The sequence below is a fragment of the Hippichthys cyanospilos genome, chromosome 3, assembly GCF_059441005.1.
Source record: "Hippichthys cyanospilos isolate Australia breed blue-spotted pipefish chromosome 3, RoL_Hcya_1.0, whole genome shotgun sequence".
Lineage (NCBI taxonomy): Eukaryota > Metazoa > Chordata > Actinopteri > Syngnathiformes > Syngnathidae > Hippichthys > Hippichthys cyanospilos.
In genome coordinates this window covers 7,528,809-7,817,166 of record NC_142371.1, presented here as the reverse complement: position 1 = coordinate 7,817,166, position 288,358 = coordinate 7,528,809, and the positions used below count along the sequence as shown (strand labels likewise).

General features: G+C 37.8%; 3 protein-coding genes across 7 annotated transcripts; 2 read left to right on the top strand and 1 right to left on the bottom strand.

Moving 5' to 3' along the window:
* Positions 1-48,272: 48,272 nt before the first annotated feature.
* On the bottom strand, positions 48,273-194,998 carry grik2 (glutamate receptor, ionotropic, kainate 2). Of its 4 annotated transcripts, none has more exons than XM_088409750.1 (18): positions 194,913-194,998; positions 193,122-193,502; positions 139,638-139,805; positions 137,018-137,275; positions 123,979-124,160; positions 120,335-120,388; positions 119,248-119,421; positions 101,997-102,140; positions 99,731-99,838; positions 97,970-98,083; positions 93,656-93,862; positions 90,515-90,738; positions 84,408-84,526; positions 80,601-80,818; positions 73,240-73,465; positions 65,688-65,938; positions 65,423-65,450; positions 48,273-50,546 (listed from the first exon to the last, which is right to left on the bottom strand). In XM_088409750.1, exons 2-18 carry the CDS (start codon positions 193,219-193,221, stop codon positions 50,299-50,301), a joined length of 2,823 nt encoding a protein of 940 aa, XP_088265876.1. In that variant the 5' UTR covers positions 193,222-193,502; positions 194,913-194,998; the 3' UTR covers positions 48,273-50,298. The 4 variants fall into 4 exon arrangements, with proteins under 4 accessions (XP_088265876.1, XP_088265875.1, XP_088265878.1 ...); XM_088409749.1 differs by having other exon boundaries at positions 193,122-193,522; positions 194,913-194,961; XM_088409752.1 differs by lacking the exon at positions 65,423-65,450 and having other exon boundaries at positions 193,122-193,522; positions 194,913-194,961.
* Positions 194,999-203,767: 8,769 nt separating this feature from the next.
* ascc3 (activating signal cointegrator 1 complex subunit 3) lies at positions 203,768-264,213 on the top strand. The gene is made up of 42 exons (XM_088410516.1): positions 203,768-203,819; positions 204,138-204,266; positions 205,959-206,109; positions 209,425-209,996; positions 211,544-211,670; positions 213,146-213,347; positions 213,764-213,899; positions 215,171-215,296; positions 217,036-217,239; positions 217,733-217,873; positions 220,838-221,002; positions 221,266-221,442; positions 221,747-221,818; positions 222,905-223,039; positions 232,552-232,743; positions 233,518-233,742; positions 234,409-234,528; positions 234,735-234,899; positions 235,010-235,096; positions 235,924-236,100; positions 236,185-236,410; positions 237,152-237,306; positions 237,931-238,029; positions 238,720-238,888; positions 239,288-239,508; positions 242,767-242,852; positions 243,146-243,312; positions 244,040-244,185; positions 246,028-246,148; positions 247,114-247,256; positions 248,713-248,850; positions 249,056-249,176; positions 250,608-250,740; positions 252,364-252,489; positions 253,653-253,764; positions 253,852-253,986; positions 255,691-255,915; positions 258,233-258,384; positions 258,839-258,989; positions 261,312-261,518; positions 262,800-262,975; positions 263,610-264,213. The coding sequence occupies exons 2-42, from the start codon at positions 204,183-204,185 to the stop codon at positions 263,731-263,733; spliced, it is 6,591 nt and encodes a 2,196-aa protein (XP_088266642.1). The 5' UTR covers positions 203,768-203,819; positions 204,138-204,182; the 3' UTR covers positions 263,734-264,213.
* A 1,615-nt stretch (positions 264,214-265,828) lies between these two features.
* On the top strand, positions 265,829-278,951 carry sim1a (SIM bHLH transcription factor 1a). Of its 2 annotated transcripts, XM_088410637.1 has the most exons (13): positions 265,829-265,917; positions 266,080-266,411; positions 268,620-268,699; positions 270,399-270,503; positions 270,571-270,679; positions 270,955-271,040; positions 271,119-271,318; positions 271,509-271,615; positions 271,869-272,016; positions 274,172-274,337; positions 274,533-274,816; positions 274,898-274,938; positions 276,503-278,951. In XM_088410637.1, exons 2-13 carry the CDS (start codon positions 266,237-266,239, stop codon positions 277,186-277,188), a joined length of 2,187 nt encoding a protein of 728 aa, XP_088266763.1. In that variant the 5' UTR covers positions 265,829-265,917; positions 266,080-266,236; the 3' UTR covers positions 277,189-278,951. The 2 variants fall into 2 exon arrangements, with proteins under 2 accessions (XP_088266763.1, XP_088266762.1); XM_088410636.1 differs by having other exon boundaries at positions 274,533-274,938.
* Positions 278,952-288,358: the final 9,407 nt, after the last annotated feature.

The following is a 288,358-nucleotide window of genomic DNA, read 5'->3' as shown; positions in this document are numbered from 1 at the left end:
TCCCCTACTATTCACATGACCAACGACTCAGTGCATGATCAAGATTATGGTGAATCTAAACACAATTTATCGCCGTAAGAAAGTAAGACTGTGATTAAATCCATGTTCAGTTTTAATCTATGGCATGTCATGCAGCTGTGAGAATCCTACCAAGTAAATTGAAATGAAAACAACGTGTTGTACAGATATGAGCATTCATAACTTACGAAAAGGTCTGTCAAATGTCACTGACAGATTTTGCTAACTATCGGCGGCAGGCAATGGTTTCACAGTGGATAGTTTTTTTGCCTGTTTTTTTTTTTTTTTTCGTCTCCTGGAGCTAAGGGCAGCTTTACCGACATGTAAATAATATTCACCAAATAGTTCAGGCAACATGCCACTGAAGTGTCATTTTTCTTCATTACTTTTGGCAGTTTAACATTCTTTAGGGAAAGAAAACAGTTGCCTGGAAATGCAGCCAGCCACATCATCCAAGTAGCAGGTCCAAAATTTCCATTACGGTTGCATATAGTACGATACCCAGACCAACTGTGACCAACATTTATGTGCATGTCCAAAAGATAAGGCAAAACTAAATATTTGGGTTATATTAATGTTGCATGACTATAAGTGTCGCCTCATTCATATGCGTACCAAACCTGTTTTTCTCCATGGAGGCAACTTTTTATAATCCAACTTTTGTGCCAAGAATATAGTGAATGTTTCATGGAAATTTACAATTTTTACATGTGTATTCTTGAGTTGTGTTGTTTCACTGTAATTATATGTGTATATGTGTGTGTATTGTTTTTTATGAGAAATGTGCAGAACAGTTGGGCCTTGCAGGAAATGTAATAAGATAACAAGCCTTAAAAAAATGAAACTATCTCAAATAAATATCTATTAGTTTTCTAGCTCTATGTATGACAAATGCATTTTGAAAATGTTATGAACTACGCGGTTGGTTGTGTTTTCATGAAGGGAATATGAATGCACAAAACAGGCTCAGGAATCGAAGGTCAAAATACTGTTGCCACCTGGCAGTATTATCAAGAAATGTAAAAGTCGTTGGCTACCAAGCCATCTATGGTGCCTCCACCAGTCTTGATGGCATTTTTTTCTGTAGGAACCCTAAATGAGCATGGTGAGATAGGAATATTGTATTTTTCATACAGTACCTATATTTATGAATTTCTATGACTTATATACAATTTATACACAACAAATTGTTTTCTCCTTACCTATGTAGAAGTGGGTCGGGACTTACTGACAACAAAAATAAATATGGGTCCCAGGGTTGCAACACTTGAGAATCAATTCTCTAAAGAGCAGCATTATCCCGATGTTCTCACTTATAAGTTGACTTTATTTGCTCACCGACACGTAAGAGTGTGTGAGAAGTCTCATACATTGTGCTAATCTTGCTTGGGTGACAAATGTGCTGACTGCAGCATTTGTGTCGTGAAGTGATACAATACCTAAACTCCATCAGCGTTAACCATTTAAGTAATGCCCCATTTTGCTTTGAATTCAGGGCTTCTTCGTCCTTAACAGATTGAGTGTGGTCAACCATCCATGATTCTCAGTCTCGCTTCACCCTTGGGTGAATCAAGCTATTTATAGATAATTGCGCACCAGTCTGCTGGTAGTCGAACTTGACATTGAAAAATTATTTTTAAAAATGAACCAAAAGAGTGTTTATCATAATAATAATAACATTATATACCACCGCTGTAACATTCAATAAATTATTTTCAGTCACACACAGTTACGTTGTTTTTTATACATTAGCCCACTATAGCGGCTTGTGTATTTTGTCTTGGTTTGACATATATGTACAGTATGTACCGGTATGTTAGTGTGACCGTTTTTCATTAAAAAAGAATAAATTAAAGGATTGTAAATTTCAAATGCAAATGAATGTGTTCTTAAATAACAACAGTATCTTTTAAAAATACTGTTAGGTGTAGTTATCATTAAAGTATATTACACGGGGTGTGGCACTTGTTAGAGCTATGGACAATGGTAAATGCAGCACCAACAGCTCCATAATGAAAAACGGTGTAAATCTTACACACTTTCCCATTAAGATCATATAAAGTATAGACAAATATGAGTCGTATTTGATACATGTTTAGCTAATCATATCACACTAAAATAAATATGATAGTTGTGTTAGATATTGTCATTAAAAACAAATAGGCTAACGGTAAGTATCCTTCTGCCTTGGCTAATACATCAGCCTTAGACCTTTACGCAGAAAAAAGTGAGCATAAACATGGACTTTCAAAATGTGTACTTTCTTTTTCATGACACAGAGGTAGGGAACATTTATTTTCATCATCTGTCAGAGCCCCCGCCCCCTTTCCGTCATTGCCGGTCTGTGATTTTTTTCAAGCCAGACAAAATTGTAATTGTCAGTCCAACAGTGTATTTTTGCCCAATCTTCCCCCACCACCACTAACCCGACATTTGACAATTCTTTTCTGATCCGTCATTCATCAGTTGCTGGTCTACTTCTGTCTGCACTCACACTAATTCATTTTTCTGTTTTAGTACTTATACTTAAATTTAAAACCATGTCTGTGGTTCTACAGTTACACTGCAACTGAAACACAATACAATAATATCAGTGTAACATGAAAACAGAGCCAGCTAAGGGGTTTAACCCTAACAATCATGTCCACTGGATGGCATAATCATGCTTTACATGACTCTCAAATTGTGGATGTCAGTGCTCATTTATAACTGCCTGCCTTTCAACTATCGAAGATGGTTTCATGAACATTTATCTAAATTTGAGTAAAATTCATCTGTCACATACACTACCAGTAAAACAAAGTATTGTTGAGGTTCAATTTCCTAAAAAAAACAACTTTAATTAGGTAATTAAAAAAACTTCTATCTTGCATTTCCTGGCTAGGAGCCAATCAGAGGAAGAATGTCGATTTCGTCTGCTTTTCCAGAATGCTCTCATCAGCAAGAACGCTGAAAACAGGACTAAGAAAAGGAGAAACCCCTGAAAAAAGTTACAGTTGCTGTCTTATAGCTGTGAATGACAAGTAGGAATTTGAACCAGCCCGGTTCATCAACTCAACTGCACATGTTTCTCCACTCTTTGGTGGTACTGTAAAGTGACAATTGACTGCATGCTGATTGCCGTTTGTACTATAACAATATAGCAGATAAACATCCAAGTCAGTTGAATTATAATTCAGTAGATAAAAAGTGGCGTGGCCGGCTGACGGACATATTATAGACATCTGATGTAATGTCTGTCCAGACGATTACAGCGACGGATGAATATTGCAATCCTGACATTTTTAATCAGCATTTTAACTTTTTGAGTATTCCCATCATTTGTCGGTGCTTTGGCAAAACGGGCGTCCGTTTGTGACGGACGAACGGAGAGTTCGTCAGTGCTGACAAAGTGCCCACTAAAAGATACAAAACACTGTCCATCATGCTGTTATTTTTGTCAAATAGCAAAACGTGTGCGGAATTTGTCTACTTCCATAATGGTTTGCAAAGGAAAACACTTTTTTTTTTTGTATGAAGAGATGATCTACTAATAGGGTCCGCTTCTTGTAATATTGATGGATCCACTGACCCAGTTTGAAAATCCTCAAGCCCAGTGGCAAACAGCAGGGTTAGAGCAGCATGAATGCCTTCAAGCTTGCCTCAGGCTCATACAGAAGAGTGTGGCATCTGATGCAAAGCCAAAACCTGATAAGGGACCCACTAAATACCACTAGCAGTTGATTTACCATCCTACACATCAGCTATAACAATTTTTTGTTTGACAACACAAGTAGAAACACATACCATCTCTTAGAGGACATGATCAATAGCGTAATGCTCCACAAACCTCGGTGGCTCCTCTTTCAGGCCAGTCCAAATGGTTATATTGGCTATTGTTAACGATTGTGTAGCACAAAGCGAGTCGCATGGCATTACAAATGGTTGTTTTAAAACTCAAAGATAGATCGCTGAATTTCATGAGGTGACAAACTGTAAATGGCAACATCCAAAGCTGAAACTGCTTTTTTATTGAGTGAAACACTGGAGTTTCAGGTGGCGTAGATTCGTCAAACGGCAGCTGGCTGCATGCAGATGTTGTGATGGACATTCCATGGTTATGTTGCAGCAGGTGGGTTTGTCAGCAGGGCAACGCTACAGTTCATAATGCTTGTTTGAAGTATCACCTCTTCAGGGTGAATAACATCAATTTTTTGGACTTCCCTATATGTTTCCCTGATTGAAATCGTGTTTTACATTTAAATCATTCAAAGTGCTTCATAAACACCGCATTAAAGAGTGTTGCGTGTATGTTGTGACTGGAGCGCAAGAGATTGGTTGAGCGTGAGAGAGTGTGGAGAAGGCGCATACGAGGCAGGAGAGAAGTTGCGCGACAGGAGAGAGCTGTGTTGTTTTTAAATGTAATAAAGGTGACGGCTATTGTCGACCCTGCTTCCCCGCTGCCAATTTTGTCGGCTGGGGGCTCCAATTCGAGCCAACGTATGAGGGCCGTCTACGAGGGCAACTCCAGCCCTTGAAGAAGGACTTTCCACCGTGTGTCGTCTGTGGTCAGGGAACGGACAACATTACATTACTTTTCACGTGAGGCCATGTACCAGAGCAGTGAAGGAGGGCAAACAGCAGAAAAAGAAAATTGTATGTGTTCCCGAGAAGTGCAATCATATCCGAGCAGCCATATTCACGAGCAGTTGAATCTTATGTTGTGTTTAGTTCAAATGGGAACTTTTAGATTTCAAGCTTTTTTTTTTTTTTAATTTCATTTTGTATTCTTTGATATGCTAAGTCATTTTCGTGATATGAAGGGGGAAAAATGTTCGGAAGCGACCGTATCTCGCACTGTATTTGATAAATTACAAAAGATTTCTCCTTGGTGTTTGTCATATTTTTTTTCACCAACGCGAGTGACGTCACAGATCTGTTTTGTTTACAGTTGAAGAGCACTGTCACCAGTATCCTGTGCTGGAACTTGTAGCTAAGTGTTACCTATGCATTCTTGCCACATGAGTGCCATCTGAAAAAGTATTCCAAACTGCTGGGGACATATTAATACAGTCAAGAGCATGCTTGAAATGAAAATAAATGTTGAGTGATGTTTTTTTTTTAAGAATGTTTAATGTGTGCTCAGTGATCTCAATGATGTGTGGCTTCTGAAAAAGAATAAATACAATTTGTCTATTTTAATGATTTCCTTCTGTTTTTTCCAGTCTTTATAATATGTACGCCATAGATGTTTTTTTTTAATTTGTATTTTTTACCAAACATATAGTATATCACCCAATATATCACATTACATATCGCAATACGCCCTTGCTGTATCACAATATGTTGCAATACACTTTTAAGACCCAATACCCAGCCCTAATATATGTATGCAGTATTTTTATACAGGTGGAGATTAGAATTCATCCATCTACCTAACTATATATTTCCACCTTGAATGCCTCTATAGCTTTCCAGCCCAATGAACCACAGACCATTAATACTATTCAGTGTTAATTGTAACACCCATTGTCACTCTGTGTGACTCATCTACCTTTCAGAAAAATGCAATTAATATGGAGCCAGCATGTGGTAGGACATTAAATGCTGCATTTGTCACTGTCAGGGTCTGAGTAGTCATTTGATTGCACAGCTGATTGGAGAAGATGGCATCTTCCAGCTAATCCTATCACTTGTTTTTTTCTACCAAGGAAAGTCAGAGAGGTGGTTCATAGTCAACAATGGTGGAAATTTAATAAAATATTTATCTTCTGAATGTAATGTATCCATAATGTCTTGACCAAATACAGACACTGTTTCACGATTTTTTTCTTTTTTACTCCAAGTGCGAAGGGGAACCTTTACCAATATGTGGGAGTGTTGAGAAAATTTACCCGCTTAAGCAATCATCTTACCGTGGTGGAGGCGTCTGCATGTCCCAGTGATCCTACCGGATAAGTTCTCTAACTTGTCTGGGGCTTTATGCCCCTGGTGGGTCACCTATGACAAACAGGTCCGAGGTGAGGGATCAGAATTAGCATGGTTCAAAGACTTTTGACAAAGAACAATATTAGATCACGTTTTCTCTTCATCGGACACGGGTCATCAGGGCTCCCCTCTGGAGCCAGGCCTGGAGGTGGCTCATTGGTGAGCGCTGGGTGGCTGGGCCTGCACCCACGAGGTACGGGTCCAAGAGGCAACTTGGGTCCCCCCTCCCACGGGGTCTATTGTGAAAAAAGCGGGGTGGCGGCTGGGTCCTTGGCAACCAATCCCCGGCGACAGAAATGAACTCTTGGGACATAGAATGTCACCTCTCTGGCAGGGGAGAAGTTACGACTAGATATGGTCGGACTTGCCTCCATACTGAGCTTGGGCTATGTTGCCAGCCTTCTCGAGAGGGTTGGGACTGTCTTCCACTTCCTCTACTGGAGTTGCCTATCGTGAAAGGAGCAGAATATATGTTGGCATAATGACTGCCTGACAGACTGTTACCCTTAACAGTGTGTACAGTGGAGATGAGGCACTGTTGACCTTGGGACGTCACGAGCTGGTATGAAGAATACTTCAAAGACCTCCTCGACTCCACCAACACGGCTTCCTCTGAGGAAGCAGAGTCTGCAAACTCCAAGGTGGGCTCTCCTATCTCTGGAGCTGAAGTCGCAGAGGTGGTCAAAAACCTCCTCTGTGGCAAGATGCGGTGGAGAGATCCGCTCGGAGTTGCTCAAAGCTTTGACTGTTGTAGAGTTGTCCTGGTTGACATGTCTCAACATCGCATTGACATTGTGGACAGCGCCTCTGGATTGGCAGGCTACGGTGGTGGTTCCCCGTTTTAAGAAGGGGGACCATAAGAGGTCTTCCAGTTATAGAGTGATCACACTCCTCAGCCTGGTAATGTTTATTCAGGGATGCTTGCGAGGAGGATACACCAGGAAGTCGAACTTTGGATTCCGGAGGAGTGTGGTTTTCATCCTGGTTGTGCAACAGTGAATCAGCTCTACATCCTTGGCAGGATCCTCAATGGTGGTTGATCCTCGCTGTCCTGTTCCTGTATCAGAGTTTGGTCTGCATTTCCGGCAGTAAGTCGAATTTGTTTCCTATGAGGATTGTTACAGAATCTGTTCATTTACATTTTGTACAATTTCTAGGCACAGTCCAATCATTTGGGGGTCTTAGCATTGCATTTCTGCAACTTGTGAATTATTTGTTGTTGTTTTCTTTTTCAGACGGTGACCCCAACTCTCTCTGGAGATTTAACAGACGAGTGTGAAGCAGCTTGGTTTCAAAATCAACACATCCAAGTCTGAGACCATTGTCCTCAGTCGGAAAAGCTTAGAGTACTCTCTCCGGGTCAAGTATGAGGTTTTGCCCCAAGTGGACTAGTTTAAGTATTGTGGTGTCTGATTCATGAGTGAGGGTGGGATGGAGCAGCATCTGCTGTGTTGTGGACTCTGTACCAGTCTGTTATGGTGAAACAAAAGGCAAAGCTCTCAATTTACCAATGGATCTATTTTCATACCTTGACCTATGGTCACGAGCTATGGGTCGTGATCGAAAAAACAAGATCCTGGTTAGAAGCAGCCGAGATGAGTTTCCTTCACGGGATGTTTGCGATAGGATGAGAAGCTTGGTCATTTGGGGGGGTCTCAGTGTCGAGCCGCTGCCCCTCCGCATTGAGAGGAGCCAGTTGAGATGGTTCGGGTATCTGGCTAGGACGCCTCCCTAGTGAGGTGTCCCAGGCATATCCAACAGGAAGGGAGTCCTGGGGATGAGTCGGTAGAATATAATCAATCTCTCGACCGGCCTGGGAATGCATGGGGATTCTCCCTAATGAGCTGAAGCTGCTGCACCCCTAGCCCAACCTGGGATAAAGCCATAGAAAATGGATGATGGATAATTGAATAATTTTCATGACTTGCATTAGTTTACAAGGTCCTTCTCTTCTTTTTTTTCATATTAAAAGCGGCACAACGATGCTCAAGATTAAAGTTTATTCAAAAAATATCACATGGCTTTTTGAGGATGCTTAATCCGGCAAAATGAGCAAAAAAGGTTTCCCTTTCACTAATACTCCTAATTACATCCCTTATGACTTCATTTTGGTCTTATGGTGCCCTCCCAAATTTTGCAAAATGAAAACCATCAGAGCTAGCTGGAGCACAAAAACCTTGTAAATCATTGTCTCCACTAATGGTAAATATTCGACCGGCACCCAGAGCAGAAAACCACTAAATAAGAGTAAACAAAACTTTATTGAAGGGGGAACACAAAAGCATGAGAAATATTAATAAATACAAACAAGTATTGTACACCAACAAACGTTGACTCTGAAAGGAAAAGTAGCCAAAATTAAATGTTAAAGTGGGTAGACAGAACCACAACAGGAGCTAGACGAACACTGAATAAAGACAATGAAAATAAGGAAAGATGGACGTAAGGGAGCAAGAATAACTAAAGAATAACAACCGTGTCTGTCTGGCATGCAGGAAACCTTCACAGCACGTCTCTCTGCAATATAGCTTTATTTCTTTTAATTAAAAAAAAAAAATGTGATGCAGGGCGTGATAGAGAATGCGCGAAGTAGCGAGGGATCACTGAAAAAGAAAAATAATGTTTCCCTTTGTTATTCTATCCTGCAAAGCAGACTGATTCTATGCACTTTGAAGCAGAAATCATTTTTAACTGAATCTAAACATTTTTCATCAAAAACCGATTCTGAATCAAATAGGAGACCTCAAAATCGAATTGTGAGACGGTCAAAGATTCCCACCCCTAGTTAATATTGCTAGTGCTCATCTCCATGAATAAAGCAAGCCACAACGAGATACATTGATTTCTGGATCAAATACACTGATGTCTTAAAGGATGATTTTGCGTGTATTCATTCTCAGCAGGCTCCTTTTTCTTTTTTTTTTGTATGTGACTTTGGGGAAGGGGCCTTTTAAGGGATATATTAATCAGCTTTAGCTGCCCCATCACTCAATGTTTATCAGTTCTGTCTTTTCTTACACTCTCTATTTATATCGTTGAGTGAATGAAACATCTGAGAGTGAAAGGTTCGGCCTGCAGTGATAGCTGCAAAAAACAGGTGGGTATTTGCATTGTATTTATTATAATTCATGGAATACAGCCTGTGAGTAGCAAATGGTTGGAATGTTTCCTCACATACCTTCAAAAACAATGCGATAACCGCTTGTTTTTATTTGAGGGACTCCAAATCTGAAATTAGTTTCACATTAGCATAGAAATGAATATGATGACAGATAATAACTTCTTTTTATTTCAGTGTCACCGTGCCATATTATTTATTTTTAGAAATAAGAAAAGTGCATTACTATATTCCTTTTTAAGGTTTATTTGACTTGTTGTGTGAATGGTTGCATATTGCAAAAAAGATGGAGAAGAGAATTTTAAAATAAAAGTATTAAATCAACCAAGAAAAATGTCAAGGTCAGCTGCAGATAGGGTGTCGTCTTCCTGGAACTGTTGAAGCAATAACATTGCGTACACACACACATCTACTTGTGCTAAAGCTGGCACAAGATTGTTGCTGTGGAATTAGGTGTCACCTTTGTTTTCCTTCAATAAGATAAACCTATAATTTATTCTGAGCTAAACCAATCATGATCACACTTATACACATTGGCAAAAATTAACTGAACATTCCTTATGGGACAAACACATTGAAAAGAAAATGTCAGTCCATCTCACTAGACCTTGAAAAAATGAGAAGGGAAACGTGAAAAGAAAAATAAAAGACAGATTATTGGTCACAAAGAGGTGTACTGACCGAATGTTATATGTGTACTGTAAATAGTCTTTGTATTTTGGGGCACTGGGAATATCCGCACAGCTCATTTGAACAACGTTTTGAGTTTCTGAATCATCTGAGTAAAGCAATACGCTTGTACTATACTTCTGAACGCCTGCATGATAGGGGAACAGGGATTTGGGAGGGTGGGGGCTATCAGTTCTGATGTTTATTTGGCTTGAAAACACAAGAGAGAAAAAAACCAACAACATATTTTGCTACTCCGACGGAAGAAAATTGTCGGAAAAAAAATGTATTTTCAAATGTATTTTCATTTATTCATTGGCTCGTAATGAATATTAATTGTCATTGTCCCCAAATGCTCATTTTTTGGATGTGGCAAGTCAGTGTTTATTTTTTCTTCCACCTTTATAGCCAATCACTTTGTTTCTGACATTATCGCAGACCAACATTCATTGCAGCCCTTGCTTTGTAACAACATGTCATGATCCATTCGTTCGTCACATACCAATATTTACTTTCTAATCCCCGCCTCATCCAGAAGCACCACAATTTCTGTAAGTAAATATTTCTTTCTTCTGAACAAAGTTTAATTAATATTGTAAATGTAAAAAACAACCATTAACTGTGATACCAAATTTACGTCACCAAACGCATCAATGGATAGCAAAACACACGCCACATCACACGCTCATTAAAGCAGTTCAGCATGTGATGTTAGAATAAATTGGATTTAGCGTTGAGATACTATCAGCTTTTAAGTCGCTACAATTTTAATTTACTTTGTGTTGACAGATTGTTATCTGCTATCACTTGTCTCTTATCAGTACAATGAAATGGAATTTCAGGTGACCATATAGGTGATTTTCAAGGAGCAAATCTGTCATAGTCTGGAGGTGCCTTATCTGTCATCAGCGTTGCCTTTATTTGTATTCTTTGGCTTTAACACGGTGAAATATATGGCCTTTTGGACCAAGCAAATACCATTCTGTCTACTGTACACTCCAAAGTCATGGTCAAAAGGGATTGGGGTATCTACCGTGTGTATCAGCAGTAACTGTGGCAATAAAAGAAAGACAAATATGTTCAACCTTGATCAGGTATAACAGAATTGAGTAACAGAAAGGGAACACACCACTCAAGAGGTTGGGAATTCCTTTTTTAAATGCTATGATTGTTGCAGCACTTGCATTACTAACTATACAGACGGAATCTGTCCGTGCCAATATTTTATTGACCATGTCCACAATTACTCCAGACCCAGCGTCAAGCTGTAACTGATGAGAATGCTCAGCACCATGACTCTGTTTGCACCACATTCATTCACCGTTTCTGAGATCTTTTTCTTTGAACGATGTGGTCATAGCAGCAAATGTATTTCGACATAGGAATAACCATTCAACACACAATATGATACGAAGACACGGATACATTTATTTACTGTCCTGTATTGTTGGTCAGTGCTTTGCATGCAAGGAGAATAACAGGGAAAAAAAAAAGATACTGTATATTCAAGATTAATGGCTTGTCAGTAAAAGTGGAAACTAATAACATGGATCAGTGAAATCACAAGTGAGTGGCTAGTTATACTTTGGGGATAAACATTTTGAACCATCGGAGCAAACATTTTGTTGACAGTCTTCCTGTCAGTTGAAAGGAATTCCACGTTTTGGTCACAAAACAGTTTGCAATCCTAGCAAATTAGCTTTTTAATAAACAAAATGTATTAATTGGATGCACATTGTTCTGAATACAAATAAAAATTTCAGTGAAACAATGAATCAAAGAAAAGTCACAGAGTGAGAATATGATCTTTCTCTGAGAATGATCACATTGACACCACTAGTTTTCAAACTGAGTAGGAATTTGGCTCAAGGCTCGATCAGCCCACGATCATTTAAGGTCACCAAAGCAATGTGGGCCATTTGATTCTAATGAAGTTGTTGTGGCTGAAAAAATAATGTCAATAATACCCAAAATAGCTTTTGCGCGATTCTTTCAATTAATGAACACATCTACTCTAGCAGTCTATTGTAACTTCATCAGATCAAGTGTGAGGTAGATCCGAATGAAACAGTTCTTGGAAAATGAAAAATCTAACAACAAACTTTTTTTTTTAAGGAGTGCAGTGGCGCTAACTTGAGACGTTCAGGGTGGCAAGCAGAGATTTAATAAAGCTCACCTCTGGAGCTCAAAAGGAAATATATAAATGGTTTATGAGGAAAAATGGCACCCGGTTGTATTTTGGTTACTTTGGTTTTATTAAAGCAAGCTTATAGGAGCTCATGGAAACTTTCTGTCAGAAGCCATGGTGGCAGCCATATCTACTTTTTGGTTCCTGGGAAGGGAGCCATGATGGAGGGTCGCTGATAGTCAAGTCTGGGTTGCTATTGGCTATTACAGGCAGCACATGCTCACACAGGATTCTAGTCTATGAAAATGATATTATGGGTGCTCCAATAATACAAGAGAAAAACAAAGACAAGCACTACTTTTGTGTGCCTATACCTATTAGTTCAGAACGTGAATTGATCACAGAAAGGTGGCTACATAACATGAGTACATGACATTCGGTGAAAACGCTCCCATTTGCAAGCAATTTGCTAGTTAGTAAGAACAATTATATTGCATTGTCCTACAAAGACAATCTACAAGAAAAGCTACTGCGATCAAGCCTAAGAACAGGCTCCAATTTGATGCGATGTCAACAATATTTCAGCCCCAAAAGCCATAGAGTGGACGTGGAAAGAGTTTGAATACACAAAATAAGAAAAAGCTATACTGCTGGATTGACCATGACTACGTGGGTGTGCATGTACAGTATATCCGTGTATGTGTGTGCGTTACGGAGGGGGTCGATGTTAACTTGATAGCTCGAAAGGCTTGACAGTAATAAGGGTCAAAATAATCGATAAGGCATCACAGTTTGCTGGTATTTTAGTCAATTGTCTTCTATTTTATCCGCAGCAAGTTTGTGTTCATGGCGTCAAAAGTACTCAATATCAGTCTTTCAGTACATTAAAACTCATTAGTGTGATTTTGGGCAGACTATTTTGGCAAATGCAGAATTAGACACAAAAATTCAAATACAAAATTCAGTCTATACAATATTGCTTCCTTTACCCGTCAAGACTGCAATTTGGGACCTTCGAAGGTACACTCTAAGAGGCACGTACTCTAAACTGGCATGCAGTGTAAATATTCACATTTCCTCTCGTTTTTATTGTCTTACTGATAAATACTGTATTTGAACAAGAAAGAAAAAAGCTTTTCTTCACTCATACGTTTGTTGCTGCAATGTACTGTATGTTGGTCCATGCATGCATATTTCTTATGTTCTAATTGTTAAGAGTGCCTTTTTAAATTTGAATTTCAAATGACCTTTTTGTGTTTTTCCTTGGTGTGACTGGCTTATTTCTGCATTTTGAAAGCAGCACCAATTGGAAGGTGTCATGAAATTCCCCGTTCGACTGAACAGAAAGCAAATTGCTGTTCCACTGGTCCATTAGGTTACTACTAATTAAAAGAAATCACTTCCTGCTGCCTTTGTTTTAACATTAAAAGGCTCTTATAGTGTACACATTACTGCTATTGTCAACCATAAATTATGCAGCTTCAACTTTTTTGTGTTTTAGCTCAACAGCTGTAAATATTGCAGGAAGGAACATAATCAGCAGAAACTCAATTATTCTCCACTGGTTAAGTGAGCTGTAGGCTATACACTCTTACAGGGGGTTTTGAGACTCAGCAGAGAATCAGCAAACTACTTAAGCATGCATCACGTATATAATGCTCTGCCTGGCAGTCATGTTGGGTCAATCATTTGTACTTTTAAGGGCCTGAAAACCGACAAATGCTTTAAAGGCACAGACTGTGCATATACTGTACCAATGACTGACCTTTGGTCTGACTTCTATGGAAATTCATGCAAACTATGGAATTCTCAAGGGTAAATATAGTTCTAGATGTTATTTAATAATATCTCAAATTTCAACAACTTCAAAACAGTAGTGGCTGGTTTCAACAACTTCAAAATAGTGGTGGCTGCTGGTGATGTACTGGATTTCTCTGTGTACAAATCAAGGTGTTTTTCCTCATTCCCAGACTTACACCCGCATAACGCAAAACAGACCGATTTTTTTCCACATATCTGTGTTTGAATAGTATTAATTAAAATGTGAAATAAGTAATACGTCATTTACAAGTCTTAAAAAAAAAAAAAAAAATATATATATATATATATATATATATATATATATACCTCTAATTTCAAATAGTATTCATCCGTTTTAGTGCGTTTCAAATGCACTTTTGTCAGGTGCATTGAATTGTAATGATTGAATTGCCAATATCTAAATCTCCCATACCCTCTACTTCTGTGAGGGTGAGAGCATTTTATCATTGGGCGTGTGTATCAAGTTTTAACTCAAGCACCATATGTTGAGGACAGTGGATTGTGCATTTTTTTGTACATTTTCTTACTTTCTAACTAACCTTTTCTTCCTCGCAGTTTGTTGTGTATAATGTGCAGTGAAAAAAAATCTCAAATCTCAAAGTCACTGCAAAGAGTGGAGCAGTCCAAATGCCCCCCCTCCCTTTTTAAATGATGGTATGTCCCAACCTCACTAGCCATCCAAAATTGTTTGTGTCAAGCAATTTTGCAGTAGGTTTGGCAATATCACTTTAATGTTAACTGTGCTTAGTGAAACATAACTGTATTGCCATTTATGCAAAATAACATGCAATATTAATGCCATGTTGTCATTTTTAAGTTTGCATTCACACATTTTTGGAAATATGGTAAAGTCAATTTTTGAACACTAAAATACACTTTGTCTGCTAACAACATTATATGTTTAATATAGCCTAATAGTGCTAAATGATGAAACTTATGATTAATGATAGGTTAATGAATGTTAAGACATAGACCTTTCAGCAGAAACTTATTGGTGAAAAATTTACATGTATATTACCGTTTAGAATATCGTTGAATTAATATTGGAACCTAACAGTGATTCAATGCAAAAGCAACTATTTAGATCTACATTTAGATGATGGTTCAACATGGATTCAATATCTCCGCCTCACCCTATTTCAATGTTGAGTCACCCATATTTTTTTCATCTGGAATTGTTCATGATAGTCAAGGATATACAGTAAGTGGAAAAAGTGAAAGTAGGAGACATATAGTGTATGTCGAGAACATGTCCCTTTCATGAAAATACTCTGTCTTGCCACTTGATCGGCATTCATTTACCCTGCAGTATGTGGTTGTAGGTGTCCATTCATCCATTCATCCATCCATTTTCTACTGGTGTGTTCCAAAGTCGCGCCGTGGTGGTAGCAGTTTGAGCAGGGAAGCCCAAACTTCCTTCTAACCGGCAACCACGTCCATGGTAGGTATATAAGAAGACAAAACAATAGGCAGATAAAACAGTGTTTAATCTATGTGACCTTTAATTCTTTGATTCTTCTGCTTTATTTGATTTGATTTTTTTTTACATCCAATAATATCCAATAAAGTTAATTTTGTTTTAGAAAACTATTTATGGATGATGTTGTTTATAGAACATACCATGGCAGCAAAGTGGATATCTATTGAACATGAAACATAAAGGTGACTCTGCTATTTCAATAATTTAGGCTGTCTAACTATATTGACCTGCTGTGGATGGACTTTGTTTGGAACTATTGATTTTCAACACAACCTGTGAAAGGAAGTTGATTAAGTGACATTGAATCAGGAAAGAGGCAATCTGATTACAGCTTTGGGATATTAAAACTAGTATTTATTTGATGGAATCTTTCGTCATTTACTCTTGCTTAAACTACAACCACCTCCATGCAAACAAGGTTGTGACCTTAAGAAGCATGCTTTTGTTTAAATGTAATGGATTAATAAAGGAAGATCAGGATTAAAATGAACACAGGTCACATTCTCAGAGACAGCACTCCTCAGATAATCGTGAAGAGTGCGGAGGAAATATGGCGAGAGATATCCTTTTGAAATTAACACGTGAGACATGCCTGTTTTATGACATTGATGAAGAGATGAAGGTGCTCGATTGGGTCTTGAAATCTCTGAGAAGTCTTTGAAGTAAAATCTCACTCAAATTTAAAAAAGGTTCACACACTCGGAATGATAGAAATAGTTTATTCTACCTCATTACAGATTACTGGGCCAATTATATCAGAGACAGATATGCGTTGGGGGGGGGGGGCATTTGACAACTAAAAAATTAGAAGGCTTCATGCCTCATATAGGGTGGATGCTATCTGGGTTTAATGAGGTGCAAGCTATTAAAGTACAATTATCAGCATTGTTCTTATTTCTAATACTCGAGACAGTTTTAGTTGTTGATCAAACAAATGCTGAATCCGAAACCATGAAATGTAAAAAGAATAAAATAAGAAACAGGGTTGTGCAGGTGGAGAGGATTGTTGGTGAAACCTTCACAGCAAAGAGTACCCAGCTGCGGTACAATACAGCATTGTCATGTGAGGCGCAGAATTTGGAATCAGAAGCAGACAGGACAGATGTTAGAGAGGCAAAAGTCTATTTACAAAATCAAAGAAAATCTAGACGTTACCATAAACCAAACTTGCTTGGCATGACAAGTTGAGAGTTTGACAACATCTGACAATGTACCACTGAGAACTTAGAGCTGGTGAGCAAGATTATATGAATCAATTGAGTTCGAAGAGGCTTATACCAAACTTATGCAGGACAGGTGTCCTCAAGGACCAGAGTTGGCATAGTCTGCATAGTACCTGATACTTCAATAAATAAATCAGTCCCCACCGGTCACAACACAAGAAGCAGGACCCTTAATGGCTGAAAAGAAAAAAGGTGACAAAGAATTGAGCATGACAACCAATATCACAATAAATAATCATGCACACATATTCAAAAATGTTCAATTAAAGTTAAGTTGTATACTTTTGTGGTAAGATACAATCGCATTAAAGATTCAATACTTCTTTCTTGCCTTCTTAGTTTGTGCAGCCCAAAGAGTCAAGAGACAACCCCTTTTATCTCAAACTCCACACGTAATCATGGTGCAATCAACAGATAATCTTATCTCTTATTCTACCTATGGGACCCAGAGTGAGATTCAGAATATAGCAGAAAAACAATGCAATTGATGAGAAAAAGTCAAAAGAATAGTGCTTTTCTCTTGAAACATTCCCTCCGTGGTATGGCACATTATTGGTATTGCTGAAATCAACACTAAAATAATACCATACAATCACATGCAAATGAGTAATTTTATACAGTTAAATACTGTAACACACATTTATTTATTTTTATTGTAATTGTGGTAATCGGCTAACCTCGAAGCCGCCTATAGCTGGTCTCAATTTTCAAAGGTATGGCCGCAATGGCTTACAATAGGATTTGAATCTGAGATGCTCTGGTTCCAAAGTCCTGGTAAATTAATCAACACAATTTAATGTTTTCAAAATAGAATTACCACTTTTATTGTGATTGATAAGAGATACTGTCACACCATATTTTAAATGTTCCCCAAAAATTGAATTGAGCTATTCTTGTATCAATAATACTTTCTGACCTAGCTATTTATTGTAGGTCAAGCTCCATTTGGTCTTGTAGTCTAATTAGTTGTCTGAATCATGCATTATGTAAACAGTAAAGATGCAATGATTTTTTTTAAACACAATTATGTGTTTCCTTTTTAATTTTTATGCTCCATTAACCAAATGAGTAAAAAGGAGCTTGGTGACTTTTTAATGATGTGAGAATACACTTGTGGGCCTACATTTGCATATTAATGAGGGTATCAGGAGGAGCTTTTTACTTTTCATGTCAGCACAAGCGTAGCATTTTCCCCTTAGTGACTGTCACGAAAGTGAGGCCTGTACCTATAAAACCTGCTTCTCAAAGCCATTTGCAGCAAGTGTGACTCCCAACTTGTTAAAATGCGCACTCGCTACCATTGTTAAAATTACCGAGCTGAATGAATTGAAGGTAGCAATGGTGGACGATGAAGGGAAAAAAAAGATAAAACGACCACATTGACAATCCCAAGTAAATGTATAAAAATGTCAAAAGAAATGTGAATGAGTATAATAGAATGAGGGACTAATATGAACCAATGTTCAAACAAAAGGTAAAATAAAACCATATATGATAAATATTCACGCTTTCTGTAGTTTGGCCAATAGTGGCTATGTGGCTTTCCCATTTTGAATGTCACCAATGGGTTTCACCCTGTTGTAACAACCCTCTGTATTTACATTCATGAGATGTGGGTGATTTTTTTTTTTCCAACATAACATCTCTCTCAAAGGAATTCTGAAAATTTCACCAAAGGAATGATTCCACAATCGGCTTTATTCGTGACGACGTGAAAAGTAAGTCCTGAGAAATATTGAGTGTTTGCCATACAGTCATTGAATTGAATAACTAAACATTTTAAATTGAAGCTACTAGTCAACAGTTCACATTGCTCTTAATTGGTACCGGTATTTATTTTTAGACTGAAAATAATGATGTTGTCTTGTGTTTTGGTCACCGTTACAAATGACTTGTAAACACAAAAGCAAACACTTACACTGTAAAAAGACATTGCAAGAACAATGCGCAGGTGAGCACAATGCGTCCCATTAGCATGACACAATGCAGCTTCTAATAAAAGTTCTTTCTTTTCCAGTAATGACTACCATTTTCGGTGCCATCCATCTCCCTCGGCAGCCATGAAATAAAGAGGGCAAACAGTAAAGAACATATATATACATAAACTTAAAATGCACTACATTCCATATAAATTACACTACACTCCCTGATGGGTTTTGCTGTCAAAACTTAAAATACCAACCAGGCTAATAGTACTACTCCACTAAAAATCTGCTGCGACTTGGATAAACATTGACATCTTACGGTGCTTGTAAACAAAGGAACAAGCTTTTACAGTATAAGCCCAGATTCTTTTCATTTATTTTCTTTGATAAATGGCAGCATCCGCAGTTTAGATTTTGCATCTGTGTGTGATTAATAGCTGACTGAAATAGCATATTTCCATTGTTTTTAGCAAAACAGTTTGATGTCACCTTATTGAGCAGAGACAAACAACCATGTTCATTCACGCGCTGCAATTGACAGGCGATCTGTCTAAGGCGCAGTACACCCCGCCTCTTGGCCACAGTCTGCTCAAGTAGGCTCCAGCTCACCCTTAAAGGCTGTATGCCGCTGAGCTGTGAGTGTGAATAAACCAAGAACATGTTGAATCCGCCATCAATGAGGTCAAAGTCTCTGTCATTTTGTGACAAAAACGTGATGTTTTTGCAGTGTTTTTGCCCTATGGTGTTTCAATCACCGTCTATAGCAGTGGTGTCAAACTCATTTTAGCTCAGTTGCCTCATGGAGGAAAATCTATTCTCAAGCAGACCAGACACGTAAAATCGTGGTATATTTCTTAAAAACAGTTCATGTTAATTAGTTATGTGTATGATTTTTACTATGGAAGACCACCTGTTATCCAATTGTTCGCAAAGAGCGGGGGTCAATTGTAAATTATTATTGTAAAGTACTGTACATTTTAAAAAAGAATAAGAAAGGTAAATAACTTCCTCTTTAAAAATGCCCCAATCAAAATCTGTGGTTTTACAACCTCTTTGCAAGGAGGGCAATGAAGTGCAATGAATTGAAAAGGACAAAATCTTGCTGTAGTGCAGTGCTTCTCAATTATATTTTGGAAAGCCCCCCCTAGGAAAAAGAAAACACTTTGCGGCCCCCACCCACTTGTTACTCCGACCAGAAATAAGACTGCTAGATATTACAATTGTAAAAATAGATGAAACACTGCACCTTTTTTAACATTGACATGAGGAAAAAGCAACCTAAAAAAGGACTACCCAAATGCATCAGTGCCTGAAAAAAAGATGATTTCACATGGCAAAAATATATATATTTTTTTCCCTGGGGTCATCCGTGCCACCCCTGGCATCGCCTCGGATCACTCCAGGGGGGTCCGCCCCTTTATTTGAGAAACACTGCCGTACAGTAGTGTCTCATTTTAGACACTGGGTGACACGCATGTAATGATATACATGACAGAAGACGTTTAAAAACTAAGAAAAAATAAGTTTTTAAATACAAAACTCTCCTTGAACACATTGAAACTTGAATTGTAAAACAGAGCTTCTTAAAACACACACACACACACACACACACACACACACACATTGAAAAATCTTTGTCCACTGATGTCCATGCACCTTGTCTTCACTGTTTCGGCAGCCTCCTCAAGTAATGAGTTTTTGATTTTCTCTTTGTGCTTTGGAGTTTCTTGGCTGGCATGTCGATGGAAATTTTTGTTTCAAAAATGTGTGATTTGTGTGCATAAATGGATACATTGTAAAACCATCCTAATTTGGTCTCTAGCACCACTACGTGCACATTGAGGGCGAATTCAGAAATACTCTTAAAGGCGTGCTACGTATTGTGGATTAGAAATTTGGAGTGTACTGGATCCTGACTGGGTGTGCGAAGTTCCAAAATGCAAAAGACAAAATAACAAAATGGAAAGTTAGCTACATTATGTTTGCAACTCAGTGGGTTAGAGGATTAACTCTAAATAGGATAAAAAGTTTAAAAAAAAAGCATAAGATGACATTTAAATTCTGAGACTCAGATTATATTGTTTATGGGTTTAAAGCGGCAGAAGCGACGGCTAGAAAAAAAGTATGTGCATTTGAATAGTTTCTTGCTCTCTGAAAGGCTACTATACCGCTTCAGGAATGTGAGCCATGCCTTAAGATCCTCAATCATTTACCACACAATAATGAATATTTAAAGCAAATTTACAAAAGAGTTTGTCAGCAAAATGAAGCGCAGTCTTGGTTTTGCTTCCCACTTTTCTGCAATGTTTCAGGCATTTAGCCTTGCATTATTAAGAATAAATAAATAAACCATTAACATTTTATTCTGTGCCTACAATCCACAAAATACACTTGCATTATGTCATCTGGTTTCTGCTGTAAGCTGTAGCGTAACTTAAACAACACATTCAGCAAGTCTATGCTCACTTCTACTGTATGTTCAGTGATCTAAGATAATTCAAGTAATGCATTTGTTATTGCTTTAGGTTTCACCAGATCATAGGAATGATCAGTTTTCCGCCATTTGTTTAAACACAAAAATCCTTATCTCGGCATTACAGTTTTAAAGGTTTGTTATCAATTTCAAGTGTCAAATAGAATTTTCCTTCACTCGATGTGACATACCGTTAGTCCAGATTTCATTTTCTATTTTAAAACTGCAGCTGCACCATCTTCAAATAGAATGAAATGAAAAGGCTTGTGCAGTACTGGTAGGTAAATTAACTAAAGTGACCCAGTTATTCTAAAAAAAGGACTGTTATGCACTAAGCTGATTTGAGGATTTTTCATTTGAAAACAGGGATTGTAGCTTGTTTACAGATTATGGAGGATCATTTTTAAAATGCAACAATGTTCTCTAAGGCGGTAATAATCCATCATGTTCTTCTGATGCCTTCAAGCTGTGTGATGACTCCTGGATTTGTTTTTGTTCAATTTCATCTATTTTCGTCTGCTGCTTGACACGAGGCTTGATTGTTAAGGTTTGAGGAACTTCTACAGTCATTGATTTATATAATTCTTATTCAATTAATGATAGAGAAATTATATTAGGTTTTGGCAGTATCACGTATAATGATACGTTTTAATTGCTGATGCGGGTTCCTTGATGTTTAAATGCACAGAAAAATAGTCTGCGTAGCCCAGTATTCATCTGTTTGGTGATGATTTCTCGGTATTTGTGAGTGAAATTATGGTTCGCTAGTGACTGAAATGAATCCAAGAGGAGCCGGTCATTTTTCAAAATCAACGTTTTTGTCAAACTAAACTTAGTTTCTGACTTGGATAATACATAAAACAGAAATACTTTATTATTTTGGGTGTTGCCCATGTGCTCTAGTACCAGTTGATTAACATACCGGTACCGGGCCATGGGATGGCAGCTGAGGAGTTCTTCCAAACAGCCTGTCCTTCCTTCCATGCAGGGAGGGCATGATAATAACAATTTTGGACAATTGGATAGGATACTGAGCTGAAAGAAAGTCAATTCCATTTTTTCTCATCTGCTTGTAAGGTTGAGCAGTTTGGGGTAGAGAAGACAAAACGGCCCAGGATCTTTGTATACTTCCTAACCTCTGGATATAAAAATAAACTCAATGCATACCTCTTGTGCAAGTATTATTGCTAATCCTTTCAGGGAAAAAGAACACACTACTTAGGTAAGTGCACAATTGCTGATCATTTGGGATGTAAAGCTTTTCATAGCCCTAATTTGGAGGCTCACAGGCTGCATTCACCAGAGTGGTGTGTTGCATAAATCTCCAGGAAACACATTTTGTGTATTCCCATTCTGCACATCTTGAGCTGTCAACTGTTTGCATTCAAAGTGGGTATGTTTTGTCTCATCTACCTGTGGGGAACAACATTGTCTCAACACTCTCTGATTGGCCACTCCGACTGCGTTATCCGAAGTCAATGTCAGCTTTCAACTCTTGAGTTTGTTTTCACCGTCTTGTTGCGGCTGATCAGGCTTTGAGAGGACTATTCACCGAGGGCAGCAAGCAGATTCTATTAAGCTCATTTCATTGTAGCCATGTACTTAATTGATGTGGTATGAAGAGAGAATTTAATAATAATCTGATTGCACAGTGAGAACACTTTACCTGGAAAGTACTGTACAATGTAGTTTCCATATTTAAATGTACAGTAAATAAAATCCAAATTTTTCCTTTTATTTCTTCCAGTTTTAACACACATCTCCTTCCACGTATAACTTGCGACTCACATCATTCCAAATTTAACACATTTTCAAAGATTCACACATAAGAACAAGTACAACTGTATTTTTTTCATTCCAAACATTCATGGTATTCCTCAAATTCTGCATTTTTCACACAAGAATTGCCCATTTGTTTCCAAGCAGTTTTTACTAAAGGTTACTTATCACTCATTCAAATGGGCAGATTCAATATTATACATTCACATCGTTCCCATTTGAACTGTGAATCATTTGGCTTATTCAAGTCACCTTGGGAACAATTTTCATCTAGCTAGCCATCTTCTTAGTCGCTTATCCTCACTAGAGCCTATCTTAACTGTTTCTGCGCTGTAGGTGGGGGAACACCCTGATTTGGTTGCCAGTCAATCGTATGAAACAATAAGGGGACGAAATATTCACACTCACAAACACACTTAAGGGCAATTTGAAGTGTCCAATATATCTACCGTGCGTGTGTTTGGGAATGTGGGAGGAAACTGGAGTACCCATAGAAAATCTTGCAGGCACAGGGAGAACATGCAAACTCCACACAGGAATGCTGGGGTGAACTGGAATTGAGCCTCCCTCATTCTCTGAACTGTGAGGTGTGCTAACCACTAAACGACCGTGTAACACGCAACAATTTTCAACATCCCAAAAATTTCCACCGGCCAACATTTAAATGTAAGACAATATTAATTACACATTACATCCCAAAATAAATAAATAAATAAATGGATTCCAAGTGACACTTGTTGCTTCCTAGGCCTGTCTCACAACACCTATCGTCTAAAATGTCTAAAATCAAGCTGCCTTTCCAATTTTTGGGCGTCCCAGCATCCATTGAAAACCGACACAAAAAACACTCTTATTGAATTTTTCTGAATTCTTATAGAGGGATATAATGGCACCTATTATATGTGCCAACGGTCAACCCACTTAAGGATTCATTCAGACAGCAGCCTGACTTGACCCAATTTCAATTCTTATGCGGCTTTTAATGGCAGTGTGAACGACACACAGATACAATTTTTTCAAATTCGATTCAGGCCACTTGGATATGTGATCCTGAATCCGATCCATATCTAATCCTTTGTCATGTGACTTCATCGTAAACGGCCAAGTAGCATTCATCTGACTTGCACGCAACAAACAATCGGCAAACGCCACAATGCAGCACTCAAAACGGCGCGAGCAGTTTGGAAAAACCAAAACCACAATAGCGAATGAGTCAAAGACAACTAAATGGAGCGAGAGCCAGGTGTATTGTGTCTATCTTTTTCTCTCTCCTGACATTACAAAAATGCTGTGACCAAAAATCTCACCTTTCCCCTCATCAATATCCTCCTTAAATGTCAGACTGAAACTATTCAGGCTCTGTATGACGGCCATTTTAACATGGTCAAGTACTTCCATGAACACTAACATTAACCTAGCCTTGTGTGTGACGTCACGTTGTCCTCAATGCGCATGTGGGATAGTTTTGGGCTGTTTAGCATTCGTACACATGTCCCATACAGGTCGCGACCTCACAAAAATAAAAAAATAAAAAGAAAAAGAAATTGAAATTGAACATTAAGCCCTGCAGTGTGAACATAGATTTTGGGGCCTTTTAAGTCTCATGACTCCGCCTCTCAGTGTCAAGCCTCATGGTATTGTTAATTAGTGCAATGAAATATTCACTTGGGTGAATGGGAAGAAATATTCCCTCAATTAAACTGAAAGTGTCACACTAAATCTAACTAGTTTCCGCGTCCAGTCCCCCATCTAAGATTTGACAGAGGCAATTCATTACAAATATAAAATATAACTCGGGGGAAATATGAGGTACCTTGTCCTTTGTTAAGTCGTGTTTTACTGTAGCTATGGTACAAAGAAAAGTGTTGGCTTTTCTAATTAGTATTTAAAGTAGGTCATGAATTTCATAACTGCAGATTACAATTTCTATACACAGGCCCATTAATCAATGCTACTCCATTGTGTCCCACCAGTGAAAACAATCACAAGGGAGTTGTACCTGAAAGACAGATCCCCATATTTAGTGTGCACACGCTCACGCTTAGGAGTCAAGACTGGAGTGTGGCGGTTAATGATCAAGTCAGAAAAGTCGACTCATCATCTCACTTCTACCTGCCTTATGTTTTCTTCCATTTCTCTTGCACCACATTAGTCTAATCAAATTTATTTGCCCAGCCCTTAATCATATAAGAGTCCCAAAGGCCTTCGCAGTATTAAAACATTTTTTTTGCATGTTTTTTGCCGGACAAAGGTTTAACCAACAGCAACAGCACGTATACCTCGTACAAATGTGTATTCTGCAAAACTAAACATTGCGCATTTGCACACACATACTGGAGAAATATGCATTGCACAAATCTGCTTGTGTTGCTTTGTAGTCCAAATTTGTGTTTTTTGGCCTCTGGGAAAGTAATCTACTTCAAAGTTTGTTGGAAAATGACGGAGGTTTCCTGAAAGCAACTGAATAGGATTTATTTCATGCCACGTGCATTTACATCTAACAGATTCCATGCCTCTCAGCAACAAAATGGAGAATACACTGAGCAGAACATTTAGAAACCAATTATTAGCAAGAAAAACTCCTCTTCATCGTGCCTGCTCTTCTGCTTTGTGAACTGCCACCAAAGGTGATTGAGTGCTCTGGGGACCAAGCGATTATGCTAATCATTAGGCACCTCTTGCATGGATGACTGATTGATCAGGGAAAAGACAAAGGCAAAAAGCATTTTCAGCCTCCACTTTTAAATCATTAAATAAAAATAAATATTGGACCTCTAAAATAGTCTAAAATAGTACACAGACTCAGAGAGTCTCCTTATGGTGCAGCAGAGTTTTTAGAGCGAAACACCAAATGCACCCGTGATTAGGGAATGGTGTGAATTTGAATGTTAACTGTTCTTAGGCTCGTTTTCTTTTCATTCTATATTTTAAATCCAAATTCTGTACATTTTTTTTGGTCACTTTTGTTAGAGTTGTCCATTTGAGCTGCTATTAAACTTGCGTAATATAGGATTAAACATAAATAAATGGGCAAAATCCATCATTTTTATCTAGGTCAAGTGGCAGCAATTTTACCACTTGCTGTCAAATGAAAATACCATGGCAGTTGCTCAGAGTTCAGGCAACAACCAATCGTGGCTTGGTTTGCTAACTTCACATTACTACAGAAAAGAGATGAGCTGTGATCGTTTTCTTTTTATTATTTATGTATTTATTTATGTATTTATTTATTTTTAAAACCAGAGCCCTGAGCAGCTGTTATATCATTCTATATAGACAGCAAGTGTACGGCCCACCACAAGGTAGATTTCGCCACTTAACTTATATTCTACAAATGCGATTTTAATTGGAATGCCGTGTTTTGCTTAGTGAGTCAGCATAATTTAACATATTGTTAAAAAAATTGTGTTATCTTTCCCTTTAAGAGCCTCTCCCAGTTGACGTGAGGGACGGAGGAGTAAATTTCACACAATATAGTATACTTTGTCCGTAAACTGTATCAAATCATGTGGAAGTAAAGGTCGATGGTTTCAGACGTAATTTTGTTTTAGAAGGTGCAAGATGAAATGTATGTGCATGTGGCAAATTACTTTGATTAAATTGGTTTTAATATCAGTATGAATTCATTTTAATTAGTCACTGTGGTATAATTAAAATGGCAATGATATTTCAGACACACAGCAGTCTAGGATAGTACGATTTATCTGAAGGGTTAAGATGAACAGTCTTAACTTTTTCCTGTAAAGAGCTTTTTGTTATTGAAAGACTGACCTTTAAATGTACGTCCAACTTATTCATTAGTGCAAGGCTGAAGATTTAAATAAAATGCACTTTCAACAAGATTTTCTAGCAGAAGTTTATGGATGATTGCTGACCAATCAAACAATTCACATTGTATTCCTGCAGAATCTTACCATTGATTTGCATCTTATTAAATCATATCTGACTTAGAAGGAGGAATGTCAGACGTAACCCAAACAATGAACATAAAAACAAAATGAAACCGTATAATGGAGACAAACTCTACACTCCTGATCTTACTGCTTAATACAGTCCTGGCTTCAGGTGACAATGATGGCATTTCTCTTTCCCCCTTTATAGTGTACTGCATTTCTTCCCTGTGCTGTCAGATTTACTTCCAATTAACGTATATCTGTTCCAGTCCAACAGCTCGACACAAGCACTGCTGCTGTTCCCAGTTAACAACTTCTCAAACTCTCCCTTGTTGCTATGGTGTCGACCTTCATCCTCAGGGAGTCTGTATTTTGTTAAATTTTGCGTTATCAAAATAGAGAGCAGAACAGACAAATGTGGCATACATACAAACTCCGGGCTTAAGACTGCTGCGGTCAAAAGCAAAATACTGTATACAGTAAAGGGCATTAATAAAAAAATAAAAAAAAGTAAACATCAAGCGCATCACGACCCTCTGGCATTTGTATTTCGGCAGCATTTATATCTTTGCACACATGCACAACAATAGGTATTTTCTTCTTTATTAATCTTTATCATGTTTACATATCCTATTGATATTTCAATAGTATTGTGACTAAGTGGACTAATCTGTGACCTAAGCTCTTAATTGTTGTCCATATGTGTAAATGTGTGTTTTTATGAAAAAAAAAAAAAAAACCTGTACCCTGCTCCTCTCTTTTATTTTGAAAGAAACCAATGAACTCAAAATATCACTTTTTTTGTTGTGCTCATGGTTTGTGGCCTGTCGCTAACAATTTCATGAACAATTCTCTGTATTTTTTTATGTTTTTTTGTTCTAATTGTGCTGTCATCGACCTTGAGTGGTTGAAAGGCATCTCTTAAATAAATGATGATGTGATCATTATTAATATATTTTCTGTGAACAGTCAGACTCACAATGTACTGTACCTTTTTGAGTAATCAATCTTCTTCATCCAAGGTTGCCAGCACTTTTTTGACTAAACGTGGGCCCATACTGTTATAAGTCTGCCTAAGTTGCGGTCTGAATGGAGATACATATTTAAAAACACAGCGATCATTTTGTTATGCTGACAGTATGAATAATTCAGCCATTCACGTAATTAGAAAAAGTCTCCAAATCATCTTGCCTTATTTTCCCACCTGCAATTACTACTTGATGACTAACCACTGCAACCATTTTTGTTTCTTCTCCTTTATGCCACATTATTCTTCTGTACTCTTTCTCAGATGTTAATCCATCTGAATGAGACAAACTTGGCTTTTGGAATGCATTGTGAGACTGTGACTCCAGTTGCCATGGTTTCGTGTCTTGACTGCAAAGTGTTTTCAGTATTAAGCAGTGGGCGTGATTCTAGCCTTGGCTGGATATTAAAGGAAAGGCCTTTAGTGAAGAGCAAGAATGAGTCCTTATTTGAAATAGGTGGAAACTTGAAGTGGACAAATGTTTCTGTGTTATGTACTTGCTTTAAATAATCATTTGAGCTATTGTCCCAAAATTGAGTAATGGGTGTTACTTTTTGTTGCTGTAGTATTCCACACTCTGCGAGGGACATTGAGTTGTACCATGGCACCTACATTTTTAGTATTTCAAGGGATAGTGTGTAAGATCTAGACAGGTGCTGCATTTACCATTGTCCGTAGCTGTAACAAACATGGCCACCTCCGGAGAAGTGAAACCCCCATGTAATATAATGATAACTAGACCAAAGATTCTATTTAAAATATACTGGTGGTCATTAAGAACACATTAATTTGCAAGTTTATCAAATTTACAGTCATATAATTTATTCCTTTTTAATGAAAAACGGCAAAAATCATGCACACTGTCTCTTTTACGTATCTTGTGTCTATCATCTTTATAAAAACTAAGTATCAAGTTACTTAGTCGTACCAGTTACTCGTGCACTAGTACTGTATTAATATGCTGTGTCCCCTTATCAGGTGCAGACTGGCCAAGATGGACAGAAAATTGAATGATGCAAACTGCATTCATTATTTTGCAACCTGCTCGCAATGGACGCTGTCCTTTTCTCTGCTCTGCGGTGCTTGCAGGCGTCCCTACCTCTGAGAGACCACTCTTAGTCGATATCAGGGTTGCTCAGTCCGTCGATCCGGTAAATCATGAAGGTATTGGTATGAAGGTATGAAGGTAGATCGTATGACAAAAACACCGATGCAAACACTGGGGCTAAAAGTTAACTGCAAATTCACCTATTTGAAAAGGTTGTAGAGTGTACTCTTCATTTCACCAAAAGCACTTCTGTTATCATGAAGTTTAGAATACATTTTTCTTGATTATTTCTAGATGACATTTCTTGGTGAATTTAAAAAACAAACGGGTTTATATGTCTACCCCTGACTTTAGTGGTTACATGGGTCATGGCTGGCCAATTAAAACACTGAGCATGTGTTGTTAAAATCAAGATATTACTGTACTTTTAGAGGTATTTCTACATCATATATTGAGTAACATACACGGTTGCAGTTATTAGAGAGGCGGAAACTAAAGAGGACTGCGATGCAATCTGCGCAAATGCTGAAAGGAATGTTACAAGAATAAACTGATTTGAAGTTTCCATGACTTAATTTTTTATTTGTCTAAAAGTCATCATCACTCTCTGACGCCCTCCCACCTCCCCACTGACTCCCATGCATGCAACTGCTCTCGCCATTTTGTCTTCAACGGCTTGTTTAAGCACACATCTAAGAGCTGAAGGAGACAAGTCAAGCTTTTTCCTTTTTATTATGCATCAAAGTCCGCACAAAAAAAATATCCACACAGCCTCGTTGTTGACAACAAAGAGGCAATTAGGCGGTGCTTGACGAAAGTGCATTTTTGCAATGTTCCGTGCAAACACTCGTGCAAACGGAGGCATACTATGTCAAATTAGAGGTACATATAATCATTTTAAGCCTCGTATTCAAATGCATGATATTCAAACAAAGATTTGTGGAAAAAATTGGTCTGTTTTGAGTCATGCGGTTATAAGTTGATCATCCTAATATGCGCTTTGAAAATGAGGGAAAAAAACTCCACTTGTACTCGAAGAAATAGAGTAAATGTTTCTCAGATATATTTTGCAAAGACCCTTCCAGGCAAAAGAAATCCATTCGCCCCTCCACACTCGCCACGGAGACTATAATTAAGATTATTAAATTTAGTCTAGTCTAATACTGGAACCTTTTTAACAAAAGCAGTCTAAGTAATAAAAGCAATATAAGTCATCTTTCAACAACTATTAACTACCTTTTTACCTTATTGTTTTTAGTCTAAAACAAACAAAAAAAGTGCATCAAAGTGGCTGAAATTTAAAAATAATAATAAAAAAGATTCCAAACCCTTTTTTTGGTACAATTACATACAAATCAAAGCCTCTTTGCTGGGGTCATCCAAGTCCAAGACCAAGGTAAAAGTACAAATGCCAGCATGTGTGGGAATTTTTGTCATTTGTTTTTGTTGTTTACTATATTGTGCAAAACACAAAACCCTCTAATTTTTCAAATGTATTGGAATACACCATGAAATACAATGTTTTACACTATATTCATGTAAAAAAAAAAAAAAAGCCTTGCATGGCAAATCCAAAGGGCTGTTGAACCATTGATTATTACATTTTTCATGAACTCTGTTGCTTACCAAGATGGTTTAAATGTTTTATAGGCTCATGTGGAAACCTGTGAGTGCTCTTTAGCTGCCACTGAGAGCAAATCTTCTTTGGTAATACATCACTAGTTTTACTTTCCTCCCACATTAACCATAATAATACCATACTTTATCAAATGTTAGAGTGATGTCGTGCAACAAGATTACTGAATAAATATAGTGCAAAATCCTCTTAGAACTTAGACTGTTTAAGGGGGCTGTCCTCTCTTATTTATCCTGCCCACTTTATGCACTAGTCCCACTGTGTTGTGATCTCTTCTGTCTCCCCCTGGACTTTCATTTATTGCAGGATCGCCCCGTCTTTGTGTGAGGGGGCAAACCAAGGGCTGCACACCTGTTCGCAATGCTCATCACCCACTATTTAAGCGCAGCCAGGGCAGGACAACGACGTCGTATTAGTCGCTGAAAATTCGCCTTTTTATCAGCATTCTCTACACATTTCTGGTTTTCCAAGTTTCTATCAAGTTGATTAATTTTCATTACCCTCATTTATGTTCCCCTCATTTGTTGCTTTGGGCTCGATGAGTATTTTCCACATACCTTTTGGTTGCTACTTTCTCCAATTCCTCAAATTTTTCTCCCTTTTTTTTTTTTACTTTGTTATTTTTATCCTGCACTGTTTGGACGTCATCGCCCAGTTGGTTCCGCCCCTCAAATTGTTTGTTTCCCATGAGTTTCATCCGCATTGACACTTTTAGTCAATGTCACTTTTTGTTCTTCAGTCGGCCCCAATCGTATTTTTGTTTCTATTGCATTGACTCCCGGTCATGCGTTACATGCTCCTTTTCTTATTAAACTTTTATTCCATATTTGATAAACTGTGTTCATTGTCTGTTTGATGTAGTCACTCCTGTTACAGCTGGTGTCGCTAGCGTCACACACTGAGTCCTTCTTTTGTCACCATGATGACCTTGGGTGAAGCTTTTAGGTTGAAAAGGCCAGAGATGGGAAATCCAGGTCCAGAGAGTAAAAAGCCTGCCACAGTTTGGCTTTAGCCACAAGTGCTTCTAATCAATTTACAGTCAAATTAGCTCATTAATTTGCATGTTAAGTGGAAGCACATGTGGCTAAAGCCAAACTGTGGCAGGGTTTTTACTTTCTGGACCTGATTTTCCCATCTCTGGAAAAGTGACTTAGAGATCCGTAAGTGAAGCCCAGTGTTGAAAAATCAAAAGCTAATTACGCTTGAAGCTTTTTCAGTTTTTGATTAAGTAGTTCATATAGCACACTTGCTTTTCAGCAACCAAGAATGTGCTTATTGCAAGCTGACACTGTTAGCTGATGTTAATCTGTTCACCTAATAAACTCAGCTCTGCCCACCTATTGGTTTTGATGGTGTCGTCTGGCAGTGGCTAGAAAATGGCAGATCTTTAGACACTCATGACAGCACAATCGTCAAAAGAAGATCGGCTTGCTCACAGAGACACTTTCAGAAATAGAATAAAAAGTAAGTAACTATGTTGTTGTTTCATTAAAAAAGAAAAGGGGGGTGGGGGGTTGACACTACAGGGACCAAACTATAGGTATACTGTACAGCCAATATAAATGAATAAACAATTTTCATAAACCTTTACAAAGTATAAGTTGTTACAAAGTATAAGTTTCAAAAGTGAGTTCCCTGCCAGTCAAGAGCAACAAACATCTGCCGTCTGCCTATCAGTTATTGCTCCTCAGTTAGGCATGGAGTTTTATGAACATGAATTTACATCTGCCATATTGATCTTTTTATATCTTACCTTACACACAAATTCTACTAAATCCTACAATCAATATTACCTGAGGAGCAGTTGTCTGAATGAGTAATTGCTCATTAAAACATTTTCTTTCACCACATCGATGGGAGAGTCCAGTAAGCAAACTTCACTCACAGAAGTCGGAGTAGTAGAACCAACTCACATGCTGCCATTGAGCAAAGACACGAAACAGACAAGTTATATTTTGGAAGCATGCTTAAGCATGTTATTGTCACTGAAAAATCTCGTTAGTAATGTTAATGCCTTTCCTCCATAGAACAACAAAGCAGCCAATTTTTTCTTGTAAAAAAGAAGAAAAAAACAGAACATCAGCTATCAAGGAGCCAAACAGTATCTTGGCTCATGGGAAGCAGGCACACCAATGCAATGTGAGCACTTTTTTCAACTTTTGTCTTCTTATACCCTGAAAATGATTTTTCACGGAGAATCCAAAATACTGCTTGTCATAAAAAAAATGCTATTAAGAACCAATAAATTAATCCACGGTCTCCGGCTCATTTCACAGAATCACACTGGGAAAGGATTAATTTTGGTCATTTACATTTGCTCACATTTAAGTTAATGGAGAGCTTTTAATAACTCTTGGCATTACATTTTGAGGGGGCTTTGAAACATCACTTAGTTTTTTTTAACTTTAACAATTAATTTGTAGAGATGATTGATGTCGGTACAAATCATTTCCCCATTTGGGACACATCCCTGACATGCTTAGCAGGAACCTACATTTCCCACTGTCTCGTAATCCAATTGTCTCAGTAGCTGCTGTACTGGATCTGCGGGGATTGAAACAATTATGGGCACTACTGAAATTTACATCATGCAAATAAATAAAACTTCCTGATACATGTGATATTTACTTTAATATGTAAAGGCGCACCAACATAGATATGTCCAAAACTGGCTGCAATTTTTGCCTGCCGGATTCAGAGTGGTAGCAATGAGGTAACATGACTCGAAACTGGCTGACCTAAATACTCGGGCAATGTTTCAATAAAATCAAATCATAACAAAAAAAAAATACGAAAAGCAACAAAAGTATTTTTATAATGTATGTTCATCAGCCAAATCAACTCCAGAGAGATGAAAATGACTTTCCATATCCATAACCTTAATTTGTTTTCTTCTAAAACAGAAACCATAATTGACTTCAATAAAAACATTGTCACACTTATAAAAGTGAAAATAAAGAATGCATTTTAACGGAGGGCTTCTGTCAACCCCAAAATAATTCACACTCTTTGAAAACATTAAATCTCATTCATTTTCCTTACTATTGGGGTACAGAGTTGAACAAAAAAATCAATGTATTTGCATATATTTACCGTGTTTCCATGAGGATGAGAGGCTCATCAGCATGATAAAATTGTTCTTGCGACACAAGCACACACATCTGTTGACGATCACAGATGGGCTTGAACCAGTAATTCAGGATTACTTGGCCCTGATTGCTACCTTTTCCCTAAAGACTAGGGGTGAATACACATTACTACACAAATGTCAAAAGGAATGTTAAAAAAAAATAAAAAAATATGTAAAAGCAGGAGAACTAAAAAAGACGAACGAATTTTAAAAAAAAACAAACAAACGTAGAAATTGCATTTAAAATGTCATTGTTCAGACCTCAACCAAATTACACACTCACCCAAGCACACGCACTTGCACACCAAAGAGGTTTTTCTGTCAGAGTGGGGACATCCCATCGACATAATGGATTTTCTCACCCCTAACCTAAACCATGACAGCAGATTGCCTAACCCCAACCCTTACTCTAACCTCAACCAAAATCAAATTCAAACCTACTCTAATCTAAAAGCAAGTGTTGACCCTCAAAAATAGGTCTGAAATTATTGGTTGACTAACATGGTCCTAACACTTGCAAGAGGTCCCCACAATGACAGCACAACCTAGACATTGTTTCAAAAACCAAGGACACATACACACACCCACGCACGCACGCACGCACACACATTGTTCTACTTTCATGACTACTTACACTGTAGATTCTCAAAACAAAATTCATCAAAACTGACCAAAAACACGTGGACTTATCCATCCATTTTCTATAGCTGCTTAGCCTCACAAGGTTTGCAGGCTTGCTGATTTCGGGCAGTAGGTGGGGGAACACCCTGAACTGGTTGCCAGCCAATTGCAGGGCATGCAGAGATGAACAGTCATTCACGCACCTAATTACACTCAAGGACAATTTAGTGCCACCAATACACCTGCCATGCATGTTTTTGGAGTGTGGGAGGAAGCGGGAGTGCCCGGAGAGAACCCACACAGGCTCGGTGAGAACATCCAAACTCCACAGAGGAAGGCCAGAGCAAAAAAAAAAAAAAAAAAAAAAAGATGAAATAATTTGTAGTAAAATGTAAATGAGAACAATTCAAATTCCTTCCTTTGTTAAGCCAAGTAGAAAATAAATCAAATGGGACAGGTCAGACTTTGTCCCCAGACACTGAATTTGACCTTTGCATTAGGACGTCACTATACTAAGTCTTACAAGTCCATGCATCCATGCATCCATCCATCTATCCATCCATGCATCCATCCAATCCTAGAGCCGCTTATCCTCACTAGTTTCATATACGATTGGCCGGATGTAAGAATTTTACTGCAACTTTTAAAGCATGCATTTTTCACAAATTTGAACCTGGATTACAAACTATACAACTTCATGTGCAATCAACTTTTGTTAAGCTTATTGTAGTAATGCATTTTCACCCTGACAAATGATTAACTTTTTGTAAACTACATTTTACTTTGAACACAGTGCATTCAGTGTTTTTTCAGCAGCTTTGCTTTTCTTCCTAGCAGTAAAACAATAAATTATGAAATGTTACTGGTGTAAAACATATAACAGTGAAAAACACCGTTTTCCTGTCAACAAAACATTTTTCCCTTGACTGTGTTGGTCTGAGCAGCACCTCAGTACCAAGTCGTGCAAATTATTGATGGCTCTGAAATATTACATTTAAATTTTAAACGTGGGCATTAAAAAGCAAGATTTCTGCTCCTATAAGCAAAGGAACAATGTCTTTTGACAAAGGAAGAATATGTAATGCAACTGAGATAAATTGAGTGCAGACAGTGATCAAATACGCAGGCATGGATTATGCTACAACTGAGAATGTGCAATTGATAAATGGTGCACTCAGCCGCAGTATAGTGAACTACCTAAGAAAGCCTCTAGTGTCACTTTGTAACTAGAATAAATAGCCACACGCTCCATCATATTTTGTTCTCAGCGTTTGCATGGTTGAAGAATAAATCTCACAAATGTAAGTGTAGTTTATAATAGGCCACAACAGTGTGCAGTGAGATGTGCAACTCAGCTCAATTTTTATTTACACAGCACCTTAAGAAGCAACTACTCTACTCCAACAACATTTGGGTATTAGAAAAGGACAGTGGAGAAAATCATCGGAATTCTACTTCCCTTACATCCAAGACATTGGACAGACACTCTCTAAATAAACACTGGGAGTAGCGATGCATTGCAATCCGTGTCAAGAGTTTCAGTGATGGGACATAGAATGACAGTTCAGCAGCACTAAACAAGTCAACGCACTCACCAAAATGGAACTTTTTTTTTTCTTTGTCCCTGTTTTGCGCAAGTAGGGTAAAATTTGCATCTAGTCTTTTGAACGGCTCTTCACTGTAAATGGAGAGATTTGAGTGGTTGTGAGAAACCCCGTCATCCCCACTCCCGCCATTTAACCCCCTCACTCCTACACAGCCCAAACCCGCTCACCATTGACTTCTTCACCGTGTGACCGCTACATAAAGCATCGTCATACCATATTAGTGGCAGTGATTCTTTTTTTTTTTTTCAAGTCTGGAACAAGCACAAAAAAAAGACAGAGGTAGAGTGAATCAGAGCTGCCAAAAGATGTCGTGTTGATGTGAGTTGGTACAAACCAGGAACGGTAGATGGGCTGTTTTCATTTACACTGGCGGGACCGGTGTGAGAGCGCAGAATAAGCAAGGAATGCTTAGAAATGCATCAATGAAAAACTTTGGGAGTGTTTAAGTAGTGAAATCAACATTGGAACTTGGTTATTATTGGTTATTCTTTTTACTCAATGGTTCATGAATGAACAATCCACTTAAAGAACAATGTGCTTGTGAACTACTCATTGCTGTACATTGAATGAATATTTCTTAAGATTTTTGAGATATCAAACTGTCAAGCACTTTTTTTTTTTTGCTTCTCCATGCAGCTATCAGTCATTTAATACAAGCATATGTTTTGTTCAAAAATTTGTTCATAATACTCAAACACAATGGGCACAGCATCCGGTTGGGCACAAATCTGAATGTGAAAGTGAAGGATTTTAACTGTGCAACTCCTTCTTAAAAATTGTATCTTGTGAATTGCTGTGACAACTGTGAGATTGACATACACATGCGCCAAACTATCAGCTTGATGACTGGACGAAGAAAAACCAGGACATTGGGACAGAACCTACATAAATATAAGGTTGCAAAATCTATCACGACTCGGAACACAAGATTCAGAAACGGAACTCTCCCGCTTAAACCAGGATGTCGGGTCAACGCAGTCATTGAATGTACAAAAAAATAAAATAAAAATCCGTTGGGAATGTGAAAGCATTTCACTGGTTAGCTACATATGAGAGCATTCACGTTGTATGTAAGAGCTTTTGAATTAAAACCTGAGAGGCTGCCATGCCTCTATTCTACAGTATCAGAGCTACTGAGGAGCAGCAATACAGCAGTTCAGCCACATGCACACTTCCAAGGACAGAGTTTTTCTGGACCAACATCATTTTCCAAGAAGGCTCAAAACATGCCTTTATGTTCGCTGTAAATTGCGGAAAGCTCAAGCCCCACCCCTCAGCATGTGCACTTCCTAAAGGGCCTTATTGAAAATGCTGTCACTGACTGCATCGCAGTGTGGTACGGAGGCTGCACTTCCTCCTGCTGAAAGCCTCCACGAGACTCACAAATAGCTTCATACATTAGCCTGTCAGGATGCTGAACTCGGTCCACTACCTCCCACCTTCTGCCCTTGCACTCTAACGTGGCCATTTGCACAGTCAGACTGCCTCTGCTATTTTGCATATCCACATTCCATATAGTATGTCGCACATCTGCTGCCGACGCTTTCTGCACATTTACACTTTAAGTAACCATCAGTACTCTGTCCTATATTTGCTGCCGTTGCGGCTATGTGCGATTGCTACCATCATTGACGATACTATTTGTCCGAGGACATTTTTCACAAATATGCTTACATCCTGAAAATAGCAGAAGAATTAGTATTTTTACTTCAAATCGCTTCTGTCAGGTCGAAAGTGGAGCGTTGTAGCTGCTTTGGTGATTTTTCTTAACGATGTAAGACTGTTTCAGAAACAGTGCATTTGGAGTCTGGGTGTTATGTAGGAAGGTTGCGGGGAAAATACTCAACATCAAGATTGAAACACATTACTACTCTGGCAGTAAAGTGTGTGATGGTGTGAGAGGCTCTTACTTGATCACATACAATATATTTCCCAAGGACAAGGTCCATGTTAAGAATAAAAATCCCTAGAGGGATGGTTTGCGTATGTGTAGTGCATCAACATGTAAAAATAGTTGGGGAGTGTGGTTGTGTATGGTGAGGAAGCCACATTACTACCTAATGAAGAAAAAGAGTAGAACAATGCGTGTAGTAAAGTGCATCTGTTAATTTAAGGAGCAAGAAGGCCACAGCAGCTCTTTTGGATTGATTCAGTCACTACTGGAATCATTCATGTGGAAAACAGAATGAATCAGGGAGACTTCTCTGGTGAGATATAAACAAAACGTTTAATATGAGGGTGAACATTTCTCATTGCAGTAATTTAACATTATACCCCCCCCCCCCCGCCCCCCCACACACACACACACACACACACACACACACGCAGCAACATTAAACAAGCAAACTTTGGTAGATGATGGAATTAATTGTGAGCCTAGTGGAAATTTTATTTTTGGGTGAAGGTCAATGAACCGTTTTTGCCATACATCTATTGAGAAGTTAATCTTCCGCAGATTATAAAATTTAAGATAAGGTCCTTACCTGCTCTTGGAATATACACTCAAGTAGTCATTTAAAAATTAATACCAGTTTTGAATCAATATTTTCCTAAGATACTGCTTTCTTCAAAGATGACTACGCCAAAACTTTAAGTACGTTTTTCTCAAACCTAGTGATTTAAAGTTGACAAACTGCTGGTACTTTGTCAATATCTGAGCTACTGCCATATATAATTTTAAATTGAATTACTTGTAGAATTAAAATATAACAATATCTCAATTTTCATTTTTGGAGACATACGGTAAGCCTGGTTTTGTGAAAACGCATAAAACACACCCACACACACACACACACACATATATATATATATATATATATATATATATATATATATATATATATATACAGTGGGCCCCCGGGTTACGAACTTAATCCGTTCAGCGGCTACGCTCGTATCTCGAATTGCTCGTATAGCGGGCAATCCAAACCCATGTTAATTCGTGAGTGCGTGCAACGCGCGCAGAAGCCTTAGGTAAAATCATCACGCTGTATACATATATTAATATTAAGTGACATAATCTACTGTACAGTTGCATTAAATAACAAATACAAAGGAAAAATGACTTTTACCTTTGGATAGACGTGACTTGTGCTGAAATAAGCAGAGATGAGCAGAGATGAATGCTCGAAGTCAATACGATAAATCAGATATGCTATTGGTCTTACAGTGTCACAGTAACTTTTTCAGTCAGGGTTTTCTCTACTTCCTTCCATCCCAACCAGCTGTGCCATCAAGCTAGATAAAGGCGTTCGGCCAATAGCATATCGGCACTTCTGTGATTGACGTGTGACGCCGGCCAATAGCATCTCCGTGAGTGAGACCGGGTGACCTTAATCGACCAATAGCATATTGGCGTCTCCTTGACTGACTGATAATTATTTGCACTTTTTTTTTAAACGGTTGGAATGTATTGACATCTTATTGATTAAAACACATTTAAATCTGTGACGATTTTTTTTCCTGCAATCGGCACACTTAATTTCATGTCAACTGTTTTTCCCGACGTGAATTGAGCACGGTGGAAGCGGAGAGGTGGTTGTGTGTGTTGCATTTACTAGGCAGCACACTTATGGCTTGTTCGAGCGTCAGTTCACCGTTGGTTACAACTCACAAAATTGCAACAATGACGCTGTCCCAATGCATATCGGGAGATCGCCGACTAACCTGACATGTAATCTTGTCTAGCAACCATTATATGGCGCTGTATCATCACCCGTAATAGTTTGCAGAGATAACCTCTTGAGTTAATACGGCAACGCATGTAGGCTATTGATCTTACAGTGTTACAGTGACTCTTTCAGTCATGGTGCAAATCACGGAGATACTAAAACATCATCCTCTTATTTCTTCCTTTACCGCTGCTAGTAATTTTAGAAGCTATGTCTAACAGATAAAGTTTGCAAAGTCTTCAAAACATTCCGTTTTTCACTCATTTTGTCTACTTCCTTCCATCCTGTCCCATCAAGCTAGATAAAGGCGTTCGGCCAATAGCATATCGGCATTTCTGTGATTGACGTGTGACGCCGGCCAATAGCATCTCCGTGAGTGAGACCGGGTGACCTTAATCGACCAATAGCATATTGGCGTCTCCTTGACTGACTGATAATTATTCGCACTTTTTTTTAAACGGTTGGAATGTATTGACAATTAATTTAAAAAAAACACACATTTAAACCAATGACAATTCTTTGTCCTGCAATCGGCACATTTAATTTCATGTCAGCTGTTTTTCCCTTTAGCTGTACAAACACTACACTTAAATGGTAATATATTTAGACACCGTGAGTGAGACAGTCAGTGTGAGATTGTAAGACCAATAGCGTTCACGTAACCGCCTTAAGTATCTGTTAATGATTGTAGATGACGCAACTGCTGAATATATTGACGCAGTTAGGCGAGAACATTTTTACATACTCAATGGCAAGTTTGACGGAATGCTCGCAAGACGAGAGGTTTGCTCGTAAGCGGAGGACAAAATTCTCCCTGATCCACGCTCGTAAGGCGGAATGTTCGCAAATCAGGATGCTCGTAAGCAGGGGGCTGACTGTATATATATATATATATATATATATATATATATATATATATATATATATATGAATGGATGTTTCCTGCATCTTTTGATCTCAAATGAAAAGAAAGGTGCTTTATGAGACCTTTTGGGGTGGGCGTTTTTGTTTTTTTCTTTTCCAGCAGGTAGAGGCAAGGTAGTGGAAAGACAACAAGGCTGCAACGCCGCAAGGAAGGCAGCAACCGGAGAGAGAGAAAAAAAAAAGGCCACATCCTCAAGCTACGTTTCTTCGCTTGAATGAATAATACATGCAGAATTCATAATGTATGATCAAAGTTATGAGAGATATACTCCTGTCAATGTTGGTTACTCTTATTTTACTGACTGGAGAGGATTCAGCGATTTCATGCTTCGCTTTATCTTAAACTGACTGACTTGGCTGTGCTTGTATGTTTCTGATGAGTGCCACTTCAGTGTCAATAAATCTTTATGTTACTTGGCTTCACATTCATTGTATTAGGAATTGTCATTCATTCATTCGTGCGTGATGCACATCTAAAATTTTTATAACATAATCCAAAATAATCCTTGTTGACACTAATGTAAAAATATTAATAACCTCTGGCATTGATTACTGAACAGCAGAATAATACTCTTGCATAAAGGTAACAGTATTAACTGAGTCCAATAACCACAATATTTACACAATAAAACATTCCCGAGATTGTATGTTTTTTAATATGAGTTATACAACAGAAAAAGTGAAGACAACACTTTTGGCTATTTATTACTTTATAACTAGGGCTGTGCGTGGATAGGTAGTAATATGGGTGTCAAAGCCTGCTTGTCCAGTCAGCTCATTCTCCCTCACCAACCTGTGTGAGCACATTCCGTTCAATCAACCCATCACCACCAAGTGCACCCATATAAGTTCCTTCTAAATACAGTAAGTCCGCCTCTTGCTGCCTGTCTCCCCCTGATCATCATGTCTTCATGCAAAATCTGTGCCTTACTAAATAATATTTCATCCTCATATGTATATAATTTCTTCCACTACATTTACATTATATGTTCAGAATGTGAGTCTATTCCTTTATTAGTGCTTCATCACCGATGTCCTTATTGCCCTATTACTGTTTTTTATTGCCTACTTTATTCATATGTCTATTGTGTAGAATGTAAGTCTGCTCGGGGAAGTGAATAGAATACGAATTTTATTGTGTAGTGTAACTATGTTTATGACAATAACATTTATGAATCTTGAGGTCTTCTTGTATTTATTCCTGCTCTGCCTGCGTGGATTCTGACACTGCCTGCCCTTGACTACCCATACACACCCCACCCTGTTATGCCTGCCTGTTTTCTGACCCTACCTGCAGTCTGACTCCGTCTGCCCCTGACTACCTGAACGCCTGCTGCTCTCTTGTGTGGTGTGTATGTGTGAAAAGAATCATGTATTAGGTTGTTATCATTATGTGTTTATTTCTTGTTTAGAATAGCATGCATTGCTATCCATCTATGCAGTTCTAGTTCATCTCGCCCCAGTCCTTAGACAAAGCTGTTGACGCAGGAAAGTCTGAACTGAAACCTTATGTCTCGTATTGTGTAATGCTTTACTGAATGAATAGAAAGCAGGCGGTGACTTGCTGACAAAGAAAAGTCAATCTTAGTTGGTCTGAGTTACTATTTTGCTCTTTAACATTTGGGCTTGTCTCAGTCGTCTTTGTAGATTTTGCTGACAGTACCAAAATAAAAATAGCGACTGAACTCAGACACTGAACACAAAGCAACAAAGAAAGAAGAATTTAATAACACAAGGTGCACGCAACTGCGATCGGGACAAAGGGAAAAACCACAAAAACCAAACACGGTCTAATGGAAAACTAAAGGCGACATTGACGAAAAGGTGCCAATGTGAAGCTATCTCAGCAATATAGAACAACAGGAAGGGCAGAACTGACAGAGCGATGATGTATAGTCAAGACTAAATGTAACAACAGAAAGTACTTGTACAAAACTCACAAACTAAAACTAAAGTATCAAAACTAAAGTAATCTAAAAACTAAACAACTAAACAAAACTAAAGTATTGAGAGAATTAAATGAGGAAGATACTCACTAAAATCCAAAGTGACAACTGAGGGAGCAAAAAGGAGATCCACGTAAGAAGAACCACGCTGCCTGCCTGGCTACAATTCTCCATGCCCCCGATTGGACTCTGCCCTGCTTGGCTCTGTCTGCCTGTCTTCTACCTCTGTTTGTAAGCCAGCCGCTGTCACCGATTTGCCTCTTTATCCCTGGTACATAAACCAATCATTCACCACTCTTACTTATCTCTGTGTGCTCCTGGGTCCAACCTCCATTTATGATAATGGGTGGAGAAGTAAACTGTTCTTTAAAACTACAAAATATGAATTTTAAAAGTTAAGGATGGGTTATGCCAAAACAATCATGCTAGCTGGTGCTTAACTTACAGTATTATTTCTGCCTTGCCAGTAAGCAGTCCTCCAATGTACAACCTCTGTTATTACATTCACGGTCACACCAGACCATAGGAAATCACAGAACAGCTGATGGTTGCCACACTTTACTTTTGGGTTCACATCTAAATAAATAACGTCAGACTTTTACAATAGTTCCACTGAATATGATTGATGCTGGCCAGTTTTAAAACCTGTCTTTTTCAAAATGCCCACCAATAGGTGCAACTCAAGATTAGTCTGGCCATGGGCCATTTGTTCATTGCGGGTCTAGCTCTGTGTAATCTTGTCATGTCTTTTAAAATACGGGCAACAGACTTAAATGCAATTTAGGATGACATTGGTTCAGCTCCTTTGCTGTCGAATAAACCATAAACCCATAAACCAGTGCTCCATATAAGAATACCCTTTTTCACAGAAAAACGATTTAAGATTTCCTGGAAATGGCCCAGTGAGAAATTTAGTGTTAGTGTACATGTCGTGCATGTGATAAATAAATGAACAACTGTACATAAAAAAGAAACTAGAGAAAGAGATCTTATAACCAAGTAAAGGTGCACATTGAAAATTGACGAAAATATAACAAAATCTTTGCACCTGTGATGATGGCCAAGAAAAAATACACAACACACTATTTAAAAATTTTCAACACCACCCATTTACACCTTGCAAAGCAAGTGTAATGTTTGGTTTGGAATCATGGACTCGCATTCTGCATTGTCCTCTAAATGTTCATATATTTTAACCACTCATAGCCACCTCATTTAATGTTTTTTTAATAGCCTTTTTTGCCTAAGTTTTGTTAGAAATCCGAGCAGTGTGTAAACCTATTTTCCAGGTTCAAATTATTCATTGTGTTGTGTTTTCATTTTTTTTTTCAGACTTGCTTTCACATTCTAACCTTTAATGGGGCAGAAAACAATATGACAATATACAAAGAAGCTGCTTTACAAAAGCAGGTCTGGGGGGAAAAGAAAAAAATAAACACCCCATACATTCAGTCTATCAGTCACTGTCACTTGTATCAAGTGTATAATTAGAGCTGTTTCTTATTGTCCCATAGCAAATTAAGACGTACAAATTGTACCTAAAATTGTAATCCAGAGCCATTGCTGCATCAAATACTTCTCCGAAACAGCAACTGATGCTGTTGGACAATATTTAAATGTGCACATTTTCATAGCCATTAACTGGTTCCTACCGCCACCTACTGTCTTGAGGTGAAACACAAGTCTACAAAGAATTTTCTATTAGCTGACACAGTTGGACCACCGCCCTACGGAATAACAACATTAACATCAATGTAATAAATCGTATTAAAATGTATCTCAAAAATTGTAATAATAATAACTTTAAATGGTCCAAAACCTGGACAATAATTATCCTTGCGCATCCAGCTGCAATCACATAGAAATGTTAGAATCATTGCATTTTAAATTTGTACATGTTTTAATCATCTACTGGAAATTTCAGCTCCTTTGTGTTGTTTTTCATATCGATTCTTTTATGATATCACAAAAAAAAAAAGGAATATCCATAATTTGTAACATAATGCCACAAGGGTTAAAGAGTTAAACAGCTAAAAGTTTGTGATTGAATGGAAACAATACCATTTTCAGAGCAAAATGAAACTCAACCAAAAACAATAGATTATAATATTATAGTAAACAAAAAATAGTGTTTCTAATTCATCCAAGAATTACATATTTTCCAAGGGCTAACAGAATGAATGTGCATGTATCTCATGTTTTTTAGTTAACCTAATGAAGCCCCAACAATGCGTTTCCGTCCTGGTGCTTGGCTGACTACTGCTTGAGAAAGTGCTGTATTAGATATGCAGCTGAGAACACATTTTAAATGTAAAAATCCACAACTATCAGATGAATTTGATCGCGATGGGCAAAATCAGGATTAAAATTAATTGTGAAGCCCTCCGCTAGCCTGCTACTGTTTACAGAGTGGTGGCTGGAAGCACTGATGTTTGTGAGGCACTGTGTGAAGCTCTCTTCCCTCTGCATTGTGTGCAGGTTCGTGTTAGATGTGTTTCCGTGCTTGAGCCTACATTTCAGTGTTGTTCCTTGCTTGCTATTTATTCTTTTTAGTTGCCCGAAAGCACTACTGCTGCTGAAACAATGCAAATTTCCTCATTATGGGACTAATAAAAGTAATCTAATCTAATTTGGTGGCTAACGTAAGCCACTTCTGATTCCGGTACACGCAGAAAAAAGGAGAATGAAGAGACCGAGAGAGGAAAAATAATGAGGCAGCTGAAGCAACTCACTCCACTATATTGTAAGGCATTGGCCCCAGAACAGGTAGAACTGAAAGGCTATGCACGAAATTATTTTGATATGCAGAAGCAAGCATTTCACCATCAGTTAAGATATTCATCGACTTCATGTTTCCCCAGAGCTGCAAAAGCATCCAATATTACAATTTTGTCAGTAGCTTTTCGAAGTGGTTGAAAACTTTTTCTTTTTGGCAAGCATGAGATTGCACAACATAAGGGCAGAGCTGTTGAATGGAAAGCTCCCAGACAACTGGAACGAGGGAAACCTTTCACAGGTGATAGCATCTGTAAAATAGTAGGGAGTGTATCTCAGGCAAATAGTTGTTGCCACTTCTATGTCAGGGAGATGGTGACTGCCTTTTTGTGGCCGTGATGAAAGTAGAGAGAGAGCGCAAACAGATTTATTTTTTTATTTTATTTTTTTTTTTACACTTTATGGAGCTATTCAGGAAACGTTATCTATTTCTTCAAAAGGATAACCTCTCCCATCAAACGCTCAGTATATCGCAGTAACATCCCTGAATGAGACGATTGCCTGCTGGGCCCAGGAAGTTACTTGTGCCATTTTACATGAAATGACAAAGTCCAAAATGTTTGCCATTAAGGCTGATGAGGCAATGGAGAAAAAAGCCAAAGCAGTTAGCTCTTTGTGTCAGACGGGGGGCAGTGAAGGAAAGTTTCCTAGCACTTGCACAGATGCAATTATTTGATTCCCAGCACATTGCAAATGAGCTGTAGAAAATGATCCAAAACATTGGCCCAGCAGAGCTGAAGTGCTGCACAAATGTGGTGCAACTGCCATGAGTGGGTCAGCTGGAGGGGCACAAGCACATGTTAGAAGGCTCCATCCTGAAGCTATCCCCATCAACATAACTTCATTTTGTACGATACTTGCCGGGCCATTCAGATTGCTGTGAAGGTTTTCACCTTGTTGCAGAGTGCAGACTTTCGTCAGCACACCCCGGGGGAATTATCCGAAGTTCATGGAGGCTCAGTCAAAGCTTGGATTGACTATTGATCTCCCGCAGCTTTCGGACACACTCCGGGCATGCTTTTGGGGAGCAATCAATGCAGCTCTCGGTCACAACACAGAGTTCTATATGTTTTAAAATGTCTATACACTACTGATGCGTCAGTCACTTTGAGTCCGTCTGACTGACCAGATGTAACCTTTGAAAGCTAATCACTATTCTAGGTATTTTTGTTTTAATTGGAAATGATGAACTTAGTTTATTTTGTGGTGACACCAATGATGTTTACATACCGTTTTGCATACAGAGGTGGTGTACTAATATATGGATGGATTTTTATGTTTAAATTCTTGTTGTAAACATATTTTTCTGGGTTGGATTAAAAAAAAGCACACACACACAGACTGCTACCGGTGGCCTAAAACGGGCACATGCACATAATTGCATCTTTTTTGAATTAGCCTAAAAATGTGGGCTAAAAGCTTTCTCAGTCTTTTGTCAGCTGTTCGTGAAATTTTGTGCTCATGCTGTATGCCTGTTCACATCCTGTCAAACCCCTTCGGATTAAGCCTGCGCTCTACATAAATCCGAGTGATGCCCCGGTCAAGGGCACCGTGGAGGAAATGGATACAAGTGCTTTTGTCAAGTGCGTTTCCATGACCTCCATGACTGCTCGGTGCTAATACTTGTTGCTTATTACTTATTACAATATCCATTTTAGAATTTCAGCATATTTGTTTTCCATTTTTAATCCATGAACATACAGCAGAAAAAAAAGCAAATTAGGTATAATTCATGAATATTGTACTTTATTTGCTTTGAACTTGTGCATCAATTTCAAAGGGTAAACAGTGCACGTAATTTAAATTTCACAACAAACCCCATGTTTTATTTAATACATTAAAAAAGCAATTTACACGTTTGCTCAACTCTGAATCATAAGTATCATAAATAAGGATTGCAAAATGATAAGACATCTTTTAAGTTTGTCTTTGTTTGTGTAAATACATACACTGTATTTATATCCAACTATGTCCTCAATAATCGTCTTGTGAGGTAAAAATATTTTTCTTTATATGTTGTTCCTTTGTGTGATTAAAAAATAGGTTTCTTATCCAAAACATAGGTCTCACGAGTGCATACCAATGTGAGGAATTTACTGCAACACTCTTCTTTGTGGATGTCAGTTCAGTTTAGGATAGTCTAGGACGATCAGTGTGGACTACCCTAATGCAGGGGCGTAGTTATGGGTGTTGGTGGTGTTGGTGATGGTGGTGGGGCATTTACAGCCATGATACAATACAATTCCTTTTTCACATGAAACGCGTTTTTATAAGCTGCAAAGCGGAGCTTGACATTAACACCGAGCAACCTGCCGAATGTGGTTGCATTTCAGCAACGGTGGGTGACAACCACACTGATCAGCCACTTTGAGTTTTATATCGTGTACAGTAGACCACTGCAACGGATCATTTTGATAAATAATCTATACAATTTACTCTCTGCGGTTTGCCACGCGGGCATTCTAGAGTACAAAACCGTTGGTGAAATAAAAAAGTGGTTCACATTTTAGTCCACTTGTTTCATCCACACTCAATGGTCAAGCGCAGCCAGAGTCATGGCGAGGGTAGTAAATGAGCAGAGAAAATGGAAAACCCTCCTGTGAAGTGTCAGTGCCTGAGCACATCTGATGGGAGAGCATTCAGGTCGGTGCAGCGCGCGTACGTATATGCGTACACATGCATACACACCCATTTTCATTAAACCTGATTTTTTTTAAAAAATGGTGCAGCGGTCTCACATGGGCGTACAAACAAAGATTCAGCATTCATTGACAGCAAAGGACCAACTTAAGTGTTAAGATGGTATTCTGGGTGTTTGTCTATATGTGACATTGATTGTCGTGTGAAGTAGAAACAAAGAGGGTCATTTATTTTATTGAGCTCTGTGGATGCATTTCTCACAGAGGAAAATGAATTTGCACATATTGTTGTGCAGGTGCCCATTGCTGGGCTAAAGTTTGTAACCAGTCAGCTCAATTATGATAAGCTTGATGTATAGTACAGTATTTTGGAAAGGAAATGATGTGGCTATATGCACATTATGAACCCATTTTCAATTTATTGTGATTGTTTATGTATATCTCTGACCTGTTTCAGTGAATGCAGAACTTAGTTGTACATAACACACATGATCCAACAACAAAATTGTGTTCAGCTAGTATCAAAGTTAATGTCAAGCCCTGCTTGAGACTATCGTCAACAGTCATTAATCACATGGATAGCAAATGTGACAAATGTTGCTGGTTGTGGCAAAAGACACAAAATAACACGTGTATGCAGTTTTCATGTTGACATGTACTAATATATATATATATATATATATATATATATATATATATATATATATATATATATATATATATATATATATATATATATATATGTATTTGGAGATTTTTCACTTTTCAAATTGTCAAAAAAAATATCAGTATGTATGTTGATCCGGTTTCACTCCAAGCTCATATCCAAGAATCTATTACATTGCTTAAAGCACAAAGAGTTTTGGTCTGGTCTGTTGGAGGACTAAGGTAATCTGTTAGTTTTGCCATTCAATGTATGTGTTCAGTATTGCCATTGGACATTTGCCATATTCCCCTCTTCGTGCAAAAGACATTTTATTAGGTGCATCGCTGGAAAACAAATGAGTACAGCAAATGTTAACCTTTATTCAACTTCAATTATAGATTTAGCCCGATTCAAATTTTACGTTTGCTTAAATGTAATAGTTTGTTGACAGAATTAAAGTACCTGATTTTTAAGACTATAAGGTCAAAGTAATTTGGAATGAATTTAAATTAAAGATGAGTAAAGATGACAGTCATACAAAAGGTGTACCTGATTATAAGGTGCATTGTCGATATCTTAGAATATGTAAGGATTTGAAGTGTTCCTTACAGTCCACGAAAATTCAATAAAGTGAGGTGAGGAGCAACACTTGGGAGAATATGGACTCTTGATCATTTGGCTTTACTGAAATTGTATTTTGGAGAAACAAGAATTGCTCTTTAGTTCTTTGGCCACTTTGGAGAGGATCACCTGAACTTGGAAGAGTATTTGCTTGGAAAAGCTGTTTAAAGCTCCATTCACACTAATTCCCGACGGTCACAACAGCCTCATTTACCCGGAATGTTAGTGTGCTATGGGATTTTGGCCCTTTTTTTTTTTGCACATCCATGCTATTTTGTCCACAGTGGCCTGGAACTGTGGTGACTGCCAAGAACATAGTGTAAACATAGCTTGATGGTTGAAAACTATGCGCCTCACATTTCTGCAATGATGGCTACGCCCCTGCCCTACAACCATGAATGACGGTGAAGTTTATGTTAGTGAAAACCAATACAAAATGGTTCTTTTTTTTTTTGTACAAAACAATTTTTCTTACAAATTGTAAATGCACATAAATATTAGATTTGTTGTACAAGAAATGAAAAAAGCCACAAGAGACATTACACAGACCATATTGTAAGAAATTTTAGCATATTCATACAGACATACACTTCAGATTTACTGCCGCAGTGAAAGTCGAGGCTGTATAAACAATTAATTTCATAAATAAAACAATAAATACTTGAATAAATACATTTTATTCATGTGTGATTGCTGTGAATTTATGGAGCTGTGCCACTCACATTCTAAAATTCTTCTAAACTGAAAGTATTGTTGTGTGCACCTCATTTCATCCCTATTTATGACTACAGGCTGATACAATACATGGAATTCAAAAGCTTACTATATTGGCCCTACCCCATGCATCCTTTGGTTATATTTCTGCATCCTTCTCATACAACTACGTTTAAAGACTAAAAGAGTTAGTTTCGCGAAACACAAATTATTCTCACTGATTGCCTGATGGATATTACTTTTTTTCCACAATCAAGTTTATAATATGTGACAAAGAAAGGCAGCATTTCCCCTTACATTAGAAATCAGCTGTATTCAATACGGTCTTTGAGGCTTGGGGTTAACGAGTTGAATGCCTGTTTGCTTCAGCTATCTATTTTTGAAAGCAGACACATTATTATTGGTACTTCCCAGTCCCCTACATGTAATCTTACTGTGGGCATAGAAAAGCAATCTGTAATGAAGATGTTTGCGTTGCTGCTCCACTCCGAAGACAGCTTAAGTAACTTAAGATGATGAATATAAGGTCCAGTCCAACACTATTAAAATGAGAATATTCAAACCTCTGCTTTTTTCATGCCATTTTTCAGGCTTGAAAACTCCACTGCCTGTACTTTGCCCCTTGTTATTGTGGTAAGAATAATGAGGTAACTTGCTGCAAATTCTCCTAGGTTCAAGTGATTTCCACAGGAAATATTATTGAATCCAAGTTAATCTTTAATAAGAATGACTCTTTGTCAATGCATTCTCAAGCACCTCTGCTTAATGTCAAAAGCAACACGAGTGTACTCCCTCCCTTTTACCAGTTTCCCCCACGGTTCTCCCAAGTGTCTCTACATGCCTCCTGATTGCGGAGGTGAGGCTGAGAAAGCGATTCCCATTTCATGCCATGGTCTCTTTCCCTGGCAGTCTGCGGTCGTTGAAGGTGTGCATGTTGATAACCTCCTCCGTTTTCGCCATGGCGGGAGGCTGAGGCTTGTGTTTGAGCTTGCGCTTGCACTTCAGTGACACCCTCAGTTCGTCCACCATGACACTGCAGAAGGACCTCTGAAGTTGAAAATAGAGGGGGAGACAATAGAACAGAATTGAGACTTGCTGCTGTTTTAAATGCTATGATCAATCAAACTATACGGTATAATTTGTAACTAAAGGTTGAGTAATGTGCTCGGATGACTATTGGTGTGTGTTTTTATGCTGTAAGGTTGGCTTTGATATGGAATGCTATATTTTGGTGGCAAACATGGGCTTAATAGGGCTGTGTCCCTGGACCGAGAGGTGGCATCAACCGGAAGTCACTTGCAAGGAAAATGTGGAGTGTGGAATTCTTGAAACATTGCCATGCTTGGGACATTTTAATGAAGACGAGCTGAGTCGATTAACAAAGTGCATTCTGTAAGTATTCAGGGAACTTTGCTTTTTTTCAGATTTTGCGTTACAGCCTCATCCCAAAATTGAATTCAGTGTTCTTTGTCTGGCCAGCATTTGTGGCTTCAGAGCTTTGTGTTTTTTGTTTTTCAAATATATATTTCGGCCGCCATATATTGAGACTACCGTCAATGCAGTGTTTACGGTACTTCATGTCACTGCTTTACAGCAGCCCCTATCCGTTATGCTGCAATAACACTCCAATGCTCAGTCTAATATGGAGTCCAGACCAGTCTAACTGCCCCATAATATTCATCCGGGATATTCATATTCATCAGGGATCCTCGATGCGTCACTCGTGATCAAGCGCCAACCTAGAGTTGGCCAAATGTATGACATTGCACTACATGAGTAAAAAATAAGTCAGACCAAAAGATCTAACATTAAAAAAAAAAAAACAAAAAAAAAAAAACACAGCATCGTCTGTATCTGGAGCTGCTCTCTGGGGACTTCAAAATAAATGCAAGGACTTTCGTGTCATACATTACGTGTTATGGTACAGTTTATGTTGAAGCACTGATCGGTCTTCTCACAATGTTTGGCTGTTTTACTATAATGGAGTAAATTGCCTGGCAACACATTCTCCCCACGCATTTTATTGCACTTCTGGCCCAACAAACTAAAACAAAACACATGCTCTTCACACAAAAAACAAACAAAAAAAAAACACATGCACAGTGACATCGGGCAGTCATGTAAAAAAGTTCAATCTTGCCTCATCCGACCATGTAATATTCAATCATGATTTGAAAGTCCTTAAAGTGCCTTTTGGCATACTCGCGGCAGGCTACTAAATGTGTACCTAAAGCCAATTCTCTCTTGGAGATCTATAGACACTTCCTTTCATTTCATGTTTGGTTTGCGCTCTGACAAACACTGTCTCCAGTAGGACCAGGTGTGTCTTTTTCGAAATCATGTACAATCAACTGAATTTACCACATGTGGTCTCCAATTAAGATGGAGGAACCTTCTCAAGCATTATAAGTGAAAACCTGATGCACCTGAGCTCAGTTTTGAGCTTGTTTTTTAGTCCTTGGTTGAAACCTTTTTTTTTTTTTTTTAAGAAAAAAAAACATCATTATGGGACATGTGTAAAATACGAAAATGAGGCTGCTTTTTTCCATTTTGTTATTAAGCTGTAACAAAAAATGTGGAAAAAGTGCACTGTGAATACTTTTCAAATGCACTATAGTTGTCTGATACAGCAGTGGACCCGCATATCTGTTGGAGCAAAGACAACAATATGCATTTGTGTATTTAGTGTGATAGAGATCGGCCGATATTTGCCATTTTATGCAAAACTGGTGAATGCCTATAATGTTTTGATTTCCCAAGGGAGTAATGATGTCATTGATCAGTTTCACAAGTTATATGTTGCATAAATATTTTGATTTGCACGAGGGGGACTGTTCATTTTACAATTATAGGAATGTTTGCTGTCACATCACGTCCTTATTTTCAGTATTTACTTGGTGGTGCAATTTAACATCAATATAATTCTAGTAAATTTAGGCATCCAATATTTCTGTCTCAAGTTGTTTTTGTTTTACCTAACTGAACTTTCACTTTATTTCTGGCCAGTTCTTAGATGTAATTTAATCCTTGAGGTTTTCCCCTGTGCACCTTTTTTTTTGCAAAGACTGCTAAAACCTGGAAAAATGTTTTATTTTATGCTAGAAACATTTTTATAATGTATAAGAAGTAGGCAAGTAAATGCAGTAAATAAGCAAGCTTTTTAAATAAACATCTTATGATGGGACCGGTGATGGAGGATAGGTTATTTTAAAACCCGCCAATCTGCAATCACGGTCCTAATAATCCTGATCATGTCCAGTTTATGGCTATTGATCTCTCAGACCCTCTCTTAAATACCCTCTGACATTATTTGCATATTGTTACACCGAAGTGTACAAACACACAATCAACTGGCATTTCAATGTGAAGAATCCTTTTGAGCAGAGCGGGTTTAACAGGCTCATGGAATTTTATGATTTATTTATGCAATTTGTACCTCATTGGACTTGAATCCCTTGTCACAGTATGCACAATTGCTTGGCTGCTACCTCACATTTATCTTTCTCTTCTCATAAACTAAAGTGGCATTAACAAGTACGAAGTGTTTTCTAGGGATGTAGTGATGAATGGAAAAAAAGTGTTTTTGCTTTTTGCATCATGGCCCAGTGTATCATTATCCTTATTCTATTTTAATATGAGCACAATTGAATCAGAAGGACGCAGAATGAACCTGATTTAGCGTCAGGCCTTATATTGTGGACTTTAATGGTGTTAAATGGGCATTTACTCGACCTTTGCGGTTGTTAATTCTATTGGAATTTATGACTGTTTATGGCATCCTATACTCTTTGTGCTTGGCTATTTCAAGCCATCTCCATGATATTCAGTGTATTTATGGAATTTGAAAAGGATTGGTTTATTAAAAACACCAGACTTGCAGTTCAGATACTAGATCAGGAGTTGGCAACCTTTAGCCCTCAAGAGTCATTTTGGCATCTGAAATATATATATATAGATATATATATATATATATATATATATATATATATATATACCCCTGGGTCTCTGTCTTATGTTTATTTCATGTTGGGATGTGGAGTTTTTTTGGCCCCTCTTTACGGTATTTTTCCTGCTGTGTCCTATCTTTAGGAGGCTTTGTAAAATTTAGTTGTTGAAAAATGTGATTGTGACTAATTAGGAAGAAAAAAAGTGATTACCCAGTTAGAAACTTTTAATTGTTTGATAGACAATTTCACACATATTTTAGAAACATAAATATACATTTCCTGTTTTAATTGACTCTGTCAGGGGTATTTATTTAACAATATATTGGTTATTGTGCTTGCTCATTATCTCGTTTAGTTCCATAAAAGTAAAAAAAAAAAAAAAAATACCTGCTTTTAATGAGAATCACTCTTTGAAATGAAAACTTTCATCACCAATTTAGAGACAATTTAGGCAAATTGCATCGGTAGACCTGATAGCCGTAAGAACGCAGGACAGGGCAAGCAAACTCCTTTGTTCAAACTGGGAAAATTTAGGAGGGATATACCAAGGTAATCGACACTGTTATTGCTTGTGTATATTGTTAGTTGTGTGGAGTCACTGCCCAGCCATCAAGTGTAAATTCAAACAACCGAGGAAAGCCTTTACTGAAAATGTGTCTGCGAGCGAGTCATTCTCCACTTCTGTTGTTACAAAAGTCAGCCTAATTTACATTATAAACACCACTCAAAATGAATTCCTCAGCCAATGACTTGGCAGCTAGGCTGGCCCAAGTGCCAAAGCGACACATCACTTTGAAGTGGTTGTAGAAACGCAATCATGTCAAAGCCAAAATGGAGCTGCAATGTTAGCGCATCAAAGTTAGCAAACTATTTTACGAGCATTGGGTTCTGATAACTGGCACATACTGAATGTTGTGATGGTGGGAAGGACTTTTGTTTGGTCGTGTTATGTGCTCCACATCGAAGCCAAAATTGGATGAAACATGAAATGCTGCCTGCATGGGAGAAAATGCATGCTTCTTGGTTGGGTGCTTGCTCTGAGATGGTGTGCAGAGAGGATATGGCTAAACTGCCCAGTCACAGCTTTGCACAAGTTAAGCAGAGTTGTATTATTTTGTGGAAAACCAAAATTTGGGTTAGCTAACACTGACTCATATGTGTCCAGGCAAATGGGCAGTATTATGATATTCGAATCAGCAACGGCAGTAAAGTGGAATTGGAATGGTGGTTGAACCATCTGCATAACAGTCAAGAGAATCTCCATTGGATCAGCTCTATGTAGAGTTTGCATTTCCTCCCCATGCTTTTATTTGGTTTCTATGCGCACTCTGCCATCCTCCTACATTACAAAAACATGCATGGCCAATTCACAAATTAACGCATTTTCCAAATAGAATTATTTTCATATTATGTCAATAAGTGTGGATGTGTCTTGCAATTTGACTGATAATAAATCAAGGTGTTTCATGCTTTTCACTGACACCACAATAAACTCTCATGACCATAATGAGTCCAAGGAGTACGAGCAGAAGAAATGGGTGGGTGGGTAAAAAAAAGAATTTGGGGTTTGCCAAAGTGCTTTGGACAACATATGGTGATAAAGATAAAGCACTAGAAAAGAGCTAAAGAGCTCAAGGTAAAGTTGGATTTTTTTTAATGTGCTTCTTTCTTTCTTTCTTTGTTTATTGTTTGTGTGTGTGTGTGTGTGTTTTAATTTTGCTAAAATAAAATAAGTAACCCACCTTTGCCGATTTTTCACAATTCAAATTGTCAAAATATGTCAGCATGTATGTTGATCAGTTTTCATTCTAAACTCATATCCAAGAATGTATTACTTTGCCCCATAATTTCCTCCCGTTTCTCGTATAAAATGTAAAGAATCTTAAAAAATAAAATGCAGACAAATGCATTTCAGTGTGCTTCCAGTGTATTATCATTATTTTCACTATTTTCACTAGGCCACCCTAATTTGATTATTTATGGGTCTTTTCCCTTGGTGAATAGCGGGGTTTGCCTGTAAAATTAAACTCCCAAAAAAGGGATGATGGCTAAACTACTTGAGGAATCAATAATGTAAGTCTGTGGAGGAGGGAGGTAGGGGTTTGCACAACGGGTCAGAAGTGCCATGTGAACGGCTTTCACACTGCAGGAAATTGCCGTGTTCACAACAACTCAGTCCTTGATCAGGGATAATACTTTGGTAATGGGACAGGAAGGTTGGCGTTTGCAATGCTGAACCGCATCTAATCGGATAACAACATACTGCACTTTACTTGAGCCATTACAGTATTTGAAACGGCTACAGCAGTTTACAGCTTTCAGACAGGCAGCCCAAAGACTGACTTTTAAGTCACAGGTTTCATTTGTTTCGATCAAGAAAGGGTCCAACCTTCATTCTGACTTGATAATGGAAAGTAAAGTTGATTGGTTACATTAAATTAAAAGAAGCAACCAATAAGTTCGAGTCCGATAGTTGCACATGCACTTCATTCTTAACTGGTCAGTATGAAATGCTTGTCTTCGTTTGAATAGAATGACTGAAAACAACTAAATTGAGGCCGACATCCTCATATGTACATATGTACAGGTGGCGCTGAATACATTTAAATACTGCAGAATTTTTTGTTTATTTTAGTAGTTCAAATCATAAAGTGAAACTTATATAGTATGCATCATCTTTGGTTCTGACGAATGATCAAATGAAATAATTCTAATTGTTTCTTATGGAGCTTTTAACGATTGAGATTTTTGAAAGTTTTTTTATTGCCTGTGAGATCCAAATTATACATACTTTTAAAAATGAAGTCGCAAGATTCCCCTTTTTTCAATCAACCTACGGAAGTACAGTATTTTTTTGTTTTTATCGTATTTCCATTTATCGAGCTGTATCTCTGCATACTTTGCACATAGCTCCGTGCATACACAAATGCACCATGCGAGGTAATAAACACTGCTGATTACCTGAACCACACGGGCTTTGGTGGCTATTCATTTGCCTCCACCCCACCATCTGTAAAATTAAATGGCACTGCAGCGGTTTACTGGTAAAAGCTATGCAGGCTCCAGGCTTTGGAGTGCACTGGGCCCACTCTGCTCAGGCTCAGGGGACACATTGCCATCAAAGCTGCCTGCTGGTGGTATGTTGGATTGATAGCAGCAGCTTAGGGTCGTTGGATTACAGAGTTTTTATGATGCTCAACAATCAGCAATCGTGCCACAGCTTTGAGGAAGGGCCTGTTTGCACTATGGGGAATGGCAGAGATGGATTGGAATGCAGGAAATGGGAAGTGAAAAGCAAAAAGGTACATGTAGTGTATGGACAGGAATCATTACATCAACGATTAATACAGATTTGTTTTTCAGTCTAAGCTTTTTCTATCATGACCTTAAGGTGTAGGAGTATACCTATTCAGAAAATGTTTTTGTTCTTGCAGAAATGAACCCCGTTTATTGAGAGGTATACTGTACTTTCAAAAATGTGTATGTTCTACTACTTTTAACAGTTTGGTTACAATTTGGCATTTAGTCCAAACATTTTAGTTTAGTTTTGGCTTTTTAAACGTTTTGGTTTGTTCAGCACAAAAATAGATAAATAAATAAAAATCACACATATGATCCCAAATATGCTCCATGTGCACACATACTTTCTGTAAGAGACATAGGTGATGATGAAGTGTATATAAGCTTTTAAGTTGTTAGACACCAATGATGATGTGATCCAGATGAATGAGTTTTGTGCAGGCATACTGGGTCCAACTCCCTGTCAACAATGGAATGAATGAGAAAGTGGTAGTTGTAGCATAATACAGTAGCATCAAACAAACAGAGCTAACAACCAGATAGCGAGATAGATCATCTTTAGATTTTTCTCTGAAAACCTATTGTGCTATCTCATGGCAGTTGAGAAAATGTACTGTGATCTAGGGCTATCACTTTGGAAACTTTTAAAATTGATTATCCTTTTGATTATTCCATCAAGTACCCCTCCCCGATTTTTTATCAAATGAATCGACTATGGTTGAAACTTCGTCTTTCAGTTGAGTTGTATCACGTCAACATACTTGCTTGACACCAATTACTCTACTGTACTTAAGGACTGTCAATATCATTACTTATTTATTTTTTTAATAACCCTTATCCCTTAGTCCATGAAATATCGAGTAATACGCCTCCCACTTTTATGGTTATGTGGCATTTGTTAATATGTCACTATTGGGTCACTATTGGAAACAAATATCAAACTAAACCTGTAGACTTGGTGATTTACAAATGGGTGCAACATGCACGGAAATGGCAAATGTAGAAACACGTAATGTGAAAAGTGCCTCTGGCAAGAAGCAACAGACGGTCCCTTTGTTGCATTGCTCCTACATGTAAATGTCATACCTTTCCATCTTTTTCAAACAGTTTTACACACTCAAATGTGTTTCTTAAGGGGCTTTAACAGCATAACAAATTGGGACAAAAAGAACCACTAGTCATTATCTAATGAGCTGTGAAACCAGCTTTCACTGGCTATACATGTCTCATTGCCATATAGTAATATGTATAGACACAAATATTCTTTTCTTTGAAGAAAGTGTGGTTTCAATTAACTTGAAAAAATGTGTTAATGGTTTATATACTCGTAACTATATTGTATACCAACTAAAAGTGTTATAATATTTGCCCGTACTGGCAAAATCACTGTTCAATGTTGGCTTTGAAAGGCTCGATGAAACAAATTGCAGCAGAGGTAGTTGTAGTCAATCAATAATCACCAAAATGACAAGATTGCTTGAATTACAATATGGAGCATTGTCATGAACTGTCGCGTGGAGGCTAACATCGTCTCATCGTCTCCAATTTACATTTAGGGCACTGTACTTTCAACACACAAACACACCTTTAGATGCGCACATGTGTACATCCATAAGCATGCAAATGTGCATTTGTGCTTGTGCATTTGTGTGTGTGTGAGTATGTATATATGTGTGAAGGCATGCATGTTGCAAGTGTGTTAAGGGAGATAAGATGGGTTCCTCTCACACAGCCGTCTGGTGGTCCAAAAGCCAGGTTAGTCTGCGGCAGCCTCAGCAGCAAGCAAGAAGAGTGGAAAAAGCAACAAGAGGAGGACGAGGGAAAGAAGGAGTAGTGGGAGTAGAAAGGGAGGGAGATAATGGAGAGCAGGGCATGGTAGGAATGGAGTGGAGCAGGAAGTGGCTGGGGGAGAGGGAGGAAGGGGATATTCATGGTAATCTTGGAAATTTGACGGACTAGCATGGAGAAGACAATCGATTTAAAGTCAATGATGCATGTAAACAAAGCATAATGAGTCCCACTATAATAGATATAAAAGGGCGTGGGGTTATGTTTGGACATTAATTGTAGATTTTCCTTCATTTATCTTACATGTTATATGAGGAAAACTTTTTAATTGCTAATCTATACAATTGAACTACTGCAGCCTGCCAGAGACAGAAAACTATAGATTACAGATGAAGTTTCTGTTTTTCGATATTTTGCATACAATGTGTCAAACATTGTTGGAGGACTTTTACTGGTAATAAAATCCCAGTGATCCCCTACTATATTGCGGTTCACGTTTGGGGCTACCAGTCATCACAGGTTTTTAAAAAAATATTCATAAAAAAAAAACGTTCCATCTCCCATCATACCCTTTGAGCTAGACACCTCCAGCGGTGTGCAATGGCACCTCTTTGGCAAGGAATCTGTACGAGCTGGTGTGTAAGACATTCCATATATAGTAGAACTCCTATACAATTAAATTATGCTTGCAGCCAGAAATTTTTAACAACAGGGGACTTTTCACTCTTCCAAATCTATGTCTCCTATGTAAACATAAAAAAACGTGTTGTGCAATCTACAATCTGACTGAAGTAAAAAACAAAATCATACAACATTGAAAAAAAGAAAGAATAGTCCAAATCGACAATAAGCATTCATTTTCATATTTATATCAGTTTCTTGCATAATGTCTTTCACTTTGATTCATCCATCTTTCATCTTTATTACTTTTATCCTGTCTTCAGGTGTTAAGCTTGGTTTAAGCTTGACACGTCCGCGAGCTCCGCGTGTCAAAATGAGGTGATTTCGGCAACCATGCCCCGCCGTGCCGAGTCCACGCTGGCCATTTTTTTCTGCAACGTGTACCTTCCAGAATTACTGTATGAGCAGAGAAAATGGTGGACAAAATATTGCTTATGGATGTTCGCAGGTACAAGCACCTTTATGATTCGACTGAAAAAAAACTCCCGTGAAAAACAACTCCTGGTGAGCACCATGTCGGAAAGAGTCTGTTAAAAACGCTTGGAAGAATTTAGATGGTTTGAATCTCCTAGGATTCTCTACCTCTGTTAAAGAGTAGTGTTGTTTGTATGCTAAATACTCCATTTACTGCCACCTACAGTATGGGAGAATATCATCTAACTGCGGAGGAAAGCCACGCCGAGTATAAAGTGCTGGAAAATGCATGCCGGCGCGTCAATCATAAACCAAGCTAGACCCTTGCTGCAGGCTTGTTTTCCCTGTAGTGAATCCCAGTGGATAGGAAATGCAGAAAAAAAGAAAAAAAACCATTTTGTATTATGTAATGGGGATTTTTCGTTTTATGGGGAAGTAAGAAAGTGAGACCATCTTCAATGCATGGATTTTTTTCACATTGGGGGTATATTTACACTTGGAGGTTTTGTTGTAGAGGTGTTTTACTATACTATATGTTGGGCTTATAACATGAATGAGAAGGGACACTCCTTCTATCTTTAGGAGGAGGGACTTGTCCCGACTGTTTTTTGAGCCAATGCACTAAAAATTTTAAAGTTATATTCCCCTCCATATCCTGCAGATCCTGACCAGGTTCAAATACAGAGATGTCCAAAAACGCACTTAGCAGCAGGACACCCAAAGGCCACTATTCAATGATGAACTTTTTGATCATGTCTTCAGACTTGCCATCAGACATGCCTTAGATACTTAAATGAAGACGGGGGCAGAGCTGTCAATGGGGTATTGGGATTCTTGAAAGAAGTTGTTTGATGCTTCCACAAACAGTGTCAGACTTTTTTCTGCATTGTCAGCAGTAAGTCTGATTAGTTTCAATGGAGAACCAGGTACACGGCCCTTTATCACTGATTGTGTTCATATCCATGGGCCAACTTTCAAGGCACAGGTCAGGTTAGGTGGCCTTAATATGGTGTCTCTGCTTTTCGAAGATTATATAATTTGGCTTCGTAAAGCTTCTCACATGAGTGATTTGCATTTGACTTTGAAGTATTTGAGATCAAACTTGCCACATCTGAGACTATAATACTCATTGGGAAAAGGGACTGTCTGTGGAGAGACTTCTCAAGACTAAAATTAGGTCCTGCAGCAAGTGGTGGATTTCAAGTACAGTATCTAGCGGTCTTTTTCATGAGTGAGGGAGGTTATAGCGGTTCAAGTGTTCAGTTAGATATAGAATCTCTGAAACATTTGCTGATTTCCCCTTAGCTTCAGGCAGTATCATGAACATGGTTTAAGGTTTTATATGTTTTAGTTAACACATGGGGCAAAAAGAGCTCATCTGTAAAGAAATGGGCTGTGAAGATGGAGTGCCATGGATTGAGGCTCCCTGTATGTAAATCGGCAATTAGTTGGGGATGTCTGCTACTTGGCTACTATCATGGTGCTGTTGAGCAAGGCACCATATCAGACCTAAACCCATCACCACACTCCCCCTGTCACTTTGACAAGAAACATGAAAATTCAAAGTTATTTCAAAGCTAAAAGCTGTTTTCCTTGTCTCAATACTGGAACAAAAGTGGAACAAGCCTATATATTTATGCACTATAGTGCATAAATGCGTCTGGGTAGTAAAAATGTCATGAATATTTGATTCGTTTGTTTTTTGGTATGTTCGCCTCCTGGTATTGCCAACTGATATTACCAGTAACTTAAAAGATCAAATGTCCTAAACATATCAGGAGCTTGAAAAAAAAAGTTTTATCAGTCATAGTGCACACCTTTGCAATATCGAAGTATATGTGACTATGACACTTTGTAATGCGCTTTGGGCACTATATTGCGTAGATAAAACACAATACAAATGCACTCCATTTACCATCAGTCTATAAGAATGTGCAAGGTTCATCCCCAGTATTGAATGAGGAGATGCCATTCTTGCTTCTGTCTAATGTCATAGAACAAAAGTAATTATGAAATGCAAATTGGAGAACGTGCTATCAAGCATGTGGAAAACAACACTCAGCACCACATTTTTTTTCGACATGTGAGTTTCTCAATTTAAAAAAGAACTAATTCTGCAATTTGCAACTACGCAAAGCATATAATGAAAAGTTAAACATGTTTCTGTAAAAAAAAAACAAATTATATATATATATATATATATATATATATATATATATATATATATATATATATGACATATAAGCTAGGAAACATTTAGGAAACATTTAAGCAACAGACTCTATTGTGGCCTCTCCTGTGACCGCCATTTACTTATACTACTGTACTACTACTACTAATTGGAATATTTAATAGTGAAAGTTTGTTGTGATGATTATCTTGAATTTAGGGTTAAATAAAATGTGGAATTTATAAAAAATAAATAAATAAACATTAACCACAATGTGATACAGCATGTGTTTGCGGAAGGACAACGCTACGACTGTGACTAATTGCAATTCTAGGGGGACTGTTCCGTTGTATTGAATGCTGTATATTTAAGGCAGCAGAGGTTTCAATCAAAATTCCGGTTTCAAGAATTGCATTGAAGTGCCAAAAAACTCCTGAAAAGTTGTAACTTTTTCTCCCAAAAGATTCCAAATCTACTCATTTTTTTATTGATGTGTCTTTTTTGTTTGTTTGTTTTATTTTTGTTAACTTATCTAACCTCTTCAGTGATTTTACTGCTGTAAAACACCGGTAAAGACTAAACTGTTTAAACATGCTTTCATTTGATGTATTTTGGATTTTCCTACTTTAACATTTGTTCTACTTGAATGACAGATTTATACAGTATGCTATACGCATTTCAATTTGAAATGCTCACAAATAAATTAATCAATATTAAATCATTGTTAAAAAAAAAAACATTAATTTGTTGGCATTCGTAATAAACAATGTTTGAAAAAAAAATGGAATTTTCAATCATTAAAAATTAGAACTTGTATCATTGTATCGTCATTCGAACGCATAGGTGATGGACTCTAGTCCTCGAGGGCCGGTATCTTATGTTTTCTGATTTTCTCTGCCCCACACAAGCTCTGCAGGAGCTTGAAAATGATCCTAATCATTTGAATCAGGTGTGTTGGAAAGAAAACATGCAGGATGCCGGCCCTCGGGGATTGGAATTTGATACCTTTGTAATGAAAACTGTGATGACACTGGAGATTTTTTTTTCCATTACTGCCATCAAACTAAGCAAACCTTTTTGCATTTTACATCAATAAAGAAATATTTCTCCATTTTCTCTAATAAATGTGACATTTCATCATTTACAAAGACTTGTGTTATAGTCACTGACGATTAAGCTGGCTTAATTGCGTTTAGCTGTTGTTATTATACAAAAATAATTGCTGTTAATATCCTTTCCCTAATTTTTTGCCAATTTTAAAATTACATAGAGAGACGAATGAAATAGACGGAGGCTGCTCATGTGTTATTCACATGAACTAGTGTTACTTTTCGTCAAACATCCAAGTACATTCTCTTGACAAAAGTGTGTCTAAAACTGTTTTTTTTTTATTTAAGTAATAGAGTAATAAATAATATAGTAGTAATCATAGTGGATTTGAAAAGGAAGGAATAAGATCTGCGTGACTTTTGATATGGATCATGCATGATGAAAAGCTTAGTGAATGTGCCTGGTTTTAGTCTGTGGACTGAGTGTGTAGTTTAAGCACTTTCAACACTAATATGTTTCATTTTGTATTTTAAATATTTCTAGAGACCCAAATTTCAATGAAGTTGGGATGTTGTTCAAAATGCCAATTACATGGGAATTGTGATTTGTGAATCCTTTTCAACCTATATACGATTAACAACACCAAATAATCTTCAAACAGATGAATGTTATTGTTTTGTGAATACTATATTCTTTCTCTCTTTTTGTTGTTTGTAAGGACTGGAAAAGTTTAAAAAGGATACAAAAAGAACATAAAAAAAACTACCTAGATTGTTATCAAAGTAAAGTTGAAAAGCCATCATTTGTGATGGTTATTTATGTCGAAGTGTTAGTCCCCATCGAATGGGTAACTTGCACATCTATGTCAGCGCCATTAATGCTGAATGGTATCCACAGGTTTTGGAGCAAAAAAACGATGCCTTCCACGCGACATTTCTATCTGTTATGTTCCTACGTACTTCAGCAAGACAATGCCAAGCCATGTTTGGCATTGTGTCACAAAAGTCTGGCTTTTTGGATAAAAGACTGCAAGCACTAGACTGGACTGCCAGCAGTCCAGACCTGTAAGAGTGGAAGTACCAGAATGCCCTGCCTGCAGACCAGAATGATCGACCAATGAAAATGTGTGGAATCCCATGAAGCATAAAACAACAGGCACCCAAGACCTTTGGGTAACTGAATTTATACAGTTTGAATAAAGGTTGAAAAGGATTTACAAATAAGTGTACTATATTAAGATGTATGTATTTATTTATTTACCGCTTTTCCAGTAACACCAACACCACATAACACCGCTTGACCTTGCACCACACCACACCTTCTACTTTGCGTTCCTATTTTAATTTCCATTCCAAGAGATGCCGGGCAGAATGGGGACAGTATCAACTGATCTTAGTAACGCCTTGCAGTGAGCAGGGAAGCTGTGGTTGCAAAGTGGAGTTAAAGGTGTGACTCAACATGTGGGTGAACCAAATGTTTGACTCCACCCTCTAAATGTTTAACTCCACCCACCAGAAGGGGCCAAAATGAAAGCTGTAACAATGCTTTGCAGCATGAGGTTACGCCAGCGGATGGGGTTTTGCTAAGTTTCTGAGTGGCCAGTTTTGGTTTTTGAGGCTATTGTATGAATTGTCATTACATGATGCAGCAACTTGCAAAATATTATACAGCCAATAAAATGCACAGAACCTATGCACAGATGCACAAATGCACAGGATACAAGATACAGCCACCCGCCACATTAGCCACAATCACAACAAAAATATACTGTAATACATACAGGACGCAAATTGTGATTTACGTCAACATTAAACCGTTTCTACAATTTCATATGTACCATGGATGAAATTGTGTCATTGTGACTTCAAAAGCAGCACGCAAAGCTCGCCAACAGTGCTCGATCATTTGGCTGCCTTCTGAGTTAACTTCTTGTCCTGATGACACTGTCTTGATGACACTCCTGGGTCCAACCGGGGAAATCTCTAATTTAAGAGAATATGACCGAGCGAATGGTTTGCGTGGTCATGAAAACATTCTAGCCAAGCCTTCATCCGTTAGTACATACGGCATTGTCAGTACGGTTCACTACTGTTGTATAACACAATTACAGTATATTCATTGTATATGCTGGTTTCTTATGAATTTGGCGACATGCAGTGGGCAGCGATGTCTTGCTTGCTTAAAATCAGAAAACGGGGGTGCAGTGGAACAATTAGATGACTGGAACAACGCGCCCCGCTCTCGACCTCACATGGCCGAGATGGTTATAAAAAGCCATTCCCTTGCAAGCGCGTCTCCTTAAAAAAATACCGGTAAAATGGAAAAGCAAACATCCACTGACGAAGCGAGGCCGTTTAGCTGTGGAGTCGTGCTATTGGAATAGCGGCAATAGTGTCCCAGCTTCATTGGAATTGGAGTTTGCATATTTGTACTACATCATGTAAAGTGTGACAATCAAATTGTGTATTGTGACAGTTTAAGGTTTTGTAAAAGTTTCTTGAGTGTATCTTGAGGTCATTTGAGATGGTGGTTAAAGTCTAGCTTGGATCCATGGTGACAGCAGAATTCCTCACGTTTCTTATCTCGTTGTCGCCATTGGGCCTAAGTGAATAAATGCAAAGAAACCAATCCTTATCTTCCTGCATATGATAGATCACTAGTATGTTAATGTAGAAGAATAACAGAAGGTCATGTGTTATAAGTTCGCAAATTAGTGCAATTAGCATTATTCTCCATTTCATTTTGTTATCTATAGATACAACAAATCTGCCGTAAAAGTGATTCAAGGCACACTTGATAGTAAATTTTGCTCTTGATTCTGTTGAAGAAATGTCCTACCTTTTCATGTTCAGCGCTTTGTTTGGACTTGTAGACAAACTCTCCCACTGCCACAAACACGGAGAGGACCAGTCCAGCAGCTAAAACAATGAAGATCCCACCAATGTTCTGCACCCCGAGGGCACTGGCCTCTTTACTTTCCTCTTCAGGGCAGCCGTTTCCTCGCCACCACTTCTCCTTCATCATGTGCAGCTTGCCTTCCTCCTGGAGCTGCAAGATGGCAATAGTGATCTTGTCTCTGTATGGAGAGCCTGAAGAACCAGAATACAAGTTCAGACTGTGAAGAAACACTGACCATATCAGAGCATCACAATCATAGCTCTTTTTCAAACCTGAGGCAGGGAGATAGATGCAAACTTGCTAGACAAATTGACTCACATATTCTGGTTTGAAATCTCTTCAATCCTTCTTGCCAAGCTGCACATTTATAAAAAATGATAACACATCTCATTGCTCTTAGAGAGCAGCTATGACAACGAGGTTGAAAACAGCGGTAAAGTAGCTTCTGCCAAGATAACTGTGGATGGTTTCTCAATGGTTAATCTTATATAGAAATTCCGCAGTAGGATCTGTAATTAATTCCCTTTATTAACTGTCCCAAAAAGTAAAATGATATACATGAGGTAATGTGCTTGGAACACACCTGTCAGTATTAAATCCAAATAAATGTAAACTATTTTTGTCTTATCCTGACATTTTTTTTTGTTTTGTTTTTTGAACAGAAGCCTATGCAATGCAATGCAAATAATGACTGTTCATAATTCTGTGCACCTTCCGTAAAGGATGACGCTGCCACACATATGTAGTTGACACCAAACTGCTGAAAGGGTTAAAACATTAAAACATAACAAAACATTTTATTTTTCTTCATCATCTCCTCATCACTACCCACAGGTTTTTATCAAAGTATTAATTCAACCATTTATGCTACCACCAAGATAATACAACTATAGAAAATCACAACATGGTATGCTTATGTGATTGCCATTCTATCATAATGGTTTCAACTTGAGCTCTTTCATCGTTAAGGGGACAAATTTTTTTTCTGTCTGAGTGCAATTTATGAGAGTAAAATAATCCACCAGCTCTATTTTCCACTGTGCCTGTGTCCTGCATCTCCTGACCTTTTTACATCTAAACATAATGTAGTAGAGATCCAATACAGTTTCAAGAGTTTGACGATCCAAACTAATTGCCCATTTAAATGCCCAATTAAATCATGTTGGAAAAGGCTTGTGAGAGAAAAAAAAAAGTTAGACTCTTTCTTATGAAGTGCAGCATACACTGTATTTGAGGTTTGCGAGAAAGGTTTTAGGACCGCTGTTACAAGATGCATTTCAAACCCATTCAATTTAATTGCCCTAGAGCAGGGGTCACCAAAGTGGTGCCCACGGGCACTGGGTAGCCCCCGAGGGTCACATGAGTATCCTGCAGACCTTTCTGCAAATAGTTTACAATTGATAGAACATAGTGATTTTCTAGGAATTTTAGTAACAATCATGCATCTACGACATACACGTTACATATCACACTTGATTGAAATTTTTACTATAGATGTTCCTTAATTATTGTGAGAAATCAATAACATGATCAGGGTCTTCACATAAACAGGTAGTAGCCCTTTGTATTACTTAGTAGCAAAGAAGTAGCTCTCTAGTTTCAAAAAGGTCGGAAGCCAGTTATTTTTTCTCTGAATGAGTTTAGACAGAAATCCTTTGTTTCAGGTTGTCAAGCCCAGTACAGAGTGAATGATGATGAAAACAATGAGACCACACTTGCTCGGGAGATTTATCACTAGTGGATCTATACTAGAGATGGGCAACTGGCATGTGGCCTGTGACTACACTTTGAATGGCCCCTTGATTAACTAAAAAATATTCAATAGAATCACACACTTATTTAGTTATACAAACCAAAATTTATCCAAAACATACACTGATAAAATGTGCAACATTGTGGGCATTGCTGACAGCCACACTTTTGCATTACCTGGGAAGTGATTTTTCTTGCCTACAATCTTGAGATGACTTGTGGTAATGAGCAAATGCAATTAATAGCCACAATTAAAATCAATTTTTGCTACATTTATCCAGCTGAGAAAATGTTTCATCTATTCATCCCTCCCCAAGGACCTCTACTGTCTTATTCTTATTTTAGCGTGAATAGACAACATGTGTCCAAAAAATATAAGTGACGGCAAATATGAATTGCAATCATGGCATTGTTATTCATTGCCACCTTCACTATGACTTCATTTCATCCCTGGAGTGCAGAAAGGCGATGTGTGAACGAAAAAGAAAAAAAAAAGAAAATTGCTTCACCTAACAGCTTGACACTTTGATAGGTCTGCGGGATCCATCCATATATCCATCCATTATCTTCTGCTTTATCTGGGATCAGGTTGTGGGGCCAGCAGCCTCAGCAGAGAAGCCTGGACTTTCTTCTCCCCAGTCACTTCATCCAGTTTCTCCGGGAGGATCCAGAGGCGTTCCCAGCCTAGACTAGAGACATAGTCTCTCCAGCGTGTCCTGGGGATTCCTCCCGGCGATACATGTGCGGAACACCTCACCAGGGACGCGTCCAAGAGACATCCTAACCAGATGCCCGAACCACCTTAACTGTCTCCTCTCAATGCGGGGAGCAGTGGCTCGACACTAAGTCCCTCTGTGATGACCAAGCTTCTTACCCTATCTCTGAGGGACAGCCCGGACACCCAGCTGGAGCAACTAATTTTGGCTGCTCATATCTGGGATCTTGCTCCTTCGGTCACGACCCACAGCTACTAACCATAGATGAGGGCAAGAACATTGATCGACGGGTAGTGGGCCTCTCAACTCAGTTCTTTCTTTACCACAAGTGACCGGTACAGAGTCCGCATTACGGCTGACGGTGCACCGCCAAGCCTTTCGATCTCCCTTTCCATCCTAACCTCACTTGTGAACAAGTCCCCAAAATACTTGAACTCCTCCACTTGGGGCATATTATCACCGTCCTAAAGAGATCATTCCACAATTTTCCGACTGAGGATCATGGTCTCAGATTTGGAGGTGCTGATCTTCATCCCAGCCGCTTCACACTTGGCTGCAAACCACTCTTGTCAGAGTTGGAGGTCAACAGAAGCCAACAGCACCACATCATCCTCAAAAGGCCAAGATGCAATGCTTCGCATTGCCTTGGCGGAGTCCAACCCCCACTGGAAGCGGATTCGATTTACTGCCAGCACTGCTGACCAAATTCTGACAATGGTGGTACAAGGGCCGAACGGCCCGTATCAAATGGTTTGATACCTCGTACTGCTGAAGTATTATTTTGTTTTGGAAAGTACAAGACTTAAAACAAAAACTATGATATTCATCAAACTTTACAATAATTACAATATTGCAAAAGTCTCATTATTTAATTCATATTTAATGTCATAAAGTGTTAATATTAATAAGAAGAAACACCTTTTGACAATGTGGAATTTAAATTGTTAAACTTTGACTTTGACATTTGACAGATTCATTTTTTATAGCAGTGTAGAAGGGTACGCAGCATAGCGGATTTTTAATATAATTAAATTTTGTTCGAACTGCCAGACTTTTACAAACTTAGAAGTAAATGTAGAGTAGAACCCATACATTTGTGGTTTCACACTCATAAAGTCAACTACTATATTTAAAGATGTGTATGAGGAACTTATCTTGTGTTTTTCCATAGCAAACACACGTTACTTGCATTTTTTTAACTGACACCCTGCTCATTTGTGTTTTTTCCCCTCCACCTCTATTTCTGGCTTGATAATTATAATGAGCGGCAATTACTTAGATTTTCACAATTCACAGTTGGGTTTGGTCCCTATCCCACACAAACAGCAGGGGTCTACTGCATGTTGTGTTTCATCCGACCTCGTATCACAATTCTGCCCCTCCTGATTCCAATGCAAGAACCACCCATGCATCTGGAAAGGTAGAAGACATTTCTCCACAAAATGCCATCATTTCAATGTGCTCTCTGTCGGTCTTCTCACTATCACCTGCTCAGATGGTTTGCTAATAAGTGGTTCAGTACATGTGTGTGTCTGTGTGTGTGTGTGTGGGGGGGGGGGGGGGGGGGGGGGGCTGTAGATGTGATAAGATATCTGATCTGTTGGGCACAAGTTGAGAGTAGGAATGCCTGCTTAAAATCCACCCTCTTTCCTAATGTTAATACAAAAAATGATTTTTCCAGGACCATTCCGACAAAGGTCTGCATAAATTCGGTGTATTCCCAGGTGTCTCCATCAGTGGCTGTGCTAGCAATGCCAGTCAGCAGAGAATGTCTGCAGGAGACAGGTAGGGATGCTGTGGCTGAAGTCTGCTGTGTACAGGGCAAACAAGAAATGAGCCATGAAGGTGGTCAGTTGATGAGGGAGTCAATAATCCAAGCTGTTGGGTGTTTATGTGATAGGCCCATACTGCACATTTTAGTTTGTCTAAGCAAATTTGATTCCATTGTGTTGAGACCACTTGTGAAATGTTATCCTGAGAATGTTTCCCACCTTCTTTTTGTGGTCCAAAGGTGTGTGGAGAGAGATGATGGCATCCTCGATGCAAATGCCAGGCTGATAGACAAACTGAATCGGGTGAATTAGGGGGCTCAGTTGGCAGTGCAGGTGGACAAGGAGCATATTCTTCAGTCTAAATCAGATGAGTGGTTTGCACCATCGGCCAAGTGTTGTTGAGCTCCTTAAATTGCAGGGTACGGAAATCAAGTAGAGGTACTATTGACGTTTTAAGTAGGTGTAGAATTCTAACCATCTCTAGGCTAAGGCTGAACATGTGCCATACAAGTTAACACAGCTAGTGCACATTGTGCACGCACCAGCGCTAAGTTGTCAGACAAATAATTAGATTTTCCCGTGACAAGCGAGTCTGTTTCATATTCCAGAGAGTGGTAAAAAGAGTCCTGTGGGACTACCGAAAGAAAAAATAAAAACACGCGTATGAATAACGCAGAAGATGAATTAAAAATATATTGAAGCGACTTGTCAATAATGGGAAAACAATGACGACTAATTTGCATAATCAATGTTGTGGACAACGTCAACTGTTCGTGACAACGTTACAAAACCCTGATTTCCTTCTTTGACACTTCCATCATTTTGTTTCATGCTGAAACGGGGTCAAAAAAAAGCTCTGGTTTAATCAACAGAATAGTTTTATAGCAAACATTCAAATATGATAGCTTAAACGAAAAATGACGATACAGCTGATGCATAGTTTTCAGATTTTAATTTTGTGATTATCGTATAATCAATCCAGGTAAAACACAAGGTAACAAATTATCCATTAGACAACTGAGGAAGTTATCAAGGAGACTGACAGCAGTAGCTCTACAAAGGCCCATGAACTCATGCAGTTTGACACCAAAGCTGTTCAAGTCAATGAGATATATGCTAAATGGTCTGGCTTCATGGGAATACAGTCTGCAGATGGCGAAGGCTACTTAAAGGGTAGGATTAGCAATTTAAATACCTTGTTCTTTCTGCATGTGAACGAGCCACCAGGGAGTATTGATGCTAGCACCTTTTCTTTCTACATCACATATGCTAGCCCTTATGGAAACGGCAGCCTTCATTCACTTTGCTCACACTCTCTCACCTGTGCAAAGCTTTCATTCTATGACGCATATTTTAAGCTACGCTGTTATACATAGGTTTTTTTTTTTTACATTATTTTTCAACATATTAGTGTAATTAAAAGGTGTATTATGTTACTAACTGTTAATGCTCGGTGTTGGACTTTCTAGCATACATCTTTTCCAAACATTTCTGGTCAACTGAATTGTTGTTTGAGCCGCCTTCTATTTTTCCTGAAGTCCACCACCATCTCCTTGGTCTCTTTCACATTGATGCATGGTTGTTACCTTTGAACTGGTTCACCAAATGTTCTAACTGGTCAATATATGTTCTACTCCTCTTGGACTAATCAGAGCTTGGGATGTGCCCCGCTACTCAAAGCAGACGATGAATTGGTAGAAGGGAGGGAGGGATCTTTTGAGCATTAGTCATACTTGGTGTATTTTGTGATGCCTTTCTATTTGCATCAAGGGTCCTAGAGACAAATTAGCCCTGGATTTTCTGAAAATTGTAGTATTTGACCTCCTGATCCTGAGACTTCAGCTGTGGTTTCACCGCAGCAATCATCCAAAGCTTTTGGTAAATGGTGAAGATTTTGGAGGGGAAGACATCCTCAGGTATATTTTAAAATGAAATCCAGGAAGAAAACATTTAATTCTTCCAGCTCCAGTTCTCCTTTCTAAGTAGCTGCTTCCCTCAAAATTTGCCAGTTTGTGCATTGAAAGCACATTCATGTTCTTGTACACAAAGTTTAGAATGGTAACACCAAGCAGTTGTATGGCAAGATGCTGATAAAATATTGGGTGAATGTCTGTCAAATCTACGTGGTTAAAATCCCTTGCAACCATGTAAATGCCTTTTGGCACGGCTTATAGGGAATGTACTATATGGTGTTAGTGCATCAACCCTGAGAAGCATATAAACAAGGATCATAAACACAGACGGCATCCAACATTCAAATGCTCTGTTGCCCTAGAGCAGTCGCTTCCTATACAGTAAGGTCAACTGTGCACCAGTCCTTACACCAGTCCACCCCCATGTATCTTCTTCGAATGTGAATTGACAATTGGCTCAAAACAGCTGGAGTCCATCAATCTCGAATGGTGAGTCGAGGAGATAATATTTTAGCTATCATGGAATGTTTCCTCATTTTATTGGCAACATAACCCCACAAGACATCTATTTTATTGTCTGGGCTTGTGTGAGATGGGTTTGGTGGCTTGGTTTTGGTTTCACATTAGCTAAACCGGTCAAGTTGCTCGTTTGCCTTGCACTTGTTTATGGGAGCAGCACTTCCTTTTGATTGTCCGTGGTGGTAAGGAGCTACAGTCTACTAAGGGAACTTTTTTTTAAAAGCTAAATGGTATGGTTGTCCATGATCTTTCTATATATTGGTACGTGCCTTATTGGCATTGAGAATCAGTTTTGAAGATACTGTAAAGAGGCTTAATCCTGGGAGCTCTACAAAGTGCTGCACCACCATCTTTGTTTAACATCTTTGTGATGAGGGGTTTTTATTTTCATTTTGACAGCCACAGGCAAGAAATGAAGCTCACCAAGAAATTACTTTAAAGTGCATCCACCACTACTGTAAAACACTTAGAAGGAACTGTAGGTCAGCACTATTGTTCCTCTTGTGTTAAACATTACACTGGGCAACATAAATTGTCTTAAGGTATACTTGTGAGAGTGTCTGCTTGTTCGTCTCTGGATGCCCTGCGAGTGGCTGGAAATCAGTTCAAGGTGTACCCTGTCTGCTGCTCGAAGACAGCTGGGATAGGGTCCAGTATGCCCTCGACCCTTGTGATAATAAGCTGTTAAGATGGTTGCATGGTTGTATTCAGCGAAACACAGAAAATTACAATCGCATTGAAACATCACAAGTAATATGTATGGAATAAAATAACTTTAAATAATGCAAACAATGTTTAGTCAACAATGCAGCCTACATACCAATTGGAGTGCCAACCCCATAGGCTTGTGAATCAATAAGGCCTCCAATTTGGGTGAGGTTGCAGTTGCGTTGCGTGGCAAACTCGATGCTTGTCGACTCCATGAGGAAAGCATAATCTGAGGTGAGTACTCTGTGAATGCCTTCCTCAACATTCTTTACCATTACAGAATGCCGCCGACTGCTCATAAATTCCCACATTTTGTCATAAGTGGAGATCTTGGTTTTCTGCGAGGAGACAAAATTACATTGTGAAAATAAACAGGCAATTCTTTAAATCGAGATTTATAGTGAATGAACCATATTTAGTCATTAATGTGAGAACAAACAAACTATCTCAAATATTATTGGCATAAATGCTTTGATTCTCTACCATTGATGAGTATACAGTCATCCCTCATTTTTCGCTGTTGATGGGGACCGAAATCCCCCTGTGATAAGTGGAAAAACCCCCAACCGAACTAGTCGGTAGGTATAACAGTCTCTTTGGGGCACATACTTTAGTTTTCTTTTTCAACACAAAAGCAGAGTGCTTTTCAATGAGGCTCCAAACGGCCAACTCACACTGGAGCGCTGAGCGCGCCACCCCTCCCCCTGCCACTTTTAACATGCCAGGTCTCACTATGTTAATTCTGCCTACATACACCCCTCCCCCATTTTTGCATTAAAGTCATCCCTGTTGTATCTTAGCACACCCACCCTTCCCCACATGTAGGTAAGTTCAGCTCGTTTGTCAGACAGAAAGCCACAGTGGTGCGGCCATACTAATCTGCTTTTTGCCTTATGTCCTTATATAGTGCCAGATGTAAAAAAAAGCAGTGGTTTAGTTTTAAGTAAAAGTGCCTTCTTTCTTACAAGATTTTGTATTAGGCCTGTTAAACTGGTTCAGACTCAATGTTAAGATTGAGTATGGGAGTTCTGCAGTTCATTAAGCACTGCTGTGTGGTGACCGCGATGCACCGAGGGTGCGATAGGAAAGGCACGCAGTAACGAGGGATCACTGTAATTGCCGATTGTGATTTTCAATGAGTGCGGGTGGTGGTGCTTCTGATGTAGCAAAGTTGGAAGCTACTACTGCTTTACATGGACCAATGTGACTGGTGTCACATTTAAAGATGAAGTCAGCACAATTTGTGGGACCACAAGGATAAATACAGTACCTGCAGTTTGTACAACCTACCTTTGTTTGACTGCAAATTATAAAATAATGGAAAAAAAGGCAGAATCAAGTGTGTAATTCATGGTGACATGAAAGAGTCTGCCTTTGTATTTTCTATATTCAGCACAAATATAATAATTGAATAAAATATCCCGTGGATCTTGAACATGTCAAAATGCTCTAAAATGGTTGGCAGTGAATATGTTTACAGGAAGTTTGGGCCTACAATTACAGTAATTCAATCAGATCTTCAAGCCCTTTGACTATATACAGTATGTCTTCTAGTGAAGACCAGTTTGACTCAGATGGTAGAGTGGTTGTCTCAACGGCATGCAGCCCAACTACATTTGAGCTAGATATTAAATGTTCCTGATGTCATTAGCAGGTGAAAGAGATGACTTTGAGTACCTTGACGGTAGAATTGTGCAATATAAGACAGCCCGTGTATTATAGAATATGTAGAGTAGCTCCTAGGAAGGCGTGAAAATTGTTTTCACCGACGGGATACTACGTATATATTGAATGAATTTTGTTCTGCCCCTGTCATTGACAGTCAAGAGCAGCACCATTCTGGGTAAAAGCTGTGTGCTTCAAATTGTATATCTGCTATCTCATAGAATGAATACAAGGGAATTGTACTTTCTTGAGAAGATTTGAAAGCAGTTTTGAACCCATTTGAAACCTAATTAAGTCACATCTTCAAGGTCCCGCCCGCCATTATTGTGCGTAATGACTTTTTGTGGCTGGTCGATATTTTAGATCAACTGGGTGATTTGTGGAGTGCCTATCAGAATCTTTTGGAGTCACCCTTGACAAATCAGGCGATTGAGCATGCAAGCCTCTGACTGCTGATAAGAAGAACGCAGTGGCCAGGAATACATGGACAGAAAGATAACTCCTATATTCCACAACAGGCGGACAGCAGCGGTGCATCACTACATACGTATAACCAAACACTACAACAGATTTGCTGAAAAAGGAAGATAACCAAACTCCAAATTCAACAGAATACACGCGATTCTGACCTGAGACAAAACTAATTGAAAAACTTACATTGAAAAACAACAACATATTTATCTATATGATCGTTTAATTGCATATTGATAAATTATGTCTAATTATAATTAAAATGTCTTATCAACTGTCTGGTAAATTTCTTGTTGCTGCTTTAAAAGTTAATCAACATGTTATGATTGGGTGTAGGCTCTTACTCTACCCTACTCATATTTTTCTTCCTTTAGAGCTAATTACGTGGGTCATGTTTATCGAAAAAAACAGATGGTATAACCTTTGAATTTCCAGCGTTTGTACTTAAATGTACTCTATCCATTGTAACAGTAAAAATTGTATTTTTTCTTTAAATAATATCTTTATTGTTTTTATGTACAGTTAGAACATTTAAAAACATTTCATCGCTTGTCGCCTGAAAATGACATCACATGTAGTCAAAACTCAGGTAACAACCAATCACGGCTCACCTTGTGTCACATGACCAAACCCAGAAAAGGAGAGCAGTGAACTGCAAGGACTTGAACAGGAAAATAAGGTGCTATAGTATCGCATTCTTTGGAAGCTGGGCGTCACCCATGTAGTGACATAAGTTTAAAAATAAGTCACGAAGAAGTAGTCATGACACCATGTTAAATATATTGGCGCTACGTGCAAACAGCTGAGCAAACATTCAGTTTCAAACAATGGGTTGAAAGCTAACTTTAAATGAACATTTGCAACAGGTTATATAATATAGTATTCATTTGGGGGGTGGGGGTGTTCTCTCTTTCTTTTTTTCTCTCTTAATAATAGCTACTTCATATAATTACTCTGGCACTGGGCAAGTTATTCCTGCGTGCATGTACCTATACTTACTGCCTTTTTAGACTGTGTTGTATCATCACAGATGGACAGTCCATCAGTCCCAACAAACTACCCACCTCTGCATTTTATATCATATGTTTAGCAATCGTAATGTTCTGTATTTTTTAAGAATGAGCAAAACGAAAGACTTCAGCAAGTAGCATACTGTTGTAAGTGTATTCTAAAAATGCATTTTATAGAAATTTGATTTATATATGGTCGATAGAATAGTTTATTTGTAGTTGTTTATAATCACATATCCTTGAGTAAATGGTAGTAATGCAGTTTAGTACATTCAGCATATGGGTCTATGCAGCCTTGATTTGTGTGCATCGGCACACACTGGTCCTTGTCGTCAAGATTCTGTTCACTGCTTGTCAAAGTCCTTTGCATATTTTTCAAAGGCCCTTAATCAAAAGAATCTAGAGAGTGGAGGGAGATCGTGCATGCTTTTTGTCTGCACAAATAACAGCATTTTTTCTTTTATACAGCCTTCTCTCGTGGCACCTTGTGCAGACACTGTTTATGAGGGAAGATGCTAAACCAAATGGCTATGAAAGGAAAAACAATTCTGCATTGGAAGTGCAGTATATACAATCACATTTATTATTATTTATAGAGCCTTGAATACTCAACCAGAAGTACGGACCAGAAGAGCCGCAGATCAGGTTTGAAAATACAATGCTGAAATGCAATTTTGTATTTTTTTTTTTTTTCCCCCACTGAGGCATATTTTACCTGAAGTGAAAAAACTACACCCTGAGAAATATACAGTATATATATTTATATATGTGTGTGTGTGTGTGTGTGTGTGTGTGACACGCAGTTGGATGTTAACAGCTTTTACTGCAAGTGAAAATTCCTTGAGGGATCCTCTTTTAAATGTATATTTTAATTCAATGAAAGTTTTATTTTAATTTGGTGTCTGAGAAATTGCTGTGAACTACACATAGAACTCTAAAATGTTCAATATAATGGATACATTGCATTTTGTTCTCTGTTGCTATTTTCTAAATACCATATAATCATGTATATCTATAAACTACATATGCATTATATGTTACAAAATCTTATTCGATATAGGTGTAGCTAGTGCCAAATCCCATGGATGTATTAACTGATTTGCACATGATTTTGTTTAAATTGTTCTAATTATTCCATAATTATATATTCCAAATGCATTTTAATTACTACTATAATCAATGACCTTTCAGGACTGCTGAAATAACAATGAAAAAATATGAAAATTTGAAGGTAACACTTGTGGTTCTTGAAGATAGGCATTGGACAGATCCTATAAACGGGTAAAATGCACTAGTCATCGGTGCATAAGTTCATTATAAAAAATGTAATATGAAAGTAATGTAATGAATTATGTAACAAAACAGGCCTTAAGCTTTGCGGCACTGTTTAATTCAACATTCTTAAAAATTAATTCACATACATTAATTGATATATCACCAGCCTTTATTTATATTCCACACCGACAGACCACTAATGTATTATGATTTTTTGTCATCATCTTTTTTTGTTACTCTTCTCCCTCCGGTATCACGGCCGGCATCTCCATGAGTTTTCCCTGATTTAATAACCACACTGTTTTCCAATTATTTTGTGGCATTTGTAAAGACTGAATTTGGTTTGGAGAAATGACCAACTAAAAGAGATCTGTTTTACACATTGACCGGTATCTCCCAATTATACGCACAAAGTAAAACTCCAGCTCACCCTTTAACAAGATGTGATTTTATTAGCTAACAAGCCAGCCTCTACAGCAGTGGGTGTTTGCTATTAAATTATTCAGTGTTGTTGTAGCAGAAGTCCACAGGGAGTTCTGCTCGGGAGACGAGTGAAACGCTTCTATGCTTCAGAGACTATCCCAAGCAGACATTTACATAATTAGCCACCATTATACTATTTTCCAGCACGAGTCGGTAATTACCTAAACAGTATTTTGTAAATGTTATTCCTGGATGTGAATTGTGATGTTGGTGCATATTATGTGTGTGCACTGCCACTACAGTATAAACATCATTATAACTAGATGCTTTTAACACCTTGATAAGTGCATTAAGGGCAGCTATCTTCTGCATTTGTCTGGCTTCATTCATGATCAACCGGGGATTAACACCGCACATAAAATAAATAAATAAAATGTTTTATCACCTTTTCATTTTGTATTCATTTTGTATTATTATTTGTATTGATTCATGTAAATATCTTTATAAATGTGAAGATTAATTGTGGTTGACTCATTGCAACAGGTTAAAATAATCTCAGGCAAATAGTATCCATCCAAATTGACTACTGTTGTTTTGTTATGCCATACATCTAATAAAGTAGAGTATTTACGTGTATATCAAATTTCAATCCGATTTTTTTTTTTACCATGAATTCCGTTCTAGGATGTGACACTTCAAATCATGGAACTAAGGTGATGTCTAAAAAAGACAGTAAAATGCTCTGTATACATTCCACTCCCAAAGAATTGGACAGCAAGATCAATTTTGTTATTTTAGCTGTCAAAGTGAAAACCTTCAAATCGGATATTTAGAGAAAAGAAAGAGACAAGATCAACAGGGTTTTACTTCCAGGTATTAGCATTTATGTTTCATACACAACGTTGCGTTCTTTTTATCAAAACATGCATTTTTACCTGATCACTCATATTAGTGGCAGTGAATTACAGCATATTTAGTTCCAAAACATTTTTTGTTTGTTTCTTTTTTAATGTTACTTCCTAATGTTGAGTCACCGAGAAGCTCTATGCGCTTCCTGTTCAGGATGACCTCAGCACTAGTCTCTTCATGATTTTCTTGAGTAATTACAAACAGAATCTTTCAAAACCAAGAAGACAAAATCTCTTTGTCATTGTTAAAGTACGATTATGGCTTCTTGTTAGGGTTGGGCTAAAAAACCAATTCTACAAGATGAGGTGTCACCGGAGATTGAGTCCATCAAAACGAGACATGATGAGGTTCTTACAAAAATTATGATATTAAATAATGCCTTTTTGAGTTTTCTTACTGAGCAGACAACAAGAACTGTAAACGTAAAAGAAGAGTCAAGGCCATTTCACAGCTGGAGCTGAGACCTTTCCTCTGACTGAATAGTATAACAAAATGCATACAGCTTGTGTTGGCTGCTGTGTTTTCAAATAAACCTATGCAATTTATCCATAAATGGCCAACGTTTATATTTTTATGATAATCAACTTTTTTTTTTTACTTAATTGTGAGATTTTACACAACTCTTACCTTAAACTTTAGTCGAGAGTGGTGGCAGACCCACAGAACATATATTTGAGTTTGTTCAAAAGGGATCAGTAGGAAGTGCAACCATCAGGCTACGAGCATCAAAGTGTGCTGAGTCATTTACGTCCGGTAAACTGCCTTTAAAAACTAATCAAATCGCTCTAGCCACTTGAGCGTTGCTAGAGGGTGGCTATTATGCCTGAGGCTGCACTAAATTTCTGTGTATTTTTAGTGCCCTGAAATGGCAATTGAATTTGTTTTCAGAACATTGTTGTGTTGTTTATATATCAAGAGTCACTACTTGCGACTCTTCCATGAGCAACAGTTTGTGCAATTCCAGTTTATTGCTGCCATGACATGCTTCCAGAAACAACTTCAAAATAAAATAATTCCAAGGCATTTGTGCCCATTTAATATATTGTACAATAAGGTTTATTAAGAAATGTGGTCAGAATATTTGACAGCCGTGCAGCAGTAATGCAGCCATGTACCCCCCACAAATAAGTAAACAAACAAATAAATAAATAAAAAAGCAGGTCATCCTGTGCAGGGACAAGGGATTTTGTAGAGCCCTATTCGCTAAGATCGTTGAATGCAATCTCTTCCCATCCCTGCTTTTTTTTTTGTTTTTTGTCATGCAACTCTCGACACCCTGTTTCAGTGCTTCCAAGTACCTACTCAATCTCTATGCATTGCATGCTGTCTACTCAATGAACAATTACATCAGCCATCACCTGCAGTGCTCAAGCAAGTAAAATGGTATCAAAATATATTGCCAGTTTACTGACTCTCAAGTACACATATCGCAGTGTTAAACTGCAATGTTAATAATATTTTTCATAGTTATCATGCATCAAGACTATTTAGCACATTGCATAAAGTGATAACAAGAATCACAACCAAGCTGAGTGACCTTGGTGCATGGACTACACATGTTTACGTACGCCACGTCAAAAAACTTTGACAAACTTTGTTAGCATTTTTTTTGGTTCTTTTTGTCCTGAAATATAAAATGGCATTGGCCACGAGCCAGTTGAGAAACCTTTGCCCATAGAGAATGTAACTAAATATACTGTACAAAATGGATATCACTGACCTTGAAGAAAGTCATAGTAGCACCATCCTCTACCACTCCATACTCTATCTTGGTTTGCTTGGCCAGGTCATCAGCAGAGTCAATAGGCGACTCCATTCTCTCTACAGTGAGGAAGGCTGCAAGGTTTGCCGTGTAGGAGGAAATGATGATGAGAGTAAAAAACCACCAAATTCCTCCTACAATTCTGGTGGAGAGTGCTTTCGGCATGAGCTCAGATCCTGAGTGAGAGGAGCAAAGGAAGGCCATGAGACCTAGATGTGCAGTAGATGAGAGAGAGGGGCAGCATCCTGGACGGCGGAGGCCAGGCTGACTCGCACCTGCTCCCAGGCTCAAACTCCGACACAAAGACACTCTCAAACATATATAATTTTGTTACAGCATAATTCATAATATTTGTATGTAGCTGCATGATTGATCGCATTTTTGAACGATTGAACACTCCACCATGTATACCTGTGACACACAATATGTGCAGTTTCTAGTTAAACTTACACGTCTGCCATATGTGTGGGAGTGACATTGCTAAGTTCAAAAGAGAATCGCCTGAGTTCTATGTAAGCTGTTTTACTCAAACAGCCTTAAGTAATTGAAAACTGGGATTTCGGACATTCCATGGCTGATAAAAAGCTATAAAAACGGGCGGTTAAGAACTGTGTGCGCCACTCCCTCATTGAGAAACTCAAATTGCTTTCAGAAAAAACAAAACAAAAAAACTGTGTATATGCACTGTTATAGATAGATCAGCTATGTTAGGTAAATTTACCTATTTGTGCTTTTATTCAACTAGACTAAAATTGTAAACTATAGATGCATTGGTATGCAAAAAAAAAAAAAAACATTGTTTACTACAGGTTGACCAAGTAGCGTGTAAGGGCGGGGGTCCTGATCATCCACCGGACAGCTTCATCGTTGATGAAGAAGCTTCTGTCTTTATGTGTGATCAAACATTTAAGTGATATTCATTTTTAAAATCAACCGCCTGCACCCACCCGTCAATAAAAAAAATTTAGGGGGCATCAAAATTGGTGTCCACTCTGTGCATCCACTGAGCTTAACACGCTACTGAGGTGACCCAAAATGACCCATGAGTGTCTGAAATTTGGAATTACACTAATGTATGTACTAATGTATTAATATATGTACGAATGTAAAGAACTAGAAAACACTCAAAGCCTACAGTAAAAGCACAGAGAGGACAAGAACATTAAAAAATACTAGGAAGGATAAATAAAGTTCCGTCATATCTATCCAAAGGTTCAAATGTGATGGCGAATAACACATTTTTTGCCTGATTTACTAAATTGCATGTGCAAAAACTGGCCATTGCTCGCGCCAACAGATGTGGAAGCTGGTTTAAAAACTGAGTGAACTCAAAATTCTACCTGCCAAACATGCTTTGCAGTTCATTTTGCATGAAGACAATCATTAGAACATCTAGAATGCATTCGCAGAGTGCTTCATTGGTCCTGTGCAACACATTAACCAGCGAAATGTGCATGCGATTTGTTGAATAACAACCATTTTTGTGCCCACTGCTTGGAATCTTAGTAAATCAGGCCTTTTCTGTCAACCTAACCCATGTAAAATCAGGTGGAAAAAAAAAAAAAAACAATACATAATAACAGAGAATTCAGTACAGCTATATGATATTGGCGCCTTTGACAAATCTGCATTTTATTAGAGCACAAGCTTACCCTCCTGCACAATTGGCACAAAAAAAAAAAAAAAGGACGATCCATGGGATTCGTTGAACTTGGTTGGGGCTGACTGTCATGTACCCAAGGTAACGTCATGACTGAACAGCACTTCCCACAATTTTCTGGGGGTTGGGCAAGCCACCGGGCAAGGGAGCCTCTCTACATTGTGATCCAGCACGGTGCTATAAGTATACAAGTGTCACTTCATCCTAGAATCTAATTAGGCAGCCTTAGGGCCATATATTATACCTTCTCAACCAGCTGAATCAAACAGGCTATACACACATATACACAATTGTAAATAGTGGATGAAAAATATTGTGCTTTTTCAATCAATTTTGTGCTGGAGGGTGACACTATGCTGTATTTTCGTGTTTGTTGCTATGCGCATATATTTTAAGCATTTTCAAAATGGGATTGAGACGAGGAAGTATAGTGCCCCTTTGTTTGAATAAAATAAACTGTCCTTTTTGAATAATTATATAATTATTTGAGGTGTAGACTTTTATATACATAATATGCTATGCCAAGCAATCATTGATTTGGTGCTCATGATATGAGAAATACTTTTATAGCTTATTACATATTTGTTTGAGAGAGGTTTCATCATTGGAACCAGGAAAAAGAAAAGTGGATTTCAAAGCTGTTATTGATAAATGTCTTCCTTTTTTGTTGGTATGCTTATTTTTTAAGGAAATTAATTTACCGGTAAAGACTCAAAAACGTCAAACATGTCTCATCAGTTATTTTCATGAAATGAATAACCCCAACTGCCTGTTACGAATAATCTCCAGTTCCAGCATAAAACATGCACTGTCATTCACCGTTGAATGCAAGAAGACATTGTTTCCGAAACTGCTACATACTCAGTTCTAGATTTGCATTTAACTTTTCCTTGATGCTCGGCCATAAATATCCCTGCACAGAATCCCATTCTAATTAAATGAAGACAAATCAAATCTGTACATGAATCACTGTCACTTAAAATAGAAAATACTTTGCAATGCAGATAAACCAACGTGCGCCTCATTCCTATTACAAAATGCAAGGCAGGCATTGACACCATGCAGTACAAGCCATCTAAACTATAACTCATGTTGAGATGTTTTAAAAGTATTGAGTCTCTCGCTTAGAAATCGTTTCTCATTTTAAAATCCATCAATTTTATCATTATTTTAGTATTATTGCCATGAGTTTGCACGTGAGCTGTAGCTCAGCTCGTCCTAAACTTATAGGATGCACTTTTTCCCCAAAAAATGAAGGCCAAAAGTATGGGTGTGTCCTATACTGTAAATGGTAATTTAAAGATTAGAATGAATTTATTCAACGACGTTCGAAGAAGACAACATCGGTGTGCCACATATGCCAAGTTATGTCATACTGATGCAAATTTCTTGATTGTATGTAATAACAGTAATGTGAAAAGCTCGAAAAATCAGTCAGCAGTTAGCTGCCGGTGCATGAATTGCTACAGTTACGTTGCAACTTGTGTTAGCAGAGTTTGTTTGTGCATTATTTCCGATTAAAGAAGCAAACAATAAACAAACATTCAAGGTCATCCTTGTTCACACACAGGGACATTACAGTGGCTTTCAAGAAGAAAGTGATTCTTGTAGCAGAACAGGTTGGAAACCATGAGGCTTTCTGAAAGTTTGGTGTGAATGGATGCATCTAGAAACTGAACAGGTGCTTGACAGACATTTGCATTGTTGTCCATGTTTTACAACTCGAGATTATTTTTAGTCTTCAACTACTGTAACTATAGTATATCGTATCCGTGTTAAGATATTATAATTTCACATTTCAATAGTAACAGCGGCACCTTCCATGTTTTAATGATGTCAACTAGTTGAGAAGATATGGAAATATCTGATAGGACAGGGAGAAAGAGAACATGCAGGATAATCATTTACATTAAAAAAAAAAAAAAAAAACATTCATGAATGAAACCCCAGAGAGCCGTCTGACCTATTCGACGCTACCTATGAACCATCTCTCTACATGCACAGAGGCCCCCATGCATGGTCACGGGCCTGGGATAAGTGCAAGACTGACCCCCAGCAAAAAGTGGGACCTGTGCTAGGCAAAAGGGGCAGGCAAAGGCGTCTACCTTGCTGCATGAGAGCTCCAACTCCAAACCAGAAACTATTTAGCAGGGTGAAATTGTTTTCCACTACATCAGAGTCGGGGTTGCAAGGATGAGGGTTATACCACTCGTAGGGACTAAACCTGTGACAATCAACAAAGAACACACACAGGTTTAATGTAGTTGCATGAAGACACATTTGGAAAAGGGCAGATACTTTTTCAGGTCATCATACCTATAGAAGATGGAGGAAAAACAATTAGTCACTTTCAGTGATGATTCACTTTTTTCAGTGATCAGGTCATGGTTGAACTGCTTTCATCTGTACTATTTGACCCACTGGCACATTGTGTTCAAAGTTGAGCAGCGAGTGACTCATCTGTGTTGCGCTAAAACAATTTATATTCATTAAAATGAATTGATTGACTGTTATCATGTTTGGTCAGCTACAAGCTCCGCTCTAGGTTGACGCCAGAGGAGTGCTCCTGGCAAGTCCTCTGTTTGGCATGCAGGAAAATTTCAGAGCACGTATCTCTGCAATATAGCATTTTTTAATGGAAAAAAAAAAAGCCTTAAGCACCGGTCATGAACAATAAAGCGCAAAGTAGCGAGAGCACAATGTACATAAATAAAATGTATAAAATGTGGTTAGTAAAGCCTTTCCTACCTTTTTCCCCATGCCGAGTGTTCTTCTAACGATAGAACAGAGAATGTGTCTGTTTTTGGGCACAGACTGTTTTGTTTTACAACACATAATACACAGTGTGTGATGAGCAGCCGCTAACTGCCTGCAGCCCTATTCCCTTACCATTATCCACAATGCAAGTGTAATGTGTACGTCTGCACATCTTTCTCAGCACACTGCCTTGTGTAAAGCCATGACTCACAAATATAGAATGGTGAGCAGTGGTTTAGATTTTGGCAAAAGTGCCTTCATTAGCGGCTGAACAAGACAGAGTATTAACAGGCTGTTAGACAGCTTCAGACTCCACACTAAGACTGAGTGTGGAAGTGTTATTGCGGTACATCATATAGGTGCTGTTGAATAGTGATGGTCTTTTGAAAAATAAATAAATGAATAATAAACAAAACACTGAAGCTGCCAATAGTGTATTGTGAAGTGGCGAGCATACACGATATGAGATTTTCATATGTTGAGATTGAACGTTCATTGAACGCAGCTCAAGTGTACTGCCAAGTGTAAGTAAGCACTGCCTTTTTTATTTCATCTCCACAATAAGAGGAAAAAAACAAAAGAAAACACCAAAGTGTCAAAAGTGTTTTTTATACCTTCAATGAAAACAAGTATTCTACTGTTGTAGTACAATCTTCAAAGTGCCTCGCCCTGAACAACATCATGGACAGTCAAATCCAATTTGCGTGTTTGTTTGTAGCGTTTCAGACTGAGACACATCATGTCAAGATCTGGTTGGAAGCTACCTAGTGAATGTTGTCTTAATCTGTCCCTCAAAACTTGGATTTCACGTGACTGTGCTCAGCCAACAAAAAAGCCATCCAGTTTCAATCTCTTTAGGCTAAAAATCGTGTTTTGGCTGGCAATCTGAATAAAGCAGATGATTGCAAGGCAACTATTGGGTAATATTTTCTGTAGGCCTAAACATGCATTTTATACTAATCACTGTGAGATTTTAAGCAGAATTATGTGAGGGAATAACAAGAAACTCATACAAATATTTGTCTACTATGGAATATGGGTAATATAGTCAGTTTGTATCGATAATGATAATAATAATAATAATACTGCACCTTTCATGAAACCCAAGGCGCTTTACAAAGCACGGTACTATCACACAGTAAGACCAGTGGTGGTAAACTACGTTGCGTAGCTACAGCTGCCCTGGGGCAGACTGACAAAGGCGAGGCTGCCATACCTCACCATATGGCCCCTCCGACCAATCACTGGAGCTAAGGTGGGTGAAGCGTCTTGCCCAAGGACACAACAGCACGTGACTCTGATCAAACAGCCGACCCTTCGGTTACTGGACAAACCCTCTATTGCCTGAGCCACGGCCGCCCGCGCACCTCGATTCACCTTATATGGCCATGCTCATATCAAAACCAAGTGCCCTTCTTAATTTAATAAGTGTTCAGAAAATAAATTCATTGTCATTTTATAGGAATATTAATATTCAGCAGATCAAACTGGTCATTTCCATTATGCCAACTTTGGACTTTGTGATTTCACCACCCGACACGGTCCGTAAGCAGATAAATTTCTCATTTATTCACGTTGAATAAAAGTGACACTACATTAGCAAAGGTTGATTGGTCTACAATTAAATATACTAACCAGGTGTGATTTGTTCTGGGCGGTGGAAAATCCAAGCTAGTCTCTAACAGATTAATAGACACGAGGATTTGACTAATCAAATTTTAATGCATGGCATATACTTGTCTCACCATGGGCCCTTTACTTTGCATTTAAATTCAAATTCAACTGATTGCAATTAAAATCATAATACAAGGACATGTAGGTCTGTACCCATGAAATTACATCTCCCTGACTAGAACTCATCATTGAGTGCAAATGAGGTTTGAGGTGCTTTCGTTTTGACCCTACAACACTGGCGAACTTTGTCGAGTGTAGTTCAATGTTCCATAAATGTTCGGCCGAGTTAGACTTTCCTTAGTTTTAAGTCAATGGGCTCACTCAATTTGCCGAGGATTTTCTTCCTTGTCAACTGTGCCCACATGTTGTTATGTGACCCAATTCCTCACGCAAATGTCAGCAAGTATGTTTTCCTCCTCATGTTGTTAACAATTACCACGTGCCAGGACAATGGATAAGCAAAGTTGTCATTTGCACAATGCAAAGGGCAGACTACAAATCAACTGTTGTGATGCCACTATTGTAAATTTTGTCAGAAAAAAAAAATCAATATTTATAGGAGGCACTACAGCAAGCCCAATTTTTCATTGTGGCACTGTTTATCTACTTTGCTGTCATTTCAATTAAACTGTCCTTGCATTATCTTGGGTCATCTGTTGTGCAGTGAGAGATATTTTGAGCAAGGTCAGATAAGCATGATGAAACAAATCAGTAGCAATATGTGTGGAATGTCCATCTTTTATCCATTCATGAAGGCAGGGATGTACCACAGAAATGTCAAGGTTGATAAATAATCATTGTTAAAATAGTCCTATTGTTTTGAAACAAGAAAATAATCTTTACATAAGTCAACCTGACCACATGTAAACAGTCTGCATTGTGCATTATCAATCTTTTTGTGACTTCAAAATAGTGGTCTTGACTCTCTAAGAAAATAATACTGTAGTTGTTCTCCTATATCCATATTTTCACATATTTTTTATTTTTTATTCATCTGATTTTATATTTTGTCATAAGCAACAACCAAATTAAATTGTTAGGTGTTGATTGTATTCACCTAATTTAAAAGCCATCTATTTCCTATAGCACATGTCATGATGAGGGTCGTTGTTGCGCTGAATTTATCACAGCTGACTCCCCCTTGCTACAAAAGTGTGGCTTCAAGCTGTGTCTGAGTTTCTCTCTGTGCTTTAATTCAAAATCAACCTACTCAAGCTCACAAAGTGGCAACGTGAGTGGCTTTTATCTCTCCCTATGGTAAACACCAGTCAGTATAGAAAATGTATGGGTCAATAGGTACCAAGTATGATCATGGTTCGTCCATTTTGATACAGCTAACAATGTGAATATAACACTACCTTTTGATAATAGTGGCGTTGGTTGTTTTTTGGGAACTTTGACTAAATAGTTAAGCATGCAAACAAACTGTGTAGCTCTGCTGCCACTATGATTTGTTTGACCTGGGTTGTATTTTTTTAAATATTTTTTTTTGACAAATTAAATAAAAATGAGGGAGTCTAAAGTATTTGTTTACAATTTCAAAAATACCTTTATAGGCATGCTTTTGAAATGAGAGTGTACTGTATAACATAAGATTAATGGTAGGTTAACATTCATAATGAAGACAGATATTTTTTTCCACAAAGGCATGAATGTTCATATGCGTCAAAATGTAAGAGGGACACAAGGAATAACTGATTTTCATCTCATCTAATCTTGTTAAATATAACAGAGTAACCCCGTTTTTAAGGGAACAGTTTATTTATCGGTGTATTTGAAAGTGCTACTAAAATGCAATGACCTGAAAAAGTCTCATCTTTCATTTGATTCTCCTGAGTCTTACTTTGTCTCATTCATAAAATCTTCACACACTGCAGCACAGAAAATGCAATGCAGACAAATATAATTGCATATATATGGAGATATACGGTATGCCCTACTTTTACACTAACATTTTAAAATCTGCATCACTTTACTGCCAATGCATGGTCTCACGTATTAAGAATTAGATAATAGTCTTTTATACATGTATATTATATGTACATAGAACTTACTATACTATTTTGCTACCGTTTTAATATGTAGGTACAATTTTGATGTTTTTACCTGGGGTTCTAAACGCATTAGCTATTTAACATAGGTTTGTATTGCCCGTCATACAGTGAATTCGCCTTACGAGCCCAACCGCGGAACGGATTAATTTCATAACACGGGGGCCCACTGTGTGTGTGTGTTTATATATATATGTATATATACATATATATATATATATATATATATAGAGAGAGAGAGAGAGAGAGAGAGAGAGAGAGAGAGAGAGAGAGAGAGAGAGAGAGAGAGAGAGAGAGTATATATCAAAGACACCATTACCATTATTCATACTGTATCTGACTCATTTCCTAAACTAAACTGTAATGAGACTGTCATCAGCAGCTCTATAACAACAACATGCAGGTGCTTATCATGCATTCGTGTGATGGAGAAAAGACTTACGGAAAGCGGAGTGTATGCACTTACCAAAATGCTTACTTATTTTGATACAAAATACATTAGAAGCATATTCTGAGCCAACTTAGATGACAGTTGCTGCCTTTTAAATTTTGTGTAATCATAATGCCAGTAACATCAGAGAAAAATACACGTGTTAACAGTAAAACTGTAGAGTCATGGCTGGAGGCAAGCCGATGTCTGCTGAAAGTTTTAGAGTTAACATGGATTTTGGGATATTTCTTTTTCTGAGCATGCTTCAAACTCCCCTCCCCAAATGAAAACAACTGGTGCAATGTGTTGGTAGGGCTTTAGAAAAAAATGATTCTGTTGCATAAATCCTAGCGTAAATTTCTCCCACTACCGTGACAAACATATCAGATATAAGCGAAATGTTGACAGCATGATCAAGAATTAGCACTTCATGATTTTAATTTACTTGACTGACATTGTGGGACGTTTGCATACTCGTAATTAAACGACCCTGGCTTACCTAACTTCGGGTCACATCAACAAAGAATGAATGTAGAGAGACAGCTAATTCGAATGGAAAGCCAATTTATACTAGACGGTGGTTACTGGCCCTGTTTTCTGTCATACTCACTTATGGATGGGTTTCCTTTGTCAAAATCAGGCACTATGAGATATTACAAGACTAACGTCCTGATCAGTACCTGTTTCCACAGTCTTGCTTGCCATTATTTATGGGGTCACAAAGCACACTTTCTGGTTCCCTTTGTTTCTACATGTTTGAGGCATGGTGAAAGAAAGAGAAAAGACAGTAAGTACTATGAGAGACTGGGAAAAGTGAGGGAAAGGTTGGGAGAAGTGCAGCATCCCACATTCATTCAGTGCACAACTTTCCTGTCACTCTCTCAGACACATACACACAATCCGAGAGTATTTGTGCCATCTCAGTCTAAGACGTGTGTTTTTTTCTTCCTCCTGGTACCACTGCGAATAGAACCGGGCCAGGAGTAACCTTACAGCCTTAATCAATGCCAATATATACAAACGAAACATAGAAACAGTAATCATTTCCCAGGAAAAGCAGATACCGTCGTGATCAGTGAGTTGCCTTAAACACATTACGCGATAATGATGTAGCATCTGAGATTGTGTGCATGACCATCAGTTTGTGTCAGTTCATGGATGCTTCACCAATTCCGCATGCTCAGGATACTGCTTCTGTAATTTCTGAGAGTAGCCCGCTGTTAGTCATAAAGGCAATGTTGAGTGGTAGCATTGCAGCAACATACTGACTTAAGCGTGATCACTGATAGTGACATGTTACCTGGCTATGACAAACAGCACACAACTGACACCCAAGTAAGCCAGCAGAATATACATCCAGATATCGGGCGAGAGGGGGTTGAGGAAGGAGAAGACCCCTGGGTTGGTCCCATTTGGCTTGCGGTAGAGTATACTTATACCCAATGTCATGAAGGGCTTGGAGAAGTCAATAACCCTCTCACGCACGTATGTGATGGCAAGAGGCGCCACTGCCAGATCAGCTCTCTGTCAATAAACATAAAAAGGAAAAAGGATAGGCCATAAGTTAAGGACACGGGAAATGTTCACAGGCAATCACATTAAGAAAGCAGAATATTTACTATGCCCAAGCGCTTTTTCAAAGCACTCTCTGAGAAGTACACATCTCAGCTCATTTCATTTCGTCCATGTGTTTTCAAGCAAAATAAGATGGTGATGATTGTTTGAAAAAATAGAATTATTAGCAGGAGCGTAAAGCAGTAGTCCCCAATCTTTTCTGTGTCATAGACCGGCAACCGTAGCGGGTGGTGGTGCTGGGCAGGGGGGTTGGGGTGTGGGGTGTTAGTGGGGCACAACCAGCTTTTAAATTGACAGTTTTAAAACATTGGAAGTGATAACAAATACAAAAGTACATTTAACATAACAGTTTGACGTTTAAGATATTATTTTGTAGACTGTAAACAGTAAAACACATAGAAAATGTGTACAGAATACTGAAAACGCTCTATTCGAGAATGAATAAACCTACAAATTTAATTTTGAAGTTACAGTGGTAATTTATACAGCATATCATATGATAATGTAGACATAGCATATAATAACATGTCATGACTAATCAATTGAAAGCAGCAATTATTTTACTACAAACGTTCTAAATTGACCCCGGTGTTTATTTTAGAAATTGTGGGATCTCAATGCTTCTATTGACACGCCCCAGCATCTTAATGCCGAGGCTAGCATCCGACCTTATGCAGCTGAAATACAGGACTGTGTAGCCGCAGCCAATACTTTCAGTCACCACAACTGTCACCATTCCAAAAGCAACTTGGGAAGCTGAGGGTGGCTCACGCTAAAGAATGGGAGTCAACTGGCACTGATCAGATATGAACAGGATAAGGTTCCATTTTGGGCTGTTTTTTTAGTCCTTCTTTTTGACAATTTTGCCAAATGGTAATCTGTTTACTATTGCCTAATTTGCCCTTCATTTCACCTCTGTCTGTGCCCCTTGTGTTGACATCCAATCAGCTGCTTCCCTGAGTGTCTGGTTCACCTACATTATTAGTGTCTGTGTATTCTGTTCCCCTTTTTTAAATATTTTGTGGTTGTACGGGCATTAAAATTTGGGGGACATAAAGGTTTTTCACCTGAGCGTTTCTTTTTTTCGTCCTCTTCTTCTTCTTTTTTTTTTTTTAAATCATTAAGCACTAAAGCTAAAGGAACGGTGACACACACAATCCGCAAAGAGTATTGATTAAGGGCAGGAGCCCAAGTTAAGAAGTGCTTGACACCTATTGGGTGTTATTTCTAATGGGTCAGATATTGACTGTGCAATGGCTGCTATTTTTCTATCTATGTAGTTAATCCTAACAGGAATGTTGTTGGGAGCAATTACTGGTAACTGCGAGCAGATTGTGTATGTTTTAATAGGGTCTTCCGGGGAAACAACTGGACACGATCTATGCTCTCCTTGCTTCACTTTCCTCTAATATATACAGTAGATACCAGATACCTTTAATTCCCTTGTCTCTCCTGATAGCTCAGAATGCTTTTGTTGACTCTCAGAGCGCATCAACTTAAATCGGACTATTTTAGACATGTTTGGTCAATATCGTTATTCTCAATAAATACAGTATATAAATATTAAAGTATCACAGAGTCATTTCTTTCAGTTACAAGTACACAATGAATACAGTTGATTCTTGAACAAACACATTTTGTGCAGATGTATCCAGCATAATTAATATTATGTTTTTTCCATAAAGGCATTTGTAAGTTTGGTGGCTCCATTATTTTTCTGTGCTGTTTATCTCGCACAGGTTTTGGAAATTTTGGTGATCACAAAAGGGCACATATCATGAGCTTTAAAACTTTCCACTGTTATATATGCATATGAAATGATGGAATATTACCTTTGGGGCAAAGGAATTTCAATTTCTTATAAAATTTAAGCTTGAGATTTGTAATCACAAAGAACTGCTTTTTGACTGAAACACTACCTCGCACCATGTGGTTGCCGTGTCCCCTTCATGACGTAATTCTAAAAACAAACGCTAAAAAAAAAAAAAAAGCTAACGTTGTAGCGATCAGTAATGGCAGGCAGAGGCTGAGTGAATGAAGAAGTCGAAAACAGGCTATTACTGACATTGCAATAAACTCTGGCAATCAAATCAGTCCCCTCAAGAAGTCATTACTCAAGAAGTCATTACAGTTGCGGATTAATTACCTACTACAACGTTGTTTGTCCAATTGCGTGCTCTGTAACAAACAATTTCACCATTTGGACATTTTCTACAGTAAAACTTATTAATTAATAAATTAAGTGTTGCTGTTTACTTGGCTGACAGTGCAAAATCTCTTCCCCCCCAACTCTGGAATGAAATAATAAAGTCAAATATGTGAACATTTCCTCAGATAAGGTGGGTATGCATTCACTCTTGCACAGGGAATACGGGGATGGTGTAGAGGTGGTAATGAGGACATATTACAATCATATTGCCTCTTGCAAGCCATTTTTATCTGTTCTGGGAGGGCCAGTACTGACAGCGCAGAATAGGCAGATGCATCAGTGAAGGAAAATAACACTTTTAATTTGTGCTTGGTATTGTAGTGATGACGAGTCAATGAACTGGCAAACCTTCAGAAGGGTCACATTAAAGAATTAAAAAAAAATCTTTACATTATGTTAATGTTTATTTTTACATTGTTGCACCCCAGTTTTTGATCACATGAGGCTGCTGCTCGTAGGTCTGAATTGATCATGAACATATTTCTACTATCTTTCTATATGTAACAGATGATTAAAACAAGTTTGTTTATTCACATTGATTTCCAATATACATTTTTTAGATTCTCCATCTTTCAATAAATCTTCCAATCTGAAAATTCTTCTGCTGGAATGGAAATTTCCTATTTTGACGCAAAGATGTTAATGGAATTGACATACATGGTCCATTAATTCTTTCACCATGCCATTCCACTGGCCCGTGTTTTCTTCTTGGGCACCATACTTCCCATCTTCTACTAAGCGGATTTCATAGGTAAAGCCCAAGATGTTGGCGAGCTCTCTCAGGAGGTCGATGCAGTAGCCCTCAAAACGGTCATTCCCATACAGAGGCTTATCAGATTTCTTGAACATCACATACGGCTCCTCCTGTGAAATTTGGTAGAAAGGAAAAATGTGTTTATTACTTGGCATCTCAAATCAGCTCATAGAAAATGAAGTGTGCGTATTGTCAAAAGCAGACATTGGTTCAGTATATAAAACATGTGTAAGTCTTTATGTGTGTGCTCAGAAATGGTCTCCATGTTGTCATGTCAGATGATGTTGAGACTGCAGAATGGCCATAATAACAGATACTGTAACACATCATCATCAGTACATCCTTATTAATGGCATTTTTTTTTTTCTGTTTATGTTGGTATTAATTTGTACCAGTTAACGTCGATTGGTTGATGGAAATGATTTGTATGAATGTTTTCAAAAGAGTAACATATTGTGTGTGAATAGCAAATTATTTCATTATTGATTTTGATTATTTTAAAGTATGGTTTAAAACAATTACTACTGCTACTATCAATTAAAAACTGAACAATATCTCACTGGGATATAGGATATATAGGATTGTGTGTGTGTTTGAACTAAAACGGTAACTAAAACTATACTTTGGTGAAAAATTATGCTTGAGGAGTTTTAGCAAATGCCTAATGAAACATAGAAGTTTCAGGAGTTGCTTGAAGCTGTAGTACTGAACGCTCTGTCATCAAACATCCAGTTTGGTATTTGGGATCGAAGTTGGGCCAGCAGCAGATTCAATCAAAAATAATCCAATTCTGGGTCAAAAAAAGACCAAACCAGTATTTAAGTAAATTTGACTCAACTTTATGATTCGTCTTACACAAACAAACATTTTTGAGGTTATCTTATACAAAATTACTTATTTTGGGAGATATTTTGTGGAGAAAAAAAAACTGAATGTTGTCAAACTGACCTAAACACTGTGTCTGTCCTTTTTGTGAACATAATTGGGATGTTTTTAAAGTAAACGTTTTTTTTTTCCTCCAACAGTGTAGGGTGGAAATGGTCTTGGTTTATAGGATAGTGGTCCATGATAGTGAGTGATAGGTGGGGTCAAGCAATTATATTTCAGGTGGAACAATGCTGATTTGCGGAGGTGGGCACTTTGTCAGCACTGACAGACTGTCCATCCGTCACTGACGGACACCCGTTTTGCAGACGAATGACGGGAATACTAAAAGAAACCATCGGATTATGAAAAAAATAATTGCAATTTTCATCTGTCGTAATCCTTGGGGTAGACATTACGTCAGATGTGTGTCAGACCTTTGTCAGCCTGCCACACCCCTTTTAGCTTACTTAAATATGATTCCACTGACTTGCAAAATTATCTGCTATATTGCTGCATAGTTATAGTACAACTGCCATTAGTCTGCAGTCAATGTGACAATAGTCATTTTACAGCACCACCAAGCAGGGGAGAAACATGTTCAGTTGAGTGAATAAACGGGGCTGGTTCGTTTCACGACTTGTCATTCACAACTATATCACAGCTGACTTTAAGATTTATCTGTAGTTGCTCCCTTTTTTTAGTCCTGGGTTCAAAAACCAACGCTCATACTGTACACAATCTTGCCGACCCAAAGATGAAAGTAATGGTAGTAATTAAGTGCTGATATTTTTTGTGTTATCTTGCTTTTTAAATATGTTTTTGTCTGCTGATAAGAATATTGTGGGATGTATTTCCACTGCAGGTGGTCATTCTTCCAAGCAATCAATGGGTTTGCATTCTCTCTCTGATTAGCTCTTGGCTTGGAAACGCAAGATAGAAGGTTTTAATTCCCCAATTAAAGTTTTTTTTTTTTTCTTTTTTTTAATTGAACCTCAGCATTACTTTGGTTTACTTGTAGTGTATGTGACAAAAGAAATTTAGACAAATTTAGACAAATGTTAATGAAACCATCTTCTATTGTTGCAAGGTAGGCAATTATGAATGAGAACGGACCAAAAAAACAATGACCGAAATGGAGTGGGGCTCTGACAAATGACGGACGAGCAAAACCATGTAAGTTGCCCACCTCTGCTGATTTGGTAATAAAAGTGATTAGCAGAATGAAGCACAGTCAAACTCAAATGGAAAATGACCTCACCAACCAACAGCTATTCGGCCAAAAACCATGACAACATGCTCATACGCACAGCTAACATTCCAGCTCCTGACATCAGTTACACCCTGAGGTCAAACCCTTTCAAGGCATGCACTCACACTTCAGTTGCTATATTTATGACTTTCGGCTTGTACCAATGAACAGCAATTACACTTTATGAAAGTGAATAAAAACACTTCAATTCCTTTAAATCGGGAACATGTATTTGATATGCAGGTAAACTGAGTTTAAAATCAACTCATACATCAAGCTGCCCCTATATTGTGTGCTTATGTAGCTCACAACAGTATCCAACAACACCCTGAGACTGCTTATGTGTAAACGGAAGCTGCGTGGCATGTGTTTGGCAAAGACATCACACACCATGCAACCTCCATTACATAAGGTTTAACACATTACAGTAGTGATTTCTAAAGTACATAAAATGACGGGCCAACATCTTAACAGTAATTACATCATGTTTTATAGTACATAATTCCCGTGAACATAAGGAGAAGCTGCGTGAAAGTATGCATCAATCAAACATAACAAACCCAATTATTGTGAGCCCTCCCTGCTTTTTTTCGCTGTTCACTACTCATCAAACACCTCCCCATGATTTGATCCTGATATGGCAATTACTTCCACAAAGTTGTTAATAATGGCAATCCAATGACTTCACAGCATGCTCAGGAATGAGGAAGGCCCACGATAAATAATGGCAACCCACAATTGACTTGATTTTTGTTATTAATATACTTGCCTCACAAATGAAAAGAAGCTAATAAATTGCATAAAAATTATACATGAGATTCTCACTCCTTGAAAACTGTAGTCTATACAGTGAAAATGTCTGGACAAAAAAGAATCGTTGACAGACTTCTTTTTAATGGTCTCAAAGTAAAGATCACAGATTGATTGTGAGGCTATATTTAAAAAAAAGGATTGCAAATTTGAGGATGTTTCACTGACAGAAGACTGAAGAAAGTGTATGAGTTCTCAGTTTGGTTTATTCAGTTTGTGCCAAATACCAAACATTACTTTAGATAAAGAAAGACTTAATGTTTCTTCTTGGCAACCTGAAGAGAGACAATGCAATATGGCTGCTTAATTAAATCAAGGAAAGCAGAGCCATAACCACGCATTCAATTTTCACTGTCTGAACTTCAAACTTAAGAACCAACCAAACTGAATTTTATTGAATTGAAGCAGTCAACTGACAATTCCAGAGTGCCATGCATCATCTTCTGGATTGGACAGCAGCGTCCCCAAAAAGGGCTCTCAAAGTAAAAGGCAGCTTAAGTAAAGCAGCGGGAGACTTTTCAAGTGGAAAAACTATAAATGAATGACGTCTTGGGTGAAGTTTGCCAAGGCTGAGGGCTTTTAAGTTTTGATTTGCCAATAATGATATTTTATATTCTCCTAGATTTCATTTGCACATTACGCACGTTGTCAGACTCGAATGGCGGCAAGTCTTAACTTTTTTGTCTTTATGACCAGATTACTATGCTGAGGGAATTTAAAAATGCACAAAGCACATCTTGGTTAAAAAGTGGGCTTTTTTTTTTTTTAATAGGAATGTTCTTCCTTTCACAAAAAAAGTGATGCTATTATTTCTGTTTTATGAAATATAAGATATATGAAGTATGAGTTACTGTAAAAACAGCAAAATAAGACATAAATGTTCATAAATATATCTAGGCTATAAATGTTGTTGACCAGCACTTTAGATCAATAAATGGGGTGCCCTACTTGCAGGGAGGACTGGTGGTCATCGTGAATGTAAGGATGCAACACCAGAGATTTCTAAACATTTTAAAACAAATGTTCAAAGCACAGGAAAAAAAAGAGGGTGGAAGAAAATATGAAAATGACAGAAACAGAAGGAGAGGTCAGCCTAATGTTCCATTTGGCTTGTCCAATTACATGTCACAAGAGCACGCCACATGCATGATTGCTCTGACAGTAATGATAATCATACATCATATTGACAACGTTCCATTTCATACTTGTGTTATCTAACAAATGAAAAGCAATTAAAAAGTTTGTGATCTGATCATGATATGTATTTGCTAAAAAGCAAAAGATTCAATACCAGTATTGTTGAGATGACGAGGGAACGGTTGGATAAGGAATCTGATACATTAGTTGTCTTCCCTCTCTGGTTGTCTGTCATGTTAAGGCCACTCGGAGGGTCCCAGGTGCCAATCTAAAAATACAGAAAACCATTCATTCATTGTCTCTGTTGGCTTGTGTCAAACATAAAAAAAAAATAATAAATAAATAAAAAAAAAGATTGATTGTAAAATCAACACATCTTGATCGGTAAACTGACTTAGTATACTCATAATATGGGCATATTGTATCCTAAACATGCAAGAAAGTACACACACACACACACACACAAAAAACCACACACAAAAAGTAGAAGACTATTGTATGTCTTGCTCCAATCATATCTGATGTGTGCGCATCTCGTGTTGCAGACGAGACTCCGACTTGTCTGACAAAATGTGTTTGTCACGTGATGCAATGCGGTCATTGTTGGCTACACGAAGAAGCTTTAAGAAACAAAAGAGCCCGTTGTGTTTAACCTCTGGTTTCCTGATGCAAATAAAGCATCTTTATATTAACACAAGGATGGGATCTTGCACAAATTATGCAAGGAAATCTGGTTTTGAATACAATCAAAAATAAATGAATCACACTGTCAAACAATAGTACTCAATTTCATTCCGAGAAACTTTCAGTATAGTACGTAAAAAAAACGTGTTGAAGCCTTAGGACACAGTTGACAGTCCGTCACACCATCTTATAGTGTCCCGCAGGGAGCAACATTAAAGATTATATTTGAGCTAAATTGGTCTTATGGTCTTTTTGGTGGTCGCTCAAGGAAAACGCAGAGGACGATAAATATAAAATGAGAAAAAAGAATGGTGTGGCTCCTAACCATTTTTTAAGCCCTTTTATATCCTTCCTCCGGAGTGGAAAATCCTCCCATTACTAAACCTATGCGCTTTTCAAGCAACATGCCCATAGCATCAAGACGAAGGACCACAAACACTTCAACCCACATCTGCAAAAATCCCCTCAGGGCTCTTCGCATTTGATTGACTCGAGATAGGCTTTGTAATTGCAAATCAACTCTTTAATTCAGGCTTCATGAGGCTGGAGGGCTTCTGAAGGGGTTTTTATTAATGGATTAAATTATTCATAGAGGTGCATGCTCACACAGGCCGAAGGTCGAGCACTGCTGCAGTGTGGATGCTGAAGTCGAGTTTTTTTTGTTTGTTTGTGTGGTTTCATTTTGGTTTATGACTATCATCAAATATGTTAACGCTAAAAAATTTGGTTTCTGCTTGTTGATAATCTGGATCTAATAGAATTGAATTATCAACTCAAATGAGTAATTATTAAAAATTCTGACCCATAACTCAACCTTGTCCTCTTAGCATGCAAAATAACTACCAGTGATCTGCACATATAGAGTATGCTAAGCCATTTTCAATTTGCTTATGGGAACTTTAAAATAGAAAATAAAACAAAACGGAAAAAGAAATCTCAAATTGAAAGTTAACAAGACTTGTTCAGTGTGTTTTTTGAGGACTTTGATGCATATAAACCGCATATCTCCTGGTAATTCCTTGATATCCGCAGCTTATTTATTTTCATTGACAGTTGATAGTGGTCATTGAAGAGTCGTGGTCACATTCCGTATTGTGAAATCATTTATTTAGTGACGAGTGTGAGATATTTTTTCGATGCAGATTTCACTGTCTTACCACTATCCATCAACACAAAGCTCTGATTTACTTGTCTAATTTATCCATGTACACACAAAAAAGAGGCACATAACCTTCTCTAGGCCCTCCTCCTTCAGGCTGATAACATCAAGGTCGAAGTCTGTCCTTAAACCATTAGTCCGGTTGAAAGTTATTCTCCCAGTCAGGCCATCCCAGTGGGCCTAAAGATGAAAGAATACAACAAAGAAAAACGGTGATTTTATGATGACATCGAGCTCTAATGTGTTGGTGATATATTCTGTCTGTGGGAAAGCAGAGCGATGGATGCCAATTATGTCATCCTCACATCTTTTAAAGCCGAGACTGGATATATCATAGAATATCGTGAAAGGGCTTATTCATAGATACATCAAACCAGGAAGGAGAACGTTGGAGACTGCAAGGAATATCATAACGTCTAGACTAACTAAAGAGTTAAGCATGCAAACAATGTGTAGCTCTGCTGTCACTACGATTTGTTTGACTTGGGTCATATACATTTCTTTATATGGCAGATTATGAGCTTGCTTCAAAGGATAAAAGGCAGGTTTTGGGATAATTCAGTTGACAAGTTTTGGTTCTTGTCGCATTGTGTAACTACAGATTAAAATGTCTATGAGAGCAATGCAATGAAACACTCTTTAACTCCTTCAATGCCAGGGACATAATTTCATGTTTTTTGAGAGTCCGGACACTCAATCCAAGACACTTAATTATCGATTTAATACTTAAGTATCTGGAAATCAATGTCCTTGATGTACTTTACTCCTTCAATGCCTGGGGTGTATTTTCAAATGTTTTTAAGAGTCCAGACATTCAAAACCAGATACTTAAGTATTAAATCGACACTTAAGTAGATTAAAGGAATACATTTCCAGGCACTTAAGTATTAAATCAATACTTAGTATCTGGGGTATCTGGGGTTGAATGGCCGGACTCTTAAAAAATGTGAAACTACGCACCTGACATTGAATGAGTTAAGTATTGCTTGTTAAGTATATAGGATTGAATGTCCGGACTCTTAAGAAATGTGAAAATACGTCCCTGGCATTGAATGAGTTAATAACCAGTGTAGTGGTTGTTTAGTCATGGTAATCCCACAACAATGATTATTTCTTGTTGCCTGATAATACACAGTCTAACAAAATTAGCTGTTCACAGGCGATTTCGGATGCAAGCTAAAATCCTTCATGCCTCTTCTCTAGTGGTCTTTATAGGTAGAAAAGCCAAATGGTTCTTTTTCTGGGCACTCTACTAATGACCTTTTGTCTTGTTTTAACCAGTTGTTAATAACCAATTCTTAGGCCAACATTACTAAAGTGAATCTGTTTTTATGTGCTTCACCTGGATAGATAAAGGTTAAAATCACTCAAGAGTGAACGTACTTCAGGACACTTTAACTGCCTGTCAGTTAAGATGAACACATGTTCACTTTTGGCAGCAGTCAGGTATGTGTGAGATGAACATAACTGCAACATCTTAACAGAATTGCACCCACTAGTCACTCTTCTTGTCATATTGCTCTCGGCTCACCACCTTTCTGCACACTGAAAAGAGCAAAGCATCAAATGTTCCCCTTCCAAATAAATGGGCCTGATGCACATGGTGATCTATAGTGCTTGTTCTTCTCAATTCTTTTGTGAACAGTTATAAAAAAACAACAATCATCATCATCACCATATCATGTGTTTTAAAATTAAATACTGTAATGCTAAAAATCTGATATATTATTTGCATATAGTACATGCAAATGCATTATGGACACTGAATAGTTTATTCAAGATATAGCAGGTAGTAAAGTTTATTAAATTTCTTTTGCCTTCGTATAGAAAAAAGGGCAAAATATAAAGTTAAAAAGTAGCAAATTACGATATTCTTTATACATTTTTGTGTCAGATGAAATAAATGGCCAATTTGGAATTATTTTGTGGTGATCCTTTGCACTTAATAAGTATCCTTAAATCTAGAGCTGAAAAAAGGACACATGATAAGTTTAAGATGTTTTTTTTTAAAACGAGGGGAAACAGAAGATTTGTAATTTGCGTACGTATTGCCTACCGCACAAAATTCAAAAGCGTATCTCCATTGACAACTAACAATAGTCAGTTACCACAGTTTTCTTTTGTTTTCTGATTTCTGCTTGAGACAACAATATCAAGAAAGTTTTCTACCTCTATACCACTGGGCACCACCTATTGAAAATGAGATAAATCAACAGTGATACCATTCATTCATAGTTTGTTATATGACATTATGCCTCCATCTCATTTGAATTCAGTCTCCACCTGCTTTCCTAAAAGCATGTACGAGAGAACAGGAAGCAGATAAAGAAACATCTACCTCTTTGATGAGGGCCATGAAGCGGTTCCCAAAGCGCCAAGGCTTATGTCGGTTACACTGTAATGAGCTGACAGTGATCTGCTGAGACTGCTGCACAGCCACGGCCACCACGTGCACAGCATCGTACATTAGAGCAGCATCCGTCTGCAAGAAAAGATAGGGGAGGAAAAGGATCGTCATTAGCATGAAATATACGTGGCCTGACAGCTGACAGTCAAAAAAAAAAAAGAAAAGAAATAATGAACATTGTCAATAGCAAACACTGAATTCAGAAACAAAAAGATTTGTCACTGGATGAATTCTCTTCATTCCACTAACAGATATACTTTTTTTTTTCTTTTCAAATTCAGTTCCTAAAACAGAACAAAATAAATCATTTTGATGGTGAGCTTTAAGAATGAAAAATAAGGTAGAGCTGGCTCATGCTGCAAAAAGGAGGACTCCTTTAATTTTAAATCACAGGATCAAGAGTGGCAAGTCACTTATTTTAATATCGTGATATCATACAGCACTAATGCCATGAATGAATACGCTCCTTATTACAACAAGCAGCTTAATGTATTCAGCGGTGTCAAAAAGAGTGTAGAGTCCTGCTGGAGGACTTCTGGCAGTAGGTGCCTCAATGCTTGTCCCCAATGTGAGCATCACACAAACCCGTCAGGCAGTCTCAGTAATGATTTAGCAACACCGACACTTCACTTTATAAACATCTCATTAAAACCAATTATGTCACTCCTGCATTAAAATGAAAGTAAATGCTTTAAAAGCCGTGTTTCCCTTGTGTCAGCTGAGAAAAGCATTACGATCCCTTTATGTTTATATTGAATGCATTAGTTATGCATTTCAAGAAGATAAAATCTATCTAGAAGCTTGTTCTTGGCTAAAAAAAGGATTCTGCTGTCTTTTGGGAAGCTTTTTTACATGACACAGTGTGAGCAAATTGGTTTATTGTGACGACAAACAATGAGTTAATTGACCTCCACCCACATTTTTATTTAGATTTAAAATAAAATATACTGGAAGGTTGCTCATCATACAAGCTACCTACAGTATCTATAAACAGAATCAACATTGTTGAAAACAATGTTTCACTTTTGCATTTGGTGGAGATCAAAACTTAAAAATGTATTTTGACTACGATGAAAGCAGTTCGATATCCCTCACCAGAAAATTCTCAGCTTTCGGAATAATCCAAGTGTTCCCCTTCTTCTGTGATTTAAAAAAATGCAAATGCTTCTTATGCTTCCTGTTGTGAGAATCTCAAATCAAACTTCTGACCAATAAGCAACATGCACAATTATTACAAACACTACACAAGCTATCAGGAACCACAAACCAGCAGTTCAGATACTTACTTTGGCATTATTACTATTATTTATTTATTTTTTTTCATCAAAAATGCAATCATTGTATCCAAGTCATGTGTGTTAAAAGGATAAAATGTGTTAAAATGGGTATTTTATGGCTGATTCTGAAGTAGGTGAAAGGTGCAGACAAGCTCTGCTGGTCCTGTAGAAAACAGCCGTCACGCTGCTCTGGCTCTTTTGATCAGAACATAAACACCTTGAGAGATGAGACTGCGCTTAGGAAAAAAAAAAGTCAATGAAAGTGAGTATGGGAGGACGGTGTGCGCGAGTCTAGGTTTATCACTTGAACCACTCCACAAAGCAGCCCAGTGACTTCCCTCCCTCACTGCCTCGGCAACTGCTGCTTGGAGAGATTAAAAGCTGAGCCTGTTTTGTAGTCTTTCGGGATCTTACTGAGGTCTTACTCATGACGAGGTCAGTCACTGCCATCAGCTATTCTTGCTATTCTCAGCAGTGCACTCAGTTCACAAGTTACAGAACTGATATGTGCATGAATTATGTGTCCAGCAAAATCTCTGATGTTAGGAAAGGAGGAGCGCAAACAGACTCAGCAGCAGCATAAATACAAGAGAGGCAATGTTTTACACATTAGTTATAAGACTGGTATTACTACTCGTATTACATTTTAAATTGTTATTATATGTTTTACTACGAGGGAAAAGGCTGTGTATTCGTAGACGTCGCAACTACGCTCGTGAAATGGTGTGATCTGACTTTCATGCTAATATCCGTCTTGATGCAGGTCCATACACAGATATGGACGATGTATGTTGAGGACGGTCTCCAAGTGCACATTCCACAAACCGGTGATTTCCCTAGGCAATGATATGCCCATGGAGGTAGGCTTATAGTTTCTTAGGGTTGCGCCTCAACCTACCACAGAACATGAGCAAATCAGTCAGTATCTGGTGTGATTTATATTTTCCTCTCCCAGCACAAAATGTCTCTTTCACATAGTGTTGATCTGTTTTTTGACTATGGTAAACTCCTCTCCAATAACTGTGCAAAGTTGCTAAAAATTGAAAGATTGAAACACCCTATTCTAGTTTGAATCCCTCTGTTAACACGATTGTCCCAAGTGTCCCTTCTGGTTCAGTGCCCCCAAGGGGCATAATGTATCAATTTAACATGAAAAACAGAATAACACCAAAGTCCATCAAGGAACCTGGGGTTTTGACTACTTAATACAAAAAACAAGAATGTGTTTGTATTCTGATAGGCTGTAAACATTAATCTGGAATAAAATGTTTTTCAAAAAAATAATCAGGAAAGACCATTGTCTACAAAGCAGCCCATGTTATACAAAATAGAACAACAAAGGAAGCACAACTACCAATCCCCTCGCTTGTCTGTGCTATAATCCTTACTGCAAATTCTTGACGATATATAATATGGATGCACATAACCATTTCTCTCTGGTTCTTAAAGCTTTTCACTCGTGAAGGTATTGTCATGATGCCATAACATGTTACCGGCCACAGAGGCAACATTTACCTTGGCACAGCTAACCTCAAATGCATCTCTTAGCTTTGATATTATATTATGTACTGCTTAGATGGGGCCCTCGATTTGTGCAAAAAGATAGATCATGAAATGCTTACAAATGAGTACAGAGGCGAGAGCAGAGGTCTCTACATGATATCATCAACCCCCAAGGCCATACCACAACAAATTGAGGTTACTTATCAAGTATTTACAGTTACAGACACTCCAGCGCTTAAGCCTCTTTACCACTGAGGGAGGCAAGTTAAAATTTTCTTATGACAGGAGCAGTACCGTTGAATGCCTGTCGACTGTGGCTAATGTTGCAACCTTGGACGGACCGTTCGAGATTAAAAGAAAAAAAAAAATGTCCTACCTTCAATGATAATAGCCAACATTCGTCCCAAGTGGACTTTCCCATGCAAAATAAATAAATACATAAAAATAAATAAACAAAAGACCGAATGTCAACATCATCCTCATTATCATGGTTTTCTTAACTGACGGAAACAAAAACAAAAATGTTGTTTCATTTTTGGTCAGTATTGTTAGATTGGCTCTTGTGGAAGCCAAGTGTGAAAGTAAGGGCACACATAATCACTGGGTTAGGCAGTTGACCTCCCAGTAGGTGGACGGCCCTGAGCAGAATAAAAGTAGGAACCATTTTTTGAGAGATCAGACCTTCTTCTGCATCGAGCAGAATGAGGATCCGCAGTTGTGTACTCTATCTTTCTGGCATACAGTGAACGGTTCACTTGGGATCATGCAGTCTTTTGGTAATTACGATTAGCAGAGCTTGCAATAAATATAAAAGAAGTGGGCAAAGGTTTCTGCAGAACTTTACAATATATTGCAACCCACCACCCTCATGATGTGAAAGTTGTTATTTAGGAATGAGCAAATGATGTGTAGTTAATTTGTTCAGGTTATCATGTCTGTGCATTGAGTTCCAGGTATTAGTTGTAGCTGTTGCAGCTTGTGTATGAACAGGGTTGTTAATGTTATTTGTTCATTAGAGTCATTAAAAGTGAACTGTTGCTTCTGTCTACCCTTGACCGTTTGTGGGAATATTAGATGACGGTCTATCTGGCAACGGTAAGGTGAAAATAAATAGATAACATTATTGACTTGTTTTGGCTTGTTGACATGTTGTTCTGCACGACAGTCCTTGTTTTCAGTAGACACATTGACCATAAATTCATTTGTAAGTGTTAAATTATTCCACACTTTTCTCAGTCTTTCTTCGCAATTCTCACGTATTGCTATGTGAGTTCGAGTAAGATTAGGTCACATACTGTAAAAAAATCATCACAGCAAAACAGTTTAAAACATCATAACATCTGCAATAAAATGTTATCTGTCCTATTTAAAAATCTGCGATACAGTAAGAATGCAAAATCCGAAGCATATGGTGAAGGAAGACTGCAAAAACTGCTGGCTTGCTGGTGCCAAAACTCCATTTGTTACATTATTACAGAAAAAAAAAGTCACATGTGAGGAGTTTCAGGTTTGAGGTTTGCTTTCAAGGACTACATTGACAAGCAGAGGGATAACCACAATGAAAACCAGAGCATTTCCTTGGGATGATAAAGCAGACGAGGCTGACAGAAGATGGAATCTAAGTGTTGTATAAAAAAACTAGCATTTTTCTAAAGCCACTGCGTCCAAATGCCACCCAGATTCTAACCAGTGCGCATTTCAGCCTGGTAAAAATAATATGTATTCTTAAACGCTATTGAATTCCATCTGGTTGATAGTTATTTGTGTTGAAGTTGTGTGAAACATCACAGAAAATGTGTCAAATTTAGCAAGAAGACTACTTGTGCGCTTATAATTTCAAACACTTTCATAGACAGAACAACCTACCCAGTTTGGCATCCTAGGTGAAAATTTATATAGCACTCTCATCCATTGCCAATTTACCTACAAAAGAAATCAAATACGAGCAAACATCCACACGCAGGGAACATTAGTCACCTGTAAATCACAGGGCATACGTGTAAATAGACAATCATTCACACCTAAGACACTTACGTGCGCTCCATTCATCGACTATCATGTTTTTGGAATGTGGGAAGGAACGGGATTACTCAAGAGATAAGCCATGCAGGCATGGGGTGAACATTTGCCCTGTGCAGCTCTGCAGTGTGAGGAAGACGTGCTAACTCGAAGGCCGTTGTGCCCTTGATCAGAGGTCCCCAACTACAGCTCAACAGTGTCAAAGAGAAACAAGCTGTGGGCTCCCATTCGTTTGGTGCACTTTATATTTAACCCCCGCAACAGTTCGTGGTAATAAATAGATGTTTCCTTTCACATAGTTTAGAGGTGTTATTCCTTTTTTAAAAAAAATGATTAAAGGGGATTGCCCCATGAGTTTTCCCTATCCTTCAATCAAATGAGAGCTCATCAACCCAACACACAAATGTAGCTGTAGTTTAGAATCTGAATCATGTGTGCAAATCTATCAAATCCATCAAAAACTGTGTATACCACCTGCACAAAAACTTCTTTATATTTCTTCTGAATTCTACTCACAGATGGATGTAATAAAACCCACCCTCGGTTCCGATTATCCACAGGAACACCTAGCATGGCGTGACACACTGGACCCCATTCCCAAACACGGTACCCTAGACTTGCCTGGCGCAAAAATTAAGATGCCTATTAAAATACAATGCAATAACTATAACTGCTGATGTATTTGTTCGCAATTTATTGTGAAACAGGCTTTCACTTGTTTACTGCATTTTTTGGACCACAAGGCTCACCCTATTATAAGGCGCATTTACAATGGACAGATCTATTTTTGGAAGTTCCCGAGGTTATAAGGCACAGTGGATAATAAGCCACATTACTGCAAATTAAGGGAAACAAACCAGTACTATTATCAAACAAAACTTAATTTAACTTCAAGTCTAGTTTTAGCCCTGTTAAGATAGTATATTAGCTGTCTAATCATTTATAGTCAGTTGCAGGGCACCACATTTTTTGTACCGTGAGGTCAAAGTAAATAGGAAGGAATTTAAATTAAAGATGATGGACTAAAAAGCTGACATCGATCCATACATTGCACATGATTCTAAGGTGCACTGTTGAGTTTTGGGAAAATGAAAAGATTTTAAACGTGCACTGTAGTCACAAATGTTTTTATTTCTTTTCTACTTACAAGATAGTAAGGTCCCTTTGACGCTGTCTCCTCACCCTCACCCGACCTTCTCTGCACCTACTGATGACGGAGCTCCCGGAGCAATTGGGGAATGAGTAACTTACGCAAGGACACTGACATGGTCACAATGGCCAACAATCATCTCCAAGTAAGCAAACAACCTTTCTACAACCTGAGTCATGCCACCTTACAATGACTGTATGATGTGTTGGAGAATATTCACATAACAGTAACATAATACTCATTACAGTATGCCATAAAAACAGGTTTGGATCATTTCTTAATTAATGTTTTGGTAGTAAAAGATTTGTTATTTGGAAAAATAGTAATTTATTGTTTTGAAAAGGACAATGAATAGTGTTCCTACCACACTATAAGAAGTATTATGGAGACATCTACAAAGTTTAATCCCCCAAAAGTCAACGTAAACGAACATTTAAGTCCATTAGGAACGTGAACGTGTTTTTGAAGATTTTTTTTAAATTTTTGCATCAACTTTGCATGCACTGCATAAAATGAGCTGAAATATTACCTAAAACGCTGCTAGCAATAATTCCACACATCTATTGGTACAAACACATAATATTCACGTCTTAAAATAAAACGCAAGGTGAAAAGACAGCAACACGACCATGAAAGTGACAAGAGTGACAGCGAGAGAGCGAAGAAAGAGCATGTCACTTATTCCCTCCATTAGCTTCATCAGTGCGGGAGGATGAGGCAGATTAAGACCGCAGCGGGTTGGATGATAATGTGATTTGGCAGGGTTATCTGTTATTTCAGGCCCAACCATTTTGGCGCCTCTATTTGGGCTAGGTTATAATGTGATGTGATGCCCGGAGCCCTCAGGGGCCACACTGCTGTTGCGACCAGCCTCTCTGATTAAAATTTGCTTTCACCAGCCAGACTCAGTGTGGAAACCCTCCCACTCCCATCTCATTATCATCCACCAAAGTGCAGTTTTCACTTCTCATCCCACATGATATTTCAGCGTCGGTGCTCTAGAGTTTAAGGCCAGACACTTCACTCGAACACTTCATGATAAAAATGTGGGGAAATTATTATGCCTGGCTTTAAACGTGCTGGCTTGGAAATTTGACAGGGTAAATTGCTTTTTCCTGATAATGTATTAATTTCACTCTCTGTGGTGAATTAAATCTGCATGTTTTAAATATGTCAATGTGTGTGTGTGTGTGGTCTAGTCATTCTTGTGGTGTCATGTTGAAAAAAAAAAAACAAATCTGAATGAAGTTCACAAGTTCGTATAGAGTTCACTTCATGAATGGAATGAGCAAAAGAATACTTAAATGGATCCTGAGCGTGAAAGAAATCTCGATGCCCGTTGGGTCAGATAATATTAAAACTGTTCAAAATATCAAATTGGTCGAGTGAAAAAGAAATTAGAAATTAAACTATATATCCAACAAGCTACGGGAAAGGACAAACACTCTTATCATTAACATTATTGCATGGTACTATCTAAAGTGCAATATGCTCAGACAAACTAGCCTGTTGTTATATTTTTTCCCCACCCAAACACAAAACGTTTACTAAAACAAATATTTTTAAACCGTCTAACAAATTTGATCGTTAATACATATTCTTGAATAAAACTACAGTAGTTGAACTGCATGATTCCCTTATTTACTGTGCTAGATTACACATGAAAAAAATGTATGCAAGTACATAGAGTAAAATTAAAAACAATCTTTAATTCAAAGCAACACCTTTGAAAATCATATGATCCATCAGTCTCACAACATTTGGCAGTCAAATGGAAAAAAAAAAAGAAACTATTGTATAACGTTGATCTTGTCATGTCTTATTTGGCCCATGTCCCACCCTGGCACAACATCTCACCAAAAGAGGTGACATTTGAACTATTTGTTCAGAGACAAAGACAACAAATGTACAATCTTTCAAGGCTGTGATAAGAAAGGAACAGACTGTTAGATTGGAGCACAGATGACAGCCTTGAGGGCTTTTGTTTATTTGCATTAAAGACTGCTGCTAGGATTATGGCATTTCTCTCCTTGGAACCAACTGTTTTTCCCTAGGAACGATTTTTCTCACTTAGTTCTAGTGAACATGTACGTCATAGATTTTTAAAAAGTAAATACATAAGATAAATGTTAATATACTTTGGGTTGTTTAAAGAATTTATAAAGGTGGTCAAAATAAGAATGTGGAACCTGACATCAAAGGAAACAAGCACTTTCACCATCTTTTTTGCAACCTTGTGTGACAGCAATGTGCCTCAAAAGGCGAGGAAACAGACTGTGTAAAATTGAATCATTACGATGGCTGGCTTTCCTTTGTAATGACGATATGTCTCTCTCCACACCCCATCAGCGTATATGTCCCTAAAATGATGCCAGGAAATGAGACCTGAAGATGACTGCTGCTTGCCAATGACAGTAACACAGATGACAGCTTGAGAATAGCTAAAAGCCATTAACAACAAGCTTGATATGAGCATTGTACTGTGATACTTCAGAGAAATCGGGACACAATAGACAAGCGCTGATGCGATTCAAGACAAGATATATAAAAGAGAAAACAACCCAATGTAAACACCATGCCCAAGCATTGGCATTATTTGTGAATCTTTGTAAGTTCTGAAGAAATTTCAGATTGACCACTTGGACACCTTTGTGGTCAACATGCAGACACATAATCGAACAGCAATGTAAAAAAATTGACTCACTCAACCATCCGAAATTCACATTTTAACCCTTTAAATGGCAGTTTAATTATTTGAATTGTGATTTTTTAACTGACTTTAATCATTTGAATTGTAATTTTATCACCATGTTTATTCTGTATGTTTTTTGTTTTTTTTTTGTGTAAAAGAAAGGTTTTTCCAATAAAGGTACTTTGGTTTCGCCGATGACGTATTTCCATACGCGGGTTTACCAGCCGCGCTAATCGAACAGAATGTTTTGACGCCATCCTCTGTGAAATGTTAGTTTCATTTAATTAAAAAGTGGAAACCCGGTTTACAATGTCCCTGCCTTACGCTTTTTTTCACCTTACGACTTGGACCGTTACATTTTTTTGTCCCCTCTTTACGCCATTTTTTTCACCTTACGACACCTCAAACATGGTGGTCAGTGTGAGCGCGTGTCTACAAGGGGCAACACGCTCCTACGTCACTACACGCGTCACTGCTTACGTCACTACAATGCTGGTCACTGTTCCCTAAGAAAACTAACATCCCGACATATGCTGGCTTTCGTAAAAACACGACACATATATATTCTTCAACCAAAATCATTTGAACCTATTATGAGTTTATCTGTCATTATACTTTTGATCACCTAAAATAAAAATGACGTTTTCGTTATGCTATCTTATGTATCTGGCAAAATACCTAGAAGCAAAACCTGAAATGTTGAGATCTTGTCTCACGTTTTTCTTTTGAAGACAAATCCAAAAGTTGTAAGTCTAGAGCAAAAATAAACTAATTGCCATCACGATTTCAATACGTCAAGAGGAGTGTATGCATCGTAATTACTTAATCACATGCATTTCAAAGACATGCTGTGATACTGATGAGGCAGTTTGAATGAACAGTTCGAAAGTAGAAGGAACTGATAGAGCAGCTCATTTTTTGCCACTATCAGCTAGGCAGAAAACAGACAGAGCTAGACAAAGCAACAATTAGCCTTAGGGTCCCTGTGATAATAAGTAATCACAGAGATAAAATTAAATTGTAGCTTTACAAGCAGGGAGGATGTGACTTTCACCTTCTTGGTGGAGGAAATCAGACCTTTAATTGCCCTTCAACTTGTGTTTGTCAAACATTCAAAAAGCAGGCCAAAGCTATACCTCATTCAAAATTAGTGTCAGTGCCGCTGTCCTGCTATGCTATTAACCGGCCTCCTGATTTTTTTCCTGCACATACAGTATGCCTCCATTGAACAGCTGCTATTGTAGCAGGGCAATGTTTACTGGAATTGTTGAGGTCATATTCATACCATATTTTGCCTGATCTTTAAAAAAAAAAATAAAAATCTGTTGATAGAGCCTCCTGTTGAGTTCATTGTGGTCAATTACTGTATCTACCAAGTGTGGGTGTTCGATTGTTGTTATTTGGACTCCAACCAGATCCTCCTCCTGCCTTACTTCTTATCAGTCACCTGCTGGGCGTAAAACATTGTGCTGGAAGCCCTGTTTGTTAGGATATGGCGTTGTACAAATATATGTGTACGTGTGGAGGTTTGAGGGATATATACTGTATTATAAAACACAAGAAAAGTAGTGAAAATTTCAGTGCAAAGATGAACCCGGGAATCCAGAAAAACCAATGGAGTGTTAAACGGTTGTTGTTTTCAGTTATAAATTCAATGTCACCGGTAGTGCTGGGTGATCATATTGATATACCAATATATTGCCATACGATGTGCATATATGCATATTGCAATACAACATTCAGTTTCCAACATATCCGGGATCGGTTTTGAAACGCCTTATTTTTGTACTATTTAGTTTTGTTTTTTTTGTTGTTGTTTTTTTTGTAACAATTGGCTCCGGAGTGGCTTTGGTATAATGATTGTTGTCATATTATGAATCGTGTTTTACATGTAAATAACACCAAGTACTTCAAAAACACCACATTAAATGTCACGCTACATTATCTTTCGAGTGAAGCCATGTTCTAAAGCAGAAGTGACGGCAGAGGAGGAGCGCAAGCAGCAGAAAAAGAAAACTTTATGATACGAAGATAGCATTTCTGCCGCTGGAATCATTTCTCAGGCTTCAGTACAGTGTTCAAATCTTCCATAGCAAGCTCCTGTAGGTGTTCCCAAGAAGCACAATAATATCCGAGCGGCCATATTAAGTAGAATTTCATGTTGCGATTATCTCAAATGGGAATTCTGAGATTTTTGTTTCTTTTATATGCTAAGTCATTTTCATAATATGAAGAAAAAACTGTACAGAAGCAGGCATATCTCAAGGTTTCACTGTGTTACAGATCTGTTTTGTTTACAGGTGAAGAGCAAAAATGGCAGAAAAAGAAGAGTAGGAAGTGGTGCGCATTGAGCGGCACGTGTCGAAAAGCGCTACCTCTGTATTCCTACCACATCATCTGAAAGAGTATTCTCACCTGCTGAGGACAAATTAACACAGTCAAAGGCATGCTTGAAATTAAAAAATGTGGACATGCTGCTTATTTTGAAAAAGAATGTTTAATGTGTGCTAAAAGACATCAATGATGTATGGCTTCTGAAAAAGAATGAATAGAATTAGTCTTCTAACAATTTACTTCAGTTTTTTTCCAATCGTTTTTAATATACATGGGTATCTGCCAAAGATTTGTTTACAAACATTGCCCAGTATATCACAATATATATCACAATACACCTTTGTTGTATCGCAATATATCGCAATACACTTTAGACACAAAGACACAAATACCCAGCACTAGTCCTTGTAGCTCTCAGTTTGCCATTTCCAGCTGACCTCCTGGCCTTTTGATCAGTTTTTTTTCTACCCCCAACTATGCCTAACAAACTTTTCTACAATTTGTGTTTTCTCCTCTGCCATTGCTGCTTCACTTTCACCGTTTTGTAGGCCCCTTTAACTTTGCAATGTCAACCGGGTTGTACATCACATTGTCTCCTGCAGCAAAACGGTATCTCACATCAGGATGTCTCTTGATTACTTAAGATGGCCAAAGAGACCCAGAGTCTCTGTTGCAGCTTTACACTCACTCAGGGATGAACTCATTAATTTACAGGCTTCTTTAATGTCTCAACTGATGAGGAAAGTCATCAAGCAGTATAGCTTTTAAAGTGACTGAGCGGACTGATAGATGATCACGGAAAGTGATTGTAGCTCTTGTTTTTCCTTCACTGTGTTGAATTAATCTGACAACCAGTGAAGGATATCTTCAAAGCAAAGTACATGACTATAATACAGAGTAGGACAAAATAATGCATATAAACACGTTAGTAAATGGAAAACTTGTATGCATGTTTTACTTCCAAGTTGGTTCGGACGTCAAGAGAAATAGCCTTTGGCCTTAACAACGTAAACGGTGCTCAAACTGCTCAGGGCCCAGCCAACACAATCTTTATCTGCAACCGATATGTCGATCCGACAAGTGTGCTGTAGTTCATCTGTACATTCTTGTATATGAGCCCTAAACCAGGGACCCCCCGCTGAATACAAGGAAACAAAAGTGACACCCAGTGCATTATCATTGTATCTAATCTCAAAACAACATCAACTAGTTAATTCTCTAAGCAGAGTTTTACTAATTAAAAAGACTGCTGATCTGTCAAGCACAGTAATGGCCAGCCTTGAATGGACTGCAAACATGACAGCAAGCAGAGCTTTGCCGTATTGCTTTTGTAACAGAATCCACTGTCCCGTGAATTAGACACACTGTCAGTAGAACTAATAGTCTTAACACTCAAGTGAATCTGATGAGTTTTTCCCAGCAAGCAGATAATGAGCAGAGAAAATAATCCCCTATAAAACCTTCATAGCCTTGTACAACTACAAACATGAGCATTACAGGATCTGTTTTGTGTGCGTGTATATATATATATATATATATATATATATATATATATATATATATATATATATATATATATATATATATATATATATATATATATATATCACACACAAGGGGTGTATGAAAAGTTTTAAGCATCAGAACAACTAAAAGGGATAAAAGGCTTTGACAAATTTATTTTTCAAAATAGTTCTCCCCAAGGGCAGAACACTGGCCCTACTAGAGGAACTCCTTTGCTTGGGACATGCATCAACATTTCTTATACACAATGCTTAAAACCTTTTATACACCCATTGTATATGTGGAAAGTGAGAAAGGGAGAGAGACATCTGGAGAGACAGGAAATATAATAATACAATAAACAAGGCCCAGTTTTTCTTGAAGTCATCAGTGTGTGATTCCATCATCCAGTACCATCGTTATGTGAAGTGATGTAGCTCACATTAATAAATCAATAGCACGACAGTAGATAGAATACTGCTTTATGAATGAACCCATTTACAGGTACATGTCTATCTTTAGTGGAGCTTAATTGGCGGTGTGGCAGCAGTCTTGTGATAATATTGTAGGAAAGCAGTGTTATAAAGTCTATGTTAAGTCATTTTCAAAAGAGCAACCGTTGTTCAATAAGTGAATGTGCTGACTGAACGCGAGCCTGTACTGATTCCTAGCTGAACATTGAGGAACCATTCATACCACTGTTGTGTAACTACAAATGTATTTTTGTTGCAATGATTCTTCCGATCACCATTGTGATCATTAATAATAATCTGCACAAATACAATGTAAGACTAGGACAGAGAGTCGCTAGAACTGTTTGATGCCTTTGCTAGCTTTGCCCTGCCAACCTCTATACTGTACATGCGCTGCCAGCTGCTGGTGCATTTTCCCTACCAACATGTCACAGCCAAGTTGCCATTTCAAATTCTCGAGCATGTGGACAATTGCAGGAGCAGATCCAACTCTATGAGATACAACTTGACGCATACAGGGAAACAGATGGACTAAAGCTAGCTGAGAAAAGCCATCTCAGGGAGACAGCAAATGACAGTACTCAACAAGATTATTTTCATTTGCAGCATGAGTAGGATTTAGAAGAGCACTCCCTAGGTGGGCTTCTGTTCTTTGCTGTGAGCTTTGACACCTTCAGTGTCCCCTGTTGACTCACACCTAAACAATGCCAAGGGTCAGCGTCAAATAACCTTTCTATCAAGTCAGCACGAACCCTCTGACATATCCATCCTTTTAAACCAGTGCAGAACACGATTCCTCGTCGGTTCTGTCATTCATGGAGTCCTCCAGTGAAAAGGAATGACTGACAGTTTGAAAGAGGACCAGGCAGGGTAGAGAAGAAAATCCATCCATCAATTCAACAGCCATGTGGTATTGCTTAATAGCACTTCACACTAAAGTACACAGCCTTTTCAGTAACATTTAGTGTAGTCGAACAAACAAACAAAGTCAAAAAGAAACAAATGCATCTCTGTGAAAATATTGAGTTTGAAAATAACATGGCAGGTTGCATGAAATATGTAGGTTGTTGAATTTCTAATACCTATTCAAAAATAGGAGTGGAATCATTTTGCAAGGAGCAAATTCAAACATGCAGTTACCCATTGCAAATATACAATCATACAAAGATGATGTTAATCTCGGTTTGGTGGGAAGTATGGCACCAAGCGCATTCAGTTGTTAATCGAACGCAAGTAGAGTTATTGGCGCACATTCAATAACTCTAAAGTGTAAACATATTTTGGCTGCCAGCCTTCAGCTGGATTTTTTCTGTTTGGAAACATATTTTCTAATATGATTCATTTCATCCTTTCCTGGCGCTCACCATACGTCTATTTGAGTGATTCTGTGAAAATATGAATCCTGGAAAGTGTTGGAATTTTCTCATAACTCTGTTTGGATCAGACTTGAAATGATACCTGTCAAAAGGAAATAGCTTTCCTTCGGTGTCCCATTTAACTGTACCCACAGGTATAGTATTTTTATGGTAATGTGTGGATAGAAAGGACAGAGGAGCAATGCATTGGTCTGAATACCAAGTGTGATTCTGAGTGGCAAAAACGAACAAGATGACCTTGATGTCTAAAAGGTCAGTCCATATGCTTGGACATGAGAGGTTGATGCTGTGTTCCATCCAAAAAAATGAGGGAAAAAGAGGCACCTGCAGAAATTACAGTGATGCCAAGATGTTTCTTTGAAGCTACATCAATTTTCAATGTAATTGCAAATACTGTGTTTTTTGGACCAAAAGTCCACAGTCAAATCTTCAGATCCTAACAGATGCTTTTGTCACCTGTAAGGAAGATGTGCGCATACTCATGGTAGCTTGGAGTTGAAAACCGGGATCACAAGTCATTTCAATGGCGCTGGGATTTTTATTCATTTGTTATTATTTGATTTTATGTGGCACGATGTGTTGCATGGCAACCTAATCAAGATTCATGAGCACATTCTTCTAATCAAATGGCTTATATTTTAGAACGCAAAAAGAAATCTCCTTCAAAATAGCCTGTCGACAACACAATTTAATTTCACATTCAACCCCTTCACTACCGATTATTTTTTTGGGAAAAATAAAACGTATGGCATATATTACTTGATTACATGTCCAGGATACTTTGAAATTATTTAAAAAAAAAATCCCACTCACATAGGTTAGGTGACAGGCCCTGGGATTTTTTTGTCCCATCGGTATTTTATAATTATATATCCCACTGGGTTCATTTGAAACACTTTAATTGGTGGAACATTATTTATTACAGCAAATACACTTAAAGTATTGACATATATGGGGCATATTATGAATATATTTCCTTATTACTAGATGGTTAATTCTTGAGAAATTGTACAACACAACCAACATTGTTGACACAGGCATCGTGCATGGAAAATTTGCTAATCGCCACTAGAATCTGTAGATAAAGTAAGTGTGTAATGAATCACTGGGATGTCATTTTATGTTATTGCTTTGATTCCTATACCCACTGCAATTTTTTGGAAAAGCTGTGGGATGCATTGTCTCAATGTGAGTGATAGGGTTGAAAAACTAAATATCTGGATGAATGGCTGAGGAATTCTCACTTTTCATGAAGACTCAGCGATACAAGTATTAGTCACACACTTCATTGGGTCATGTCTCTTTGCGCACACATTTCCAGGTTAAGCATGGTGGGTGTTCAAGAATTCTTGATGGGAAAATCAGTCAATCGTGAAAGTGTTAAAAAAAAAAAAAACTACAGATTATGGACCTTAGCCCAATAGCTTTTCCAAAACTTACCTGAAGAGCGTAGTTGCCTTTGTTCCATTTAAAGACATTTCAACCATTTCTTTACTGTCATTTACACAATAACAACAGCTGAAGCTGTCCATACATCTTTCTTTTTTTTTTTTTAACTTTTTTAAGATTTCATTGCAAGTCAGTGGAAGACCAAAGAACCAATGCAAGCACTGCTCACTATCATGTTATGTTAACAGTTGACCGTTAATCAGACCTGTACATAACCTTGCACCCTGTCAAAAGGCATTAAGTCCTGGAAGAATGCCTTTTGTGTAATGAATCAACCCCCATTTTTGAACCCACACACCACTAATTCACTGATGGGCAGGGTCATGGAACAGTCTTCTTACACATTCATCTTCTCCCCATTCCTTTCAACAGTTGACAGACAGAACATGGGGCAGATGAAATATTAAATACATGTAGTTATGTGTCACATCTACATCACTCTACTGATACACCTGGAAGTCATTTACTTGGTAACTGCTTGGCAACCCTGGGCGCTGAGAAAGCATGGACTTCATACATGTCATATACAGTAGTTAGAACACAAAGTCCAGTTCAAGTCTTGTGAGGAAAACAACATCGATTTTGCCATGAGTGCGATAAAAGACACTTCAACTGAACAACAAAGCTCAAAACATGATTCTACATGAACATGCTATTTTAGAAAGAAGAAAAACATAGGGCTGGAATAGTTATGAATCACCCGGGCTATTACTGCTCCCACTTCCAGTGTGTCACAAGAGGAATAACAAAAAGATGCTACATCAAGTCAAGTCTATAACAGTTCTTCTGGGACTAAAAAAAAAAAAAAAAAAAAGACCTTTTAACTTTGTCTCACTTTTATCCACCCAGAGTCCTTCTTAATGTTATCTATTCAGCTTCCAGCGCTTCTATTTGTATTCGATGCCCTGTCTATCCAGGGTTGATGTTTTTGGCTGAGTTCCCAGACAAGTGTGGTATGAAAGAAGCATGAGGCACAGTTTGGTTTATTGCCGGCTGCATACTCTGATCAGACAACTTTTACATCACAGTAACAACATGTTTCCCTTTTCACATCTGGTACTCACAACATGGGCACCAGAGGGTTCCACTAAATTCACTGGACCATTGGGAAATGATGGAAGAAATGCTTTTGTAGTTTACACCTAAATATTATTTATTAATTCACTCCACCGCTCATACTCTCTAAAATCACAGGTGTGCTAAAGCTTTTCCTGGGCTAACTTTGGTTTTGGTCGGCTGATTTTGGCTACACCTGGAAATGGTCGCCGGCCAATCACAGCGTTTCACTTTGTTCTACAGCATTTGAGTCCAACGTTAGATCCATCCTATCCCAGCCGCATTCTGGCGATTGGAATGTTTACAGAAACAACCCTGTCATGTTCAGAAACATTGTTGATAAAACCTACTGTCATGAAGCCATCCAATAGACCAGAGTCAGGTTTAGGTGGAGCCTGCAGTCGTTCCATAGACCACTTCTCTATAATGGAAGCCACCTGGCTGTTCTCAGTGTTGAGAATCCTAAAGCCAGTCATGTTTACACCACTGTACCGGTATGGCTCCAGGTCAAGGGCAAATAGATCCTGAGGACAAAGAAAGCAAGAAATATCATGTGTTAAATAATGAAGCATTTATAAAAACAAGCAATGAAGGTATTGATGAAAACAATTAAAAAGTAATATCATGGACAAAAGATCTCAATCATGAATCCTCGAATCATGACCTGCTTTCACCAGGTATATGGAGATTTCCTTCTTATCATTACTTAGAGCAGCCATGGTATCCACTTTTCCCATAACCATATTATGCAGTTTATGGAGTAATAAAAAATATAGATAATATTAAATGTATAATATGGTGCTCCAAAATGTTGTTTTCCAATAAAAATGCCAGGAGTCACTTTAACTTGTGGAGTGCTGATTATCAATGATGTACCAATAAATTGACACAATCGCTCAGGCCCAGTTGACATCATACCCACCAGGGCCTACATCTTACGATGAACAGTGAGTAGAAAAATAATTGAAAGGGTATCAAGGGTATTAAGCTATATATATATATATATATATATATATATATATATATATATATATAAATTTAATTTAATTACCTACTATATATGCTACTCTAATGAGGTATACGTAAGTCATGGACAAAAAATTGGACAAAGTGGACAAAACACCCATTCAAATGACAAAAAGCAGCTATGAGTTGAATCAATGTGAGCAGTCAGCTATGATGAGCAATCAATGCATGAGGACCCAGATGAAGACAAACTATTATTTTTTAATAACAGTTAGGTAGAAAGCACTTACATCATCTTTTTTATATTTCATATATTTTATATTATAATTATATACCTATTTTCAATGATAAATATAATAGTGAAATGGAAAATAATTTCATTGCTAGAGGACAGACACATTATGTGGCATACTGTCTTGCTTTGGGTATACTCCAGTACATCGTGTCTTTATAATGTAGTGTTTTACTTACCAGTGTGGTAAATATATAGTGATAGTATTCTGTCATCATCCCCATTGCCAGAGCCTAAGATGTTGAAAGAAGGACAGAGTGAAATATCTCAAGAGATAAGCCATACAAAAATAAAGAGGCAGACACATATTTTTATTACATTGGCTGTATATCATGAATATGAGGCCGATATTCTTCTTCACTGCTGGAAGCGAAAGCAAAGCTAGAAATGAACAAGGATACAAAATGCCAGCAAATGTCAAATAACTGCAGTGGACCAGTATGTTCGAGGGAAAAGAAAAGATAGAATACTTTTGTAAGTTTCAACCATTGTTATTAGTAGGATATAATTTTGATTCAAGTTGAGTAGTATTGTTGTAATAAATTGTTGTCAATGTTGTCTTATTCTTCTCACGTTATAAAACACTGCAAGTACAGTTAGCGCAGCTCCAAAGGCCCCCCCCCCCCCCCCCCCCAACAAAAAAAGAATGTGTAGATATTGTTAAATCCATAGAGGCAGTAAAGGAATTATGTTTGTTTTATTTGCGTCATATAAAACTCTCCAACAGTCTCTCAGGTTCAGTTTATCCATGGAAAAACATGGCCATATACCCAAAAGCACAACTCAACGCGGAAAAATGTGTCTTGGAAAACACCAAATTTTAGAGTCGAAATAACGCTTCAAATTGACCTAAAAGCTTTAATCCCCCCCAAGAAAAAAGAAAGAGAAAGCATGAGAAGAAATTGAGGGTCTGTGCCATGTTATGACCCTTAGGACATATTTAGAGTGGCTTGTGATCCTCATAAGAACGTGAGCATACTCACCAGAGGTTTGACTACAGTTAAAGTTCTGATTGATTGATTTTTTGATTGACAGACTAGATTAACACATTACAAGATTTAAAAAAACAAAATAGAAGGAAACTTAGTGTTACCCAGTTTTCTATATTTTACTCATCGTGTTCATACTATGGTAGGTTATTTGTACACAAAAACGTCTCCCAAAACAAAACATGCAATTTAGGTACACATTTTAGCATACGTCATGAAGATGACATAATATGCTTTCGTCACAGGCCGCATTTGATGATGTTGCAGACAATATCTGGCCTGCAGCCTTGGGTTTAACACCTGTGCTATAAATACTAAGGTGGCTGTTAGCTGCAGGGCTGGGTGATTCAGAAACATGCTCAAAATTTTAATAAAACCCCTCCACCCCGCACCCCCAAATTATAGTTATAGAATCAACTATTCTTAAATTTGAAAATCATACTTTGTTGTGAAAAACAGCGCCTATTATTTAAACTTGTAGGTTTTATCTTTTTACATAGATTAGTCAGTTTACCCAAGATAACAATTTTCAGCTTCGGAAGTCTTCAATTTCGTCTTGTTCTTTCTTCAAGAAGTAAAAAGAAAATGCTGTGCTGTTTTTGTGCTGTATGTATAGGTCTTGACTGCCAGTTCTGAGAGTTTTTCCTTGCCTCTGCCTTCAAATTGCTTAAGGTGTCTGAATCTGAGAGTAAACTCTCAATTTGTCACATTGTCACTTGCGCCCCTCACCCCGTGGCAGTTAAATGTGCCTCGTGGTTGAAACATTGAGACCATCCAAGAAGGAACAATCCGTTTCTGTCTGAGCTCACTCTTATAAATGTACAAAGGCAATTTATCATTAAAAGCACCTTGGAAATGAGAATCCAAAGTAGAATCACTGGTTCTCTATAAATCCATTATCATTCAGTGTGTGTGCGCGCGTGCGTGTGCGTATGTATATTCTGGCCAGGTTCCAATTCATTCGACTGCGTGGGGCTGTAATCTGGTGTCAGGGTCCTGCCTGCCATGCTAAAACTCACAAAATCAATAGGTATCAGAGATTAGTATTGTATGGAGCACGATTAAACAGTGAGGAAGGGCTAATGGAGGTGTGTATCTGGTGGGAAACCTTGAGGGAACCTGCAGCACTGAAAACCAGTTAGTATTCCAATAGTAGCTCATTGGCTGTCAACATCTTTCAACATGATATCTCAGTCAAGGGATGTGGGTATATCTACAAGAACCGCTGTTGAAATGAGTCATTATTCTCGCACTTAAATTTATCAGGGACACCAAATTGGTCGCTTACATATTTATCCTCAATTTCCATAGCACTTTTCAAAACCAGTTATGAAGTATGATAAAAGCCACAACAATGATTAAAAGCAGATAATGAAAATATGTAGCTGATCATCATAGCCATTTTGATGTTGTCTGTATCATCAAAAAGGGGTCTCAATGACTTCATTCAGCTTCCTATGGATCAAGGTCAGCAGCCAGAGTTGTTCAGCCATCAATTGTCTTGTCTCCTGAACTCAAAGCAGTCGCCACGGAATCTCTTCGTTCATGTACCATTGAAAGAAAAAAAAGAATGTCTTTTACGGAATACCAGGATGGAGATTTGAGAAGGCCTCCTGTGTTTGCATGGTCACCCCTTGACTGCTTGGGTTGGGTAGAAATGGCTCCTCAAAATAATGTGACAAAAATGCTCTTAAAAAACATAAAATAATTTGGACACTTGTATACGTCTTTCCCATTCACCATTTAATTCAAGTTTGATGTCATTTTTGATCGGGGGTGTAGAGTTTTTAAATAAATTATCTCCATTATTTTCTACTATCAAGCCTAGCCCAGCCCTCCTCCTGAGGCATTGTTAATGGAAAGAGTCCTTGACCTTCTCTAGCAATTTAACAGTTTGGCACTGATTAAAACCCCTGGGAGAGAAACAGTGCATTGGGAATGAATCATTTGTCACTTTTTAATATTTTATCAGTCCTGCAAGCAGGAAAAAAATCAACACTTTTTAAAAGTGAAACTCATCACAATGCATTTCGTGAAGCAATAAAGGTGACGGATTAGATCTATCTATAGTATCTACAGCATCGAAACACAGCAGGCCTCATCATTTGACCAATTAGATCAAATGCCAAAGCCATCATTGCAGCATGATTTAAAGAGTAAACAGCAGTTACATTATAAATGGCTTCAGCCAAGCACTAACCATGTGTGAAAGAATGTTTTTTTTTTTTTCTCATCATTCATATTGTTTGAAAATTGGCCAAGAAAGAATAAATTCCGCCAGGGTGTGTAAAATTATGAGCACAACTGTATTTCAGCTTTGGCATTTCCCAGACTGTGAGACCGCCTGAGACGTGTTTCTCTCTTCTTAGGCCATTATATGAAGTAAACATTTATAAGGTTTAGGTGAGTGCCGTCTATTATGGCAGTTTTAATTATTTAACTAAGTGAAGCGATTAACAATAGGAACCACATAATTCAAATTGGGTCTAAGGTAGACACAAAAACAAATGCTCACTAAATTTTGCAGTACAGAGAATTGTTTTTTTCTAGCTTCCTTGTTGGCTGGGTGTTTAACTTTCCCACCTCTGGAATCACAATCACTCTCTGGTGCTACATGAAGATCTGGAAGGACACCCACATCGCTCTTCTTCAATGCTAATTATCACTGGTCCTGGGTTTCAAAGGTAGGTTATCTACCTAATACATGCTTACACCTTTTATTGGACCCAAAACATTTTATCCATAGTGCAATTACTTTGTTGCTATACTGCCCCAATGTCAAGAAATAACGGACTTTATGACACATCCCAGAGCCAAATAACCACTATACATACCTGTTTTAGAATCCCAGCAGCCATTTCATGTCCACAGTCAAAGATGATGTGAAACTCCTTCCCTCTCTTCATTTCCTTTAACAGTGGTTTGGCATCTTTGGTCTCTGCAGGAAGCTGCCTGATCTTTAATCGGATGTTGTATCGTGATGGGGCCTTTATAAGTTCTTGCAATCGAATTAGACCTTGAACAAAAAAAAAGGCATTAAAAATCACATGTCTATTTTTGTCATGATGATTCTTATTTTTTGCAATGATTTTTTCCAAGATACCCCACAAGTATAAAGGAATAGAATGAGTAAAACAATAAACAAACAACATTTAAGAATATTATTCAAGTTTAGAAAAGAAGAGTCTGTATAGATCAGTAGTGATTGTCCCCAAAACAGACCTTACTTAAAGATCCAGCTTATCCCAGCCATCTTCTGGCAATTGGCGGGGGACACCCTGAACTGGTCACCAGCCAATTGCAAAAAACAAAAAACAAACAAAAAAAAAAATCATAGAAAATATCTATTAATTTCATGCAATTTAAGGGAAAATGCTATACTGGAATACATGGAGGACCAAAAAAAGGAAGTGATTTTACTTTATGTAACATATTTTTTAAATTACCGGTATATTGAGTATTGTCGAAAGACTTAGGGCTGCAAAACTATAGTTGTTGTTTTTGTTGTTGTTATTTTACTGGGAAGTATATAATCGCTTTGAATATTGAACGTCCAACAACCAATAAACATGGGGAAACTTGCAGAAAGGAGGACTGAAGCCCAGTGATGTGAGTATGCATTATGGCATAAGTGATGGATCATTAAGTGTAATTACTGGTAACTAAAACAGCAAAATGATATTACCCCCATGGCCCTTCATCATATAACTTATATCAGTTTTTGGAGATCAAACACACATATTGTCAGCTGTTTTGACATAAATTAAACTGTACCTGTGTAAATGTTGTTTAAATTTTAAATTCCAAAAATATTACCACATCGAATGCCCACGATGGAAGCCCAAGTTGGCTCTGTTAGCTGCATACAGTGAAATTATTCACAGTGCTTCACTTCTCCCATGTTTTGTCATTTTACATCCACATTCCAAGTTGTGTTAAATTCATGGCTTACCTCAACCCTCTTCACACAGTAGCCCATTGTATATATATTTTTCATTTTTGTTAATTTATTAAAAAAGAAGACTACAAAATCACATTTAGATAAGCATTCTCAGCCTTTGCCATGAACCTCAAAATTGAGCAACCCTTTTCCACTGATTATCCTTGAGATTTTCTACAGCTCAATTTGAGTCCGCCTGCGGGATATTTAGTTGATTGGACATGATTTGGAAAAGCATATACTTGTCTATATAAGGTCCCATAGTTGACCATACATTTCAGAGCCTACACACCTAGTAAAGGAGCCTCTGTTCTATCCAGAGCTCTCGAGGATTGAACCAGTAGATGGACCCGGCTGAAACATTTGTTGTGTGCACTTAACAATGACAACTTGACACCTGCTCTTTCTTTTATGTCAGTTGATTTATTTTCACCAGCAGGTGAATATGGCATCCATATCTGCGTATTCAAAAACATAAACCATAATTGAATATTGTCCAAACTACCAAATTTTCCACACAGCATTTGAATTCCCAACATACCTGCGGTCAAAACCATTGGCCCTTCTGCGTCAATCCTCCCCCATCCTTCCCATGACCCTGGCACTTATGTAAAGCACAGCGCCACCCCAAGGCTACATGTGAGAAGTTGCATTTGGCCTCTACACCCAGTATGAATTCAAAGCAAATTGTCTGTAGATCTGTGAGACATGAAAGTCTTGAGGCACAAATCTAGGGAAAGATACAGAAAAAAATTCTGCTGACTTGAATGTCTCAATGAGCAGAGTGTCCTCCATTATTCGTAAACGGAAAATGTTTGGAACTGTCAGGACTCCACCATGAGCTGGCCGTCTGAACTGAAGAATCGGGGGAGAATGGCCTTAGTCAGAAAGATGACCAAGAATCCAATGCCATGCCATCCATGTCAGAGTTCTAGCATTCCTCTGTGTAGAGAAGAAAACCTTCCAGGACAACTATCTCAGCAGTACTCCACCAATCAGGCCTGTATGGTTGAGTGGACAGATGAAAGCCATTACTTAGTAAAAGGTACATGGCAGTTCGTCTGAAATTTCCAAAAAGGCACCTGAATGAATTTGAGACCATGAGAAACAAAATTCTGTCTTCTGACAAGACCAAGGATGAATTCTTTGGACTGAATGTCAGGCATCATGTTTGGAGGAACACGGGCACCGCTCATTACCAGGCTAACACCATCCCTATTGTGAAGCATGGTGGTGGCAGCATCATGCTATGGGGACTGGCAGAATAGTTGGGATAGAAGGGAAAATTAATGAAGTAATGCACAGAGAAATCCTGGAGGCTATTGCTTTAAAACTGGCTCGAAGGGTTCATTTTCCAGTAGGAAAAGCAGATAGCCAAGATCTAAAAGGATTGGCTTCAGAAACGCTCTGTGAGTATCCTAATGTGGCCCAGTCAGTTAGACTTGAATCTCATGAAATACCTAAAAATGGCTGTGTACAGGCATCTCCCATCCAACAGGTCACAGTTTGAGAAATAATGCAAAGACAAATAGGCAGAACTTTCTATAGATCGGTGTGCTAAGCTATTAAAATAAAGTTGAAAATAAAGCATTTTTCACACAGTTATATTAGGATTTTATTGAGTGTAGAGTTTTTCCGGCAAAAGATTTTAAAAGGTATGAGGGTATAACATGACAAAATGTTGAAAAATTGAAGTGCTATAAAAACTTTCCATACGCATTCTACTTAACTAACCCACAAAGTTCGTACACAATTGGGTAGGATTAGCAATTTTGGTTGTCAACATTTCGCTTTTGCTGCTGTTGTCTTTGTTCCTATTTTTGAGGTGTCATTTAGTTTTGTTTTTCAGGTGTACCGGGCAAGGCAATGAGGCACAGCAGGAAGGTCATTAAAGACTGTTTTTGTGCACCACAACATCAGAGTAGCCTAGTCATAATTAACTCCACTGAGACAATTTTCATTTGAATGCACTCCAATCAAGGAGGATTGGTTAAAAGAGAATGAGCAATCCCTTTGGGAGACAACTGCATAATCCTTGTCCTCGAGTGTCAGTGCCTTGAAAGGCGTTCTGTAGCCTGTGTGCCATGTTTCCTCCACTTGCTACTTTAAATCTTGGCAATCAAGCTCATCTGTGAAATACCAGGAAAAGATAAAAAAAAAAGAAGAATGGAAACGTTTGGCGAAGTTAGCTGGTCACCATTTTTATAGTGTTTCTACAAACAAAATTTTCACTTTTATCCATTTTATCCTGTGTTGGTCACGTGGGGTTTTCAAACATGGTTGGTCATGTTGGGTGTTTGCACATCTCAATACGAAAAAAAAATATATATAGGGGTAATCTTACAAATGGTTCAATGAGTTAGGAAAATACAGCGGACCCCCGTGTTACAGCGTCCCTGGCTTACATTTTTTTTCATGTTGCGATGTGGAATACGAAGTATTTTTGTACCCTCTTTACTGTATTTTCCCGGCTTTACGACAAAAACAACTGCCATGACCCTAGGGGGTTGGCTTTATTTGTGTTGTTTCGTGTCCATATACAGGCGTGTTTAGGAAATTGCTTTTAGGATTTTTTTTTTTTTTTTTGCCCTTCATAGTGGATTTATGCAACGCGTCACTACAATGCTGGTCTGCCATTGGTCGGCATCTCCTCACGGAGATGCTGGTCTGCTATTGATCGGCCTCACTTGTTTCAGAATGGCAGAACAGTAAAGCTTTGTTCGATCGTGAGTGGTTACAAAACCATATTTATAGTGCATTTTACTGCTTAATTCACTGCTAAACTGGTACACATTTTGACTTACAGGCAAATCTGCTCATACCTCTGAATTTTCTTAAGTCCGCCCATCCATCCATTTTCTAAAGCCACTTATACTCACAAGGGTCACATGCTTGCCGGCACCTTTCCCAGCTGACTTCGGGCAGGAGGTGGGGGACACCCGGATTTGGTTGCCAACCAATTGCAGGGCACAAAGAGACAAAAAATCCAATTGACTTGTCATGCCTGTTTTTGGAATGTTGGAGTAAGCCGGAGTGCCTGGAGAGAACTTTTGCGGGCTCAAGAAGAACATGCAAATTCCACATAGGTGGAGGTGGATATGAACTCTAAAACTTTTTAAAAAAAGGTCTGCCTTGGATGGATTGTAATCAATCAAATATACCTCTGGTAGCAACCAAAACATTACTGACATATGAAAAAAAGGATTAATCAATGTCAAAATCATTTACATTCACAAAATTAGAACATCCAAGAATGTTTTATACGATAGTTACAAATACATAAAATGGCACTGAAGGTTAATCTATGATGTAGCTGTAAATGTCACAGAGGGGCCTTGTTTCTCGCAGTCATTAAATCTGTGAGCAAATTCAAGATCAAGCGTCAGCAGCAGGTCACAGCACTACATAGTACTTCACATTAAAAGAAGTTGCAATTTAACAGGGTTAGTGCTATTGACAAAGGTGCTATATAAATCCATGCAATAAAACAAGAGTAGATTGTATAGCGCAGACCTCTGCCAAGTCCAAAAACTAATGCTCGATAGCAGAAATTAGTTCTACCACACATCCACAAAGCTTTATGGAAAATGTTAACAATATAAACCATGGAGAGAGTTTATTTCAGGATACTATTATTAATTTTCAAATCAGCCCTTCTTTTTGTGTTGCCCTTACATTAAGTGTCAGGTTAGCTGCCTCTGTCTAATTTTTCACCGCGTTTGTTCTCCCCATGCTTGGGTTTAACCCATCGATAACATTCAAATAATTTTGATGGTCTTTTTTTGGATTATTTTTAATATTTATTTCTAAATCCAATGATATGATGGTATTAAATGTATCATGACCATTATCGACAAATGCAGTGAGGAATTGCATTTTGAAATGTACAACCTAATGCCAGTGATGCTTTGTGACTTTCACACGTACTGTATGCCCCCTGTGATGTCAGACTCTCGAATAAACAGCCCTCATGCGCATACGTACGCATTACTGGGCTACACAGGCTATTTTCCGGTGCTTTTAAACATCAATAAACCCGCATCAGCCATTAAAACTTGTCATTACATGTGATGCTGTCAAAACTTTAAAGAATTAATCATTTAAAATAAATATTCACGACATTTTATGAAGTCCATTTTAAGAAGAACATCATTTTACTTCTTTACTATGAATGGAATAAAATGAAAAAATGAAACAATAAATAAAGAAAATAAAAGAATAAAAAAGAAAGTCTTGCACCAAAACAAACGGTGGTCACAATGAATCAGTCTTTTCAATATCTCCCGGTTTTTCTTGACCTTTTCATGCTCAAGCTTTCTCTTCGCACTGAAATGTACAGTATATCTACTCGGGTATTCCCAAAAGTTGTGCAAGCACTGTAGCACAATGAGGCTCTCTTTACCTTCAAACTGAGATGTACAATACTGTGTATCCACTCGGGTGTCCCCATAGGTTTTTAAAAGCACTGTAGCACGTGCTTCCGGCTGTGCTTTGGTGTTTCGTTGCTGCCGTGGTTAAACAATTGAAGTTTGCAAATCCAGTGTAGCTCCAAACACCAAATCGATCCTTTGCAAACCAAAGCTATTCCCAGCAGAACTATATGCCAGGGTTAGCTCATGCCCCTGGTAGCCCAAAAATGGCCAAGTCAGGACAGGTTAGCTAGGACCTACGCTACACCTTTCACGCAATCATCTTAAGCCAACACCGCATTGCTTGGTTGTGGAGTATTGCACCGCTTTCCTGCAGTGAGCATCCACTCACGTTCAACGTGAGGTCTCTAGATGGCGATCTTATGACTCGATTGGCTATTGCAGCAGTCTATTAAGTGGACGCAACTATTGAAATGAATGCCCTAGCGCCAGGAGCAGGAAGATTACATATAGCCTGGAGACACAAGTTAGCTGAATTCTAATTGGCTAAAATTCTATGGGACTCTCAAAGGTAAAGTGGTGAGGCCCTCACGTTTGTCAAATTCTATAGAAAATGCAGTATATTTCAAAGAGATTTTCGTGTTTTAAAGCCATAGCAAGATATGATAACTGCTTGCATTTACCAATCCAGGAACTACATATTTCAAAGGACCAAATACAATATGATGCCATGCAATGAGCACAACTCAAATGTTTCGGTTCAGAAATTAGCATAGCATCATCCCTGTCCGTTACACTCTCTAATCCTTGAATCATTGCTCAACATAATGGTCCTCCACATGTTCTGCCTCCCATGCAGATGGACGTGATGGAGAATGCTGTCATGGCAGTCCTCCAAGCAGCACCTATGAAGCCAAAGATTGGCTGTGTGCAGTTTAATCTGGGTATTGAGCCGCGCTGCCAAATTTGATTGCAAATCTGTAGAAGATACCATGGTTTTTACACTCGCGGGAAGAATTAAAGGCACCCTGCTGTTAATGAAACATAACACATCGAAAGTCACTGAATAAACTCATAACAGACAAAAGCAGTAAGTAGTATGGGGTGGCATGGCTAGGAGGTAGAGTGGTCGTCTCCCACCTGAGAGGCTGTGGGTTCCATCCCCGACCATCAAGACCATGTCGAAATGTCCTTGAACAAGACATTGAACCCCCAGTTGCTCCTGATGCTGCATCATCAGTAGGTAAATGACTAGTTGGTGTAAAGCGCTTTGAGTACCCAAGGTAGAAAAGCGCTATATAAGTGATAGTGCATTTACCATTTCTGGGTACTACTGTCTCTTCCCACATTCCAAAACCATGTATAACAGGTACATTACACACTCCTGTCCAAGGCGTTTTATGAGTGTGTATGAGGCAAGGGTGTATCCTGCCACTGCTCTGAGACAGCTGGGATAGGCTAGTCGCTTTAACATATTTAGAATTTATATTCTGTGTTTTTTGCTCATTTCAGTCACATTGTATGTTTTCTTTTATCAGGAAGTCCTACAGGAAGTGTTTCCCCTCCACTAATTTTACCCCTCCCTGGAAGAATAATGAGACATGCTTGGCTGGGGGAAAAACAAACAGTTGATCTGACAACATAGCGGTGGCGCGTGCACAAATTGAGGATGGTGTCTCTTCAGTTTGCAAGATAGTAGTGATATCGCTGCTCATTTTGGCTTTTGACAGTTTGACTTTTAAATATACAGTCGAACCTCTACATAGTGAACTTCAAGGGTCCGAGGAGAGAAGTTCACTATGAAGAGAGATTCACTTTATAGAGGTTTTCCTAAAATGTTCAGAATTCATTGATGAAATATGTGAATAATTTTTTAATAAATATGTAAATAATTTTATATACGTTTTTTTTTTAAATAAATATGTAAATAAATGTAAATTAAACAACTTAAGTTGTTTAAACACTAAAATCTAATGCGGTAAAACTAATGTAAAAACATTTTACATTGAACAAAACTCTTTATTATTATTCAACAATAGTTAATGAATACAGTATATGATCATAATAAAACATGATCAGTGCATGTCATCAGCGCGGAGAAAGTAACTGTCAATACGAGGTTGCACGGTATGCCACCACTCGCACACTTCCGAATTATGTCGCACTTCTCCTCCAACGACAAAGGCTTTCGCTTCCGACTTATAGATCTAGCATCCATACTTTTCACGGCAGATTCCGACATCTTAGAATTTTCGGAGGGATGACCAGCGGAGAAACGCGTGCGCAGTGGACGGCGGACGAAGTGAAAATGCAAGAGAAAGTCGCGGCGTGCGAGAGCGGCTAGGCAGGGAGGAAATCCCGACAGTGCGCCCAATTTTACAACTTCACAATTTTCGATAAGTTCAGATATTCACAATATAGAGGTAGATGCTGTCAAGGGACTGACTAATAGCATCACTATGAAGAGATTATTCACTATGTGGAGTTTCACTATGAGGAGGTTTTACATACACGTCAAATATAGCTGTTTTGCAAGGGACCGTAAAGATTCGTTCACTATGAAGAGAGATTCACTTTGTAGAGGTTCACTATATAGAGGTTCGACTGTACTTGTAAGAAGCTTTTGGACATTACACTGCAAAATTCTAACCATTTTATCTGCAATCGCATCTTCCAGGAGCTGAGCAAAGCACCCAACACTTTGCAGGCTAGGCCATGAACAAAGGCGGGAGAAGCCCTGAGAGCTAAGCTAAAGCTAACAACATTTTCCGTGCTAATGTGCGGTCTATGGTGAACCAGTTGATGAGTTGTCACCAGATTACATAACACAAAAAACTCATGGACTGCAATGTCATGTTACTCACGGATACATAGCTACACAGTGGAATACCGGGCAACGTTTTCGAACTAGCTTGGACGCTACTTGGTGACTCGAATAGGACAAAGGGTGGAGGACTGTGTATTTACTTGTCCTTAACCCTTTAGTTTTTTTCAACATATAACTGTGATATAACTGTTTGAAAAGGCTGTAGCTTGATAAGCATACTGTATACTTAAAGGCATACTGTGTAAATGTTACTTGGAGCAATTTTGCTATTTTGGCTCATAAAATGTTAAACTTGATTATACAACTGGATTGGTATGTATCCTACAAATATATTCTTGTTCATTGTTTTACTCTAATTTAAGTTGTGAATGTTCAACAACAACAAAAAAATAATATAGTTGGTTAGCGTCAATAATGTAGCTAGCTAATACATAGCATCTGTATTTTTACAAGATAAAATGCACTTTAATTTGAATATTTTTAACGTATATTTACTAAAAAAAAATATTTTGTGTATTGAATAAAAAAATACAGTCAACAATTCTTCAGTTATGTGTATATAAATACTGTATACTATCTTGCAGGGGTCAACAACCTTTTTGAAACCGAGAGCTACTTCCAAAGTACCAAAGTACTGAGTAATACGAAGGGCTACCAGATTTTGTGAAGACCCTGATCATGTTATTGATTTCTAACTCAATAATTAAGAAACAGCTATACTAAATGTGTAAAACAAGTGTAATATGTAATGTATATGTTGTAAATTATTTGCAGAACAGGACTGCGGGGTACACATGTGATACTCCTGCTATACGGTTGTTGAGGTGAAGGGCTCATTAGGTTATTTGGAACCTGCATTAGAGTGTTACCTACTTTCAAGCAAGATAAAAAAATAGTTGGGATTAGTTGACTAATTAAAAAAAATATACGCTGATTAATCAACTATTGAAATAATTGTTAGTGACAGCCCTATAGCAAAGGCACATTTTTTGGTATTTGAGACACTATGACAAAATGGCACAGCTTTAATATTCTTGGGGCAGATGAAGCAAAATACAAAATTACAAAGCTTTGGCAAGTCATGTTTACAGACACAGAAAATGGAGCGTACACAGAAAAGAGCTGTGCATTATGTACACTGCTGTGAAGAGGAGGCTCATTTATATTCTGGGGCTTCTTGGCTTCACCCAGTAAAGGGTGTCTCGAATTTGTGCAGGATACAAAGAAAAAAATGTCAAGAATGTCAAGGCATTCTGGAGTACAATTTTCTTTCCAGTTTCAAAAATCCTGGTTATATCTGCAGTTCATGGGTGATTCAACAGTCTTATCCATATGCACATCCATGTGCATGAAACAAATATTTTTTTAAAGCCAGTGATTTGGTATCATGGTCTCAGCTCCCTTATGGCCTCATCAGAACTCTCTTGCCACAGATGCAGTAGCAGCAGTTTCCTCGAGAGTTGTAAGGATGTCATGCCTGGCTAGGAGCGCTCTAACACATGCTGCTGCCATCCCCGTTTTGCCATTACAACATTGAACTATTAGACAACTCCCATTGTGGTTATTGATTTGCTTGTTTGTTCCCAGCTTGGAGGAAAAATTGCTCACACAGAGATTGTTCCTTCACCTTTTTTAATTCTATTCCCGAAAAATTGCATTGTTTAAAACAGGATATCTGGTATTAGAGTGTAACTGCTACAATGAATTTTCCCATTAAGCATTACACTTGGATGTCTATACTGAAAGTTGAAAAAAAACAACATTCATAATAGTTGTTTTAATCATTGTCGCAAAATGGTTAAGTACAGTTGCATCCCAGTTGTGAGGGTTGAGAATACAATCTCCTTACCAGGGTTCTTGTGTGAAGTTTGCTTGTGCCACTTCCTAATTCTTTGGGTTTTCACTGCATACATGATTTGAATATTAACGTGATTGTTTGTTTTCAACTTTTAATTATGTGACCTGTGTTTGACTGGCTGCCAGTAAAAAGGGTGTTTTCTCACCTCTTGCCTAAAGCTTGCTCAGCAAGGCACTAGCACACCCTTCTGAGTATCAGCGCGAATTAAAGTTGGGTGGGTGGATCTACAATAGTATTTTTGTTGGATTGCAATGTCTTTGGTTTTATATTCTGTACAGTAGAGTTTTTCTATATAGGCAAAGTTGTAATTAAAATACAGTTTTCAAAATGAACGTAGTAAAAATTCTCTTCATAATACTGTGATGAATAAAGATAACTTATTTTATGAAGCAAAAATGGCTTTGTGGTCTTGTGAATATATTACCTTGATGATCCTAAAGTAACTGCTTTTTTAACAGTACAGTACTACAAGTTGCCCATTTTGGTTCTGAATGTGGATATGCCATTTAGCTGTCGATCAGCACAGGAGCTGTGCTATTCTATAGGAATTTAGCGATGATCACCCCAAAAATTACTCATAACTCAAATTCATGATCACAAGACATTGGGCTAAAATTGAGCTGAGAAACAGCTTGTATCTCAAAAAACTCATATGGTATCAATGTAAATCAATGTGCAATTTAACTAATAAACTATTATCTGTAAGATATTAAGTTCCTCCTTAAAGATGCTGGCATCTAGGGCAAAGACCCCACAAACACATTTTAAGATATTGAGGCTTTAAGAAATCCATGGCATCATTACACCAAATTTCATGAACATATTTTACAGCATACATTCTCAAACAATTTACAGAACTATTAGTAAAACTTCAATGTTTACAGTGTACTTCTAGAAGTTATTTTGAACAGAACATGCCTGCATTTAAGGAAATTCTTTTGAGCCAGTCAATACTCAGCATGTTGGATTGAGTTCAGCAAAACCTGGCAGCTTGACATCAGGATGGAATCCAACTCTGACCCTGACATATGTCACTGTATGTGCAAATAGCCTGATTTGATCAAGTGCTTTATAGAGTGACCCAAAAAAAGTAAGAAAAACCGAGAGAAAACACATTCATAATGATAATAATTAGCATACTAATGCAAGTGTAAATGGTTGTTTATGTCCTCTTCAATAACCAGTCCATGAATTACCTGCTCACCCATGCAAGTTCAATTTGTTCTGGTGGATTCTTCAAAGTTTGGAAACTCATTTCAATTCAACTGGTCTCAAACACAATAAGAGGTCAAGAAATTTAAGTCTAACTTGAAAATGGAGCGCTGTGAACCGAAAGTCATTCCAGGTCATAAAGCATCATTCACATTATGATGACTGAGAAAATACCAGGGTACCAGGTACCAGGTAAAGGTGCCTACATTGAAGAACCTCAATCATGAAACCTACGAAATGAAAAGGTGAAAATCAGAGAGGCCAAGAGACAGTACAGGCAGAAGCTGATGGGTTATTACTCCACCGCAGACCTTCAGTGCATGTGGGAAGGACTTCAACACATCACGGACTATCGACAGAGGAGCAGGACAGTCACATCCACCCAAGACATAGAGCCAGATGAGCTGAAGGAGTTCTACGCCTGCTTTGACGCTCAGAATCTTGATCAGCAGAGAAGGATGCTGGCCGAGGAGTGTGCACAGGACCCTCCTCTCATGGTGACGCCAGCAGATGTGCATAAGGTTCTGAGCAAAACAAACGAATGGAAAGTAGACGGTCCAGATAACATCCCTGGTCATGCACTCAGGGTTTGCTCATCAAAGCTACCTGATGTGTTTGTAGACATTTTTAACCTATCCCTTGAACAAACCTCTGTCCGCACCTGCTGCAAGTCCAGCACCATAGTGCCTGTCTCCAAGCAATGCACCGTGACCTGCCTGAATGACTACCGTCCTGTAGCGCTCATCCCAATCACCCCAAAAACGCCCTTTCGTTTACTCACTCGTCACCTACCAAAACAACACCAGCATGATTAAGTATGCAGATTACACTAAACTCCTCAATGTGATCACTGGGGGGTGGGGCGTAGGCGGTGGCAAAACAGCAGACCTTGTGGCCTGGCATCGCAGCAAAAACCTCCTCCCAAAGAACTGATCATTGACCCAAGGCCACAGATGGAGCTGCACAAATCACCACTTGTCCTCAATGGGACAGAGCTGGAGAGGGTGAAAGCCTTCAAATTACTCAGCACCTACACCAGCGAGTATCTCACCTGGTCCCACAGAATTCGACAGATCATCAAGAAGTCCCAACAGAGACTGTACTTTATACAGAGACTGATGAAATTTGGCATGCCAGCAAAGATTCCCAAAAACTACAGATGTACAATCCAGTCACTTTACCGCATGCACACATGCACCTTACAAATCCTGCACAGTGCAGGAAAGCTGAAAAATGATACCATTTTGCACTATCATCCTCTTATGTATACAGTTTCTTCCTCTTCATCTACTCCATAAATATGATTGGAATGAAAGTCTATTCATTTATTAGTGGTTCATTATTACCGCCCTTAATGCTCTATTACTGTTTTTTTTGTTTTGTTTTTTGCCTAGTATATAATTTCCTCGATTGTGGAATGTAGCCTGCTCAGGCAAACGAACAAAATAATAATTTCATTGTGTCAGTAGTGTCATTTGTGTCATTGTGTCATAGTATCACTATGAATATGACAATAAAACTCTTGAATCTTGAAACTTATCAGAAATTCTGTGAACATGAGTTGCACCAAATGGATTGAGACTGAAGATGAATGTCTGAGGAAGTGCAAGCTAAAAAACAGATCAAATTGTGGTGCTTGGAATAAGAAAGGAAAAAAAAAGCTCACCGGTGCTGTCATCATAAACAACTGTGACTGTCTTCCACTTGAAGAAGTGGACCAAGTCCAGGATTGCTCTGCTCAAGGATGAGAAGTCTGGATATAGGCTGACATAGAAGATGTCTTTGTTGTCTGAAACTTGGTGCTTCCACTTGGTCTGTATGTGAGGCACCCCTAGTGCATTACAGATGGACTGAACAGCATTGGCCGAGGAACTGTGAGAAGGACCAAATATAGCTGCCACTCCAAGAGAAAGCTGGTCACAGGCTGAAGCAAAGAGGGATCTATATTAGTAGAAACACTAACCTACCCTTAGCAAAAGGGAATATGTGTAAAGTGTACTCAAGTACTGTATATAAAGTATACTCTGAACTATGTACTCGCAGTGTACCAGAAAGTATACTAATTGAATACTTGTCCAGACTAAATTGGAACCAAGTTATTTAGAGTATGCTACAGGTATATTCAGCCATTATATATTTAGCATTCTAGATGTAAGTATACTCTAGTACACAGTTTAAATTACAGGTATATGAATTGAATGTGCAACTAGGACTCTCGTTTACTGTAAATACAATTAGTATAAAAGCCATATACCTCTAATTAACACTTACATTTGCAGATTTATATTTGAAGTATAATACATGAAACTGATTTACAGTACATTTTCCAAATATAAAAAAACGCAAGCTTCTAGTCAACACAGTTCATAGAGTCATCACACTATTTGGATTTGCCATAGACTGGGTTCAAACCCAAGATGTCTGTACTGGGAGGAGGACACACGAGCCAGTTGGCTACTGTGCCAAATCCCTGTGAAGAAAACAAAATCCAGCATTGACAAGGCTAGAATCTTTGTTGGTATACTCTCAAAACAGTTGGGATAAAAAGGGCTGAGATAATATTTGGGTAAAGATTATCCAACCTTCTGGGTTGTTTTGCACAAAACAAAACAAAAAAATGCGTGCTTTGCAAAGGTCCTCTTACAACTGAAAACTGTTGAAACCCCGAGATTCGCAATACTAAAAAGGTACGGGTCTCAACAGGAATGTTTGGAGTCCAAAAAGTGCGCAGTAAAAAGAACAAAGTAAGTCTCTGGTTCAAACTGCATTTACGTGACGTGAGCAAAAACCAACAACGAATATTAACAAATGTCACAGTAAAATGTATTAAAAAATAATAGAACGAATTTACATGTAGCATTGGTGATCATCATCTTCATATCACAATCATTGGTTTATCCATTTTGGTAGAAGAGTCCGCTTTTTAATTAGAGTATTCATTTGTTTATTTTCAACGTGTGTTTTGTTTCTCTTCCTGAGCTTAAAAAAAAAAAAATGCAGTTTACTTTGTTTCAGGCCTAGCAGGCGGGGTACAATCTCAACTAGTTGCCACTTAATCGCAGCATGTAGGCTAGTTTAACATAAGAAAAAATAATGATGGAGTAATTTTGTTCCCCAAAAACTTTTCAGAACAATGCACATTGGCTGAGTAAAAAAAAAAAAAAAAAAAAAAAAAAAAAAAAACATATATATATATATATATATATATATATATATATATATATATATATATTACCACCACCACACAAAGGTTAAACTGTGGACTAGAAGTACGTATAGAATTAGAATCGTATCTGTATATTGAAAGAGTTTGCTTGTGGTATACTCTTTTATGAACTTATTTTCCAATTGAGGATAAACAACAATTACTTTCTGGTATACTACAAATACACAGTTTAGAGTACACTTTATATAATTACAGTTATACTCAATTACACTTTGTGAAGTGTAGCCTACTGCAGTAATACTTATATTTTGCAAAGAGAAATACAAGACTGTCAAACAATTGTGAAGAGCAAAACTGTCTTTTATGGTAAGAGTACAGTACAACTAAGTGTTGATGCCACTAATGAGCCACTTGTGCTGTACCTTTTTTATTTACACTTGTTTGGTCTGGACTAAACATTTGGTCTGGCTTTCATTCATTCATGTGAAAAATTGCTGGTGTGTACCAGACTAGGAGACTTAGACCTTCTGTAGAAGTGCTCTCCGTTTTCATGCAAATAAACTCAACTTTATCTCTGGTGGATGCCGACTGGAAAACTGAGACAACGAGTCCCTCTGTAATTAATATTACTGAAGCGGCAAACGAGACAAATGACTGTGAAACATTTTTTCTTTCATTTTTCGTTTTCATTTTTCGTAAACCTTGCTGTTTGAGTAACAATATTCTATATGATGGAGTCAGCTCAGTCACTTAGACACAATATAATGACCTGTAATTGATAGGAGACTTAAATTGCTCACTTGATGCACATGTGAAGCAGATAGATTAAAGCTCTTTATTGGCCTGCTCTGGGGGACAAACAAATCTTTGAATTACTACCACTGAGTCATTACCTGGAACCAATCAATTATAGCTGTTTATATTTGAAATACTCAGCTTTTTCCTCCTAGTGTGGTTTAAATTGTCACAAGCTTAGCAACATCAGGCTCATAAAACTGTCTGGGAATATGCAACTGTCAATGCAAAAAAACAGTAAATGAATGCAATTGTGGATACATATGTGCATATGATGCTTGCAGACATTTATTCGTGTGTATACACTGTATCATAAAAATCTTACCTTTTCTGGAGGCCTCAAAACTGTCATAGATGTTTATCCTTTGGATGTCATAAGTAAGAGTGGTGTTTGGCAGTAGAGTTCGGTTTCTGTTGATTGTGTTTAAAGCAAATTTAAAGGCTAGTTCTTCAGCACCCGATGGGCCACTTTCGATGGACTCGAATATGCCTCCTGCCAAAGACATGAAACATTTTTTCATTAGACAACACTGACAGCATAGAACATTCGGGAAGTATAGAGTGAATGGAAAATGATTTTCAAAAAAATCCCAATTACAATGCTAAGAACTTAAAAATGTGACAGATATTTCACACGATAAAAAATTGATAGCATTGTAGTATTGGTACAAAAATGATGCAATATTGTTACAAAACACCTTCAAAATAATTTAGATAGTACTGTGTATGTGACTGGAAAAAAAACAGTCGATGTGCATTGCACTTAATGACTTAAAATCAAAATAGCTCCTCTCACAATATATAGAATGAAAAAGCAATCATAACTATTTACAGTAACCTGATCCCATTGGTTAAAAATTAAAGTACATGATGCTTTGTATTTAAATGGAAAAAGATACAATCAACCTGTGAATTTACCTGCTGCTATTCATACAAAAAATAAATCATGACTCCCTGTAAACATTATCAGCTATGCATTCAAACATACAAACCCAAAGATCACAAGTATGTTGTAGCCCCCGTGTGTATATGTATACATACAGTGTATGTCCCATTAAACGTTTCAACATTGTGCCACATTTCAGGCTTGAACATGAAATATAAGATACAAGATAGGAATTTTATTTTTTTTGGTAATCAAGTGGCACACAATCATTCATGAAGTGAAACAAACTTTACTTAAAAGTGGGATGTGCATTATTCTCCCCCATTAACACTTGCAGTTCCACCTTTTGCGGCAATTATAGCTGCAAGTCGCTTTGAGTATGTCTTTATCAGTTTTGCACATCGAAAGACTGAAATTCTTGCCCATACTTCCTTGCAAAACAGCTGGAGCTCAGTGAGGGTGGATGGAGAGCATTTATGAACAGGCGTTTTGAGCTCTTTCAACAGACTCTTGATTGGATTCAGGTCTGTAACTTGGCATCTGGATACATTTGATTGTCAACCATTCCACTGTAGATTTGGCTCTATGTTTTGTATCATTATCCTGTTAAAAGATACATCTCCATCCCAGTCTCAGGGTTTTTGCAGATTGTAACAAGTTTTCTTCCGGAATGGTCCTGTATTTAGCTCTATCCATTTTCCCATCAATTTTAACCATCTTCCTTGTTTCTGCTAAGGAAAAAAGGCCCAATGCATGATATTGCTGGCACCATGTTTGACTGTCACTTTTACCCCAAACATATCGTTTCAAATAAAAATGAAAGCCAACACCATCTCCAGTGAGTGACATTGCAAACACTAACAGGTAGGAAAAGTAAGATTTTGATTTTTTTCTTTTTCAATCACAAAAAAGATCCGGTGGGCATTACACTCAGCGACATCTCAAGCATCTTTTCCTCTGTTTTTTTTGTCCACACCTGCCGCCAAGTTCATCCTCCTAGTATTTGATAGATCGACAACTTCGCATGGATGCATTTGAAGTTGTCATGGTTTAACTAGGCGCTCACTATCATCTCCATGCGTGCATGAATTTTGGTGACACTTAAATGGGATTCAACCCTACGCACACATCCCATAGCGATCACATACTTCCACACACGTGCATTCTGGCATATAACAAAATCTCAAAAAACACAACGTGAATACATGGTGAGGTTTATTCCATGTTTAATTTTTTTCTAACCTTGCAAGATGAAAATGATCAAGCATGTAAGATCCTTGTCTCATTGTCTTGTGAGACGGAAACCTCGTTTAATGCTAGCGCGGCAATGTTATGTTAGCTTTCTGTGGACCCGCTACCACTCCGCGTTCGATAAAGTAATGACTATTAAACCGCAGCCTTTGCTAGTACAAACATTGTGCATTATCACATTGCGACTATACTGCAAATGCAATGAATTGTTCAGCCTTTTTTACTATTTTTATTGAAAAGGATAAATGCCATTTTGGATTTATGTCATCCGAATGTCTTGAATGGAAATGATAAAACAGACACACGCACACACCAATAGATTCAATCACGTACTTAAACACCCTGGGCATGCAGCATGAAAGAAAGACAGTGAAGTGAGAAAGAACCTGGCTTCTCTTTACAAGAACAATTCCTTTATTCTTGAGGTAAATACAGGAAAGATAAGGCCTTCTCCAAAAACAAAACCTTACATTAAGCCAGTTAAAATGTATAGCATTACTCTCTTCCGGTGAATTTCATTACAGTCTTATACTAAGCAAATAGAAAACTGAATAATAGTGGCTTCAATGTAAGTCACCGGAATGGAAAAGTGTGTTTAAAACCTGGACCCCCAAAGCTACAGCCCTCCAGTGAATACTCCTGGCAGCCAGCAAATGAATTGACAAAGATAAGGCCTGAGGAGTTGGGGGTAGCGTGCTTGGGTTTTTAGATCAATGTACTCTGACTGACCTGTGATTCAATCAATCGAGACCATAGGGAGCTGTAGAGAGCATCAGTGAGGGATTGAAGTGTTTTGTTTTGTGTTAACCCTTGGCCTGGCCCTGCTGACTTCATGTCAGTCTGCAAGAAGCTTTTATTCCTTCAACAGCAAATTTTGAACCTCTACTGTAGGACCATCACCACGCGTTGATATCACGTATACACTTTAGTGAGAGTAGTGTACTTGCATAATCTGTGCTGAAGTACGGTTGCGCCACACCTTTGAGCAGAGGGAACCTTATCATTGTTTCTTTATGATAATTTTACCTGTTGACTTCCAAATCCTCTTCCCATGGTTTAGCTTTTGCAGTTTAAAGCCAACATTTAAATAAAGATACCACTGACGAGCAACACTGTACCTCTATTTTAATTTTTATTCATCTCAGGGGGGGCTCTATTTTGCATACTATAATGAGTTTGGAGCAATGAATAAGTATCAGCTAAAGTGTATGCTCTGTATTAGGAAAGGTGTTCCTTTTGAACACAGACCTCATTCAGTATTATGATAGTGAAGTCTGTGCTTTTAAATGTACTTGAGACACACTGTTTGCCCACAGAGCATCAAATTAAAAGGCCTCTAATGTGGTAAAAGGTTGAGGTGATGGTCAATGGATGTATCACTCATTTTCCTGGTATAAACCACACCCAAAACAAAAAAAAAATCCACATGCTATGTTTGACTCAAATTTACAGTACCTCAGCAAGCAGGCATGCGGTAAAAGTGGTGATATTTTGTACCAAACCTGCATCCCAAAAGACGAGTTCTCCTTTAAAATTTGTTGTGACATGCATTTTTTTGACGTCAGTATTGATTATACACAAAAGGTTTTTCTATGAAAAACCAATTAACTGTAGTTGAGCTCTAGAGGGAGCAGACAAGTGGCAAGTGTGCGTCTTGAGAAAAAGACAGTAAACACTTTTTTATGATGACATTTTGCAGTTCCAGTAACTGTACAACACTGTACAAATGCAACAACCCTCAGTCATTCGCTCACCTTGAAAATGCTAAGTAAATGGGTGTCGGTGAATAATTAGCCAGATGATAAACAACCACAGAAACTGACTGCATCATCAATATACCTGTAGCATTTCTTAAATATATACGTAATAAATCATCATGTCACAAGTTCATAATGAAAAGTAATTGTATTATTATATGAAATAATGAAATGATTTATATGAAATAATGAAATGAATTATATGAAAAAATAATGAATGAAGGACATTTATTGGAAATGTTAGCATTTTGTGAATGTTTACTAACACACTCAGAAATCATTAGCACATGTCTGAATAGTAAAGTGTAAGTGCATGCATACATCTATTGTATGGCACTTCGTATTAGTTTATTAAACATTTATATACACTAAATGATCTCTCTCTAAATGATCTTACAAGCCATTGACAATTCCTGAATATATTGTTGCAAATGATTCAATACATAAACTAGAAATACTCGTCACAAAATGTGAACATTATTAAGCATATTGTATCTTCATGATTAAAATAAAACATTTTTCCGTCATCGTTTGTCTGCCATTTTTACACTTTCTAATGATCTTACAAGCCATTGACAATTCCTTAATATATTGTTGCTAAATGATTCAATACATAAGCGAGAAATACTCTTCATAAAAAGTGAATATTATTAAGCACATTGTATCGTCATGATAAAAATAAAACATTTTTCCATCAATGTTTGTCTGCCATTTTTTCAAGCCAGAAGTTGTAAATAGCGTTAATCTCTGAAAAAAAAAAAAAAAAAAACACTATTTAACAGTATTCTCTACGTCTTGGCCTTAAATAAAAAGCAAAGATATACAATCCTCATTTCAGTCATCCAAATTAAGTAAACAAGCTTAAAAAACAATAAATTGTTCACAAATCCCAATGCTTAGAGCGTGTTCTCCTGGCACCAGACTGCAATAAGCAATCATGCCCACTAGGGACAAGACACATCCGACAGTATGTATGTGCAATGTGTGCCATCAGGACTCGACTGCAATTAGCAATCACATACACTAGGGAGAATGCACAAACCATTGCACACTTTTTCCCCCAGAAGCGGTTGCAAAAAAAAAAAAAAACGCAATTGAACACATGTCATTTGAACATAAACTGCGAGTCAAATGCAAGATTTTGATCTACTTAATTTACTAGATAATGCCTTTTGGGGTGATTTTAAAACTTAGTTCTTGCCTTTCCTGACTGAGAGACAATCAGAGTGAGATTGCCACTTCGCCATGTACTAATTGGTTACTAGAATGCTGCCACATTGGAAAGGCATCCCAGAATGCTTTGCTCAACAGGCGCAAGTGATTTATTCATTCAAAGCATATTTCAAGCACAAAACAACAACAAATACCTTAACACTTTATTTTAAACATTGCTTTTTACTTTAGGTCTGTACAACGAAACTGAAAGGCAGCATTACAGTTTTTTCTTCCTATTATTATTATTATTACAGTTATTTTGTTCCATTGTCCCATGCTGGCAATCTTCAATGAGATGCAATTGTTGTTCAGTGCGAAACAATAACGACACATTCTCTCTTCAAACTAATTCTATACAACACAGCCGGTTGTGCTGTCTATTTGCTGTAAACTGTGTTTGCACTTCCATGCTTCCAAGTTAATGGCAGACCATCGAACAACGAGAGCATGAGTTGTAAACCACCCCTCATTGGTCAATGGTCGTGTTGGGAGCCAATCACATGTCTTGCCCGTAAACTGATCGACTGCCTGACCCATCTTCACTCCTACTGAAGATCACACACAATCACGGATGAAAGAGATTGGCGAGGAGGAATGAAAGCTTTGGAATCCTGTTACCTTTTGTAGTAAATTGTAATTTCAAGCAAAAACTCTGCTTCACTTTAGTTTAGTTTACATTTAAGTAAATATGTGTACTGCAGTAATCTTTGTCTTAAATTTGTAAACTATAAATACTTTACATGGGAGGTCAGGGGTCCTACTTTGCGGATTTCACTTTGCAGTGGGTTTTTCAGTATCCATTACCCATAAAAAACAAGGGAACACTGTGTCTCCATTGTCCCATTAATCAAACATCAATTTCCACGATAGACTACACTGAATTTAAAACTATATATATTTAAGGTTCCACTGTATTAGCATATTTTGATTGCAGATTGATTTCATTGCCCCTCCTCTCTCAGCAATTTATGATCAGATAAAAAGAGGAGCATGTACTGCAGTATCTCCTAAAGTCAGTTCAAATCTTGCTCATGGTGTAATCTTTTGGAAAAGCAGTTGCATTATTTTTTAATGGTCTGTTTGTGCAGAACAGTTTGTACCTTTTCATGCAAGATCAACAGCAGAAGGCTGTATACTTCAGGGAGCTGTATGTAGCAGTTGATGGAGATTTAGAGGGAAAAGACTGAAGATGCTTCAACAAAGTGAGCCACTTGAGAATTGCCGCTTGGCTCTTGTATTTATTCATCTGTCTTTTACACTGCATTTTCATTCTCTATTCATCCATTTCCACTTCTGTTTCATCTGATGTACATGAGTACAGATTATTGCCAAATATATAAGTAGGTAATGAGTAATTTCCCTTTATTTCTCATAATAGAAAATCTTCGGGAGCAAATCCACTCAGCACTTACACAAATGTCAGTGCTTCTCAGCCTTGTCACAGAGGCACAAAATGTCACCCCCTTTCCTCAGTCACTGCGTCTGTGAACTACTCACATCTGGAAATGTCAATGGGCATTGCACAGTGGGAGGGAACATATTTTTGGGTGGCAGAAAGAAAACTCACACTTGCTGTACAGATCAGTAACTGCCTGGTCATAGATAGAATGCTCCACTTGGCTGTTCAAAATGTGTGACCCAAGGTCAAAGTAATGCACAGAGTTTTTTGACCAATGAGGCCACATTCATTTAAAAGCGTTCTGGATCGATTACAGATTTACATGGAGAATGTAGCAACAACTTTCAACCACAAGCCTCTGACTTAAATACCTGCAATCACACAGATATACAATCAAAGTGCAAACATTTAGAAGTGTGTGAATATTAATTCAGTGTGTCATGTATGCAAAAAAAAGAAAAGTCTCCGTTTATATTTTTGGACGTATCTATATTCATCTAATTTCATCATAAGCTAACCAGGGGTGGAATTGAGCGGATGGTGTTCACATCCAGTTGCGCGGATGTGCACATGTGGACACCAGCGTCCTTGCCTTATTTTACTGAAAGTACATACGTTAGATTTTCGTTTTAGCCTTCTTTAACTTAAAAAAATAGACTTTACCTTTCCATAAACACACAAAATGATGTATAGCGCACCGCTGCATTGTTGAAATTTTAGATTTTCTTTCAATATTTATTTTGTTTTTTGTTGTTTTTTTGTTTTTTGTTTTTTTTTCCAGCATGAGGGGAAGGTTGCAAGGAAGACCCCATATTTCAAGGAAAACTAATGTCATTTTTTCAGAATTTGTTCAGCATTTTTTCCACTGCATTTTCATGGGTATCAATTATGCATGGATTTTCCTATCCCCAGTCCAGATGTCCTGTGAATAACTGACGTCCACTGAATATGACATATGGACAAAGGTGTTTCTCTATGTCAGAGTCCGTCAACCCTGATAGAACACCTTTCACCAGCCCATGACTGTGAAATGAGTCTCAATGTGACTGTGAAATGAGTCTCCATGTAACCCGGTTAATGAGATTGCTCTTGTACCCCTTATAAAGTCACCCCTTTTTAACTTCAGCCAGCTGATCCTCTGTGATTTTAACATTTGAAAAGCCGTCCACGTACATGTCAAATCAAGCACTTTCAGTCATCCTACCACCAGGGGGCAAACGCAAGGTTAAGACTACATTAAGTTTAACAAATAGCAAGCGAGTAAATCCTGCAAGAAGGGCGGCAGCTTGGTTTATACGAGAGGCGAGTTCCACACAGCTCCATGCGTCAAAATGACGTAATTTCGGCAACCACACCCCTTCTCACGGTGACCATGCAGGTTATATTTTCCGCCCGCGTACCTTCTGGAATCCCTTTACCGTGCGGAAGCACCAGGCAGAAAACACAGCGGACGAACTATTTCTTATGGAAGTTCGCTGGTACAAACACATTCATGATTCGGCTGAAAAGGACTACCGTGACCTAAATACCATAAACAACTCCTGATGAGGGATAAGGAGTTTATTAAAAAAAAAAAAAAAAAAAGCTTGGAAGAATTTCGATCATTTGAATCTGCAGTGGGCCCCCGATTTACGAGATTAATACGTTCCACGGTTTGGATCATAACACAAATTCACCGTATGACGGGCAATCCAAACCTATGTTAAATAGCTAATGTATGTAAAACACCAGGTAAAAACATCAAAATTGTATATACATATCAAAAATTGGTATCAAAATAGTATATAATAAACAGTGTTATACACAGTATACAATTGAATAACATAAATAAAAATACAGAAGGGATTTAATTCCTTTGAGTTATGTGGCAAGCTTGTTATGGCCATATTTCCTAACGAGGGTAGCCTAGCCTAGCATAGGCTAGCTTAGTCTACTTTGTATTTCTTGATTATCTCCAGCTTCGTTTCCATATAAATTATCTTCTTACTTTAACATCGCTAGCAATCTTGGGACCCACGAGTAACCCATTCAAGTTTGAAATAAGCTGTAAAAGGCACAATTAATACATTATTTTAAGCTTCAGTCTTTAGCATGTGGACATTTTGACTGTGATATCGACCAATAGCAGACCAGCATTGTAGTGATGTAAGCGGCGACGCGTGTATAGACGTATGAGCGTGGACTTATCCAACATGCCAGTCATGCACGTACAGTGACGGCCATGTTGGATGTGCCGTAAGCTGAAAGAAATGACACAAAGGTGAAAAATACGCAAGGCAGGGATGTCATAAACCGTGGGTCCACTGTACTTGAATTCTCTACCTCTGTTAAACAGTAGTGTTGTATGCTGTAGACTCAATTTACTTCCACCTGTATGGGAGCAGGCGAAAAGCTGCATCGAGGATAAAGTGCTGCAAAATGCCGCCTTTTAAAAAAAAAAAAAAAAAAAAAGTGCAACAAATAGACATGTTTGACTAAACATGATGAATAATCGTAATTAATAATCCTGATTTTAACCTAGGCCAAAATAATCTTAATTATTATTTTGGACATAAATGAGCAGCCCTAGATATACGTATCAAATCTTATTGTCCTTGTTCATTTAAATTCATTCCTACTCTTCACATAGACAAATACATTTTATATTCAGATTGCCAGAACTCAGATTTGTCGTTTTAAATTGACTGCATGGTGCAGTTGAAACAGAATGAAATCAGTTCTGTATTGGCTATATTTGAACTCGGGGACAGTTTAAACCTAATCCAATAGAGGTTGAGATGGTGGCAAACGGGCAGTTTCCAGGCCTTGCTATAGATTTTTTTTTTTTTAGGCTTACCTCCACCATCATTTCATCTCCTTGAGGCTGGCAAATCCTTGTTTTTTCTGCTTCTTACTGTGTAATCCCACAAATTGGATGGACACCAGGTGGTACGCATCGGAGGAGGAGTGGAGAGAGGTTGTTTGATTGCTCATCACCGCAGTTTAAAGCCTCTGGGTTGCAGTCATCTGGAGCCGTATCTCTCAATTCCATGGTAAGCATTGTCCCTCAAGTTTTCATTCATGCGCAAATTTCTTGGGCAAAGCTTTGTCTTGTGATTTTCTTTTTTATTTTGGTAAATGTTTGCCCTTTGAACTTCACACTTGTTTTTGCTGGGCAGTTTTCATTTACACTTTGTGCTCTTTGTTTTTTGCAGTGCTGCATTTCAAACCCATTATCCTGCACTTATGTGGGTTTTATCTGGGTACTACCATCTCCATCCACATTTTATAGCATGTATGTTAGGTACTCTCAATTACTGAATGATGGTTAATGTGAGTGGTGATGGTTGTCCAGGCAAGCAGCCCAAACTGTGCCTGACTTTTTGCAAACTGTCGCTTGTAGACGTACAGGACACCATGGAAAAACTCATCTTCCTAAGTGCAGGATTTATTGCTGTGGGCAATAGGTTTTCATCTGAGTAGCTTGTGGTTCAAATTGTGGGCTCAAACAGTTGTTCCCATGACTATTAATTCACAACTAGAATCCCCACTGCCAGCAATCTGCAGTAAACACAATAGAATTGATCTCATACTGTAATGGTCTGTAACCCTTGTCTAGTTTTCAACTGCACAACATTACAACATTTGAAATAATTGCATTCCCACTGAGAGTCAGGTGTTAAGACAGCATTAGAGAGCATTATGCCACGTGTCACATTATGCCGTTACTGCTGCTAAATCCTTGGATACTGATGGGAGGTTTGAGTCACTTATGAAGGACAATTTCCCTTCATTCTACCAAACAGTATAGTTTGCCCACAAATAAAGAATTATCATCTGCTACACCCTGACACCTATCAATAAATTTGAAAATTTACACAAAGTTTTCTCTCGTTACTCTAAAAGGAGTAGCTTTGGTTTAGGACTTAGCAGAGGTGTATTGATTTTTCTCTTCAGGGGCAAGTGTGCGATATTATCCTAAGTAATGGTTGAAAATGAGAAAAATAAAGAAACATTCCATCAGAGGTGATATTCTTTTACTGCAAGAAAATGACCTCACAGATTTGACATAATCATGGTCCGTTTAAGGGATCAGCCATGCTATTGATAAGATTAATGGTAAATAGGTTTATGAAATGAGAAAACAGGAGCAAATGATCACCCTTTTACACAAACACAACCTTCTTCCCCCATTCATTATTCAGTTTAATTAAGTTATATTGTTCCTGACGGCTATGAAGCAGACCCATCTATAAAGTCTCACGGCGGTAATGGGATCAATAGTGGATCTTTACCACCCTGAATAAAGAGTTTGCAGGTCACAGGAGTCTTGGACTTTACAAGCCCCAATTGCATCTTGCTGTCCTCTCCAGTTTTAATTGTAAACGTTTTGAACTGTAATGCCATTAGATTTTCGCCCATTGACTGAATGTTTATAAATTCATCCATTCGTACAGTTACCCATCACCTACACAGTGTATATTGTATATAATATTGAACCACACGCTTAATATGCCATCATTCTGTGATAATGCTTGAGAAAGAAGGACGGAAAACAATATGGGCGCCAAAAATAAAATAAAATATATCAATACATCAGATTAGTTTGGATCTGTTTTAGCACATTCATCATCTAGTGCTGGATACAGTTATTTATTCCTCTGAATTACAGACAACATATTTATTGTATGAACTATGTAAGAATGTAGAGAGATATTTAAGCCTGAATCATTCATAATGATGTGTGATAGTATTAGAATTGTTATATACATGTAAATACAAAATGAGGGCTACTAGTGTAAAATTGTACAATAACAGAATAAAATAGTTCCCCCTGTCTTACATTAGTTGCTAGAAACAGTGCATGAAGTACGTGTCTTTGCAGCTCCCTTGTTTATTTCTCCCAAGGTCACAGTGCAAGTACATTTAAAGAGAAGTTGCATAAATAAGAAACAAAGCCATGTTGGTACAGACAATACAGTACTTGAATCAAGACATTTTGCTTGCATGAGGGTCTTCGTCAATGTGTGAGCTTTTTTTTTTTTTTTAATTTGAAAAGTGATTATTACCAAAAGTTTTCAAGTGCAAATCACCCACATTTAGAAAGTCTACATAGTACAGTCTCCATAAATGAGGTTAACACAATCCCACTTGTCTGGTTTTAGGCAGTACATAGTAAGTTGCATTTGATTTTCAAAATGTAACAATGGATAAAAAACAATGATCCCACAAATTTTCACCATGTCAGCTAACAATGGCCCAGAACTATAACATAAAATAATTCTACCCACTAAAGAAGTATTCGTTTCATGATAATTATATTCATTACAATGCTATCACCACTTGGAGTCATAGCCTCCGAACACTGAAAATCTCATTTGTTTTACGTCGCCAACTACATGTTACCTTTTATTTGCTCAAGGTATGTAAAAAATAAAGTTACAGCTGAACCAGTGGACCTATTATTTAGACTTTTTTAATTGTGTCCCTCCAAGGGACATTCACACACTGTATATTTTTGCACATCACACGTAGAAATACATGCTACGCTTGCAGTCATGCTGGAAGAGATTCAACGTGAAAGAGATATGCAGAGAGCTAAACACCACTTCATCTGCATGAAAGAAGTCTCGCACAAAGGCACTACAACAGCAGCCAAGCAAGCAGACTAGCACCTCACCAAAACGCTTTCCATATTTTCACATTCGTGTCGATAGAGAGACTTTAAACCATGCCATCTGACTCTATTGCCCAAGTCTTAACTTTGAGCTACTGCTGCCACATTATCTACCTGTTATTATCATCATACGAGTAATAAGAGAAATTTCAGATTGGATCACAGTCTCCCTTCGGCTGCTTTACGGCATCCGTGATGACACAGAGATCACAACATCTGGAAGAATTAATAGTCACTTCTAGTCACCACAAACATCGTTTCCACATTCCCGTCCACATTCCTTACAGCCCATGTCTCCCCTGCTGTCACCATCCATCTTTCATCCTGCCTCTATAGCTCTAAAATACTGCGCTGCAAAACAGAACAAAAGGGGAAGCATTCTTGGGAGCCAAAAGGATGTTGTGTGACAGTGCGTGTGTGAGTAAGAGTAAAATTGTAAGAAAGGAGCGCCAAAGGCACAAATGTTGAGATAATGGTTTCATTTGGAGAGATTGTGATGCAGCCCTTGAAGGGAAAATCCCCATGGATGAGCAAATGAGTTACTGCACTCTTTTCATCTGTCTGCTACGAGATCGTGTTGTCCTTAAAGCCATAGGAACATTGGACTTTTTGCCTTTAACTAACCCTGACAATCAGAGCTTCAGGTAAAGAGAAGGTATCACACACTTTATGCCTGCAGGCTCTTTTCTAACACAAGTCAGGCTCACCGTTTCCGCTGCCAAAAGACAATTATGCACCTTTTAATCAGCATTCAAAGGTTATCTTTTGATGTTAAAGCAAAGCATTAAAAGCATCACTTTTACTGAAATAGTGAGAAAGATGTGACTCACTAAAAAATTGCAGCAGCAGAGAGTTTGTAATTATTCATAAAACGGCTTTCAAAAGTGGGTAATCTCTTTTGCTTTATGCATAATGTATTTATTTGTTTAAAACATCCCCATGCTTTTGTTGCAAATGATTTCCCATTTGAAGGAATATTTATTTGTGACTGGGGTTCGCCAACGCACACACAAGCTGTCACGCAAGTAGAAAATCTTGCAGTATTTGTGAATGAAAGTCTGTTTTTTTTTTTTTTTAAATATCCTTTCTATAGTAGCAGTAGTAGTTTATTTTTTTCATTTGATGATACAGTATTAGTTGGGATGCAAGTGTGTGATAGATTTGAGAGAAGTCTTATTTATGTTACCTATTATGCATGGCAACAAAATGCGAATACTGGGATAAATGCAAGTCCCTAGTGGGGTAGATTAGCACACGAAAACCTGTGGACCTAGAGCTCAAGTCTCTTCCACTAGTTAAATATTCATTTTGCTCGCTGAGGTCTCTACACTTCAAGTTTATGTGATGCAATATGAAATAAGGGAAATAAAGAAAAGCAACAAATGCATACCATACATTTTGAATAGGTGAAATTCAGGTACCACCTACTACTTTGATTCCTTCTTTAGATTTCTTCTCATGCTTTCTTTGCAGGAACTGTACAATGGTTTACGTGTTTTTGTTTGAACAAATAGTAGCGTACATCATATCACTTAAATCTATTGTAGTGATCTATTGTAAGTGAATCTATTGTAGTACCATTTGCCATTTATCATAAAGGTGTAAAAATACAACTTTGTTCAACTTTAGAGATTTTTTTTAATGTGTACAAATGCTTAAGTTGACAAAAGAAAAAAGTCTGGCGATTATGTATTGTGATTTAGAGTCTGTTGTCGAAATGATGAAGCCACATTTTTCCAGACGTATACCAAAGCCTGATTGATGGTTTCCGCATTTTCATATATTTTATATATTTTCCATATATGCAATTATGATACTTCAAAGAATTGCAATGAACCCCCTCCCTCAAACACACACACATAGCTTGTATTCCTTCATAGTGCTGATTACCTGCAAAAGAATAAAAAGCCCACCTGGCTCATAATAAATGCCAAATTCTAGTCAATCCTCTTGTTAAACAGGCTTGTAGACACTTAATGCAATTCTGCGGCAAGACTAAATGTGGCCCAGACCCAGGTCCATCACATCCGCCCACATGCGCCACCAACAACTACACCTGCTGATTTTCCAAAACAATCCCACACACACTCCTCACAATCACCACCACTGCTTTCCATTACTCCTCCACAGACCCACCACTCTCCTGCCACCTCCGCTTGCATTCACACACTTGTCTACACGTAACACCGTGTATGCAGACGCACAGTTCCCCTCCAAGGCAAATTAACACTTGTGCACATACTCTTTCCAAACAGAGCATGTGCAAATCGGCATAAACACATTGGGGGTTGTAAGCATTGCAATGATGGAAGCGAGACTACGCAGGGGATAATTCTCACTTTCTCTGCGAGAAGTAGATGATGCCTCGAATGCCTGAGTGTGGGGAGAATGTGGTGAGGGTATCCACAGGTAGTGTAATCTGACCAGTGAAGCCTAAAGGCACACAATGCAGGAGCTCCTTGGAGCAGCAAGTGCATGCAAGGGAGATGACTGAGAAAGTGGGAAAGAGACAAGAGAGGGGGGCACAGGGATAGGGGCCACTGACTGTATAAGAGGTGAACACAAAGAAAGCATCACGAGGCACCAAATAATCTTCCTCATATTTCAACACTGTGATGACCTTTAATACCCCATCCCAAACAGTGACCAATTTTGGTGAGAGGATCAATCCATTTATTGGTATTAACCGAGATCAGTGTCTCGAGATCAATACTACAGTTGTGTCCTGTATATGCACTTCTGCAGTTTTGTCAAAGAGGGAATTTAGCAGATTTTGTGCTTACCAACAACTTAAGTTCCCCACTGTGTGGTCACAGCACGAAGCAGAGACACATTCTGCTCCACATCCCCTTCTTTTGTTCTGCAACTGTACCACCCATCATGTGATTAAGCTGCACCAGGTAAACACGCTTGTAGGCTAAGACAGCATAGACACATACAAGCAACGTAGAAAGAGGAACCTGAAATATGGCAGAGAGGAAACGGAGCGCTGTAACACAAAAGCAATCTGTATTATAATCTGAATGCCTTTATTCAAAAATTTAAGAAAGCAATCAAGTCAAACCTAGACCTGTTTACTGGAGCCAGAATTTAGAGCTATTGGTTTTTCAGCCTGACAAACAAAACCTGTTCATTTTTTAGACAGTATCAGCATGTTAATATACATTTTCAAAGTGCCACAGGTCTTTTGTTACTTTACCCATCCTAAAAACAACAACAAAAAACTGAGATAGTATATGCTCCAGTTAACCCGTGACCATAGTGAGGATAAGCCATTCAGAGAATGAATGAGTGATCAATTTAGATATTGATGTGATACTTGATTAATATCAAACCCTGTAGCATTGCACAAAATCACTAAACAACAACAGACAAATACATCACTCTGAAATATGGCGGTCACCACAATGGCATACAATCACCTGAATGGCTGAAAGTTATTTTGGTAGATCTGATCTTTGCTGGCTGTATAATTAACAGAGAGCTGATTTTTTCAACTGCGACCCAGGCCAGCTGGGTATGTGGTATTAAATCGTCACAAACGTCACAATTGTGCATTCAGAATGATGGAACTATTCCTGGCTCCAGTATGACTGCCATTAGGAATTCAAACAACTGTTAGAATTTATATTAGGGCAAGAGCTAATCAGCTAACTCAAGGAAATTTACTGGCTATCAGTACGTTAAGGAATTAAGGTCACCTAGTCCAGAAAATTGCAAAAATTTAAAATGTGTCGTGGAGTCCCAAAAACCATCAAGTTATACAGCAAAAACTGGCACACATGAGGAAAATGAAAGGAAGAACAGTCACCTCTGCTTCTGCAGAAAAATTAATCAGAGTCACCAGCCTCAGAAATTGCAAGTTAATAGCAGGTCAGATCAGAGAAAAAAATTAAAGTTGGAGATCTCAAATAGAGGTCTTGCTGGGTCAAGGGAGCAATGTTGTAAAGTTTGATAAATAGCCGGTGTTGCAATTTTCGGGTCTCTTGCTGTATATGCCAAAACAGTTCGCCCAAAATCACTGGTTAGTTTTAAAGGACGGCCATTTAGGGAACGGATGTGATGTCAAGTCACTGACAGCCATCTCTTGACCCACCAAGCGATATGCCGGATCGTTGATGTCATTGTTAAAATGGATTATTTTGACAAAAGTCCAGAGGAGACGGGGCAAGTTACAGTGAGTAAAATTCAAGAAAATGAACTACCATGCTTAATTTTTATGGTTGATTTACCACATGTCGTCCACAAACATCAAGTGCATCCATCCCTCTCCTAATCAGCTGTCTAACTAGTGAGTTTTTCAACAGCAGAGAAGGCAGTTTTCTTGTTGAAATGAAATCCATACATTGCCCTTCAATTTTGCTGTTCAAACCTGGATATTCTTTACCTAATGCGGTTCCAAATTAAAGTTCAAGTTCAAGTTAAATGGATGACTGATTGCCCGAAGCCCCCTTTTTAACGTGCTACCTAGGTTGTATTAGCATGAGATATTTTCTCATCACCCCTTCTCAGTTTTGCTTTTCACTACATAAGAACTAGGTGCATAATATAGATTCTTACCTGCAAACTGTGGGGTTCCAGTATGACATTGCAAGTTCAGTTAAAAATCAGATGAAAAACAAATGTCAATCAAAAAAAAAAACCCACAATTTTTTACCTCAGAGTTGATTAAGATCAAGTAGACTGTTGTCTCAAGAAACAACTTCCACAAAGAACCTCAAAACCTTACCAAGGAAATTTATATCATACGCTACTAGTTAAATACAGTTTTTTTTTTTTGAAGAATTGACTGGTCTTCTCACAATGCTTGGCTGACATTTGAATGTTTTACCACAATGGAGTAGACGAAAGGTAGCATATCCTCCCCATTGATTCGTTGCTCTTTTGGCTAAAAAATATAAACTAAACAACAGATTTCCTCCTATCCCCATTAAATACTGCCCGGTAAATGTGTCTATCCTGCCTGGGTCACGTTAGTATGGATACATTTGCACAGAGTGTCCGATACCCATACTATGAAGACATCTCTCTATGATGAATTTGAATTAATAAATTTAGGCACACAGAAGTAGTGTTTGTTTTTGTTTTTCCTCTTATTATTGGGGGACCCATACGCTTTAGATTGTGCGTTTATAATGTTCATAGGTTTGAATTGTTTGCAAGCTGGTGTGGAATGGACAAAAGACCAGCAGAAATCTGTGCTTTGGTCTGACAAGTCCAAATTTGAGATTGTTTCAAGATATATATATATAAATGCATGTAAAACCGTGAAACCCTGCGGTCACTGTTGTGAATATCTCTACCCAAACAATCAGGAACAGACTTCATGAAGGTGGCCTGAGGGCCCGACGTCCTTTGGTGGGCCCTGCGCTTACTACCCAGCACCGTAGAGCGCCCTGTACTTGTCACGGAAGAGAGCAGGTTCACCCTGACCACCTGTGATAGACGTGAAAGGGTCTGGAGAAGCTAAGGAGAATGTTAGGCTGCCTGCAACGTCGTTCAACATGACAGGTTTGGTGGTGGGTCAGTGAGGGTCTGGGGAGGCATATCCATGGAGGGATGCACAGACCTCTACTGCCTAGGAAGTGGTGCTCTGACTGCCATAAGGTATCAAGATGAAATCCTTGAACCCATTGTCAGACCTTACGTTGATGCAGTAGGTCCTGGTTTCCTCCTAATGCATGACAATGCCTGGTCTCACGTGGCAAGAGTATGCCAGCAGTTGCTGGATGATGAAGGAATTGAAACAATTGAATGGCCTTCATGATCCCCTGACTTAAACCCAATAAAACATCTCTGGGACATTATGTTTCGGTCCATTAGGCCCTGCCAGGTTGCTCCTGAGACCGTACAACAGCTCAGGGATGGCCTCACACAGATCTGGGAGGAAATGCCACAAGACACCATCCGTCGTATCGTCAGGAGCATGCCGCGACGTTGTCAAGCATGCATTCAAGCTCGTGGGGGCCACACAAGATACTGAAAAGCATTTTGAAACGCAGAAATTAAGTTTTGGAAAAAATGCACTATCCTGCCACAACTTCATTTCAGTCTGATTCTATGGTGTCTACACAATTGAGCCCTCTATAGGCTGAAAACTTCCATGAAAAGACTTGGCATCCTTTTGTTCCTAAGACATTGCCCTGTCGTTTTTTGGACAGGTATCCAACTTCATATTGAGTTCTGATGTATCTAATGTGTTTTTTTAAAGTGCTCAAACGCACCGGTCCTGAAGCCAATCGAGATAGTTTGGGGTGAGCTGGACCACACGTAAAGGCAAAGGGGACAACAAGTGCTAAACACCTCTGGGAGCTCCTTCAGACTGTTGTAAAACCATTTTGGGTGACTAATTAGTCTCTAGCTGCTAGCTGGAGACTAATTTCAGCTAGACATAGCGATAACAGAGGCCAAGCCACTGATAAACACTGGCAACAGGTGCTTAAGTTAAAGTCAGTATAATTGTATAATATCATCTTCTAGGACTCTGAACTGGCGAATGAACATGACTTCTGTGACACGCTTCAGGAAACAATTTCAAAACAATAGCGTATCAAGGCATTCATCTCAATATATTTGATGTGTTCAAGTTTATTTTGAAGTTGGCCTTCTTGCCCTGTTACCTGTATGTTTTACTGTCATGCAGAGAGGATTAAGAATTGTTGCTGTGCTTGGCTAAATAGTTTTCCTGAGAAGTACACTGATAAGATGGTATATGGTGAGAAAAAACAAAAATATCCTCAGGGCATTTTTTAATCAAGGTGTTCAAAGTACTGTGGGTTGATTCACCCCTAATTCTAACGATGCTATCATATACCAATGAAGTAAAAAAAAAAAAAAAAAAATCTTGACTAAATCCGAGCCATCAAATGTCATATCTTGATTTTATTGCAACATATGAAAGAATAGAATGGAATTCTTCTAAGTCCCATTTGTACTGTATTTTCTGACCTCATCAAGCGTTGTCGACAGAAACAGAGCAAGATATCGTATCTTTTGTCAATGACAAAGACCTCCCAAAGGAGCAGTTTAAGACATATGTAGGACAGAGGGAAGATTATAAATAGAGATGTTAAAAATATTCGACAAAAGAGTTTATGACACAACTCAGACAAGACACCTTCCCTTTTTACTGCTAAACAGTCCCTTCATTTGATTGGTAGAACGTGCGCTTTTCCTTTTGTTAGATGAAAAGCAACATGAGGTGAAAGATGAGAAATGAGATGCTAAATAACATAATTTCAGAAAGAAACGTGTTAATATATGACCTTTAAATCACTTCCAGTTAATGTTTTCTGATAACACCAATAAATTAAAAATATTTCATTTTATTTACCATATTTCCCTGTGTACAAGTCGAGGTTTTTCTTTTTTTCCCTCATTTTCAACCCTCATATTAGGGGGGGGTCGACTTATAACTTCATAACTCAAAACCACAATAACATTAATTCAAATGTGAAATAAGTAATGTCTTTTACAAGGCTTGAAATAATTATATACTGTATACCTCTAATTCAATATAGAGTGCATCCGTCTTAGTGTGTTTGCACGTCGCAATGCACTTTCTTCAAGCGGTGCCTTATTCCCACAATGTTGTCAACAATGAGGCTGCATGGATAATTTTTCTGGCTGTATTTCTGGAAACCATATTTCTGGAAAACGTATCCAACAAGGAGAAGCTACAGTATTTGGCTTGTCAGATAGTGATGATGAATTTAAGGGCTTTTAGATGAGTTCACATTCAATGTAAAAAAAAAAAAATAGGGCATCAGAGCTTCCAATCGTTTTATTGTTGCAACATTATTTTCAGCATTTGCGTCTACACACACATGCATTGCCTCGCACTTGTGTCGTTCCCACCCCACCCCCTCCCCTCATAGCCACAACAGTATGGTATTCATATACAATGAAGAAAAATGTCTGAAAGTACTGTAATTTCATCACACACACCATGTGTTTTAATTTTGGACATTTTTGTAAAACTCACGCAAATTTAAGTAAAGAAGGGGGGGCGATTTTTGCACAAAGTCAACTTGTACACAGAGAAATATGGTATTGATGCTTTTCATTCAAGAAAACTGCACAAATAGTAAAAAATATTAAAAGAAAAGACAGCAGTACAATAAAAACAACAGAGCATAACCATAAAATATCAAAATGTAGGCTATTGATGTGTGATAAGATAAATGGTCGACGTTTGAGTGAGCAGGCAGTTCTATGTCTGTATATGAAGAGGGTTAATGACTCATCATTGAGGTAAGGTGGTAATGAATTCCAAAGACGGGGAAGAGCAGCTTGTCACGTTGCGACAGGGTGGAGAGAGGTGCGGAAGGTGTGGACCCAAATTCAAAGAGGCAGGGTGTGCTCAAAAAATAATAAATACATCATTTAATATGACTAGGGTGAAAAATAAATAAGGACAAAAACTGCATCCAAACAAAACCCAGAAATAAACACTAAAAAAACACCTATTCTGCCTTCCTTGATTGTTGGTAACTTGACAGATAGGTAAGAGTCCTTCATTAACACCAATAGGTCTGGAAACCTTTTGATGTTTACTGTTGAAACAATGTGTGGGCACAGGAGCTGATGAGATGGCCTGACAACGAGGATCTGAGAAATCAGGAGGGATGGCACTACGGGAAAGTCGGAAATGTATAGCAGGGTGAGGCTATTGATGACCTTGGAAGTGAGGCTGATATTATATGGTAGAGGAAGTCCTTTTGACAACACGGGCAAGTATTGTGTGGCGTGACAGAAGAGTGGCGGGACATTTTTAATCCAGTGTGGGATCACTGAGCCTATTTTAAAAGAAATTTAGCACTGAAATATCCCAGACCTCAGTAATTTGTTGTTTTATTTATGTATTTAAATATTAATGTTTAACCAATGCACAGACAAACCCTGAGATGAATCCCTGGACCAAAAATGGTTGAGAGTTGATTGAGCAAGTCAATTGCTGAATGGTTATGCCAAAGGTTGTCACCTTTTGGCATGTTTATGAAGTTACAACCTTTATCTCATAAATTTCACTTTTATGTGACCGCTTGTGACTGATTTGTTCCTTCATGGTTCCATTTCTATGCAGTTGCTATGGTTCTGTAGCTTGCTCTGTTATGTCACATTGATGGGTGACTCGGTGGCACAGTGAATAGCATGTCCACCTCAAAGTTAAAAGGACCCCAGTTCAAATAAATCTCGCTCCAGTCGTCCTGTGTGGAGTTTGCATGTTCTCCCCGAGTCCGCGTGGGTTCTCCGGCTTCCTCCCACACTCCAAAAACATGCATGTCAGATGAATTGGACATACTAAATTGTCCTTAGGTGTGATTGGGTGGATTAATGTTCGTCTCTGTGTGCCTTGTAATTGGCTGGCAACCAGTTCACGGTGTCCCCCGCCTACTGCCCAAAGCCAGCTGGGATAGGCACCAGCAAGCCCTGACCGATTTTCATTTATTCCAAAAAAAACATGTTTGTTTCTGTGGAACCAAACCTATATGAATACTTTTGAGCAGGTCAAATAAAGAATGAGAAATTAATTTAATCCGTTTTTCAGTTGTCATTTTATAAGGAAATACTGTAATATTAAAATTAGCTAAATGAAAGCTTTGAACAAGTGATGGAGGGGTGATTCGCTAGGTGTGCAGTAGTTACTAACTTAAAGATTTAATGTTGACATTTAGCCAAGTGATGCACACGTTACAAAAAGCAACCTCTCTGCATTCAAAAATGTTAAAAATAAGTAAGCATGGATTTTGCTTTAAACATTTTGCTACGGTATTTCTTTTTAATATACCTAACCTTCTAATAAATGATTGTTTATGATTGTTTAATAAATGATGGTTTATCGCTGATGAAAATTGTAATCAGGCAGAAAAATGGAAATAGGGCACTGGATTTTGACGCAAAAGCATTCAAACTATCAGGTAAAAGCAGCAACAACAAAAACAAACACATTTTAAGGTAAATACAAAGGAAAGAGAAACAATCAGGAATGACAGATGGATGGGTCGAAGGACGAACAGATTTTAAAAATACCTTATTTTCTAGCTTTCATTGTTGGATCAAAGAGAACTCCTAAGAGCAGCAATCTTGTCCCTTTGCTGCTGACATTGAATGCGAGAGAGAGAGAGAGAGACAGTTGTGATGGCTTTCATGGTCTGCATTGCAAACACATCTGTCTCATTACAGTGATGAACTTTAACATTACTCTGTTCTTCCCCCTCATCAGTTAAAAATATGCTTCCTCTAATTCATGGTATTATGCAGACAATGGCTCCTGTGGGCCAGACACCACTCAGCCATAATTCTACCTTTTAATTAGAAGCTGATTAATATAGTCAATGAGGACTAGAGTATGTCCTCATTTCTCAGCACAGTTCCTCTTCTGCTTACCTCAAGGTACATCAAATCTGAATCTGGTCGTTAAGAATGATAAATACATCAGCACCAGTTGTTGGAATTTTTGACTGAATAACACTGAACCAAGGTGGTTAATCCATAGGAGCATCGCGTTCAAATGCTCAAAAAAAAAAAATCTTATCTAACTTCCAACAGTAATGCTTTTTACCTAGCAAGATAAAGAGCAGACACCAATCACACAGTAGCGTAAATTAAATTAAATCTTTGTTTGAATATCACACAAAACATCTTTGAAATGACATAATGTACCTGTATACTCAAGTACCAATAACAGAAAAGAACATACAGTAGTTAAAATGTTCATATGTTGTATTGTCCTTTCTACTTTATGACGGCTAATCCAAAACACAAACAGCAAATTGACCTGAATAAGTGCCACTTAGTGATTTTTGACACAGTGGCTTGGTGGTTAGCTATACAAGAGTCAATGTAATGTGGAATATTATGGTTTAGAAGGTATAAATTATAAAGTGTGACCTGGAGACTTGGTTCACAATAACTTGTTTGAACTCAATATTTTCAAAGCTATACTTCATTCTCCTAGAGCCAGGCTTCATACATTGGCAGACAAAATGCATACTCAAAGATAACATCACTGCATTCCAATTTGAGAGCACACACAAACCAGGCGACCTAGGCTGTTCCCACTTGCTGAATCTGGTGATTGTAAAGTGCTGATGCGTGCCTAAATGGAGTACACATCCCCTCCTGCTGGATTATTGAAAGGGGCGGGTCATGGCCTGGCAAAATTGGCAATGTACATGCAAATGAGCAGGCTGTAGCTGTGTCATTCAATTACTGCAATGATTGTTCCTTCCCAGTTATTAATGATAACCGCCACCTTGCTTAGTATTAATACATAAGACTTCTAGAAATGCAGAAGGTGATCCATGGGCACATATACACACACTTACATGGCTCAAAAATGACAGAGATGCTTGACTGCACATATAGTATCATATACAGTTATCCCTCGCTCTATTGCGGTTCATCTTCCACGGCTTCACTGCTTCACGGATTTTTTACAGTGTGGATATTTTTTACAGTGCATTGTGCTCTGAATCCTGATAGGCTCAGGGGCATTACTGTTGTCTAGAAATAAAATATTGACGCTGTACTGTATTGGTTTTTCACTTGTCAATTTATTACAAAAGGCAAGAGGATACAAAAGCTTGCTTTCGTCTCTCCTGTGTCCCTTCTGTAACCGCTCTGTGCGCTCAGCTCCGCACACGCTCACACGTTACCAACATGCTAGTAAGCACATTGATTGGCAGCTTGGTCGCTGGGAGCTGATCACGTGACTGGTAGGCGTGCCAAGAGCAAATGTACACAATATGTAGGCACAGAGACAGCAACGGAGATATGCGCAGCTTTGGAAATCTGACTTTTACCTAGATTTCTTTTGTAAGTGTATTGTTATGATATAAGAGGCTTCACTTTAATTCGATGTCCGGGCATATCCGTTTATAAAAATCTTCTTGCTCAGAAAGAGAAAGAGCACCGACAACTACCCATAACAATTTGCAGAGTCAGGACAAAGAGGCAGAGTTGGAACTGTGAAATACGCGAGTGACAATGTTTCCAACCTTGTATTACTATATTTACTAATTACTTATTACTAATTACTTACTTTTTACTAATGACTAATTTTGGGATTTAAAACTGGTTTTGATTTTTGGTTTTATTCTATAGTTCAGTATTACATTGTAAAATAATACAAAAAATATAAATAAATAAAGCTACTACTTCACGGATTTCACTTTGCGCTTGTTATTTTTAGAACGTAACCCCCACGATAAATGAAGGATTATTGTATACAATCACTCTCCTATTCACTTAAACATGATAAAGACCACATAGCCACCGCAGTCCGCAATAGAACTAAACAGGACAAGAAATAAGTTTGAGTTTACAGAAAAAAAAAAAAAAAAAGGCCACAAGCTGCAATGTAGTATGTCATGATTAAGACAATACCACATCTGGCTTGTTATTGGTTATACAGTACATAACACTCATTCAGCACAATAGGAATCAACACATTGCAGTATTGTAAAATAAAGTGGCCGAAGCTTGAATGCTTAAACAGCAGTGCGAATACGGCGGAGGATAAGAAAAGGAGGATGAATCTCAATCATACTCTAGTTTGAATGATGTTGTGCAAGATATTCTGTATATGTCTGCAGACTGTATAGAGGAGGTAGAAATACTGATCCAAGAGTTTAACTACTCCAATTCTATTATCAATACTGCTAACGGTGAAGCTAATTGTACAATTCATAAGCGCAGGTGGCCACCACCTTCTTAATGATGACTGCATTATGTGCCCTGCAGAGGAGTCTCTACTGACCATGAATGTGCGAATTTGTTTTGAGATTATTTAACCCTTTAGGCACCTAGTTTTTTTTACACTAAAATATTCCTTTCTTGTATCACTATTTCTAAAGGTTGCAGCTTGAAAATGGTGAGCAATAAAGTGGTACTGTAAAAGTATTCATTTTTGAACATGATGATGGACGATCAGAACAACATATGCAGAAGTGGCGCTTCAAGAAATTGTGTGTGCATACAATAATGCAAAAGTGTGTGGAATTCTAATGTGCATCCATGCCTGCTGGTGCTTCACCGTATGTGTATAACCCAGCCATCTCCCTCTTCCTCATGTAGTTGTTTGCTTCCCTATGCTGGAACATGTATGTCAATCAATCAATCAATCAATCAAATTTTATTTGTATAGCCCTAAATCACCGAAGTCTCAAAGGGCTTCACAGATGAAAAGAGGTCATGTGGAGACGTCTTGCGAAAAAAGAAGTCGTACAGAGACATCTTTTCAGTGTAAGGTACATAACAGCATCCCCTGTCAAACCTCCCAGAAGGGGAAGGATGTATGTGATGTTAACTCAAAAGCATGAGCAAATTTGAGCGACGTGTCAAGTTTTGGTCCGTGTGTCTGGGAATGCAACGATAGAGCATATTAAACTTATGCCTATGGAAAGTGTTTTCAAATATTTGCATATCAAGCGCCCAAAACGCCATCATCATCATCTAAATGGAGGGCACGATAAAATATTTTGGCCTGTTTTACTCTCAAGTATTCTCAAAAAAATGGGCCCTTCGAGGTTGAAGTGGGCATGAGTAGAGATATTCATATGAATTTCAGTGACGACCGTCATCATTTCCAGACATATAGCAATGTTAGGCTTTCCTTTAACCACCATTTTTAGCCTCATTTAACCACCACAACAGTCGACTTCAGTGCAGACAATGGTTCCCACAGCTCCGCATTCAAGATGTGTGGTATACATGCAGGCTTGTGCTTTTTACCTTTCAGTGTCCTCATGACTGTGACCGACCAAGAAGTAGTGTGCACTGTGTAGTGTGAATAGAACACTTTCCTCAGCCAATGGATGGTATGAATAGTGGTGACATTGTAGGGCACAACTCCGGTCCCCTGCCTGGAGCCTTTTTCATTCAGGCCCTTAGTAAATCTGCTTTTTATTATTATTTCGAACAAAACACAGAGCCAGTGTTGAGTGAAACTAAAAGGTAAGCTGCTGTTTTAGGAGGTCCATTACAATTTACAAAATTACTGGCATTGGAGTCAATGGATATAATTTTATTTGGATTTTTTTTTTTAGTTGAAGATATTATTACACCTGGATCAGTAGGCAATTCTAAGACATACACTGCAGTTAAACTCCAATTTTATTTCTGATTTATCCAGTGTGCCACTTTCGCTTTCAAGCATACAGGCCTCATTGTTGTACAAGAATTAAAGGGTATATTTCTCACCCAAATTATGGCTATACTCCTAGAATTTAAACATCCGCTTTCAATCGTTTCACTTTCTTACTTCCTCGATCAATTTATTGTTGATCAGTTTATAGGTAAAGTTGAGAATAAGTGCATTAAGTGGCCATTATTTAATGGCATAATATACATTATGTACTTAATGATAGTTACGATTAAAAAAACTGTTAAGTTTCGCTGTTATACAGTAACTGAGCTTTTGGACATGGCCTTTGAAAAAATTATGTTTGACACCTCCGACACTCGGAATCATATTCTGTGAAATGAGTCTTTGAGTGTGTGGTGATTGTTTAACAGTGTTTTTAACGCATTTAAGTCGTTGCATGTGTCTTTTTCAGTGAGCCACCGCCACAACTCTCATCATAAGCAATAAGCAGACAAACATAGACTGAATGCACTATACCATCTGCCAGGAGACACTGAATGAAAGAGAAGAAATGGTACATGTGCTTGATCAATATACTTGCCATGAAGATGGTGTTCATGTGTGGGTGTGGGTCTTTGAGCGTGTTAGTTTGTGTATTGATGTTTGAAACATACCAAGAGTATTGCAGGTTTTATACTTGGAGTTTATTTTTTGTGTCGACAGCAAGGGCTCACTTCTGGTGCGGACAGCAAGCATACTTGGATACTCCAATACTACCAGGTCAAAGAAAAGAAAGGCTTGTGGTCATTACTAACCCCAAAAATATTTTCACCTTGTTTCAGTTTAAAACGTTGCTTATATACACAAAAGCTAGGATGCGCCATTCAGATAGAAACAGACCCTCTGCCTTTAAAGAATTGCTGTTGAAGTCCTCCCCCTCTCGCATCTGTTATTATTAACTGAAAGTGATGTTCAATACAAAGCAGGCAATCCTGAGGAAAATGTTTATTACATTTTCAATAAGAAATGCTTATCTCCAAGCTAAACAATTGCATTCTTCTCGTAGTGTCTGCAATATTGTGAAAGCAATGAATACATTTTCAGTGAACAGGTTGAGAAGCAAACTCTGTTTCAGTCTTTTGTGCATTACCAAGAGGAAAATGGAAATCAATTTTAGAGGATCAGTGTTGCGCAACTTTAAGCTCTCTCGGTCCTGTCAAGGACAAGTGGAGCAGAAAATGACTTGCTAAAAAATAAAAAAAAGGACTACTGTTCTACTAATACTGTAAAATAGCTCAACGTATAAATAAACAAAACATTCCTTACACTTGAAAACTTTATGTGAATTGCCACCTGTATTTCTAAATATATCACCTTATCAAAATACAGAATTCAATTTCTAACGTATTTTTGACTCAATTTCTCATTCTAACCTTCTCTATACAAACATTATTTATGGTACTGCCTGTTCTGAGACTCCATTCGCAAACTAAGGTTATGCACTGAAACAAATGTATCCTTTCAAATTAATTCTAAAACAAAATTATCTATTCCAGCCTGATTATTTTTTTTTTACTTTGTGTCAGTATCATTATGTATTAATTTAAATACAGGGCACCATAGAAATGAGTGAAAACATGCTATCTTTTGAAAAAAAAACTGCATCGTGAGTTTGCTTTCAAACACAGACTTTCGATACAGAAATCCCAACCAGAGATCATCAACGCCATCCGACACTACCTTAGACCTCAAGTGATCGCCAACTCCTTCCATAGAACGCCTCACCTCAGTAGACTTTTGCATTTGCTAAAGCTTATGTAAACGAATAAAAATTGTTGATGTATTATGTGACCAATTTTGACACAAATCTCTCCCCGTATTTGTGCTCACCCATATAAAAGGGTATTTAAGTGTTGAGAAAAATGCTGTACGAATTTGATTTTTATTATTAGTATGGGTAGTTGTAGTAGCAGTAGTAGTATAACAACAAAGATACCTGCAATGTATGAAATACAAAGCAAATTCAATTATAGCCCCACCTCACCGATTACAGAGATGTCGACCCCTGCCGTCTTCTGAAGCAAGTAAAAACGCAAGCAGACCAATGTTTGCAAATAAATAGGTCTGCCAGTTTTCGACGACTGTTTGTTAAAGCAGCAATTTTAACTCCCATAAACACACAGCTCTGTGGCTGTGGGGTGTTTTCCAATCTCATCCTTAGAGCTGGGGTGAGAAAAGTTAGCAGGTAACAGATGGTTGCCTGAACGGAGCTCTCAGATGATTCTTCATTACCTATGAACATGCATACGGCCATGTCCTGCAGCAAGTACTATGCTAATAAGACTTCCTGCTGAATCCAAGGCCTCCGGCTCAGACATATGGAAATACAGACCCCTCTCATCATTATGCCAATATGGAGGCCTTTGTGCAGAGAGTAAGACAAAGATGATAGGGTCTAACATTTCATAACTACTCATTACTTTGGTATATCTGCTAATCCTGACAACATTTATGTTTTCAAAACATCTTTCACATGCAATACATGGTAAAGACAACTTGTAAAATGTTTGATATGACTGTGAGATGTCTGATAATGTGTTTGCAAAATTTTATATTAAGCATTCAGTCTTTTTCACAATACTCAACGTTTTTATCCATAAGAGGGTATCTTCTTATCACGAATCATCTTTGAGATGTTTCTTGAGCTTAATTGGAGTCCAGCTCCACCAACTGGAAGGAAAGGGCCTGCCATCTTAATCAGGGAAGGCACCAAGAAACTGATAGCCACAATGTCAGAGATCCAATTGTTCCTCTGCGGAAACACCAAGAACCTTCCGAAAGGACAACCACTTCTGCTGCAATTCAAAAAATAAGACTGTCTGGCCACGTGGCCAGAGAGAATCTAGTCTTTATTATAATGGACAAGGCAGCTTTTCTGAACTTTGGTCAAAAACACCTGAGAGACTTACAGACCATTGCAGACATTTCTTTAAAACAAAAAAAAAAAATAATTTTTCTCATTTACAAATTGTAAAACAAAGAAAATGATTAGCCTCCCTGCCAAATTTTCCTCTTTTCTTACCCTTGATCTTGATCTTTTCCTTCTCCAAATCTAGCTTCTTTCGCTATGTCTGGATTAGACATACCGTTTTTTTTTTTTTTTTTAGAAAGCCGTTATCTCCCTATTCCCACAGCAGTTAAAAGGCAAAGGAGGAGATGACAAAATGGTACCACCCACCCCCACACGTACACCCACTCCTCTGGTCCTTTTTCTACTGTAAGTGTGCAGACATTATCTCAGTTAGAAGCCTTCAAGTCAAGCGCTATTTTTTGCACCGGAGCTCTTAAGGATTCCTGGCATCTATTATAAAGCCAGAGGGAAAGGGCTTGGCAATAATTAGGCAGAAGAAGGAACATGTAATGGTTATTACAGAAGAGGTGAGTGACAGAGAGATTATAGAGAGAATACACTGGCATAGTGATGGCAGCTGCTTGGCCCCTGCGAGGATAAATCCTCTCCAGTCTCAAAATAACACCATTAGCTACAGCCTTCACTGAATTTGCTTGAATTTGTTCTCATGATACGAGTCTAATATTAAATTCAATCCAGACATTTTGTCAGGCACAATCAAGCACAGTTTAAATATTACCCTTTAACTCTATCTAGATCAAGTCTAAGTGACACTTACTTTTGATATTATCCTAAAAAATTAACTATTTCTGTTTTGATAGTTGAACTTCCTTTATTTACATATGTCCAAATGAAATTTCTGTGAATTTTCTGTGTGGCAGTAGACTGGTTTTATTTGTTTCATGTTGTTGCATTTTTGTTGTTGTTTTTAATCATGCCTCACCACCAAAGGGCATGAGTGAAACCAACAACCACAAGACTGACTGTTGCCTACACATCTATTCTTGATGCTCAATGCAATATTGATTAAAGGATGGTGCATTAGTTTGATAATCAATCTTAGTTCAGCACAGTAGGTTCCACTATCATTTAATGCACATAACTGCAACACAGCACATAAACACTAAGATAAAGATGTAGTCACGTTTACTGGATGTGTAAGTCTTCTATTGTTTCATCCACATCACATCCAGCATTTTGTCAATGGTAATCTAACATTTGCTCATGCTTACACAAGGGCTGCGCGATTATAGCCAAAGTTATAATCACATTTATTTTGGTCAATATTGAAATCAGGATTTTTTTTTTTCAATCAGATTTTTCAAAATTGACAATTGACAGATAGCACTGTAAACATTGGGATTCAGGTGAGAAACTCAATGCCATTTCACACTTGTAAATAATATATTAGGGTGAGTAAAGAGGAAGCTTTTGTCATGCATACATGTGGGAAAAATTGCCCCATGGGGGTAGGATGACAAAGTGCTTGATTTGATATGTAGTATTGGCTTTTTAAATGTTAATATTGCCATTGGTCAGCTTAATTAATCATGGCAGCCAGTATTGTTATCACGAAACTTGATTACTTGTGCAACCCTAACTTAAACACACACACTCACACATATACACAAATGAATTACTGCATAGAGTTTTGAAGGTGTAGTCACAAACTCTAAACTTTAGTCTCTTTTCTTCATGTCATTTAGCTTCAGAGAAGCCGCAGTGGATATTGCTGGTTTTATATTGACACTGACAGATTTAAACTGATGATAACTTTTGCAGAGGTCAAAGCACAGCGCCTGGTCAAAAGACCTGACATGAATGCCCAAGACGTTTTCCATCTACAAAGTAAATGAAACCGATATAATATATGAGGGTAATGTGGTCATTGATTCAGTTTACGGTGTATTGTCTGTTTACGCTCTTTAAGAATGTTTAAAATAATGTATTGAGTACTGCTGTGAAAGGCCAGTTTTTCAATACGGGAACTTAAATGTGTGCACAATGCACAAACCATCCTGCATTAAATTACTTTATTTGTTAGACCATCATGAGATATGTCATCGAGAGCAGTGGTTCTCAACCTTTTTTTCAGTGATGTACCCTCCTGTAAAATGTTTTTCAGCCAAGTACCTCTCAACCAGCGCAAAGCATTTTTGGGTCAGAAAAATAAAAGATTAAAAAAACAAATCTTAAACCACGCCATCAGTGTCTGACTTAGAACTGTTAAAAAATAACTTAAAACTTTAAAGCCATCCCTCATTTGAGAACCACTGATCTAGAACATTGAAATACGCAAATGACACAATGCTGGAAATTAAAGGATTCTTTTTGAAGCATGTTTTTTTTTCAACAATTGAATTAATAAATTAGCAGCCTTTTAGATGTTCAAAGGTTTGGTGAGCCGTGGCTTTGTGGCTTGAAGAAGATCTAAACTAAAATGATCAGGTAAGACAGTTTGTTAAGCTTTAAACTAGGTAGATGCAACTCGGCACAGCAGCTGTTGCTTTTTTTTCTATTTATTCCTATCATATATTATTGTTATAAGGTATGTAAGAGAGTGCAATGATCTTGATAGTGTAGAATGTGAAATGCATGCAAATACATGCCTTTGAGGTTGTACAATTGGTCGGAATAAACAAAAATTCCTGAAAAATACGCCTCCATGATCAGACAAAGTTGTGTACAAGTTTTGTGGTTGACAGCACAGGAGATATCGCTGGAGGAAAAAACATATCACGCTTGACCTCAGCAAACCCCTAAAGACAGTTCTGCTTTCGGATCAAAGTATTGCCTGCGCAAGTGAGTTTTTTGTGTTTCCGTTGGCATTCTGGGGCTTTTATGTAACACATATTTCAAAATAATGACCAGTCGCAGCCAATGCATTTAGAGAAGAACATGAAAAATCCACTGATTCTTGCATCAACACAAGTTCCAAGTTACTTTGACTTATTTTTGCCTCTGTGTTAGTTAAGAATGTTTTAGTAATACAGTGTCAACTGTATATATGAGTGTCATCTGAGACATGACAAATTGTTTTTGCTTCTACATTTGTACAAATGTTGAAACTGTATTTTAAAACTTCCTCTTACCCTCCCGACTCAAGCTCTGGCAGTTTTACTGTTCATCATACCACTCAGGAGCAAAACAAAGTGCTCCAGGAGCTCCTTTGTGTCCACCACCATCAAACTTAATAGCAGTTCCAGCCAAAACAAATCACCGGTCCACCCTCACCGCCAACCTCAATAACCTCAATCAAACAGTGCCTGTCATGACTAAATACTTGTTTCAATCTGCTGCTACCAAAACGCTTTTCCAAGCTAGTTTTAAATCTTATTTCCCTCAAGTAGACTTTTACTTTTCATAAAATGTTGTATTTTTCAAAGTACATACGATATTTACTGTATATACCATATATGTATTTATTTTTGTAATATTCCTACGCATGCAGATGCTAACACTACAGTGAATGATTATCCGATTGTGATGAAAGACCTCTGGATGTGGTTAGTGATGTCACTAAAAGTTGTAATAGGTTCTTTCACTAAAGTTCTTACATTATTTCTGTCATCAACTGCAGCTGTTTCCGGTGGGGTACTCGTTCAATGTCTGCTTTTGTACACCATTGGTTGCTTTCTACTTCAGGGCATTTCAAATATTTGTTTTAGCTATGGACAATGTTTGTGCAATGGCTGATCTCTTTTCCATCTCCTCCCAGCCTCACAATTACTTGTTTTTCTAACCATAGACAGGCTTTGATGTTGCTTGTACCTCCAACTTGTCTAACTACAGTCATCAAAAGCAAAAAACATATCTGAAATTAAGTAGATATTTAGCCATAGTCATTAAAAAAGGAGACTCAATGTAACATAACACATGCCTGTCATATGTTCCACTAGTTTTGCTAACAATAAACGTTTTTAAATGTGATTGAGGTTGGAGTTGGGCAACATTTAATTTTTTACATCGTTTATCTGTCTTCATAACACCAGGGTGTACAGTAACCCTAATTTTTGACCTATTTGTTTAGCTTGTACTGACCACAGTGAATTTGTCCAGCATACATAGAGTCTACACCCATCAATTATCTTCCGTTTTATCCAGGGGTGAGGTCATGGGCGCAGCAGCCTCAGCAGGAAAGCCCAAACATCCCTCTCTCAGGTCACTCTGTCCAGCTCCTTCAGGAGGATCCCCAGGCCCGCTGAGAGATACATCGTCTCTGCAGTGTGTCCCAAGTCATCCGCAGGGTCTCCTCCCGGTGGGACATGCCCCAGACTCACCAGGTAGGCATCCGGGCGGCATCCTAACCCCTTTTTCGACTGGTTGAAACTCCTTCTGACAGGAGACTCTGCCAGACGTTCCCAGCAGCCCCTCACAATACGTTTGGGTCTGCCAGGTCTGAGCGGCATTCTCCCACACCATCGGAGCCAACATACGTGCAGTTCGATGATTGACTTTGTGATTGTATCATTGGATTTGCGGTCACATGTTTTGGACACCCGGGTGAAGAGGGGCGGAGCTGTCAGCTGATCACTGCCTGGTGGTGTGTTGGCGCCGCAAATCCAATGATACAACCCAATCACACTCCTCCAGGTCTCACTGTCTTTGCCCACATGAGCATTGAAGTCCCACAAGAGAACAAGGGTCCCTAGATGCAGTTGATGTTCATTTACTTTACAGCCATATAATTCCAAGTCAGTTTGAACTGTATTCCCCATGCAAAAAAAAAATCTATATTGCCTCAAAAAAATGTCTTTTTTTTTTTAATTGCTTAACCTCTTGAACCAACAATAAATCCTTCTAATTGTAATCAAGTCATTATCTAGCACTAAGCTAACCTGAACATTTTAATTTCTTAAACGACAAAGAAATGGCCAAGCTTTGCCCTTAACTGGCTGCAATAATTGTTTAACAGTGTTGAGAAAAGTTGCTTTCTTACAAACAGACATGCAGATTTGATATATGCCAAGGTTCAGGACTGTTGCACTTAATAAATCAGAGAAAGGTGGCCTTCATGCTCAATTTCCCTGCTTTTGTGCAAGTGCACTTAAGGCACAGGGTGAAGTTCATCACCAAATTATTAGTTATTTGTTCAAAGATTATTACTGATTATTATTTGTAATAGTATGAGAAACATGTGTGCAGTTCAGCTTTAACATTACTCACTGACTCGCAAGACCCAGAAAATGTCAGAGTGTGTCAACTGGCATGGTTCCGTGATGTCATGTAATACTATCTGTGGTTCATATTTTGTCAGCCAGTTTTTTTTCCTTGTTTTTAATTCGATTTGATCTTTTTTTTTTAAACATTTTTTATGTTTGTACCTGTCACCTGGCTCGCTGATCGCAGTGTCACATTTTTGTCCCTATAGACATTAATGCCGCCTGCTGTTCGGTAGATTGCTCATTTTGCAGTACAGCATGTGGTTGTCTTACACTCTTCAACACAAGACACCTGCTAACACGTGTGTGCTAGAAGACTATCAATTTTTGGCCAGGAATGAGAGCCCAATGCACACCCAACAGTGTCCTGGAGGCTGCCTTGAGACTGTCGTCATAGCAACCTGAGTCACATAGAAAAGCTGTGTTTGGCCTTAATAACTTTTTTCGACATGATGTAGTGACTTAAATGGCAAAAAAAGAGCTAATGATAGAGGTACTAAAATTGTACTGGCTAACTTTGAATTAATCATTCAGAGTGGAATTGCTGGTCATGTCCCTAATTAATTATCATCTCCTGTGTTATGACCTGTGTCGAACTACACTGTTTGATTTATCGGATGACATAGATGGGAGAGCAGAGGTCTTTGCACCCACTCCAGACCGGCCAATTTTATTTATATGGTGCCAAATCAAAAGATACATTTGGCTCTATTTTAATGCCCAGAGCCAGACTAGTGCGGGGAACTGTTGAACCGAGCGTTAGATAGAGTGTTGGGATTAGTGGAGACATTAGCAAGCCGGCGTGTTTGCATTTGTAGTGATGAATCCAGCCGACACGATTCACCGTTAAATGAAGCAACCCGTCTCATTTTCTCTAACTGAAACATAAGAGTCGTACTCAGAATTTTTCTTTCCACCTTTTTTCATCAGCCCTGTCCCTTGTGCCCACAGTCAGCTTTGTCAGCCTCTCATGTGGTGTCCTGGTGAATCTTCTTTGAGATGCCTCAGGAAAAACCACCATGTGGGGCAGCTGCTAGTGACCTTCTGCCAAACAAACATTGAGAACGTCCAAGCATATTGCATCACGGTGTGGTACGTGGAGTGCATTGCAGCCAAAAGGAAAGCGCTGCAAAGGGTGATCAATATCGTTCAGAGAATTACTGTATACCAGGCATGTCCAAACCCAGTCCTCGAGGGCCGCCTATCCGGCATGTTTTGGAGGTTTCTGTCCTCCAACCACACCTGATTCAAATGATCAGCTCATCAGCAAGCTCAGCGGAAGCCTGACAACAAACCTGATCATTTGAATCAGCTGCACTGGATGATGGAAACATCAAAAACATGCAGGATAGGTGGCAATCGAGGACCGGGTTTGGACATGCCTGTTGTATACTGTTTGCCCTCCCTGGACAACATTGCCAACTCTCTATCTGAGCAAAGCAAGGAAGATTGCTAGAGACACAACTCATCGTGGTCATCATGCCTTCAAACTGTAGCTCTCTGGTTGGAGAACAGGGCTCAAAAAAGCCAGACAGACTTAGAGACAGCTTTTACCCCAGAGCTATTAACGCTCTGCTCCCAATCCCAATCCCAATCCTCCCATGGTCTTGCCACCATGCGTGCCTGCATTTGGGTCTACCTTTTTGGCTTGAACACCATAAAACCCCTCAGACTGTGAGAGAAAGACGCTATAAAAACATGGATTGGATCCAAAGACCATAGAAGCAACTATGTGTACTTGTATAATGCGGACTAAGGGTTGCTATGGAGGCTTGAAAAAAGACCATTAATTAAACTGCCAGTTTCAATCCATGTCCAGCTTTTTCAATTAGGGTAATTGTAACCCTCACAGGGAAATGGCCCACGTTCTTGTTAAATTAGACCTTTTCCATCTATTTAACTGTTGTACAACCATCTCTGACTTGAATCACTGAATACATGGCTAAACATTACAATTCCTCTACTGTGAGTCATTCATGTTAACAAATAGTTTCACAGCAAAGTAAATGAAGATAATTGGTGTCTTGACACAGTCGCACGCAAAAAAAAAAAATCACTCCATTAAATAATTGCTGGCGCACTTTGACGAAACAGTAAACACGTTTTTTGTATGTTTTTTTAGTAATGCATCTTGGCATTGCTTTCCTTGTCTAATTTCCATTATTACAATTACGTATAGACTGTACTATATGGCCCATCATGGAGAAAAAGGCAGAGTACAGAGACTGGTACCATCAATCAGCCAGTCTTGGTCCTGTAGTACTGTTGACTTTGTTCAATAGATCAGTAGTTTTGTTTTGTTTTGTTTTTTCAGGTTCAGATTGCCAAACGCAACATTAGCATTCTGTTTAACAAATGTGTGGTACTTTTTTCCAATCCTTTGATTTTTAAAACAAAAGCATTTCACATTAAAGGGAAAGCTTTGAAAGAAGCTGAAATTTTACCCAGATGGCGACAACATGCCAAAGTTCAAAATGGCACGTTCAATTAGTTATCACACTACTAGGAGTGTGCTGTTCCTTGGCTAAAATACTGTATTTTTTGTCAAAATACGTCACAATGGTAAAGGTGAAAAAAATGTGTATAGTTAAGGCCATATATTCCACTTGAAAAGTCAAAATAAGATCAAGCTATAGTAAGATGACAAATTTTAACATGAATTGATGATTAATCTGACGTGTTTATGAATAAGAACACTCAAAACACAAAACAGAAAGCAGAGCAAATAAGTTCTGCTTTTTCGGTTTCAAATCAATTCTCTTCATAGTCGTGAATAAAGTTAATTCAACTTTATTCACTACTATGAATCAATTGTTTTGTCTACTTTAGTTGTAAATGGTATATTTTCAAACAGTTTTATGAAGCCAATTATTTAATAGTAGTGGAAGTAATAGTAATTTTTGACCATCATACGCAGACATTGATGGTGATTGGTGATAAATGGCTTCCTGGCCATGGTTTGGACACCTGTGCACTGCAGATATCCTCTCAGATTATTGTGGAAGCACCACTAAATAGCTTTTTGTGAACTACCAGTTAATAGGTGCATTGGTGGCAAATGTCTGGGTTTTCTGTTTCTTTCTATTCAGGGTTTATTTGGGGCCTTTTGTTTGTCTTTTCACAATCTGGGTGGTTTGGTCTTTTCTTTCATGTTCATGTTAGTTCATGGTCCTGTTTCCCTTGTCCGCGTTAACCTGCTTCCCTTGTGTTAGCCAGTCATCTCTCTTTTCTAATTGTTTCTTGTCCAGGTGCTCCTTGTTGTCTCGTTAGGTTTGAGTGTATTTAGTTTCCTTTCAGTTCTTGCCAAGTGATTGTCAAAGCTATCGCTGTCTCACGTGTCTGCTTTCGAGCTTTGCATCCTATTTTTTGTTGTTCCCATGCTTATTCGTCCGGATCCCAGGTTTTTTTTTTTTTTTTGTAGCGTATACTCTATTTTGATCTGTTACTTTGGTTACGTTGCTGACTCTGTTTATTATACTATTCCTTGCCCTATTAAATTGTTACTTTTGAGCAAAGCCTGCCTCTGGCTTCCCAGCATATTGGGTCTATCTCATCTTCAACTCCAACTCCACTATGTCAAAACTTGACAAATTTTGTGTTTAAGCAGAAGTTTGACCTTATTGTCTGTCAAACAAATGTTTCCTTTCTTATGCTAATTGCCAAACCTGGGTTTGCATATAAATTCAATACTGTACATTTTTGTCATGCAGTGCAGTCGAAAGAGCAACACAGCAATCTCATTTATCTGCCTTTTTTTCTGGAATTCTTGAATAAGCTCCATCATCCTACTGAAAAAAGGAAAAAATAATTAAACCTATTAAAAAATACTATTAAACAGTACTCTCTACAGCTTGGCCTTAAACAAAAGACAAAAGCTAAACTTAACACTCTTCACATCGATCATCCAAATTAAATAGACAACCTGAAAACAGGATATTACCAGTAATCACTCAACACAATGTCGAGTGTACGATACCTAAGTATTAGATTGCAATAAGAAAGCATGTCCAGCAGGGATCACACACATCAAACATCATGTATGTTCAATGTGTGCATTCAGGACTAGACTAGTTAGCCATTATGTCTACTAGACTCGAGTAGACATAATGGCTAACTAGACTAGAGGACATCATTATGCCACAAATATTTTTTAACCTCTGCAATCTGTCTATCTAACCATCCACTACTAACCACTTGGGGGGAAAAAAAACAAACATTTGAAGTGATGTTTACATAAAACAAAATTCAAATTTGACCACTTGTCATCTGTCACATTGCTCAACTATGTGCATTCAAAAAACACAAATCACTTTATACTTTGTTCAAAAGTGAAACGTGTTTGTTATTTGGCAGTCCGTTGTCAGAAGGTCTATCTGTCGGTGACGGGTCAACGGACGTCCGTCAGTAGGCTACCGTCAAACTGCCCAGCGTTGTAAAGTAGACATTATAATCATTCAGTATCCAAACAGGCTGGTTAGCGAGTCGTCGTGTTGAGTATGTGCCGCGTGGTTGCTGTGTGTCTGACAAGCTATTTCTAACTACGTGTGATGTCTCTAGCCTTACTACCGTTTACAGTCATCTTTTATTCAGTGAAAGCATTCTTTATTTATTTGCTCCCTCCTCTCTAACGTGTCCATATTTTTTCGGCAAACGTTCCCCAACTGACCAGCATGCCATCTTCTCTCTGTCTCTAACACATGCTAGAATGCACACACTTTCTTTTTCTTGCTCTCCACCACCTTCCCACTTTCCTCTTCTTTCACTGGTTTGCTGTCTAAAAGCAATGAGACCTGACTGAGATGTCCTGGGAAATCAAAATGACTCCCTTTGCTGTACCAATTTCACCCTGCATGAAAACACACCAGCAAACACGCACATTGCGAAAAGCCTACAGGCAGCAGGAGTTGCAGTTCACTGCTGGGGTGTTTGAGATGTCCAGATTTCCCCTCTGAATTGCAACGGGCAGTTTGAGGAACTAACATCAGAAAAATCTCTTACAAAGTTCTACAGAATGAAGACAACAGAAAGAACAAGCACTCACAAAAACATCCCTCTGGAATCAAAAACTAAAAATCAAAGATCACACTCAGCCAGGTGGCCTGTAAGTTGAAAGGAAAGACCTTCAAAAAGTAATTTATCTTTTCTCCAGACAGAAGTGAAAAGAACACTGGTTTGTATGGTAGCCATTTTTTTTTTTTTTTTTTTGCAACTTGATTTCCATGCATAGCTGCATTGCGCAACTGGATTATACCTTCACTATTAATTGTACCTTTTTTCCCCCCACAGGGCCTGTCTGAAAAAAGCTTGCAATCGCTATTTCAAAGCACCAACTAATATCCTCTCAACGGCATATTAGTTTTGTAATCAGCAATACCTGGGTTCGATCGGGTTTGAGTCAGTCTCAGGGGTTCGGCCTCATCTCTGGAGATCGACACACCTGACACATCGTGTCAATCCATGATGACATTCCCTGGTTGCACATCACCGGCTGTAGATGATCATGTTACATTGCTTGCTCAGTAGACAGTGCGTGACTGATGTGGTAGTATGCCAAGTGATTTCTTTCTTAATATTTTAATCCATACTATGTCAAATAACGAAAGTGGTTAGACAAATATGTACAACATGGATTCAAATGCATCACAGAATGCGATTGGGAATCAGTGTCTGCATGATTTGCATTGCCAAACTGAGCAACTCTTGCCTCGTAATGGAAAACTAGAGAAACACTTTTTGAAGCCCTAAAAAAACAAATTAGAAAGATATTTTCAATTTCACTAAAGAATGGTTCGGTGAATGCACATTAGACACGTGTGGGGTTCAGTTCCTCAAGGGTTAAAAACCACTGCTTTGGTATAATCTTCTTGTACAAATGTACGAATACTTGTATCATTGGTTTCTGACTTCCCATGTCTTGCATCAAAAGTCTGCAGTCAGGACAAAATGCAGCAGCGAGACTCTTGACAAGCATGAGGAAGTTTGATCATATTATCCCGATACTAGCCAACCTGCATTGGCTTCCTATACACCATAGATGTGTTGTTGATTACTTATAAAATTTGACAGTTTAGCCCCTTCGTTTCTCATTGACTTAGTGTCACCTTATGTTCTGTCCCAACAAATTCAGTCACAAAATGCTGGTTTGTTTGCGACCCCGTGGGATAAAAAGAAGTACGCAGAATCAAGGGCTACATCCATCCATTCACGCGCCAGTGCTCTGGAATGCCCTAGCTATTGAAGTTCATACAGCCTCCTCAGTAGAAATGTTTAAATCCCAGCTAAAAATACATTTATACACCCAAGCATTTAGTCATTGGGTATGTCTGAATGAAGCTTTTCTTCTTCCCCCTCCTGCCCCCTTTCTCAGGTCGGAGAGGGGGCCTTGCGCTGATTGACCATTGAGGGTTATGAGATGAAACACCTCCTCTGTGGCGCTTGTTTGGTTGGACCCACTAGGCCAGACTGTGAGGAAGATCTTACTCAATGGCCTCGCATGCTGTCAAGGCATCTTTGTACTGGACACTTCCTGCCTAATATGGCAAATGTTTTTTTTTTTAGTACAGCATCCAGTGCAACCTGTTGAGCCTGGAAGGAGGCTCCTCCCACCTGTGGTCCCTTCTGAAGGTTTCATATTTTTCCCAGATGAGGTTTTTGTGTTTTTCCTTCCCCTCCTGGGAGCTTTGTTCAGGGGTAGCTGTTGTGTAATGATGATGTTCTGTATGGGTTATTTTTTGAGAAGCCCTTTTAGACTGTGGTGATTCAGGGCTATACAAATAAATTTGACCTCACATATGTTATGCAGTATATACACAGAAGAGCTGACTGCACTAACTTTCTTACCCAGTGTCACCAAAATTGATGAGATGATACAAAAACACGGTAACTATATTAATCCCCAGTCTGTACAAAGCAAGATTTTGATTTCGATTTATTGGTGTCATCAATGAAGAAAAGCTCTGAATAGTTTCATATCTTACACACAAAGCAGTGTAACGTTTAAAACTGGAACCTATTGGAGCATAACTGCGTTTATGTGAGAAATGGTGTTGAACCTGGACTGACCACAAGCAGATCACAGACAATCGTTAAAACCAGAAAGCTACCTACAGGTGGAAAAAAAAAGCAATTGAGAATCTTAGAGAAGAATCAAAATTACTATGCAACGCTGCACAAACACTGAGGTTTTGGAATGTCCTGAAAAAGCACAGTGTACTATATAATATATGTTGACCAGCAAGGTCAGAAAAGGTTCAAAACAACTGTTCATGGAATTAGGAACAACCATCCAAGGGACAAGGCTCAAAATCTCTGAGAGGAAGTTATATAGGTTGAGGATATACATTTTTAGTGATAGAAGTGATAGAAGCCAAAGGTTTTGATAATAGATGGTACAAATTATTTGTTATTGTTTGTTTAAAAAAATAAATAAATAAATAAATAAATTATATATATATATATATATATATATATATATATATATATATATATATATATATATATATATATATGGTTGGGTTTGCATGGATTCTTCCAGGACGCAATTTGTCATAATAACCCATAATGGCCTGATGCATTCAGAAGTCTACAGAAACATTTTATCTGCCAATTTAAATGAATTCAAGTAGTTAATAACTGTCCCCTCCATCATGGCGAAAGATAACAAACCAAAATACACTCCAGGTGGGTATGTTCCCTACTGCATAAGAGTGTGTAGCCCTGAAGACAAAAAAAAAAGAATGCAAATCAGCTGCAATGAAAGCATGGAAAAACAGCGCACAGAAAAATTCCAAAAGGCTGTGAATGTCTGTTGGTCATAGGTTTAATGTAATTATGACCAGCAAAGGATTGGAAACTCAAATTTAAATTGTATTCTGTTGTGATGATTAGATTTAGGCCTCTCTTCAAAGATGATTAGGTGGTTAGATTCATGAATTGAGAAAATTATGGAAGAAATGAGAAAAGTGATTGAAATTATGAGTCTGGAGAAAGTTACAAAGTAATTTACAAGACTGTGGAGTTCCAGCGAACAACTGTCAGAGCCATAATGCACAAATGATGAAAACTCAACACAACTCAACTATATGAACAGTGGACAGAACAGAAGACGGTGGCCAGAAAGGCATCCATAGGACGGTTTCCCAGGCAAAAATCACAAAACCTCATCTCATGGGAAAAATAAACTTGATGATCCTCAAGACTTTTGGTGGAATATTCTGTAGACTGATGAGTCAGTAATGCAATTTTTGGAAGGTTTGGAGCCCATTATACCAGTCATAAAAACTGGCACAGTATTTGATCAAAAGAACATAATGTCAACAGTAAAGTATGGTGGTCTGGGGTTGCTTTGCTTCTTTAGGACCAGGTCAACTCTGTAATGACTGGAAAAATAATTCTGCTGTTTACTAGAAGATCATGAAGAATATCCAGCCATCAGTTTGTGTCCTCAAACTCAAGCGCTCTTGGCTCAAAAGGCAAGACAATGAACTAAAAATCACCAGCAAGTCCACCTCAAATTGCTGAAAAAGAACAAAATTGAGGTTTTGGAGGTGCCAAATCAATGTTTTGACTCAAATCAAATTGAAATGTTGTGGTATCATCTTAAACAGGCAGTTCATCCTTGAAAGCCGTTCAATACGGCAAAGCTGAAACAATTTTGCAAAGAATGGTCCAAAATTCTTCCACAATAATGTGACTCATCACCAATTATCAAAAAGGTTTGGTTTCAGTTATTGCTGACAAAAGGTGGCACAATAATAGCCCCCCCTCATAAACCATATCAACTTACATACAGTATGCAGAAAATATATATTAGTTGTGATAACCAGGTTCACTGTGTGCCATGTTTTACAAAAAAATAATTAAAAAAAAAATAAATAATATTTAAAATAAAAGATAAACGCTTTTCTTGCCTTCGCATTCCTCTACAAATCCGATGCCATCCCTGTCACTGACTGCCCGGGTCAATTCAGAGGCAATGATAAGCATCCATCAAGATAAAATCACAAAGACGGTGACACATACACAAACAATGTTAAAATGCAGCAGCAGCAGCAGGCACCGACAATATACTGTAGTTGACACTTCAGTCTAAATACAAGCTAATGAAAGAACCTTCCTGGCATTATTGACATTTAATCCCTGCCCCTGGGAGAAGGAAGCCATCATCTTCCATCCATAAAGCAATTTTAATGGCCTGAAATTTTAATATGACATTTCTAAGAATTGGATATATGGCATGCGGGGGGAAATTCCACTAACTGTGCATGGTGATGCTGCTATTTTTCACTGTGGCAAAGCATTCTGCCATTGATTTCTTCTTGGGGATTATTATTATTCTTTCTTCTGTGATATGGGTGAGAGGGAACCTTCCCCTCAGCAAGATCATTTGGATTCATAACCCCTTCCAAATGAGTTATTGACTAGTGGAGACTTCACTGCCATTTTCAATCAGAAGCTTAGCCTCACAATACAGCTGTGGTGTTTGAACACATCTCTCTGACAATGGAAACATGAGTTGAGATATCTGGAGAGGGAAGGAGTAATATACACTTTCGGAACATTGCTATGCTTAGTATTGTATACTGTATCTGTATTTTACATGATAAAGATGATAAATTTATAAAAATGTAAATTTATTTTTGTGATGTGCACTGTAAAAGAAAGACCTAACAAAGAAGAAACAACATGATACGAAGGCCGACTAAAAAATAACATCCCCGAATGACCCATACATGGATGGCAATGTAAAAGCTGTAGTAGTTGGAGAACTACTACAAAAACCAGGAGCACTTTTTGGAACAATATTAAGAGTCATGGTATGCTGTGTTTTAGTGTCATATAAAACAACTGACCTGTTTTGACAGCCGCTGCTTGTTGTAAACAGTTCTAGTTACAGTAAAAAAATTTGCAAATATCATATCTAGGATCACTGTCAATCTTTATTTCTTTTTTTAGGGAAATTATGGAATGCAAATTGAGATGACTTTGTATCAGCAAATATGGTCATTCCTTACCTTCTCAAGAAAATGTGTGACCAAATCATGTGCAACACAAAAAAGTGAAAAACTTGGAACCGCCAGTACTACGCGCGCAAAAGTTAGTGTAGAGTGCTGAAATGACAATTATATCTTTGCACGTGTACATCATGTATCATGTATCATCATCAGTATATCATGTGCCCATATACTGTATATGGGAAGGCATTTCGGGAAGGTTGACATGTGAAACGTTTATGCAAATGAGCACATGTATATTTTTTGGCAGCCATGCTGGATGTACATTTGCAATGTGTGGTGGCATACGGTTAACTTTAAACAGCCCACGATTGGGGAAAAGTTTCATCTTCAATCAAAATTTTACCTCGTATCTACCTCCACCAAGCCTCAAAATGTGAGTCCCCATTTTTTTGTTTATTGTATTACATTTCCTTTTGATTATGATTATTCTTTGGTTTTAAATTAGTCATGAAAGTGAGGCCATATTGTCAAGATATGTTTAGCTCCATTATAGTCCGAAACTAGTAGTCAATGTATCAATTAATTTTGTTCCAAAAAAGGTGCATTAAATTAATTTTGGCTTTGAGAATGTATTCTTTATTTAATGTCTACTCAAAGCAGCTCCATCAAATGATATATATATATATATATATATATATATATATATATATATATATATATATATATATATATATATATATATATATATATATATATATATATGACAACAGTGACAGATAGACAAACACAGAAGTTGGACAGACACTGTACTGTCTGTCCGCTTCTGTTTACATCATCATAACTTTTATTCTATTTTGTGGTTTAAACTGATGATTCACACACGCCGTATCTTGGCTGGTCTTAAGATGAAAATGCTCCAAACATGATTCCATTTACGCAATAATGCCACTGAAAAACATCAGACTGAGAGTGAGAATTCTCTTTTCAGGTCAAAAATCTAAAATGGTAATCTGTCTAACTGCATGCAGGTGGTCTAGACTGAGTGTATTTAACACAAATAAGGAGCATTTAAAAAAAAAAAAAAAGGCGGTATGAGCTGTTGTGGACATGGACAAAACCAACGCAAATCACTTTAATTAAAGCGGCCACTTTTTATTTTTTCAAAAGTTTTGTGTGAGAGGTACACTTATAGCACCATGGGGTAAAAACGAACAAATCTGTTTCAATTTGAAGTAATCATCTCAAGTGTCAACAGGCAGAAGTTCAAAGTGTGCCCTGAAAATTAAAAAAAAAATCATAAAAAACTTCAGAACTTCACCGGCAGATGATGTAAAATTGGAGGGATTACAGAGGTGTGCTGTGAAGTGGGCACTTCAAGTCTGCTACGTAGACCCCTTCCTCCAGTAGCTTTGCAATGACAAGATATCTGATATCTTACACATTTTACAGAGGACAAAGTCATTCACGGCATCTGTCCATTAATTATGTTTCATGTAGATAAGATCTAAAGAGCGTGCCTACTTTCTAAAGTGTTGTTGTTGCAGTAATTATAAACATTACCTTAAATGACTGACATATAAAAACATTAAAAACAATATTTTAGAGCATAAAGATCAGGTGTTTGAGGCATTTAGGTTTCAGCAAATCACTACTGAAGATAAGTATCAGGACAGAGACAGGGTGTTATGAGGATTTGTCTCATATTACTGTCACTCTGATTCACACACGTTATCCTCCTTTAGTTCATGTTACAAGTAAACCAGAATAATAATGTCACCTCAACCTCTAAAACAGACAGCATGAAAAGCTCATATCAAATATGCTGAATGCAGACTAACCAACAGAAGGCAAAGCGATTTCAGGGACCAATCACCAATCAAGTGACATTTTAAAAAATGACAAACAGTAAAAACACGAGACAGACTTGTGTATTTACAGCCTATACTTGTGTATAGTTTACTGTGCATGAACAAAATTGTGTTAATGTTTTATGAGCAATGATATAAGGAAGGAAACAATGGGGGGGACAAGGAGTATGATTGGAATACAATATGTTTTGTCAATCAAATATAAATACAATATAATTACAACATGCCCTGCGATTGGCTGGCAACTAGTTCAGGGTGTCCCCCGCCTACTGCCTGAAGCCAGCTGAGATAGGCGCCAGCAAGCCTGTGACCTGTGGCCTGTGGGGATAAGGGGCTCTAGAAAATGGATGGATGGATGAATGGATAATCACAACAATAATTTTTTACTAACAATACTATTCTATATTTGTCTTATGTTGAGGCTAATTACAAAATCAGCATTAAATGCAAAATATTGATCATCTGATGCAGATTAACATTTCAAAGTTAAGTTTATTATTATTAGTCTGTTAATGTTATTAAATTTGTAAATGTCTGAGCAACATCCTTCTAGCTTTCCAAAGTATGACGGCCTTAATTGGGGTAGATTGTGTGATAAATCATCAGAGAAACACATAAACTGCAGGTATTTTGTAAAAAAAAATGTTTGCCAAAACACGCCACTCCATAATCAACAAGAATCACAGCAGTATCTCTCTAACAAACAGCTACAGTAAACTTCTAGAACCGTTGAAAGGCTTGTGGCATAAATTCATTAAAAATCCGTTTTGAGTTTTCAGGGCATAGACATCTTCAACATGTTCTAAATAAGCTCCAAGGACATATTAAACATTCCAAAGTATAATTCTCTTGGAAATATGATTGAACCAGAAGAGCAATTATCAGATCCTCCTATGTGAGACAGCAAAGAAACGCTGACCCTCAATCCCCCCCCCCAAAAATCCTGCACTTGACTTCTTTTTAAGACCACCTTCAGCCCTTGCATGAATATCACCATAGAAGTCAAGAACAAATGAAGGAGAATTGCTACTATGTGTGTGTTATGCTGCCAAGGGTGTAAGAGAGTCACTGATCCATCAGATGCCAGAGTAACTAACTCTCCCTGAAGAACAGTAACTTTTATCATCCGTGCCTAAAGCCAACCCTAACTAAAATCCTGGATTACAAATTTGATGAAAGTGTTTGCTAGTAGAACGTGAAATGATTGCATATGGAGCGAGAAGCGAGGTTCTCTACAGTGCGTTGGAACCTCGATTTAATGAACCGATAGATTCTGAATTTAATGTTCAGAAAACAGTGTCCAGTCAACTCAAAATTTTCCTTTGTTTAGTCCAAGTCTGTTCACTCCAGAATCGTTGTGTTCTCCCACAGTCCCTGTGGCACAATCAACAGACAGACTGGTACATGTATTAACAGGCTGTGGTGATGTTGTGACAGATACACAGCACAGACTAGAACAGCCTAACAAACATGCTTACATGGCAGCCATGCTAGATGTACATTTGCAACATATGGTTTATTTTAAATAGCCCTCGATTGGGCAAAGTTTGTTTGTTGTGTTACATTTGCTGTTGATTATGATGATTCTTCATTTTCAAATTAGTCATGAAAGTGACATAAAATGTTTCGTTCTCTTCTAGTCCAAAACTCGTAGTTGATGTTTCAATTCCCTTTATGACAAAAAAGGTGCATTAAATTGATTTTTGGCTTTGAAAATGTGTTTTATATTTAATGTCTACTAAAAGCAGCTCCATCAAATGAGATGAGGTCAAATGGAGTTCACTCAGCATGCATATAATTAAAATTATACCCACTACATCACCTTTGCTTTAAATACATTTCCTAATACTGCCTGGTAGGAACAATGTAGAGCGGGTAAACAAATTGCCAGAAAAATCAGACAAGCATGAGGATTTTAATTCTGCCTACTCTATCACGTCCGTGGTGAATGAAGCAGCACATTATGGCCTGGCGCTGCTGTACTTTGAATGTGATTGGGGATTTGCAAGATTAAGATCAGAGACAATAACTCTCCTGCGAACGTGATAGCTCAGAGCTGCTGCTGCTAAAGAGGATTGTCTTCTTCAAAATGCATAACATTACCATATTTGTACTTATGAGAAAATACATCAAATCCATCCATAACTGGCACCATACTTGCCACAATACATAACTTCATTGGCAAGTGTAATGATTCTCTTTTTAGGCCCTATTTCTGTTGATAGGAAATGATCTCTACCCTAAGCTTTCACATACTTGCTACGCACTGATGGATCAAATTCATGTACTGTACTGTGTGTGCACAGAAAAGTTAGAGATGGCAAGTCAATTCTGTAAACTGTGAAATTGCATTGCTAAAAGGCAGCTCAACTCAAAAAGCAGGAATCCATCTCTTACGTAATTTATATATTATGTTCTGTGATGGAAATTGCAAGATATGAACAACTGCTTGTATGTGCTGGCCTGATCATCCTGAGGTCACCAAAAGGTGAAGTTTCCTACCCGACCTTGTCGCGCCTGAATGTATAACTAGCTTTACGTATTTTGTCCTTTCATCCCAGCTAAAGATTGCATTTCACATTTCATCTGTTATTTCACAAGAGGCTGTGATGTGTTGCAGCTTCAGCTGACTGGAAATGCCACTTTTCAACACACACCCACAGGGGAAACAGTCTCCGTTGGCTCAGTCCAAAATACCATTCAAAATCAACAACCACACACACACATGCGTGCGTGCGCACACAGGAACACCAGCGAGTAAGTACTCTGAAAGAGCTGCATGCTCACATCTCGTTTCCATTCATCCCTGGACTGAAAAGCTTGTTTTCAGCAATGGATAACCACTGAGCTGGTTCATGTCCTATTCGAATTTTCTAATCTGCTGACGGTGAGACAAGGAAACGTCCTTTCTCGTGGGTGTAACTTAAGAGTATGTTCAAATTTACATCAGCAAATTCCATTGATAGGTTTGGTGACAACAACATTATGATCCGATTTTTTATTTATTTATTTATTTATTTATTTTACTCATGTATTTTAATTTTAGGCCTTTGATCCCTCTGGTTGGATGTGGGTGAAGTGGTGCCTAAATTGCAACAGCGTATAAAAACCTAACATCAAATTTAAAGACAAACATTACGTGAAAGCTCAAAAATAAGGTCGGTTTTATAAAATTAAAACAAAATCTACCAAAACCATGCTTGAAAAAATCCATGGGTTCATTCCATGAATAGTAAAGTTGTGTGTGCATGTATGCTTGCGTGTGCATGTGTGGGTAGCTAATCTGGTCAGTCACACATTATTTAATGATTGTTTCGCAGCAGTTACAGTATGTTTAGCAGCACAGGTCATCTTTCCAAGTTTCCACAAACGTGTCTTTGGAGGACTGTGTTCCAACTACTTACCAAATCAGTCCTCCATCAGAATGAACAGGGAGACATTTACAGTTTCATTTTTATAATAAATAAATTACTATCATATCCATCAATGTGCATTAAATGTTTTACAATAAGAATTCTGAAATCACTATTAAAACCTTTTGGAGGGTTGAAAAAAGTGAGAAGTTTTTTTTGGTTTTGTTTTGTTTTTCAAAAAAGCAAAAAGGAATAATAGATGAGGAAATAATTAAAAACAGGATATAGAATAACATAAACAAGACGATAATAATTGTGTGCTTTCCCATATTCTACTTTGGACCAATATTAGAGCAGCAAACAATTCACGACACAACAGACCAAAGGGGGAAATAAGAGCACGTTGTCTAGTGGAACTCTGTATTCCGTTTCAGTGAAAGGACAACAATTTGTGCAGCTTTTTGTTCTGGCTCTGATCAGAAGGTCAACAGTGACGACTCAGACAAATGTATTCAGAGATGGTTCTGGGGCAAAAAGACTGATTTAAAAAGACAGCGAATGAAAATAGCCTTTTCTTTCTTTCTGCTCATCCAGCCCTGCCTTTTGCATCAGTATCTGACATGTGAGCGGTCAACAATTTGAGGAATCAGGTTTGATAAAGAAGCCTTCATGTTATATCTGGAGCCTGCCTCAATCTTTTCTCAGACCTCTGTCAGTATTGGAGTGGAAAAAACACGTGAATCTTAATCTCTATGCCACTGACCAACAGTAAAGACAAACAATGAGAGCAAACTATTCACCCTTACATTTCAATGTAAAGATTACTTCAAATTTTCAGTCAAACAGAGCTGCAGATTTTTGAATGTGGGATTATAATGAAGTACCCAGAAAAAAAAAAAAAAAAAACCCAAGCAAGAGAACACGCAGAGGAAGGCCAGAGCCTCAATTCAAACGTCCAACCACAGAACTATGAGGCGGATATTCTAACCAGCCAAGCACCGTGCTGCTGTTTTAATTTAACACTTTTTTCATCCCTTCTAACAGTGAGACTATTTAACTCATTGATACACAAACTCAGTAGCACGAGACAAATGTTCTAGTAAGAAGTAACACAACTAAAAAAACCTTCAGTTGTTTAAAAAACAAAATCAAGCCAGGGCCGAAGTGGACGGTTGAGCATCTGGATGATAATGTCAACTATTATTTCAATACTTAACAGATGGGCCTCTCAGAGACGACAGTGATAACAGACTGCCAAATTGAGCACATCTACACCATTAGATGATGACCTTCATTCCAGCGCTGATAGTGCAGCAACACCATCCATTATGTGGAATTTGATGTCACATTTCTTGTGACATCAGATAGTATTCTTGTCCAGTGGTTCTCAATTGGGGTACTAGTACCCCTGGGGGTACTTGAAGGAACTTCAGGAGGTGTTCGAGATTTTAAATAAAACAAACAAACAAACATGCAAAAATCCTTGAAAAATAATTATTAAATTGTTTCAGGAAAATATTAATTCATAAAACAAATTGTATGTTAATTAGGTTATTCAATTTCATTTGTACCAAAAGCCAGATTCTCCCCCATACTAGAATGGTTCCACCCAACTTGTCATGTGACACCTCTCATCACCTGTCGAGTCAATGAGTTATTTTGGTAAACATACCTCTATTATGATCCCAAAAGTTAAATATTTTTCTGTGGACAAATATTTATTTATAATTATTTATTTTTGAGAACAGGTCTGACACTTAGTATTGGTTATTTTGGTGGGGACAAATATTTATTTAATTAATAATTTATTTTTGTCTCTATAGTAATCCCAAAACATGATTCTTTATGTTGAATGTTTTTCAGTGAACAAATATTTCTTTATAATGATTTATTTTTTAGATCATATTTGACAATTTATGTTGATTATTTTTGAGGAACAAATATTGATTAATAATTAAGTTAATGATTTATTTTGGTGAACAGATCTCTACTGTGACCCTCCAAAAAGATGCTTTACTGTATGTTTAATATTTTTCTGTGGACACATTTATATGTGTGTGTGTGTATATATATATATATATATATATATATATATATATATATATATATATATATATATATATATATATATATATATATATATATATATATATGTATATGTATATATATATATATATATATATATATATATATATATATATATATGTATATGTATATATATATATATGTGTATATGTATATATATATATGTATATATATATGTATATGTATATATATATATATATATATATATGTATATGTATATATATATATATATATATATATATATATATATATTTATTTATTAATTTATTTTTATTTTTTTTTTTTTGAGAAGAGGTCTGACACTTTATATTGAATATTTTGTGGAAAAATATTGATTAATAATTAAGTTATTTCTTTCAGATTTCTTCTATGATTTTTTTTGTGAAATGAAGTTTGAAATGGAGTTTGATATGGTCTAAACTTCAGACTATTTCAACGTTTAATAAATTTGACACTGATGGCATGTCTTCATGGTTTGCTCTGGTTGAGGGGTACTTGGCTGAAAACATATTTCACAGGGGGTAACATCCCTAAAAAAAGGTTGAGAACCACTGGTAAATCATCACCAGCCGATTGCAGGGCACAAATACTGTTTAACAGATACTCACATTCACACTGAAAGACACACACACACACACACACACACACACACAGGGAGAAAATGCAGTCTCAACAGTGCAGTCAACTCAGGAAGGTCACAGTCTGGACTCTAACCTCCAACTTCAGAACTGTGAGAAACATACAGTATGTGGTAACCTTCATCCACTGTGTCATTTCTGTGACCACGTATGTAAAGTTCCAAAAAGCTACTCATGATATTTGTTGGCTCATTTTTTATTGTTGTTGTAAATAACTCAAGCATATTTCCAAAGGGCAAAGTCATCAATTTACAACCCACGCACTCAAACTATACAGTGACCATTGGAAAACATCACTCCTCTTACAGAATAAAATTATGTTCTAAGGGCTGTATCAAACGTTCAGTTATAACAAAGTAAATGATCCCCATCAGTAAATGACACTCTAATGAAAATGACTAAAGTTAAACGCATTACGGTTAACAGTAAAAATTATTTTCCTGCCATTGTTTTTGCACAATGGGTTTTCTTCTCAAGGTCACTTCTTAAAAAGAATGTGTTTGAGTCAAGGTTTGAAAGAAAGTGCATCAGAGGACCACTCGCCAGCAGGAATTTAACTCAGCTTGTTAGTTCTGCTGTAAAGAAACTTGGTCAAGTGCAAGAAAATGTCATCACACATCAGCAGGGTTTGATAATGTCATTAGGGTTGTGAGATTACCATCACCTTGTATTTTGTTTTAATGCTGTCTTAAATTATTTAAAAACACCAGTGTCACATCCCATTACTTGTTGCAACCTTAAGAAAGACAAACAAGATCTATCAACTGATAAGCGCTAGCTGGTCATAGATAAAGACATGCTGCAATTATGCTAAACTATTATTAATGGGGTCTCTGTCAACCTTGGGAATACTCTGTTGTCAGTTGAAGCTTTTCCTTTACAAAATAAAATCCATTAAAGCCTTTACATGTGCAAAAGACTGTCGGTGAGAGCCGCTCATTCAAAGCAAACATTGTATACAGTACTGCCAAAAAAAAGAATTCTTCAAACAACATACAAAATGAATCCACAATTGTGTTGTATTTTAACAAATTAGAATGTCATTAAAATACCAGAATTAAAAGGTAGGGACATCAACTCACTCCCTATTTGCACACAGTGAGATGGAGGTGTGTTTGATGGAAATATTTTTGATCACACCTGAACTTTAATCACCTTGTTATGTGAAACCTTATAAATAGCAACAGGTTACACACTTACCTGCATTGCTGATCACCCGAACATAAGGTAAAATGTACTCATGAGGAGTTATCTAATATTGATGTAATTATATAATTTGATACCTGCTTCCCAAGTAACCTATTGCATCCATTCTCAAAGGCTAATGTTATTTTAGGAATTTTAATTTGTGCAATGATAGCACAATGTCTATTTTTTATATTTTGTAATTCCACAAACGTTCTGACTGAGTCAACAAAAAAGTCCCCGACAAGACTGTGAAATGCTCTGTGGCTTATCTTTCACTGTTTCCCATATTCAAAGGAAAGTAAACATTGCACATTGGAAAAGTGGTCCCAGCACACTTGGGGGTGGAAGAGGATGGCACAAAACAGCATTGAAAGTTTTAATATGAAATGACTTACCGAATCTCAAGACATGTGGCATCCCATGAGAATATCCCACACATTGTAGTAGCAGCAGTAGCAGCCTGCACCTCGACATCAACTGGGAGATAATCTTCATGTTGCTTGTGCGCTGCACAGTTTTATTCCCTGAATCAGTTTATTTCCCAGATGTATGTTTTTCTTTTACTCGGGCAGGTTGGCCGACTGCTTCCTTATATCCATAAGGCAAAAAGAAAAGAGGAAAAAGACACTGCGTGCCCGGCTCACTGCACCAAGAAGAAAATATAATAGTCCTTGGCTGAGGAAGGAGATGATGGTGATGAGGATGATGATGGAGGAGATGGTGGGGGACCTGAAGGGGCATCCATGTTAGGCTGGGTGCAGTTTGAAGAAACCCATCTGGGGAGAGACGCCGGCAGCTTTAGCAGAAGAAGGAAAGAGTTGGAGCGAGTCAAGAGGCGGTGTGAGATGCCGTTGCACTGCTGCACAGCATTTCAAGTGGAGCCATGCAGCTAATAGTGGGAGAACGCAGGTGAAGAAAGAAAATATCGGGTACGTTCCCCACCTACCGCTAACTACTCCTCAGACACGCACCTGTACTGCGAAAACCACTATTGGTTTTCTCTCAAATTGTTCGCATGGTTCGCCGAGTCGCCGCTCCAGTCAATGATTCGACAAGACTGCTGTTTGATCGGGTTCGCTCAAGCTTTATTTTTATATTGCTGCTTTTGCCCTTTCCGTGACAAATGTCTCTTGAAATCATAAAGGGTGGTTTACTACAAAATATAATAGGTATACAGTACTGTAAAGGATTGAGTTAAGATTATTGTTCAAACATTGATCGGTTCAAACAGGCAAACGATGCCCCAAACCAAAATGGAACAACTTCAACCTCAGTTTTAGTCTCGGGCGTTACTGATTTGAGCTAATTTGGGAAGTTGGAAACTTATCAGACCACGGAAGCCTCGTTGGTTCATATTTTGGCTATTAATGCAGACGGGTTTAGTTATTTGCGGTTAAGTGTTACGTTTGAACGTAGTTAATGTGATAGGAAAAATAAAGTAGCCTACATATCAATTAAAAGATAACTCAATATATATTTTAAATAATTAATAGGAGTTATTCGGAGGGATTCAATTAAGAAACGCGACCATCAAACGGGCATGATGATATAATTCTAACAACGTGGAAAATGCGGCATACGCATAGCCGTGTATATTTGTAGCATGTATAGTATTTATTCTGTACTCTTTTAAATTACTCGACTGATATGTGCACTCATGGGGCCAGTAAGATTACGTTAAACGCAGATGTATCATGTGGGCAAAGTTAATTTAAACCTTCATAGCTCGTTCAATTATTGCTTTTAAAATCAGGACTCGTCCCATCTGTACTAATGAGCTAGATTCATTATTTACCGATCATTCATTAGGCAGACATGAAGCATTCATGCCCCGATAATATCTTTCTACTCAACCTACTGAAGTCGCAAGCCTTAAAAGAAGGTAAAACGAGAAAAGGATGTCCAAGTTTGGGTAAGCCCAATAAATACACTGTAAGTCATCTTTTTGGCGAGACTTTTTGGGGGGAGTTTGGCCGATATTTTTTATGTGCGGTTATGACCGTCAATCATATCCACAAAAACATTTGTTAGAGTCTGATCTGTCTAGAGTTATTTAAAAATACCACTATTATTTGTTGTCTCAAAAAATGTAAGCATGTTCCTGAAACGGTATGGCTCCAAGAAATATAGAAACGGCGTACCCAAACATCATATAATTGATGTAAATTCTGCAGTATTTGACTTACCTTGGCCAGAGAGGAGCGTGGAAGAGTCGCCGGAACAGCACAAAGAAGTTGTTTGTTTCTCGGTGGGAGAGCACAGCGGTTTCAGCACCAGTCGCCTCCGGAGAGCAGCGCTCGACCTGGCCGTGGGGGAGACACGCCCCCTGTTGGACATTGGGACTTACTGCTACAAGCCCATCAGAACCGCTGCACACCCCCGGCGGGCACGACTGAGTGTCTGTTACCTTAAGCAATATTATATTATGGGTTGGTCTGTTTTGCGGTTCTAGTATGGCACGTCTTGATTGCATTGCTATCACATTGCAAGCGCGTCTCATCAGCAGCACATAGCATTTTAGGACCTTTTGTGCAGCCATGAAGATGATAATAAATACTTCTTAATGGAATGCTGACTTTTATGCCGATTGTGTCAATACTTGAAAGTGTCAAATACTTCCAAACAATTACAACAATCCCCGGAGCCATCGACCACAAAACAAAAGTATTATTATTTTTCAGAGAGTAATATGCCGTGAAGGTAGAGTGACAGGAATTGGAATAAACCATTTGGAATTTCACTGTACGATACGTATACATGCTATCCATCCATTTTTAAAGACGTTTATCCTCACAAGGGTCGCTGGCTTGCTGATGACTATCCCAGCTGACTTCAGGCAGGAGACAGTGTACACCCTGAACTGGTTTCCAGTCAATTATATATATATATATATATATATATATATATATATATATATATATATATATATATATATATATATATATATATATATATATATATATATATACTGTCAAGTAATATCAAGTAATATTTGTTAAATATTGCAAGTGCTATTAAGGTAAAAAAAAATGTGTGATGCATATCACAGTATATGGATATACTCTATTCGTATTAATTTATCGAAAAATATTTTTCAAAGATAGCAAGCGCTATTAGTGTAAAACAAAAGAATTGATGCATATGAAAGTGTTTCTTTAATGTTGTGGTTAGAGGGGCTTGTGTGCGCATAATTTTTTTCATAATTTCAGCACTGGCTTTTGTCTACTGAATGTAAGGCTGAAAACATACTATCCAGCAACACTGTAAATAGTCCCTAAATAGAATGATTGACAATTTTACCTAAAATTGAAAACCAAAACATTAGTATGAGGGTCCCTGTCAGCCAGTGACTCTGTAGGTTCACCATGACCTTTATCTCTCATACAAAGATTTTGGAAAATACTTTTTCTTTTACTTTGTAGGTGTTGGAAAATCAAGAGGAAAATGTTTGTATTGCACTGTTTATTACTATGAAATTAAATCAAGCAAAGTAGTACTTAATCTTAAAATTGCATTTGGAAACCTAAAAATAATGTGTTAACTCATGTGTTTCATTTTTCATATGTATCAAGATTTTCAGCTCAGATGTTGAGTATTATCATTATTAGATTTTTTTTTTTACCTCAAAATGCATTTTACATAATAAAAAAATATATTTAATTTTTCCTATAATAAAATGGACAACACAAATTTGGAACCAAAGTGTTGAAATGTATTTTATCTTATGCCTATGTAGAGCATTCAAAAAACAGACAGCTTTTTTTAGCAAAAAATAATGGTATCAATACACTGATATAAATGTGACTAACTATCTTTATTGGAGTCAATCACATGCTCTTCTTTATAGGGAGCTGCTGCATGTTGATTAGTAGTTCACTCCAGATCTGTTATCAGGTTCTCTACAAGTTTTTTTAAGACTAAAGACTGTTAAAATGTTCAATTTTAGATCACCAATGCTGCTGTTTTACCAAGGACTCTAATTCATTCTACCCTAAACCGGGTATTAAACATAGCGATTGGGAGGGACTGGGAAGCTTCAAAGTGGTCCATGTTCTTATGTTCTGTCCATTTCTGTTATAATTCCCACATGCTGCATTTGCAGATGTGCTAACTGCTCATACATACATACACACACACACATGCATATATATGTGAGTGTCTGAGAGTGTTTGTGTGTTATAACGAAGTAACTAAGAGTTAATGTCAGTGAGATTAGTTTTGAGTAATTGATGAAAATACGCTAATTCAACTTTCATGTCCTACCAACCAAAAAGTTCGAATTGAAATCAAAGTGTATGATGACGATGAGGCATTATTAGATGACACACACTTTTGAAAGATGAATATGCCAAAACTTTGATCGTGTTTTTCCCAAGCCTAGGGATTTCAACTTGGCAGCATTCAAATTGCTGTACATTCAAATTGTTGTAACTCTGTCAACTTTTGTGCTACCTCTATGTATATCATTTTGAAGGGAATTAAAGGTAGGATTAGAATACATCTTATGAAATAATAATTATAAAATTTCCTTTTTGGAGACATAAGCCTGATTTTGTGAAAATGCATCGTGTACATGCACACATACAGTATGTGTGTGTATGTGCACACCCATGACCTCATCAGTGTAACCTCTGTCAAATATTTAGCGCCTCAATCCTTCAAGTCAAGGTAATCAGCAAAAGTTGAAGGAGGACAGCTTCATTGTTGAATATGACCTTTAATGGGCCTTTAATTCAAAACACATCTTTAAATTCAAATGTTTGGTGTTGCAAATCCCTATGCATGACCTTGGTGAGGGTGGCCATATGAGAGTTGTTGTTGCCATTGACTATTTTACATACTGAACGCTAAACAGTTGTCTACCAACCTGTCCACAGGCAGTGTGTTGCGGACAATCTTAGCGGTTGGGGTGTCTGGTAACCTTGATAACAAGTGATGGTGACAACCATCTCTGTTTTGGAAATTGTCTTATTTCTTTACACATTGCTCAAAAGTATCTCTCGGAGAATGACCTTTCGAGCTGACTCAAGACCCTAAAAGGCTGCCATCCTATTTCCTGCTCTAACTTTGCTTTGCTCGTTTTGTGTACTGAAGGGGTCACTCCTCACTACACAGCGGTGCATAAACATTGCATTGCTCGCTTTACGTCAGAGGATTTTGTCCTTGGGGTAAACCATCTATTGTCTTAGAGTATTACAGGGTTTGCAGTTCCTCAGTATGTTATGTGTGAAGAAAATCCCTCTGAATTTCTCTGAATAAAGTACATCTTTTGTTCATTGACCTTCATCACTCAAAGTGAGGACTTTAGTTTTAGCATATTCCACTAATCAATTGTGGGAACTAAAAAAGGAAAACAAAGTGAATCCAGCAGACAGCAATAACATCAAGCTTTGCAATTTAGAGGTGAAGGAGAATATCCCTACAGTGATGGAGGACTGATCTAAAGGCACATTCTGCAGCTGAAATGAAAGGAAGCTTTGATTGCCCCCAGTCTCTCTGATACCCTCCTGTGAGCTGCATGAAAAGTTGAACTGTGGGGTCCACAAATAAATAGTCAATGACATCTCTGTAATCCCAAAAGCTCTTTCCACCTCAGCCATGTGAAATTAAAGCCACTGAAATACCCAAGTATATAAAAACAAGTGAGGGGGCAGGGTGCAGGGATACATGTTTTTAATTTATATTTATTACTGTATTACTTTGTATTTAAAAACACACTGTGATATATATATATATATATATATATATATATATATATATATATATATATATATATATATATATGAGTGATGAGTGTTCGTCAGAGATAAAGAGAAGAATAAAGAGAAGAATAAAGAGAAGGATATAATCGTTAAAAAAACACGCGGAGGATTGCACTCTCTCGCAGAGGGATGACACTTCGACCTAAAGAGGTAAGGAGATTGGCGGAGTCGCAACTAGCAATAATGACAAGGTAAGCTAACTGTGCAATTGTTCTGGTCAATATGTATCATGATGAAGTTGTATACAAAACTCAAACAGTATGTTAAACACAATAACAATGATGTAGACTCACTGCTAATGTTAACTCCACCGAAACCATCTATTTCTGAAACATTGGTTCCTAACCTAGCCGACTGAACTTGAATTTGAGTACTGTATTAACATTGAAATTGTGAAATGCACGGTTTTTGCCGACAGCATAAACAATGCATCACATCGCTGTGAAGCTAAGTAATAAAAGGATTGAAACACAAAAAAGATTTTGTATCTTGTCTTTCAAGTTTTACAATACAATACAGGTTAAATGATTTGTACTGGTTAAACCAACCTTTCACTGGATGTGTAATGAGTTTAATGAGCTATATTTAGAATGGCAAATCATTCATCAGTAATGCAATTGTAGTGTAATGCATTAGATTTCAAATACAGTAATATTGCAATGTAACTAATTATTTTGAAATAAAAGTGATACGTATCAAATAATGCATTACAGTTTTGAAGTAACTTGCTCAAGAAATATCAGCTCTGACATTCCTGTTTGGATTTTGCAAGTTTGAATGGTTGATTGTCCATAGTGAAAGGTATACCCCACTTCGCAACCAAAGTCAGCTGGAATAGGCTCTGGCTCACCCGCGACTAAAGATATGAAAGCAAAAATCAAAACACTGATGATGACTAGCAACAGTAGGAGCAAGGTAGAATTAAAATGTTATTTGTTGAACAGGGCAATAAATCCCAACAAAATTGCTAAATGTCTAACAAAAATGAAAAAGTTTCCACTGTTGGGTTTTTAAACATGAGACACCAAAATATATCAAATCTGTTATTTGGATTTGGTCAGTAGAAAAGAAACATGTATATCAGAAACTTCAGCAAGCATTTTGATAATGAGCTACAACCGTATTTTGCTTTGCTTTTTAAAGTGAATGTCTAACATCAGAAATAAGATATTTGTTCAAATTACCTTAAAATATGTTATCTCTAATTAATGATATTCAACTCCATGAACAGACTGATCAGGGACAGTCTAAATGCTTAATTAAAAAAAAAAAGCTTACTGCAGTTACTGTATTGTTAAAAAAAAAAAAAAACATCAATCATGATCAAAATGCACACGTACATCCCTACTCATGCCCGCTTTGAACTCCTAAAGTATCAAAACCATCACCACCATACTCAGTCCCCTAAACACGTCGCCTGTGTCTATAAACTCAGTCCAGTCTCAAAATAAAGGCCGACTCTCCCTGGAAATAAATCTGACTTGCTGTCAGCAATATTGACTAAACTCTGACACCAGTTGTAGTGACCAAACGGTATACTCCATAGTCTCCAAAGAAACCCCTGCAGAACTTCTCAAGGGATAAGATTGAATACCCTCTCCAAGTTGAGAAAACTAATTTCTGTTATGCCACACTGTGAAAATAATTGCACACAGAGCAGTGTTATAGTTGCAATTTGAAAAGAAAAGCGAAGCAAACACTTTTACAAGAATGGAGCAATAGGTGATTTCTTGTAGACAAGAAAAAAAAATGGTTCTGCTCTCACTGAACATTTCATTGATCACAACTGTTAAAAACGCTAACGTGTGTCATGTTATTAAAGAAGCCAAAAGCAAAATGCTATACACACGGTTTTCACTCCAGATGTGTGGGTGGTGCCAGGGATTCAGGGCCCTTAGAATCATAATCATTACAACACACCCCAACCACCCTCACAGAACAAGCAAGTTGCTCCTGGGGTTGCAGACTTGGATACAGCACAAAAGTCTGATGAGCTAGACATTCAGTAAATTAACTGATGCAGTACTAGCATTATATTCAACTTTTGATGAAGAGTGGAGCCCTTGACAGGTGTGTTGCTATGAACTCAGTCTTAAAAATATTATAACATACATTATTATACCATGTTATTTTTGTCCATTTTTGACCATTTGAATTTGTTTCAAAGGATGAAGGTATAGAGTTGTATTTTAACACATCACATTTAATACTGGCAAAGTAAATCCTGGTTATTATACAAATTGTATTGTGTTCTGTACATCCACGTACAGTACGCTGAAGTGCTGTGTTGTAGTACATAAAGTGAGGTTGGCATCAAGGGGTTCAAAGAGAGGGATGCCTTGGCTCGTCCTTTTCTGATTGTCAATTAGTCCGATATTCCGGGAGGAAGTTCAAACAAAGCTGATCTCCGCATTTTAATGAGACAAGGGGCCACCGCTACATATCTCAACAGCAGTTTTCTAAATACCAAAAGCTTCTCAAGTGAAAAGGTTCAGCAGCAGAAATGAGGAAAGGATAATCAAAGAAAGGGTTGAGGGGAGGTAAAATAAATTCTTAAAAGATGCAGTAACAATACTATTTTTCCTGTGCTCATTTCGCTCATTGTGAGGAATCAAATGTATTTTGAAATATAATTAAGCTGATGCTGACACACTGTGAACCTGACTGTGATTACATACATGCAAGCAACATTTTTATATTGAGGGTAAGTCAACATTCTGAGTACCATTTTGAACCAAATTTGAAGGAACTGTAGGTAAAATAACATTAATCATAAAAATGAAAGAAAATAAGTAAGACAACAAAATGTCAGCATCGAGCACAAACAGAGGAGGATTTGCAAATCTGTAACACCCGTCTTACGGTTAAAACCACAGCACAAAGAATAGAATAGGATAGGATAGAATAAAATGGCTTTATTGTCATCGTACCACAGAACATTTTGAACTACATCATCAAAGTGAAACCAATTTGTGGGTTTATTATGGCCCACAATAGATTCCCAAGGAAATAAACAATTTATTTACTCAGGAATCATTCGGGGGCAACAATTTTACTGCTACCTTATGTGGACAGTATGGAAGATAAATGCTTGCTTAAAATGTTGAGTTTTGATGACAGCCGCGTGCTTTACCTAGTTTAGTATGCATGTGTTGTATTGGTGCTGCTCACTGTTTTGTACTTTTGTCATCCCATTCTACGTCACTTGCTGGAGATGATATATGTTGAGGACAGCTAGGTGTGCCTGCCTTCTGTCTGTTTTGTTGCTGATTCCACTGATGCTACTATGTTCACTTCTGCCCCCTTCCCCTCAAGTGCTACAAATCCTTGACTGCTCTCCTAATCTGTCATTCTTCAGAAATATTTAAATGAAAACAATACTCATTAAAAATGTTTTCCCACTGTCAACAATGATGGTTGGAGACAATATGGTATTCAATAATTTTGCCTGATCTGTGAAATATAATGTGGTTCTTCATATAACCATGAGAAGAAAAAAGATTATTGGGGAAACTAATAAAAAGGTCTTTGTGTGGGTTCAAGATTAAATCTTTGAAAGACAAAAATTGTTTGCAGTGTACTCCCAGAGATGGTTCTAGATGAAACACTTGAAACAAATGGTTCTCAGATGAGTTAATTCTAGATTAAATGCTTGAAACAAAATGTTTCTCAAAGTAACTGCCTGTGTTGGTTCTAGAAGAAAACCTTAGAGGGTTAAATGGCTCTATGTTGAATTCCGGGTGGGAACTTTGACAGATGGTTTGGGGGTCAATTTTTATGTTGGGCTCTCGGTAGAACCTCCAGAAGGCTTCAAAGTGCAACCGTCATGAATGATTCAAACAGGAACTGAAACTTGTTCTCCTATGAGGACAGAGGGAACCTTTTAGGGTTCTAGCCAGCACTTTTATCCCTAAGGAGAATGTACGGGAATGACAACGGAAACATATATTGGAGTTCAATAAATCAGGGAGCTCTGCTGCATGTGTTGGCAGGAAAACGAGTGGCTCAAGGCATGTCCAGGGTGAGGAAAACAAACATGACAGACACATTACACGAGGGGCTGAGGAATACAGCAAAATGAAATAAAAATAAAATTAGATGGATGTATGATGTGTAAATGTCATTGTCCATCCATCATTTTATCTACCACTTGTTGTCATTATTAATCTAAATTCAAAGACAGTGGGCTATAACCAACATTTTCCTTTTGTGGTTCAGGTCATATTTCTTTGCTCATGGTAATGTCATCCACTGAATATTCATTTGAAATGAGGTTTGTGTTGGTTACAGCAATATTAAGGATGACAAGACAAACATGAGAAATTCACATAGATAAGACTCAAACTGATGTATTGTTTTCTACAAGTTATATCCTTCAGTCAAATATGTGTATGTATATGTATGGGCGCGCGCGCGCGCGCGTGTGTCTTTTGTTTGTGTCTGGTTCCAGAAATTTCTAGCAGCGATGCTCCCGGTTCAGTAGACACCACTCATGCAGAGAACTCGTGGTGTGGCGTACGTTGCCGGCTGGCCAAATGAGGGTCCCGGGGGCGCCATCCCACCAATCCCCAAGAAAACATAAATAATTACATAAAACCAAAGTGAGAAACTGCATTTTAAAAAAAAATATATATATACAGTATCTGATGATGCTTTTTTTTTGTTTTGTTTTGGGTTTTTTTAAGCCCATAACATTTAGCGTTTGGCCCATACAACGTAAACTGTTAACTGTAAGGCCAGTGCAATATATTTTTACCTAAGGAGCTATTATGGTGCAGCTCGTGAAATATGAAATTTAATAACCATGTGTATTAGCACAGAGACCCTAAACTGCAGTTCGATGCTCGACTTTGAGGCAATGATTTGCGGCTGCAGAATGTCCTGTATCAATGACTAGTATAGCGCTTGTCATTGTTTCTTATTTTGGACATTTTTAGTTTTAGAAATATAAACAGCAATGTTTTTTTTTTAAAATAAAACTCATGAATAAAAGAAAACATAATTAATCATATAAAATAATAAATGTTTCTTAAAGTCACCAAAATATTTAGTAATGTCTAAATGTTTAGTGAGGCTGTCGTTATTCATCTAGTGCAAAAATTGTTCTTAAGGTTTCGTTTTTCAACAGCAAAAAGCGAAAGCTAACTACGTGACGTATTATATTTAGGTGTTTGGGAAATGTAGTCCCATCAGTTCTATACTCAATCAGGTCAATTTCATAAAAACTACAACACCCACATTTCTTCGCGCGATGAAACTTTTGTTGACATGTGCCTGCCTTCGGCTACTCCACTGGTTACTAGAGGGTCATAACTAGTGTTGTTTTGCAATGTAAGTGTCTATTTATAAAAATGTGATGATTTTCGATACGTTTCTTTACTCTGTTGTCATCATGTTTATAACCTCGAATGTTATTATAGCTGTAACTACCGTAGTAGAGGCGGAGGAATTGACTGTCAGATTCTCAAGCTAATACAGCATTAGCCTGTGTCGAAGTTAGTTCATTTGCACTCGTAAAACATACAGTACCTGGAAAATAAATACGTACATTGTATCTGGCAAAATCCAAATTAAAAAATCAGGGTTCTTCAAGTGGTACACGAAGAGTCTAATTATTATGAATGTGCCTTCTCTTGGTTTGGTCTGAAGCAGAGATATTGTACATCATCAGCACTTGGACATTGTGAATCTAGGATGTCTCCTCCGCGGCTGACAGGAGCTCTACGCTCCTTCTCTAATGTCACCAGGAAGGAGGACTTCGATGTCTGTGATCTCAAGGTAAGTTGATCATTGAAACGTGTTGGCTTTTAAGATGTAACTTAATAGCTCATAGAGCAACTATTATGCCGATTTTTGAGATTGTAACACGAAAATGCTTATCGAAAATTACACGCTATTGTAAACTCGTATATAAACTTTAATTTATTTTTTCGAATGAACAATGGAATAAACGGAAACGGTGGCCATGGTTCACACTATGCTAACTACAATTGTGTTCAGTAAAAGTTCAATTAAAAAAAAAAAATTATCAGTGAAAAGTTCACACATACAGAAATTATGAACATTGGCATTATGTCAGTTCTTATTCAACATTCGCTACAAACATAAATTTTCAATCAATATTGTACCTGCACTATTAGTGTACTGACTCTTGTCGGTGCCTCGGGATACAAGTTTAATTTGGCCTCTGACCACATGCATAACTCACACTACTATTTCAAACCACGTTCCCCAATTTAAATGAATTGAAATGTCATTCATGTAATGTGTTAAGACGCAAAACAAAAGGAACCACTGACTTTTTTTTTTTAAGTAAAAAAACAACAACAACAAAACACTTACCTAATGTATGAAAAGATTATTAGGGATGGGACAAGACACAAATCTCAAGATACGAAATGTCTCAAGTGATTGAGTCCACGAAAACGAGATGAGACGAGATCTTTGCAAAATTATGAAACACATGAATGCCAAACAAAAACTTGCCAGTTATCGATTTTTTTTTTTTTGGGTGTGTTTGTGAGCAGACACCAACAAAATTAACTATCTAGTGGGCAAATATAAATGTCGAGCCAGGCTCATTTTTCAGCTACAGCTAAGATCTGTCCAAATATTGAATAGTTAAACAAAATGCACATAGCCCAGATTAGCGACATGTATTGCATATTTTTTTCAGTGTTCACAAAGAATCTTGGTGAAATGTAAATTAAACACAGAAACCAAGCAACATATTTCCACTTAATTATGAATTAGCAACTTTTATCTATTTTTGATAATCAACCGACAATTTAGATAACTCTCTCCCCAGACATTTTGATTGAGACGAATTGATGTCAAAACCACAGAACCCACATTTGAGTCAGCCTGGTATTTATGAACGCTATCAGCATCAATGTGAGTAATTTGTGTCTATTAACCTGCCTTTGAAAGATAATCCGACAGACCTTGCTGGCCGATAAAGAGCAGTTGAGCGCTGCAAATTGACTAATTGCTACGCTTAATGCTGGCAACAATAAAATGCCAGCATAATGAAGTCATTTTTTTAGTGCTATGAATTGGTGATTTAATATGATTTCAGAACAACATAGTGATGTTTGCGTGCTGTAAGATAACAGATATTGTGGGAACAACTTCAAAACAAAAATGTTACTGTCAAATACATACAAGCATTTGGTATGGTCAGGTTTATTCTGACGTCCCACCACGTTTGGTGCCGTGTTTTACTGTCTAAACAGTGTATTTTCCTGTGTACGAGGACGAGAAACCTTCTGGCGTTCTAATCTCACAAGATCTCATCGAATGAGGTCTCCTTGCTCATTATAATTGGAAATGATCATTTTGATACTCATTAAAATAGTCATTATGCTCGCAAATTCATTAAAATTATGCTTGTTTCACTTTCCAAACAGCAGACCACAGGAGAATACGTTTTCTGAAATTTGTTTTGTTTTTTCTGATTCTTTGTTTTAGACCAAACGTTTAAAAAGACAGGAGCTTTTTGCAAGAGAAAGTCTCACATGGCAGAAGATTTTCCATTTCTGCACAGATCATCAAGACAAAATGAAGCAACATGCTGTCGATCAGGAATTAAAGAACCTACTTTCTGCAGCAAAACAGATAGGTAATGCACAAATGCACACAACTTAAGAAAGGTAATGTTTTTTTTTTTAAAAGATTCCTTTTCAACAGATTTGTTTATGATAAATGTTCCACCAAGGGTTTACCTTGTTACTCCTTATTTCACTTTTACTTAGCGAGTGTACGAAGAGCATTTATACATAAAACCTTTCTCATAACACAAAGTAAAACAATAAAAAAAAGCGCCAAACTTGAAAATTTAGGTACCTGCAAAGCTACATAGCAGACATTACAGAGAACCCAAAAACATTTTCAGGTAGTATAACATACCTTTTGTAATTGGCACACTGTTGAGTATAAACACTATCAGTTTATTAACATAGGTGACTGTAATATTTGAGGAAAGGAAAACAAAAACAACCCAAAAAAAGAGATCGAACAAAGAAGACAGACAGTACTTCGACATTTAAAGATACAATAATACAATCTTGTTTTGACCGACCATTACATTCAATCATTCATTCAGTATCAAACTCGCATATTCATACATATTCAAATGTAAAGCCCCCACCATAATTATTGTCAGCCCGTGTTAGCTCTTTTCCTTTGCTTTTAATAAATTCTGTGTTCTCTAAATAATGTAGGACCAAAATAGTAGCACATTAGAGAACCTTAAGTCTGTCTGATGAACAAATTCTACAATTTTCAGTGTGAGTATGGCTCTGCAATGAAATTCGATCTAATTTTATGTAGGGCTGCATGATTATGGCCAAAATAATAATCATGATTTTTTTGGTCAATATTGCAATCACAATTATTAATCACAATTTTTCATCATGTTTGGTCAAATGTCTCTATTTTTTGCACATTTTTTAAACAAGCAGTATATACTGTATAAACAAGACTTCACACATAAAAATAAATAAATAAATAAAATAAATGATGTCTATAATAAATATGACAAATTATGGCTGAGTGCAAACCATAGAAAAAAATGAAGCCTACTTAGAACCAAGCACACACTAGCAACAGACCTGTAAGAACACCCACAGCCTTATTTTTTTTTTTTTTGGCAAGAAAAAATAAAAAACAGTAAAAAAGTACCAGAATCACTCGACGTGAGTATGCTTAGCAAATTCAAACACAATTTATTCGAGTTTTTGCCATTCAGATTTTCCAAAATGGGTCTCATTTGACAGCTAGTACAGTATACTAGGGGCTGAGAGAAGCAGAGGCTTTTGGCATGCAAACATGTGGGAAACAATTGTCATCTAAAAGCTTTTAGGGTGGAATTGAAACCTGATATCTCTGGAGTGCCAGTGAAACCAACTTCAGCGTTGTCATTGCGTCCCACTCTTGACGCGTGAAAGAAGACAGGTGGAATCTTGCCGGCTAGTATAAACCAAGCTGCGGACGTTCTTGCAGGATTTGCTCGTCTGCTATTTCTTAACGGGCTGCTGCATGTGTAGTCATTGTGCATCACATGTGAGTCCTCTTCTGAGTCCTCCTCTGCTGCAGCAGTTCTTTTTTTTTTTTTTTTTGGCTTTAGTACCACTTTAAGGGGTACAACGGCTAAAGTGTATCAATTCATAGTAAAATGTGGATTCTGCCAATTTACCATGACTATTTACCCCACACACGCATGCACAGATGTATACACAAACAAACTTCCTTGCGCTCTCTTCCAAAGGCAAGCAAATGAAAGCATAAAACGCTAAATCGCGTTTGTGTTGAGTTACACTGTATACCTTTAGAACGTCGTTTTTTATACCATGTTTTACACCTAGTGGGATCAGTTAAAATTGAATGTGTTCAATCAGAAATAATTCATGTACAGTGGGCCCCCGGGTTACGAACTTAATCCGTTCAGCGGCTACGCTCGTATCTCGAATTGCTCGTATAGCGGGCAATCCAAACCCATGTTAATTCGTGAATGCGTGCAACGCGCGCCGAAGCCTTAGGTAAAAACGACACACTGTATACATATATTAAAATTGAGTGACAATCTGCTGTACTCTTGCATTATACAATAAATACAATGGATAAATAGCTTTTACCTTTGAAACGACGAGACTTGGGCTGGGTGTAAGCAGAGGGGGGCAGAGTCCAACGCTCAAAGTTAACACGGCGATAGATTTGCTATTGGTCTTACAGTGTTACAGTAACTCTTTCAGTCAGGGTGCAAATCACGCAGATACTAAAACATCATCCTCTTATTTCTTTCTTTACCGCTGCTAGTAATTTTAGAAGCTATGTCTAACAGATAAAGTTTGCAAAGTCTTCACAACATTCCGTTTTTCACTAATTTTCTCTCCTTCCTTCCATCCTGTCCCATCAAGCTAGATAAAGGCGTTCGGCCAATAGCATATCGGCATTTCTGTGATTGACGTGTGACGCCGGCCAATAGCATCTCCGTGAGTGAGACCGGGTGACCTTAATCGACCAATAGCATATTCGCATCTCCGTGACTGACTGATAATTATTTGCACTTTTTTTTTTAAACGGTTGGAGTGTATTGACAATTAATTAAAAAAAAACACACATTTAAACCAATGACAATTCTTTGTCCTGCAATCGGCACATTTAATTTCATGTCAGCTGTTTTTCCCTTTAGCTGTACAAACACTACACTTAAATGGTAATATATTTAGACACCGTGAGTGAGACAGTCAGTGTGACGTTGTAAGACCAATAGCGTTCACGTTACTGCCACAAGTATCTACTGATGATTAATGATGTCGCCACTGTTGATTTTATTGACGCAATTACACGAGAACGTTTTTACATAATCAATGGCCGGCATGTCGAATTGCTCGTAAGGCGAGAAGTTTGTTCGTAAGCGGAGGACAAAATTCTCCCTGATCCACGCTCGTAAGGCGAATTGTTCGTAAATCAGGGTGCTCGTAAGCCGGGGGCCGACTGTATATGTTCATTGGTAAGCAAAACCTGTGTTGCTTACTAAAGGTTTGTTTCAATTTCATTTACATATTTATATTAATTTAGCAATGTAAATTTTCATTTTAACAAATGCTGTGTTATATATTTTGTTTAAAAACAAAACTTTTTATCATGTAGAAAAATGGCAATTTACCCCAAAACATTTTAAAATTCTATTCTTTGTGAGCTGTTATTTCAATATCGCGATACAGCGATACCATGACATTTTTGTTCAAGGTTATCGTACTGTCATAATCTGATTTTGTCCCATGCCTACTCCCCAGTACATACTGTAGAGCAGGGTACTCAATCTGTTGATCAAGGTTGTCCGTTCGACATGAACATAAGGAAACGTGTGCCTCTGTTTGAAATAGATATTGGAACTGTATTTTGTGTGCTATAATTTTTTTCTGATTTACAGTGGGTAGTGAAAATGGTCAAGAGGCAATTGAACATGCTGCTGTCTTTCTGCTTGAAACATTCTACAACAAAGACCATGTGGGTACAGAGGAGACTCGGGCCATTAAGCAGATGTTTGGCCCTTTTCCCTCATCTGCTGCAGAAGCTTCCTGTGCTTGTGTGGCAAGACTGGTGGATTCACTTAGGGATTCCAAAATTGAGGAATTTATCCAATCCTATTGCTCCCGACATAAACCTCAACAGGGTTCTTCTTTTGGACGCAGCATTGCTTTTTCCCATGAGTGTTATATGCTCGACCCCCTCGAAGAACTGCCCTGCTCTGGCATCCAAGATCATAACATGAGCTTGGACTTTACCAACTTCTTCAACCATCAACAAAGTCGAATGACTGTTGGTAATGAGGGAGAGATGTTCCTCACTGAAAAATCTTTAGTGACTGGATCTATTCTCAGGACAGAAGTGGATAAATATTTGAAGGAAGGAAATATGATCTCATCTTGTCCAGAGGATCTGTGCAACTCCCTATTTGAGATGCTTGCCTCCCACAAAAGCAATGATGAGCTGCAAAATGAGGTATATGTTTTGTCAAAAATCTTGTTTAAAACCAAAGATTCGTGATGATTAGATTTGGGGTGGTTTTATTTATTCTTAGCGCTACAAATCAATATGCATCTATGATAATTGCAATCAATAGCTTGTGCTCATGGTACTAGTATTACCATAATACACCAAATATAGGACGCACCTGAGTATAGGACGCAGTCCGACAAACCCTTAGTTTTAGGGTCAAATTCTTGTATTTTCTGTATAGGATACACCAACAGTTTGGCGACAATTTAAAAAACAAAGCAAAACTGAATAAATAATCATCTTTTTTTCATATTTTCTTGTAGGCATATCTGCAAATTATATATTCTTGTATTTCCTGTATAGGATGCACCAACAATTTGGCGACAATGTAAAAACCATAGCAAAACAGAATAAATCTCATCTTTTTATTTCTTCCACATTTTTTTTATTTATATATCCTAAGTTATATATTTGGTGCGAGTATAATGCTGTGATTGAGCTGTGTGCTTGCCGGTGAGAGTGATGAGAGAAATTGAGACTGAATTTGTGCGGAGGCTCCCGCACGTAGCAGCTGCGGATGCATGGGAACGTTGGAGAGAGTTTCAGGAAAAGCTTTTTGAAATAAAAGTGAATGCTGCTTGTACCTATCCAATTTGGGTTACTACAGGCTTCTCTCTAGGTTGACGTGTGAGGGCCAATAGCCCCTTAGCCCAAACCTTTTAGCAGCCTCACGGTTTGCAACCTCCTCTGCTACAAGAAACACTTTCTTCTTGAAAGTTACTGTAATGTTCATGGGTGAACAAGGGTGAACTCGAACATTGGTTCAGTCTGCTAACTTATTTTGTTAAAAATAATGTTGTAACAATCTCAGTTAACATGAGCTGCTGTTAGCTTCTACTCAGGCACTGGCTGCGAACTGCCAACTAACTTATGCCATGTACTATAGCTCATCCCATTACTGGAATTACTGTAAGTAAGAATATACTGTATCCAATATAAAAATGCACATTATGTCGCTAATGGATGCAATCTTCCTCGAATGCCGTAGAAAAAACATTCTAACCTTTAAGTTACCATTTATAGGACGCACCCATACATTTGGCCTTCTTTTTGGGGAAAAAAGTGTGTCTTATATTTCTGGCGTTACGGTATCAAGGTATACTTATTTCAAGGTATCGCTACTCATTGTGCTTTGCTGATACTAGAATCGGCCTTTCTCTTGGAATATTTTTATAGGAAAAAAGTTATATTGGAATACACGTTCTTTAAATTATGTATTTTGTTTTGTCTTTTCTTTTTTTGGGGGGGGGGGTAATTTTATGGATCAAAAATATTATTGGTATCGGTTCTTGTGATTTTCCTCAACCACTCAAGAGTTAAGATCTCAAACTGGTACCAGATTCAAAAAATGTGGGGTCAAACGTCCCTACTTTTTGATCATATTGTCAAACACTGGTCAAGATGAGTGATTTGTGTATGTTTGCTGCCATGCTGACATGTTTGTCTGTATTTTCAGTTTTCAGCATTTCTCCTTTTTTTTGTCCGCCTAGTTATTTGAGCTGCTTGGCCCAGAAGGACTAGAAATGATCTCCACACTTCTTCAGCAAAGAACAGCTATTGTTGACTCCCTGCTAAACACCACACCACATTCCCAGCCCGAGTCGGGCTGTTTACACGGTAATACAATACGTTTTAATTTTTGTATACTGTACATCCAGTAAGTAATCACCACGCTTGACTTTTTCCACTTTTGGAAACGAAATAAATTCAGTGTTTTCCTCACATCTTTAAACACAACGATGACTCAATAATGATAACATGAAACAAGTGTTTATGTTTTTTTCCCCTAAATTTGTTTAGAAAAATAAAGCTAAGAAAATAAATGAACATACTGTACGTAAAAATGACCAGCTCATGACACAAGCTATGCTCGAGTCCCACTGATTGAGGATTTTTCATGTGATAGAAACTAAGCATTAGCTCAAAATGCTCACGCTAAAAACCTGAATCATTTTGAAATTTGCTGGTTTTTATTTTTTAACACTTTAGGTTTCATTGTGTCTAGCAAACGTAGCCACTAGGTATTTTTAGTAGTCCAAATTTTGTATGGAAGTCTCATAATCTAAATTTTAATCTGAGTCTGTTTAGAGATTTTTTGTAACGGAATAAATTCAGTGTTTTCCTCACATCTTTAAACACAACGAAGACTCAATAATGATAACATGAAACAAGAGTTTATGTTTTTTTCTCCTAAATTTCTTTAGAAAAATAAAGCTAAGAAAATAAATGAACATACTGTACGTAGTCCAAATTTTGTGTGGAAGTCTCATAATCTAAATTTTAATCTGAGTCTGTTTAGAGTTTTTTTGGGTAGTTAACTGTAACAGTACTTACCAGCAAGTTTAAGAACTGGGGGAGTAACGAAAAATCTGAATTCAGATACAATAGGTGCTTGAGTTAAAAGAGTTAGAAAAGTAATGTGTTGTGGGCAATGTTGTGTGTGGGGGATGGAAGTGACAGGCCCCGGGGTGGCAGCGTAGTGAGAAGAGCAGGTTGAATCTCTAGATGAGATAAAGTAGAAATCATTCAGTCAATCAGCACAGGCTACAGGGCAATCATCACATCTCATCTGTTTTCAGGAACAAATCTGGCTTCTATTGAGCTGCTTTGCCTTATACTGATGAGCTGCGACAGGGAACTTTAACACTTCAAGTGCCTGTTGTGCTTTGCATGGCCACAATTTCTGATAAATACTGTACATTTTTTTCTGCAAATTCTTGACCCCCACTTCTAACATCCTTTTTTTGCTTCCTTTATTTGACTATAAAAATCCAGTCAACACGTTTTGAAGAAATTTGGTTAGATGAAGTTTGTATATGTAGATGTTGTAAAGAAAGATTGTACATTCAGTGGATTTCCCTGAGAGTGAAGATAATGGTTTGATTTGTCCTGATTTTTAAGCCTCATTATCATTATCTACAATGCAATGTTTTAAATCATTCTAATTTGGCTGGGTTAGTAAAAATTCTCTGTAGTGTGTCACATTTACAATACATACTCTGTTTACATTCACTTTACTTTGACTAATATAATTTTATATTATAATGTAAAACCAACTTTATAAACCTATGCCCACACTTTTTTTTTTTCAGATTCTGTCCGAAAAGGCAGTGATGAAGTTACTAGGCCTACCTATGGCTGTCAGGTGACCATTCACTCAGAACAGGAAAAACATTTGATGAAGATATTCCGCAGGGAGGAGAAGAAAGAGAGGAAGAGGGGAAAAGGAACTGATGATGTGGAGTGCGCAGATGCTTTCATCAACTTTGACCCAAAAGAGATGAGAGCCCAGCGGTATATCAGATATTTCGTATTTTTTATTGGTCTTCTTTCATTCCTTTTTCAATCATTGTCCTTTTCCCTCATGTGTTCTTTTTAAATCTGACAATCTATAGTATTTTTGCATTGTGGTGTCTTTGTTGTATAAAAAATATGGTAGAAATCTTTATCCCTCTAAATTTTATATTTATTGGGGAATCAACCAATAAAGGTTGACAAAAGGATAGTATTCCATCTACTTAAACTTTCTCAGCCAAACAAATTGTAGTACAAAGAAACACGGTACCATTTCATATAAATAAGCCACTGTAAAAATGGGACTGAAAATTCTTTTATGTTTTTCTCATCACCCCGGTAACTTCGCTTAAGAAACATCTTAACTAGTTTTGCATTTGTATGCTATGGTAAAATGCATTGTTCTTTTCATGTAGGGAGCAGGCTCTGTTGACTGCACGCCAAGAACCTATACTTATTAGAGAAAGAGTGTATGAACGGATTAAATACCCAAATGTCTATGACAGCTATGCAGACGCCACAAAGACACCTGCCTTTGTTGGAGGAGCTAGGGTGAGCTTTTTTTTATTTTTTTGTTATTTTTTTTTACCAACTAATGAGCTACATATGCATATACTTGTACAGTAAATACGCATACACACACACACACGCACAGTGCTTGGATAAAATATTTAATCACCAAACTGACACACACTGATAATGAATAATTAATCATATTAAGATTTTGAATTAAAATTCTTGTTACTGCACTTCTTCCACATCCTTTCAACATTTTGTTCAAAATGTATTTGAACACGGCAAACCAAATTGCAAGGATGCAATTAATTAAAGTACTTTACATGTTTAAGTGTCTTTGCAAATGTATTTGGCTTTAGGAGACCAGGCTGGTGGGGTGATGTATGATTTTGGAAAGTCCATGTTAGTTTCTTGATGAGACGTTTAGCACAAAGCAAATTGTGTCCCCAGTTTGCTTAATGTTTTTACTGTTATTAAAGCATTCAATGAACATTTGATGTGTGCCCCAATGGCTATGGTGTTCCCTTTGTCATAGTATGAAGGGTGGAATATTTAACCACAATGAAGCAGGAAGAAATGATATTGAAATTTAACATCGTCCATCATGTCCGTTGCAAATTTGCTCAAACAAATGCCGGGTCTTCCAGAGTTTGGTTTAGGAAAGAGTTTTGCTATGGCTTGCTACATTAGTGTCTTTAGTGCTATCATTAGCTGTGGCAGCAGTCACTGGAGGGTGCTTTGCATGTATATAGGAGGCTAAACCTGAGCTGCTTTTGTCGTAAGCACAAAGAACTCTCTGGCATTTTTTAAGTTAAGTTTGCCATTCATAGTTATGAGATGGTTAAACTGATTGATCAGTGTCTGCTTTGTATCATGGTGCATCATCATTTTGACAGAGACAGTATTGAAGTTTGTTTGAAACACTCAAGATGGATAGCCTGCACCATCCATTTTTGATTTCATTATATTGTTTTCAGGGTGTTACGTTTATCATCTTAATACACTGTAATAGATTTTGCCTTGGTAGTATACACTGGCCAGCCAAATTTTTTAGACCACTTAGTTAGTTGATAATTGATGATATTGAATGCTGTAGCTGCATTAAATATCCCGGTTCTCAAAAGTTTACTGACAGGTTTGAATTGATTAAACCTTATTTGTTATTGTGGATGGAGTTCTACATCACTGCAAACTACAGTCACGATAAGGAACATATTGTTAAATGTGTAATTATGGAACAGCTTAATACAGACTCATATAGTTTATTTGAATTTACAATATTCTTTTCTTATGTTAATTACGTCTAGATGCTGCTTCCTGAGGGAATCCGCAGAGAGAATATTAAAATGTATGAAGAGGTGGAGATTCCACCCAATGAACCGATGCCTATTGGCTTTGAAGAGAAACCCGTCTACATCTCTGAACTGGATGAGGTAAAATCGTATGTCGCCTTTCAGTTTGGTTACAAATAACCCAATTATGGGTGAAATAAAAGACTGACCTCATTTTTAGGTCGATTTCATCCAACTTTGTTTTTTTCACCGAACAACCCCCCCCCCCAAATTTTGTACATGCCAACCTCGGAAACTTGCATAAAACTAACCCACATATTGGGTTTTTCCTTTTTTTTTGACCCACAATGGAGTTATTTTTAACACAACTATTTTTGTGTGGTGTTGTTTTTTTTTTTTTTTTTTTAATGCACTCAGGACGTACATGGCGGTTTTCATTTATATATTTGTTTATTTTTTAGCAGTAATTTTAGTTTTATACTTTTGGGATGAAAATGCTCATTAGTCTTTGTCATAGTTAAAACAAACAAACAAAAAATCCTCACCTAAAACTAAAAAAAGATAGAATGGCCATCAAACAAGCAAAACAAAAATGCAATAGCACCAACCTTTACTAAAACTCTTTTTTCCTCTTTCTCTTGAACAATAGCCAAATATATAAAGTCTCTGTGCTCTTGGGTTTGTTTACTTCTTTTGTTTTGTGAGGAAATAATAAAAGATGTTATGCTAAATTTTCCTCTGTTTAGGCACTCACAAAGATGTTTCGATATGGATAAGTAAGATAACACATAACACTCATTCATCATTCAAAAATTCCTGTGCATTCACAACGTAAAAGTAGCTAGCACACATAAGATAATGAATTGACTTTAGCGCAACAAAGCTAACCGAAGCTATCTGCAGAATTAGATAATATGAGGTAAAATGTAAACCTCATATGAAAATTTTCACAAACCAATTGTAGAGGAATATATGCAGAAAAGTAAATCATTTGCTTGCTTTTAAGTCAGCTTCATATTTTTCATTGGTTTTCACTCAGAAAGTAAGTTAGCTGTGTTGCCGTCTGTGCCAAGTTTTTGCCATGAATTGGGTGAATTTCTTTAAAATATAATTTACCTTATTTTTTTGTTTAATATTATTATTTTTATTATTTGTAAGTAAGTATCAAGCCTTGATGCCTTGTTTATATACTGCTTGTTTAAAAGAAGGGCAATAAATAGACATGTTTGAGCCAACATGATGAAATAATCATGATTAATAATCATGGTTTCAATATTGACCTTTCAATACAATATTGATCAGTATTATGGCCATAAACGTGCAGCCCTAAGTAAGTTGTATTTGCTTAAATGAAGAGTATTTCAATCCAAAAACAAATCACACTTCAGGTTACATTTTAACATTGGGCCTCTTATTTGATAGCAGCTTTGCAATTTTTATATCCATTGAACTTGCAGGTTTTTGAATAGATTCTTCTTGACTTTCTTTCTAGGATGTCAGAAAAGCCTCCCAGAGCTGCTATTTTCTGTCTCTCAATCTCATAGACCTTTAGTTTAAGAATGGCTCAAAGGTTCTGATCAGGGCAGGATAGGGGCCACACATACCTTTCCCTCATTTTATGCTCATACAGTAGCAGCCCATGATGCAGAGACATTTCTTAAGGCAAAATATGTTACATTGTCATGCATAAAGATGACTTTGACACATTTCTGTTCTTAATTTTAGACCATGGTCAGTTGTAGTGTAGTCGTCAATCAAAAACTCCACATACTTTAAAGATGTGATTTTTTTTAACTTCTTAAGTTAAGTATTTGTATAGTACCAACAATTTCTGTAGTTTTTCTCTTTTGTCCACTGTTTGTGTCCGCTATTTGACCCAGATTGGACAACTGGTTTTCAAAGGAATGAAGCGTCTTAACAGGATCCAGTCGTTGGTATTTGAGACTGCCTACAACACCAACGAAAACCTCCTTATCTGCGCCCCAACTGGTGCTGGCAAGACCAACATCGCCATGCTGACTGTCCTACATGAGATTCGGCAACACCTACAACCTGGTGGCGTCATTAAAAAGGATGAATTCAAGGTGCATGCAGAATGAACACAATAAACAAACCAACAATAGTTGCGAGTAAGAATTTCCTCTAGTCACAATGGAAAAAATCATATCAGTATGCCCTTCCCAATGAAGACAATGCATAAAATGTTGAATCATAATATTAAAAACAGCATTTTTGTATGTTTTCGAAGATTCCGTTGATGGCAGCCCACTGAAATGGTATCACAATGCATCTCTTAAACCCATGATGTCAAACAGAACAGAAACTAAATAATTAAGATACACAGACGCTTTGTTCTCTATACCAATGCTCATGTCTATGACAGAATTGCACTTCATATACTTTGTCAGTGTTGTGCACTTAATGAGTGAATTTAGAATTGTGCCATTTACCAAACTTTCTTATTAGCAGCATTTTAATAACTTCCCGCTCCATTTTCCCCAAACCAATTTACTCTGCCATGATGTCCAACATTTTCATTTATTCTCTTACTTTATATACTGGTTTTTGTGTCTGCAGATCGTGTATGTTGCTCCAATGAAGGCTTTGGCAGCTGAGATGACCAACTACTTTGGTAAACGGTTGGAGCCACTGGGCATTACTGTCAAAGAACTCACTGGCGACATGCAGCTAACCAAAGGGGAGATTCTACGAACACAGGTAGCCCTTCCCCGCACTCTTTAATGCGTATACACACAGATGCAGCATGTGACCACTAAGTGGCTCAGTGCTTTGACAAAAACATCTGTGAAGATAACCCTTTCCATAAATGTTCATTTTTTTTGCACAGTTAAAATGTTTTCACACACACACATCCTCCTCTTAGTTTTGCAACACATTTTCAGAAGAAGCTATTTAGTGTCTTTTTTGCTATCTGTTCCTTTGGAATAATCTGAAAAATGACATAAATAGCATGATTGTTAAGGGTGTGAATCTTTGACTGTCTTGATTTGATTCAGAATTTTGGGTCTTCGATTCGATTCAGAATTGATTTTCGATACAAAACGATTTTTGAAAAAAATTCAAGATGATTCAATTTGATTCAATCAAATTTTATCGATAGATGTGCAAACCATCTTACAACTTCAGTCTACTTTGCAAGACAAAATAAAAAAGGGAAACTGTGTTCATCTATTTACTAAGTTGTGATTTGTAAGGAACATGCCTTTTTCCAAAAAAAGTAACATGTGGGCAACTGCTATTTTTTTAAGCTAGCTATAAATTGTATTGTCTCGCGGATAATGGGGACTGAAAAACCCTGAAAAAAAATGAAAAAAAAAGTTAAATCCGCGAAGTAGGAAACCCACTCTCAACCCCCCCAGGAATTTTCATGCATGTGTGAGTACCAGAACTTTTTTAATGTGAAAAGTACTTATACTTTACATATTTGAGACAAATTAATAATTTAATTAATAATTAATTAATTAATAATTTAATTAATAATTTAATTAATAAACCTTATACAGCAACTACTATTTCTATCCCTTTGTTGTAGTAGGGGAGGGGTCGGCAACCCAAAATGTTGAAAGAGTCATATTGGACCAAAAAAACAAATATGTCTGGAGCTGTAAAAAATTAAAAGCCTTTTAATGAAGGCAACACATGCTGTATGTATCTATAGTAGTATATATACTGTAGTAGCCTTAAAACAAAGGCAAACATGCTGTAGAAAATGACACACCATGTGACTACTCTGTTGTGCGATGCTGCCTCAAGTTTAACTTCATTACAATATTAATGAATTGCGTTTCATAAATAATATAAATAAACAAAGGAAAAATGACATTTACCTTTGGGGCGACGTGACTTGAGCTGGTGGTGGGTGGAGGTGGAGGGGAGCAGAGACGAACCCACAGAATTTTTTTTTCTTAAATGAGAACTTTTCTTAAACGAGAACATATCAACGGCGATTTCCTTCTTTAATCCATAATAGAGGAAGCCTCTCCATTTTGTTGTTGACCGAGGTCCGTCCCCTGGCAAGGAAAGTCTTGCCCTTAGAAGACTTGCTTGACCGTGACTGTGACCTTAATCGACCGATAGCATATCCGCATCTCCGTGACATGCGAGAAAAGATGTTTTTGTTGATGCAGCAAAGCGAAAAAAATAGTGTGGACACACTGACCGGCATGTTGGATGGTTCATGAGACGAAAGGTTTGTGCGTAAGAGGGGGACAAAAAAACTGCTGCCTTCCCATTAAATAGATTCTGTTTAGTAGGAAGGCAGCACAAATATTTGTCATGACTTCAACAGGATAGGGACCAGCAATTAAGAAAAGCCATTTTAAATGCTTACACAATCACCAGATCCGTGACAGTCAAACTCCATTCGTTAGCAGCGGAGTGAAAAGCTGCACTCATATTCAATGCCATGTGGCTTTCCTGCGTCTCACAAGATTGCTTGCAATGAGGATGGGGCAATTGAATTTCCTCCATTGTTTGTTTTTGTGTGTCGTGCAAAGAAGGCTTGACTTTCCAGAACTGGCGTGGTGATATCATCGCTCAGAGCGCTTGCTACGTAGTACGGAAGCCGACAGGAAGTGTATTGATTTATTTTTAATTTCATTATCAATACAGTGATGTTTTCAATCGAATCAAATCACAACTGTAACATTTTTTAGTACAGTCAAGACAGTATTTTCATTCATTTACACATATGTAAGTACTCGGACCTGGTTAGGGTTAGCTGACAGAAAGTGTATCGATAGCTTTTCGTCTATATCAGTTTAATGCCATTTCAAATCGATTTAAATCATAGTAAATGAGATTCCCTATTCATATGTGAATCTTTTTTTTTTGGCATACCTCTAATGATTGTTAACAATTTTGTCAGCCTTACTATGTGTTGTACTCTTATTTTTTTATTTATTTTGTTTTTTTACCACAAGCCATGGTCTGCATAGGGCTTCCTCAACAACACATGCTCTCCTTGTTAAATCATTCAGTAATGGGGTACAAAAGCTTAGATGTTCTTTCAAAGTAGATGAAATTGAATGAACAAAATTAGGGGTGTTGCGAAGAGTCTGGCAGCAAGATTGAACAATCTTCTGCCTTGTTCTTGTTCTGGGCTTTGGGCTCAGATGGCAAAATGGAAAGCTTATCTTCACACAGAAAAACATTTAACCGTGGCTACATCTTGAAATCTCCCAAAATGTGTTATGTTCGGGTGAAAAAAGGTTTATATATTTTTTCTTTTTTAGGAAGCATTTTTGCCAGTGCTCTGCTTGCGAGACCCTCCATTTTGATAAACTATTTGATTCAGGCATATATGAGTGGTTTACAACAGCGGTGATTTATTTACTTTACAAACTTTTGATGACTAACTGCCTTTATAGAGAGACTTCCAGGAAAAGGTAACAAGTTCTCAATCACGATTTTTTTTTTTTTAGTTGATTTTCTTTTGTTCCTGATTAAAAAAAGGTGTATTGAATTTTTGAATATACAAATTCATACAAATTCACCGACGGGCAAGGCCTGGGTCGGAATTGAACCTACGACCTCCGCATATGTGTCGCCACTATTTTATATACATCCATCCATTTTCTTAACCACTTGTTGTCAACATAAATATATATTTTTCAAATGAATTTATGTGATGAATGATCAAATGTTTTCATGTATGACTAGATGTTGGTGACCACCCCAGAGAAGTGGGATGTTGTTACAAGAAAGAGTGTGGGAGACATTGCTCTCTCCCAGATCGTACGTCTCCTCATCTTAGATGAAGTTCACCTTCTTCATGAAGATCGAGGACCAGTACTTGAGAGCCTTGTGGCTCGGACCATCAGACAGGTATAAGACCATAATACAGTGATCAATAAATTGTTTTTCTTTATAGTTTCAGAATCCCATAATTATTATTACAGAGAAAGAAAAAAATAATAAATAAATTACCGGTACCCCAATAGGCGTGAGTTAATCATCATAAGTAGAACGTTTTATGTTAAAATGAGAGCCATTTTCATTATGGAAACATATTTTTAAAAACTCACTAAAAAAAATCACTTAGAGGCTCCGTAAAAATAAATGTTTTTTTTTTTTTTTTTTCCTTCCAGGTGGAGTCCACCCAGAGTATGATTAGGATTCTGGGATTATCTGCCACTCTTCCTAACTATCTAGATGTTGCCACCTTTTTGCATGTCAACCCATACATTGGGCTCTTCTTCTTTGACAGTCGATTCAGACCTGTGCCGCTCGGACAGACCTTTGTTGGCATCAAAACTACTAACAAGGTAAAAGAACACTGATTGCAATTATTATCAAACCATTTTGTTAGTGTTTATTTTATTATACTTTATCAAGTTAGCATATGTGTCCTGTAGCTATACTGGCAGAGGAAAATATACTGTAGTATTTCACAACAGCACACCTCTCATGTCAGCAACTATTACATATTTCCCCAAGGGATGATTCAAACAGAAGTCACTGCACAGATTGTATAACAGTATTGATTAACTAACCGTTAAATTTCAAAATAGGAACAGAACTTGACTCGAATTAAACAGATATTCATTGTGATTTTTCTATTCCACTTAGATCCAACAAATTCATGACATGGAGGAAGTTTGCTACAATAAAGTTGTTGAACAAGTCAAAGCTGGTCATCAGGTAATTTCTTCACCCTTTCAAGATCAGAGGTGTTTAACTACAACATATTTTCCGTTTTTGTTTTTTTTTTCTTTTGCCTAGACCAGTGGTCAGCAACTTTTAACATTCAAAGAGCCATTTGACCCAGTATCCACGGATACACTTATTTGTTTTATCTTATTCAAACATTTTCAAGTGCTTGGTGGAAGAAGCATGTACGAATGGCTCATGGTAAATTAATTAAATACTAAAATAAAGAATTACCTCATACATTACAGGTACTTTAATAAGTAATTAAGTACTAAAGTAATTGATTAATTAACTTTAGTGCATTTAATATGTTTGCTTAAAACTAAACCATTGCTCCTCTACTGTACATCTGACTTTTTATAAGAGCTTTTTGGCAAGAGGTTTACACGACTCTGAGGCTGTGTGCCAGTGGTTGTGACGAACTGTGCATCGATTTACATGTGGGGAAGGCAATGGGGCGTAGGCTGATTGAACAGTGACAACACAGGCTGTGGCTGGCCATTTAAGAACAGTTGCAATGCCATGTGGGAATGGGTGGGGGAGGGGTTAGTGAGCAGCAGTCATCACCCACTGCTGTACTATTGCAGTGTGTTGAAAAAGAAAGATAAAGTTTGTGTCCAAAAAGAGAGTCTTCAACTTCTATACTATGGTTAGGAGATCACTGGGAATGGGAAAAATTAGTAGGGGGGGTTTTACTAAATCAAACACTTTATTAATGGAAGTACAATGTCCGTGGGGAGGGGTATTAATCCTATTTTGTGCAATTCACTTTTCTCCGAGGGTTTTCTGTCTCCCTTAACCACGAAAAACGAGGCCACAAACACATTGACAAGCCTCAGTTATGGCCTCTTACACACAAATTTGGCCCTGGGCCAAACTTTAGTTGTCAACCCCTGGTCTACTGTACAGTATTTATTTTAACCAATCCAATAATAACAAGGTAAATATAAGTTCACTTTGGAGGCTGGAATTGATTGCATTTCCATTTATTTCAATGGGAAGGAAACATTACTTTTATAGGTGATTGTTTCGTTACAGGCAAGCCATTTTTTTTAAATAGGTTATTTAATACCTCAGGTAATGGTGTTTGTCCATGCTCGAAACGCTACTGTGAGGACAGCCATGGGGCTAATCGAGATGGCTAAGAACCATGGAGAAACATGCGTCTTTCAACCAGACCATGGTCCAGACTACGGCCAGTGTGAAAAACAGGTACAAATCATTATTACAAGCAATATGTTTTCATTGCATCTTATTATTTATGTGTGTGTGTGTGTGTGTGTGTGTGTGTGTGTGTGTGTGTGTGTGTGTGTGTGCGTGTGTGCGTGTGCGTATGTGCTTGTGCATGAGTATGTGCGTGCGTACATGCTCGAATGCACTTCTCCATGTATGCTGGCCTATGTTTTTTACACACATTGGAGAAAAAGAATGTTTGTGGACTGGTAGTTAATTAATGTGTGACTACACAGAGGTGAAGCTTTACTGTCCCACAAAGGATGGTCAATCGAGCACAAATTCTCATTTAAATGACTTGCAGCAGAAGCCAGTGTGATAAATTTAGTAACCTCTTTCCTTCATTCCCTGGGGCTGAGCCATGATTGATGTGTCTCTAATCTCCCCTCTATTTAAAAAGGATATGTATACAAATCAGATCACTTTTCTTGCTTTCCAAAGCTGGAAACAGAGACAGGAGATTATGTCAGTCGACTAAAAATGTGCCTCGTTGCCTGATTAGTCTTTGAAGCTGATTTTCAAAAGCAATTGTCACAACTGTTCCTGAAATATATGCTCATACAATTCAGTTTGTTTCATATGCACAAAGTTTGCATTACCTCAACTCAAGCTCAGCGCAATGAGTATTATCTACTCCATTAGTGTTTGTTGGTCGGGCATGCGCTTGTGAAGCAAGGGGCATCAGGGCGATTCCACTTTAAGCCCACACAGAGATAAAGCTACGCTTATTTGCACTCTGGAAATTGCCCCACATTAATATTTATAGGTGCGCTAATCCTCAATATGCATATGCGGAAAAGTAAAGCACCTCTAAGGTCAGTCATATGAATTAGTGTTTATTTATCCAGCTTGAAAAGACCAAGTTGAAATTACTTTTCTATTTTTTCTATTGCAGTTTAAATTAATTGGTTTTATCATAGGAGTTTGAAAAGCTGCCAATCAAACATGTATCTGTTACGGCAGCTACAGAAGTATATATTTTTTTCCAGATACATTTTTGGGTGATTGCCATGTTTCATTTGCTGAATGAGTGCAAGCATTCTAGTACTACAATCGAACTGTGACGTTTTCTGCTTAAGTAATGTATATGCTGCACACAATATTATGTATATTAGAGAAATAATGGTTGCAAGTTGGTAGGCATTGTAACATTTTTCTGTCAAAATTGGAAGGATAGTTGTAAGCATATCTTTGGAACTTTATTCAATGCTCTGAGTACTAGTTTAGGAAGGTTTTGATTTAATTAAATATTTTCACCCAGCAGACTACTAATTATAAAAATCCAGAATTTCAATTAAACAGAATGCTGTGATGAAAGTAAATGAAACCAGAATTTAACGATTAGCAATACTTTTCAACTTATTGTCCGTTAAATACTGCACACCGCAAAGACAATATATTTAATGTTAAAATTGACGAATGCTGTTGTTGTTTTGTGCAAACATTTTCCCACTTTGAATTTGATGCCTGCAACACATTCCACAAAAAGGACAGGTGCAATAAAAACTTGGGAAAGTTAAAGGGACACTGTGTGAGATCCATCCGTTTAGACCGGATTTTCATTACGGGAGCAGGAGGTGCTACATTTACCATTGTCCGTTCATGGCAGCAAACATGGCAGCCTCCAGAGAAGTGCCACCCCCCCCCAAATATAATTAAATTTAATATTATTTAATGATAACTAGACCAACCATTATATTTAAAACATACTGTTGGTTGTTGAGAACACATTTATTTGCAATTTTTTGACATTTTTAATCATTTAATGTATTTCTTTTTAATGAAAAACGATCTAAATCTTACACAGTGTCCCTTTAAAGGACTATTTAAAAAAAAAAAAAAAAACACCAATTTGTAATTATCCACAGGTGAACAGGTTAACTCTTAACAGGTTATTATGCGTTGGTACAATAGGATCTAGTGTTATTAAGGGATTGAAAAAATTGAGAAATTAATTAAGATTTGTAATTACCTGTACCAATTTCCCTTCTGGCATATTTGAGACTAGTCTCAAGTGCTGCCCTGGCTGCTACCTTTAGTTCTGACCATGTCAAGTCAAATTTATTTGTACAGCCCTGAATCACAGCAGTCTCAAAGGGCTTCACGGGTGGAAAAGATGTCATACAGAAAGTTATAAATATACAGAACATCATAAATACACAGCAGCATCCCATGAACAAAGCTCCCTGAAGGGGAAGGAAGAACTCAATAACCCCGTCTTGTCACATTCCACCAGTCCAGTCACCTCATTCTCAGCCTTACCACATCTGCTCTACTCCCCTGCCAAACAGCACTAAACATCAACAGCTCATGCAAATCACCTGCTCAGTATATAAGCTCGTCTCTCTCTCCCAAATCTTGCCAGACTGTCTATATGCATCACGCCGAGCTATCCAGCACTCAACCCTGTCTGTCCCCAAATATCCGCCAGCCCAACTAGCTTTGCTTTCCCGTGTTTTGACCCTGCCTGTACTCGACTATCCGCCAGCCAGCCGACCAATCTTGCCTTTCTGTGTACCGACCCAGCCTGCACCTGACCACTCGCCAGCCCGACGTCAATTCTTGTTAGTCCATGCCGAGGCCCTGCCTGGCCCTGACGTACCGCCACAGCAGCTAACCCCTTGTTTATGGCTCACCACATTATCATCTTCGTTGCTTTATTTAGCTGTGGCTGCATACACAGCTGGGTGCTTTCCATTTTTGTGGTAAGATAAACTTCAGCTACATCTGTGGTCAGCAAGCTTTTTCTTACGAAGAATGCATATAACACTTTCTTCCTGTCAGGTTGTCTTTTAAAGTTAAATTTACCATTCATCCGACAGCTCTCAAATTCTCTTCCATTTTCACATCTTATTTCTGCTCCTAAACTTTCCCTCCCAACCTCAACAGGCGCATGTTAGATTATGCCAAACACAATAACAACCAATCAATACACACTTCATTTGTCTTCCAACACCCTATAGCATAAAATTCCTGGTGTGTAAAACGTATCTAATTATCATACAGAAAGCATAAAGTTACAGATTAAAAATTAAATGAACGCTTAAACTATGTCCGTAATGGATTGATCGTAATTAATCTGTGTTTCTGACACCTCTAGTAGGAAGTTGGCAAAAGCACTCAGTTTTTCACAAACAAGGATTAGGTGAGGTTCACCACTTTGTGAACTGTGAGAGCAAATTTTCCAACAGTTTAATAATGTTTCTCAACATGCAATTGCAAGGAGTTTAATTTAGATCTTTCATCCTCTACAATTCACAAGATAAGTATCATCAAGTGATTCAGAGAATCTGAACAAACCTCTGTTCTGAAGTGACAGAGCTGAAAACCAGCAGCAACTGCCCACTATCTTTCACCCTTCGGGTGGGACTGGATTAAAAGACGACATCGTTGTGGGAAGGATATCGTCATGTGTGCTCAGGAACAGTTCAGAAAACCATTGTCAGTTATAAAATGTAATTCAAAATTCAGCCATGCAAAGTAAAAAACATTTTTACCACAGCATTTAGAAACTGGTGATAGCGCCTCTTAGTCTAGTCAGGGGTGGTCATTGTGTCACCCATGGTCAACCGGTCGACTGCCTAGCTATTGTGGTAGCTTGCATTACATTTTACTTAAAAAAAAAAAATAAAAAATACCTCCCGAAACAAATAAAGGAGCATTATGAAGGCAAAATGGTACACCAGAGACCCTAGAATGTTGAACATCTGAAGTTCACCATCAAGCAAGTAGGGGAAAAAATTCCAAGCACAGCAATTAATGTCCTCTGGTCCCAAACTCTTAGTGAGTGTTGTTAAAAGAAGAAGTGATCTAATCCAGTGGGAAACATGCTCTTCGTCCATTTTTTGGGAATATTTTGTGGTGTACAAATTCAAAATTACTGAACCTTAAAAAAAAAAAAAAAAGCTGAACCCAGTTTTAACATAACACACATAACAAATATTTTGTTTTGTGTGTATTTGATATAGGTTCAAGAGGATATGCATTATTGCATTATTGTTTTCTCTTGTTGTATTTTCACATTGTGCCAACTTCACTAGTCCCTGTTTTTTTTGTGCCAAAATCATGTTAGAAAAATAGAAATTGTAATTGTAATGTCCTGTTTAGATTTTAACTTATCAAAAGCTGCCTGGTGTGCATATATTGCCCAAGTGAAAGTTGGAATTTTATATGTGTACAGTGTGTATATATATATATATATAGATGGGAGAGAGAGAGAGAGAGAGAGAGAGAGAGATTTTATATATATATATATATATATATATATATATATATATATATATATATATATAAAATATGTATGTATGTATGTAATTACAAGTTGCAAGTTTAAATTGAATTCAGAACAATTTTATGCTTCCCTGCCTTTGTCTCTAGTCTCAATAGTAAACCCCCAAGAATACTGTGGATGAAATGAGACACCCTGTGGTCCCACTGGCTTACTACAATGCATTATCAGTGTCTTCTGACCGTTGTTACTTTACAGCCCCCTTACAAAAAAAAAGGGGGGGGGGCATTTAAGTGACTGCACTAGATGGAATCCTACTACATATGTTGTAAATGTCTTCAAAGTAGAATGCATGATCCAAAAGAAAATAGTTTCAAGTAATCATAAAGGAATCGACAATTATTGAGTCATCCTTCATCATCTGATATGCATTCTCTTTCCATGTGGGGAGGTCTGTGTTTTCAAAATCTCTGTGAGTATTCTTCAGACGCTCAGCTCTAACTTTGTTACCAATGCAGACTGACTGCATCTGATTATATATCCCCCCAGGGATTTCACATCATCATCACAAAGACCTCATTAATATGTCTTTGCTTTCATTTGCTGCTATTTTTAAGAAACGAGTCCACCACCTGTCCACGCATTGTGTCAGATCCATGACGGGCTGTCAACATGCTCAAAACAGCTCTGGCTACATTCATCAGTGGCGATGAGCCACAAAGCAAAGATAAATGAATGAATAGCATGCTCATATACATGAAAATCAATACAGATATGGATAAACACATACAAAAAGAAAATGATAGAATAGTTTTGGAGTACAGTCTTTGCATCTTACATCTAGTTCAACTATATCAATAATTTACAATGAATTCAAGGGATAGGAAACCAAACTCAACTGCAAATAGTGGATAACTATGATTCGTGCTCCACCAAATATTATAATTTTCTAGATTTACTGGTAGTTAATGAAACCATAAATACACTACAAACTATGATACTGAAACATTTTGATTGCAAACTCTTACATTTTGGAACATTGATGTATCCTTTAAAATAAAAAAAGAACATCTTTTTGTCCTGCAATAGTGCCCGGTGTGGTTAACATACACTATTTGCGATGTCTTCCCACCAACATCGTTGTTGTTTTTTTATGCTGCAATCCTGTGTGTCTCAAATTCAGTGTTAACGCTCTTATATTGTTTATGAAGGTGTTTAATCAGACACTAAGGTGTAATCCGCAATGCAAGTTTTTATTCACTACTTCAAAACAACAACAAATGTACAACAAAAATGTAGCCACAAAATAGTTCTTTGTTTTTTTTTTTTAGATTTAAATCGAACCAAATTGAATTATTCCACTTTGAAACATATCGAGATTTGTACCAAATCTTTTTTTGGACTGGAGGAGGTATGGCTTAGTCGGAATTTGGAATTTGCACATTTACAGTACTGACAAGTACGTTCAATGGTTTGTAAAATGGCAACAAAGTAGTAATTGCACAACAATAGCCCAATGAACGCAGTTATTCCATATCGAATCAAAGCACTAAGTTGAACCGAATTGAATCGTTCCACTTTCAAATCTAACCGGCCTTGAACTGTTTTACACCTCACTTGTCGAAAAGAATATAAAATCACATTTTATGGAGGGATGCACTCTCCGAGGAGCCTTTTTAATTCTGCTTGTTCCCATTCAGGCACCACTGTGTAAAACATTCCGTCGCTGATAAAGTCAGGCTTTCAAAATTAAGGCAGCAGATAGTGAAATAACAGTGCTGCACCACATACCGCTGCCTAGCTTGCTGCTAGCCAATGCTCAGTCCCCCAATGCTCAGTCCCTTGATAAAAACATATCAGCTTTAGATCAGTGAGTTTTGTACTCTTTGATTCTTACAAAATCATGTAAAACCAACGACAAATTCAACTCAGCCATTTAGCAACATATGCTCTCTGTCTACTTTAGAGACCGCATAGCTGCCTCACATAAAAGCATGTCAGGCATTTACTTGGAGAATTCAATCACTGTAGATTAACTGTCTTGTCAAAGTAGATACACCCACAGACAGTGTTTTGCAACGAAAAAAAAAAAATTCTGGCATTTTTTTCCCCTGCAAATGATCAAGAATCTATATTATTCTTAACTATGTGCGGAAATCCTCTGTTCTTGTCGATGGGGTATACACACACACACACGCACATAAAATCACTCAAACTAATTATATCAAATAAATAAATACAAAATCCTGAATTTTGTAACATAGTATATGTCTTTCTTTGGAAGAGTGGGTTATGTAAGTGAAAAGATGTAACATTTTCTTTCCTGGTTGTACTGTAGTTGAAATTTTGACTCAAGGTTGCTTTTCAGAAAATGTAACATTTTGAAATATTCATTCAGTGCCATTTAATATAGTCCATTAACTAGCGTGCATTCAGTTTTGCATGTTAAAGGCACCTATCATAGAAATTCAACATTTTAAACTTTTAGTTTAAATTCATTCCCCATTAAAAAAAAAAAAAAAAAATCCTCATAGATAACTCACCAACCCCCATTTTTTTTTCTCTATTCAGCCATCTCTGAGCATTCCTACTCATTGCTGCATTCTCAGTATCAGCTTCACTTGATCAGAGAAAAGCACCGGGTCCTCACTTTGTTGTGTCACTAATTGAGTATCACCTCATACCAACAATGCAATTTAAACACACACTCACGTTTTCCTAGCAGTCATTGGTGCACTAGGATGATCTCATGAAAGGGGCAAAAGGTCATATGAAATCACATATGCCGTATACCCAACACCGACTGTGGAACTTAAATATGGTATGTTACAAACTATTTAGGTACTTAATTTAAGGTGCGAACACAAAACATGTCTCGATGACTTAAATAAGGACATTTTAGTGTGATTTCAACACTTTGTTATGTACAATACTGAGGCCAAATTTATATACATATATATTAAAAAAAGACCGCTGGTTTCATATGCAATTAATTGCAATTTTTGAATAGTTTTTCAATAGTTTTCATCAAATTTTCAACAGGTAAATGAACCTCCAGTGTGAGCTAAGATTCTCTGCACGTTCCGAAGCAGGATCAACAATGACCAGAGCTGGCAGCTAGTTATCTGCGGACAGTTGTGCTCAGCAGCAGTAGCATCAGCAAGTGCCAGAGCCTAATGGGATCTGATCAGGAGCTTAGGTCACTGCCATCTCAGATATAGCCATGGCACAGCAGACATCAGGCCTGACTCGCTTCAGATTAGGGCCTCGTATCAAGTTTGTAACTCACTGACACATCAAAGAAAAAGCTTCTGCTGCAGCATTTCAATTACCTTACCTTGCCCACATTTCACATAGCTCTCTTGCACAAACTTGACTGAAGACTCCTGCCCCCAGGCTGCATTTTGCTGTTTTTATTTCACACAATATATTTTTGATGTTGTTGTTGTTTTCACTTTTAAGTAAAACCCCCAAAATGTGTTACAAACACCTTTTAAGCACAACAATCAATTTCACCTTAGTACTATTTGCAAGCCTGGAGGCCACTATATTGAGATTATTATTATTATTATTATGTTGTCTTCATGAATCTCATTCAAACAGCACCAAACAAAGGTTCAGAATCGTGAGCCTCCCAAGGCAGAGTTGCGATTCATCAGAAAATGTCAATTTCATCAAGTTGTATAGTCCATGGCAGCTTTTTTAGCTTATTGTAACTTTTCTTTTTTTTTTTTTTTTTTTTTATGTTAAGGATGGCTTTCATTTAGCTTTTCTGAATGTAAATCCCACTTCCTTTCGGCAATTCAGTCACAGACATTCTTTCCAATTGTAGCTCATTTGTTTAGTTGGCTTTTCCTATTTTCATGACATATTTATTTAGTTTTTTTTTTTTGTCTTGTCTTCCTTATTGTGCCTGAACACTTTGCTTTTACAATATTTGTATTTTTTTATGATTACTTTTTGTCACTAACTAGTTTTATATTCTCATAAAGTGATAGCGAGATTCATAAGCTCCAACTGTAACAGCACAAAGTCAAGAGGTTGTACTTGGGAGTGCAAGAGGATGATTTATGCCTCATGATCTTGCTTCTTTTTTATAAGATGTGGTTGTGTCTTAAAAGTAAAATTAGAATGACACAATAAGGCCAGACAGTACAGATTTTTTTTTAATCTCATTTTTTTTGTACTACTGTCATGTCTTATAACTTTAATATAGCATGCCATGTTCAAATATTTGAATGCATCTGCTGTATTCCATAGTTAATGTCATGTGAAAAACAGAACTACATTTCCAAAGTGTTTCTAGAGCATGTCTTAAGCAGGGGTAGGGAACTCCAGTTCCTGGAGTGCCATATCCTGCCCCTTTTTGATGTGTGTTCAGGATTGCTATCAGGCTTCCACAAGGCTGGCTGATGAGCTGATTATTTGAACCAAGTGTGAAAGGCAAGGGAGACATTGAAAATATGCAGGATATGGCTCTCGAAGAGCAGGAGTTCCCTATCCCTGGTCTAAAGTGTTTGTTGACTTGTTTTGATTCTTTTCTGCTATCATTCAAGAGACCAGGCAGAGAACTTCCCCCCCTTTCGTCATCTCAACACTTTCACTGCACCAATAACTTGGGGTTAGGTATTTGGGGTTGTGAAAAACAAAATGTAATCACATCCTTTAACTATGTATTATATGAACAGTACTTTATAAATGTATTTTGCCACAAATTTTGTGCCGCAATGATCATGTTAATATTTCTCTACCCAAAAATTTGCTACAAACAGAAAATTCTAAATAGATGGGGTTTTTTTTTTATTCTTCATGAATACTATGGATTAAGTTTTTTTTTTTTTTATTTTATTTTATTTTTTTTTACTAATACTGTACATTTCAGTTGCTTGAAAGCAGCATTGCATACACATCTAATCCAGACCGTTATTTTGACAATAACTCTCACTCAACTGCTGGCAGTTATGACCTTATTGTGCAGGGGTCCTGGTGTGCTTTAACCTCTGTTTAGATGTCCGTGGAATGAGATTAAGCTCTATAATGAGGACTCCCATTGAGCACAACCAGGTCACATCACACCTGTCAGTCATAAATACATTTCAGTCTCTGTGTTTGAGTGACATGTTTACAGCAAGTTCAATGTGATTTTATTTTTACCTGGTTTTAATCCATATACTCTGTATTATTTGGTTTTTTTTTAAAATATATGCAAAGGTTCATTTTTTTCTACTAATAAGTGATTTTTGTTTCTTAACTAAAATTTTAGATCCAGCGCTCCAGAAATAAGCAAATGAAGGAGATGTTTCCAGAAGGCTTTGGGATCCACCATGCAGGCATGTTGCGGGCTGACCGCAATTTAATGGAGAGCATGTTCTCCAGAGGTTACCTCAAGGTGCTCGTCTGTACTGCCACCTTGGCCTGGGGAGTGAATCTGCCTGCCCATGCTGTTATAATTAAGGTTCACTGTTTTCTCATATTTTTTTTTTTTTAACCAACAGTGGATATAAAACGTCTACACACCCCTTCTAAATGCCACATTTTTAGTTATATTAAAAAAAAAAAAAATCCAAGAGAAACTATTTATACTCTTTTGCATCTTTATTGTGACCTTAAATTGTAAAAGTAAAATTAAATATTTTTGAGAGCAAAAACAAAATGTATTCTACAAAACACAAAGAAGATCTTGTATGTTCACAAGCGAAAACAGCCTTTTAGCTGGGGAAGTGGCTCTTCAGAATAAACCAGTCACATTCCTTCCTTCCTTTTTCACTCATTTTCCTTCCTTCCATCCCGACCAGCTGTGCCATCAAGCTAAATAAAGGCGTTCGGCTAATAGCATATCGGCATTTCTGTGATTGACGTAACGCCGGCCAATAGCGTCTCCGTGAGTGAGACTGGGACTGTGACCTTAATCGACCAATAGCATATCGGCATCTCCGTGACTGAGACAGTGACTGTGACATTGTAAGAGCAATAGCATTCAGCGTTACCGTGACAAGTGTCAACATTTGATTTAGATGACGCAGCAAAACTAAAATAAATGTACGAACGCTCTGACCGGCACGTCGGATTGTTCGTAAGATGAAAGATTTGTGCGTGTGGGGGACAAAAAACTCCGAAGTCCACGCTCGTAAGTCGAAACGTTCGTGAAAGAGGGAGTTCGTAAACCACACAGTGTCATCTTTGCTCTAATAATTTGAGTTGTACTTGTTCCTTTTTCTTGTGCTTCCAGGGAACACAGATTTATGATGCCAAGCGTGGTTCCCTGGTGGATCTCGGCATTCTGGATGTTATGCAAATCTTCGGTCGTGCAGGACGACCACAGTTTGACAAGTACGGGGAAGGTACAATCATTACCACCCATGACAAGCTCAGCCATTACCTGACTCTGCTCACCCAGCAAAATCCCATTGAGAGTCAGTTTCTCGACAGCCTGGCTGATAATCTCAATGCTGAGGTCAGTCAGTCTTTAAATTTTCCGTAGATAAATGCTATTGCTCATTTATCTTTCTTAATTTTGTTTGTGGTTTCATTCGATACAAAATTTCAAACCTTTGAATACTTGAAGTTGAATGCAGAATTAGCATATGTAATATATTTATTTCAACCAAAGAGTGATGTGTAAAATACCAAAATTTGTAATGGTGAAAGTACATATTTCATTCAGGCCTTTCAATTTTTGACCATTCTAACTGAGCCCTGGAAGTTCACAACTGTCAGTGTGGGAGAAGGTTAATATTTTTTTCAGAACACTATAAAGGTACAGTGTGTACAACATAAATTAAATCTGATTAAAACTGTCCGTGGAAAAGTTATATCTCTAACGGTTACATAATCTCATACTTACTGTAAATGTCAAACAGTTAGAGAACATATTTAATCTATGCAATTCCTTAACTGCATCCTCACAAGGGTTGGTTGCGGGATTTATTTATTTTTTTCTTTCTCTCATTCAACAATCCCCTTAAATCGTTTATCCAAAAGCCCTATTATGAGAATAAGTTAAAAGGATAGATGAGTAGTATGAATTTGTGTTTTCTTTCTTGGCTGTAGCCTCCCAGTGGCCCTCAGATGGTGACAGAAACCTGTAGTCATAGTAATCTTTTGTCTCTTGCTGTTGTAGATTGCCTTGGGTACAGTCACCAATGTGGATGAAGCAGTCAAATGGCTTAGTTACACTTACCTCTTTGTGCGCATGAGGGCTAATCCACTTGCATATGGTATCAACTACAAAGCCTTGCAGGTTTGTTAACTCATTCAATTATAGATTTGTCCCTGTCACCACAATCTTGGAAACTGGAGTATATTTAATAATTCTGGGTAAAAAATATGATAGATTTTCCTACCCAAATGTTCTTAAAGAATGTGTCCAATCTGTATCCTAACCATTGAGATTATAAATAGTTCTCTTTATTTGTTCAGTATAAAAAAAGTCTGTGAATGTTTCAGATGGATCCGTCCTTAGAGCTATATAGAAAGGAGCTTGTGATAGAGTCAGGCAGGAAGCTGGACAAAGCCAGGATGATCCGCTTTGAAGAGCGCACTGGCTACTTTGCCTCCACTGACTTGGGGAGGACATCTAGCCACTTTTACATCAAATACAACACTATAGAGGTATAGAAATATACCTGAAACTTGGCAAGAATTCATCTCCCCACAGTTGGCAAGGATATTCAAGTCATTAACCATTTTTGATATATTTCTTTCCCCCTTTGTCCATGAAGACGTTCAATGAACTTTTCAACTCTCAGCGAACAGAAGCTGACATCCTCAGTATCGTCTCTAAAGCAGAGGAATTTGAACAACTAAAGGTAAGTTCACCATGGCTGTGGTTCAGAAATACATTACGGTAATTTCCTACGGACACACCACATGCACTACACCACAAAACAACACAACTGTGTTGCTTTTTAAATCTTTACAATCATCTGACAGTTTAATTTTTTGTTTGTTTATTTTTTTCCCCCAAAACATGTATTATTAATGTTTCGCATAACATGAAGTAAGGAGTCTGAATTACAAAATGTATTTTTACTTACATTGATTTCTGGACAATTCAAGTCAATAAAGGCCAATTCACAACATTAAAAGTAATACAAAATTCCTCATCCTTAACTGATTGTTTCAAACTCTGGCTCTTTTTATTAACAGTACAAATCGGTACAGTCGTTTTTTTTTTTGTTTTTTTATGGAAAGATGGTTTGATTTTTTTTTATTTTTTAACATACCCATCCTACAAACTCACGGAGTTTATAGTCACACAAGTCTCCTAGTGTTACTTGGACCACATTCGTCTGAACATTCGTGCTCAGACGCATCAAAAAAATTAGCGGGGACATTGTACTAACCAAGGAAGAATCATACTGTGAGGCAAATACGAAACAAATACAAAAGGGTTGGTTTGGACTTTGTGCATTCATGTGAACGCCCCCCCCCAACCCACCCCCCTTCCCTAGGCAATTTTTGACCTTGGAACAGTACTGTACCTTCCTCGCCAGCCATCCACTGGAAAGGTCACTCTTCTTAACCGACACCTGCAGTCGCATTTGCCATCTTTAAGTTGGGGGGTGATCTGATCTACCCACTAGATGAAGTGTTTGTAGATTATGGTTCTTATGTTCGGTAATCATGTTGGCAGGTTCGTGAAGAAGAGATGGAGGAGCTGGAACAAATGATGTGTAATTACTGTGAGCTACCTGCGGCTGGTGGAGTCGAAAACGGCTATGGCAAGGTTAACATTCTATTGCAGACATATATAAGTCGTGGAGATGTTGACAGCTTCTCCCTCATCTCAGACCTTTCATACGTCGCACAGGTAAGAAACTAACTATTCAATGAATAATTTTATGATTTTTTTATGATAATTGTCTACTTTTCTTCTGATTTTGCTACTTTTCAGAATGCTGCTCGAATTGTTAGAGCATTGTTTGAGATTGCTCTAAGAAAGCGTTGGCCGGCCATGACTTACCGACTGCTTACACTCTCCAAAGTCATTGACAAGCGACTATGGGGCTTTGCCCACCCTCTCCGTCAGTTTTCCAACTTGAACCATATTGTACTGAATCGACTGGAGGAGAAGAAGCTCACTGTGGATAAACTGAAGGATATGAGGAAGGATGAAATTGGTAAAAAAAAAACTTTTTAAATGTAATAATTTTGTTTTTTTGGTTTGCAACAGCGTGAATATGTGGGAATGTGATGCATGTTTAGCGGTCCTTCCCCACTTTAATTAATAATCTTTATATGAATTAGGAAAACTATAAACTGAGGGGGCAATATGTAAACATTAAGCAATGACAAGCTCCATATTCAATTTCATTTCATGTGCAGAAGCAAAAAGGTAACCCATGATCAGGACATCACCTAAATGTATATCTGGAGTTATGCAATGTTCTATATCTCTTTATTTGTGAATTTCTTTCACATCAAGACGTTTTACACTTCAGTACACTTCCTTATAGGACCGTTGCACATTTTCTCTATGTTATGACTAAATTCATCGCTCTCACCAATCGTTTACCTGATGCTGTTCATTGTACAGTATTAGCAAACAACATATTAGTTGCACTTCAACATCACTTATAGTCTGCAATTGGAAATTATTCCATCCAACATGGTGCTACCCTTACATTGAATAATTATTCTTTTTGAGTCTTATTTCAACAACTCTATAGTCTAAATCAAATAGAGGAAGGAGATGTTTGCTTTAATAATTAAATCAAAACTTTTCAATAAAAAAAATTGCGATGCATGACTGGAAATAATAAGTTCCTAAATCCTCAGTTTTTCAGCAAGAAGTGCATCGCAAATCAACATGGCACATGTGGAGCTTCTTAGTATGTTAATGCAAAGTTTTTTGTTTCCAGGCCACATGCTGCATCACGTAAACATTGGGTTAACAGTGAAACAGTGTGTCCATCAAATCCCTTCAATCACAATGGAGGCCAGTGTTCAACCAATCACACGAACTGTGCTACGTGTCCGTCTCATTGTCACACCTGACTTTCGTTGGAGTGATCAGGTAAATATGCTGAATATTTTAAATATTTGAGCGTTGGTTTGTTCATCAACTTTTACATCATTGATTTTCTTTGCTACATATGACCATTTGCTTGATAATGCATATACTGTATGACATAATACACAAAAAATAATGTTGGTTATTTTGTCTGAAAATTATTTAATTCCAAGTATCCTTTGCTAATTTATCAGTGCTTCATCAGTGTTTCATTGTGAAAGTAAGAATGTTCCTCTAATAAAACAGAATGTGGAACCAAGATAAAAAAGACTTTTATGTAAAAAAAATTCCAAGAAATCCAGGTAATTCCAAATGGCTCATACTTTTTCTTGGAATTGTATATTCAGAGACATTTCAAAATTGTACTATTTTCATGAATGAAAAGTTATTAGGTTTATTTTTGATGCATGAGTTCATTTCTTAATCTGGCCGAGTTATTTTTATGGTTTTCATTTGAGAATTTTCTATTTTTTGATTATTTCACTTTTTTGCTACCTTCAGATAATATTTTCAATTTTGGTTCTTCATTCAAAGGATGGAGACGACCCTTTATGTTGTGCACCCTTCTAATCTGAAGACAATGCTGTATCTAATATAGCTCACCTTTTTTTTTTTTTCGTGGTTCAGGTACATGGGTCTGTGGGTGAGCCATGGTGGTTATGGGTGGAGGACCCAATCAATGATCATATCTACCACTCTGAATACTTCCTCCTCCAGAAAAAGCAGGTTGGTTTCATGAAAACACAAATTATATCATTTTAGTACTTCTCCTTTTACCCAGAAAAAGGAGTGACATACCAAAATCACCATGATGTCAATTATTCAGCTTCCTTGCATTGCTGCGGAATTATTATTATTATTATTATCATTATTATTATTATGCATTCAATATTTTAATATCTTCTTGATTCATATATTTGATTTTGCCAAGGTTCTACATAAGGTGCCTGACACAACCCTCAATTTTTTGGGGCTTGGGACCGGCACAAAAAGGCACTGGCTTGTAGCTCCTTGCGGGTACATTCAAAACAATCGGCCATTTGACAAGATTATTTTTGGCCAAAGTTTGAAGGGCCATAATCGGCGTTTAATTGTTCAGGTCCTTTTTTTTAACCATTATCCTATCACTATTAGTGAACAATTGGGGGGATTTTTCTTTATGCCTGTGCAATAGATTCTCAGTTACTCACTTCATGGTAATTACAAAAATTGAATTGAAGCAACTGAACTCTACTTATTAGTCGAATATAATATCTATTTTCTGACAACGGTTATTAATAACTTGAAAATATAAGCTATTAAGTCAACAATATGTAACTATCCTCCCTATTTAATTTATGATCTTATAGTATTTAAAATGTCTATCATGGTTGCTTCTTTCTCAGAGATCTTGTTTATGTTTCTTGTTCTATTCAGGTGGTAACAGGAGAACCCCAGAACATTGTGTTTACCATTCCCATCTTTGAACCGTTACCCTCTCAGTACTACATCAAGGCAGTGTCTGACCGTTGGCTTGGTGCCGAAGCCATCTGCATCATCAATTTCCAGAACCTTATCTTGCCTGAGCGACACCCCCCTCACACGGGTACACAACAACATACATAAAACCTGTGTGGGATTGCTGAAATCAGACCCCCAACAGGAATGCTGGGAAATTAAAACAAACAATTGATATTAGTATATGGCTGGCAACCAGTTCAGGGTGTCCTCAGCCTACTGCCCGAAGTTAGCTGGGATAGGCACCAGCAAGCCTGCAACTCTTGTAAGGATAAGCGGCTCTTGAAAAGATGGATGGCTGGATCTCATTCTACAAATGACAGTTTTTTGCATTGTAAAAAAAAAAAAAAAAAAAACATTCGAGACAAATTTTGAAATGAATGAAACTGTTAGCAGTGAATAACAAGGATTGATAAGAACTCTATATGGTTTTTAGGTTTAGTTTTCCAAAGATGTATCATTCAATTTACGATTATTTCCTCCACAGAGCTTTTGGACCTGCAGCCACTGCCAGTGACAGCTTTGGGACATCGGGAGTATGAAAGCTTGTATAAGTTCACTCATTTCAACCCCATCCAGACACAGATCTTCCACACACTGTATCACACTGATACTAATGTGCTGCTGGGAGCACCTACGGGCTCTGGAAAGACAATCGCTGCTGAAATTGCTATGTTCAGAGTCTTCAACAACTACCCAAGCTCCAAGGTTAGAAATGCTACTCTTTCCCAGCATTCTCAGTTTTGAATAGGCCTTTTTCTTTATTATAGTATATACAAATGGTCACAATGAGTAACTACTGTGTCTCTGTGCCAGAATAAATTTTGTTGTGTAGGATTTTGTTATTGCTAGGTCTTTGATGATACAGTCGAACCTCTACATAGTGAACTTTAAGGGTCCGAGGAGAGAAGTTCACTATGAAGAGAGATTCACTTTATAGAGGTTTTCCTAAAATGTTCAGAATTCATTGATGAAATATGTGAGTAATTTTTTAATAAATATGTAAATAATTTTATATACGTTTTTTTAAATATAAATATGTAAATAAATGTACATTAAACAACTTAAGTTGTTTAAACACTAAAATCTAATGCGGTAAAACTAATGTAAAAACATTTTACATTGAACAAAACTCTTTATTATTATTCAACAATAGTTAATGAATACAGTATATGATCATAATAAAACATGATCAGTGCATGTCATCAGCGCGGAGAAAGTAACTGTCAATACGAGGTTGCACGGTATGCCTCCACTCGCACACTTCCGAATTATGTCGCACTTCTCCTCCAACGACAAAGGCTTTCGCTTCCGACTTATAGATCTAGCATCCATACTTTTCACGGCAGATTCCGACATCTTAGAATTTTCGGAGGGATGACCAGCGGAGAAACGCGTGCGCAGTGGACGGCGGACGAAGTGAAAATGCAAGAGAAAGTCGCGGCGCGCGAGAGCGGCTAGGCAGGGAGGAAATCCCGACAGTGCGCCCAATTTTACAACTTCACAATTTTCGATAAGTTCAGATATTCACAATATAGAGGTAGATGCTGTCAAGGGACTGACTAATAGCATCACTATGAAGAGATTATTCACTATGTGGAGTTTCACTATGAGGAGGTTTTACATACACGTCAAATATAGCTGTTTTGCAAGGGACCGTAAAGATTCGTTCACTATGAAGAGAGATTCACTTTGTAGAGGTTCACTATATAGAGGTTCGACTGTATCTTTAAATCCATTTTGGTTCAGAACGTACAGTTTGGTTACATGTTACCATAAGCAAATAATGACACTTTTTTTTAAAAGTATTTCTTGTATGTTTCAGATTACAGTTATGAGCCGTACTAGAGTATCACACGCACAAAAATGTCACCATTTTTTTTTCTTTTTTTCATGTATGAGCTGCACAGGTTTATATGACGCAGGATCTAACAGTAGATATTTACGCAGATATGGGACATGGAATTTGTTTTTTTTCTTTTGTTTTCATTTAATACTTTTTGTCCAAGCTGCCTGGTTACAGCAACGTCATGCCTTCAACACAGACTGAACATGCCTGCATGTTTATAAACAAGAGTAGCATCAACACACCAACATAGATTGAACATGTCTGCAAGTTTAGAAACGAGCAGCACCAACATATTTTCAACAGAACACCGACTCACTCGGATTGTTAGAATACTGTACCAACACAGCAGAAAAATGTCTGATTGTGTTTACTGGTGGAAATTGCCCCTCGTGGCAAGTAAAATAGCAGTTCAAACCCAAAATTGATATCTAGTACTTCAATAGTGTCGTCTTGTGTCTTTTTTTTACCGGGAGATTGCCCTCTGGTGGCTAGTATAAAAAACTGGCTGAAAAATAATAAAGCACGAAAATAATTTGAATACTTTCTTCAGAACTCTTGACAAAGCTTATCTATAAACAGACAATTAAGAATTTTGCCCAGAGTCCAATTTGATAACATACTGGGGCTCTCAACCTAACCCTATTACATCATGAAAGCAGATTAAATATTCCTGTATTTATATGTCTTTACAGATTCCCAACATTCATTCCCAGGTTCTTATTTATAATCAGGGGTGCACACAATTATTTTCGAGCGTTACTCACAGAAGTACCAGGACATAGTATTTTGTACACACCCTTTCATTGAGACAGTTTTCTTCAAGGTCCTTCTCAGTGTCGCCCCCATGTTTGCAGCCTGTGTGTGTGTGTACAGCCATCCTGCATCCTCAAAAAGTTTTATGTTCATCAGTTATGGTTTGCAAAGTTTGTCCGGGACCCAGTTTAATTAGCCCAAGGCCTGTAGTTTGTCTCACCATCTAGCAAGAGGGCGACTAGGGATAGATTTTCGACTAGCTTGCACACCTGTCAAGTTGTACACTTTCCGCATAATTTGGATGCAAGGTATACCTGATTTGCAAGGAACCCTGATTACGATTTCTCTTGCAAAATAAAAGCCTATTAATAAAATATTCATTAAGAAAATACATTATTTAAAAATACTAACCAAGCAGCATTACTTAAAAACATCTTAAAAGTTTAAAATCATGAAAATTAATTTGGTGGTGTTTTTTTTTTATTCGTTTGAAACACAGGTGCCAAACGCAAGGCCCGGAGGGCAGATCCAGCCCGCCACATCATTTTAGGTGGCTCGCGAAATACCGATTTGACTTCAAGTTTCTTGCTAAACTACCAAACTCGCAAGTTGTCTTCAACTTTTAAAATGTTGGATGAAAAAAAAAATCTTCCCAATCTGTCTTTTGAACAGTTTTTATCAACCTCTGATTTCAAAACTAGCTAAGTGTCTGACAAACATACTTGAAATGTATTTGATTTGCAGTCATCGGCGTTGAGAGGTTATCAGCAGCTTGTTAGCAATAACTTGCGCTACATTCACATTCTCTTCTCATACTTGTCAAATAAAGGATGATGATGAGGAGGATATGAGCGGTAAATCTTGCACCACAGTTAAGTGTGTTTCAAGCCATGGCACATCTTGGAGCCACTTTTCAGAAAGAAAGAAAAAACATTTGTCCAGTGCAGGCTCAGTTGTAATGGATGATAGTTGGTAGGTATGCGAATGTGCGCAGTGAAGCACGCAACGTTACGTTTCAGTGATTTTTGTCGTGCATGCGTACCTGCGTACCACTTATTTGCAGCCCTGTTTATTGTATTTCCTTTTCTTTTAAATATTAGGGTAAGGACGCTGTGAAAATAGTTGCCACTGAATAGGTAAATACAGTATCTGCTTGAATTAAAAAAATAATGTCCTTTGTTTTATGACTCAGATGGAAATGTATTTAAAAAAAAAATAATCGGGATCATCAAAAAATATCTGACAGATTAATTGATTACTCAAGTAATCGTTGGTTGCATCTCTAAAATCCCGCAAGTTTTACTTAATCAAAAACTGTTTTAAAATGCTTAAATTTGTTCTTTGTTTTTTTCCTGTGCTTTCAGGTAGTATATATTGCCCCCCTCAAAGCTCTGGTCAGAGAGAGAATTGAAGACTGGAAAATCAGGATAGAAGAGAAACTTGGAAAAAAGTGAGTCTGACCTGAAAAAATGTACAAATATTTCTATGAAGTTAAGCCTATAATGCATGTTGCTTGCATCTTTTTTTATTTTTATGCATAATCATGGAGTCATTATAAAAGTGTTTTGTTTTTAAAAGACAAAGCGGGGAGGGTGAGTCACAGACATTGTTTTTTTCACTTGGTATATTTAAACAATAAAGCAATAAAAATCATTTTTTAAAGCCAGTGATACTGTATACAGTAGGTTAAATATTTAAGGTATGAGGAGTCTAAATTGTACTTTGTTCTTTATCTATGTGTAGAGTGGTTGAACTGACAGGGGATGTGACCCCAGATATGAGAGCTATAGCGCAAGCTGACCTCATTGTCACCACACCTGAGAAGTGGGATGGTGTAAGCAGAAGCTGGCAAAACAGAAGCTATGTTCAGAAAGTAGCTATCCTAATCATTGATGAAATTCACCTGCTTGGTAAGTAAGGACTTTTTCTTTTTAATTAATGGCACCTTTTCCAGTCTTGTTTTGTTGGATGTTTTTGTTTTTGTTACATGAGCCCTGAGCAACTCAGTCGACAGTCAGTAAAATGTTCGCCCTCTTGATGAGATGAGGAAAAACTGATGGATTTTGCTGCTAGGTTCACATTCCACAAATGTAATATTAATTAGAACAGTGTTTAGATGACAAATCAGACATGTCAAGAGACAAGATATTGAATATACTGTTTAGGTAGAAGAATGATGAATTTGGAATTGCCAGGCAGGTGGTTTAGAGGAAGACCAAAAAGAAGGTTCGCAGATGTAGTGATAGAGGACATGAAAGTAGTTGGAGTGAGAGAAGAGGATGCAGGAGACAGGCTTCAATGGAGGCCGTCGATTTGCTGTTGCGACCCCTGAAGGGAAAAAGCCGAATGGAGAGGAAGAAGTGTTTAGATTACAAATGCAATTTTTGAATTGACTTTCTCTTGAGAAAAAAATGAATTACAATCATTTCACCTTTTTTTGTTTACTTGTGAGATATAATGAGGGTGATGATCTGACTGTCAGATCTGACACATTTGTTTTCAAACAAAATATGTAAAAAAAAAAAAAAAAAGATTGATGTATCAGTTTTGTTGTTCTAACAGTAAGTTTGAAGATTATAGAATACATATCATGCTCCTGTGTACTTCTCAAATAATGAATGTTTTGTGTTATTACAGGGGAAGATAGAGGTCCTGTGTTGGAAGTCATTGTGTCAAGGACGAATTTCATCTCCTCTCACACCTCTAAAGGTGTTCGAATTGTCGGACTGTCAACTGCACTGGCTAATGCGCGAGACCTTGCTGACTGGTTGGGAATCGTACAGGTATGAATGTGGGAAATGGTCAAGGCCAGCAGGGTATTAGGTGCTGGTTTAAACATGAAGCATTTTTGCCCAAATATTTTTCTCTTTGTTTAATAGCATTTCTTTGGGCTTCAGTTTTTCCAGGATGTGACTGTGGATTTTAGGGTGCTTTTTTAGGATCCACCCAAACTAACTTCAACGAGCGAGATTGACAGATAAAATGAATTCATGAAACACCGCCGGTTGGCACAGTGTTTCATGAATTAATTTTATCCGTCAACCTCGCTCGTCAAAGTTTGATGGGCGGGTCCTAACACCTGATGGGTTAGACAAAAGTGTCATAAATTAATAATCTTTCGTTAATTAATCAAAAGTGTCATTAATTAAATAAATCTTGCATCAATTAATTAAATATGTTAATAACTGAACAAATGTGTCATTAATTAAAAGTGTCATTCATTAAATAAATGTTTCATTAATTAAAATATTTACTGTAAGTCATTAATGAAACATTTTAATTAATTACACTTTTATTTAATTATTGAAGGGTACATTTATTTATTGAATTTAGTTTTTTCCGCCCTCCATAGTATACCTTATTAGTAGTTTGTGTGCAAAAGTATGGAGCGAACACAGAAAAGATGGCATCCTCACCTACACGTGGGATCAGCTGTTGTCTCTTAGGCAGCTTGTCAAACCAGATTTGGACCTGGATTTACTTGACAAATACCCATAGTTGAAAATCACTGGAACGCGGAAATGATCTCAAACAAAGAAAATAGGTTCAAGAGGCAGAGTGACAGAACCATCTTAAAAAATGCGGCAGCAGACATCCTTTCCCGGTAATAACGTTTTGGAATTTTCGCTCTTTGAGCCAACTGGTTGCCAAAGTGCAATACAACAGTAAATTCAGACAAAGCAATCTCAACTGTTTTATGGAGAGCTGTTTGGGAGAGGAGATGCTACTGCCAGACTACACTATCTATGATATAGGCCAAAAGAGAAAATAATACATTACAAAAGTCTATAGCTAGTATAAATCTAGTATTAATATTATCGTTTCCTAAATTTTATCTTATCCCGATATGATGTATGATGATGTAGCAGTAGTAAAGAGATAGATTACTCTGGGGAAATTTACTTAAAGCCCTAGTTGGAAATGCACATCCCACTACCGTCAGGAACTCTCATTAGTGTGGCTTAAACTAGGGTTTATGTTTGATGTTTGATCACAGTAACATTAATGATATCAATTTATTTCTAAATGTATTATAACAAATATATATATATATATATATATATATATATATATATATATATATATATATATATATATATATATATATATATATAACCCTAACCCACGGAATATTTCATACGCAGTATTATAACAGAGGTACCAACAATTTTGTGGAAATGAGTCGTCAGTCCGGCCACAAGATGGGGGTATTGTCCATGCTTATACTCAGCATTTGCTTTACTTTTTCACTCTGTGTACTGAGTGGCTGTGCAGGTCATAGTCGTATTTTTTACTGGTTAATTTTAAAATACTCACCGAACAACGAATAGACGAAACATGTTAGTTATAATATCTTAAATCACACTTTGACTTGAATGTCGTTGACATGGTGCTGTTGCACACTACCGCAGTCACATTAAAATCCATCAACACCATAAAGCATTCAGACTATACAGCATCAGTCCGGGAGCAATTTGTGCTTCGGTTTTCACAATGACAGTGATAGAAGCCTCACATTACTACCAGATGGGGCTTTGTATTACCAGCTGCTTACGTTATACTTTATGCATTCTGGTCGTCCTCATCTGCTTTTCTATACACCCTTCTTGTCTTTTGTTTGACAGGTGGGTTTGTTTAATTTCCGTCCTTCTGTTCGCCCCGTACCGTTGGAGGTTCACATTCATGGCTTCCCGGGACAACACTACTGCCCCCGCATGGCCACCATGAACAAACCCACATTCCAAGGTACATTTGGGGACTGTTCTTTAATTGTGTGAATGCTGAAGAGCAGTAAATGTAGACCTGACAGAGATGGGAAAAAAAGACACCATTTAAAGAATACTTGAAAAATTAAGCAAGAAAGTTTTTAAATTCCAATCATTGCAAAAAAAAAACATGAGTTTTATGCATTAAAGTTTGAAGAGATTTTTTACACTTACAGCTTAACAATGTGCATGTTCAACATAAATTCCACAGCATTTCAGGTCAACTTCAGTTTTTCAGGTGTCATAAGTAGACTTTACACCGTTAAGATTTTTAGGACGATTGCCCATCAGCGAGTTTAGAGTAACCTATAACCGATTTGTGATGCGATCACAAAATGGGGCAATGTGTCTACTTTTTACTACTTTTACTTTACTGTTTGCTGCATAGACAGTGAACCTGTATTGTCTCTAAACTGTATATTTATGTAATACTAAGAGAACATTTTGCCATGGTTCAACAATTTTTACCATGCCCAAAACGGTGAACGATGCATTAGACAAGAACTGGCCAAACATAAAATGGAAGTTAAGTCAGGTAAAACACAAAAAATAATGGATGCAACAGCTGACCGTAATCAAATAACTACACAGTATCTTAATTAAATTTCTCAACAGCACCAAGTAAAAACAGCAAATAAGGAATTGGTGAGACAGCAAATTTTCCTACAACTCTATAACATGAGTAGTCATACAACTGTAAATAAAAGACACAATGTTGCCCCTCAAAACATTCATGTGACATAAGTTGCGGAACCGATCAATGTCATTGATAAAATGTCAATTATCGTCCGATTAGGTTCATCAGACCAATGTAAAGTCTAGTCACAAGTCATTTCAACAGAAATAGCATTGTCTACTTCATATTTAAGTCTCTTGACATGATTTGAATGTATTTTAAAAAATTAATTATATACTTTAACAGACTTGGTATACTTTTCCACACAGCAATACGTAGTCACTCTCCTGCTAAGCCAGTGCTGATCTTTGTCTCATCCCGACGTCAAACGCGACTGACAGCCCTGGATCTCATTGCATACCTGGCGACAGAAGACAACCCCAAACAGTGGCTGCATCAAGACGAGAGAGAAGTACTATCTGTTTACTATCTATTCCCAGGCAGATTATTTACTTCACTAATGATATTTCAGCTCATTTGTGTTTGTATTTTCAAGAGCAGCAACACGATAGGCATCTGCATTAGATCATTCGCAGGGTGTGTTCTTGGGTCAATAAAAATGGCAGTGCATGCATGCACTTTTTCTTGGCAGGCAAAGTGGTACAAGTTATCTTAGATGGTTATTTGGCTTTAAACATTTACACTCTAGGGTTTCCTGCAAACTGGCTCGGTTTTACATAGTTTTGTTAAACTTTTAAATCTTTGTACAAAGATTTGAGAAGTAGCCCAATTGCAGAGAGAGTAAATGCAACAACAATCATGACAAAAAGATGATTATTACAGTGAAGCCACATAAAAATACCATCACAGATTGGCACATACCTAGTTTGGTACAAAAAGTGTACACATTGTAAATAGTTCAAGTCCTTGTTTGAAACAAACTAACCCTATCTGTCAGACTAAGGCATACACAAAAGAAAGGGTGGCACACTTTTTTTTTTTAAACATGAATCAATTTTACGGATTCTCGAACTAATCTACCTCCAATAAGTTTCATGCATCCATGTTCATTTTTTATCCACCATTTAAGCTAGGCAAGGGGTCGAATTTAAAGCAGTAAGGTGTTAAAAGGTAGTGTACATTCAGCTTCCTGTACATTGTTTCTGTATACATGCATTCTCAGTAATTATCAGATACTTGTAATCATATCTCCAACAGCATCTTGAAAGTGTTCACAGGGCGTTGTTTTTTTGTTCCACTATATTTTCTACATTTTGGTTCAGTGTTAATGCAAGTTTTTCAATATTTTTTTAAAATATTATTTCTTAGTTTTTAAAACTACATATGTAGTTTGTATATTGAATTTTGAGGGGGAAAAATACTAAATTTTTGATACGCATGGCTCCTAGTAACTGTGGTTCAGCGACTGTCCCTAGATGCCTTTGTTTTTCCTTAATTTCTTTGCACATACAAATTGTTAATAATGATGAAGTAACACTTCCTTAAGACTATACAAAAAAATAAATAATCAAAAGTTATTTACCATTGGAATTGAATTGTTTTCTTGAACATATGCAGTCATCAGAAAATGTAGTTTTAGTTTTATTTTTTTTAGCTTGTCCAGCATCTGTACTGTTATTCCATTTAAATGCAAGTGCTGCATAAAAAGTTTTAAGCTTGAGAAAAATTAAAAGGGTTAGAATATTTTTGAACATTTGATTTTCAACATAGTCCATGATGTCACGGCCTGAGCATTACTCCAACACTGAAGGACTTTTATTCCAGTGTAGAAGAATTCATTTGTCTGGGTTGTTGTCTATTGTCTATTGTCTATTTGTCTATTGTTGACCAATATGTCAAGTGAATTGAAAACACTGAAACAGAATTTTAATTCTCACTTCTGTGACTTTTATTGTGGCCATCTGTAGATTGAGGACATCATTGCCACGGTGCGGGATTCTAACTTGAAATTAACTTTGGCATTTGGAATCGGGATGCATCATGCTGGCCTGCATGAGCGAGACAGAAAGACTGTGGAAGAACTGTTTGTCAACTGCAAGATCCAGGTATAGTCGTGCTACATGCATCAGACTTACAAATTATGCAGAAATACTGAAGTGTAGACTAGAAAAGGCTGGTTTAAGTATGGATCAGAGACCTTGATATTTGAAGCACATAAGTTAAGATGTCTTAAGACACATCAAAAGTATGTAAAACATCAAGGGGGCATTATTGTTGTTATCAATTGAGCCTAGTTGTCTATATTCTCAGGTTTTGATTGCCACAAGCACACTGGCTTGGGGAGTAAACTTCCCTGCTCATCTGGTGGTTGTCAAAGGAACTGAATATTATGATGGAAAAACCAGACGATATGTGGACTACCCCATTACAGGTACACTTTTGTCTTCATCTTCATTTCTTTTCCCTTCTGTTTCATGGCTGGACAATTAATGTGACAATTTAGACCATTATTCATTTTGAAAACCCACTATAGGTTTCATTAAAGTGAAAATGAATGTGTTCTATTCAACCAACAACAATTTTTTTGTATACATGCATTAAGTCTAGTAGTCGCTATTTATATTACATGCGGAATGCCGGTCAGATGTGGGCAGTTATGTTTCCTTTAGCGACAAAAAGCGAAGGAGGAAAACGTAAACGTTCACCAACGTAATTCAAACCACATTTTGATTGTCAGTTTGTGTCTCTTGGGCAGCCGAGCAACTTTCTGGTTTGTATTTCAGTCACAAATAAAAAAGTGCAAAAAGTAAATAAATGGTTTGTTTGCCAATCTGAAGTTTAAAAAAAAAAAAAAAAGAGGAGAGACGAAAGAAGGAGCACAAGTTTCATGACGACCGATTTGGGAGTTAGGATGACTAGGTATTCTACACATTTGAATTCATCTACTAACAAAAAAAGAAAACGCCAGCAAAGACATGGGGGCTCTGTCTTTAAAAGACATGTGTCTTTAAAAGACTTAGGCCAAAACATCTGGCCTTAAGACCGCTTCACTTGGTCTCTTTTACACACTGTATATCTAATTTTCTTCTAATCAATGTGTCAACCAACTCCCAAGGGTTTACACTCTAAAAAACAGTTGGTTAAAGAAGGGACACATTCAATATTTGCCTTAACCCAACTTTCTGGATTGTTTTAACCAGAACAACCCAATTTTTGAAATTGGACAAAACAACCTTTTTTTGTTTTGTTTTGTTTTGTTTTTTTGGAGTTGTTGTGTGCAAAACAACCCAGAACATTGGATCAGGTTTGATCGGCCTCTTTTTTTTTTCTTAACCCATAATTTGGTTAGTTTTATTTCAACTGTTTATTGAGTGTGCGATCACAGGCCCAACATTCAAAGTCTCCTTTATCATGTCTAGGATTTGTGCACTCCTCTTCTCTTTCTGCATATTAGCCTGCTTTCCACCTCTCATTCGTCACTGATTCACAGTACCTACATTTCTACTGACGCTCTGTAGATTAACGACACCAGACACCAGTTATTATACTAGGCCGCGATTGGTGTAGATTGACGACACCAGACACCAGTTTTTATACTAGGCTGCGATTGGTGCAGTCTGAAATTTTTTAGATGAATACCAGTAATCATAATTGAGCATTCATCACCTCTTTCATAGCCCTCTTCCATGATTTGCCTTTTGTTCTCCAAAATTAAACATTTAAAATGATCACCCTCTATGATAATTTATTCTATTTTTTGCAGGGTGTTGTAGACAATTCTCTTTTGGAACAAGCAACTGCAATGTTTTCTACAGCGAAAGGAATGTAAAATGTCAATCTGTAATTTAATGTGTCTTTGTAGATGTTCTGCAAATGATGGGTCGCGCTGGTCGGCCACAGTTTGATGACCAGGGCAAAGCAGTAATTCTTGTCCATGACATCAAAAAAGATTTCTACAAGAAATTTCTCTATGAGCCTTTTCCTGTTGAGTCTAGGTAAGTGCAAGGAGGGATTCACTTGCCATACAATCGAGGGAGTCCTCTCCAACTATGTTTTACAATCAACCATTAAAGAAAGTCTTTCCCTTTTATACATTATCTCGGTCACTATTGTGATGTTTAGCACCAACATATTTATAGAAAATAGATGGATGAATATTGTCAACAAACTCTGACAGAATACTGCAAAGTTAAAGAGCATTTCAAATTCAAAATCAGTACAGTACAGTGGGCCCCCGTGTTACGAACTTAATCCGTTCAGCGGCTACGGTCGTAACTCGAATTGCTCGTATGACGGGCAATCCAAACCTATGTTAATTAGTGAATGCGTGCAACGCGTGCAAAAACCTTAGGTAAAAACATCACGACTTTATACACATATTAAAAATTAGTAACATAATCTACTGTACAGTTAAATTAAATATCATAAATATACAAAGGAAAAATGACATTTACCTTTGGGGCGACGTGACTTGAGCTGGGTGGAGGCGGAGGGGAGCAGAGACCAACCCGCAGAATTTATTGATTATTTTCTTAAACAAGAACTTTTTCTCAAACTAGAACATATCACCGGCGATTTCCTTCTCTTTAATCCATAATAGAAGAAGCCTCTCCATTTTGTTGTCGACCGAGGTCCGTCCCCTGGCAAGGAAAGTCTTGCCCTTAGAAGATTGCCGAGCGGTTACGGCCATACTCACGAGCAAGGTTAACTATGCGTGCGCCTCCTTCGTATTTTTTTATTATCTCCTGCTTGGTTTCTATTGTCATCATCCTCTTACTTCTTCCTTTCCTGCCACTTGCAATTTTAGAAGCCATGTCTAACAGATAAAGTTTGCAAAGTCTTCACAACATTCCTTCCTTCCGTTTTTCACTCATTTTCTCTCCTTCCTTCCATCCCAACCAGCTGTGCCATCAAGCTAGATAAAGGCGTTCGGCCAACAGCATATCGGCATTTCTGTGATTGACGTGACGCCAGCCATTAGCATATCCGCATCTCAGTGAGTGAGACCGGGACTGTGACCTTAATCGACCAATAGCATATCTGCATCTCCATGACTGACTCCGTGACTGACACCGTGACTGAGACAGTGACTGTGACATTGTAAGAGCAATAGCGTTCAGCGTTACCATGACAAGCGTGAACATTTGATTTCGTTGATGCAGCAAAGCGAAAATAATTGTACAAACACATTGACTGGCATGACGGACCGGCATGACGGATTGTTCATAAGACGAAAGGTTTGTGCGTAAGCGGGGGATAAAAAACACTGCGGTCCACGCTCGTCGAAAAGTTTGTAAAAGAGGGAGTTCGAAACCGGGGGCCCACTGTACTTCATTGAGTTTTCTTCTTTCTTCCTTTGTTTAATTGATTATTTTAGTCAATATACTGTATATAAACAAAATGCACATAATATAGATAACTGTATATCAAAACTCTTTTTGAGCACATCCATTGATTCTCTTTTCAATTCTTTTCCATAGTTGTTCCAAAATCATGACACATTGAATAGATACTTATGAACATTTGCTTTACCACTTGATTGTTTTTTGGTGGCAAATAAAACAAAAAATGTTGATTCGAAAACTATCTAAAATCTGTGTTGATTGTTGTGTCCTTAGCCTCCTCAGTGTGCTGTCAGACCATTTGAATGCTGAGATAGCTGCAGGGACCGTGTCTTCCAAGCAAGATGCAATGGACTACATCACCTGGACATACTTTTTCCGACGACTGGTGATGAACCCCAGGTGAGATTTTTACACATAAATAGAATTTGCAACATAAAAAGGTTCCACTCCTGACCAATCTGAAAGAAAATGCCCACAATTGAAGCTGATAAACGCCCTTTTTCACTCCTGTTAACTTAATTGTTAGTTTATTCTTACTGGTGGGTCATCCTATTTTTTTTCAACATTTTTTACTTTTTTCATGTTTTTTTTTTTTTCTTTTTTTGGGGTCAGTCCCCATGCCCTGTGAATAGCAAGAGTACACTGTACAGTTCAATCAGATCATAACAAATTAGCATGTATTCTGGGGCAAACATGTAATGAAATGTTTTAAAGCAAAGTATTAAATTGAGGAAGTATATATTTATGCAACCAGGTTATTGTATTTTTTTGTATTAATTTAATTTTTTTCACCATAATGTTGAAAAATGTTTTGTAGTTATTTCTTGATCTTGTTTTTCTTATTTGGCAAAAAGTTATATGACAAAAAGGACATTTGAACATGGGGAGTAGTAGACATTTATGATAAATGGATAGATGTGATTTTACAACTTTTTACATTGCAAGGTTAATTTACACACAAAATTCAATGATGTTTAGTACCTTCTGGCATTTAATAAGGAGCCGTTTATTTAGTCAAGTATTTTCTTTGTCATTTGAGGCATACAGCACAATCATGACCAAGTGAAAATTATCTTTGATTATACTTTAGCTAAGCGTCATGTGGTAACTCTTTCAATGAGTCTGTAGAGAATGGAACCTATTTGCAAAATAGTTTGATAGTGTAATCTGGGAGTCATTTTCTGGGCAGACTGGTCATTTTCTTTTCAGATGGCTTTTTTCTTTTGTAAAGTATATACATACTTATTTCCAGTAAGAGTTTAATGCCCACAATTTAGTGTCACACATTTTACTGAGTACAATTACATTTCACACATCTAAGGTTTCTATTCCTTATTTGTGGTATTATATAATTATATAATATAATTATGAAATATAATTCACAAGTTTCATAGATAATGGATAGATTATCCAAACAAAAAGAGCATTATATATATATATATATATATATATATATATATATATATATATATATATATATATATATATATATATATATATATATATATATATATAGATGTGTGTTTGGATGTGTGTGTGTACAATATTGGTTTTCTGTACAGTTACTACAGCTTGGAAGACATCAGCCAGGATTCTATTAACAAATACCTCTCCAGCCTGGTGGAAAGGAGCCTACGGGACTTGGAGTGTTCCTACTGCATTGAAATAAAGGAGGTGTGTGTGTGTGTGTGTGTGTGTGTGCTTTTTGGAGGAATACTGTTCATTTTCTGTTTGACTTTTGGAATTTCTCTGATGCTCAAGGATGATCGGATGATTGAGCCTCTGACTTATGGTCGCATTGCATCATATTACTACCTGAAGCATCAGACCATCCGTTTGTTTAAAGAAAGACTGAGGGCTGAACTTCTCATTCATGAGATTCTTTCCATTCTGACTGTAAGTGCTCATCAAATTGTTATATTTTTTTAATTACACAATTCATTATTTTTTTGTGAACTGCCTATTTCTACAAATGTGTCTGTGGGGAAATGTTCCTAAATTTTTGGATGACATTTTTGATGTAACCGAATGCCACCCCTACACCAAGCACAGATTGGTATCGGCAACAACGGATTATTGGCAAATATTCAGCTAAATTGCTGACATGTAGCAACATTATTTTTGTTGGGCAAAGTGTCCATTGCATCCTAGATGATGTTCCATTTGTGTGAACAAGGCCTAAAGCATCAGCAAACCAATCCCCATGGGTCGTACCCCCTGTTGCCTTCAAGCTGTACCACTTCAAGCTGTAATAGTGAAACGTGTCTACCTCCTGCTCCACTCTTTTCACTTTCCTTTGGTTTCTGATATGGAACTGACATGGCCTCTCTGTAATTGCTGCAGTCTGGACACTAATGACCCAAACACACACTGCACCACTGAAGCGCCTTCATGATTAGTCTGTTGATTTTTTTTTTTCCTCCTGCAAGCATGTTATTGTACTTTACCAAAACGTTTTACACATATCTTTCTTATGATTGTAACAAATATGACTGATTATCATGTTTTCCTCAGTGACAAAAAGCTGCATCAAACAAAAATGTTGTTGAGTAAAAATTGTTTTCCTGTACAAACAAATAAGGGGACCTCACTAAACATCCGCACAATGACTCAACATTACACAAAAAATCTTGTTTTTTTTCTTGTAATTTATTTTGTCCATCAAGTAAACTTGTTAAAAATGTGCAAATCAAATACAAAAAAACATGTTTCATGTTCAAACACTCAAAGATGAGCTGATCACTGATACATGCTGACTAACAAACTAATGAACTAACTATATAGTATATATTGCAAAATCTAAAACAACATTGAAATGAAGTAGAATATTTTTGTGTTGCAGTTGTCTGGAGTTTAGATCCCTAAGGAAACATGATAACTGTTCTTACCTTTTCATGCAATCCACAAAATTGATACAACTGTATGTCTATTCCTGTCACACTTTATTATTGCAATCATTGCTTGAATGCTGCAATCCCATTTTTCCTATTCTGCATCGAGTAAAGTAATGATGTTTAACGATGTTAAATGATCATTTATTGTCCCTGAACATTCATATACAGATCCAACAAATAATTAAATGATTATTCCTCTTTTCGCTTTCATGCCAACAATCTTGATCCTTTATCAGGTCCTTGATTTTGAAATTCTGGCCTTGACCAGGATTGATGATGCGTCAACAATCCTGTGAGAGGGGGAGGGAGAGTGCAAGGCAAGCTAAGACGAATGCCTTTTGCACAGCCTTTTGATGGGACTATTAACAAAAGTTAAATCAGAATGAATTAGTAAAGGTGTGCGTGTCTGTGCATCTTCTCAACTAGACTACTGCAAACAAGGGCAAACATACCGTACCAACATAGGCACAAAGAGATTGAATTATGCCAAAAGCTTTGTTTGCTGTTGTTCTATGAATTTCCTCAGCCATTTTTAATCATTGTTTTCCAGCAACTTCTTGCATCACAGAGGTTTTTTGGATCAGTTGAAATACACAATAATTTCTCTCATATCATGATGGTGTTTAAAAGGTGGAAAATAATATAGAATACCACTTCTATTTTTTTTTTGTAAATGACAGCATGTTTGATTATCTGCTTGATGTAGGATGCAGAAGAGTATGCCGAGCTCCCCGTGAGACACAATGAAGACCAACTCAACAGCAGCTTGGCTCAACAGCTCCCCTTGAAAGTCAACCCCCACTCCTATGAGAGCGCCCATACTAAAACCCACTTATTGCTTCAGGCTCACTTCAGCCATGCCCAGTTGCCATGCAGCGACTACTCAACTGATACCAAGACCGTTCTGGACAATGCCATCCGAATCTGTCAGGTATGTCTCTGTGAGTCTTGTGTATGGGTAGGGTTAGATGACAGTTTTCACTGCCTCATTTCCAAGACTGCAAAATTTCAGGTAGAACTGCTGGTATTGCCCCTTAAATTAAGTTTTCTTTAAGGAAGTTGTCAGCTCAGTCGCCACACACACACACACACACACACACACACACACACACACACACACCAAGACCAAGATCTCTTGTATGTGGTATGTTTTTTTTTTTTTTGTTTTTGTTTTTTTTGGTACGTTCCGTTTTACATCAGAAGTCATTGTTATGACTTGTAAGTCAGTGTCTTCCTCCAATATTCTTGTCACTTTTTGGTCAGAGCCATTGTTAATTTCCAAGAGTTAGTTGTGAAGTTATAACAATTTAACATTTTTCAACAAAACTAATTATTTATAAATGTTTAAAAATGCTGCCTTTTTTAAAATAATGTGTGCACTTTTCAAATTTAGGGCCATTGAGGATGTCTGTAAGCCATTGATCAAAACATTAGGCATGTTAAGCGGGTGTGCCTACATGTGCTTGTAATTTCTCATGCTGTCTACTAGGGAGTCATACCGAATATTAAATACTGGCCAGTGAATGTGGTTACTCTTTTTAAATATCTGGATTGAAACAAGATATGATTAAACTTTTAATTAAGGAATTTAATATATTTAGGTCATTCATCATTTAAAAATTACATGAGCGTACCGGTATACTCATTTTATTTCAAAGAATATGAACAGAGACCATTAATTTAATGTTTTTATATAAGGCATTAGATTGTATTGGCCTAATGAGCTGTTACTTGTGAAAAGATGGTCCAAATATAAATGTGAAACAAAATTAAAAGCAGTCATTGAAATTACATATATGTATATACGTTACCATTTAATCTAATCTGTCATTCCTCTTGAGCGCTCCGGTTTCTTCCCACGTTCCAAAAATATGCATGGTAAGGTATATTGGACACTCTCTAAATAGTCCTTAGGTGTGTTTGTATGCCTTGTGATGGGATGGTTACCGGTTCAGGGTGTACCCCAGCCTCTGTCTGAAGACCGCAAGGAAAGGCTCCAGCATGCCCTCAACACTTGTGAGGACAAGCAGTTAAAATGGAGGCTGCACAACAACACTGTTGTCAAGTTTGCGCTGAAGACAAGACAGTGCTCATGCACATTTACCCTATCGACATATGAGTATAAAAAATAAAACATTACAATAAAAATAAAAGCATAGCAAATTTGAATGCTATGTTTTACTTAATAAAAACTGAGTACCAATAGTCCACAGCCATACTTTACTTAGGAGTAATGTTTGAACCAATTCGTCAACTACTCAAAGTCATCGATACTACTTGATGTTTGAAGTTTGGTCGACTAACTGCTAGCAAAGTGTCTTTGGCATCTTGTTTTTTTCGGCCAATTTACCAAGCAATTTCAACTTTGCCCACTGCTGCAGTTGCCACACAATAGTTTTTGTTGACGCGATCGGTATTTATCTCAATCAGCCTAGATTAGGCCCCTATATCTCTGATATCTCTAGTTCGGGTTTGGTGCTGGCCATGTTTCTACACAAATATATACATGCATTTACAATTTTAAGCTTCACAATTGCTTGCCCTTCACTCATTGACATTTTCTGATTTTCATAGTGATTCTGCATCGTGCTAGTAAAAGTGTAAATCCATAAGTACACATCGTAATGTTGGAGAAAATAGGCTGGACATTAGATGGCACAGGTGATGTGCTGTCAGGGCTTGATGTGGCTGTTTTCTGTACATATTGGAGCTGTTCCAATTTTTTCCTCAGTAGTCAAGCCCAGGAATCTAAGGATAATGGAGGCATTCTCTAGTTTAGTGGCTACAAAGGGGATTTAGTGAATGATTCAATGTGTGACTGTAAATAAGCCGGCGAAGTCCAGTCAGGCTGTATACTTGTGACAGCCAGAGTACTGAGTAAAGATATGAGGATTGTTTGTCTGTCTCCACTTGGGATTGAGTGTAAAGGGCCTTGAAAAAGTATTTGTCCACTATTTGAGTGGTTTATTGGGGGCAGATCTTGAAAACTATCTGGAAAACATTGGACTGTTTGAAAGTGGCTTTCAATGCACCCTGTTCTTATTCCTATTGAACATTTTTAGAAGGAGCAGAAACCTCTAGAAAAAGCACCCTTCTAACCTCAGGCAATTTATGCAGTTTGCTTATAGAAACTGTGGAGGGTACAGAGACTGAGAGAGGATAGTATCCATTTTTAGAATATAATGTCATACTTGGTTTAGAAAGCTTGATAACTGCATTTGAGTTGCTCTCCTCTCTTTTCCACCAAGGCCTTGCTTGACGTTGCAGCAAATGAGGGCTGGCTTGTGACAGCTTTAAGTATTTGCAACCTGGTGCAAATGATTGTGCAAGGCCGCTGGCTGCATGATTCTTCGCTACTGACTCTGCCACATGTGGAGCAACAGGACCTCTACTTGTTCAGGTATAAATTACATTCAGTGCCATGCTACTCTGACATGGCTTGCATTTCTTCCAACCAAAACTCACTCGGTATCACCGGCTGGTAGAAGATTGGCTCTAAGTAATCCTCCATCATCCTTTTGTAACCTCTGGATGCATTGGTAGCCAAAAATGACATTAACAAATCATGACTGTAAATAATCATAAGTCAATAATAACTTATTATTTTCATTTAAACAATTTTGTCACTCTCTGGCAACCCCCCCCCCCCCCCCCCCCCACACACACACACACACACGCATGCACATTTTTATATCTGATTTTTCTGCTGTTTTTACTACATACATGCAGTTTTCTTAGCCCTTTTTTATAATTGCCAGCATACTGTGAACAATGCCTTTTATTTGCGTTTTATTTATTGATGTGACTCGTGCATTTGTTTAGTTATGTTGAACATTCTGTTTGATCAAATGTAGGAACTGGTCAAACCAAAAAGGAAAAGGAAGCGAAGGATGCTACACTGGACCAATTGAAGGGCTGCCTGAGTTGATCGCTACCTGCAGTGGAAAGGAAAACATTTTTGCAGCAATTGTCGGCCAAGAGTTCTCTTCAAGTCATGTTACTCAGGTAAAATTTGTTTACAACCTCGGTAGTTTATAATGTATCTATTTTTACCCATATTAAAAAAAACATTTTATAGTCATGTGGCACATACTGTATGTCTGACAATCAATAGCAATCTTGGGACCCATGGCTAACCCTTTCATCTTTGAATTAAGCAGTAAAATACACTATAAATACGGTTTTGTAACCTCTCACAATCAAACTAAGCTTCAGCGTTCAGCCGTTGTGAATCGAATGAGGCTGACCAATAGCGGACCACCATCTCCGTGAGGAGACGCAGACCAATAGCAGAATTGTAGTGACACATTGCAGGGAGGGCAACAGAAAATAAGTGTAATTACCTAAAAACGCCTGCAGATGGAGACCGGGAAAAGAGTGTGTGTGTGTGTGTGTGTGTGTGTGTGTGTGTGTGTGTGTGTGTGTGTGTGTGTGTGTGTGTGTGTGTGTGTGTGTGTGTGTGTGTGTGTGTGTGTATGTGTATATATCAGACGTTGCCATTATCAGAATTGTGGCCATGACATATTGCTTCCCATGAACCAAGTCAAAACGGTAAATTAAGCACAAAATTAAGGTATGTAATTGTAATAGATAAAAATATCATCGTCCTTAAGTGGCTTTATAAGCATTTGCCTATGTTTTGAACTAAACAGATTAAAAAAAAAATGAACTCAGCGGGACTTGAACTCCAGGCACTCGACTACACGTAGATGGGGTTCTTGCTAACTAGCAGTAAAACTGGTTTGCCCTATTTGTTATACGTGGTCGGTCTTTTTTTTTTTTTCATTAAAAAAGCTTTGTTTCAGGGGAAAGTAACTTAGCATAAACATCTAAATACCAGATGTTGATGCAATACTTCATATTGCATTTTAACATCCATCAGAACAAGCACGTAATCATATTGTCGCACACACATACACGCCATTACCTGTGACATGCCGTGAGCAGTCTTGCCATTGTGAACCCAGATACCTCCAGGATCCCCAATTACTGCTCCACTGATAGGGTTTACTGCTTCAATCTAAGTGCTAATTGCTGCAGTAATGAGAGTGACCAGGCACGACAGCAGACTCTGCAGCTTCACCCAATCAGTAGGCCTGTTTTCATCCTTCCCCACCTTTACTCCCCTCATCGCCCCTGCCCTCCCACAGTGTGGTGTCCTCACTAATTAAATAATTAGATGTGCAGCAGTGTTCCAGTCTGGTTTGCTCAGAATGAGTAATCCTCCCATAAATAGCCTTTGCCTGTTGAATCGCAAAGGTTTTCTCCCCCTTGCTCCTATAGACGCACATACACAGATTTTATTGTTCTGTTTGCTTTGTTTAGTTAATATGTATGTATATACATATATGTGTTGATTAAAAATATACTGTAGTCACAAAATAAGCTTAAATCTGCCAAAAGTAAGAAAACAATAATAGGAGTAATAAAAAACAATGATAATCAAACTTTTTTGTTTAACCTAAAACTCAAAATAAGTGGTTTCGCGTCGCTCTTTGCACTGGAATTTTTGGACTTCGGGGCTTAGTGGTTATCACATTCGCTGTCTCCATCCTTTCTGTGTGGAGTTTGCATGTTCTTCCCGAGTTGTGTGGGTTCTCTCCGGGCGTGACAGCTTCCTGCCAATCTCCAAAAACATGCTTGGCAGTCGTGTTAGACACACTAAATTGTCTTTAGGTGTGATTTGGTGTGTGAATGGTTGTTTGTCCCCTGCTGGCACCCTGGCTGGTAACGAATTCAGGGTGTCCAAAGTCAGCTAGGATAGGCACCATCAAAATCCTGTCAGCCTTATGAGGATAAGTGGCTATTGAAGATGGATGGATGGATTTTGGACTTCGCGTAAACACATAGAAACACTAAACTGAGAATCAAGTGCCCGCCGCCGGTCACAAATGTTTTTTGAATGACAGTTTATTGGACAGATTCTAACTCATGATCTGTACGGAGCAATCGCTACAGTTCAAGCCGCACAGCGTTTGAGGATGGCTCTGTGAAAAAAATAAATATGTGTAGGCTGAATGTTCACAGGACATTGTACATTTGCTGTTCGACGAGAAGGAGGAATCATGTCAAGTGAAAGAGGAGAAAAAAAAGTGGATCTATTTTGGCAGGATTTCAGCAACTAGGGGTGAAATGAGTCATTGACTAATGCAGCTTATTAAAAAAGTAGATGAGATTTTTCGTTTTCATACATTCATGTTTACTTGATGCACATCTACATTGGATATTTCTTTGTCTACTGCTTTGCTGTCAAATTTAGACACATTAATAGCACAGTTATGACCTTTTGTGTGCCCCCAACCCCACCTTCCTCTCAACCTTGGTCAGATGTGGGCCTTCCTCACTCATCTTCCAGTACTGGAGGTTGCATTGAGTGTCAAGGGCTGGTGGGAGGAGAGCCAACAACAGACAGAGCGCCACTTGAATGCTGCAGGTGCAAACCTGAGGGAGGCCAGCAGCTGGTTGGATGTCCATGCTGACCAGGAGTACGTTTTGCAGGTGTCACTGAGACGCATCAACCAGGGCCAACAGAGGGTCAGTATGGCTGATTAGATATGTTAACATGTTACACTGTCAACCCAAACTGTTGCTTGCGTGGAGTGCTATTCTATATTGTACACATAAGTGAGAATCGGGTAACGATTAATTGCATTTGTGGTATAATCATGATAAGCTAAAACGTGATTTGCTTATTGCAAAATCTGTGATTTGAATAGTCGTTAGAATCAGAGTCTTATCCCTCCCTTTAAATTAGGAAGATGAGGAAGGTTTTTATATTTTATATAAAAAATGCATGTTTAATGAATATATTAGTCCTGATAAGATTGTTTTATCATAATTAATATTTGCCTCATTTTACTATACTACAGTGCTTCTCAGTTATATTTTGCCAACCCCCCCTGAAAAGAGAAAACTTTTCGCACACCCCCACTCAATAAAAATCTTTAAAAATTGCATTAGGTATACCTAAAACTGAATCATTTCTAACATTAACAAAAGAATAAAAAACAATATAAATCAACTTTCAATAACTCAATTATTTTTTACAGCGTTTATACAGGTTACAGCTTAGTCTAGGGTTACAGCTTAATCTAAAACAGAAAAAAGTCTAAAACAGAACAAAATAGCCATAATAACCAACATTCTTATGTTATTGCAATTAAACTTCACATAACAAAAACAAAGCCTTATCCTGGGGGTCATTCCCACCCCCACAGGGGGAGCCCACCCCACTATTTGAGAAGCACTGCTATACTATAATGTTTACTGTATCTGATTTTGCTCCCTGTAGTGAAAACAAGGTCAAAAGTTTATTTATTCAGTCAGTGCAAAAACGGACAGTCACAGAAACAAATTCCATCATGACCTGTACCAATTTTGACTTATAATGATACTATCCTTAGGTTTAAAGCTTCACCTTGACTCTTCTAAACATCTGTCTTGTTGTTGTGACAAAATACTTGATTATTTGTCCCATCTGGCCGTAAAACTCTTAGTCCAGGAGGCATTTGGTTTCTCCATGCGAGCAGCTGCAAATTTCAGTAAAGCTTGAAGGTGTCGATTTCAGAGCGAGAGCTTCCATCTGGGGCAGCATTGTCTCAGTTCATGATGTTGTAAACTTCACTTTGCCAGATTCATCAGAGGCTTCGGTTTCCCAGCAGTTCTACTTCATGGCAGGCTTGAGCCTAAGTGGTTTCTCGGATGTACAGAAACTACTGTGACAGTAGTTTCTGTGTCACTGTTATTTGATCGTGTTCCTTTAACTAGTCAATTGGTGTTTTGGGATGGTCATCACAGTTGTTTTTCTTTCAACAGAGGAAGCAGGACACTAAGGCTCAGGCGCCAAGATTCCCCAAGGTGAAAGATGAAGGCTGGTTCCTGGTCATTGGGGAAGTGGATCACAAGGCGTTGCTTGCAGTCAAACGAATTGGATATGTGCGCAACCACACAACAGCGTCTGTGGCCTTCTACACACCAGAGAAGACTGGAAAGTAAGGTTCTATCCTAAGGAAATTGGGAAAAGCCCTCAAGAACTCCTCATCTTGTTGTAAACTAACTTTGATGTGAGGTTTATTACTTCAAAATGGAGGAAATATTTTTTTGGGTGGAACAAGTCGACAGTGAGCGGCAAAATGTGTTTTTAAAGGTATCAAATGTACGGGAAAAATAAATTAGTCATTCAAATAATTGTAGACAAAATATTAACATTTTACTATTGAAAATAGCTAAATAAGTGGAATGTCCCTTTAATCTGACATTATAAGATCTGTACTTACTCAACAAAAAAAATATTAAGTAACATTCCTGCCATTCAAGTATTCTGGTCCATTTATAGGACAATGACACAATTCTCATATTTTTTTATTATTAGAATCAATTACATCAAGAACACTTCGGTGGGTAGGTGTGTGTGACAAATGTTTGTCATAGTGCCATGGCGTGGTAGATATGTATGGCAGCCGATAGAACCCATATGAAATGGAGATAATGTGTAATGTTTTTTTGCAATTAAAGCTTTATTTTCAAAAGGTAAACTACATTCAGTAAATTCATGCTTATGTAATCTGCCATCATATTGGTGTCATGTGGATGCATTCCGTCAAAACATTTGCCATGTGCTTACAGATGCATATACACACTTTACTTGATGAGCGACAGCTACCTTGGTCTGGACCAGCAGTATGACATTCACCTCAATGTCACACCAGCCAGTATCACTGCCCAGGTCAACACAGAGGTCACGGACTAGATTAAAGGATCTGTTGGATTGTCTGAAAGTCACTCTATCATGAACTTTTTTCTTTTACTCTTTTTTTCTTCTTAACCAAACCATCCACCCCAAAGTCAAAAACAAAAAAATCGATGCCTATCGCGGGGTTCATTGAAGATTCTAAATTTACTATTTGTGTCAATTTTTTTCAGACAATGAGATAATCCCGAATGGGCAAATAAATCTTTGAAAAATATTTATTAAAAGAATCTCTTGAAACGAAAACATCTTGGAATACATTTTACTTGCAAAGACAAAAATGTGCTTCAGTTATGTGTTTTACTTTCTTTACTCTCATGTTTGAATTACAATAGTGATTCCTAATCATTATAACAATTGTTGCCTCTTTGTTTTCGACATCTTTGCTCTTCCTTTTACGTGACATACTGTATTTTTTGTGAATAGACAAACAAAAATGTTGTCACAACAGATAATTAAAATATATATTTGCAGACTGAATTTTCGGCAAGTGTATCTCCATTTGTTTGTGCTGATTTTATATTTTGCTTCACACTGTTTGTTTTTCCACATCAATAACAATGTTCAGTATGCACAATGTTAAGGATTATGATAAAACATTATGACTGAATCTAGGAACATCAACAGAATTGGTTTGTTTAAGTTTTCGTGTGTACTAAATTATGAAAAATTTTAGACAACTGGTGGTTGTGATAGTTGGGTGGGATATAAAATATATATGAACATAATACAGTATATGTACATAGTTACTACACACACAAATATATATATATATATATATATATATATATATATATATATATATATATATATATATATATATATATATATATATATATATATATATATATATATATAGTGTGTGTGTGTGTGTGTGTGTCTTCTAAATACAATTTGAATATTATTGTTTGTATTACTTCTGTTTTTCTTAACCCGTAGAAATCAAGTATTTTGGGTTGGGATTGTTTTTCTAAGATTTTTTTATGTATAGCCTGTATTTTTTTCCTGCGCCCCAATGTTTCCAATACATAACATTGAAAGTCAAATGTGCACAGATTTTTTACATCCCCCCTGAAGCGTTGATGAAAAATGCTGACCCTTCACTGTTTAAGTCGCCCATCCCTGATACACAGAGGTAAAAAACATATTATGGAAAATTATAGTCAGTGTCAGGCTAACACTGATTATAATTTTCATGATTGTTACCGTATGGTCACTGCATATCTAGGTTAAGTCCGCCCTGACTTCCCTGAGGCTTGATCGTGAACTTTTTTTTCCCTATGTTGTAATTACTAGTAAATATGGACTTGAAATGAAGGTTAACGCCTGCTTCAAACAAGGCGTGATCTTAAAGCTTCCTTGATGATTTGCTCACTGAGGGCTGAATCCTATTAGTGCAGTCAAACACACACAATACACACAACAATATGAAAAGAGTCCTGTCGTCGTCATATCATTACGTGGAATTGAAAACTATACATAGACGTTCTATAAATTAGCAAAAATATATTTCAAGACTATGAGAATGGTTCTCATCTGCTAATGAAATAGACTAAATGTAAAGTGTTTTTTTTTAAGTGTCACGTTAGTTATTAGGTCTTCTTTGTAACTAACGTAATTTATTTAAACGTTGATTTCAAAACAATAATGCCTGTATAAAATTATTGTAACATGATTACTACTTTCTTATTGCGACATTAGTTGACGGGAAAACAGGCAGCTTTGGGTCTCTGATTTATTTCAGGATTTAGGATAGGCCTATGGGTCACTTGTCAACGTTTCATTGTTGGACATTCCAGCATTAAAAGACTAATGAATTATCCTTACATATTTATACGCCACAAAACACGTTTTGAATTCTATGTTTTGTCCTGCGTCTGATCGTGGACATAGCTTGCATGGTATCAGGTGTTTGGGCCAAAGGTGATCAGCCCTTGTTTGACGACCAATCGTCGTTCACCTCGCAGCACGTGACTATAACGCTTAGCCAAAGGGAACCGGAGCTCCGTGCATCGTCGTCCAATAGGAGCTGAACTAAAGAGAATCTTTGGACTTGTCCACTTGGCTCCACTAATTCACTCGTGATGCAGAACGGACGATATGCCCAGAATTGTGGAGTTTTTGACTACTTTTAAAACCGACGGATTCTGGCTCTGCAAATAACTTACTTGTGCCTCTACCAAGGTAGGAAAATAAGATTAAAGAATGACTGTTCGAACATTTATACATATCAAGACTTGAACACAAGCGAAATGCCAACCGCGTGTCTCATGTCTTCCCAGTATAAATTAAAATTCGCATCCCATGTCTTCCAATCTCTTGAATGTTTTTACTCTCCCGTTTCAGAATTTCACCTGTGGAAATGTAACGAATTTCTCCCTGCTGCTGTGTGAACCTGGGCCCGACCTTCTCCTATACGTCAACGGGCGTCGCAGCTGCAAAAGAATGCGGCGAGAATTTTGACCGCAGCCGGACTGTGAGAGGGACAAGAAAATAAGACACAATGAAGGAGAAATCGAAAAATGCCGCCCGGACTCGACGAGAAAAGGAGAATGGCGAATTTTATGAACTGGCCAAACTGTTGCCGCTCCCCTCGGCCATCACGTCCCAGCTGGATAAAGCTTCCATCATCCGCTTGACCACGAGCTACCTCAAAATGAGGATCGTTTTTCCTCAAGGTGAGCCTCGTGCATACATGCTCTTAATGTGTTCCGTGCATTAATAGGCCTCGTGACCACAGAGCAACTAAATTAGTCTTTCCGCAAGAAATGACTGCCTTAATTATCAAATCGCTCTTGGCCGAGATTGACTAGTTGAAATTAATTGGTATTTTAAAAAACGGTATAGGCCTTGGGCCCGATTGGTGATTTATTTTGTTTTTCAATTGCAATAATTAAGATGCCACAAGAAATGTTTATTAGTATCACTCAGTTGTTGGAAACCGCCTTCAAATTCAAATGGGCCCAATCACATTAAAGGGTAATAGAATATATTAATTCTTGCTGTGAATTTAAAGTCTCGTGTTATAAAGCATCATCCACATCATAAAACTAAGTGTAAATCTGTTTTCTGTGCAAAACGCGCCCACTTCTAAGAATCTAAATTATGTTTCGATTACCTTATTTTGTTTAAATAATTAATGAAGAACAAAAAAAAAACCTTTCCGAACTTTTTGACTACAATTGTTTGTTGGTCGAGGAGGATATACTCGGAGTGCATTACAATCAATTGTACATTAACGAACTGAACAACATAGGCTGTATCTACAGAGCATTTATTTAAGCAATAAATCATGATTTAAAAGAATCGTGTGTTCAAAACCTGGATCCAATTTTTAGATTCGAACCTCTAACTCACCTGCAAAAATCGCAGTTTTTTGTTGGCTTTTTTTTTTCATTTAAAAACGAACAAAAGAGCCCTCATCAATTCCTCTGACCCCGAGTCATTTAAGAGCCTGCGATGTGAGTTCCCGGAGTCCCCATGAAGAAGATCCATGCCGCACGCGTGACTACTGCAGCGCCTCGCATATTAGCAGAATGCTCATGCCTGATCCTTCAACATATGGGGTTCCTCGGAGCCCACACAAGGCTCATTATGTCACATAAGGTGCATTCACAAAGAACCTGATCGGGAAGCAGCACCTCAAATGCGAAGATTGGCACTACGAATAAAAGTCTGTTAGCCAATAAGCATATTTTTTGACTTATTCTCAAGAATAAAATAACATAAAAATTAGTACCACGCACGTCCTTTGTCATCTCTTGCTCAAAATACAAAACTTAAAATAAACTTTGCGATTATATATCTTACACTTTAACATTATAATAACATTGATGACGTAGCTGACCCGGTGTTAACTTATGGGACGGTTTTGCGAGCTGGAACATTATTTCAATATATATGGCCCATTTGAAATGCATGAACAATGAACACACCAATAATACCTTATAAGAAAATAATATTAACAAAATAATAAATTTATCAATACAACAGTGATCACTTTGTTATCACGATTAAGGTGAATGCGGCCTGATTAGAATTGGTATGTATTTACGTGATAAGATTTTTGTATTATAATTATGAATAAAAGAAGAGTGAGATAAAATAGGCCACGTATATATTTTAATCAACTAACTGAAAACAGTATTTCAAGTGAGCTGCTGTAATGAGGCTTGGTGCAGAGTGGAAAAACATGCTTACTTTTACAGTCCGCCGCGGTTTGTTTATTATAGCTACGTGACGAAAATAATAATGCGCTCTTCCTGTGAATTTTCCCCCAGTTGTTTACACTTGTACTAGATCTTGGATTTTCTTTCTTTATGTAGTTGACTCAAACGAGTGTTAATTTGTTTGCTCATTGTGAATGAAAAATAATGAACTGGGGGGGAAAAAACTTCTTTCCAGTCGCTGATAAATTTTACATCAATTATTGTCTGTCTGATGAAAATCTTAATCCAATTTAAGTATTTATTCGCGGATCCGTCCTTTGGTAAAGGCGATACTCTTGTGTTCCGAGTCCAAACAGAGAAGTCCATATTCTGGAGCGGGGTGTTCCCCGCATGCCGCCTGTTTATTCTGCTGCACATTTGCATTTCAATTCCAAGTCTGCTGCGTGTGCGAACTCGTGTTTGTTTTGTCCCTCTTTGGGTGTATTGGGCCTCATGGAGCTCCACTCAAAGCTTTTTTTTTCTTCTCCTCCCTCCTCCATTTTGAATAGTTTATGCTAATAGTTTCACAAGTCAAAAATGGGCTCAATCCGGATGTATAGGTGGATGGCTTGAAAAACATGAGGTTTATAATCACTACTTTCATATAATTGCTTCTTTCTCGAGCATATTATTTAAATAATGTCCTTTGTATGTATTTGTGTGTGATTTGCTTTCCAGGCCTTGGTGAGTCATGGGGCCATGTGAGCAGGAGCTCTCTGGATGGGGTCAGCCAGGAATTAGGTTCCCACCTCTTACAGGTTATTATTATTATTATTATTATTATTATTATTATTATTCAAGCAGTAGGTGGTGTCTACACGTATCTACCACCGATTGCCACCCACTGCTCTCCTTATAGCGCTGGAAGACTTAAATGAGCTGAGCGAATTCATGGTCATGCACGGACCTCAATCTGTCTTTGAGCCTTCACACAGTGCACATCATCTCTCACGTTAGCAACAAAACAAAGAGCAGGCTTGCCCCTGGCAAAGCAGTTTGAAACGTGAACATGTGGTACACAATTGCATAAATACTACAAAAGGTGAGGTGGTACCGTAAATACAAATATACATACATCCACGTACATACACACACATGCATACAAATATTTAACTTTTTTGAAGTACTGATGTACAGAGATAATACAAATGAAGAGCCTTGGGACAGTAAACGAGTGGGTCACATTTTGAAAATAAATTGTCTGTTAAATTAAAAAAAAACTTATTAGATGAGGGGTCTATGAAAAAAATTAAGCATCAGAAAAACTAGAATCTCTTTAAACTTTTATTTTTCAACTAAGGCCCGTCAAGGACTGAACGCTTGCTCCAAAGACGCTGGAGCGCTTTTATTCCAGTGTAGAAGAACTCTTTTGTTTGGGACATGCATGTCCACTTCATGTACACTATGCTTAGAATATTTCAGACACACCTAGTACCTTCAAACAAAGATGATAAACAGTCTCCCCTCGCATATTTTTTTCCGTCGAAAATCTAGCAACTTTCACTTAAAAATGAACCCATTCACTTTCTCTCAAATTGTCACTTGAAGTATGTTTTTTTTTTTTTTTTTTTGCTGCAATTGCAATTTACTATTAAAACTATTCATGCTGACAGTGCTATATATAATGATGGTATTTGTTTATCCACCATGTTGTAGATCAAACAGCTATGATACTAGCAACAATTCACATATCTCTTACTGCCCGATCTTGTGCAAAGTGGAAACAAAATTGAGATGTTCCACTTATTGATGAGCAATATAAAACATGACTTACTTTGCTAAAACAGCTTTGACTTTGCTTCACATTGGACTCAGCATTGTGGGACTCAGGTGCCATTCAAGGATCTAATAGACAGAGTGCTTTGGAATATATATCATGTAAAAGCATAGTAACAAATACTGTGCATAAATCATACTATGCATCATATTGCACTGAAATACTGTACATGAATATGTGAATTGTTAATGGTCTTATTTGTGCTCTGTGATTGGCTGTCAACCAGTTCAGGGCCCTTGTGAGGATAAGCACTTTGGAGAATGAATGAATGTTACATGCATTGTAAATCCACCCACATGCAAATGGCAATAACAATTTAATAAAAATAATGATATGAATAATAAATGATTATTTTCAATTGTAATTGTTTCCCAAGTGTAATTCAGGCCATCAGCCAAACTCTGCACACAATGTAGACGATTGAGCCGTCGCCAAGCTCTTCTATAAAACAAATAAATTGCCTTCAGCTTTTATTTTGTTTATTTCGATATTTTTTAAATCAGCTCCAGCTTCAGAACTGTACAATCTTTACATTCCATTAATAGATACTTCCCATGAGGCTCTACGACACACCCACAATTATACCCTACCCTTCATGCGTACGTGAAACACGTTGTTGGCCAAATCTTTGGTTTCTTGTTGTTATTAGTTAAAGTAACAACTGCGTTTTTTTGTTTCAGACGTTGGACGGCTTTATTTTTGTGGTCGCTCCAGATGGGAAAATCATGTACATATCGGAAACGGCCTCGGTGCATTTGGGTCTGTCTCAGGTTGGTTTAACAAAGGTAATGTTACCTCCTTTGGTATGTCACACGTGAGGTGTCACAGTCCTGACATGGTTGCACATTTCAGGTAGAGTTGACAGGAAACAGCATCTTTGAATACATTCATCCTGCCGACCACGATGAAATGACAGCTGTCCTCACAGCGCACCAGCCTTGCCATTCGCATTTTTTCCAAGGTAAACAATGATTCCAAACGTTGTACTTGATATGAACTCATCACTTCATTAGATTGCGAAAATAATTACGAGCAACCAGGTGTTTCCTTAGCTGTTTTTTTTTAAATCACGTTGACTTGCTCATCTCTTCAAGACAGGGGGTATTTTTTTTCTTAGCCAAAGCCATTTATCTGGAGACAATCAAAATCAAGCCACCTGCATTGTCTCTAAATACAGTATTCATGCAATTTTCTGTGACATATGAAGTTGAATGATTCTATCTTCTTGCCCTGCAGAATATGAGACGGAGCGTTCATTTTTTCTGAGGATGAAATGTGTTCTTGCAAAAAGGAATGCTGGGCTTACATGTGGAGGGTACAAGGTCTGAAAAGAAGTAATTTTAACAAGCTTATGTAACATTTGGAACTGCGACGTAAACAGCTATCCACTCATTACACAGGTGATTCACTGCAGTGGCTACTTGAAAATCCGCCAGTACAGCCTGGACATGTCTCCATTCGACGGCTGTTATCAGAACGTCGGGCTGGTGGCCGTCGGTCACTCGTTACCGCCCAGTGCTGTCACGGAGATCAAACTGCATAGCAACATGTTCATGTTTAGAGCCAGTCTGGACATGAAGCTCATCTTCCTCGACTCACGGTATGTTGTTTTTAACCTTTCTTTTTTTTTATTACATGTTTAGATTGTGAACGTGATTGCAACATGTTTTCGCTCTTACTGCATACTTTGTTGGTGGATTTGTTTCCAACCCGGTATTTTGGATTGTGTGCCAACATGGGAGCACTTAATAACAGCTGAACATTTGGGTGTGCATGTGTGTAATATTTAGGGTTGCAGCCCTTACAGGCTATGAGCCACAAGATCTAATAGAGAAGACCCTCTATCATCATGTCCACAGCTGTGACTCCTTCCATCTACGCTGTGCACATCATCTGTGTGAGTAGTTGAACATGCGACACTCATTTGATATGAACATACATAGGGAGGCTGCATTTTTAATAAATATATAAAAAAAAAACATGGTAACCTTTTTTGCTAACTTGTGTTGAAGTACAACATACTGTATTTGAATATGGACCTTAAAACCCTAAAACATCTTCCAATTAATATTTGAAGAATGCTAAAGCAGGAATTCGCTGGTACTGCATGTCATTATTGTTGATATCATTGTTATGTACTTTTTTTGTAGTGCTTGTGAAAGGGCAAGTTACCACTCGGTACTACCGCTTCTTGGCCAAACATGGTGGCTGGGTTTGGGTTCAGAGTTATGCAACCATCGTACACAACAGCCGCTCCTCCAGACCTCACTGCATCGTCAGCGTCAACTACGTTCTCACGTGAGTCCCTGGTATTTGCCTGAATGCTGGTTAAAGCTACCCCACCACCAAAAAATAAAATACAGTGGGATCTGGGAGAGTGATCGCATGTATGCTTCACAGTGTAGAGGTCACGGGTTTGATTCTGACTCCAACCTCCCTGTATAGAGTTTGGAAGTTTTCCCTTTGCCTGCGTGGGTTTTCTCTAGGTACTCTGGTTTCCTCGCATATTCCCCAAAACGTGCATGTTAGGTATATTGGATACTCCAAATTCCCCTTAGGTGTGTTTGTGAGTGTGAATGGACATTTGTCTCTGTGTGCCCTACGATTGGCTGGCAACAAGTTTAGGGTGTACCCTGCTGATGGATGGATAGATGGACGGATACATCCTTACATGGGTGTTCTCTGGTAACTGTACGGTTGCTTTTTAAGTTAATCGAAGACGCAAACATGTCCAGACTGTTGTCACAAAAGATGTCTTTCAAATCCAAAAAGAAAATCAAATGTTGCAGGGTATCTTTGTAAATGTGCTGAGGGATAAGGCCTACCATAGCGGAAGGGAAACCACTTTCATCCTAATTCAGCATGTATCCAAATCCATATAATCCCAATGCCTGTGCGCTCACTGCATGTTTGCCAGCATCTCACGTAAAACACTACACAAACACGGTGGCTTTGACAGTTAACAGCCAGCCGCTGTTAGGTTGGCATTAAGACACTCATTCCACGCTGCTGTTTCTACCCTCATTCTAACTGTAAATCCACCAGGTTTGAGCCACATGTTTCTTTGGATGACATATTCAATACTTACTACAGATTATGTAGTGTCGTGATTCAAGTGCATATCCGACAAAAGTACAGGTTTATGAGTAACATATTCCAGTGCAGCTCTTGATGACTTGAAACTTCCATGGGTAGACGAAGTCTTGACTCATTTATCTGACCTTTTAAATTCAGACTCCAGAAAACTGTTTTGTTGAATACCTATGTTGCGCTTATTATTTAACTCCTGTATTGGGATGATTTGACAGAACTGTTTGAAATAAAACATATGCAAGTCAAATATTTTGCCCAAGACATTGACACGTAGAATACAGTATGCCTTGGTAGGTAAGGGTTGTTCTTTATTGTTAGGAATGTTATCACGGGCAAATGTGTTAGTCCAGTAGTCTTTATGTACATTCTAGCTATGGATAAGGAGTGATAAGGGCAGTTCACCTGAATGTGAACTCTTGCTGTGTGTTCAAGGTCTGACTAGCTATATGGTCTGCAGACCTGCCACAGCAAAGATTTAGTTTTTAGCATGTAACCCAAAATCTTTTTATTTCAAATCATGTACCGGTACATTTTAGTCTTGTTTGTGCTTATATATCAGTTAACAGTTCAGGTTACCCATCCAATGTGGCGAGCGGACACCCTTATGATTCGTTTTTGTTGTGACGCGACCCCAGGTTGCTGACTGTCAAAGAAAACTTTTGAAAATAACAATTTAGGCATTCTTATACAAGTACTTTGCCTATATCACAGAATAAATGAAGGGTGTCCCTTATTATGAATTGCATTCATCTGGATGTGCTGTATACATTACTGTTACCTAGTTTGTGTGACCAAACACTGAGAGCAAAGAATTAATGGATCAGTGTTTGTCTCGCAAAACTCTCTGCCAAGATTTTCTGTTTCCCCAGCCTGATTTGCCATGACAACATCCAAGGAGCACTTCAAAGAGAAATCAATTCCTTTTTCACAGTACTAAGACATCTACACTCTCCAGGCCTGATTTAACCAGACATAGCCTTTAATCTCTCCATGTATTTGATTGCTCCGCTTTCCCTCTGTGTAGTGTTTGTTAAAGGCCTTGCTTCGATCCCTCTGGTCGAAAAAAGCCTCCCAACAGCCGTTGCAGCTCTCTCGGAAAAGCTCAACACTTCCAAGTATTATCGCTGCCACACATGGACGTGCAAGGCTCTGTGTGTGTTAGTTCTTCACAATGATGCTCGCAATGCTAAAACGAATGCTGGTGGACTTTTGCATCAAAAGAGGAGACTAACTATAGTGCGTGGCAGACCTCTCTGCTAAGTAATTATGCAATGTAATATTGTACATCTTTGAAATGCAAATGTAAAATGTTCAAGGGATATCACAGAACGTCACATGCAATTAATATTTGTACCTTTAGGGAGACGGAGTACAAAGGCTTCCAGCTGTCTTTGGATCAGGTCATGTCCAAGACCACTTTCCCTTTCAGCAGCAATACAGCGAGCGGTCTTAGCGAGACAGGCAGAGCCCCCAAGAGCAGAGTATCCCGCCCCAAAACCAAAGCGAGACTTTCGCCATACAATCAGGTGAGCATTTTTTTATATGGCTTTATAGGCAAAAAGCCTGTTTTTGATTCTACGTACAAATGACAGCAGTCTTGTTGGTTGCTTGAATTTGGATTTACAATATTGCATAAATGTGGTCCAGTTTAAAAAAAAATATATATATTATTTTAAATGTGGCCACTATCATTGAGTGTGTTTGTTTGTTTCCCAACCCAGTATCCTGGTTTTCAGACTGAGCGCTCAGATTCAGATCAGGGTAGTCCCTGGAGGGGAAGCCCCCTTACTGACACAGCATCCCCACAGATGCTGGAGACGAATGAAGGCATGGACGCCTCGTGCGTGTACAAGCAGTTCATTGATCCTGGTCCGCTGTTCTACAGCGTATCTGAAGAGCAGCATCGTATGGGCGACGGTCACAAACACGTCCATGTGCACGCTCAAGGCCAAAGTTGTGAGCGTGGACGATGTGAGGCAGGGCGGTATTTCCTTGGCGCACCGCCTCCCAGAGGGGACACATGGTGGAGTACAACAAGGGCGATCTTGCCACTAAGCAAAGGCTCATTGGACAACCAAGGATGTGATGGCAGCATGCCACATATTACAGCGGTCCACAGTTACGATGGTAAGATAAAAAAGCTGGCTTTGATTATAGTTTAAATGCAGTAAAACCTCAAAGATCAACTGCTATTCCGTTATGCTGTTTGATATGTGACATGTTCATAAGAATAAATAAATAAAATAAATGTATTAGTGTCATGAAAGTTACAATGATTGCAATTCTCTTTGGGAGATGATATTTGAAAAGCAAAAAAAAAAAGATGCATAAAAATACATTTAAAAAATCAACTAAACTAATAAATAGGGCTGTGCATCGCTCTAATGAAAGACAATTTGATTCGAATAATTCCAAGCACAGTACATTTTGAATGTAATGTGCGCCGGATCAGTGGAGCAGGGTTTAGCACAGCCACCTCACAATTCAGGGATCTGAGTTCAAATCCACCTGGCTCGAGCCTTCCTGTGTGGAGTTTGCATGTTATCCGCACGCCCGCATCCTCCCACACTCGAAAAACATGCATAGCAGGTCTATTGGAAATACTAAATTGTCCTTCGGTGTGATTGGGTGCTTGAGTATCTGACTATTCTTTTAAATAGTGCCACATTTAACAGAGCTAAATGATAAAATCCGTTTTGCTGTTGCCAGTGACTCTTGCCTGGTTGTAGTGATTGTTCGAAAATGGTCGAAAAAGAAATATGTATTGGCAATTTCACAATTTATTCCTTGTGGAAGAAATATAACAGTTTGGCGCCTCTTGCTCAATCTGGTGGTGGCATCTCATAAACCATCTCACAGTAGTTCAATGGTAGTAGCTCAAAACAGGCAATAGCACTGTAAAATAACTTAAGTTTGGGATTTGCAGGGAGGATTTGGGCAAATGCTTCATGCGTGCATTCCACGTACTCATTTCTGGTGCTCAACCCAAAAATACATGTTCCTTGCAAATGTGGTAGTACATACAAGGGTAATAAAAGTATTTTCAATGGTGTAAGATTTATTACAGGAGAAACATTGTTAAAACAATCTAGCAAACACAGACTTTTTTACTTTTCACGCTATGTTTAGGTGCCTGTAAGGCACAGCCGGAGTGGACGGTTTCAGGTGGAGGCCTTAAAGGGACACTGTGTAAGATTTTGAGCGTTTGTAATTAAAAAGGAATACATTAGATGATTCTAAATTTTAAAAACTTGCAAATAAATGTGTTCTTAATGACCAACAGTATGTTATAAATGAATTTTAAGTTTAGTTATTAAATGATATTAAATGGGGGGTGGCACATCTCCGGAGGCTGCCATGTTTGTTATAGCTATGGACAATGGTAAATGCAGCACCTCCTTCTGTCTGTAGTGAAAAACTGTCAAAGCTTACGCATTGTCTCTTTAAGTTTGCAAACACATCCCATTTTGTGAACTTTTATGTGCATGCTTTATTCTTCTTGAGAACATTTTTATGTGTTTATTTTAAATATTTATGTGTTTATTTTAAATATTTACAAAACCTCCGTAGCAGCTCAATCTGCTGTTGTTGTCATTGTTTGACCTACTGCTTAGTATTTGTTAGCACTATGCATGATATTTTATTCAGCGCACGGATATATTGAAGCCTTGACTTTTTTTTTTTTTTAAAGGTCGGAATCAATGGGATGACGATAGTGCGGTGAGTTCTCCAGATAGAGGCTCCACCAGTGACTCAGGAGATCGCCAGCGAGCTGATCAGTTCAGGTTCAGCCCACAGGAACCTAGAAAAATGGAGACCCTTATCAAAGCAACACAGCATATGATTAAGGAGGAAGAAAACCGACTACAGCGTAGAAAGCTTCTTCCAGACGCTCCACTGGGGCAGGCCAATGGACTATTAAACAGCAGCGCTCTCTGCTGTTCCTCGGAGTATGCGCAGAGGCCAATTCAGGCTGTGGTTTGTCGCGGTTTGATCAGCCCTGTGCACAGCCCCGCCCATTTCTCAAGTATAAGTCCCAGGTCTGAAAGCTTCAACAAGACCAAAGACTACCCGCAGACAGACCTGGGCCCCCGTTCTTTACAGTTACATTATCCGTTTAGTCGAGCGGGCCCCCGTTCAGATTCTCCGGGCCCGGCCCCAGCCCTGCACCCGTCCCACACCCACTTTCGGCCATACTTGGAAAAGCGTACGGCCTACCCCCTGACGGGCTACGCTCTCGAGCACCTCTACGACCAAGAGAGCCTCAGAGGCTACTGCGCTTCTGCCAGCACGGATATGACCCCTCACCTCCGCGTGCCGGCAGAACAGGCAGCCGGACACAAAGGCACCTCTGTCATTATCACCAATGGCAGCTAACACTCGTTTTACACATGCACTTGGACTGATGTCAATAAGCCCCCGTGACTTGCTGGTTAGCCCCTATGAAACATCTCTATTTCGATCCAGACTCCTTTATGCTTAGTATACGCTGACCTCCTTTGTAAACGAGTTTCTAGTACTTGTGTCGCTGCAGAGTTAAGGTTTAGAGCACTTACCCCATTATAAACTCATCGTAAAACTTGCTAAGAATGATATCAGACGTGCCAATAACAAGCACTCACACATGACTGTTAGACTGCGCTTTTAACGCCTGCCACACTCCAAGCGACACAACCGAGCGCTCTTGAAATGTTGTGTATGTGTGAATTTGAAATCCGTTTTCACGAATGAGAGAAAGTTGGCAACTTGTTGTGAAATGATTCTGAATTGCAGGTGACCAATTCCAAAAATCTGTACTAACACAGTAGATGCAGTGTAAATATATATTGTGTTTGACAATACTTGGTAAGCTACGATGATGAGGACTTAAGATTTCATATATAGCTGCGGTAAAACTATGAAATATGGAGACGCTTTTTCTTCTGAAATGCACAATTGCAGCCAATAGCCTCTCCAATATCCACACCCTGTCCTTTGTTCCTTTCCGTTTCTCTTTGTATTATGATAGTTTCATACGGTAGCCACAGCATCCAGGGTATTTTGCTAATTCTTTGACAATCGTGTCATGTTGTTAGTGGTTTAAAACAAAGAATAATACTGTACAGTCTCACATTTTATTCATTGCGAAACAGCCCGTCGGCAGATGATCGGTGGGGTGTCGCCCACTGTTTTCGATTCTTCACTTCAGTTGTGTTCAGTCACATTGCGTGGTGTGCGATGGCCCAAATCAATATTTAATAGCCATGCTACACATCGCGCTTCAAACTGTCCTTCAAGTACAGTATAGCACTGACTTGTCAGAAACATTTTTCTTATGTTTTAGATGCATTTCAGCTAAATTGATTATAAATGTTTACTTTTGAGGTGGCATGGTGACAGATTGGTTAGCCTGGCTATTTCACATGGCAGAGGTTGTGGGTTCCTTTCCAGGTCTGGCCTTTCAGTGTGGAGCTCATATGTTCTCTTTCAGTTTTTTTTTTTTTTTTTTTTTCTGGGTACTCCGGTTTCCTCCCACATTCCCCAAAACATGTATGGTAGATGAATTGTACGCTCCAAATTGCCCATAAGTGAGTTTGAATGGTTGTTCGTCTATGTGTGCCCTGTGACTGGCTCGCAACCTGTTTATGATGCCCCCCACCCAGTGATGGATGGATGTTTACTTTGTCTAATAGACTTGAAGGGTTCTCATATTTCAATTCATTTGATCAGGTTTAGTGAGGAATAACTGTGCAAACCATACCAGTTTGAGAAAGAGTTAAAAATGAGAATTTACAAGTTGGGCCATGACTGATGAATAACTAAAAAGCAGATGCATAGAAAGAATATCACTGAATTCTAAGTCTGAATCAATTTAATTTTGGGTTACACTTTACCCATTTTAAGGTCCCTTTAAGTTCAATTTCGTTTGTCTTGTAAATTTGACACTACAGTGAACGGTTTTGCTTACAACCCAGACAAATTTGAAGTTATTTTTCCATTTTTCTTATTTCGATGTGTGCAACAATTCACTTTGTGCAAAACTTGCACTGTTCTTGTTTATCAAAGCTTTTGGTTGAAGTGAAATAAAGCTGTTGGATCTAGTGGATTTTGAAGTGATGCAGAATTATCTCATGGTTATAAACTGACAATAATATGCAAATCTTTTTTTCTAGCAGTTTTCGCTTCTTGCAAAGAGGTATTATTATATATAAATGGAATGTATTACAGCTCTCCTACGCTCATGGATGCAAACGCAAAGTAATAAACAAGGGAACTTACCACAAGATGTATGCAACTACATGCATGTGGTTGAAATCAATGATATGACCAAAAAAAAAAAAGATCAAATCTGAGTTGCTCAAGGAAAATAATGCACATTTACATACCATCCATTTGGTGATTGCTGCAGGAAAATCATATCTCTGGAATTGGGCGGAATCCTCATATTTCCAAAAGCATATTAGGAGGCTAATATGTATTAGGTATTAGGAGGCTCCAAAAACAGCAGGATTGTTTGAACATTAACATTGCATCATCAACAAGAACAAGCCAATTTCAACACTTAATTGGTTAAAAATATTTACAGTAATAATAATTGTGACATTAAAGGGTTCAGCTAAGTGCCAGCGGCATGCCATTTGACAAGTTTAAATTTCAAGGACAAATTCACTCTGAAAAACCTATGAAGCAACTATATTGGTTACGTGTGGCCAAAATTAAAATACAAAAAAAACCTATCATAATTGTGAGCTAAATTATGGGTTCAGTCCCTCAAAGTTATTTATGGGGTCCTATAACACTGCTACAATCATCCCAGATGTAATTGAGTGTAAAATTATGTGTGTTTCTTAAAAAATAAAATAAAATAAAATAAAATTGGAGAGAGTAATTATGCTTTGTTTTTGGATGGATTCACATGCATTTGATATAATTTACTAAAATGATTGCAAGCCCAGCATGCACACAAAGAATCAGTGCATATCAGTTTTCAATCTGCTTTGGAACATTAAATATTAAATATCCAGTACTGTATGTATACTTTATAATCTATATAATCAAGGAATTATATAGGAAATGCATCAGCACCTTCATCGTCTAAAATATCAATCATCTTTCCTACAGCACAGTCCTTTTGCAAGTGAATTTGCTGATTTTTTATTTTCATACTGAAAGCGTAGCTGAAATGTGCACGGTTGCGTGAACCTGCACTACCAAATGAAAAGCTGATGAAAATCAATACAGCAGAATTCTCCATTAAGCCTGATGATTTTTGCCGGAGAGCTGAAGCCTCCTCATCAGCCTGATGGACGTTGGCTGTTTGCTTGATTCATCCTAGGCTGATCAGCTGCACCAATTTCCCTAGGGTGCTTTCTCCTTTACCTCCACATTGAAAGATTTCCATCCTGATAGTTTACTGAAGCCTCGAGGCTTATACAACTCAGCAAAGTAATACAGGTTGAAGTCAACCGCTGTCAATTACTAATTTCTAATCCGAAGTGTCGTTTATACTGCAGTATTTGATATAAACACAAAATCGGATTGTATTTATTAATAGTCACCTGTGTTATGTTCTGTTTTTGGAGAATCATCAACATGCATGAGAGAAGGGCTTCTTGTTCTTACTTATGCTGGGAGCAATGGTTGTTTCTTGTCATTTCACAGATATTGTCATTTTTACATCTATACTTGGTTATGTAGTAGCAGAAAACAAACACAACAATATGAAAATAGCAATGCAAAACTTAAATCCTGATTGTCACACATTCATGAATTTAAAAAAATGGAAAATACATTTGAATACGACTAAACAAGATGGCTGTGACAACATTTATTTAGCCAAGGTGTCTATTTTATTTTGGAAAACATTAACAGCACTCCACCTCACAAAATGTCACACAAAATAAGAATACTGACATAATAATGAACTAGTTTCAATTTATTCATATATTTTCCACACTATAAAATACACTGACGATAAAACAAAACAAAAATTAAACTGAAAATCCATTTTTGTCATGCATAGGCTACAATGGACTAAAAGCCGCTGGTGGTAACATCAGATATTTACGCAGAAAGGATTCGACATAGATATTTTAATTTTATTTTATTTATTTATTTTTAATTTCAAACTGCCTTGTTACAGCAACATAATGCCTTCAACACAGACTGAACATGCTTGCAATTAAAATAAACTAACAACTAAACCGCATTGCACCACAAGCTGCTGTCTTCAAAACATGAGAAAAACGCAGCAGATTGAATTCCGAAATTTACAATAAATTAAATGATATAATTGCTGGTAGCTATGACATCTTAGTTGTATGATTGGAAGACTTTATATTACCATAATACATCATGATAATCATAAAAAAAAAACAAATAATAAGCACTTGTTAGTATGAAGAGAGGGATTAAAGTAATGCAAGTTTAATGACAGTTATTTTTATTTGTTTGCAGATTGTTGTGCTTGGATTTGGAACAATTGTCTCTCTTGGTCATTCTCACTGCTCTCAACACATCCTTCACCCCTTTGACCCCCCCCCCCACACACACACACACACACACACTGCAGCGCCTATTCGCAGTTAAACCAGTTCCAAACCATGTCTAATTGGGGTTCTAAGGGGTTAACAGCAAAAATCATTTGTTTTGGAAGGAACACCACTCATGTCCTCTCTGGCATCAATTTCATTGACAACTTCTAAAGACGAACCGGAAAACAAGTATCTTCAGATAACTGGTTTAATGGTACAACCAGAATAGATGATTAGATACGAATTGGGTCACTGACTGTTTAAGCTTGCTAAACAGTCAAGTAAACTTGAGTGTACATTTGAAGTTTGGATTAAAGCAACCTTCCACGTCATATCACACAATACTGCTCTGGACATGATTATTAGCATCATCATCATCATAGTATGGTAGATTTGAATTCCTATGCCCCGCCACTGGCCAGGTAATGCTACTGCATTTAGAGGCGTGCACTCCTTCTTCGGGTCAATGGTTAAAATCAAGATGGCCGCATAAGTCATGTGAGTGAACAGTGAGATAGATATGCAAGCATGGGCCAGGGTTGGATAAGGTTTTGCAAAGCATTATTTTATGAATGCCATCATTTCAAACTTGAAGGATCACTATAGTTTATTCATCAACCTATCCAACATCCACAACTTGGCTCCTAACCTCGTCATCTGAACAAACAAATGGTGTGTGAACGCATTAAAGGCTTGCAGAGATCCTTACATGCCTTTGAATTACGAAGATTAAAATTGTGGAAAAAATAGCACAAAATACCAAAGTCAAATTATTCAAACTCCATTTGTCCAATTCCTGTGTGTTCCACAGAGATCCGTCCTGAGTCCCCTAGTTTTTATTATTTCACCATCTCTCTCGCTGCCTTGTATCCATTTTCACTGTCACTTAGATGACACCCAGTTCAAACACATTTTCAAACACCTTTTCCAAACTAGAAAAAAACAAAAACAAAACAGCTGTGGTTGTTATCCTTGACAACTCCTCCCTGTTTCAAACTCACGTAAACAATACCGAGTCTTCTCACTTCTGAATTGCAACCTGGTACATCACTTTGTCATGTTCTATCAACAAACAACACCCTTCCATCTAACACATCAGTCTGGTAACAGTAAGACACCCGAATTTACCACAGCCACATTTAAATGAGGATATTTATAATAATGAGGCCTCAATGTTTAAGATATGATATATAGCTGATGATCATGGGAGTATTATTATGTTGCACTATGCAAAAGAGCTAACTCTCAAAACATTGAATTGAATACGAATATTAGAGCTTTTTGTCTGTGTATTTGAGGCTCAGCTGTGAATGAGCATAATGTCTTTTGTATTGATCCCTGATAAGAAGACAACAGACTTCAATGTTAGTTTTTCGGATTACCTTCGTTCTCATTCCTTGCACAGTATTCCTATCCCATTTTGAGATGTGTGTCCATATGTTCAAATGTCAGAAAATGTCACCGTTAGCTTGATATGCCATCTGAGAAAAATGTTTAAACAAAACAAATTGCCTGCAACACCTCACTTGGTATCCATTGTATCTACTAGTGATTTTTTCATCCAGTGAGATTAGAACAGTCAATAGATTTTGTTTATCAGCCTGAATAAATGTTCATTGTTCAAACACCCGTATCTTTTACAAGTAGCCCATAAGTCAAAACAACAAACGGAATACAGCTTTTTTTTCTTTCTTTCTTTGTCTTTGGGTGTGTTTTTGTTTTGTTTTGCTACTGACCGAACAGAAGAGAAAAATATTACTCAAACAAACACTTTTTTTTTTTTTTTTTTTAAGATTTTGGATCATGTGTATATGTATTTCATTGTGGCACCCTCGTCACCTAGAGCTGCATTGTGTTATGTCTCTCGGGTGCCATTAGTGGTTTTCTTTGTTTCTTTTTTTTTCTGTGTTTATGGTGGTTTTTTTATTTTTCCTCTCATGTTCTGGGTTTGTGTGTTTTTTACTCGTAGTTGTTCATGTTTTCTCGCCCCATCTGTCAGTGTCTTTTTTAATTTTGTCGGCCTGTGCTCGTTTGCTCGTTTGTCAAGTGTCCCAAGTTTCAGCTCCCCGCACCATGTGTCCCGGCGTTCCTTGTTGTCTCGTCAGTGTGTCGTGTATTACGTTTGGTGCGTGTCTTTCAGTTGTTGTCAGGTCATTGTCACCCCCCGATAGTCTCTGTGAATTACTTTCCTGTTTTTCTGGAGTCCCCTATCTTAGTCTACTTTAGTAAGTTTATTTCTGGTTGTGTTTATGCTGTACATGCTGTTCACACCCTGTTTGTTTTTTGTGCTCGCCAAATTAAATGATTATTTTTGAGCACATTGGCTTCCCTGTGTTTGGGTCCGCAACCCCTCTCCTCCATCACACCCGTGCCAGAACCTGACACATTGGCAAATGAGAATCACTGATATTTATCCACAATGACGTTAATAATATCAACAGCAAACCTATCAAATGCCCACAGCAGCTCCAGGAATTATTATCGTCCAACAACTTTGCGTTTGTAGCCTCCTTGGAGTGCTAAGCAGCAGACGCACTTAACACAGGCTGACAGCGGAAGCAGTGTGATCAGAGTTGAAAGCAAGGGTGTTAAAGTGAACTTTTGGCTTTTTAAAGGGTGCTTTTCACTCACAAACTGTTCTCTCAAAAAGCCATTCAAAACAATCGAATGTTTTGTTTCTAAAATGTCAGTGTTTTACTCCTAAACACTGGTATTAGTGATACATCACAATTCTTGCCATGCATTCGTCATGTTTCTGTTGTGGTTTCAGGTTGAATTTCCGGCTTTGGGGGGATTTTGGTATTTTCAAGTTATGGGTTTCTTCTTAGTCTTCTTGTGTCTTGCTCTCATTTGGTTTCCCTTGCGTCGATCCTCGTTAGCATGATATGTCTCCACCTGACTGTGTACCTGCCCTCTTTGCCATCCATTCCCGTGTTGCCTCCCGTTCCTTGTAGCCCCACATAAGTTGAGTTTGTGTTTAGCGTTTAGGTTGCACTTTTTGGTTCCTTCTCTCCCAGCTTATGTCTTTGCATAAAACCAGCATTTATTGAGCCTCATCTCACTCAGCCCTACATTTTTGATTCCACCTTTCCCCACATCCCGCACCTCCATACGCCACCGTGTCAAGCTGTGACAGCTTAATTTTGCCATGAAAAAGTCTAAAAGAACAAGTGCTCATTATCTTCTTATCCTCTTTAAAACATAAGTGAATATAAACATGTAGAACACACCGGCTTGCATCAGAGTAAACACGGCATCTGAAATGTCTTGACAAAAGCTATGAAATCCATCAAATCTGCTTTGAATGTGGCCACGGCTGTCACAGATGATCATATCAACAGTCGATTCATCAATGATCATTTTTTTGGATTAGTCGAGCCCTTTACTTCAAAGACAATATACTGTAGTACTGTATATTTAAGTACTCACACATCAGTGAAGGACTTCTGTATTTTTATTCAATATGCAAAAATGACATGCAAAGTCTCATAAATCAATGATGCTGTTGTGTACCCTATACTGAAAAGATGTCTCTGTACGACCTCTTTTCATTCTGTGAAGCCCTTTGAGACTTCGGTGATTTAGGGCTATATAAATAAAATTTGATTGATTGATTGATAAATTAAAGTGATTCAAATTCGATTAGTCGAAATCGAAAATCAATTCATTAGTATAGTATTTCTCAAAGTGGGGTCCTTGGCCTGACTGCAGGAGGTCCATGAAATATTTTGGGTTATTAACAAAATTATATATTTTTTTGTTAATTTCATTTTATTTTATATTAAATTGTGGATATATTCATGATTCTTCAATAAAGCAATCAATTCAACCGGTTGAATCATTTTAAAAATGTACTAATTTTGAAATGTCTCAAATAGACCCACGTAGTGAATGTTACATGACCAAAAGCTGTTTCTGTCCATCTCTCCAACGTTTAAGATTCAATAGTTTTATCGTCATATGCATAACAATACCACACAATGAAATTCTTATTCTGTTCACCTCCCCGAGCAGACTACATTCCATGATGGAGCAAATAATAAAGTAGGCAATTGAACAAAACAGCAATAGACCAAAAGGGCAATAATAATGAACTACTAATTAATGAATAGACTTACATTCTGAGCATATAATACAAATAATAAATAATAAATCTCTTTCTCACGTACCAAAGTTATTTAGCCATCGTTTAGCCTCACCTCTTGAACAAATACAAAAAAAACTGGCGTTGGCCTACCATGTCACACGTTGAAACACACCTCTCTGAATTTCAAGGAGCAGAGTGATCTAATGCTGGCTATATGAACCCACTTATCCCTTTGTTCCCAATTTCATGGATAAACTCCACGGTGTTATTTTCACAGCCCTCCACTCCAGTGAATCCTGAAACAGAACACCCTTCCCTTCCTTCATGTTGCTTTCTGTTTTACCAAAAAAGGAAGAGAAGACCAAAAAGCTGCCTCTCATAGACTTGACTATGCTTGTCACTGAAGAGTTTTTACATGAAAAATCACAGATCAAAGTGGTGAAAACACTATGAGTCAATTTCATTTTTAATGTACATTTAAGTTCTTGATACAGCAAAAACTCAGCCGCTGATTGTATTTACTGGGAAAATTTTGTGTCAACCAAAGAGGCCGGGTTTTGCGGAGGAACCACTTCTCCGAAGATGCTTCACGTGACTCAATAGACTCTCATGTTCTAGTAAAAAGTGTGTAGCACCACACTGCATTTAATGTTGCCCACACTGCAATTCCTTGCAAGTTGCAAGCTGGTCTTCCTGAAAGGGTGCTTTCTCACCCATCTGTGCCATTAAACCTGAATTCCTAACTAAATGCCCATATGGAACATGAAAAGTTTGTCTTGGCTATTTGGTTTGGTTGGGTTGACATTTGTAGATTTTTTTTCAATGGGTCTCACAACAAACGTATTGGATTGTTACTTCTCCGTCTTACACAAAATGACTAAAATGGATCATTGCGGCTTGCGTGAGAATGCAACATTGATTCAAGAAAGGCAGACTTGCTGTAGTAAGTGATTTTCAGTATCATGGTACGTTTCACAAGTGCTGCTCTTGTACAATTGGGCATTCTCAAATCAATTTTCTTTGGATGTTGTGAAATCCAAAGGAGAAGCCTTTTCTTGACTGGACCTTTTTCTCCTTCTTGACTAGTTCAAACATTTTTTGATGTTGTGCATAAAGGGCCTTGTCGGGTTTTGTGCCATGAGATATTTGGGTTCAGGATGATTGGCGGGGGGGGGGGGGGGGGGCAATATAGGGGCTCTCCTGATTTAAGGTAGAAGGGGATGCATGATGGAGATGCATAGTTTTTTTCTTGTTCCCTTGAAAACCACATATGGTGACCGATGCCAAACTGTGCAGACTGGCCGGCCAGGCCTTGCTGTCAGGTCCTTATTGTAACCATTTCAAAGTTAATGAATGGATGCTGTTATCTAGTGCACACAGATAAGAAATTCTGGTCCTGAATGTGAAAACCCTGCCACTGTCTGGCTTTAGGCAGAGGTGTTTCTACTCAACCAACAAGTAAACAAGTTCATTTACCTGCAGGTTGAGTCCAGGCCCCTGTGGCTAAAGCAAACTGGCAGGGTTTTTAAATTGTGGACCCGAATGTCCCATTTCTGCTGGTGTGAATGTGAATTGTGGCAATTATTTAATGTCAGTGTCAGTATGTATTGTGTGTCCTTTGCTTGGATTTTGTTTCTTTGGCACACATTCGCCAAAGTCATTCATGTTTAAATAACTGTCCAACGGCGATCCTATAGTTACTATGAATGCCAATAGAAATGAAGTGCTCAGCTGTTTCATATTACTTCCGTCATTTGTCCATGGGTCGTGCTTCGCCACTGTAAATAGTGGCTTCGTGCCAAATGTCCTGAAGGTGTTAAAGGGGTCAATATGGGGAGGGGTCAATATGGTGAGCAGGCCCATGACATGGAACCACAAGTCTGCCATTAGGCTGCCTGTCTGCATTAGTGTGGTGACAAGGTTAAAAGCTTGTCATCATATGGATTGACCTGCCAATATGCTGCATGTCATTACTGTGCAAATTAAATATTACGCATGGAATTTTTCACAGGGGTTTGGGGGCTTGTACTGGATAAATGATGGAATATAAGTAAAAAAATAACACAGCAGACTGTGCAATAGTAATATGCATGTGTGCACGTGTGTGCATGTCTCTGCGTGTACAGCATGCGTGTCGACTGTTAGGCAGGCCTTGCTAGCAATCAACTTTTTTTGAGGTGACAAATTCTTCGCACAGTTGAAGTTGTCACGGGCACATATGAAATTATATTTCACGAGAAAAAAATGCCATTAGCTTCCGTGGTGCATTTGTATTCAGACTGTAACTAGATTCAAGTGGCTGAATAAAGATAGAATAACAATAGAAAAAAGCTGGCTAGTAAGCAATGTTTTCAGTGTTTAGCACTGGCTGCTCAAAGCAGGAAAGTTCAGGTTTTACATCACCCTTTTCACATATACATACTGTATAAATAAAAATGTATAGGACCAGTCATAAGTGCAAATCTGTTGTCTGTGCAAAAGATGCACTCCAGCATGGTTTCCGCCGTTGTTTGAAAGATTTTCTGTCATATGACAAAGAATGTTGATGATGAATTCAGCAAAGCAAAGATGAGTGGGTTCCGATACAGATTCTCAGATACCAACAAAGATCCATCCCCAGAATCTTCTGGAAACTGCCAAGTCAAAGGCAAAGCCTACCAGATGATGTAGGGTACAAGACGGGGGTGCAAATTTTGCAATGTCCGTTTGCATCCAGGAGAATGTGTCACATATTATCGCGAAAAAAATCAAGTATTGGGTTAAAAAAAAAAGCACCCATGCATGCACACATACCTTGTTATTCGGCCAAAAATGTGTAAATTTGTTGTCAAATGTGGAAAAGTTGATATGCATACTTGACCAAATATGTTTATAAACTGTTATTTTGCAGTCCAAAATACATTTCCATTGCTTTAATGTTTTATTGAAGGATATGACTATTGCAATG

What these genes read in the sequence shown, in the direction of transcription:
- grik2 (XM_088409750.1), bottom strand. Translation starts at nt 193,221, where the DNA reads ATGAAGATTATCTCCCAGTTGATGTCGAGGTGCAGGCTGCTACTGCTG. An exon ending in TGTTTATGATGACAGCACCG is followed by an intron (nt 124,161 to 137,017) that starts GTGAGCTTTTTT and finishes TTTTTGTTCAAG; the next exon opens with GTCTAATTCGATTGCAAGAA. An exon ending in CTGCTGGGATTCTAAAACAG is followed by an intron (nt 120,389 to 123,978) that starts GTATGTATAGTG and finishes TCAACATCTTAG; the next exon opens with GCTCTGGCAATGGGGATGAT.
- ascc3 (XM_088410516.1), top strand. Translation starts at nt 204,183, where the DNA reads ATGTCTCCTCCGCGGCTGACAGGAGCTCTACGCTCCTTCTCTAATGTC. An exon ending in AGGAATTTGAACAACTAAAG is followed by an intron (nt 235,097 to 235,923) that starts GTAAGTTCACCA and finishes TCATGTTGGCAG; the next exon opens with GTTCGTGAAGAAGAGATGGA. An exon ending in ACTGGTTGGGAATCGTACAG is followed by an intron (nt 244,186 to 246,027) that starts GTATGAATGTGG and finishes TTTGTTTGACAG; the next exon opens with GTGGGTTTGTTTAATTTCCG.
- sim1a (XM_088410636.1), top strand. Translation starts at nt 266,237, where the DNA reads ATGAAGGAGAAATCGAAAAATGCCGCCCGGACTCGACGAGAAAAGGAG. An exon ending in CCATTCGCATTTTTTCCAAG is followed by an intron (nt 270,680 to 270,954) that starts GTAAACAATGAT and finishes CTTGCCCTGCAG; the next exon opens with AATATGAGACGGAGCGTTCA. An exon ending in GACTTTCGCCATACAATCAG is followed by an intron (nt 274,338 to 274,532) that starts GTGAGCATTTTT and finishes TTCCCAACCCAG; the next exon opens with TATCCTGGTTTTCAGACTGA.